This window comes from Diceros bicornis, chromosome X (genome assembly GCF_020826845.1).
Source record: "Diceros bicornis minor isolate mBicDic1 chromosome X, mDicBic1.mat.cur, whole genome shotgun sequence".
NCBI lineage: Eukaryota > Metazoa > Chordata > Mammalia > Perissodactyla > Rhinocerotidae > Diceros > Diceros bicornis.
The window spans coordinates 93,860,145-94,148,502 of NC_080781.1; the positions used below are offsets into that span (position 1 = coordinate 93,860,145).

Here is a 288,358-nt window from a genome sequence, read left to right on the forward strand (position 1 = left end):
ACCGTGATCAAGTGGGATTTATTCCAGGCATGCAGGGATGGTTTAACATTCACAAATCAATCAACGTAATACACCACATTAATAAAATGAAGAACAAAAATCACATGATCATCTCAATAGATGTAGAGAAAGCATTTGACAAGATACAGCATCCATTTATGATAAAAACTCTGAATAAAATGGGTATAGAAGGAAAGTACCTCAACATAATAAAGACCATATATGAGAAACCCACAGCTAATATCATCCTCAATGGTGAAAAACTGAAAGCTATCCCTCTAAGAACAGGAAACAGACAGGGATGCCAACTGTCACCACTCCTATTTAACATAGTATTGGAAGTCCTAGCCAGAGCAATCAGGCAAGAGAAAGAAATAAAAGGGATCCAAATTGGAAAGGAAGACGTGAAACTGTCACTATTTGCAGATGACATGATTTTATATATAGAAAACCCTAAAGAATCCACCAGAAAACTTTTAGAAGTAATAAACGAATATGGTAAAGTTGCAGGATACAAAATCAACATACAAAAATCAGTTGCATTTCTGTACACTAACAACGAAGTAGCAGAAAGAGAAATTAAGAATACCATTCCATTTACAATTGCAACAAAAAGAATAAAATACCTAGGAATAAACTTAACCAAAGAGGTGAAAGATCTGTACACCGAAAACTATAAAACATTTCTGAAAGAAATTGAAGAAGACACAAAGAAATGGAAAGATATTCTGTGCTCTTGGATTGGAAGAATTAACATAGTTAAGATGTCCATACTTCCTAAAGCCATCTATAGATTCAATGCAACCCCTATCAAAGTTCCAACAACATTTTTCACAGAAATAGAACAAAGAATCCTAAAATTTATATGGAACAACAAAAGACCCCGAATAGCTAAAGGAATCCTGAGAAAAAAGAACAAAGCTGGAGGTGTCACACTCCCTGATTTCAAAATATACTACAAAGCTATAGTAACCAAAACAGCATGGTACTGGCACAAAAATAGACACACAGATCAATGGAATAGAATCGAAAGCCCAGAAATAAACCCACACATCTACGGACAGCTAATCTTTGACAAAGGAGCCAAGAACATCCAGTGGGGAAAAGAAAGTCTCTTCAACAAATGGTGTTGGGAAAACTGGATAGCCACATGCAAAAAAATGAAAGTAGACCCTTACCTTACACCATACACAAAAATTAACTCCAAATGGATTAAAGACTTGAATGTAAGACCTGAAACTATGAAACTTCTAGAAGAAAACATAGGCATTACGCTCTTCCACATCGGTCTTAGCAACATCTTTTCAAACACCACATCTGACCGGGCAAGAGAAACAATAGAAAAAATAAACAAATGGGACTACATCAAACTAAAAAGCTTCTGCACAGCAAAGGAAACCATCAACAAAACGAAAAGACAACCTAACAATTGGGAGAAGATATTTGCAAACCATACATCTGATAAGGGCTTAATCTCCAAAATATATAAAGAACTCATGCATCTCAACAACAAAAAAACTACCAACCCAATTAAAAAATGGGCAAAAGACCTGAACAGACATTTCTCCAAAGAAGATATACAGATGGCCAACAGACACATGAAAAGATGTTCAAAATCACTAACTATCAGGGAAATGCAAATCAAAACTACAAGGAGATATCACGTCACGCCCGCCAGAATGGCTATAATTAACAAGACAGAAAACAATATGTGTTGGAGAGGATGTGGAGAGAAGGGAACTCTCATATAGTGCTGGTGGGAGTGCAAACTGGTGCAGCCACTATGGAAAACAGTATGGACATTCCTCAAAAAATCGAGGATAGAGCTACCATATGATCCAGCTATTCCACTGTTGGGTATTTATCCAAAGAACTTGAAAACACCAATTTGCAAAGGTACATGCACCCCTGTGTTCATTGCAGCATTATTCACAATAGCCAAGACTTGGAAGCAACCTAAGTGCCCATCAAGGGACGAATGGATAAAGAAGCTGTGGTATATATACACAATGAAATACTACTCAGCCATAAGAAACGATGAAATCCAGCCATTTGTGACAACATGGATGGACACTGAGGGTATAATGCAAAGTGAAAAAAGTCAGAGGGAGAAGGTCAAATACCGTATGATTTCCTTCATTAAGTAGTAGATAATAACAACAATAAACAAACACATAGGGACAGAGATTGGATTGGTGGTTACCAGAGGGGAAGGGGGGAGGGAGGAGGGTGAAAGGGATAATTCGGTACATGTGTGTGGTGATGGGTTGTAATTAGTATTTTGGTGGTGAACATGATGTAGTCCATGCAGAAATAGAAGTACAATGATGTACACCTGAAATTTCTACAATGTTATACACCAATGTTACTGCAATAAACAAAAAATTAAAAAGCAAAAATCTGTAAAAAAAGAAAAGCACTTGAGGGAGTGATGTCAGCATCATGGCGGAGTGAGATTTCCCGTAAACTCTTTCCCCAATAAGATACAACAAAAGGGACATTCACAGACCAGAAAGGGACACTCACATAGCACAAAGCGACATCGGAGAGACCCACACTGCTGTACATCTGAGAGTGGATGCGCTGGGGCCCCCAGAGGAAGTAGGGAGAGGTAAGGAGAAATCCTCCCCCTCCCCATCAGATCAGTGACTCGGGTCTGTGTGACTCCCAGAGAGGGGGGAGGGGCGGCCCTCTGCAGGGAAACCGTAGCTCTTCAAGCTCTCTCAGGCAGTCGGAAACTCCCACACAGAGGACTCAGAACTGCCGCAGGGGTGCCATCAACATTTGAGCACCCCAGGAGAGTGGATAATGAGGGGCGAGTGAGAAGTCCCCCCCCAGGTACCAGGCAGGCAAAAGAGACAGCCCCTTCCCCCCACATGCCCAACACTGCAGCTCAGCCATCCAGTCAGAGCAGCCACAGAGCACAGGCAGCTGTGGAGCACAGGGGGCTCAGATTACACAGCCCTTGACTCCCAACTGGTGGTGGCAGGTGGAAACTGCAACCAGATAGTTCCAGGATGAGGAAAAACAAAGCGAATACAGCAAGCATGATGCAAAAGTACATTAAATTGCCAGACCAGAAGGAAAATGACAAGCATCCAGAAATAAACCCTGAAGGCAAAGAAATTCATAACCTAAATGACAGAATTCAAAATAGCTACCATAAAAAAGCTCAACGAAATACAAGAAAACACAGATAAAACAATTCAACCAGATAAGGAGTTTATTCACAAAAGAGATTGAAATCATAAAAAACCAATCGGTATTGATGGAGACGAAGAACACAGTGGAGGAGATAAAGGAGAATCTGGACTTTTTAAAGAACAGAGCTGATAATATGGAGGAAAGAATTAGCATTATTGAGGATAGGAATACAGATATGCTCCAGATGGAGGAGAAGAGAGAACTAAGACTAAAAAGAAATGAAGAAAGTCTCCGAGAATTATCCGACTCAATTAGGAAATGTAACATAAGAATTATAGGTATTCCTGAGGGAGAAGAGTGGGAAAGAGGAATAGAGAACCTATTCAAGGAAATAATAGCTGAGAACTTCCCAAATCTGGGGAAGGAGCAGGAAACACCAGTAAGTGAAGCCAATAAGTCACCTAAATATGTCAACAGGCAAAGGCTCTCTCCAAGGCCTATAGTAGTAAAGCTGGCAAAAGTCAATGACCAAGAAACAATATTAAGGGCAGCTAGACAAAAACAAAAAATAACGTACAAAGGAATTCCCATCAGGCTCTCAGCAGATTTCTCAACAGAAACTTCACAGGCTAGGAGAGACTGGAATGATATATTCAAAATCCTGAAAGACAAAAACTTTCAGCCAAGAATACTCTATCCAGCAAAAATATCCTTCAAATACGATGGAGAAATAATAACTTTCCCAGATAAACAAAAGCAAAGGGAGTTCATGGCCACAAGACCCCCACTACAAGAAATGCTCAAGAAGGCCCTCATGCCTGAAAAAAAGAAGAGAAAAGGAATACAAAGCTTGGAGCAAGGAGGAAAATAGGTAGACAAAATGAGAAAAATAGTAGATCTTTATTAGAATAGGTTAGCAACCACTTAAATACCAAAATCAAAGATCAAAGGAAGGAAAACAAAAATAAATATAACCTCATCACTTTAAACACACACTCACAACACAAGATGGAATAAGTTGTGACAAGAATAATTTAGAAGGGGAAGAGGAAAGAGATCAAATTGACTTAGTCTAAGGAAATGAGAGGCCATCAGATAATGGACTATCTCATACACAAGATTTTCTATACAAACTTCAAGGTAAGCACTAAACAAATAAACATAACAAAATCATGTATGATAAATAATGAGAAAACTAAAAGAGTCATAAGACAGAACTACCAAATTGAACTGGCAGTCTGAAACACATGGGACAAGAAACAAAGGAAATGCAAAAGAACCAGAAAATAAGCGATAAAACGCAAAATTAGGCCCTCATATATCAATAATTACTCTAAATGTAAATGGACTGAACTCTCCAATCAAAAGACACAGAGTCGTGGGATGGATTAAAAAACAAGCCCAACAATATGCTGCCTGCAGGAAACATCTCAGCTCTAAAGACAAACACAGGCTCAGAGTGAAAGGATGGAACACAATACTCCAAGCTAATGGCAAACAAAAGAAAGCAGGTGTTGTCATACTCACATCAGACAAAATAGACTTCAAGATAAAACAGGTTAAGAGAGACAAAGAGGGGCAATATATAATAATAAAAGGGACAGTCCACCAAGAAGACATATCAATTATAAATATATATGCACCCAACATAGGAGCACCAAAATACATAAAGCAACTATTAACAAACCTAAAAGGAGATATTAATGACAACACAATAATAGTAGGGGATCTTAATACCCCACTTACATCAATGGACAGATCATCCAGACAAAAAGTCAATAAGGAAACAGTGGACTTAAATGAAAAACTGCACGAGATGGACTTAGTAGACATAGACAGAGCGCTCCATCCAAAAACAGCTGACTACACATTCTTCTCAAGCAAGCGTGGAACATTCTCAAGGACAGACCATATGCTGGGAAACAGGGCAAGCCTCAATAAATTTAAGAAGATTGAAATCATAACAAGCATCTTTTCAGACCATAATGCTATGAAACTGGAAATCAACTACAACAAAAAAACTAGGAAAGTAACAAAGATGTGGAGATTAAACAACATGCTACTGAACAACCAATGGATCATTGATGAAATTAAAGGAGAAATCAAAAACTATCTGGAAACAAATGAAAATGAAAATATGCCATACCAACTCATATGGGATGCAGCAAAAACGGTCCTGAGAGGGAAATTCATAGCAATACAGGCCCACCTTAACAAACAAGAAAAACCCCAAATAAGCAACCTTAAATTATGCCTAACAGAACTAGAAGAAGAATAACAAACAAAGCCCAAGTCAGCAGAAGGAGAGAAATAATAAAAATTAGAGCAGAAAGAAATGAAAATCAGACCAAAAAAATAGTAGAAAGGATTAATGAAACAAAGAGTTGGTTCTTTGAGAAGATAAACAAAATTGACAAACCATTAGCCAGACTCACTAAGAAAAAAAGAGAAAATGTTCAAATAAATAAAATTAGAAATAAAAGAGGAGAAATTACCACCGATACCATGAAAATACAAAGGATTATAAGAGAACATTATGAAAAACTATACGCCAACAAATTGGACAATCTAGAAGAAATGGATAAATTCTCAGACTCATACAACCTCCCAAAACTGAACCAAGAAGAAGTAGAGAATATGAATAGACCAATCACAAGTAAAGAGATTGAAACAGTAATCAAAAACCTCCCAAAAAATAAAAGTCGAGGACCAGATGGCTTCTCCAGTGAATTTTACCAAACATTCAAAGAACATTTAATACCTATCCTTCTCAAACTATTCCAAAAAATAGAGGAAGATGGAACACTTCCTAACACATTCTATGAGGCCAACATCACCCTGATACCAAAGCCAGACAAAGACAATACAAAGAAGGAAAATTACAGGCCAATATCGCTGATGAACATAGATGCAAAAATCCTCAACAAAATATTGGCAAACGGAATACAGCAATACATTAAAAAGATCATACACCATGATCAAGTGGGATTTATACCAGGGACACAGGGATGGTTCAACATCTGCAAATCAATCCACATGATACACCACATCAACAAAACAAGGAACAAAAACCACATGATCATCTCAATAGATGCAGAGAAGGCATTTGACGAGATCCAACATCCATTTATGATAAAAACTCTCAACAAAATGGGTATAGAAGGAAAGTACCTCAACATAATAAAGGCTATTTATGACAAACCCACAGCAAACATCATACTCAACGGGGAAAGTCTGAAAGCCATTCCTCTGAGAACAGGAACAAGACAAGGCTGCCCACTCTTGCCAATCTTATTCAACATAGTACTGGAGGTTTTGGCCAGAGCAATTAGGCAAGAAAAAGGAATAAAAGGAATCCAAATAGGCAACAAAGAAGTGAAACTCTCATTATTTGCAGATGATATGATTTTATATATAGAAAACCCTAGGGAACCCATTGGAAAACTATTGGAAATAATCAACAACTACAGCAAAGTCGCAGGGTACAAAATCAACCTATGAAAATCAGTTGCATTTCTGTATGCTAATAACAAACTAACAGAAAGAGAGCTCAAAAAGATAATACCATTTACAATTGCATCAAAAAGAATAAAATATCTATGAATAAATTTAACCAAGGAGGTGAAAGACCTATACAATGAAAACTACAAGAAATTATTGAAAGAAATAGATGATGACATAAAGAAATGCAAAGATATCCCATGTACACGGATTGGAAGAATAAACATAGTTAAAATGTCTATATTACCTAAAGCAATCTACAGATTTAATGCAATCTCAATCAGAATCCTAATGATATTCTTCACGGAAATAGAAAAAAGCATACTAAAATTCATATGGGGCAAAAAGAGACCCCAAATAGCTAAAGCAATCCTAAGAAAAAAGAACAAAGCTGGAGGCATCACAATCCCTGACTTCAAAACATACTACAAAGCAATAGTAATGAAATCAGCATGGTACTGGGACAAAAACAGACACACAGATCAACGGAACAGAATTAAAAGCCCAGAAGTAAAACCACACATATATGGACAGTTAATCTTTGAAAAAGGAGCTAAGAACATACAACGGAGAAAGGAAAGTCTCTTCAATAAGTGGTGTTGGGAAAACTGGACAGCCACATGCAAAAGAATAAAAGTGGACCATCTGCTATCACCATTCACAAAAATTAACTCAAAATGGATCAAATACCTGAAACTATAAAACTCCTAGAAGAAAATATAGGCAATACACTATTTGACATTGGTCATAAAGGAATTTTTTCAGATGCCATGTCTACTCAGACTAAGGAAACTAAAGAAATAAAGCAAGTGGGACTTCATCAGATTAAAGAGCTTCTACAAGGCAAATGAAACCAGGATCAAAATGAATAGACAACCTACCAGTGGGAGAAAATATTTGCAAAACATATACCCAACAAGGGGTTAATCTCCATAATATATAAAGAACTCACACAACTGAACAACAAAAAAACAAATAACCCGATCAAAAAATGGGCAGAGGAAATGAACAGACACTTCTCCAAAGAAGATATACAGATGGCCAATAGGCATATGAAAAGATGTTCAACATCACTAATCATCAGGGAAATGCAAATCAAAACAACACTAAGATATCACCTCATGCCTGTTAGAATGGCTATAATCACCAAGACAAAAAAACAACAAATGTTGGAGAGGATGTGGAGAAATGGGAACCCTCATATACAGCTGAGGGGAATGCAAACTGGTGCAGCCTTTATGGAAAACAGTATGGAGATTCCTCAAAGAATTAGAAATAGAAATACCCTATGATCCAGCTATCCCACTACTGGGAATCTAAACAATGAAGCTGAAATCAACAATCCAAAGAGGCTTATGCACCCCTATGTTCATTGCAGCATTATTCACTATAGCCAAGAAGTGGAAGCAACCCATGTGTCCCTCAACTGATGATTGGATCAAGAAGATGTGGCATATATATATACAATGAGATACTACTCAGCCATAAACAAAAGACAAAATCGTGCCATTTGCAACAACATGGATGGACCTGGAGGGTATTATGTTAATTGAAATAAGCGAGAGAGAGAAAGACAAACACTGCATGATCTCACTCATATGTGGAAGATAAACCGACACATGGACAGAGAGAACTGTATTGTGGGTATCAGGGGCAAGGGGGTGGGGGGTGGGCACAAGGGGTGAAGGCAGACACATATATGGTGATTGACAAACAATAATGTAGAATCAAAACTTCACAATGTTATAAACTATCAAGACATCAATAAAAAACAAACAAACAAAAGAAAACCAGAATCCTACGAATGAAGAAAAGCCTCAAAATAAAGGATTAACAGATGGGAAAGATGTGGGATGAAAAGTCTGGAAGTGAGTATTGAGTCCATTTAAACATGATATGAAGCATCAATAACCATGGCAAACACTGGTAATAAAACAGTTATGTAAAAATAAAACATAAAAAAAAAAGAAAAGCACTTGAAAGTTCCATTATTCCCCCTCCCACATGAAGGCAAATTGATCTTAGTTATCACAAACTTGTACTTGTCAGAGTCTTTTCCATAAATTTCCTTGAAGATAAAGCACTCTTGCAGGAAGATTTTTGAAAAAGCATCAGAGTAAAACAGTAACAGTGTGTAAATGATGAAAGACTTATAAATGGCCATGGTTAAAAATCTGATGAGAGCTAATTATAATTCAATAGACAAGGGAATTTGGTTATTTCTGTGATATCTTTTTTAAAATAATAACTAGAATTATGAATGATAACATTATACCAGGAATATCAGATTTTTCAGAATTTCATATAATTTCTGGAACACTTATATTAATAATATATGTCTATACAAATATAACCTAAGGAAAGTTAAGCACCATTTCCTATTTGGCAATGCTTCCCATGTAATTTAACATGTCAAATAAGCCTAATTAATTTAATCTCTCTCTTTTATCAGAAAAGAGAGTAAATCTTTTGAGATGTTCCAGGGACCCTCTGGAAAGTCACAAAGTTAGTTTGAGGTCAAAAAGACGTTATTTAGAATTCGATTTGGGGGAAGTTTGTCAAAAATATCAAAAGATTTTTAAATGCTTGATTAAATGGGATCATAGGTCACTGTGAAACAATACTTAGTTGTCTATTTAACCAAAGTGACAATTAAAGACTTTGAAGGCAAATACAGCAAGTTACATAGCTGTAAAAAACTTAACTCTTTTAATAGAGAGGATTCAGTTTTCTTAAGTAATCGAAGACCTGATAAAGACAACATGAAGCACAGGAAATTATTTTGATAAAACACAGAATTTTTGTTTTCTAGGCATATTACTTTAAAAGGTTGAAGAAAAACCTTTCATAATCTTATCAAGAACAGAGCAATAGTCCAAGAAAATTTTGTCCTTTAGTAGATGAAAGAAAATTAAGTTTTAGTTTTATGTAAGTGCACTATTGATATTAAAGCTTATTTTTCATTAAGCCCATTAAATAGTCCTCTTTTACAAATTAATTTTGACAATACCATCAAGAGATAGAAACACATTACATACATATAACATATATCCATAGACATACATAAACACACAGACACAAACAGATACCCCATGGCTTTCATTCCAAAACTTTAGCCATGAATCAAGTAGAATATAAAATTCACTAGTTTATAAATAACAGTTTAATCCAAATTGTGCCTCTGGCAGACGGAACAAGTTAAGGTTACCCACTCAAATGGCAAAAGCTTTTTTACAAATATTTGTGGAGAAGACTTTTAAGATTTGTATTTGCCCCTAATGAACAATCTTATGGAGTCTGTGGACTAGATTTTGGGCAAGGGAGCTTCTATAGCAGTCTGTATTTTAAAAAAGCCTCTTTCCTCCCTCTTTTGTTCTTCAGTCTCAGGTGGTCGTGGGCAGTGTTGTAGTTATTTCCTGGGGTGTTTACATTTCAAAAATATGATAAGATTTACAACTTCAAGGGACAGAGAAAGAATGCAAGTTTTTCTCCTAGCGGTTTTGCGGTATATTTCTCTATTATCAGCAGTCTATGGTAATTACTATTTAAAATTTTCCTTTGTATTAGGAGTAGGACAACATAGGGCACTTTATGCATTTCACTGTCAACCACTACAACATCCTCCCCTTTGTTCTCCTCACTTTCCCAGGAATTCCACCTCTTAGCCTCCTAATCAGGCTTTGTCACAAGCATTTTGACCTTAATCTGTGGCAGCTTGTGTCCTCCTAGCTTTGCAGAGTAGCACGCTAAGGTCTCCAACTTGTTATCCTGCTCTCCCACCTTGTCCGCCAGCCCCAAAGCTAGCAGAGTAGTGGACAACTGCACATCTTTCTCTAACCTCAGCTCTTCTTCCAACTTTCTAACTTGAGCTTTAGCCTCTAGCTGGGCATTAGCGGCCAGCCAAACTGCCCACAGTGGAGACCAGCCCACTGCAGCAGCCATTGGTTTTCCTTCTTTGCTGCAGTGCACTATGGACAGTTTCTCAAACAAGTGCATCAAACCAGCTGGCATTTTTGGCAGTCCATATACTCCTGTGGCAGTCCACAAGCATCTACCATTCAGGCCGTCCCTCCCCCCATAGAGGTCGATGGCCAACTCGGGATTTCCCCCACAGGTCTTTTTCCCAAGACCCATTTCTCCAGTATCCTAGATGGCTCACCATTTTTTTCATTCGAAACTGGCCCCCATACACAGAGGGCAGGGAGAGACTGAAGAAAGAGGTATACCACTCCAGATTGATAGGTGGCAGTTTAATATGTAAAGGAACTTACATATAAGGCTTGTCATGTGCCACCACAAGATGAGTAAATCTCTGCACCTGCCCACCAGAATCTTAAAAGTTCATATAGAGGCCTTAAGTAGTCATGTATTCAGTCCAGATGATCTCAGCAACACATTAGTCTCTCAAGGCTGTGTCCTTGAAAACAGCTCCCACTATGGGAATACTGGGCAGAATGTACATTCCAAGGACAAGGGAGAGGGTAAGGAGCCTCTGATTTCCCAGGTCCAGCTCAAAGTCAACTGGTGGTCATGTCCTCTCGATGACCTCCTCCAACAATTCTAGTTATTTTAAAAATGATGTCACAGAAATAACTAAATTCTCTTGTCAATTGCATTATAATGAACTCTCATCAAATCTTTCACCATGGTCATTTTTAAGTCTTTTGTCATTTACAGACAGTTACTGTTTTACTCCGATGCTCTTGCAAAAGTGTTTCTGCAAAAGTGCTTCATCTTCAAGGAGATTCATGGGAAAGACTCTGACAGGTACAGGTTTTTGATAACTAAGATCATATCACCGATCTAAATAAGAATTTACAGAATTCTAATGAAAATACTGATGAATTCATAAAACAGCTAACAAAAGATCAAGATCAATAAGAATTAATTACATGAGACTAAATGAACTGATGAGGATGATTACAATTTTTATGACTTTTTGTTTGAAACATTGTTGGTTCTTTTATATTTTGTTTTTCCAGGTTTAAGCAAACCTTTTTCTCTTTTCTCTTAAGCTGTCGGCAATTTGCTAACAGATACCTTTGTAAACAAAGATGAAATATTGATCCTTTTCTCCCTACCCGATCTCTCCAGAATTCATAAACTTTTAGTGAGTATTCTTATTTTCATGACAATATAGTTATTTGCATAAGTTCAATAAAAATCTGTTCTTGTGTTGTTAGTGCCATTGAGTCAATTCTGACTCCTAGCAACCCTGTGTAGAGCAGAGCAGAATCTTGCTCAGCCTTTTTGTATATATCAGACAATATATCAGACAACTATATCAGACAATGCTCTGCTGCTATTCATAGGGTTTTCATGGCCAATTTTTTCAGAAGTGGATGGCCAGGTCCCTCTTCCTAGACTGTCTGAGTTTGGAAGCTCTGCTGAAACCTGTCCACCATTGGTGACCCTGCTGGTATTTGAAATACGGGTGGAAGAGCTTTCAGCATCACACCAACATGCAGCCACCATAGTATGACAACTGGCACACAGCTGGTGTGATTCCCTGACCAGGAAGCAAAAACAGGGCTGTGGCAGTGAAAGCACTGAATCTTAACCACTAGACCACCAGGGCTGGCTGTTCTCCTTGTTAACAGTATCCAATTGAAAACATTGGTGATATTTACCAAAGCTTTGATTGAAATGTCATATTTTAAAATGTGCAAAAAATCAGATATGATCAGACAGCCTTAAGGAACAGCATATCATGGTAAGAACTTCTCGTCCTATCAAGAGGTGGATTGAGAATATGTTCCATCAACCCACTTCTGCCATGGCTCAAATTCCCATGTTGACTAACTGGCATGCCTATTTGCAGCAGAAGAGTACCCTGTCTGCCAGCCCACTGCCTCTAGAAATACAGGTACTACTAGGCCCTGTAGAATACATAGATCCTCCAAATGCCCCCACCCCTATTCCTGTGGTGACCCCTGTGGCCTGTAGAGAGGAAATAGGAGAAAGTCCTGCTGATGCCTGATATACAGATGAGTCTAGTCGGGGCAACCTGGCCACATGCATTGCAGTTGCTATTCAGCCCAACATTGACACCATCTGGATAGAAAGAGGGATGAATTTTAGCAGCCGGTGGGCTGAATTCAGAGTAGTTTGGCTGGTGATCATTCATGAGCTTAATGTTAACCCTTTGCATTGATAGTTGGGCTATTCTAAAGGGATTAACCCTATGGTTTGGACACTGGGAAGCCAAGGGATGGATAATCATAAATAAGCCCTCGTGGAGTCAGGATATGTAGAAAGACATTTGGGTTCACCTGTAAGAGCCTGAGGCAGTCCTCACTGTTTTCCACATCCCAGCTCATAAGGTTCTGACACCCCCTGGCAATCAAGAAGCTGATACCCTAGCTCAGGTATGAGCCCTAGCAACTGACCCTTCAGTAGATACAGCAGATTGGGTGCCTAGAAAGAGCAACCACCATAGCACCTGGGTGAGATGGTATATTGCCAAGGATGTCGGATTGCCCTTGAAAAACAATGGCTTGGTTAATGCAGTAAAAGCATGTCCTGTGTGTTCTTTTGCAACTGCCAAAGGAGTCTGGAGCTATCCACTGGAGTTTCCAACTGGTAAGACGTTGGCAAATTGATTATGTTGTCACCCTCCCTCCAAGTGAGGGTTCTAAATATGCCTTGGTTTGTGTACACACCATGTCTGGCCTAACCCGAGCTTTCCATGGTCACCACACAAACCAGGCTGCCACCATTAGGGGACTAAAGAAGCTGAGTACTATGTAAAAATACCCTCATTAAATAGACAGTGATCAGGGGTCACATTTCAAAGGTCATAATATGCAAGACTGGCAAAAGAACATGACATTGAACGGAGGTTCCATCTCCCTTATAACATGCAAGCAGCAGGGTTAGTAGAAAGGAAAAATGGAATATTAAAGCAGCAGATTAAATTATAGGTAAAACCACCTTGTCTGAGTAGACTAAAGTACCATCCCAAACTTTAATACATTTGAATGATCAACCAGTAGGGCCTATTGGCTCATATGCCAGACTGGGGACTCCTGCTGAGACAGGGGTCTGAAGGTATGTAAAGGTATGGAAGTCACAGGAGACAACCATTGCCCTGATGCTCACTGTGGATCAATGTGCTATGCTGCTGAGAACACCCAGCCCCATCATGCCTGCAACAGGTGTTATCTACTGGAATTTACAATGAGATATCCCAATGGGATGGGTGAGTTACTTTGCACCCCTAGGTAAGGGGGAACTACTCAATCTCCAGTGAGATTCCATTGTCCTGCTGCAAGCTGGACCCGTGGAAATTCACTATACCTGGACTGGAACATGCACCACTGAAAGTGGAGAGAAGGTGGGATCCTGGTCTGGGATATCCCACTCCTAGTCTATCTCCTCATGCCTAACAGTGTTGCCTCCCCTGGCCAACATGTATGGTATACACAGCCAGGTCAAATTCCCAAAGCTGCAGCCATATTAACATCTAAGGATCAGGCCACAAGTGTGATTCTTATAGAAGAAGACTTTCCCATACAAATTCCTACTAAATATCTGTCTTTTCAAACTTAGACTTCTGCTGCTCCTGTGATGTCTGGTCACCAAATGGACACATTCTGCTTTCCACTGGTATGATCATTTGGCCACTGTCCTTATTCCCTCCATTGGCCTGGAGGACATTATCACACACATAGAAGCCCTTACTAAATTCACCCAACAAGATTTAAATGATAGTCGCCAAAGCCTGTCTTTACTGAACACTGAAATGTTTCTAATGAGAAAACCGTGCTCCAAAATAGGATGGCCTTGGACATTATTACTGCCTCACAAGGAAGCACCTATGCCATTATCCAAATGGGATGTTATATGTTCACACTTGATGAGTGTGCTAATGTGTCATCTTTATTAAATCATTTGAAAATAGAAGTGAACACCCTGAGTGATCCAACTCCCAGCCTATGGGACTTAGTAAATCAATGACTTGGATCATGAGGCTTTTGATGGAAAAAATTACTTATATTGGAAATCATTATCTTCATCTGTATTTTCTCTTGCATGTGCTTATATTGTTGCTGCCAGATAGCTGCCAAATGAGCCACCTCCATGTTAATAAAACTCCTTGCTGACCGCTCAGGGCACATTGCAGAAGAGGGGGGTGTATAAGATTGTAAGAACCAGTCACAAGGGATGGAGTGCTGGAGGAGGTCATCAAGAGACTGTGACCACCAGTCGACCTGCAAGCTGGATCCAGGCAACTGGAGGCTCCTTACCACCCACCCCCACCATCCTTGGGATGTATGTTCTGCCCACCATTTGCATACTAGGAGCTGTTTCAAGGATGCAGCCTTGAGAGAGTAAAGTGTTGTTGAAACTATCTGGACTGTGTATGTGACTGAATCCTGTTAAGGCCTCTATATACACTTTTAAGATTCTGGCGGGTAGGTGCATGGATCTACTCATCTTGTGGCTGCCCAAAACAAGCCCTTTATGTAAGTTCCCTTGCTTCCTAAAACTTCCACCTACCAATATGGAGTAGTCTGCCTCTTTCTCCTTGCCCTCCATGTATAGGGGCTCATTTCAAATTTCACCCAGGGAACTCCTGAGGTGTCAAACCAACATGAGCCCATATCAATAAATTTGGCCTAATCCAACTTTACTCTCCTTCCACCATTATCCCACACTCTTTAATATACATTCCCACAGTTTCCCCAGATTTCTGCTTATATAAATTAGAAAACTCAAGGAGTTCATTTGGAGTGTGCTGCATCTCCTCATGGATCACACTTTGTACCTGAGTTTTAGAGGCCTCCTGGGACTTGATTTTAGTTACAGGTCTAGAAGCAGAGAGGGGTGATGAGATTGGATCCTGAGGAGTCTCAGCAGTGTCTTGGATAGCAACTGCCTAAGGGGAGGCCATTACCATTTCCTCTGGCAATGCAGTGTAAATCCCCATAGACAGGTGGAGAGGCCCACATCACTGTGGGTGGGGAGGTCACTACACCTCGGTGGGGTGGGAAATGCTGTTGCCACTGGGGGTAGGGAGGCCACTTCTGCTGTAGATAGGGAAGACACTATTGTTGAGGCTGGGGAGGTCAGTTTTGCTGGAAGTGAGGACGTTGCTTCCACTGAGGATGGTGAGGCTGCTTCCACTGGGTTTGGGGAGACCTCTTCCATTGGCAAAGAACATTCATCAGTACTTAGGGGCTCAATGTCCCCAGTTTCATGGGTCTTCCCACACATCTCCATCGCAACTTACAGAAGCCCATTCTTTCCCAATCAATGCCCTCACTTTAACACTAGACACCCTGCAAGGCTGAGAGTTAAACTTGTGTTGTAATTCAACCAAACACAAGATGAGGTTCTGTGCTTGATTTTCAACAATTTGAGCCCTGCAGCTACAGGAGATAAGACTCTCCTTCAGGGAACACATAGAAGCTCTTAGATCATTTATGTGGCACTTGCGCTGGGAATTTGAATCCCTGAGCTCATCCTTTTCTTTCACCACTTTGTCCAGTAACATTAGGAGGAACCAACAACATCATTATATTCCTTAGTTTTCAAAAAATGTTCAAAAGTATCATATACAGAGTCACTTAGCTGCTTGCTTGTTTTTCATTGAAGTATAGTTGACATACAATATTATGTTAGTTTCAAGTGTACAACATAGTGATTTGACATTTACATACATTACAAAATTATCACCATGATAAGTCTAGTAATCATTTGTCACCATACAAAGTTATTACAATATTATTGACTATATTCCCTATGCTAGATATTACATCCCCATGACTTATTTATTTTATAACTGGAAGTTTGTACCTCTTAATCCCCGTCACCTATTCTGCCCAGCCACTTGCCCCCTTCCCTTCTGGCAACCACCACTTTGTTCTTTGTATCTATGAGTCTGTTTCTGTTCTGTTTTGTTTGTTCATTTATTTTGGTTTTTAGATTCCACATTTGAGTGAAATCATACTGTATTTGTCTTTCTCTGTCTGACTTATTTCACTTAGCATAATACCCTCTAGGTCCATCCATGCTGTTGCAAATGACAAGATTTCATTATTTTTTATAGCTAAGTAATATTCCACTATATATATATACCACATCTTCTTTATCCATTCATCCATCCATAGACACTCGGGTTATTTCCATATCTTAGCTATCGTAAGTAATGCTGCAATGAACATAGGGGTGCATATATTTTTTCAAATTATTGTCTTTGTTTTCTTCAGGTAAATACCCAGAAATGAAATTGCTGGATTATATGGTAGTTCTATTTTTAATTTTTTTCAGGACCCTCCCTACTGTTTACCAGAGTGGCTGCACCAATTTACATTCCTACCAACAGTGCATAAGGGTTCTCTTTTCTCCACATCCTTGCTAACACTTGTAATTTGTTGCCTTTTTGATGATAGCCATTCTCACAGGTGTGAGGTGATATCTCATTTTGGTTTTGATTTGCATTTCCCTGATGATTAGTGATGTTGAGCATCTTTTCATGTGTCTGTTGGCCATTCGTATGGCTTCATTGGAAAAATGTTCAAGTATTCTGCCCATTTTCAATCAGATTGTTTTTTTTATATTGAGTTGTATGAATTCCTTTTATATTTTAAATATTAACCCCTTATCTGATATATCATTTGCAAATATCTTCTCCTATTCAGTAGGTTCCCTTTTTGTTTTGTTGATGGTTTCCTTGGTTGTGCAGAATTTTTTTAGTTTGATGTAGTCCCATTTGTTTATTTTTGCTTTTGTTGCTCTTGCCTGAGGAGACAGACCCAAAAAAATATTGCTAAGATCGATGTCAAAGAGTTTACCGCTTATGTTTTCTTCTAGTTTTATGATTTCAAGTCTTACTTTGATGGCTTTAATCCATTTTTAATTTATTTTTGTATATGGTGTAAGAAAGTGGTCCAGTTTCATTCTTTTGCATGTAGTTGTCCCGTTTTCCCAACAATATTTATTGAAAAGAATGTCTTATCCCCATTGTATATTGTTGCCTCCCTTGTCATAGATTAATTGACCATATAAGTGGGGGTTTATTTCTGCACTCTCTATTCTGTTCCATTGATCTATGTGTCTGTTTTTGCACGAGTACCATACTGTTTTGACTACTATAGCTTTGTAGTATAGTTTGAAATCAGGGAGCATGATATCTTCAGCTTTGTTGTTCTTTCTCAAGATTGCTTTGGCTATTTGGGGTCTTTTGTTGTTTCATATGAGTTTTAGGATTATTTGTTCTAGTTCTGTGAAAAATGTCATTGGTATTTTAATAGGGATTGCATTAAATGTGTAGATTGCTTTGGGTAGTACGGATATTTTAACAATATTAATTCTTCCAATCCATGAGCATGGTATATCTTTCCATTTATTTGTGTTGTCTTCAATTCCTTTCATCAATGTCTTATAGTTTTCAGAGTATAGGTCTTTCACCTCTTTGGTTACATTTATTCTTTCTGATGCAATTTAATGAATTAATTTATTAGTTCTAATAATTTTTTGGTGGAGTCTTTAGGGTTTTCTATATATAGTATCATGTCACCTGCAAATACTGACAGTTTTACTTCTTCCCTTCCAATTTGGATGCCTTTTATTTCTTTTTCTTGTCTGATTGCTGTGGCTAGGACTTCCAATACTATGTTAAATAAAAGCAGCAAGAGTGGGCATCCTTGTCTTGTTAGAGGAAATGCTTTCATTTCTCACCATTGAGTATGATGTTAGATGTGAGTTTCTCATATACGGCCTTTACTACGTTGAGATATGTTCCCTCTATGCCCACTTTTTTGAGAATTTTTATGATAAATGGATGTTTAATTTTGTCAAAAGCTTTTTCTGCATATATCGAGATAATCATATGATTTTTATTATTCATTTTGTTAATGTGGTGTATCACATTGATTGATTGGCAGATATTGAACCATGGTTGCATCTCCGGGATAAATCCCACTTGATCATGGTGTATGATCCTTTTAATGTATTGTTGAATTCAATTTGCTATATTTTGTTGAGAACCTTTGCATCTATGTTCATCAAGGATATTGGCTTGTAATTTTTTTTTGTAGTGTCTTTTTCTGGTTTGGTATCAGAGTAATGCTGGCTTCATAGAATGAGGTTAGAAGCATTCCTTCCTTTTCAGTTTTTTGAAATAGTTTGAGAAGAATAGGTATTAACTCTTCTTTAAATCTTTGGTAGAATTCACCTGTGAAGCTGTCTGGTCTTGGACTTTTGTTTATTTGGATTTTTTTTATCACTGATTCCATTTCATTACGAGTAATCAGTCTGTTCTGATCTTCTATTTCTTCCTGATTCAGTCTTGGAAGACTGTATGCTTCTATGAATTTACCCATTTCTTCTAGGTTGTCCAATTTGTTGGTATATAATTGTTCATAGTAGTCTCTTATGATCATTTGTGTTTCTGTAGTGTCAGCTGTAACTTCTCTTTTTTCATTTTTGATTTTATTTATTTGGGCCCTCTCTCTTTTTTTCTTGATGAGTCTGGCTAAAGGTTTATCAATTTCGTTTATCTTTTCAAAGAACCAGCTCTTAGTTTCTTTGATCTTTTCTATTGTTTTTTTGTTTTGTTTTAGTCTCTATTTCATTTATTTCCTCTGACGTTTATTTTCTCCTTCTTTCTACTAATTTTAGGTTTGTTTGTTCTTTTTATAGGTCCTTTAGGTGTAATGTTAGATTGTTTATTTGAGATTTTTCTTGTTTCCTAAGGTAGTCCTGTATCACTATGAACTTTCCTCTTAGAACTGATTTTGGTGCATCCCATAGATTTTGGAATGTTGTGTTTCCTTTTTCATTTGTCTCAGGATATTTTTGGATTTCTTCTGATTTCTTCAATGATCCATTGGTTGTCTAGCAGCATTTTGTTTAGATTCCATGTGTTTGTGTTTTGTCCAGTTTTCTCCTTGTAGTTGATTTCTAGTCTCATATCATTGTGGTCAGAAAAGATGCTTGATATGATTTCAATCTTAAATTTATTGAGACTTGTTTTGTGGCCTAACATGTAATCTATCCTGGAGAATGTTCCATGTGCAATTGAAAAGAATGTGTAGTCTGCTGTTTTGAGATGGAATGTTCTGTATACATCTATTAAGTCCATCTAGTCTAATGTGTTAAGGTCAATGTTTTCTTATTGATTTTCTGTTTGGATGATCTATCCATTGACGTAAGTGGGGTGTTAAAGTCCCCTACTACTATTATATTACTGTCAGTTTCTCCCTTTATGTCTGTTAACATTTGCTTTATGTATTCAGGTACTCCTATGTTGGGTGCATGTGTGCTTACAAGTGTTATATCCTCTCATTGGATTGATCCCTTTACATTATGTAATGCCCTTCTTTGTCTCTTGTTACAGTTTTTCTTTTAAAGTCCATTTTGTCTGATGTAAGTATTGCTACCCCAGCTTTCTTTTCATTTCCATTTGCATGGAATATCTTTTTCCATCTCCTCACTTTCAGTCTGTGTGTGTCTTTAGATATGAAGTGAGTCTCTTGTATACAGCATATATATGGGTCTCGTTTTTTAGCCATTCAGCCACCCTATGTCTTTTGATTGGAGCATTTAGCCCATTTATATTTTAAGTAATTATTGATATGTATGTACTTATTGCCATTTTGTTAAATTTTTCTGGTTGTTTTTGTATTTCTTCTCTGTTTCTGTCTTCTTCTCTTGCTTTCTTCCCTTGTGATTTCATGACTTTCTTTAGTGTTATGTTTGTATTCCTTTCTCTTTATTTTTTTGTATGTCTATTATTGGTTTTTGGTTTGTGGTTACCACAAGGTTCTTACATAACAACCTATGTATATAGCAGTCTATTTTAAGTTGATGGTCACTTAAGTTTGAATGTGTTCTAAAAGCACTACATTTTTACTCCCTCCGCCACATTTTATTTTTGACATCATATTTTACGTCTTTTATTTTGTGTATCTAACTACTTATTGTAGATATAGATGATTTTACTACTTTTGTCTTTTAACATTCATACTAGCTATATAGGTGGTTGATCCACTACATTTACTATATGTTTGCCCTTACTAGTGAGATTTTTTCTTTCATAATTTTATATTTCTAGTTATGTCCTTTTCTTTTCTGTTTATAGAAGTCCCTTAACATTTCTCGTAAGCTCAATTTAGTGGTGACGAACTCCTTTGCTTTTGCATGTCTGGTAAACTCTCTCTCTCTTTCAATTCTGAGTGATAACCTTGCCAGATAGAGTATTCTTGGTTGTAAGTTTTTTTGTTTCAGCACTTTGAATATGTCATGCCACTCCCTCCTGGCCTGTAAAGTTCCTGCTGAAAAGTTAGTTGATGGTCTTATGGAAGCTCCCTTATATGTAATTGGTTGTTTTTCTCTTTCTGCTTTTAAGATTCTGTCTTTATATTTAATTTTTGACATTTTAAATTATAATGTGTCATGATGTGGGTCTCTTTGAGTTCACCTTGTTTGGGACTCACTGTGCTTCCAAGTTAGGAAAGTTTTCAGCCATTATTTCTTTAAATCAGTTTTCTGTCCCTTTCTCTTTCTCTTCTCTTTCTGGAACCCCAATAATGTGAATGTTAGTATGCTTGATGTTGTCCCAGATGTCCCTTAAACTATCCTCATAATTTTTTTTCTTTTTTCTCTTCTGATTGGGTGATTTCCACTACCCTGTCTTCCAGATCACTGATCTGTTCTTCTGCATCAACTAATCTGCTGTTGATTCCCTCTAGAATATTTTTCATTTCATTTCTTGTATTCTTCAGCTCTGATTGGTTCTTTTTTATATTTTCTCTTTGTTGAAGTTTTCACTGTTCCTCCATTCCTCCTGAGTTCAGCAAGCATCTTTATGACCATTACTTTGAACTTTTTACCTGGTAGATTGGTATCTCTGTTTTGATTAGTTCTTTTTCTGAGGTTTTTGTCTTATTCTTTCATTTGGAATATATTCCTTCATCTCCTCATTTTGCCTAACTCTCTGTGTTTGTTTCTATGTATTAGGTAGATCAGCTATGTCTCCCAGTCTTGACGGAGTGGCCTTGTGTAGAAAGTGTCCCCTGGGGCCCAGTAGCTCAGTACCCCTGGTGGCCAGAACCAGGTGCTCTAGGGGTGTCCCCTGTGTGGGCTGTATGTGCCCTTCTGTTGTGGCTAGACTGTAATTGCTCCAGGCATGCTGGTGTGCGAGGCTGGCCCCCAGCATGCCTGGGTGACAAGCCCGGCAGAGACAGCTGTGGGCATGCTGGTGAGCGTGGATGGCCTCCAGCACAGCTGACTGCAAGTTCCAGCCACAACTGTTGTGAGTGCTCTGTTGCATGGGGCTGGCCCCCTGGGGTGGAAGCCACCTAGGGGGATGCTGGTCCCCACCTACCAGGTGGGGTGGGGTGGAAGTCACTCTGGATGGGCTCTGGTGCTGGCCAAGCCCACTTGTCAGTTTGGGCAGGGTGGGGGACTTCTCTGGAGGGGCTCTAGTGCTGGCCAAGGCTGCTCACTGGGTTGGGTTGGGCAGGGGACTGCTTTGGAGGAGTGTTGGTAGGGGCAGGTCCACAAGGGAATGCCAGGGCTGGGCAAGAAGTGCTAGTAAGGTAGATGAGGAGTCAGAAATGTCACCCACCAGTGCTGAGCCAGCTAGGTAGAAGGTGAGCAAAAAAACGGCGCCTGCCAGTGCCTCTGTCCCTGGAGAAAGTTCCAACAAATGCTTGACCCTCTGGTATGCAGCCTAAAATTAGTCAATGAATCTCCTTCACATAGGACCCAGTTCCTTTTCAAACTACTGCCTCTGCACTGGGACTCAGTGAGTGAGTCCTTGCAAGTGCCCTTTAAGAGCAGAGTCTTGGTTTTCTACAGCCCTCTGGCTCTCCTAGATACAAGCCTGGCTGGTTTTAAAAGCCAGATACTATGGGGGCTCATCTTTTTTCAGTGCAGGTTTCCTGGCTGGGGATCCCGATGTGGGGTTCGGACCCCATGCTCCTCAGGGAGGACCTCCATGGCTGTGATATCTCTCCCACCTGTGGGTCATGGTGCTGGGGGTGTGGGTCCTGACCAGACCGTGTATCTGCCCCTCCTACCCATCTTGATGTGGCTTTTTCTTTATATTTTTAGTTATGGAAAATCTTTTCTGCTAGCATTCAGGTCATTCTCAGAGATAGTTACTTTATATGTAGTTGTAGTTTTGGTGTGTCCATAGGAGGAGTCATGCCCAGGATCTTCCTACTCTGCCATCTTGATCCCAGGTCCACTCCTTGCTTTTTGTAAGTGGTTGATTAGGAGTATCCAATGCTGATATTTTGTGTATCTCTAAAAACAGTTCCCACCGTGGACTATCAGTGCTCTCTTTACTACTGGAAATAGAGTCATTAGTGTCTTAATTTTAATCAGATTAGAGAGCCAATTCCAGAAACAACAGAACCAATTCAGAAAACTCATCCTTAAAATTCTGTTCCTCTAGAACCACTCTTGGTACCAAAATCTGTATGAGTCAGTGTTCTTCCAGAAAAAGAATCAATAAGATATACGTACATACAAACACACAAACATTCATACATACAAGAGGATGCCTATTACAGGAGTTGGATCACACAATTATGGAGGCTGAGAAGTCCCACAATATGACAGCTGCAAGCTGGAGAACCAAGGAAGTCAGTGGTGTAATTCAGTCCGAGTTCAAAGGCCTGAGAACCAGAGGAGCCAATGGTGTAAGTCAGAGTCCAAAGGCCCAAGAACCAGGAGCACTGATGTTCAACAGCTAAAGAAGATGATGTCCCAGCTCAAGCAAAGAGAGAAAATTCACCCTTCCTGCACCTATTTGTTCTATTCACACCCTCAGTGGATTGGATGATGCCCACTTGCATTGGTGAGTGTGATCTTTTTTACTCAGTCCACCAATTCAAATGCTAATCTCATCTGGAAACATCCTCACAGACACACCAAGAAATAATGTTTTACCAACTATCTGAGCATCCTATAGCCCATTCATAATGACACATAAAATTAATCATCACACATATATAAGCAAGATCATGCATTATGTTTTTCTGTATCTGGCTTATTTCACTTAGCATAACATAACATCCTCCAGGTTCATCCATGTTGTTGCAAATGGAAAGATATCCTTATTTTTTAAAGCTATATATATATATATATGCTTTATATATATATAGCATATATATATATAGCATATATATAAAGCATATATATATATATGCTTTATATATATATAGCATATATATATATATAGCATATATACATATATAGCATATATATATATATATATATGCGCAATGGAATATATACATTCATTCTTCTGCATGTGGATATCCAGTTTTCCCAATACCATTTGTTGAAGACACTATCTTTTTCCCATCATGTATTCTTGGCACTCTTGTCAAAGATCAATTGACTGTACAGAATAGTATATTCCTGGGCTCTCTATTCTGTTCCATTGGTCTACATGTCTGTCTTTATGCTAGTACTATACTGTTTTAATTACTGTAGCTTTAAATATTTTTTGAAATCAGAAACTGTGATGCCTCCAGCTTCGTGCTTTTTTCTCAGGATTGCTTTGGCATTTGGGGTCTTTTGTGGTTCCATATGAATCTTAGGAATGTTTTTTTCCATTTCTGTAAAAAATGTCATTGGACTTGGATGAGGATAGCATTGAATTTGTAGATCACTTTGGGTAATATAGACATTTAAACAATATTAAGCATTCCAATCCATGAACACAGAATGTTTTTCCATTTATTTGTGTCTTCTTTAATTTCTTTCATCAATGTTTTGTAGTTTTCAGTGTAAATGTTTTTTACTTCCTTGGTTATGTTCATTCCTAAGTATTTTATTCTTCCTGGCGCTATTGTAAACAAGATTGTTTTGTTAATTTCCTTTTGGGATAGTTCATTGTTAGTGTATAGAAACACAACTAAAATTTGTATGTTGATTTTGTATCATGTAACTTTATTGAATTCATTTATTAGTTCTAACAGTTTTTTTGTGGTGTCTTTAAGGTTTTCAAAATATAAGATCATGTCATTTGCAAACAGAGATAACTTACTTCTTCCTTTCTGATTTGGATGCCTTTTATTTCTTTTTCTTGCCTAGTTGCTCTAGGACTTTCAGTACTATGTTGAATAAAAGCAGTAAGGGTGGGCATCCTTGTCTTGTTCCTGATCTTAGAAGAAAATCTTTCAGCTTTTCACCATTGAGTATAATGTTAGCTGTGGATTTGTCATATATAGCCATTAATATGTTGAGGTAAATTCCTTCTATACCTGGTTTGTTGAGAGTTTTTATCCTGAAAGGATGTTGAATTTTGCCAAATGCTATTTCTGCATCTATTGAGATAATCATATGATTTTTATCCTTCATTCTGTTAATGTGGTGTATTACATTAATTGATTTGTGTATGTTGAACTATCCTTGTACCCCAGGGATAACCCCACTTGATCATGGTGCATGATTCTTTTACTATGCTATTGATTTTCAATGGCTAGTATTTTGTTGAGGATTTTTGCAGCTATGTTCATTAGGGATACTGGCCTGTAGTTTTCTTTTCTTGTAGTGTCCTTGTCTGGCTTTGGTATCAGGGTAATGCTGGCCTCATAAAATGAATTTGGAAGTGTTTCCTCCTCTTCAATTTTTTGAAAGAGTTTGAGATTAGTGTTATTTCTGCTTTTAATGTTTTGTAAAAATCTCCAGTGAAGCTGTCTGGCCCCAGGCTTTTCTTTGTTGGGAGGTTTTTGATTATTGATTCAAGCTCCTTACTCATTATTTGTCCATTCAGATTGCCTATTTCTTCATGATTCAGTCTTGGTAGGTTGTATGTTTCTAGGAGTTTATTCATTTCTTCTAGGTTATCAATTTTGTTGGCATATACTTGTTCATAGTAGTCTCTTATGATCCTCTTTATTTCTGTGGCATTAGTTGTAATGTCTCCTTTCTCATTTCTAATTGTATTTATCTGAGTCGTCCTTATTTTTTCCTTAGTTAGTCTAGCTAAAAGGTTGCCAATTTTGTTTATCTTTTCCAAAAACCAACTCTTAGTTTTGTTGACTTTTTTTCTATTCTCTATTTCATTTATTTCAGCTCTAATTTTTATTTCATTTCTTTGGCTAACTTTGGGTTTAGTTCTTTTTTTTTTTCCAGTTCCTTGAAGTGTAAAGTTAGGTTGTTTATTTAAGATCTTTCTTCTTTTTTCATGTAGGCTTTTATCGCTATAATTCCCACTTAGTACTGCTTTTTCTGTATCTTATAAGTTTTAGTATGTTGTATTTTCATTTAATTTGTCTTGAGATATTTTCTGATATTCCTTTTGATTTCTTCTTTGACCCATTGGTAAAATAAAAGGATCAATTAGTGAGGAAACTGTAACATATTATAAACATATATGCACCCAACGTCAGAGAACCTAAATATATAAAGCAAACATGACAGAACTGAAGGGAGAAATAGGCACCAATACTATAATAGTAGGAGACTTCAATACTCCACTTTAAAGAATGGATAGAACATCCAGACATAAAATCAATAGGGAAACAGTGGACTTAAAGAACACTATAGACCAAATGGACCTAACAGACATATACAGAAGAATCCACCAAACAGCAGCAGAATAACATTCTCTTCAAGTGCACATGGAACATTCTCCAGGATAGATCATATATTAGGTCACAAAACAAGTCTTAACAAATTTAAGATGACTGAAATCACTTTTATTTTAATTGTGGTAAAATACACATAAGATAAAATTTACCATCTTAAACATTTTAGGTGTACAGTTCAGGAATATTAAGTACATTCATATTGTAGTGCAACCATCACCACCATCCATCTCCAGAGCTCTTTCATCTTAAAAAATTGAAATTCTGTACCTATTAAACAACTCCTCACTCTCCTCTCCCCTAGTCCCTGACAACAAACATTCTACTTTCTATCTCTATAAATTTGACTACTCTAGGTACCTTATATAAGTGGACTCATACAGTATTTGTCTCTTTTTGACTGGCTTATGTCACTTAGAATAATGTCCTGAAGGTTCATCTACATTGTAGCAGGTCTCAGAATGTGCTTCCTTTTTAAGGCTGAATAATATTCTATTGTATGTACATACCACATTTTGTTTATCCATTCATCCATCGAAGGACATCTGGGTTGCTTCTGCATTTTGGCAATTGTGAATAATGCTGCTAAAAATATGGGTGTACAAATATCTGGGTGAATACCTGCTTTCATTTCTTTTGGGTATATACCCAGGAGTGGGATTGCTGGATCATAGGGTATTTCTATTTTTAAGTTTTTGAGTAACCGCTGTACTGTTTTCCATAGCAGCTGCACCATTTTACACTCCCACTAACAGTGTACGAAAGTTCCAATTTCTCTGCATCCTTACCAACACTTGTTATTTCCTGTTTGTTTTTTATAGAAACCATTCTAATGAGTACAAGGTGATATCTCATTGTGGTTTTGATTTGAATTTCCCTCATGATTAGAAATGTTGAGTACCTTTTCATGTGCTTATTGGCCATTTGTATATCTTTGGAGAAATGTCTATCAAGTCCTTTTCCCATTTTTTAATCAAGTCATTTTGGTTTTTGTTAAGTTGTAGGAATTCTTTACATATTCTGCATATTAAACCCTTATCACATATATGATTTGCAAATATTTTCTCCCATTCTGTGGTCTGCCTTTTCACACTGTTGATTGTGTTCTTTGATCCAGAGAAGCTTTTAATTTTTATGTAGTCCAATTTATCTATTTTTACCATTGTTTCCTATGTTTTTGGTATCATAAACAATAAATCTTTGTGAAATCCAGTGTCATAAACCTTTTCCTATGTTTTCTTCTACGAGTTTTATAATTTTTAGTTCTTATGTTTAGACCTTTGATCCATTTTGACTTAATTTTTGCATATGGTATAAGGTAAGGATCTAACTTCATCCTTTGCATACGGATATCCAGTTTTCTCAACATCATTTGTTTAAAAAAAACTGTCATTTCCTCATTGAATGGTCTTGGCATTCTTGTTGAAAATCATTTGAATATATATGTGAGGGTTTATTTCTAGGCCCTCTATTCTATTCCATTGGTTTATATGTCTGTCTTTATGCCAGTAACACACTGTTTTGATTATTATAGCTTTGCAGTAAGTTTTGAAATCAGGAAGTTTGAAACCTCCAACTTTGTTCTTTTATCAAGATTGTTTTGGCTATTCAAGCCACTTGAAATTCCACATGAATTTGAGAATTGGATTTTCCATTTGTGTAAAGATGGTTGCTGGAATTTTGATAGGGATTACATAGAATCTGTACATAGTTTTCAGTAGTATTGACATCTTAACAATGTTAAATTTTCCAATCTATGTGCACAGAATATCTTCCCCTTTATTTAGGTCTTCTTTAACTTCTTACAGTAATGTTTCCTAGTTTTCAGCATACAAGTCTTTTGCCTCCTTGGTTAGATTTATTCCTAAGTATTTAATTCTTTTAGATGCCATTTTAAATCAGACTACTATTTTAATTTCCTTTTAAGACTCTTATTGCTGGTATATAGAAACAAAACTGATTTTTGTTTGTTGATCTTGTACCCTGTAACTATGCTAAATTTGTTTACTAGCTCTAGTAGTTTTCCTCTGGTATCTTTGAGGTTATATATATACACACACACACACACACACACACACACATAGGATCATGTCATCTGTGAATGGAGATAGTTTTACCTCTTCTCTCCCAATTTGGATGTTTTTCTTCCTTTTCCTTGTTTAATAGCTCTGTATAGAACTTCCAATATATTGTTGAAAAGCAGCAGTGAAAGCAGGTCTCCTTGTCTTGGGTTCCTGATCATAGGGAGAAAGCTTTCAGTCTTTCACCATTGAGTATGATGCTAGCTATGGGTTTTCCATAAATACTCTTTATCATGTTGAGGAATTTCCCCTCTATTCCTACTTTCTGATAGTTTTTACCATGAAAGGGTATTGGATTTCGTCAAATGCCTTATCTGAGACAATTGAGAGGATCACGTGGGTTTTTCCCTTCATTCTATTAACATGATATAGTAATATTGATTGATTTTCTTATGCTCAACCACCCTTACACTCTTAGGATAAATCCCACTTGGTCAGAGTGAATAATCCTTTTAATAATCTGTTGGATTCAATTTGCCATTTTGTTGAGGATTTTTACACGTACGCTCATAAGGGACATTAGTCTGTAATTTTCCTTTTTGTGAAGTCTTTATCAGGCTTTGTTATCAAAGTAATGCTGGCCTCATAGAATGAGTTAGGAATTATTCCTTTCTCTTCAATTTTTTGGAAGAGTTTGAGATGGATTGACGTTATTTCTTCTTTAAATATTTGGTAGAATTCAATGGTGAAGCCATCAGACCCAGGACATTTTATTGTTGGGAGGTTTTTCATTACTGACTCCATTTCTTTATTTGTTATAGGTCTTTTGAGATTTTAGATTCCTTCTTTAGTCAGTTTAGGTAATTTGTGTGTTTCCAAGAATTTGTTCATTCCTTCTAGGTTATGTAATTTGTTGGTGTACAGTTTGTTTTGTGCCCAGGTCTTGATATATAAAGGTGACTGAGTGACAACACAGAGAGCTCAATGCCATTGAAAGAAAAATTTAACGTTACTTACAATTCCCCTAGAAACAAGAAGCACAGCTCACCACCCAGGGCCACAGGAGGAACACCAGGTTTTGCTCAGGAAGCAGAAACAGGAGCAAATGATAGGCTTAGGCCAGAGCCTTTATTGGGGTTTCTATAAGAAAGGCAAGGCAGGGCAGGGAGAACAGTTTAGGATTGGCCAGTTTGAATAATTTCAATGGGATTTGGGCTATAAGGGTGGTCTTTAGTTGCCTGGCACCTGGCCCTAGGATGATTAAGGCAGAGGAATATTGCTTACTGGGGTCTATGGTCCAGATAGAGCAGGTATGGCTCTGGATTAGTTAGTTTGCTATCTCTAAGAATTGGCTAGACCTGGAAGGGACAGTCTCTTCCCAGGCCAGAAAGATTTTTTTATGATATCAAAAGATCATAATATACAGAAAATCAAAAATATGATTAATACAATTGGTCCTCTAGTGTTTTGACATCATGTTAAGGAAACTTTGGGGTAATGACAATGGAGACTTTTGGTAGTAGGGCATAAGTTGCCCCAAATAGTACAGAAAACATTTTTTATGAGATTAAGAAAGGAAGGACACAAGTAAAATTATAAGGACTTCTTTTAGGCTAACCCATAATTAGGTTTTTTATTTCTATGGCATTAGCCAAGTAGATCTGAAATTTTGGGGGTCTCTAACAATATCTTGGTGGAATTATAAAGTATTTTAGAAATACATTTAGGTTAAAGTGGCAGATCTGGCAGTTACATTGTTGGAGGGTATGAACTGTTAAGTTCCTGTAAAGATTAGAGGTATTCGTGTGTAATTAAAGGGAAGGAGTTGTGGTGGTCATGGTTGGAGATTCAAGACATGAGATTGTGGTGGAAAGCTGGAGGACAGTAGTAGGAGAGGGCACTGGGGAGTGAGTGGTCCTCTGCCCAGGGGGTTGAGGGGTTGACTGATATGCGGCAGGTATCTCTTGGAGAAAGCAATAATTTTCATTAATTTTTAGAATGGCACATATAGTAGTAACCTCTACAAGATTTCCTTTTAGGCATGGGAGTGTAGCGGTATACGTTTTAGCAGAAAGCAAGGAATATACAAGGATCATGGGCTAAGCAGATAACAAGCTCAGGAAATGTAATAGGATCACTAATATCAAAGTAAGGAAAGCAAAAATGTTCTGGGTGAAATTTGCTTTAGTAGAGGCAGTTTTATGGGTGAAGGTTTTAGTGCCTGGGGTGAAATTGTCTCTAGCACAAAGGGCAAAGTCATCCCCAACAGTGAGGTCTTGGATTGGAGTGTTGTTGTCTGAGGCAATGTCATATCCAGTGGTGAGTTCTTAGGTCAGGGTGATAGTCTGGGGTGTGGGACTTGGGGTATCCTTCTTAAGTGAGCACCCATTAGAGTTGATGTATGTCTTAGCATTTGCCACGTTTGGTTGAAACAATGGCTTACTTGAAGGGTTTGGGCCTCCAGATTGTAAATCAGTAAAAGGACCCAGACCAGTAGTAATAAGACCAACAGTCATCAGAATGGTATGTAGCTGCACCTGATAGGTTTTTGGTGGAAATTTATGTTCAAATTAGTCCTATTTGAGCAGCTGCCTGCCCGTGAGACAGTCTATGGCTAATGGGTCCCAGGAGAATAGGTACACTCAATCTGGCCTCCAGTCCTTATGGAATCGGGGCAAGATCCAAAATTTATAAAGATAGTTTAAGGCCTGGGACAAGATAGAGATTCATTCAGGGGTTATTCAGACTGGAATTTGAAAAGGAATTGTTTGAGGAGACCATTATGTCTCTCAGTTAAACTGGGTATTTGGGACCTATTAGGGACATGAAAGTTTTATTGAATGTCTCTTTCAAGAGTCCACCATTGTGTGTTTTGAAAAGTGAAATATGTGTCTTGGGTAGCTACTAGTAATGTCTATAACTTCAAAGGGCATAAGGAGTGTCCTGGCAAGACACTGTATTGTAGCTTTAGTATATGTGGAGACGTGTGGTTTTGATTTAAATTTTGGGCATCTGTTAGGCGAGAGATTCCCAGAGTTTTATTTTTGTTTTTGTTTTACCCTGAAGGGGAAATCTCTTAGGCAACAGCTCAATAGTTTATAACAAATGTGAAGAAGAGGGCACTTGTTGGCCTGGGCATCCAGTGTTAAGATGACTGCCTGATGTTTGGCCAAGTATATTATTTCTTGGGTCCTGTCCCTTATCAGGGATATTATGCCAAAGGGATGGAGAACAACAACATTCCATTAAGCTACATCACACATGATGGTTAACAGTGCCATTTTTATGGTCCATGAACTCCTATAGCTGTTTACTCAGTAATCCAAAGGGCTTCCCAGGTAGCCAAGGAGTCTAGGGGAAGGGTGACCTCTGGCATCTGGCAAGGAACTGAATACAAGGGAAGTCATCCCCTCCTACAGGTAGACTATGCCAGAGGGCTCAGGTTTGGTTCCAGCCTGTCTTAAGGAGGCCTCAGTAGCCATACTGAGTTTGTGGGATGCTGTTTCCATGACCCAAAGCATAACGGGCAGCTGGATATGGAGGGTCACAGGCTCAGGGGCTGTGAGAGCTTCTATATCCAGAAGAGACCAGTAGGTAGCCAGTCATTTGTTGCTCTAATGGTGTACAGCATGAGGTCAAGAGGGGCAGTTTCTTGTATCAGAAGCCCTTAGGTAACTTATGGCCATCATAAGCAGTTTAGGGACTCCAGGAGGTATGAGAAGAGGTTGCCAAAGATTCTACAGTGAAGGAGTTTTTGAGGGCACTAACAGGAGTGCCTATTAATTTTAATTTTGAAGCAAAATTTGTCAATGAAGACTATGATGCCACCAAGAACCCAAAAAGAACTAAAAGATGCTGGACTTAGGTATCATTAATAAATACGTCAAATGAATCTCCTTGGAGGAGGATGTTATTAATATATGTTATACCTGTTTCTGGAGAAAGGTGGATGTGGTCAAGATCTTGTCTGTAAAGACTGTGTGTGATGGTAAAGCTCTTGAGGTACCCCATGAGTAGTCTGGAAAAAGTGCATTGTGTACCTTTGGAGGTAGAAGCAAACTGCACTTGAGAGGCTGTTGAAATAGGCATTGAACAGAACATGTCAGCCAGCTTTATAGGAGCAAAATATTTACCAGTTGTTGATTGAATAGAATTAGTAATTTTAATAACATTGCATATTCGGTATGGGGGTCTTGATGGATGGGAACACAATATTAAGGTTGTAGTAATCCATCATGAGGCACCCTTTATTTTTTCCAGATTTATGAACAAGCAAAATTGAGCTGTCAAATGGAGACACAGTGGGGATAATCACTCCTTTGTTAATTATAGATTTTATAAATTAATTATAAATTTTAATCCTTGAAGGCCCTGTTTTAACTTATATTGGACCATAGTAACTATTTTAACTAGGTGTTAATGGGGTCCCATCTTATCAAGCCAATTTGTAATTGTTCAAAGACTTACTTTAATTTTAATTCTTTATTTATTGTGTCAGAGCTTCTATGCCCAACATAGAATATTTTAAAGTAATGGGGACTATGACTATGGGAAATTTAGGGACAGCTATGGTTAAAGTGAGGCACATGCTTTTTGCCTCCATTTTATATTTAGTTATCTTCTTAAGAGTATAGGCAGCACAATGTTTAAATTTAGTGGGATCCTCAGGTGTAGCTATAATTTGATCCCTAGTCCATTAAGCTTTTGTCAATTGGTGTATTTTAGTAAATGTTGAAGTAAATTTAGCACCTAGGTTGTAGAGGCACAAAAGCCAATCAGCACTCTTTTTATCTTTTTGTTATATAAATTCTTTAGTATATAAATTTTGGATTTCCAATTGGTTCTAATTATGGGACTTTATTTTAATTTAGTTATATTATACATGTATATATATACATAATTTATCTATTATATATTTATATTAAAAATTATATATGTATCATAATTTATTTAATCATCTTTTATTTTCTAGGGGTTTGTTTTCAAGTCAATAAGTAATCTAGGACTGGCATTATGTTTGTTAGACCTGGCATTTGCTCAGTACATAAGGTTTTTTTTTTTTTTTACCATTTCCTTTATTTTTAATTAATTAATTTTTATTGAGATATAATTGACATATAACATTATGTAACTTTAAGGTGCAAAACATGTTGATTTAATACATTTATATATTGCAATATGATTACCACTATAGTATTAGCTAAAGTTCCCCCCTTTTTTTTTCCTTGGGCTACATTGTATCCCCCTAAAATGGCAGTCTTTTTTCATTTTTTTCTGTTTTAGACTTTTGGCCACCTGAAGTCTTAGTCCTAGTTTCTGTCTTTGGCTGATTGGAGGAAAAAAGGGAAGGGGAAAGAGGCCTTGCCTCTAGACAGCCTGTCCTTGGGACTGCCCCTTTCCCCATTTTTCTTTTATGCAAAATCTTTTAGAGTGGCTTGTATCTCTAGGTGGCTAAACTTTTTCCTTTTTTTCCCTTTTCTTTCCTTCATTTCTGTCTCCTGTCTGCCTCCAACAGCTTTTTTTCTTTTGGGTGTTTACCTGATAAGCTCCTGGTGGTCCCAAGTGGACTCGGCTATGAGCGGCATCGTCCCTTTCTATAGCATCCCAATCAACCTGTGGAGGGCCTGGGATCTACTTACAAGAAAGCAAAAGTGGTGGTATTCTGATTTTATGACAATTTGGTTTTAAGGAGAAGACTCTTAGCATGTCAATAGGTAGCAGCATTTAAAAGTGCCCAAGCACTTTTTGACATGGAGGTTTGTAATCTCAAATGAGCTGAGAAACCTCCTCAGGTGTCAGGTGTTTTATGATGAACAGGATCAAAGTACTCCTTCCTTTTTTTTTTTTTTTTTGATTAAATGCTGAGCCACAGGTCTCTAAGGATGGGATCTCTTATATCCCACTTGGTTGGGGGATGAATTGCGAGAGCAGCAGAGCAAGCAACAACAAAGAGATTCACCTTTGAAACAACATATTACATTTGAGTACCATGGTTTTCCCCAAGAGTGCCCTGGGCCATACTACCAGCAGATCCCTATTGCTCACCAGGGACCAACATGAAGATTCTTCACCAGGGATGCTCTCTAGAAAGGTAGGCCAATGTGCTTAATCACTCATGGAGAGGAGAGACTCAGGTAGGGAGCCCGAGTGCCCACTGCTGACTTCAGTGCTGGTAGGTCGGTTGATCAGATTTGCACCCAACACAGTCTCATTGCAGGAAGCCTCTCCTCACTCCCTTTGAGGGGGAGGCTTTCCCTTGTAAGTTAGCCAATTGTCTTAATCACCCATGGGGTCACTGCCTGAACCTTGGTGTGTCAAACCAGGGAAACTCCATTTGGCCCGCTGGACCTAGCTGTCCAAGGTAAGGTGCCAACTAGGGAATTACGGCAACCACCAACCTAGACTTCAGCACCTAAGACTAAATGAGGTGTACCACAGAGGCACGTGCCTTTGAGGTCTTCTCACAATTTGGGTTGGAATATCATGGCAGTATATGGCAGACATAGCATGAAGCAGTGGCAGCCTGAGCACAATCATATCAACAGCCAGCAGTGCTTTCCCAGATAGCTGTTTGGTAAATCCATTCAGTAAGCCAAAAGCAGTCTCAACGTAAGCCCTGTCCATTGAACACTGAGTTACCCTGCTTGCTGCATCAATTGTTTTGTGCCCAAGTTTTAATTTATAAAGGTAACTGAGTGATAACATGGAGAGGTCAATGCTATTGAAAGAAAAGTTTAATGTTACTCACAGTTTCCCATAAGAGGCATGGCTCACCAAACAGGACCACAGGAGGAACACCAAGTTTTGTTCAGGAAGCATAAACAGGAGCAAGCAATAGGTTTAGGCAAGAGCCTTTATTGGGGTTTCTGTGGGAAAGGCAAGACAAGGCAGGGAGAACAGTTTAGGATTGGCTAGTTTGAACAATTTCAGTGGGCTTTGGGCTATAGGGGTGGTCCCTAGTTGCTTGACACCTGGCCCTGGGATGATTAGGGCCTCCTGGAGTGTATGGTCCAGATAAAACAGGCATGGCTCTGGGTTGGTTAGTTTTCATATCAAAGACATGTTCTAGGCTGGGCCCTTGAATTGACTAACCCTGAAAGGGGAAGTCTCTCCCTAGAAAGAAAGGTTTTTTTCAAAACGTCAAAACATCAAAAAGACAAGAGATAAAAAGTGTTGGCAAGAGTGTGGAGAAAACAGAACCTTTGTGCACTGTTGGTGGGAATGCAAATTGGTACAGCCACTATGGAAAACAGTATGGGGGTTCCTCCAAAAATTAAAAATAGAACTACCATATGATCCAGCAATCTCACTTCTAGGTATTTAACTGAAGGAAATGAAATCACTATGTCCAAGAGATATCTGCACTCCCATGTTCATTGCAGCATTATTCACAATAGCCAAGATATGGAAACAACCTAAGTGTCCATGAATGGATGAATGGATAAAGAGAATGTTAGATATATACATATAACAATGGAATATTATTCGGCCATGAGAAAGAAGGTAATCCTGCCATTTTTGACAACTTGGATTAAACTTGAAGGCATTATGCTAAGTGAAATAAGTCAGACAGAGAAAGACAAATACTGTATGATATCACTTATTTGTGGAATCTAAAAATGTCAAACTTAGAGAAACAGTAGACTGGTGATCACCAGGGGTTCGTGTGAGGGAAAAGGGGAAATGTTGGTCAAAGGGTATCAACTTCCAGTTGTAAGATTAACAATTTCTGGGGACCTAATGTACAGTATAGTGATTATGGCTAGTAATACTGTATCATATACTTGAATGTTGCTAAGAGGGTAGATATTAAATGTCCTCACAACAAAAAAGAAATGGTAACTATGTGATGGGATGCAGGTGTTACTAATGCTATGGTGGTAATCATTTCACAATATATAAATGTATCAAATCAACACATTATATGCCTTAAATTTATGCAATGTTATGTGTCAATTATATCTCACTAAAGCTGGGAAAAATATAAAAAATAAAAATAAAACAACATACTGGAAAAAAGATGTCAAGATATGATATACAGAAAATGAAAAATATTTATTAATACATAGTTGTTCATAGTATTCTCTTATAATTCTTTTTATCTCTGTAAGGTCAGTAGTAATGCCCCACTTTCATTTCTGATTTTAGTTATTTGTGTCTTCTCTCTTTTCTCTTTGTCAGTTTAGCTAAAGGTTTGTCAATTTTGTTAATCTTTTCATTGAACCAATTTTGGGTTTCATTGATTTTCTCTATTGTTGTTCTATTCTCTACTTTGCTTATCTCTGCCCTGTTCTTTATTTCCTTCCTTCTGCTACCTTTGGGTTTAGTTTGCTCTTCTTTTTCTAGTCCCTTAGGAATAAAGCTAGGTTATTATTTTGAGATCTTTATTTTTAAATGTAGGCATTTATAGCCATAAATTTCCCTCTGAGCACCACATTTGCTGCATCCCATAAGTTTTGGTATGTTGTGGTTTTGTTTCCATTTGTCTCTAAGCATTTTCTAATTTCCCTCGTGATTTCCTTTTTGACCCATTGGTTGTTTAATTTCCACAAACACGTGGATTTTCCCATTTTCCTTCAATTATTGGTTTCTAACTTTATCCCATTATTGTCAGAGAAAATGCTTCCTATGATATCTTTTAAAATCTATTGAGACTTGTTTTGTGATCTAATATATGATCTGTCCTGGAGATTGTCCCAAGTGCACTTAAGAAAAATGTGTATTCTGTTGTTTGGCGGAGTGTCCTAGATATGTCTGTTAGGTCTTGTTAGTTTACTGCATTGTTCAATTCCTCCATTTCCTTACTATCTTCTATCTTATTGTTCTATCCACTGTTGAAAGTGGGGTATTAAAGTCTCCAACTGTTATTGTAAAATTGTTAATTTCTCCCTTCAATTAAGTCAATTTTTGCTTCATATATTTTGAGGATCTGTTATTAGGTATGCAAATGTTTATAATTCTTATATTTTCTTGCTATATTGAAACTTTTATTAATATATACTTTCCTTTTTTGTCTCTTGTAACCATTTTTTACTTAAAATCTATTTTTCCTAATATTACTATAGCCACTCCAGCTCTCTTTTGGTTCTTATTGGCATGTAATAACTTTTCCCATCCTCTGAGTTTCAACCTATTTGTGTCTTTGAATCTAAAGTGAGCATCTTGTAAATAGTATGTAGTTGGACCATTTTATTTTAATCCATTCAGCCAATCTCTGTCTTTTGGTTGGGGAATTTAATCCATTTACAGTTAAAGTAATTACTGACAAGGACAGACTTTTGCCATTTTGCTATTTGCTTTCTATGTGTTGGTTATTTTGTGCCTTATTTCCTCCAGTATTGTTTTCTTTTATTTTTAGTTGATTTTTTATTAAGACTTAATTTTTTTTAGTTCACAGCAATATTGATGGAAAGGTACAGAGATTTCCCGTATATCCCTTGCTCCCACACATGCATAGCTTCCACCATTTTCAACATTCTCCAAAAGAGCAGTACCTTTTTTCTTTTTTGGTGAGGAAGAATGGTCCTGACTAACATCCATTGCCAATCTTTCTCTTTTTTCTGAGAAAGATTAGCCCTGAGTTAACATCTGTGCCCATCTTCCTCCATTTTGTATGTGAGATGCTGCCACAGCATGGCTTCATGAGCAGTGTAGGTCTGCACCTGGGATTTGAACCTGCGAACCCCAGGTCACCAAAGCAGAGTGCGAGAACTTAACCACTATGCCACTGGGCCAGCCCCAGAACAGTACCTTTGTTACAAATGATGAACCTACTTTGACACATCATAACGACCCAAAGTCCATAGTTTACATTATGGTTCACTCTTGGTGGTGTACTTTATATGGGTTTAGACAAATGTATAATGACAATAATGTATTAATTATTATGGTATCACACAGAGTACTTTCACTGCCCTAAAAATATTCTGTGCTCTGCCTATTCATCCCCTGAAACCCATGAAAACCACTAATCTTTTTACTCTCTCCACAAAAGACCCCAAATAAGCAAAGAAATCCTGAGAAAGAAGAACAAAGCTGGAGGCATCACTTTCTTATTTTAAACTATTTTACAAAGCTATAGTAATCAAAACAGTGGTACTGGCATAAAAATAGACACAAAGACCAATGGAACAGAATCAAGAGCACAGAAACAAACCTCACATATACAGTCGACTAATATTTCACAAGGGAAACAAGAATACTCAATGGGTAAAGGATAGTCTCTTCAATAAATGGTGCTGGGAAAATTGGATAATCACATGCAAAAGACTAAAATTGCACCCCTATCTTATACCACTCACATAAATTAAACTCAAAATGGATGAAAGAATTAAATATAAGACCTGAAACTGTAAAGCTCCTAGAAGAAAACATAAGGGAAAATCTCCTTGACATTAGTCTTGGCAAAAATTTTTTGGATATGACACCAAAAGCACAAGCAACAAACCAAAAATAAACAAATGGGACTATGTCAAACTAAAAAGCTTCTGCACAGCAAAAGAAACAATCAACAAAATGAAAAGGCAACCTACATAATAGAAGAAAATATATACAAACCATCTATCTGATAAAGGGTTAATATCCAAAATATATGAGGAACTCATACAACTCAATAGCAAAAAGATAAGCAATCTGATGAAAAAATGGACAGAGGATCTGAATAGACATTTTTCCAAAGAAGACATACAAATGGCTAACAGGCACATAAAAAGATGCTCAACATCACTAATCATCAGGGAAATGCAAATCAAAACCAGAATGAGATATCACCTCACACCTATTAGAATGGCTATCATAAAAAAGACTAATGATAACAAGTGTTGGCAAGGATGTGGAGAAAAGGGACCCTTGTGCATTGTTGGTGGGAATGTAAATTGGTGCAGCCACTATGGAAAACAGTATGGAGGTTCCTCAGAAAATTAAAAATAGAAGTACCATATGATCCAGTAATCCCACTTCTGGGTATATATCCAAAGGAAATGAAATCACTATCTCAAAGAGGTATCTTCACTCCCAGGGTCATTGCAGCATTAACCACAATAGCCATGATATGGAAACAAACTAAATGTCCATCAGTGAATGAATGGGTAAAGAAAATGTGGTGTATTATTTTTGGAATATTATTTAGCCTTTAAAAAGAAGGAAATTCTGCCATTTATGACATGGATGGAACTTGAGGGCATTATGCTAAGTGAAATAAGTCAGACAGAGAAAGACAAATACTGTATGATATTGCTTATATGTGGAATCTAAAAAAGCTGAACTTATAGAAACAGAGAGTAGAATGGTGGTTGCCAGTGGCTGGGGGATGGAGTGTGCAGGAAATGGGAGATGATGGTTAAAGGGTATAAATTTCCAGTTTACAATGAATAAATTCTGGGGATCAAATGGTGACTATAGTCAACAACACTGTATTATACACTTGAAAGTTGCTAGGAGAGTAGATCTTAAATGTTCTCATCACTCACACAAAAATGGTAATCATGTGAGGTGATGGGGGTATTAACTAACCCTGTTGTGGTAATAATTTCACAATATATACATGTATCAAATCACCACATTATACACCTTAAACTTACACAATGTTATGTCCATTATATCTCAATAAAGCTGGAAAAAAATAAAACTAAATTTTAAAAAAAACAATAGTAAAAAAACAAACAATCCCCTTAGAAAATGGGCAAGGGGCCAGTATGGTGGCATACTGGTTAAGTTTGCATGCTCCGCTTCGGCGGCCTGGGGTTCACAGGTTCACATCCCAGGCATGGACCTATGCACCGCTCATCAAGCCATACCGTGGCAGCATCCCATATACAAAATGGAGGAAGATGGGCACAGATGTTAGCTCAGGGATAATCTTCCTCAGCATAAAGAGGAAGATTGGCAGTGGATGTTAGCTCAGGGCCGATCTTCCTCACAAAAAATAAATAAGAAAGAAAATAGGCAAAAATGAGCAGATATTCATCCAAGAGGATACATGGATGACAAATAAGCATACGAAAAGATGTTCAACATTATTAGCCTTTAAGGGTATTCAAATCAAAGCTATAATGAGATATAACTACATACATTTTCGAGCAGCTAAAAAATTTCTTTAAGAGTCGGCCCTGATGGTCTAGTAGTTAAAGTTCAGCACTCTCCACTTCCGCAGCCCGAATTCATTTCCTGGTCACAGAACCACACCACCCATCTGTCAGTTGCCATAGGACACATAGAAGAACTAGAAGGAATTACAACTAGGATATACAGCCATGCACTGGGGCTTTGGGGAGAAGAAAAAAAAAAGAGGAAGATTGGCAACAGATGTTAGGTTAGGGCAAATCCTTCCCTGCCAAAAAACAAAAAAAATTCTTTAAATAGTGTTAATACCAATACTGGCAAGTATGTTGAGAAAATGGCAATAGAGAAACTCACTCTCTCATATAGGTTGAGAATGTAAAATGGTGCAGCCTCTATGTAAAATAATCTCATCATTTCTTAAAAACTAAACATGTACTTACCATATAAACCATCAATAGCACTCTTGTGCAGTCAAACCAGAGAAACAAAAATTTATGTTCATCAACAAACTTATCCATGAATTTTAGAAAATTTATTTGCAGTAGCAAAATACTGGAAACCATCTAAATGTCTTTTAATAGGTGAAAGGTTACCCAAAATCGGGTACATCCATACAATGAAGTACTACTCAGCAACAAAAATAACTATTGATATATAAAACAACTTGGCTGGATCTCAAGGGCACTACACTTTGTGGAAAAGGCCTATCTCAAAAGTTTATATACTTTATGATTCCATTTATATAACATACTTGAAATGACAAAATTAGATAGCTGGAAAACAGATTAGTGATTGTCTTAGTGATTGACAAAGAACAGGTGCTGGAGATGAGTGTGAATATAAAAAGGCAGCATGAGGGAGTCTGTGGTGATGGAAGAGTTCTACACCTTGATTTTGGTGGTGGTTACATTAATCTATTAAATGTGCATATAATTAAACACAGACAGAAACACATACACAAATGAAGGCACATAAAAACTGAATGAGGTCTGTCATCTACTTAACAGTATTGTACCAACATCAATTTCATGGTTTTGATATTGTTCTACAGTTACATGAGGTGTTACTATTGGGGGAAGTTGATTTAATGATACAGGGGACTCTATGCACTATTTTTAACAGCTTTAGTGAGCTACAATTCACATAGAAAAAGTATTAAAAAAATTAAAGGAGACAATTTAGTGGTTTCCAGTGTATGCATAGAATTAATCTATCATCACCACAGTCTAATTTTAGAATATTTTCTTCACCCCAATAGAAACCCTTACCTATTATCAGTAGTACTCCCAAATCCCTACTCCTGTACAGGCATACCTTGTTTTATTGTGCTTTGCTTTATTGCACTTTGCAGATATTGCATTTTTTACAAATTGAAGGTTTGGGGCAACACTGCATCGAGCAAGTCTATCAGCACCATTTTTCCAACAGTATTTACTCACTTCATGTCTGTGTGTCACATTTTGCTAATTCTTAAAATATTTCTTTTTCATTATTACTATATTTGTTATGGCAATCTGTGATAGTGATCTTTGATGTTACTATTGCAATTGTTGGGGAGCCATGAACCACGCCCATAATACACGGTGAACTTAATCAATGAATGTTTTGTGTATTCTGACTGCTCCACTGACCAGCCATTCCCTCATCTGTCTGCCGCTCCTCAGGTCTCCCTGTTCCCTGAGACACACCAATATTGAAATTAGGACAACTAATAACCCTACAATGGCCTCTAAGTGTTCAAGTGAGAGGAAGAGTCACACATCTCTCACTTTAAATCAAAAGCTAGAAATTGTTAAGCTTAGCGAGGAAGGCATGTCAAAATATAAGCAAGGCCAAAAGCTAGGCTTCTTACACCAAACAGTTAGCCAAGTTGTGAATGCAAAGGAAACATTCTTGAAAGAAATTAAAAATGTTATTCCAGTGAAGACACAAATGATAAGAAAGCAAAACAATCTTATTGCTGAGATGGAGAAAGTTTTAGTGGTCTGGATAGAAGATCAAACCAGCCACAACATTCCATTAAGGCAAAGCCTAATCCAGAGAAAGGCCCCTAACTCTCTTCAATTCTATGAAGGCTGAGAGAGGTGAGAAAGCACCAGAAGAAAAGTTTGAAGCTAGAAGATGTTGGTTCATGAGGTTTAAGCAAAGAAGCCATCTCCATAACATGAAGGTGCAAGGTGAAGCAGCAAGTGCTGATGTAGAAGCTGCAGCAAGATATTCAGAAGATCTAAGATAATTAGTGAAGGTGGCTACACTAAACAGCAGATTTTCAATGTAGATGAAACAGTCTTATATTGGAAGAAGATGCCATCTAGGACATTCATAGCTAGAGAGGAGAAGTCAATGCCTGGCTTCAAAGCTTCAAAGGACAGGCTGACTCTCTCATTAGGGGCTAACACACCTGGTGACTTGAAGTTGAAGCCAATGCTCATTTACCATTTTGAAAGTCCTAGGGCCCTTAAGAATTATGCTAAATTTACTCTGCCTGTGCTCTATAAATGGAACAACAAAGCCTAGATGACAGCACATCTGTTTACAACATGGTTTACTGAATATTTTAAGCCCACTGTTGGGACCTAGTGCCCAGTAAAAAACATTCCTTTCAAAATATTACTGCTCATTGACAATGCACCTGGTCACCCAAGAGCTCTGCTGGAGATGTACAATGAGATAAATGTTTCCATGCCTGCTAACACAACATCTGTTCTACAGCCCATGGATCAAGGAGTCATTTTGACTTTCAAGTCTTATTATTTATGAGATACATTTTGTAAGGCTATAGCTGCCATAGATAGTGATTTTTCTGATGAATCTGGGCAAAGTAAATTGAAAACATTCTGGAAAGGATTCACCATTCTAGATGCCATTAAGAAATTTTGTGATTTATGGAAAGAGGTCAAAATATCAACATTAACAGGAGTTTGGAAAAAGTTGATTCCAACCCTCATGGATGACTTTAAGCCCTTGTTCAAGACTTCAGTGGAGGAAGTAACTGCAGATGTGGTGGACACAGCAAGAGAACTAGAATTAGAAGTGGAGCCTGAAGATGTGACTGAATTGCTGCAATCTCATGATAAAACTTTAACAGATGAGGAGTTGCTTCTTATGGATGAGCAAAGAAAGTGGTTTCTTGAGATGGAATCTAGTTCTGGTGAAGATGCTGTGAAGAATGTTGAGATACCAAGGAATTTAGAATATTACATAAACTTGGTTGATAAAGCAGTGGCAGGGTTTGAGAGGATTGACTCCAATTTTGGAAGAAGTTCTACTGTGGGTAAAATGCTATCACACAGTATTACATGTTGCAGAGAAATTGCTCATGAAAGGAAGAGTCAATCAATGTGGCAAACTTCATTGTTGTCTTATTTTAGGAAATTGCCACAGCCACCCCAATCTTCAGCAACCACCACCCTGATCAATCAGCAGCCATCAACACTGAGGCAAGACCCTCCATCAGCAAAAAGATCACAACTTGCTGAAGGTTCAGATGATGGTTAGCATTTTTTAGCAATAAAGTATTTTTTAATTAAGGTAAGTACATTGTATTTTAGACATAATGCTATTGTATGCTTCACAGATCACACCTAGTGTAAACATAACTTTTATATGCACTGGGAAACCAAAAAATTCATGTGACTCACTTTATTGCAATATTTGCTTTATCGCAGTGGTCTGGAACCATACCTGCAATATCTCCGAGGTATGCCTGTACCAGTCATAGGCAACCGCTAATCTACTTTCTGTCTCTATAGATTTGCTTTATCTGTACTTTTCATATAAACAGAAATGTATAATGTGCGATTTTTTATGATTGGCTTCTTTCACTTAGCATGATGTTCTCAAGGTTCATTCATGTAGCATGTATAGTTACTTGATTTTTTTATTGCCAACTAAAATTCCATTCTATGGATATACCACATTTTGTTTACACCTTCATCAGTTGATGGACATTTGGGTTGTTTTCAATTTGGGGCTATTAAGAACAATGCTGCCATGAACACTCATATGCAAGTTTTTATGCGGACATATGCTTTCAGTTCTCTTGGGTATATTCCTAGAGGTGGAATCGATGTTTCATATGGTAACTATATGCTGCACATTTTGAGAAACTGCCAAACTGTTTTCCAAAGTGATGACACCATTTTACAACTCAACAGCAATGCATCTGGGTTCCCATTTTTCTACGTCATTCTCAAAAGATGTCATTGTCTGTCTTTTTTATTATAGCTGTCCTAGAGAGTGTGAAGTAGTATTTCAATGTGGTTTTGATTTGCATTTCTTTAATGACGATTTATGTTGAGAATCTTTCCATGTGCTTATTGGTCATTTGCAAATCTTTGGAGAAATGTCTATTCAATCTTTGCCTATTTTTAATGAGTTGCCTTTTTATTGTTGAGTTGCAAGAGTTTTTATATTCTGGATGCAAATCCCTTATCAGATATGTAATTTAAGTATATTTTCTCCTATATTGTGGATTGTCTTTTCACTTTCTTATTTTTTTTTTCCTATACTAATACTGATATTGTTAAAGCAGCTTTATTTTTTTTATTGATGTTTTAATGGTTTCTAACATTGTGAAATATTGGGTTGTACATTTTTGTTTGTCCATCACCATATATATGACTCCCTTCACCCCTTGTGCCCACCCATCACCCCCCACCCCCCACCCCCCACCCCAACTGCCCCTGGTAACCACAGTCCAGTTTTCTCTGTCCATGTGTTGGTTTATATTCCACATATGAGTGAGATCATACAGTGTTTGTCTTTCTCTTTCTGGCTTATTTCACTTAACATAATACGCTCCAGGCCCATCCATGTTGTTGCAAATGGGACGATTTTGTCTTTTTTTATGGCTGAGTAGTATTCCATTGTATATATATACCACATTTTCTTAATCCAATCGTCTGTCGAGGGACGCTTAGGTTGCTTCCACTTCTTGGCTATGGTGAATAATGCTGCAATGAACATAGGGGTGCATAAGCCTCTTTGGATTGTTGATTTCAGGTGCGTTGGATAGATTCCCAGTAGTGGGATGGCTGGATCATAGGGCATCTCTATTTTTAATTCTTTGAGGAATCTCCATACCGTTTTCCATAGAGGCTGCACCAATTTGCATTCCCACCAGCTGTGTATGAGGGTTCCTGTTTCTCCACATCCTCTCCAACATTTGTTGTTTTTTGTCTTGGTGATTATAGCCATTCTAACGGGCGTGAGGTGGTATCTTAGTGTTGTTTTGATTTGCATTTCCCTGATGATTAGTGATGTTGAGCATCTTTTCATGTGCCTATTGGCCATCTGTATATCTTCCTTGGAGAAGTGTCTCTTCATTTCCTCTGCCCATTTTTTGATCGGGTTGTTTGTTTTTTTGTTGTTCAGTTGTGTGAGTTCTTTATATATTATGGAGATCAACCCCTTGTCTGATGTATGTTTTGCAAATATTCTCTCCCAGCTGGTTGGTTGTCTGTTCATCTTGATTCTGGTTTCATTTGTCTTATAAAAGCTCTTTAATCTGATAAAGTCCCACTTGTTTATTTTTTCTTTAGTTTCCCTAGTCTGGGTAGGCATGTCATCCGAAAAGATTCCTTTAAAACCAATGTCAAATAGTGTGTTGCCTATATTTTCTTCTATGAGTTTTATAGTTTGAGGTCTCACCTTCAGGTCTTTGATCCATTTTGAGTTAATTTTTGTGAATGGCGATAGCACATGGTCCACTTTCATTCTTTTGCATGTGGCTGTCCAGTTTTCCCAGCACCATTTATTGAAGAGACTTTCCTTTCTCCATTGCATGTTCTTAGCACCTTTGTCGAAAATTAGCTGTCCGTATATGCGTGGTTTTATTTCTGGGCTTTCAATTCTGTTCCATTGATCTGTGTGTCTGTTTTTGTACCAGTACCATGCTGTTTTGATTACTATTGCTTTGTAGTATGTTTTGAAGTCAGGGATTGTGATACCTCCTGCTTTGTTCTTTTTCTTTAGGATTTCTTTAGCTATTTGTGGTCTTTTGTTGCCCCATATAAATTTTAGTATTCTTTATTCTATTTCTGTCAAGAATGTCATTGGGATTCTGATTGGGATTGCATTGAATCTGTAGATTACTTTAGGTAATATAGACATTTTAACTATGTTTATTCTTCCAATCCATGGGCATGGGATATCTTTCCATTTCTTTATGTCATCATGGATTTCTTTCAACAATGTCTTGTAGTTCTCATTGTATAGGTCCTTCACCTCCTTGGTAAGATTTATTCCTAGGTATTTTATTCTTTTTGATGCAATTGTAAATGGTATTATCTTTTTGAGCTCTCTTTCTGTTAGTTCATTATAAGTATATAGAAATGCAACTGATTTTTGTAGATTGATTTTGTACCCTGCAACTTTGCTGTAGTTGTTGATTGTTTCTAATAGTTTTCCAACAGATTCTTTAGGGTTTTCTATATATACAATCATGTCATCTGCAAATAGTGAGAGTTTCACTTCTTCGTTACCTATTTGGATTCCTTTTATTCCTTTTTCTTGCCTAATTGCTCTGGCCAAAACCTCCAGTACTATGTTGAACAGGAGTGGTGAGAGTGGGCAGCCCTGCCTCGTTCCTGTTCTCAGAGGAATGGCTTTCAGTCTTTCCCTGTTGAGTATGATGTTGGCTGTGGGTTTGTCATATATGGCCTTTATTATGTTGAGGTACTTTCCTTCTATTCCCATTTTATTGAGAGTTTTTATCATAAATGAATGTTGTATCTTGTCAAATGCCTTCTCTGAGTCTATTGAGATGATCATGTGGTTTTTACTCTTTGTTTTGTTGATGTGATGTATCACGTTGATTGATTTGCGGATGTTGAACCATCCCTACGTCTCTGGTATAAATCCCACTTGATCATGGTGTATGATCTTTTTAAAGTATTGTTGTATTCGGTTTGCCAATATTTTGTTGAGGATTTTTGCATCAATGTTCATCAGCGATATTGGCCTGTAATTTTCTTTCTTTGTATTGTCTTTACCTGGTTTTGGTATCAGGGTGATGTTGGCCTCATAGAATGATTTAGGAAGTGTTCCATCTTCCTCTGTTTTTTGGAATAGTTTGAGAAGGATGGGTATTAAATCTTCTTTGAATGTTTGGTAAAATTCACTGGAGAAGCCATCTGGTCCTGGACTTTTATTTTTTGGGAGGTTTTTGATTACTATTTCAATCTCTTTACTTGTGATTGGTCTATTCAGATTCTCCATTTCTTCTTGGTTCAATTTTGGGAGGTTGTATTAGTCTAAGAATTTAATCATTTCTTCTAGATTGTCCAATTTGTTGGCATATAATTTCTCATGGTATTCTCTTATAATCCTCTGTATTTCCATGGTATCCATTGTAATTTCTCCTCTTTCATTTCTAATTTTATTTACTTGAGCCTTTTCTCTTTTTTTCTTAGTAAGCCTGGCTAAGGCTTTGTCGATTTTGTTTATCTTCTCGAAGAACCAACTCTTTGTTTCATTAATCCTTTCTACTGTTTTCTTGGTCTCAATTTCATTTATTTCTGCTCTGATTTTTATTATTTCTCTCCTTCTGCTGGCTTTGGGCTTTGTTGGTTCTTCTTTTTCTAGTTCTGTTAGGTGTAATTTAAGGTTGCCTATTAGGGCTTTTTCTTGTTTGTTAAGGTGGGCTTGTATCGCTATGAGTTTCCCTCTCAGGACCGCTTTTGCTGCATCCCATATGGTTTGATATGGCATGTTATCATTTTCGTTTGTTTCCAGATAGTTTTTGATTTCTCCTTTAATTTCATCAATGATCCATTGGTTGTTCAGTAGCATGTTGTTTAATCTCCACATTTTTGTCACTTTCCCAGTTTTTTTTTCATGGTTCATTTCCAGTTTCATAGCCTTATGGTCTAAAAAGATGCTTGTTATGATTTCAATCTTCTTAAATTTATTGAGGCTTGCTTTGTTTCCCAACATATGGTCTATCCTAGAGAATGTTCCATGCGCGCTTGAGAAGAATGTGTAGTCAGCTGTTTTTGGATGGAGTGCTCTGTGTATGTCTACTAGGTCCATCTCATCCAGTTTTTCATTTAAGTCTACTATTTCTTTATTAACTTTTTGTCTGGATGATCTATCCATTGCTGTAAGTGGGGTGTTAAGATCCTCTACTATTATTGTGTTGTTGTTGATTTCTCTTTTTAGGTTTGTTAATAGTTGCTTTATGTACATTGGTGCTCCTATGTTGGGTGCATATATATTTATAAATGATATGTCTTCTTGATGTAGTGTCCCTTTTATCATTATATATTTCCCTCTTTGTCTTTCTTAACCTGTTTTATCTTGAAGTCTACTTTGTCTGATATGAGTATGGCAACACCTGCTTTCTTTTGTTTGCCATTAGCTTGGATTATTGTCTTCCATCCTTTCACTCTGAGCCTGTGCTTGTCTTTAGTGCTAAGATGTGTTTCCTGAAGGCAGCATATTGTTGGGTCTTGCTTTTTAATCCATCCTGCGACTCTGTATCTTTTGATTGGAGAGTTCAATCCATTTACATTTAGGGTAATTATTGATATATGAGGGCTTAATGTTGCTGTTTTGTCACTTATTTTCTGGTTCTTTTGCATTTCCTTTGATTCTTGTCCCATTTGTTTTGGACTGCCAATTCAGTTTGGTTGTTCTGTCTTATGACTCTTCTAGTTTTCTCTTTGTTTATCATATGTGGTTTTGCTTTGATTATTTGTTTAGTGGTTACCTTGAGGTTTGGGCAAAAAATCTTGTGTATGAGATAGTCCATTATCTGATGGCCTCCTATTTCCTTATACTAAGTCAATTCAGTCACTTTCCTCTTCCCCTTCCTAGTTGTTCTTGTTATACTTTATTCTCTCTTGTGTTGTGGCTGTGTGTTTACAGTGATGAGGTTAAATTTATTTTTGGTGAATTTCTTCCTTTGATCTTTGAATTTCGTATTTAAGTGGTTGCTAACCTATTCCGGTAAAGATCTACTATTTTTCTGAGTTTGTCTACCTACTTTTCTCCTTGCTCCAAGCTTTGTGTTCCCTTTCTCTTCTTTTTTTCAGGCCTGAGGACCTTCTTGAGTATTTCTTGTAGTGGGGGTCTCGTGGCCATGAACTCCCTTAGCTTTTGTTTATCTGGGAGAGTTACTATTTCTCCATCATATTTGAAGGATATTTTTGCTGGATAGAGTATTCTTGGCTGAAAGTTTTTGTCTTTCAGTATTTTGAATATATCATTCCAGTCTCTTCTGGCCTGTAAAGTTTCTGTTGAGAAATCCTCTGAGAGCCTGATGGGAGTTCCTTTGTACGTTATTTTTTGTTTTTGTCTAGCTGCCCTTAATATTGTTTCTTTGTCGTTGACCCTGGCTAGCCTTACCACTAGGTGTCGTGGTGAAGGCCTTTGTCTGTTAATATATATAGGTGTCCTGTTGGCTTCGCTTACTGGTATTTCCTGCTCCTTCCTCAGATTTGGGAAATTCTCAGCTATTATTTCCTTGAATAGGCTCTCTGTTCCTCTTTCCCTCTCCTCTCCCTCAGGAATACCTATAATTCTTATGTTACATTTTCTAATAGAGTCAGATATTTCTCGGAGTCTTTCTTCATTTCTTTTTAGTCTTAGTTCTCTCTCCTCTTCCATCTGGAGTATATCTGTATTCCTATCCTCTAAAGTACTAATTCTTTCCTCCATATTGTCAGCTCTGTTCTTTAAAGATTCCAGATTCTCCTTTATCTCCCTCCATTGTGTTCTTCATCTCCATCAGCACTGATTGGTTTTTCTTTATGATTTCAATCTCTTTTGTGAAGAAACTCCTAATCTCATTGAATTGTTTGTCTGTGTTGTCTCGTATTTCGTTGAGTGTTTTTATGATAGCTATTTTGAAATCTCTGTCATTTAGTTTATGGATTTCTGTGTCTTCGGGGTTGATTTCTGGGTGCTTGTCATTTTGTTTCTAGTCTGGTGATTTCATATATTTTTGCATTGTGGTTCCTGTGTTGGTTTTGTTTTTCCTCATCCTGGAAGTCTCTGGTTGCAATTTCCACCTGCCGCCACTGTCTGGTGGTAAAGGGCTGTGTAGTCTAAGCCCCCTGCGCTCTGCCCCGGTTTTTCTGCTGCGATCCGCAGTTTTTGTTTTTTTTGTTTTTTTCCCCGCTGTGATCCACGGGTCCAGTTGTTTGATCAGGTCTGCCTCGGATCGCTAGATCTGGTCGGTTGAGCTGCAGAGTCCGGGTTGCGGGGAGGGGGGAGCTCTCTCTTTTGCCCTCTGGGTCCCTGACGTGGGAGGCTTCTCGTTTGCCCCTCTTTATCCGCTCTCTGGGGTGCTCAGATGTTGATGGTAGCCCTGTGGCTCCTCTGAGTCCTCTGTGCGGGAGTTTCCCACTGGCTGAGTCGGAAGAGCCGCGGTTTCCCGTCGAGGGCCGCCCGTCCCCCCTCTCTGGGAGCCGCGCGGACCGGGATCACTGATCTGATGGGGAGGGAGCGGAGTTCTCCTTACCTCTCCCCACTTCCTCCGGGGGCCCAGCACGTTCCGCTCTCAGATGTGCGGCAGTGTGGATCCCTCCGCTCTAGGTTTTCACTGTCTGGGATTCCGTTGTTGGTCTGTGACTGTTGCTTTTGTTGTATCTTGTCGGGGGAAGAGTTCACGGGAAAGCTCACTCCGCCATGATGCTGACGTCACTGTCTTTTCACTTTCTTGATGGTATCCTTTGAGCCAAAAAGTTTCTAATTTTGAGAAGTCCTATTTATTTATTTATATTCTTTTGTTACTTGTGCTTTTGGTGTCATATGTAGGAAACCATTGCCTAATCCAAGACCATGAATATTAACTTATATTTTCTTTTAAGAGTTTTATACATTTTATCCCTTATATTAAGGTCAGTGATCCATTTTGAGTTAATAATTGTGCATTGTCTGAAGCAAGGGTCCCAATTAATTCTTTTGTATGTGGATATACAGTAGCCCCAGGACCATTTGTTGGAAAGACCGTTCTTTTCCCATTGAATTGTCTGGACACTCTTGATGAATTTCAATAGCTCATAAATGTAAGGGGTTATTTTCCTGGACTCTCAATTCAATTCCATTGATGTGTATGTCTATCCTTATGCCAACATCACAGTACCACACCATCTTGATTACTGTAGCTCTGTAGTAAGTTTTGAAATCAGGAAGTGTGAATTCTCCAACTTTGTTCTTTTTCAAGATTGTTGAATATTCTGAGCCCCTTGTATTTTCATAAGAATTTTAACGTTAGCTTTCCAATTAATGTCATAAAACAGATGGGATTTTTATAGGGATTGCATTGAATCTGTAGATGAATCTGGGGAGCATAGCCATCTTAAAAATCTTAAATATTCTAATCTATGAATGTTAGTTGTCATTCAATGATGTAGATATTCTTTAATTTCTCTCAAGTATGTCCTATATTTTTTAATAGACTTGATTTTTCAAAGCAGTTTTAGATCCAAGCAAAAGTGAGTGGAAGATACAGAGATTTCCTATACCCCTTGCCCCCACACATGAATAGCCTTCCCAATTATTAACATCCCCCATGAGAATGGTACATTTGTTACAATTGATGAACCTACATTGACATATCATAATCACCCAGAGTCCATAGTTTACATTAGAGTTCAATCTTGGGCTTCTACATTCCATGGGTTTGGACAAATGTATAAGGACATGTATCCACCATTATAGTATCATAAAAAGTTGTTTCAATGCCCTAAAAGTCCTCTCTACTCTGCCTATTCATCCCTTTCTCCCCCCAATCCCTGGCAACCACTGATCTTTTTACTGTTTTCATAGTTTGCCTTTTCTAGAATGTCATATAGTTGGAATAATACAGTATGTAACCTTTTCAGATTGAATTCTCTCATTTAGTAATATGCATTTAAGTTTTCTCCATGACTTTTCATGGCTTGATAGCTGATTTATTGTTAGCACTGAGTAATATTCCATTGTCTGGATGTACCACAGTTTATCCATTCACCTACAGAAGGACATCTGGGTTGCTTCCAAGTTTGGGCAATTATGAGTAAAGCTGATATAAACATCCATGTGCAAGTTTTCTGTGGACATAAGTTTTCAACTCCTTAGGGTAAATGCCAAGGACCAGGATAGCTGGATCATATGGTGAGAGTATGTTTACTTTTGTAAGAAACTGTCAAACTGTCTTAGTCCTCCAGATTCATCCATATTGTAGCAAATGGCAGGATTACCTTATTTTTTAAGACTGAATAATATTCCATTGTATATACATATGCCACATTTTCTTTGTCCATTCATAATTCAATGGACATTTATGTTGTTTCCATATCTTTGCTACTGTGAATGATGCTGCAATGAATATGGGAGTACAGGCAACTCTCTGAGATAGTGATTTTATTTCCTTTGGATACATACTCAGAAGTGGGACTGCTGAATCATATGGTACTTCCATTATTAATTTTATAAGGAAAATCCATACTGCAACCCATAGTGGTTGCAATATCCCATAGTGGTTGCAATATTTTACATTACCACCAATAGTGTACAAGGGTTCCCTTTCCTCCACATTCTCACCAAACTTATTATCTTTTGATTTTTTTACCAGTTTCATTGAGAAATAATTGACATACATCACTGTATAACTTTAAGATGTACAGCATAATGGTTTGATTTACATACATTGTGAAACGATTACCACAACAGGTTCAGTTAACATCCATCTTCTCATATAGATACAATATAAAGAAAAGAAAGAAGAAAAGAATAAAGGAAAAAAATTTCTCCTTGTGATGAGAACTCTTAAAATTTACTCTCTTAATAACTTTCCTGTATATCATACAGCAGTGTTAGCTATAGTCATCAAGTTGTACATTACATCCCCAGTACTTATTTACCTTATAACTTGAAGTTTGTACCTTTTGACCACCTTCCTCCAATTCTCTCTCCCCCGAGGCCCCCACCTCCAGTAACAAGTCTGACCTCTTTTTCTGTGTTTGGTTTTTCTTTCTTTCTTTTTTTGGATTCCACATATAATTGAGATCATACAGTATTTGTCTTTCTCTGACTTATTTCACTTAGCATAATGTCATCAAAGTCCATCCATCTTGCTGCAAACGGTAGGGTTTCCTCATTTTTTACAGCTGAATAATATTCCATTGTATATATATACAACATCTTTTTTTTTTTCATGAGGAAGATCAGCCCTGAGCTAACATCCATGCCAATCCTCCTCTTTTTGCTGAGGAAGACTGGCCCTGGGCTAACATCTGTGCCCATCTTCCTCCACTTTATATGGGATGCTGCCACAGCATAGCCTGACAAGCGGTGCATCGGTGCGTGCCCAGGATCCGAACCCGGGCCACCAGCAGCAGGGTGCGTGCACTTAACTGCTACGCCAAGGGGCCGGCCCCTATACCACAACTTCTTTATCCATTTATCCATCAATGGACCGTTTCTCCATGTCTTGGCTATTGTAAATAATGCTGTTATGAACACAGGGGTGCAGACATCTTTTTGACTTAGTGTTTTTGTTACCTTTAGATATATTCCCAGAAGTGGAATTGCTGGATCATATGGTAGATCTATTTTTAATTTTTTGAGGATCCTCCATACTGTTTTCCATAGTGGCTGTACCAATTTACAATCCCAATGACAGTGCACAAGGGTTCCCTTTTCTCCACATCCATACTAGCATTTCTCATCTCTTGTCTTTTTGATGATGACCATTCTAACAGGCATTATGTGATATCTCATTGTGGTTTTAATTTGCATTTCCCTAATGACTAGTGATGTTAAGCATCTTTTCATGTATCTTTTGGCCTTTCACATATATTCTTTGGAGCAATGTCTTTTCAGGGCCTTTGCCCATTTTTTAATTGGCTTATTTGGTTGTTTGCTATTGAGTTGTATAACTTCTTTATATGTTTGGAGTATTAACACTTTATCAGATATATGGTTTGCAAATATTTTTTCCCATTCCATAGCTTGTCTTTTCACTCTGTTGATGGTTTCTTTTGCTGTGCAGAAGCTTTTTAGTTTGATGTAGTTCCACTTATTTTCTTTTATTTTGTTGCTTGTGCTTTAGGTGTCATATCCAAAAAATTATTACCAAGACCCATGTCAAGTAGCTTTGTTCCTATGTTTTCTCTAGTATTTTCATGGTTTAAGGTCCTACATCTAAGTCTTTAACCAATTTTGAGTTAATTTTTGTGAGTTCTGTAAGATAGGGGTCCAGTTTCATTCTTTTACATGAGAATATCCAATTATCCCAGCACCATTTACTGAAGAGACTGTCTTTTCTCCATTAAGTATTCTTGGATCCTGTCAAATATTAGTTGACTATATATGCTTAGGTTTACTTCTGGGATATCTATTCTGTTCCATTGATCTATTTGCCTGTTTTTATGCCAGTACCATACTGTTTTGATGACTATAGCTTTACAGTAGAGCTTGAAATCAAGAAGTGCGATACCTCCTGCTTTGTTCTTCTTTCTCAGGATTTCTTTGACTATTTGGAGTCTTTTGTAGTTTCGTATAAATATTAGGAGTGGTTTTTCTACTTCTGTAAAAAAGGCCATTGGAATCTTGATAGCGATTGCATTGAATCTATAGCTGGCTTTCGGTAGTATTGACATTTTAACAATATTAATTCTCCCAAACATGAACATGAGATACTTTTGCATTTATTTCTGTTTTCTTCAATTTCTTTCATCAATGTCTTGTAGTTTTCAGTGTAGAGATCTTTCACCTCCTTAGTTAAAGCTATTCCTAAGTATTTCATTGTTTTTGCTGCTATTGTAAATTTGATCAATTTATTTCTTTTTCAGAAAAATCATTGTTACTGTATATAAATGCTACTAATTTTTGTATCTTAATTTTGTATCCTGCAACTTTACTAAATTCATTGATTAGATCTAACAGTTTTTTGGTTGAGTCTTTAGGATTTTCTATATATAAAATTATGTTGTCTGCAAATAGAGATAATTTTACTTCTTGCTTTCCAATTGTGATACATTTTATTTCTTTTCCTTGCCTGACTACTCTAGCTAGGACTTCCAGTATTATGTTGAATAGGAGTGGTGAGGGTGGGCACCCTTGCCTTGTTCCTGATCTAGCTGAAAAGCTTTCAACATTTCACCATTGTGAATGATGTTCCTTGTGGGCTTATCATATATAGCCTTTATTATGTTGAGATATTTTCCTTCTATGCCTATTTTGTTAAGAGTTTTTATCATGAATGAATGTTGAATTTTGTCAAATGCTTTTTCTGTGTCCATTAGATGATCATATACTTCTTTTCTTTCATTCTATTAATGTGATGTATCACAGATTGATTTGTGTATGTTGAACCATCCTTGCATACCAGAGAGAAATCCCACTTGATCTGGTGAGTGATCCTTTTAATGTGTTGCTGAATTTGGTTTGCTATTTTATTGAGAATTTTTGCATCTATATTCATCAGAGATATTGGCCTGTAGTTTTCTTTTCTAGTAGTGTCCTTTTCCTACTTTGGTATCAGGATAATGTTGGCTTTGTAAAATGAGTTTGGGAGTGTTTCCTCCTGTTCAATTTTTAGGAGTTCAAGAAGGATTGGTGTTAATTCTTCTTTAAATGTTTGGTAAAATTCACCAGTGAAGCCATCTAGTCCTAGGCTTTCCTTCTTTAGGAAATTTTTGATTAAGACTCAATCTCCTGGCTTATAATTGGTCTACTCAGATTTTCTATTTCTTCCTGATTCAGACTCCGTAAGTTGTATGTTTCTAAGAATTTTTTCCATTTCTCTATGTTGTCCACTTTGTTGGTGTATAGTTGTTCATAGTAGCCTCTTATGATCCTTTGAATTTCTGAATTGAACACTTTTCATTTATAATTTTGTTGATTTGGGTCCTTTCTATTTTTTCCCAAGTTAGTCTAGCGAAGATTTGTCACTTTTGTTTATCTTTGCAAAGAACCAATTCTTAGTTTGGTTAATCTTTTATAGTGTTTTTCTTTTCTCTATTTCATTTATTTGTGCTCTAATCTTTGCTATTTCCTTTCTTCTGCTAACTTTTGGCTCAATTTGTTCTTTCTTTTCTAGTTCCCTAAGGTGTAGAGTTAATTTGTTTATTTGGGATCTTTCTTGCTTCTTAATGTAGATGTCCATTGCTATGAACTTCCCTCTTAGAATTGCTTTTGCTGCATCCCTTAAGATTTGGTATGTTGTGTTTCTATTTTCGTTTGTCTCAAGAAACTTTGATTTCCCCTTTAATTTCTTTTTTGGTCCACTAATTGTTCAGGAGAGTGTTGTTTAATTTCTATGTGTTTGAATTTTCCAGTTTTCCTCTTATTGATTTCTAGTTTCATGCTCTTGTGGTCAGAGAAGATACTTGGTATAATTTCAACCTTCTTGAATTTTATGACTTATTTTGTGGCCTAACATATGGTCTATCCTAGAAAATGTTCCACTTGTGCTTGAAAAGAATGTGTATTCTGCTGTTGTTGGATAGAATGTTCTGTACATGTCTGTTAGGTCCATTTGGTCCATAGTGTTGTCCAAATCTGCTGTTTCCTTATTGGTTCTATGTCAGGATGATCCACCCAATGTTGAGAATGGGGTATCAAAGGCCCCAACTATTATTATATTACTGTTTATTTCTCCTTTTAGCTCTGTTAGTTTTTGCTTAATATATTTAGGTGCTCCAATGTTGGGTGCATAAGTATTTACAATTGTTACATCTTCTTGAGGTATTGACCCCTTTATAATTTTATAATGACCTTCTTTGTCTCTTTTTACCATTTTTAGTTTAAAGTCTATTTTGTCTGATGTAAGTATAGCTACCCCTGGTTTTTTTTTTTTTTTTTTTTTTTTTGGTTATCATTTTCTTGAAATGTCTCTTTCCATCCTCCCTACTTTCAGTCTATGTGTTTCTATAAGGCTAAAGTGAGTCCTTATAGTCAAAATATTATTGGATCTTCTTTTCCTTAATCCATTCAGCTATTCTATGTCTTTTGATTGGAGAATTTAATCTATTTTTATAGTAATTATTGATAGATAAGGACTTACTATCACCATTTTGTTCACTGTTTTCTGGTTGTTTTGTAGATTCATTGTTGTTTCTTATCCTGCTGTCTTTCTGTGTGTATTTTTACATCTTTTGGGATCAGTATGCCTTGACTTCTTTATGTAATTAATACAAGATTTTCCCCTGTGGTTACCATGAGGCTTACATAAAATATCTTAAACTTATCCTCTTTTAAACTGATAACAGCCTAACTTCAATAGAATTTGTATATTCTACACTTTTACTTCATCTTCCCCTCACATTTTAGGTTATTGCTGTTATAATTTACATGTTTTCTACATTGTGTAACTAATAACAGATTATTGTATTTATGATTATTTTTGCTATGTTTGGTTTTTTTTAACTTTCAAAGTACAGTTATGACTTACGCATCACCATTACCATGTTGCAGAATCTAACTATGGCTATATATTTATGATTATCAGTGAGATTTATGTCACCTTTTTGTGTTTTTATGATGTTAATTAGCATTCTTTTACTTCCACTCAAAGAACTCCCTTTAGCATTTCTTTTCTTTTTTTTTTGTGAGGAAGATTAGCCCTGAGCTAACATCCTATGCCAATCCTCCTCTTTTTCCTGAGGAAGACCAGCCCTGGGCTAACATCTGTGCCCATCTTCCTCTACTTTTATATGGGATGCTGCCACAGCATGGCCTTACAAGCAGTGCATCGGTGAGCGAACCCCATCCTGTGAACCCCAGACCACTGAAGTGGAGGGTGCGCACTTAACTGCTATGCCACTGCGCCAGCCCCTAGCATTTCTTGTAAGGCAGGTCTGGTGGTAATGAACTCCCTCAGCTTTTGTTTGCTTGGGAAAGTCTTTATCCGTCCTTCATTTCTGAAAGACAGCTTCACCAGGTATAGAATTCTTGGTTGAGTTATTTTCTTTCAATATTTTGAATATGTTATTCCATTCTCTCCTGGCCTGAAAAGTTTCTGTTGAGAAATCTGATAACCTTATGGGGATTCCATTGTATGTAACTTCTTTCTTTTCTCTTGCTCCTCCTAAAATTCTTTCTTTGTCTTTGACTTTTGGCAATTTAATTATGTGTTTTGGTGTAGCCCTACTTGGGTTCAACCTATTTGGGGTCCTTTGGGCCTCGTGGATCTGAATGTCCATTTCTCTCCACAGGATTGGGAGGTTTTCTGCCATTATTGCTTTAAATATACTTTCTGTCCCTTTCTTTTTCTCCTCTCCTTCTGGAATTCCCATAATGCAAATATTGTTTCTTTTCATCGTGTCCATAATTCCCATAGGCTTTCTTCACTCTTTTTCATTGTTTTTTCTTTTTGCGTCTCTGACTTGGTAATTTCCAATGCCCTTTTCTCCAGGTTGCTGATTCTTTCACATGATAGACTCTGCTTTTGAAATTCTCTACTGAATTCTTCAGTTCAGTTATTGTATTTTTCAACTCTAGGATTTCTGTTTGTTTTTTTTGATGGTTACTATTTCCTTGTCATACTTCTCATTTTGTTCATGCATTGTTTTCTTGTAGTTCACTAAACTTCCTTAAGAGGATTATTCTGAATTTTTGGTCTGAAAGTCCATAGATTTCCATTTCTTTAGGGTCAGTTATGGGAGCTTTATTAGTTTCCTCTGGTGGTGTCATAGTTACTGGATTTTTAATGACCCTTCATTCCTTACATTGGAATCTTCACATTTGAGTAATGGGGATCCTCTTCCAGACTTTACAGGTTTGCTTTGGCAGAGACAGTTCTTTACCAGTCAGCTCAGTTTGGGTTTCTGAGTGTATCTGCTGATAATGTCTTTGGGCAGGTGGGTCCTGTTATTATGGCCTATTTGGGGGCAAGGCAACTGTTCAAGCTCTGAAGATCGGGATGTGATGGTGTGCCACTGGCTGAGAACAGTTGGATAGAATGGTTGGATTTGTTCCCTACCCACGTGAGGCTGTAGGATGGGTTCTATGGTTGCCTGAATTCTCCAGTTAGGCTTACTAGATCATCAGGACAGGGTACTATATTCAGTAGTAGATGGAGCTATGAATTAGCTTCCCTGCCCTTGCAGGGCAGCAGGTGAGGGCTCAGGGCCTGTGGAGCTCATTGTTTGGGGGCCTGAGTGTGCACTGAATTCCTTGGTTAGGTGAGGCCACCAGTTTTCCTCTGCAGACAGGGGAAGCCACAGGCTGTGCTCTCTGTTCAAATGCCACTGTACGTAAGGCTGATGAATGGGCTACACAGCTTTCCATGTACTCTGGCTGGGTTCCTTGTCAGACAGGCTGAAGGCTGTATTCAGTGATGAGTCGGGCTATCAATCAGATTCTACACCCAGGAGCAGCAGAAGCAGCAGCTCTAAAACCAGTAAAGCTCTTTGTCATCTTAACTCAAGCTGACCCACACCCCAAGTTCCCCAGCTGAACAGGGCCACTGGCTTTGCTTTTGCAAACTAGCAGATCTGTCTGCCCTTCTCTCAGCTTAACCACCACTAGTCCACACCGACTTTAGGTGTTTTTGCCAGCCCTTTTGGTTAGATGGGGCCAGAAGACACTGTCCACAGTGGGTGGGGCTATGTCTCAGTCCCCTTGCCTGAGGCGGGAGGGGGAGGGGATGCTCCAGACTACCCTCAATTTCCCAAACAGGCTCTTTGGTTGGGAGGAGCCCGGAGCTACTCTCAGTCTTGGTTATGAATTAACATCTCTGCCTGCGCATAGCAGAGGAAGCTGCCATGTTGGGTACTAGCTTTGCTATGGCGGCAATCAGCTCTGCCCACCTGCCTCTCAGCTTGAGTGCTGCTGAGCTGCACAGCTTTCAGGAATTTTCAGCAGCCCTTCTGGTCAGATGGAGCTAGAAGACACTCTCCACAACAGGTGGGGCTGTGATTCAGCACTTTGCCTGGGTGTGGGCAAACTGGGCTCTAGGGCCAGCAAAACACCTTATTTGAGGATTGAAATCAGGCATATCTGAACCCCACTGAGTTCCCTGATCAACAGGCTCCTCTGACTTAGTTCTGCAGAAAACCACAGCTGCTGGTTGAGATTACTACTTGGACACTGCAGGTATGAACTTGGCCTGCCAAGATTTTTGTGGTGGTTGTTGCAAACCCCTCACCCCTTCTTTATCACCAATTCCCAGTGTCTGAGCCCCACAGATTCCCCTGAAATCCCTGTGGTGAGAGATCAGAGTATGGGCTTCCACAAAGCAACCCAAAATGCTAGGGGGGAGTGCTAATTGTCCCCCTGGGTTTTCTTTTCCCACTGGAGAAATTGGAGGCTCAGGAGAGACCTCTTCACATGGTGCTTCACTGTCCTTGGGGAGGGGCAATGTGGTCAACATGTAGCTGCTTCTCTTATGCTTCTAATGCAGTCTGTCTTGATCTCTGAAGCACAGGGGAGTGCTTCAGCCTCACCTTTGTGTTCTAGGATTCTCTAAGTGGTGTCTTGTTCTTGAATAGATATTAGCTCTTCTTGTGAGGGGAAGCAAAGTCAGGAATGACCTATGTCACCATCTTGGTCTCTTGACTTTTTGATAATAGCCATCCTAACAGGTGTGAGGTGATATCACATTGTGGTTTTAATTTGTACTTCTCTGATGATTAGGAATGTTGAACACATTTTCATATACCTGTTGGCCATTTGTATGTCTTCTTTAGGGGAAAAAAAAAGTCTATTCAAGTCCTTTGTCCATATTTTAATCAGGATATTTGTTTTTTGCAATTGAGTTACATGAGTTACTTATATATTTTGGATATTAACCCTTTGTCAGATATATGGTTTATAAATATTTTCTCCCATTCTGTAGATTCTCTTTTCATTTTGTGGTTATTTCCTTTGCTGTGGAGTAACTTTTTAGTTTCATGTAGATCCATATATTTTTGCTTTTACTGCCTGTGCTTTTGGTATTAAATCCAAAAAATCATTGCCAAGACCAATGTCAATGAGATTTTCCCTGTGTTTTCTTCTAAAGTTTTATGATTTCAGGTCTTACACTTAAGCCTTTAATCCATTTTGAATTGATTTTTATGTATTGTGTAAGATAAAATTCTAATTTCAGGGGCCGGCCCGGTGGCGCAAGCGGTTAAGTGCGCGCGCTCCGCTGCGGCGGCCCGGGGTTCGCTGGTTCGGATCCCGGGCGCGCACCGACGCACTGCTTGGTAAGCCATGCTGTGGCGGCGTCCCATATAAAGTGGAGGAAGATGGGCACAGATGTTAGCCCAGGGCCGTCTTCCTCAGCAAAAAAAGAGGAGGATTGGCGGGTGTTAGCTCAGGGCTGATCTCCTCACAAAAAAAAAAAAAAAATTCTAATTTCATTCTTCTGCATGTAGATATCCAGTTTTCCCAACATCATTTAATGAAGAGGTTACCTTTTCCCCATTGTGTATTCCTGGCATCTTTGTCAAAATTAGTTGGCTGTACATGTGCAGGTTTATTTCTGGGCTCTCTATTCTGTTCCTTTGGTCTACCTGCCTATTTTTATGCCAGTACCATACTGTCTAATCACTAGCTTTGTAATAAAGTTTGAAATAAGGAAGTGTGATAGCTCCACGTTTATTAGTCTTCCTCAAGATTGCTTTTGCTATTCACAGTCTTTCCTAGTTCCTTATGAATTTTAGAATTGTTTTCTCTGTAACTGTGAAAAATGCCATTGGAATTTTGAAAGAGATTGCATTGAATCTGTAGCACATTCATAGTATGAACATTTTAACAATACTAATTCTTCCAGTCCATGAGCATGGGATATCGTTCCATTTATCTATGTCTTCTTCAATTTCTTTCATCAACATTTCATAGTATTTTGTATACAGATCTTTCACTTCCTTGGTTAAAGTTATTCCTAAGTTTTTATTGTTTTTGATGTTATTGTACATGGGACAATTTTATTTTTATTTTTTGAACAGTTTGCTGTTAGTGTACAGAAATACAACTGATTTTTGTATATTGATTTTATATTATGCAACTTTATTGAATTCATTTATTCTAAGTTTTTGGGTGGAGTCTTTAGGGTTTCCTAAACATAAGATCATGTCATCTCCAAACATAAAATTTTACTTCTTTTTTTCTGATATTCATGCCTTTTTTTTTCTTGCCTAACTACTCTGGTTAAGACTTCTAGTACTATGTTGAATAGAAGTGGTAAGGTTGGCACACTTATCATGTTCCTGATCATAGAGAAAAAGCTTTCAACCTTTCACTGTTTAGTATGATGTTAGCTATGGGATTGTCATACATGGCCTTTATTATATTGAGGTATGTTCCTTCTATATCCAAACTGTTGAGAACTTTTATCATGAAAGGATGTAGAATTTTATCAAATGCTTTTTCTGCACCTATTGAAATGATCATATGACTTTTATCCTTCATTCTGTTAGTGTGGTATATCACATTTATTGACTTGAGTATGTTGAACCATTCTTGCATCCCAGGGATAAATCACACTTGGTCATGGTGTACCATCCTTTTATGTGCTGTTGAATTTGGTTTGCTAGTATTTTGTTGAGAATTTTTGCATCTATGTTCAGGGATATTGGCCTGCAATTTTCTTTTCACATAGTGTCCCTGTCTGGCTTTGGTGTCAGGGTAATGCTTGTCTTGTAAAATGAGTTTGGATGTGTTCCCACCTCTTCAAATTTTTTGGAAGAGTTTGAGAAGGATTGGAGTTAATTTTTCCCTAAATGTTTGGTAGAACTCACCAGTAAAGCTATTTAGACCTAGGCTTCTCTTTGTTGGGAGGTTTTTGATTAGTGATTCCATCTTCTTACTCATCTTTGATCCATTCAGATTTTCTATTTCTTCATGATTCAATCTTGGCAGGTTGTATGTTTCTAAGAATTTATCCATTTCTTCTTGGTTATCCAATTTTTTGGCATATAATTACTCATACTATTCCTTTAGGATCCTTTGTATTTCTGTAATATAAGTTTTAATGTCTCCTCCTTCATTTCTCATATTATTTGAGTCTTTTCTTTCTTTTCTTAGTCTAGGCGAAGGTTCGTCAGTTTTATATTTTCAAAAAACCAACACTTAGTTTTGTTGATCTTTTCTATTTTCTATTGTTTTTCTTGTCTCTATTTGATTTATTTGCTCTGAACTTTGTTATTTCCATTCTTCTGCTAATTGTGGGCTTAATTCAGTCTTCTTCTTCTAGTTCGTTGAGGTGTAAAGTTATGTTGTTTATTTGAGATCTTTCTTTTTTTCTTAATGTAGGCATTTATCACTATAAACTTCCCTCTTAGAACTGCTTTTGCTATAATTAATAAATTTTAGTGTGTTGTGTTTCCATTTTTGTTTGTCTCAAGATCTTTTTAAATTTCCCTTTTGATTTCTTCTTTGACTCATTGGTTGTTCTGGGGTTTTGTTTAATTTCAACATATCTGTACATTTTTCAGTTTTCCTCTTGTTATTGATTTCTGGTTTCACACCACTGTGGTCAGAAAAGATACATGGTATGATCAATCTTCTTAAGTTTGTTAAGACTTATTATATGACCTAACATATGACCTGTCTTGGAGAATGTTCAGCGCGTGCCTGAGAAGAATTTGTATTCTGCTGCTGTTGGATGGAATGTTCACTATATGTCTATTAGGTCCATTGGGTCTAAAGTATAATACAAATCCAGTGATTCCATATTGATTTTTCCCCTGGATGATATATCCATTGTTAAAACTAGGGTATTGAAATCCTACTATTACTGTATTGTTGTCTATTTGTCCCTTCGGATTTGTTAATATTTGCTTAATATATTTAGATGCTCCAATGTTGGGTGTACATATATTTAAAATTATTATATATTTTTGATGAATTGACCTCTTTATCACTATATAATGACCTTATTTGTCTCTTTTCACAGTTTTTGTCTTAAAATCTATTTTGTCTGATATAAATATAGCTACCCCAATCTCTTTTTTTCCATTTGCATGTAATAACTTTTTCTGTCCTTTCACTTTTAGTCTATATGTGTTCTTAAAGCTGATGTGAGTCTCTTGTAGGAAGCATACTGTTGGATATTGTTTTTTTATCCATTCACCCATTCTATAACTTTTGATTGCAGTATTTACTCCATTCACATTTAAAGTAATCATTGATATGTAAGGACTTATGATTGCTTTTTTGTTCATTGTTTTCTGGGTGTTTGGTAGATCCACTGTTCCTTTCCTCCTCTCTTGTTGTCTTCCATTGTGAATTGATGATGTTCTATAGTGAAGCTTTGATTCCTTTCTCTTTATATTTTGTGTATTATAGGTTTTTATTTTGTGGTTACCATGAGGCTTCCATACAACATCTTATCATTATAAGAGTCTATTTTAAGCTGATAAGAACTTAACTTTGATCATGTACAAAAGCTCTACACTCTACTCTCACTCTCTCACTTTATGTTTTTGCTGTCACAATTTACATCTTCTTATATTTTGTATTCATTAATGAATTGTATCTAGTTATTTGTAATGCTTTTGTTTTTTAATCTTTATAGTAGAGTTATAAGTGATTCACACACCACTATTAGAATATTAGAGTATTCTAAATTTGACGATATATTTACCTTTAGCAGTGAATTTCAATCCTCATATGTTTTTTCATATTAGTAATTAGTGTCCTTTCATTTCAGCTTCAAGAACTCCCTGTAGCGTATCATGTAAGGCAGGTCTAGTGGTAATGAACACCTTCAGCTTTTGTCTAGGAATGTCTTTGTTTTGAAGGATAGCTCTGCTAGGTAAAGTATTCTTGGTTGGCAATGTTTTTCTTTCAGCATTTTGAACATATCATCCCATATTCTCATGGCCTGCAAGGTTTCTGCTGAGAAATATGGTAGCTATATAAGGGTTCCCTTGTATGTGACAAGCCTCTTTTCTCTTACTGCTTTGAAAATTCTCTTTCAGCCATTATTTCTTTAAATAGGCTTTCTGCCCTTTGCTCTCTCTCTTCTCCTTCTGGGACTCCCACAATGCAAATGTAGCTCTCTTGATTGTGTCTGATAAATCCTGTAGGCTTTCTTCATTCCTTTTCTTTTTTTTTTCTTCTCTGTGTCTTGTAAGCTCAAGCAGTGGGGGGGTCCATAACATCAGCAACTGCTTGGACATTGGCAGTGAGAGCTTGGGGGATCCACAGTGGCTGTGAGAATGTTGGGGTGCTCAGTGGTGCCTTAGGGTCCATCAGCAAGGGACCAGGGCAGGTGGAGGTGGTGACCAGGGATGTTAGTGTGCACATGCTTAGCTGCAGGGCCAGCTGCAGGTGCATGCATGCATGCTGGCAGTGGCCAGCTATAGGCTTTCATGTGGTAAAAGCTGGGGCCAGTGGCCAGTGTGGGTCTAACTGTGGGCACACACACAATCATGGCGGCCAGATTTGGTGGCTCCCATATGCACAGCTTCAGAGGCCAGCTATAGGCATGTGCACAGTGGTGAACTCTAGTGACATGGTTAGGGCTGCCTCCAGGTGCTTGTAGCCGCAGGACCAGAGCTGTTTGGCATGCATGCATATGGCTGCAGGGGCCAACTGCAGGCATGGTGATGGGAAACAGTTGCATGTGTGTATGCAGCTGTTGAGATTCGTCTGGCTGCAGGCACAAATGTAGTGGTCATGATGCTGAGGTGCCTATGGCAGTGCTGGCTGGGGTGGCTCCAGCAGGAGCTGGGGGGTACTCAGGCAGCTGGAATCTACAAAGTGGAAAATCTGCAGGGCCCTCACCAGCAAAAGTTGTGGAGAGTCTGTGATGGCTGTGCTGGCTGTCAGTTTCCTCAGCAACAAAATCTTCTGGGGTCCTCTGTGGAGTGGGCCACTGGGGTCCAAAATGGTGAACACTGCAGTGTCCTTGGTGGTTAAACCTGAGAGGATCTCTGGTGTCCACGAGGGATTTTGATGTCCTTAGTTGCAAAGATTGCTGGGGTCCTCTGCAGTGCAGGCCACTGGATACGACAGTTTCTTCTCCTGAGTGGCTGATACTGATAGCCTCTGCCCTTTTCCTTTTTTTCCCAGCCATTTCCAGACATCTATGCTATGCTGGTCTCCCCAGTCATCTGGGTGAAGTGAAACAAAAGCAGGTCCTTTGGGCAGTACCCTGAAAGTCTGGGAAAGTTGGTCACTCACCCTTATCTCCTTATCCCTGTGAGAGGAACTCTTGGCCCTGAGCAGTGCCTGCATGGGAAATGGGATGATGCAGGAAAAACGAAAATGTTCTTCCTATCCTTTTTGTGCAACTATTCTTGGGTTTTTTGCTCCACTTTGTTGCTATACCTTTTTCAATGGATTTCTGAGCTCCCCCAAACCTTTTTTCACTTGTGGATAGCTGTCTAATTGTTCTTTTTTGTGGGAGGATGGAAGATGTGATCTCCTACTCTGCCGTCTTGCTGATAAGACTCCCCAGGAGTTTTTTTTGTTGTTGATTCTGTAGAATTTTCTACATAGACAATCCTATCATCTGTGAGCAAAGACAGTTTTATTTCTTCCTATCCAATCTCTATAACTTACTTTTTTGCTTGCCTTATTGTATTAGCTAGAACTTCCAGAATGATGTTGAAAAGGAGTGGTGAGAGGGGACATCCTTGCCTTGCACATGATCTTTGTGAAAGCTTCAAGTTTCTCACCATTAAGTACGTTAGCTGTAGGTTTTTTGTAGACATTCTATATCAAGTTAAGGAAGTTCACTTCTATTTCTAGTTTATTGAGAGTTTTTATCATGAATGGGTGTTGGATTTTGTCAAATGTTGATGCGATGGATTACATTCATTGATTTTGGAATGCTAACCAGCTTTGCATACCTGGGATAAATCCTACTTGGTCATCTATATAATTCTTTATATACATTGTTGCATTCAATTTCCTAATATTTTCTTGAGGATTTTTCCATGTATGTTCATGAGAGATATTGGTCTGTAGTTTTCCTTTTCTGTAATGTCTTTGTTTTTTGGTATTAGGGCAATGATGGTCTCATAGAATTAGTTAGGAAGTAGTCCATCTTCTATCTTCTGACTGAGGCTGTAGAGAATTGGTCTAATTTCTTCCTTAAATGTTTGGTAGGATTCACCAGTGAGCCCATCTGGGTCTGGTGCTTTCTGTTTTAGAAGGTTATGAATTACTGATTCAATTTCTTTAATAGATAGAGGCCTATTCATACTGTTAATTTCTTCTTGTGTGAGTTTTAAGATTCTCTTTCAAGGAATTGGTCCATTTCATCTAGGTTATCAAATGTGTGGGAAGACAGTTGCTCCGAGTTGCCCTTATTATTCTTTTAATGTCCATAGGACCTATAATGATCTCCCCTCTTTCATTTCTGATATTAGTAATTTGTGTCTTTTTTTTCTTTGTTACACTGGCTAGAGGCTTATCAATTTTATCGATCTTTTCAAAGAACCAGCTTTTGGTTTAATTTATCTTCTCTATTGATTTCCTTTTTAATTTAATTGTTTTTCACTCTATTATTACTTTTCTTCTACTTAGTTTGGACTTAATTTGCTCTTCTTACTCTAGTTTCCTAAGATGGAAACATAAATTATTGATTTTAGATCTTCTCTTCTAATACATATTCTTTTTTTTTTATAATTTTATTTATTTATTTTTCCCCCAAAGCCCCAGTGGATAGTTGTATGTCATAGCTGCACATCCTTCTAGTTGCTGTATGTGGGACACGGCGTCAGCATGGCCAGAGAAGCGGTGCGTCGGTGTGCGCCCGGGATCTGAACCCGAGCCGCCAGCAGCGGAGCGCGCGCACTTAACCGCTCAGCCACGGGGCCGGCCCTCTAATATATATTCTAATAATACATTTTCTAATATATAACACTCAATGCTATAAATTTCCCTGTAAGCACTGCTTTCACTGCATCACACAAATTTTGATGTAGTGTTTTCATTTTCATTTAGTTCAAAGTATTTTTAAATTTCTCTTGAGATTCTTTTTTCAGCCATGTGTTATTTAAAACTGTGTTGTTTAATTTCCACATATTTTGGAATTTTCCGGTTATCCTTCTGTTATTGCTTTACAGTTTAATTCCATTATGGTCTTAGAGAAGACATTATATGATGTCTATTCTTCTAAATTTGTGCGTTTTATGGCCCAGAATGTGGCCTATCTTGGTGAAGGTTCCAAGGAGCTTGAGAAGAATGGCAGAAACACTGCCAACTGGTACTAAAGGGGACAAGAAAAAAACAAGAGAAATAAAGGAAGGCTGTTGGACTTAGATCCTACAAGACTAGACAAGAGAGCTATTCTGCTGTGAACATGCACTATTCTTCAAAATGAAAGAATGACTCCAAAAGCAATTCAAAAATCATCAGGGTTGCCTCCTCCATTTCAAAGAGTGGAGCCATTGCCTTAGTTTCAACAGGCCAGAAAACCTCTCACTGAAGCCTTGGGGGCTGAGCCACCCTTCAGAGCCTTGGGAGTGAGACCCTAGTCCAGTAGAGCCTTGAGGGGAGTGATCCAGCCCTGGTAGAGCCTTGGGAGAGTGACCCCTGCCTGGCAGAGCTGCAGAGGTGGGACTGTCACCCCAATGGATCCTGAAGAGAGACTGCCAACCCAGTGGTCCAGAAGGCAGGGCATAAAACCAAAGAGGATTACTCACAAACCTTAAGATCTATTAGAATTTGCCTTGCCATGTTTTGGGCCCATCACCTATTCCTTCTTATTTCTACCTTCTGGAATGGGAATGTCTATCCTATGCCTGTCCCACCACTGAATTTTGGAAGCACCTACTTATCTGGTTTCACAGGTTCAGAGAAGAGGAATTTTTCCTCAGGATAAATCATACCTGGAGTCTCACTCATATCTGATTTAGATGATATTTAGATGAGGCTTTGGTCTTTAGAGTTTATGCTGGAACAAGTTAAAAAGTTTGAGGTCGTTGGGATGGAATGAATGTATTTACATGCAAGGAGATGAATTTTACAGGGCCGGGGCAGAATTTTATGGACTAAATGTGTTCTCCCTCCAAAATTCACGTTGAAGCCGTAACCCTCAATGTGGTTGTATTTGGAGATAGGGCCTGTTAGGTGATAACGGTTAAATGAGGTCATAAGGGTGGGGCCTTAATCCAATAGGGCTGGTGGCCTTATAAGAAGAGAAAGAGACAACAGAGCTTGCTCCCTCTCTGTCTATCCCACTCCCTTTCTCCTTCCTCCTCTCCTCTCTGTGTGAGTTCACAGCAAGAGGGCAGCCATCCACAAGTCAAGAAGAAAGCTCTCACCAGAAACCAAATCAGTTGGCATCTTGATCGTGGACATCTCAGTTTCCAGAACTGTGAGAAATAAATTTCTGTCATTTAACCCACCAGTCTGTGATATTTTGTTATAGCACCCTGAGCAAAGACAGAGCCCTTAGCATATTAATCAGTTATTATGAACACCTGGTCTCATAACTCCAAAATCTCTGTCATATATGAGTTTGATTCTGATGCTTGCCTTGTCTCATCAGACTGTTTTTTCTTTTTAGCCTGTCTTATAAATTTTGTTGAAAGCTGATAAAATGAACTGAGGTAAATAGGCCGTTAGCATGAGATTTTATGTTTATTTGGCTAGGAATTAAGCTGTTTACTGTTTGTTGTAGTAGTAGTGTCATTCGCTAAAATTTCTTCTACCATCCTTGTTTTTGTCTACCCCCTCTTATCTTTAGATTTCCCTAAAGCCTGCTTCTTAAATAGGGTCTGAGGCTTGCAGTTCTTTCAGCTGTAACACCCTGTTATTACACAGGAGTCCTGTTAATGTGATGGTAAGGTGTGGGGGCAGGGGAGGCATTCTATAATCCTTTGATTTGGTATCAGTCTTTTATTGAGCTTGTGTCCCTGGGCTGTGACCTTCACAAGTGTTTCTGATTATCATTCCCCCTTATGTGAAAGAAGAAGGTAGAGGGTGCTGGAATTAGGTACTTCCCCGCTCCCAGGTTGTTTAGGCTCTGATAAACAAAAGTTAGGCTCTGGAAAAACAGTTTCCCTTGAGAGCAGGCCTTTTTAAAGTGAACAGAGCATCTGGATATATTTCCAAATGGTTACTTTCACCTCCTCCCTGCTAGAAGCAGCAGAGGATTTTTCTCTGATTTTCACCCCGAGAACCTGGTGGGGCTCCTGGAGGTAAAACTCATGAAAATGTGTGGTCCCTATAAGGCTGAGCCCCCCCAAATTTTTATCTCTCAAGCTAATCCACAGTCTCCAGCAATTAGTCAATTATTCTTTTTTTTTATTATAGAAATCAAACTAAATAAAGGTTCTCAAAACTCAAAATGTAAGACAGTATTTACAAAGTCTTTTCTAAATTGTAAAGTGTTATAGAAATGTTAATTATTATTGTTACCGTCTTGTCATTGATCCTCCCAAAAAAGTGCTGCTAAAAGGTTATTGTCTATTTCCCTGTCAGTCTCCCAGAGATCAAATTGATCTTTTTAAAATTGTGTGTCATATAATAGAACGTCTTGCCCTGAGTAGTAAGCTTGAGGGTATCACAGGAAGTAATGCTCCTGTATAAAATATATCTCAGAACATATGACTGACTTGATTGCAGAGAATACAAATTATTGCAAAAGTACCTAAAATAAATACATTGCATGGACTCAGGATGGGGAGCAAATGCATGAACTTCAGGAAATCTTTGTGATCATTTTAATAAGTGAAGCAATTTCATTTGCATTCTCTATTTTACAATCCAGTTAACAGTTATTGATATCCTAGAACCTAGTCTTCTTTTCTAGCTTTATTTAGACATAGTTGACATATAACGTTGTGTAAGTTTAAGGTGTATAACATGTTGATTTGATACATTTGTATATTGCAATATGATTACCACCATAGCATTAGCTACCACCTCCATCCTGTCACATAATTATATTTCTTTTTTGTGGAGAGAACATTTAAGATCTAGTCTCTCAACAAGTTTCAAGTATATAATACAGTATTATTAGCTACAATCACCATGCTGTACATTAGATCCCCAGAACTTGTCAATCTTATAACTGGAAGTTTGTAGCCTTTGACCAATATCACCCCATTTCGCCCAGCCCCCACCCCTGGCAACCACCACTCTACTCTCTGTTTCTATGAGTTTGGCTTTTTTAGATTCCCCAATAAGTGATATCATAGAGTATTTGTCTTTCTCTATCTGACTTATTTCACTTAAGCATAATGCCCTCAACGTTCATCCAAGTTGTTGCAATGGCAGGAGTTCCTTCTTTTTCATGGCTGAATAATATTCCATTGTGTACATATACCCACATCTTCTTTATTCATTCATCTGTTGATCGACACTTAGGTTGTCTCCATATCTTGGCTATTGTGAATAATGTTGCAATGAATATGGGAGTTCAGATATCTCTTCAAGATCTTGATTTCAATTCCTTTGGATATATATCCAGAAGTGGGACTGCTGGGTGATATGGCAGTTCTATCTTAAATTTTTGGAGGAAGCTCCAATTGTTTTCCATAGTGGCTGCACCAATTTACATTCCCATCAACAGTGCACAAGAGTTCCCTTTTCTCCACATCCTTGCCAACACTTGTTATCCCAGAGCTTACCACATAAGGATGTATGTCCTTTTACCCACATAAGGATGCAAAGAATTTCCATCAGTCCACTTTACCTGTCAGAGCAGAAAATTGTGGGGTCAGAATTAGGGTTGTAGGCCCATGGTAACACTGAGCTTTCTGGAATAGGATTTGAGGACCACTAATGGGAAAATGAAGGCAAATGGGACTTGGAATTACTCTTTAAGTGCTCCTACCAGGCTCTATCAGTAGCTGCTAATCCCAGTAAGCTAGATATCTATAGCACACTCTCCCCAACAATAAAATACACCTTCTTCTCAAGTTCACATGGAACATTTTCCAGGACTATGTATTAACCACAAAACAAGTCCCAATAAATTTTTGAAAGTTGAAATCATACAAAGTATATCCTCTGATGACAAACGAAACCAGAAATCAGTAACAGAATTAAATCTGGAAAATTCCAAATATGTGGAAATTAAACATAACTCCTAGGAAACCAATGAGTCAAAACAGAAATCACAAAGGAAATTAGAAAATACTTTGAGGGCCAGCCCCGTGGCTTAGCGGTTAAGCGTGCGCGCTCCGCTACTGGCGGCCCGGGTTCGGATCCCGGGCGCGCACCGACGCACCGCTTCTCGGGCTGCGTCCCACATACAGCAACTAGGAGGATGTGCAGCTATGACATACAACTATCTACTGGGGCTCTGGGGGGAAAATAAATAAATAAATAAATAAATAAATAAATAAATAAATAAATAAAATTATAAGAAAATACTTTGAGATGAATGAAAACAAAAGCACAACATACCAAAACTTACAGGACACAGTGAAAGCAGTGCTAAGAGGGAAATTTATAGCTGTAAACACCTACATTAAAAAAGAAGAAAAATCTCAAATCAATAAGTACCTTTCCTCCATAAGAATCTACAAAAATAAAAGTGAATTAAATCTAAAGCAAGCACAAAGCAGAGAAAAAAGATTTAGGTGGAGATAAACAAAATAGAGAATAGAAAACCAACAGAGAGAATCTACAAAACCAAAAGTTTGTTGTTTGAAAAGATCAACAACATTGACAACACTTTACCAAGACTGAATGAGTAAAAAAGAGAGAAGACTCAAATAACTACATTCAAGAATGAAAAAGCACATTACATCTGACCTTACAAAAATATAAAAAATTATATAGGAATACTATAAACAATTATATGTCAGCAAATTAGATAACCTAGATGAAATGAACAAATACCTAGACATACACAAACTACCAAAACTGACTCAAGAAGTAAGAAAAAATCTGAATAGACCTGCCTTAGTCTGTTTGGGCGACTACAATAAAAATACCATAGACCAGGTGGCTTACACAACAAACATTTATTTTGCACAGTTCTGGAGCCTAAGAAGTCTAAGATCAAGGTGTTGGCAGATTTGGTGTCTGGTGAGCATCCACTCCCTAGTCCACAGACAGCTCTAACTGTGTCCTCACATGGTGGAAGGGACAAGAGAGCTCTCTGGGTCTATCTTGTAAAGTTACTAATCCCATTCATGGAGCTCTGCCTTTATGACTTAATCACCTCCAAAAGGCCCCACTTCCAAATACCATCACATTGGGGGATTAGGTTTCAACACATGAACTTTGGGGGGGGACACAAACCTTCAGTCTATGGGAAGTAACAAGTAAATAACAAGCTTACAACAAGTAAAGAAATTAGTCATCAAAAACCTCCCAAAAAAGGAAAAGCGCAGGACCATATGGATTCATTGGTGAATTCTACCAAACATTTAAAGAATACCAATCCTTCTCAAACTCTTTCAAAAAATAGAAGAGAAGGGAATACTTCCTAACTCCTTCTATGGGGCCAGTGGCAGAGCCAGACAAAGACATTTCAAGAAAAGATGATAGATCAAAATCCCTTAAGAATATACATGCAGGGCTGGCCCCGTGGCTTAGCGGTTAGATGCGGGCGCTCCGCTGCTGGCGGCCCGGGTTCGGATCCCGGGCGCGCACCGACGCACCACTTCTCCGGCCATGCTGGGGCCGCGTCCCACAGGCAGCGGCTAGAAGGATGTGCAACTATGACGTACAACTATCTACTGGGGCTTTGGGGGAAAAAATAAATTAAAAAAAAAAAAAAAGAATATACATGCAAAAATTCTCAACAAAATACTATAAACTGAATCCAGCAGCATATTAAAAATGTTATATGCCATGACCAAATGGGATTTATCTCATAAATGGAAGGGTGGTCAACTTACAAAAATCAATGTGACCAACATGGTGACATAGGTCATTCGTGACTATGCTCCCCTTCACAAGAAGAACAACAACTATCCATGGACAAAACACCACTGTGAAAATCCTAGAACACAGAGGTGAGGCTGAAGCACCCCCCTGGCACCACTGAGACCTAGAGGGACCACATTAGAAGGGTAAGGAGCGGATACATGATGACAGCATTGCCCGTCCCCTAGGCCAGCACAGCACTAAAACAAAGGGGCTCCCCTGAGCCTATAGCTCATCAAGTGGGAAAAGAGAGCCCAGGGTAGACATCCAGCTCCCCCAGCATTGTGGGTCATTTCTTGGGTGTCCCACTCTGATCTCATCTCATGGGGATTATGGGGAAGTCTTCAAAGCTTGACCACTGGGAATCAGGTTGTGACAGAGAAGGGGGAGGGGCTTGTATCAATCAGCACTCCGATCTTGGCAGATCAAGTTCCTACTCACAATGCCCAAGTAGTACTCCCAACTAGCAGCTTTGCTCATCTACAGAGCCAAGACAGTGGCACAGTCTGACCAGGGAACTTGGCAGGGTGCAGTTGTGCCTGATTTGAGACCTCAAACAAAGACCCTTGCTGGCCCTGGAGACTGGTCTGCCTCTCCACCCAAGCATGGGAGCTAAGTCATGATCTCACCACTGCTGAGTGTAGCTCTTGGCCCTGCCTGACCAGAAAGCCTGGCTGAAACACCTTGGTAGCTGCCTAGCACTGCAACACTCAAGTGGGGAGCCTGGCAAGCAGAGCTGATCATCCCCAGAGCAAAGCCAGTGGCCCCAACAGGTCAGTGAACTTGGGGCGAGGGTCAGCTTGAGTGAAGACCACAAAGAGCCTTGCTGGACTTGGATCCAGTTCTCCTACTCCACCCAGGCAGGGGAGCCAATTCATAGTCCCTCCCATTGCTGAGTGTAACTGCTGGCCCCACCCAACCAGGAAGCTTGGCCTGGCCATGTGGAAAACTGCTTGGCCCAGCAGCACTTGAGCAGAGAGCCTGGCCAGTGGCTCTACCTACCTGCAGAGACAAGCTGGCAACTCCGTCTGGCCAGAGAGTTTGCTGCACAGGTCTGCCTGATTAGCTCCCCAAACAAGAGTCCAGCCAGCCTTGCGGCATGCCCTGCAGTCCCCCTCCCACCCCAGGAAGGAAGCTAATTTGTAACGCTGCCCACTGCTGAATACAACCTACAAGTGAAATAAGTCAGAAATAAGTCAGACAGAGAAAGACAATTACCATATGATCTCTTACATGTGGAATCTAAAAAAAAAAACAAATAAACTCCAAACTTATAGAAAAACAGATCAGATTTGTGGTTACCAGAGGCAGAGGGTAGGCAATGGGGGAATTGGATGAAGATAATCAAAAGGTACAAACTTGCAGTTATAAGATAAATAAGTACTGGGATGTAATGAAAGTTGCTAAGAGAGTAAATCCTAAAAGTTCTCATCACAAGGAAAGAAAACATTTTTTTGTATCTATATGAGATAATGGATGTTAACTAAAGTTATTGTGGTAACCATTTCACAATATATGTAAATAAAGTCATTATCCTATACACCTTAAACTTACAGTGCTGTATGTCAATTATATCTCAATAAAACTGAAAGAAAAAGGATCAATGTAATACATCATATTAACCAAATGAAGGGAAAAACTCATGATCATCTTAATAGATGTAGAAAAAGCATTTAACAAATCCAGCACCATTTTATGATAAAAACACTCAACAAACTAGGAATAGAAGGGAACTTCCCCAACATGATAAAGGGCATGTATGAAAAACCCACAGCTAACATCATACTTAATGTGAAAGACTGAAAGCCTTCCCCTTAAGATAAGGAACAAACAAGGATGTTCACTTTTGCCCCCTCTATTCAACATTGTATTCGAAGTTCCAGCCAGAGGAATTAAGCAAGAAAAAGGAAGAAAGAAGGGCATCCACAGTGAAATAAAACTATCTCTATTTGCAGATGACATAATCTCACAGAGAAAACCCTGAAGAATCCACCAAAAAAAACTATAAGATCTAATAAAAAAGTTCAGTAAAGTTCAAGGTCAACATACAAAAATTCAGTGACATTTCTATACACTAACAATGAACAATGTGAAAAGAAAACTAAGACGACAATTCCTTGGGCCGGCCCCATGGCTTAGCGGTTAAGTGCGCACGCTCCGCTACTGGCGGCCTGGGTTCGGATCCCGGGCACACACCGATGCACTGCTTCTCCGGCCATGCTGAGGCCGCGTCCCACATACAGCAACTAGAAGGATGTGCAACTATGACATACAACTATCTACTGGGGCTTTGGGGGGGGAAAAAAAGGAGGAGGATTGGCAATAGATGTTAGCTCAGAACCGGTCTTCCTCAGCAAAAAAAAAAAAAAAAAGATGACAATTCCATTTACAATAGAATCAAAAAGAATAAAATACTTAAGAATAAATTTAACCAAGGAGGCAAAATTCTTGTATACTAAAAACTACAAAACATTGCTGAAAGAAATTAAAGAATACCTAAATAAATGTTAAGACAGTCTGTGTTCATAGATTTGAAACATTTAGTATTAAGATGGCCACCCTCCCCAAATTGATCTGCAGATTTAATGCAATTTCTTTCAAAATTCCAACTAACATTTTTGCAGAATTGGGCAAGCTGATCCTAAAATTCATATGAAATTGCAAGGAACTCTGAACAGCCAAAAACATCTTGAAAAAGAAAAACAAACTTGGAGGACTAAAATTTTCCAATTTAAAAACTTTCTACAAAGATACAATAATCAAAGCAGTGTGGTACTGGCATAAGGCTAGACATATAAATCAAAGGAATAGAATTGAAAGTTAAAAAATAAGACTATGTATTTATCGTCAAATAGTTTTTGAGAAGGGTACCAAGACCGTTCAGTAGGAAGAGAATAGTCTTTTCAACTAATGGTGTTGTGATATCTGGATATCAACACGGGAAATAATGAATTTTGACTTCTACATTATAACATATACAAAAACTATCTCAATTGCAGGATACAAAATCAATATACAAAAATCAGTTGAGCTTCTATACACTAACAATGAACTATCGGAAAGAGAAATTAAGACAATAATTCCATTTACAATTGCATCCACAACAATAAAATACTGGGGCCGGCCCGGGGGCACAAGCGGTTAGGCGTGTGCAGGCTCCACTGCAGCGGCCCGGGATTAACCGGTTTGGATCCCAGGCGCGCACCAACGCACCACTTGTCAAGCCATGCTGTGGCAGCATCCCATTAAAGTGGAGGAGGGTGGGCATGGATGTTAGCCCAGGGGCAGTCTACCTCAGCAAAAAAAAAAAAAAGAGGAGGATTGGCAGATGTTAGCTCAGGGCCAATCTTCCTCACAAAACAAAAAAAAAAAAGAAAAACAATAAAATACGTAGGAAGAAATTTAACCAACAAGATGAAAGATCTGTATACCAAAAATTATTAAACACTAATGAAAGAAACTGAAGGACACAAATAATTGGAATGATAGTCCATGTTCATGGATTGATAGAATTAATATTGTTAAAATGTCCATACTACCCAAAGCAATCTACAGTTTCAATACAATCTCTATCAAAATTCCAATGGCATTTTTCAAAAAAAATAGGAAAAACAATCCTAAAATTCATATGGAACCACTAAAGAACCCAAATAGCCAAAGCAATCTTGTGAAGGAAGAACAACAGTGAAGGCATCAAGCCTCCTGATTTTAAACTATATTACAATGTTGTATTAATCAAAACAATATGGTACTGACATAAGAGCAGACACATAGATTAATGAAACCAGAATAGAGAACCCAGAAATAAACCCATGCATATCTGGGCCATTAATTTTTGATAAATAAGCCAAGAATACACAAATGGAAAAGGATAGTCTCTTCAATAAAAGGTGTTGAGGAAACTAGATATCCACCTGCAGAAGAATGTAACTGGACCCTTATCTTACACAACACAGAAAAATCAATTCAAAATAGAGTAAAGACTTGAATGTAACACCTGAAACTGAAAAATTCCGGGAAGAAAACATAGGGGGTAAGCTCCTTGACATTGGTCTTAGCAATAATTTTTTGGATTTGATACCAAAAGCAAAGGCAACAAAAGCAAAAATAAAAAAAGTGGAACTACGTCAAACTAAAAACCTTCTGCACAGCAAAAGAAATAATCAACAAAATGAAAAGGCAACCTATGGAATAAGAGAAAATATTTGCAAACCACGTGTCAGATAACGGGATAATATCCAAAATATCAAGGAACTTATAGTACTCAATAGAAAAAAAACTCAATTAACAAAATGGGCAAAGGACCTGAATGGACATTTTTCCAAAGAAGACATAAAAATGGCCAATAGGTACACGAAAAGGTGCTCAACATCACTAACCATTAAGGAAATGCAAATCAAAACCACAATGAGATATCACCTCACACTTGTTGGGATATCTATTATCTAAAGACAAGAGATAACAAACGTCAGTAAGTATGTGGAAGAAAGAAAACTCTTATACAATGTTGGTAGGAATAGGTACAGCCATTATGGAAAACAGAATGGAGGTTTCTCAAGAAATTAAAAATAGTACTACCATATGATCCAGCAATCTCACTTCTGAGTATACATCCAAATGAAACAAATTCTCAAAGAGATATCTGTACTCCTATGTTCACTGCAGTATTATTCACAGTAGCCAAGGTATGGAAACAAACTAAATGTCCAGTGATGTATGAATTGAGAACAAAAATGTGGCGCGCATATATATATATATATATATATATATATATACACACACACACAATGGAATATTATTCAGCTTTGAAAAAAAGGAAATCCTGCCATTTGTGACAACATGGATGAACCTGGAGGACATTATGCTAAGTGAAATAAGCCAGAGAAAGAGACAAATACTACATGTTATCACTTACATGTGGAATCTAAAAAAAAAAAAAAAAATTCAAACACAGAAACAGAGAGTAGAATGGTGGTTGCCAGGGGCTGGGTGGGGGGGGATAAAATAGGGAGAGTCTGGTAAAAGGTACAAATTTTCAGTTATAAGATGAATAAAGTGTGAGGATCTAATGTAAAACATGGTGACTACAACTGATAATACTGTATTGTATAATCGAAATTTGCTAAAAGAATAGAACTTAAGTATTCTCACCAAAAAAAAAATGTAAATAGGTGATGGATGTGTTATTTAACTCAATGGCGGGAATTCTTTCACTGTGTATTCATTTATTAAATCACCACATTGTACACTTTCAACATATTACAATTTGTCAGTTATACCTTAATAAAAAGGTACCTGAAAAAAAGTGAAAAGACAACCCACATACACCTTTCCCAAAACTTAACTCAAAATGGATCATAAACCTACATGTAAAATGCAAAACTATAAAACTCCTAGAAGATGACACAGGAGAAAACCTAGAGGACCTTGGGTATGGCTATGAGTTTTCAAATACAGTGCCAAAGGCATGATCCATGAAAGAAATAATGGATAAGCTAAACTTCATTAAAATTAAAAACTTTTGCTCTGTGAAAAACAATGTCAAGAGAATGCAAAGATAAGCCACTGACTGGGAGGAAATCTTTGCAAAAGAGGTCCTGGTTCAAGATGGCAATGTAGGCGGATTCTGAACTCAACTCCTCCCATGGACACACCAAATCTACAGCTACATATGTAACAATTTCCTCTGAAAGAAACCCAAAAACTAGCTGAGTGACTCCTACACATAGGGTGAACAAGAAAAAACCCACATCAAAATGGGTACGAGAGGCTGAGATACAATCTTGCCATAAACCCCACCCCCAGTGTGACAAACCACCATCAGGAGGGAACTTACAACTTTGAACTTCTCCATGAAAAGCAATGAATTTGAATCCCACATCTGGCACCCCAACTTTTAAGACCTTCGCCTGAGAGATGAGCCCCCAAAACACTCAGCATTTGTCAACGAATAAAAGGCATAAACTTCAAGAGAAGCAAAAAATTTATTTGGGGTCTCAGAATTGCAGTTCAGGGAGCACAGATTCAGACAGATACCCAAATAGTGTCCTGCCAGGGAGTAAAAGTCAGGAGCTTCTAAAGGCAAAGAAGGGAGGTTGTATAACAAAGAATTTTAACTGGAGTTGAAGGCAGAGAGCTAGTCTTGGCTAAACAGTGATTTATCTAAACATTGATTCTATCTTCAGAAAGCCCATAATCCTCAGTCTTTGATCAGGATGTCCATTCTCCTGCTGACTTCTCAAACAACTGCTTGTAAAACAATTGCAATTTTGGCCCAGTCCAAAGTTCAAGACAGCAAAGCAGTTTCTCTGGAAAAGCAACTCCGACTCCATTTTAAAATGCCTCCACTATAGTCAATTTTGACATTGTCCCCTTTTGATAGAGATCTTTCTTTGAAAGCATCGCTGATGAACCATTTGAAAGCACTGCTGTTCGACTACTGGAAAGCATTGCTGATCAGCTATCAAAGCATCGTTGATCCCTCGTTGCCAGGGAGGCGCATTCTCAGTATGTCATGTCCCACATAAGAGAAAATGGTTTCCTGAGGAGCCTTAGGCCACATTTGAGCAACAAGACTGCCAGAGCAGAGAAAAGCCTTACTGTCAAGTTCCTTTACGAACAAACATTGTAGTTCCTCAAAGTTTCTCAGGTGAAGGCTCATAAGCCTTAGTAATCATTTCAAAGTGCTGAGTGACCATTATCTGAGTGGTGTTTTTATAACATCGAGCTATACAGAAGAGACAAAGTTTTACAACAGTGAGAATTCCTATAATAATAAACAAACGCTAAGTCCAAATTGGAGAATAGGTCTGAACCAGGAGGCAATTCATGAGGGTAGCCAGCTAAAGAGATCAAAGAACTATGAAATGTCAGTGGGCACTGCATTTAACCATTAGGCCTGTGCTCAGATTTGATCTAGTTCATGTTTTACTTTACCAGAGGTGTTTACCCAAGTACAACAAGAGGTGTTTATCACAAAACAAACCCCATTTTGTTCAGCTAGGAGGTAATCAAGAGCAATTCTATTGTCTAATATAAGTCGTGCAAGGGTATCCAAAGATTTATCTTCGGCAGTTATTGCTTTAGTGGCAGATTTAGCAATATTCTCCAGGGTTTTAAATAAATTTCTGATCATATATTCATTCATGGCAGTGTCTACCCAAGGAAAAAGTGTTTTTCCAAAAATGGGGTTGATACCACCAGGCATTAAACACTCTTGACTATGCATGCAACTAGTTTCACATTTTAGTCTGTGAAGTAGATTCAAAGGTGATGCCCTATGCCAAGCTTCTGATTGATCATATAACAAAACAGGTGTAACCAATAATCCAATTGCATAATGACCTTTAGTTTGATAGGGATTTAAATAGTGTGTTCCCCATAGGTCTTTCTGCCAAGTACAAGTGAAAATAAACCCTAAGGGAGCACAAATCATGGAGTCATTATAATGAGATTGACTAAATCAAAGATTTGATCGGTTAGGAAAGGAGTTCTAGACACTTAGCACAAGGAATTAGGAAAGTAATGGCAGAGAGATTGGTAATTAAATGTACTAAAGGATCTCTAGATTCACGTATAGAATGAGGCTTCTGATGACAAATCCAATAGTCAGAAAGATTTCTCCCATTTGTAATAGATTGGGAGATGCAGATAGCAGTATTGTCTTTCCAAGAAAGAGAGGGAGAAAAGAAAGGTAAGAAGCAAGAGCAAGTAAAAGGTATACAGGCCCGGTCTGACCATCTGGGGGAAAGCTGTCTGTCTCAGATGTCAGTTGCTTCTCTTCCTAGTCAATTTGATTAGGAGGTCTCCAACCTCCATACAGGACCAAACATCAGGTGGTCCTTCACCTAAAGAAGGTGAGCCTTCTTTAGCTGTGAGAGGTATCTCCAAGGTTAAACGCATTCTAGTTCTGCAGCAGCATCAGTGGTTAGGAGCACTTGGTAAGGTAATTTCCAATGAGGTTGGAGGGCTGTCTTCCCCTGATGATGCTTCCAGAATACCCAGTCACCAGGCTCTAGACTGTGATCAGCAGGATCTTTTAAATCGGAATCCAAGAAAGCTTCCCTAACCTGTTATGATAGGCTTGAGTATAAGACATTAGAGACTTACAGTAGCTGTCATACTAGCGTAAGACTAGAATCTAATATCTACAAAGGTGTGAATGTAATTTTTCTCTCTACCATTACCCTCAACAATTTTTTTTCCCAGAAAATAATTGCAGTAAAGGTAATTTGTTTATATTAAAAACTTGGCCTGGGCCAGCCCCGTGGCTTAGCGGTTAAGTGAGCGCGCTCCACTGCTGGCGACCCGGGTTCGGATCCCGGGCGCGCACCGACGCACCGCTTCTCCGGCCGTGCTGAGGCCGCGTCCCACATACGGCAACTAGAAGGATGTGCAGCTATGACATACAACTATCTACTGGGGCTTTGGGGGAAAAAATAAATAAATAAATAAAATCTTTAAAAAAAAAAAAAAAAAAAACTTGGCCTGATTAAATGAAAATAAGAGCACTCACTGAGACTTTCTGAGTTCTGGAGGAATCAAGGAGGGAGAAAAAGTAAATGTTTCATCTTTATTCACAAAGGTATAATTTACCAAATTATTGATAGCTTAAGAGGAAAGATTTCTTTAAATCTGGAAAAACAAAATATTAGAGCATCCTCCTCAGTTCATGCAGTCCCATGGAATTCATATTTGTTCTTGACCTTTTGTTAGCAGTTTTATGAAGCCATCAGCCTCTCCATTAGAATTCTGTAATTTCTTACCCAGTTCAGTATTATGATCTGAAATTTATCAGAATCCTATATTCTAGAGTGTCAGAGTCCTTTCCATGAATCTCTCTGAAAAAGAAACATATTTGCAAAAGCATCAGAGTAAAATAATAACTATCTTTAAATGACAAAAGACTTAAAGTGGCATGATTAAAGATCTCATTACAATGCAATTGACAAGAAAAATTGGTAATTTCTGTGACATATAACATTTTAAGGTAATAGCTAGAATTATGACTGATAACATTATACCAGGACATATAAGAATTTTAGGAATTTTATATAATTTTTATTAATAACATTCACCCACACAATATAACATAAGGTTTATCATTTATTTGACAACGCTTCTCATTCAATTTAACATACCAAATAAGCCTAATTATTTTAATATCTCCCTTTTTATAGGATGAGAGAACAAATTCTTTGAGAAGTCCCAGAGGCCCACTGGAAATTCTCAAAGTAACCTTCAGATCACAAAAAAAGAAGATTTTATTTAGGATTTGAATTTTGTGAAGTTTGTCAAAAATATCAAAAAATTTTAAAACACTTGGTCAAATAGGATCATAAGTCACTGTGAAACAATGTGTAGTTATCCATTTAACCAAAGTGACACCAGAAGATGTTAACAGCAAACATAGAGAGTTAAACAGTTTAAAAAGAAAAAACTTAGCTCTCTTAATAGAGACTTCAGCTTTCTGAACCTAGGAAATTATTTTGACAAAACACAGAATTTCTGCCTTTTAGGTAGGTTTACTCAAAGGTAAAGAAAAACATTTCATAATCTCTTTATCAAGAGCAGACTAAAAGTCCAAGAAAACTCCTTTTAAGAGAGAGAAAACAAAACTCTAATTTTGCACCAGCTTGCTTTTGGTATTAAAATTCATTTACTTAATTAAATTCATTTCAATCTTAGCCAACTCGACCATGCACAAAAGTCTTTTCTCAGGGTTCCTCTTCCACAAACCTTCTATAACTTACTTTTTTAGATTCAAGATTTGTCCCATGCCTTCTCTCCTTCCTAGCCTCTCCTTAGGACAAAAATTACTTTCCTCTTTTCCATAACCAGTTGTACTTTAGGAAAAATTTACTTTCTTAACAAAACAAACAAAAATATCTCCATTATTTATACCTTCTTTACTGAAAACATACATCTTACTTTCCTTGTAAGGTTTCTTTTTCTAGATTTAAGGAAATCTTTTCTCTTAAGTTATCAATAATTTGGTAAATTATACCCTTCTGAATAAAGATGAAACATTTACTTTTTCTCCCTCCCTGATTCCTCCAGAACTCAGAAACTCTCAGTGAGTATTCTTATTTTCATTTAATCAGGCCAAGTTTCTAATATAAAGATGTTTCCCTTATTAATTTTTACTAGCTTTGATCACATATATTAACTAGAATTCTTAGCCTTTAGAAACTTTAATTTTTAGTAAAAACTAAGAAGTAAGCAATTATAAACTGTCTTTGACATTACCATTCTGTGGACTGGCAGACTTATAAATATTTTCTAGAAATGTGCTTTCTCATAGAAAATTTCTCAGCATGATACAAAACATGTTCATTAATAAACCCAAATATTCTAAAATTTTTATGTAGTAAGAAGCCAAAAGTAGATAAACCTATACTTAGTAATTAATGTCTAATATTTTATCTTATTAGGAAATGATCAAGATACTCAACAAATTTCTAGCATTTAACTTAAGTTAGCAAACCTCTAAGGTTTCAAGTTACCAAAATGATTTTGGAAGCTATTTTTTAAATGCATATACCATAACACATAATTACTGTTAAAAAGTTCACCCCCAAACTTTTTATCTTACTTCCATCTGTTTAGTTTACTTGTTCCCAATAGCTATGTTTAGAGTATCTACAAAGACTTCTTGAGACATTATTAGACAAAGTCAGCCATCAATTTTTTGTTGTTGTCAAGTTTTGTAACAGAGATAACATGAATTTGTTTAACTTTTTGTAAACCTAGGTAGAACAAAAAATTTATATTCAATGCTGATAACTCTAAAGACATGCTTATTTTAATAAACTCAACAAATTTAAATTAGGTTTAACACCCAATAGTTCCCTAGATCACATGATCTTGAAATTCATTTGGGCTAGTTTCTGCTATTTTTTTTTGTTTGTTTTTGGGAGTATATCAATTTATATAGCACTTGTTTTAAGTCAATTAAATGGACCTCTCTTACAAACAAGTCTTGATAATACCATCTGGAGGTAGAAAAACATTACATATTTATAACATACATATATAGACACATACATAAATATACAGGTAGGTATAAAGATCTTATGGCGTCTGTTTTAAAATTTTCCTTAGATTTTTGGGCAAAGATGCTTCCATAGCAGTCTACATCTCCAAAACCTTCTTCTCCACTTTTTTCCCTTCAGTCTTAGGAATTAGAGATGGTCTAGATAACAGCTCCTGGAGAGGTTATAAGCTTTTTGAGATAAACTGGGGAGGTTAGTTGCTTATCAAAGGACAGGCATACCCATCCAACTACATTATCTTTAATTTGTTTCTTTCCCTCTGGGCACAAAGTTTTATTTTAGTTTAGTAGGGGGAAAAGCCTAAAAAAAAATCCTATCAGGCTCTATCACCTTCTAATTTGTCAAAATTTCTGATAATAAGTTACCAAATCCTTTCAAATATCTTGTCAGGTTTTAGACAGGACAAACAGTAAATGTTACTGGCAATAATAAACAACTCCATTAATTTTAATTCTAGTTTTCCTTTGGTTGTTTAAGGGAATAACATAGCAGTTTACCAGAAAATCTCTCAGAGTCTCATTAACTCTGGGAGGGGCCCTCCTCAAAAGTAGATACGGGGGTGTTTGTAAAGGCATTAATTTAATGGACTTTTGTATAATCTTTTCTTTTAGATATCTCTTGTATCTTAATTTTTTATTAGCTTTTTGCAATGAAACTTTCAATAAGGCTATTTTGGAATTTTGAAGACTTCGATTTTCAGTACACTTAAATGATCTTATCTAATTGGAATGTTCCTTCTAATTAACGTTCATCATAATTCCCCTGAGAGCTGGCAGCAGTTTGGTAGGACCCTAGCTGCAAACAGGGTGCGACCAGCATTTCTGACCATATTCTGGGCCCCCAACCTGAAAGTTACCAAGCCAAGCTCTCAGGACACAGAGCAAGCTTAGTAAGATTTTGGTGTTCTCTATAAATATTTACGGCTTCCAGGACCATAGTTTTTAAGCAGGTGTGCCAGAAGGTGGCACACTTGATTCTTTAGAAATTAAAGATTGCATTCAATTTGTCTGGTCTGCAGTTCTCAAATCTAGTGTGCAAAAAGACAAGTTTTGGAAGCTCAAAAGAGCCCCAAAGTGGCCACTGTAATTTCAAATCATCTTTTGTATTATTGGTCAACCAGGACAAAAACTTACAAGAGGAAGGACCGTCGTTCTTAAATATAAACCCAGCTGGAATTCCTAAGGGAAGAACTTCTCAGGATCTTTTAGAAGATAAAATTCTCATGTTAACTTACAGACAAAGAGACAGGAAACACCAGTTGCAAGCCCCAGGTTGTTACCTGCACTTCTGACCCACTGCCTACAGCCATTTGGACAAATGACACAAAAGAGAATTTGAGCACTCACCAGATACAGAATAAACACTTAGACAGCAGCAGCCATAGTTGGCTCAGAGAAACCCTTCCAGTTGGCAATAGCTGTGAGCTGCCAAAAGGTAGCCAAACAGGAAAACTCTTCCAGATGGCAAAAGCCGTGAATCAGCTTGGAAACAATTGTCTCCTAGGGTGTTGACATTCTAAAGACATGGTGAAATTTACAACTTCAAAGGATAGAGAGAAAAATGCAAGTTGAGAGAGGTCTGAATTGGCCTCAGTGAGTTTAGAATTAACTACTGAGCAGGTAGTCAGTGCTCTAATCTCAACACTAGTTTCATGCATATGTGAAGCTCAGGGATACAAAGGTTAAAGAAACCAATATTTACATATGAATGTAACTAAAGAAGCAAGGAAAGGTAATGGGTGTTTATGGTTTTTAACCCCATATATGCTGGGGTTACTGTAAGGGAACTGATATCAGCACTGGTTTCAATCCACCCTATTCTATGTTCATCCTCAATCTTGAAGAATTTGGGTATCATTCTCATCTAGCTACTTCCTGCTGAATGGGGGCGTCATAGGGACAAGAGGAGGAATGAAATTGTTGGGCTTGAAGCCGAGTAATGGGACTGGCCTGAAACCGTGTCTGGAGAAAGACTGTAGTATGGGGTTTTACAAGAGGTTGTAGTAACCTATCTTATAAATTTATGCATAAGTTGTGACAACAGTAGACACCACAACAGAGGCAAATATCAACAAAGATTACAGTAACTGGACAAAGATTACAGTAACTGGAATTATCACTAATTTTTTCCCCACCAGGTCATCCCTGAACCCCCAAACCAGGAAGCTCTGATGATGCCATCAGGTATTCAGGTATCTTTTGAGTGGCTTACAAAGCAATAGGCATACATAGCAAAAGATCATCATGGTGATCTTTCTTAAGTTTATATCAAGTTTTCTGGCTTTAGGAATAAGGGTGGTTTCAGTTCTCAATGATCCCAAATGAAAATAATGGAAAAAAACTGAAAATGTTGGTTTGGAGATTTGTAGCCAGATATTTCAGGAGACTAGAAGAATTCAGGATCTGGTCCAGTTTACAGGTAGAAAACAAAAACCTCAAAGACAATTAACAGAACTAGAATATAATATCGACAAATGTGTTCTATAGTTTCTACTAAAACATAATTTTTCTCTCTAAAATCACCCTTATTTTTATCAAAGATTGTCAAATTAAGACTCACTGGTCCGCAAAATAAGTCTAGTTTTAATAAACTTGGCATAATTATTTACATAAGTACAGCAAGAATAGCAATTGATCGTATAGGCTCTTTTAAATCTACTTTGCTGGAACTTTTTAGAAGGAATCTCAGATTGAAATTTATAGGCCTCTCAAGACCAGGCCAAGCCAAGGACTTGTCATCAGACTCTACCTGCAATACCTACAGATTTGAGTGAATTCTTCTCTTAAGGTCCCCAAAATATCTTGGGGTTCTTTGCACCTGTCAGGGAAGTGATCTTTACTCACCTGGTAAGGTTGCTGGGAACCCTATAAGCAAGGTACTAGCCAATATTTCAAAGAGGCTTTATTTCATAAAGTCCAATATTTGTTCCTCAAAAGCTGTCGTCATATCTGAGTCTATGTATGTTTTTTACAAATGACATTCCAGTCAAAGCCTTGGTAATATAACCAATGTTTCCAATTGTGTCCTGCTGTAAGGAGATCAGATTCTTATTGAACTTATGCAAATAACTACATTGCCATGAAAACAATATTCACTAGGAGTTTCCAAATTCTGGAGGCATCAGGTAAGGAGAAAAAGACGAATGTTTCAAATCTGCTTACAAAAGTATAATTTACTGAATTGTTATAAGTCATAGTTAGCTTAAGAGAAGAGAGAAAAAGGTTTCCTTAAATCTGAAAAAAACAAAACACTAAAAAGTTAGCAATATTTTAAATGAAAAGTCATAATTATAATCATCCTCATCAATTTATTCAGTCCCATGATATCAACTCTTGATTTTCTGTTAGGAGTTTCATGAGGCCATCAGTTTCTCCGTTACAGTTTTGTAACTTCTCACCCAGCTCAGTTTTATAATCTGAAAGTTTATCGGAAACCTGCATTCTAGAGCAAGAGTCAGAGTCCTTTTAGTGAAATCTCTCTGAAGATGAAATACATCTGCAAAAACATCAGAGTAAAACAACAACTTCTGTAAATAACACTCAAAAATGGTAACTGACAAAGAAACTTGGCTATTTCTCTGGACACACAACACTGAGATAATAACTAGAATTATGGCTGACAACCAGGACAAATTAGAATTTTAGGAATGTTATGTAATTTTTAAAACACTTATATCTTGTGGCCAGCCCGGTGGTGTAGTGGTTAAGTTCACACGCTCTGCTTCGGTGGCCTGGGGTTTGCAGGTTCAGATCCCAGGCATGCACCTACGCACCACTCATCGAGCCATGCTGTGGCAGGCGTCCCACATATAAAGTGGAGGAAGATGGGCACGGATGTTAGCTCAGGGCCAATCTTCCTCAGCAAAAAAGAGGAGGATTGGCAACAGATGTTAGCCCAGGGTTAATCTTCCTCACCAAAAAAAATAAATAAAATAAAAATAAACTATAAAAAAATTAAAAATTAATAAAACACTTATATCAATAACATTTACCCACATAATATCATAGGTCCCTATGAAACAATGCTTAGCTATCCATTTAACCATGGTCACAATTAAATATTTTCAGGCCAATGCAGAAAATTAAACAGCTGTAAGAAAAACCTTGGCACCTATGATTAAAAGACCTGATAAAAACAATACAGGAAATTTATTATGATAAAACATAAAATCACTACCCTTCTGGTAGGATACTCAAAGAAAAAAAGACTTTCATAATCTCTTTAGCAAGAGCAGACTAAAGTTCAAGAAAATTATTCTTTTAAGAAAGAAAACCAGGGGCCAGCCCCATGGCTTAGTGGATAAGTGCGTGCGCTCCGCTGCTGGCTCCGCTGCTGGCGGCCAGGGTTCGGATCCCGGGCGCGCACCAACACACTGCTTCTCGGGCCATGCTGAGGCCGCGTCCCACATACAGCAACTAGAAGGATGTGCAACTATGACGTACAACTATCTACTGGGGCTTTGGGGGAAAAAAAAAATAAATAAAAATTATAAAAAAAAAAAAAAGAAAGAAAACCAAATTCTAATTTTGTACCAGCTTACTTTGACATTAAAACTCAGTTACTTAATTAGATTTACTTTAATCTTAGCCAACATGACCATACATAAAATTCTTTTTTCAGGGTTCCTCCTCCACAAACCTTCTATAACTTTTTTTTTTTTTTACATTCAGAATTTGTCTCATGTCTTCTTTCTTTTCTCCTAGTACTTTAGGACAAATTTGTCTTTCTTATAACAAAAATATTTTCATTCTTTATACCTTCTTTACTGAAAACATACACTTTACTTTCCTTTTATACAGACTTTTTAGAAATATGCGTTTTTTCACAGAAAAGTCCCTGCATGGTACAAAACATGTTTATTAATAAACCCAAGCATCCTTTAGTTTTTTTGAGATAAGAAACCAAAGGCAGACACATCTGTTTAACAAGCAATTTCTAATATTTTATCTTATGTGGAAAAGACCCAGATACTCAATAAATTTCAATCATTTAACCTAATTTAGCAAAACTCCAAAGTTTCAAGTTACCAAAAAGATTTTGGGAGCTGTTTTTCAAGCATATATACCATAAAACATAATTATTGTACCCAAAGACTCTTACCTATTTTCACTTATCTAAATCATTTGTTCCCAACAATTGTGTTTCGATTACTCTCAAAAACTTCATGTGACATTAAAGCAGTTCTGATTTTTCCAATTGCATATGCAAATACACCAGTTTGGGTAAACTGAAATTACCCCATTTTGGCCATTTTAAAGTGAGATCTCCTGCAGCACGTTTAATTAACATTGCCTGAAGGGTAGATTTATATGTTCTTACAATATCATGCAGGGGAAACGTTTCCCAGTGAGACTCAATGTTTACCCCCATAACATCATCTACAATACAACGAAGCAAAAGAGATGCAATCATTTTATATAAAACCCATTTAAATGTACCAATTTTTACAAAATTTTATCTTAATTTTATCAATTTTTATACCTCTAATTAGAACTTCCACTAGGATTCCATCAACAAGTTTTGGTATTATAATACTGTGTAGGGGAAGCATTCCAAGCCAGACATATCATTCATTTCCAAAAAAAACATTCAGGCAAAGTTGACATGACCTCTTTATATAATATTACCTTAAACACTTTAATCTTTATAATCTTATTAATCTTAGCAGCCTGTTGCTGCAAACAATTGTTGGTCAGGTTTCTCATTGTGATTTCTGCCTTCTGGCTTTTTAAATTTTTTCAAACTGGGGTGAACAGAACAGGCCTGTCTGTGTTACTTTAATGTTGGGGGGCCAGTAGGTGCGTCCCTTTAGCCTGCCCAATCTTAGGCAGTGTTATATTAAAACCTTTGTTCTAACTTCATTCATATCTATTCTGTTTATCCCATGTTTCTTTTTAATAACTAGCTAAAGATTTCCATCCAGCTGGGATGAGTCTTGTGATTCTTCCCTTTCTGATTCCTCTTTGTTTTTCTCCCCTTTAATATTTGTTTTACCTTATTTAAAAAAAAAAAAAAAAAAAACTCTTTAAAAATTTCCACCTTGTTGAGAAGAGTCCCTTTCCTTTTCTCTCAGGTTCTTCTTATTTTTTGTTAATGTTTTCATTAGCATCTGTAAAACCATGAAAGGAAGCCAAGAGCCCAAGTTTGATTAATTTCTTAAGACTAGTCATTGTATTTTCTTTTTAATTTGGTCTTTTCATAGGTACCAATAAAACAGCTGTTTATGATGAGAGCTCTCTAAAAAATTTTCCAACTTAAGGATCCATTGTTTGGCCATTTTCTCTCCAGAGTCTAAAGAATATTGTGGCCATGTAGCGTTACAAAAGAAAATCATCTTTTTCTTAGACATTGGCTTATAACTATAATCAGACCATCTATTCAGACCATCTATTCAGAATAAGCCACAATGGGCTCCCCTTGGGGACAGATGGTGCATTCCCCATTCCGATACACAGAGATGGACAGACACACAGACACAAAGAAAAAGCAGACAACAGCTAACCGGTTCCCAGATTCCAGCAACAAGCCCTACAACTATTCCTACTCGGTTGGGCACCCTATCACCCAGACAGTCCTTCCTCTCAGAGAGGGAGGACCCCAGATAGAGGGGGAAGGGAGTTTTTGGTTGTATACACCAAGACAACTTACCTACTCCAGATTGAGCCTGTCAACTCACCAGAAGCAAAAACAAACAAATCTAGAGCCTGTTTCCTTGCCACAAGAAAAATGTGCCTAGGGCCAGTGGCACCAGATTAGACAGAAAATACCAGGGACAGTCCCTAGGGCAAATCACGCAGGCAGTTGCTGGACTGCTTCCCAGGAAATCCCAGTCAGCTTGGGGCCACAGAGCCACAGGCAAGAAGCCTCCTGGCTGGCTCGCCAAATTATTACCAAACACAAACACAGGTTCCTTCACCTACCACACAAGAGAGGGCCAAAAAAAAACTGGAATGCCAGGCTTGTGGTAAGGAAATGGGTTTTATTTCAGGTGATGTCAGCCGGAAGACGAGAGTAAGCACTCAGATTTGTCTCCTCGAAAGATGGTAGGCAAGGAGTTATAAAGGTTGTGAGGAATGTGACTATGTGCAGGGAGACGGTTGGCAAGATAAGGGAATCTGCAGGTGAGTGTCCTTGGTTGTCTGCTTGCGTGATGGATGGTGGATTCCAGGACGAGGAAGCCGAGGAGTTGGGGTCTGGGAAACTTTAGTTTCTTGATATTCTTTGGACATCAGTTTCCCTGCAATAAACTTCAAGGACCTGTAATTAGCCAAGACTTCAGTGTGAAGTCACCTGGGTTTTAACAATTTGTAATTTCAACGTGTGTTGTGTGAGGTGGAGGTCAGTGCTCTAATACTAACACTAGTTTCACGCATATGTGAGGCTCAGGGATACAAAGGTTAAAGAAACCAATATTTACATATGAATGTAACTAAAGAAGCAGGGAAAGGGGTTGGGGTGTTGTAAGAGGTTTGATGGATTCTATCGGAGAAGTAAAAGGGAACTTCCCAACCCAAACGAATGGACTGAGTGCACACTTTATTATATAGGGAAGGGTAAAGGTGAAAGTTAGCGAATAGATATGGAGAATACAGGAAGTAGCTATATCCAAAGAAACATCAAACTGGGTACTTATCCAAATAAGTCAATAAAAAGAGGAAACAACATCAGATCAATTGAAAAAGAGAAACATCAGATCGATTGAAAGAGAAACATCAGACCACGTACTTACAACATCAACGCCCTTACACTGGGGAGAGTCCCTTTAACTGACACGGTTAGGCGGGAGTGCCAGTGGAAAGAGGTCCTGGGCAAGGCGTCCCCCCGACAGGCGAGACTCTTACCAGGCCCCAGTTTCCAGCAGTTTATATAGTATGAGTAATCTCCAGAGTAAACATTTGGTGTTCTCATGTACAAATGGTTATCAGTCGTGTATGTGCATTGAGCTCCTTGGTTATCGCTCTAGCCCGGCACGGATGGCCAGTCCATCCCAGGCTATGACACCCTGTAATCTTACAAATTACAACTATCTCTGTGGGAGAAGGGCCAGTTCCCACCACACAGAAAGACGCTTTATATTTCTTTGTGTGCTGGTGGCTGTAGGTTCATGGATCAGCCAAACATGGCTGTACTCATGTCAAGACAGGTCTTTTTGGTTTTAACCCCATATATGCTGGGGTTAATGTACAGTAACGGATATCAGGGCTGGTATCAAATGTGGTTTGCATCCACAAGATCCACAAAGCTATAGTGAACTGAGAAACAGTCTTAAAGGGCTCATGCACTTGAACTCACTCACCCTAGGGCCTAACACAGCCAACTGAATAGCACCCAGTCTTTCTGTCAAAGGAGCTTATTTGCTTGTCTTAAAGTTTCAGCCCACAGGTATCTAATTTAACAAACATCTAGGGGCCTACTAAAATACTCTGAAAAGACAGAGGCCAGTGGTCACCATCTTTGCACCCTCTTGCCTTGCTCCAGCTCAACAGTATCTCCTGGAAAGGAGCTTGTGAACTCACCTGGTGCCTTGAGTTTTGTGGCTGCTGCCCAAAGGACACTTCTCGATCAACTGGTTCTGGTGACCAATGGGGCTTATGCTCATAGGTCCCACAGCCTGCAACAAATGGGAAAAGAGTTCTTAACCGGCTACCACTCCCAGGGCACAGCAGAGAGGCAACAGACTGAGGTGCTCAATATTCTGTGAAAGAGGCCTCCTAGCTTATCTTCATTGCTGTGGCCTAAGGGGCACACTTCTAATTAAACACACATCTAAGGTCTGACTGTAAACCTCTCCAGAGACCTCAGAGGGTGGGCACTATCTCTGCATTCTCTCTCTGTCATGCTCCACATCACCAGTATATCCCAGAAGGGAGCTTCTACGCACAGCCAGTGCCCCAGTTTTTGCATCTAGCACTCCAGTTTTGTTTTGTTTTGTTTTGTTTGTGAGGAAGATCAGCCCTGAGCTAACATCCATGCCAATCCTTTTTTTTTTCTTTTTTTGCTGAGGAAGACCGGCCCTGAGCTAACATCTATTGCCAATCCTCCTCCTTTTTTTTTGCCCCTTTTTCTCCCCAAAGCCCCAGTAGATAGTTGTATGTCATAGTTGCACATCCTTCTAGTTGTTGTATGTGGGATGCGGCCTCAGCATGGCCGGACAAGCGGTGCGTCGGTGCACACCCGGGATCCGAACCCAGGCCGCCAGTAGCGGAGCACGTGCACTTAAGTGCTAAGCCACAGGGCTGGCCCAGACACCCCAGTTTTTGTGGCTGCCACTCAGGGAATGTCATTGAGTCCCTGCTCTGGTGGTAAGCAGGGCATGCATGCATTGGTCCCATGGGACTGTAACAAACAGAGAGACAGTTCTTGGCTGACTACCACCCCCAGGGCACAGTGCTGAGACAACAGACTGAAACACACACCCCATCTTCCTGTGAACAAGGCCTATTTGCTTGTCTTGGAGCTTCTGCTTGAGGGACAGGCTACTGGTTTGGCACACATCCAGGGGCCTACTGAGATACTCCCTGGAGATGGAGGCTGGTGGGTGCCATCTTTGCACTCTCCCTCTGCCTCTCTCTGGGTTACTGGTATCTCCCAGGGGGGAGGTAGTGCACTCAGCTGGAGACTTAATTTTTGTGACTGTGGCCCAGGGGATGCCTCTTGATCATCCGGCTCTGGTGACCAGCAGGAATTGCACTAGCAGGTCAGGCAGGACTGTAATGCACAGAGAACGAGGCCTTACTGGCTGCACCCCAGGGCACAGGAGAGGAGCAACAGACTGAGGTGCCCAGAATTTCTGTGAAGGAGGCCTATTAGCTTATCTTCATAGCTGCAGCCTGAGGGGAAGGCTTCTAATTTAAAACACATTTAAGCTGAATGTAATCCTCTCTAGAAACCTTGGAGGGTGGGAGCTATCAGGCTCTCCCTCTGCCTTGCTCCAGGTCACCAGTATCTCCTTAAAAGGAGTTTGTGCACGTCTGGTGGCCCAGTTTTTGCAGCTGTTGCCCGGGGAGCACCCCTTGATCACCTGGCTCTGGTGGCCAGAGGTACTTATGTTTGTGGGTCCCACAGGACTGTAACAATCAGACAAAGAGTTCTTAACTGGCTATCCCACACTCCGGGACATAGGGAAGAGACAGCAGGCTGAAATACACTCCAGGTCTTTCTATGAAAGAAGCCTATTACCTTACCTTCACAGCTACGGCTTAAAAGGCAGGTTTCTAATTAAACACACATCTAAGGACTGACTATAATCCAGTCTAGAGACCTGAGAAACCACTGAGTGCCATCTTTGTACTTTCCTTCCACCCAACACCAGGTCATTGCTATCTCTGAGAAAAGAGCTTGTGTACACATCTGATACCTCAGTTTTTGTAGTTGCCACCCAGGGGACACATCCCTTGATAGCCTAGCTCTGGTGGCCAGTGGGGCTTGTGTTCACAGGTTTGACGGGATGGTAGCAAAGAAGGAGTTTTTAACTGGCTATCACCACCAGTGCTCAGTGCAGATGGAACAGACAGAAATGCCAATCTCCCAATCTTCCCCTGAAAAGGGTATTTTTGCATACATTAAAACATAGTACTGGAAGTCCTAGCCAGAGCAATCAGGCAAGAAAAAGAAATAAAAGGGATCCAAATTGGAAAGGAAGAAGTGAAACTGTCACTATTTGCAGATGACATGATTTTATATACAGAAAACCCTAAAGAATCCACCAGAAAACTTTTAGAAGTAATAAACGAATATGGTAAAGTTGCAGGATACAAAATCAACATACAAAAATCAGTTGCATTTCTGTACACTAACAACGAAGTAGGAGAAAGAGAAATTAAGAATACCATCCCATTTACAATTGCAACAAAAAGAATAAAATACCTAGGAATAAACTTAACCAAAGAGGTGAAAGATCTGTACACCGAAAACTATAAAACATTTCTGAAAGAAATTGAAGACGACACAAAAAAATGGAAAGATATTCTTTGCTCTTGGATTGGAAGAATTAACATAGTTAAGATGTCCATACTTCCTAAAGCCATCTATAGATTCAATGCAATCCCTATCAAAGTTCCAACAACATTTTTCACAGAAATAGAACAAAGAATCCTAAAATTTATATGGAACAACAAAAGACCCCGAATAGCTAAAGGAATCCTGAGAAAAAAGAACAAAGCTGGAGGTATCACACTCCCTGATTTCAAAATATACTACAAAGCTATAGTAACCAAAACAGCATGGTACTGGCACAAAAACAGACACACAGATCAATGGAATAGAATCGAAAGCCCAGAAATAAACCCACACGTCTATGGACAGCTAATCTTTGACAGAAGAGCCAAGAACATCCAGTGGGGAAAAGAAAGTCTCTTCAACAAATGGTGCTGGGAAAACTGGATAGCCACATGCAAAAAAATGAAAGTAGACCCTTACCTTACACCATACACAAAAATTAACTCCAAATGGATTAGAGACTTGAATGTAAGACCTGAAACTATGAAACTTCTAGAAGAAAACATAGGCAGTACGCTCTTCGACATCGGTCTTAGCAACATCTTTTCAAACACCACATCTGACCGGGCAAGAGAAACAATAGAAAAAATAAACAAATGGGACTACATCAAACTAAAAAGCTTCTGCACAGCAAAGGAAACCATCAACAAAACGAAAAGACAACCTAACAATTGGGAGAAGATATTTGCAAACCATACATCTGATAAGGGCTTAATCTCCAAAATATATAAAGAACTCATGCATCTCAACAACAAGAAAACTAACCACCCAATTAAAAAATGGGCAAAAGATCTGAACAGACATTTCTCCAAAAAAGATATACAGATGGCCAACAGACACATGAAAAGATGTTCAAAATCACTAACTATCAGGGAAATGCAAATCAAAACTACAATGAGATATCACCTGACGCCCGTCAGAATGGCTATAATTAACAAGACAGGAAACAACATGTGTTGGAGAGGATGTGGAGAGAAGGGAACTCTCATACACTGCTGGTGGGAGTGCAAACTGGTCCAGCCTCTATGGAAAACAGTATGGAGATTCCTCAAAAAATCAAGGATAGAACTACCATATGATCCAGCTATTCCACTGCTGGGTATTTATCCAAAGAACTTGAAAACACCAATTTGCAAAGGTACATGCACCCCTGTGTTCACTGCAGTGTTTTTCACAATAGCCAAGACTTGGAAGCAACCTAAGTGCCCATCAAGGGACGAATGGATAAAGAAGCTGTGGTATATATACACAATGGAATACTACTCAGCCATAAGAAAGGATAAAATCCAGCCATTTGTGACAACATGGATGGACATTGAGGGCATAATGCAAAGTGAAATAAGTCAGAGGGAGAAGGTCAAATACCGTATGATTTCCTTCATTAAGTAGTAGATAATAACAACAATAATCAAACACATAGGGACAGAGATTGGATTGGTGGTTACCAGAGGGGAAGGGGGGAGGGAGGAGGGTGAAAGGGATAATTTGGTACATGTGTGTGGTGATGGGTTGTAATTAGTATTTTGGTGGTGAACATGATGTAATCTATGCAGAAATAGAAGTACAATGATGTACACCTGAAATTTTTACAATGTTATAAACCAATGTTACTGCAATAAACAAAAAATTAACAAAAAAAAAAAAAAGCAGCTGCTTGAGGGTCTGGCTTCCAATCAGCCTGAATCTAGGTGCTGACTGAGCTCCTCCCCTTTGGGATACTGACTGGTTTGGGCACACCCTCAACTATTGGGAGCCACTAAGAATAAAGCAGGCTGCTTGAACAACTGCAAAGATTTGAGAGACAACAAAGAGCTAGGGCAGGGCTGAGCGATAAGATTCATCCCCTACATGAGACCACTCCTACAAGACTAAGAAAAGTGGCTGTTTTATCTAATGCATAGAAACCAACACAGAGACTGTCAAGGAAAATGAAGAAACAGAGGAATATGTTCCAAACAAAAGAATAAAATTAAACTTCAGAAAAAGACTTTAATGAAATGGACATAAATGATTTACCTTATAAACAATTCAAAACAGTCATAAAGATGCTCACCAAACTCAGGAGAAGAATGGATGAACATTCCAATGGATGAACTGAGAATTTCAACAGAGATAGAAAATATACAAAGGTACCAAATAAAAGTCACAGAGCTGAAGAATACAATAACTGAAATGAAAAATAAAATAGAGCAGTTCAACAGCAGCCTAGATGAAGTGGAAGAAAGAATCAGTGAACTAAATGACAGGGCAGTGGAACACATCCAATCAGAGCAGCAAAAAAAAAGAAAGAATGAATGAAAAAGAGTGAAGATAGCTTAAAGGACTTCTGGGACACCATCAAGTGGACAAACATTTGCATTATAAGGGCCCCAGAAGAAAACAGAAAGGAACAGAAAACCTATACGAAGAAATAAGGGCTGAAAACTTCCCTAAACTAGGATAGGAAAAAGACATTTAGATCCAGGAAGTCCAGAGAGTTCCAAATAGGATAAATTGAAAGACAGCCACAGCAACACACATTAAAATTAAAGTGTCAAAACTTAAGGACAAGAAGACAATCTTAAAAGCAACAGTAGAAAAACAAGTTATGTACAAGGCAACTCCCATAAGACTATCAGCAGATTTTTCAGCAAAAACTTTACAGTCAGAAGTGGGTGGCACAGTATATTTATTACAAGTGCTGAAAGAAACTGCCAACCAAGAATACTCCACTCAGCAAAGTTATCCTTCAGAATTAAAGGAGAGAGAAAGAGTTTTCCAGATCAGCAAAAGCTACACCAGATGAGCCCTATAAGAAATGTTAAAAGGACTTCTTTAAGGTGAAACAAAAGGGTGTTAATTAGTAAGAGGAAAATATATGAAAGTATAAATCTCACTGGCAAAGGTAAATATATAGCAAAATAATGCTGTAAAGGTGGTGGGTTAATCACTTATAAAGCTAGTATGAAGGTCAAAAGTAGTAAAAATAACTATACAAAATTCGTTAAGGGATACATAAGATACCAAAGATGTAAATTGTGAAATCAACAACATAAAACAGGACAGGTCGTAAAAATGCAGAGCTTTGGAAAGCATTTCAACTTAAGTTGTTAGCAACTTAAAATAGACTATTATAAATACGAGTTATTTTATGTAAGCCTCATGGTAACCACAAAGTAAAAACCTATAGGAGACACGCAAAAATAAAGAGAAAGTAATCTAAGCTTACTACTACAGAAAATCACCAAATCAAAAATGAAGAGAGCAAGAGAAGAAGGGAACAAAGGAATTGCAAAATAGCCAGAAAACAACAAAATGGCACTATGTACATATCTATCAATAATTACTTTAAATGTAAACAGACTAAATTCTCCAACCAAAAGACAGACAGGCTCAATGGATAGAAAAACAAGACCTATCTATATGCCATCTATAAGAAATGTGTTTTTTTTTAATTGGTTATAACATTATATAAATTTCAAGTGGACATGATTTCTGTGTAGACTACATCATGTTCACCACCCAAAGACTAATTACCATCCATCACTGTATGTATGTACCCTGTCATCCCTTTCGCCCTCCTCCCTCCCCTATTCCTCTCTGGTAACCACCAATATAATCTCTGTATCTATGTGTGTGTTTGTTGTTGTTGCTGTTTTTATCTTCTACTTATAAGTGAGATCATAGGGTATTTGACTTTCTCTGATTTTGCTCAGCATAATACCCTCAAGGTCCATCCGTGTTGTCACAAATGGAAAGATTTCAGCTTTTTTTATAGCTGAGGAGTATTCCATTGCATACATTTCAGCTTTTTTTATAGCTGAGGAGTATTCCATTGCATACATATACCACATCTTCTTTATCCATTCATCCCCTGATGGACACTTAGGTTGTTTCCAAGTCTTGGCTATAGTGAATAATGCTGCAATGAACATAGGAGTGCATATACCTTTATGCATTTGTGTTTTCATGTTCTTTGGATAAATACCCAGGAGTGGAATAGTGGATCATATGGTAGTTCTATTCTTAATTTTTTGAAGAATCTCCATACTGCTTTCCATAGTGGCTTCACCAATTTACATTTCCACCAGCAATGTATGAGAATACCCTTTTCTCCACATCCTCTCCAACATTTATTATTTCTTGCCTTGTTAATTATAGCAATTCTGATGGGTGTGAGGTGATATCTCATTCTAGTTCTGATTTGCATTTCCCTAGTAATTAGTGATGCTGAACATCTTTTCATGTGCCTGTTGGCCATCTGTATATCTTCTTTGGAAATATGTCTGTTCAGATCTTTTGCCCATTTTTCAATTGGGTTGTTTGTCTCTTTGTTGTTAAGATGTATGAGTTCTTTATATATTTTGGATATTAACCCCTTATCAGATATATGGTTTGCCAATATCCTCTCCCAATTTTTAGGTTGTCTTTTCATTTTGTTGATGGTTTCCATTGCTGTACAGAAGCTTTTTAGTTTGATATAGTCTCACTTATTTTTTCTTTTGTTTCCCTTGCCTAGTGATACATGGTATTCGAAAAGATGCTGCTAAGACCAAAGTCAAAGAGTGTACTGCCTATGTTTCATTCTAGAAGTTTTCAGGTTTCAGGTCTTACATTCACATCTTTAATCCATTTTGAGTTAATTTTTGTGTATGGTGTAAGATAATGGTCTCCTTTCATTCTTTTGCCTGTGGCTGTCCAGTTTTCCCAAAACCATTTACTAAAGAGATTTTCCTTTCTCCATTGTATGTTCTTGGCTCCCTTGTCAAAAATTAGCTGCCTGTAGACGTGTGGGTCTATTTCTGGGCTCTGGATTCTGATCCACTGATCTGTGTGTCTGTTTTTGTGCCAGTACCATGCTGTTTTGGTTACTATAGCTTTGTAATATATGTAGAAATCAGGGAGTGTGATACCTCCAGCTTTGTTCTTTTTTCTCAGGATTGCTTTGGGTATTTGGGTCTTTTGTTGTTCCACATAAATTTTAGGATTCTTTGTTCTATTTCTGTGAAAAATGTCATTGGAACTTTGATAGGGATTGCACTGAATCTGTAGATTGCTTCAGGCCCTATGGACATCTTTATGTTAATTTTTCCAATCCAAGAGCATAGAATATCTTTTCATTTCTTTATGTCTTCTTCTATTTCTTCCTACAATGTTTTATAGTTTTCGGTGTACAGGACTTTCACCTCTTTGGTAAATTTATTCCTAGGTACTTTATTCCTTTCGTTGCAATTGTAAATGGGATTGTTTTCCTAATTTCTCTTCCTGCTACTTCATTGCTAGTGTATAGAAATGCAACTGACTTTTATGTTGATTTTGTATCCTGAAACTTTGTATTCATTTATTATTTCTAAGAGTTCTTTGGTGGATTCTTTAGGGTTTTCTATATATAAAATCATGTCATCTGCAAATAGTGACAGTTTTACTTCTTCCTTTCCAACTTGGATCCCTTTTGTTTCTTTTTCTTGCTTGATTGCTCTCGCTAGGACTTTGAATACTATGTTAAATAAGAATGGCAAAAGGGGGGATCCTTGTCTGGTTCCTGTTCTTAAAGGGATCGCTTTCAGTTATTTACCATTGAGTATGATATTAGCTGTGGGTTTGTCATATATGGCCTTTATTATGTTGAAGTACTTTTCTTCTATACCCATTTTATTCAGAGTTTGTATCATAAATGGATGCTCTATCTTGTCAAATGCTTTCTCTGCCTCTATTGAGATGATCATGTCATTTTATTATTCATTTTAATGTCATGTATCACATTCATTGATTTGTGGATGTTGAACGATCCCTGCATCCCTGGAATAAATCAGACATGATCATAGTGTATGATCTTGTTAATGTACTGTTGTATTTGATTTGCTAGCATTTTGTTGAGGATTTTTGCATCTATGTTAATCAGTGATATTGGTCTGTAATTTTCTTTTTTGTGTTGTCCTTGTCTGGTTTTGGTATCACAGTAACGTTGGCCTCATAGAATGAGTTAGGAAGTTTCCCTCCTCTTCAATTTTTTGGAGGAGTTTGAGAAGGATAGGTATTAAGTCTTCTTTGAATGTTCGGTAGAATTCACCAGGGAAACCATCTGGCCCTGGGCTTTTGTTTTTTGGGAGGTTTTTGATTACTGTTTCAATCTCGTTATTGGTGATTGTTCTATTCAAATTCTCTATTTATTCTCGATTCAGTTTTGGAAGGATGTATGATTCTAAAAATGTATCTATTTCTTCTAGATTATCCAATTTGTTGGTACAGAGCTTTTTGTAGCATTGTCTTATAAGCCTTTGTATTTTTGAGATGTCCATTGTAATTTCTTCCTTTCATTTCTGATTTTATTTGAGCCTCCTCGCTTTCTTTCACAGTGAGTCTCGCTAAAGGTTTATCAACTTTACCTTTTCAAAGAACCAGTTCTTAGTTTTATTGATTTTTTCTATTATTTTTTAGTCTCTATTTCATTTATTCCCACTCTGATTTTTATTATTTCCTCCCTTCTACTGATTTTGGGCTTTGTTTGTTCTTCTTTTCTAGTTCCTTTAGGTGTAGTGTTAGATTGTTTAATTTGAGATTTTTCTTATTTCTTAAGGTAGGCCTGTATTGCTATAAACTCCACTCTTAGTACTGCTTTTGCTGTATCCCATAAATTTTGGCATGTAATATTTTCTTTTTCCTCCAGGTGTTTTTTGATTTATCCTTTGATTTCTTCATTAACCCAATAGCTGTTCAGTAGCATTTTGTTTAATCTCCACATATTTGTGAATTTTCCAGTTTTCTTCTTGTAGTTGATTTCTAGTTTCATATCATTGTGGTCAGAAAAAATGATTGGTATTATTTCTTTTTTTTTTTTTTTAAGATTTTATTTATTTATTTTTTCCCCCTAAAGCCACAGTAGATAGTTGCATGTCATAGTTGCACATCCTTCTAGTTGCTGTATGTGGGACGCGGCCTCAGCATGGCCAGAGAAGCAGTGCGTCGGTGTGCGCCCAGGATCCGAACCTGGGCCGCCAGCAGCGGCGCGCTCGCACTTAACCGCTAAGCCACGGGGCCGGCCCGGTATTATTTCAATTTTCTTAAATTTAATCAGGCTTGTTCTGTAGCCTAATATGTGATTTATCCTGGAGAATATTCCATGTGCGTGCAAAAAGAATGTGTATTCTGAGGTTTTCAGACGGAATATTCTGTATATATCTACTAAGTCCATCTCATCTTAAGTGTCATTTAAGGCCAATTATTTCCTTAGTGATCTGTTTGGATGATCTATCCATTGGTATAAGTGGAGTGTTAAAGTCCCCTGCTATTACTGTGTTACTGTCTATTTCTCGCTTTGTCTGTTAACAATTGCCTTACATATTTAGGTGCTCCCATGTTAGGTGCATAGATATTTACAAGTGTTATATCCTCTTCTTGGTTTGTTCCTTTTATCATTATGTAGTGTCCTTCTTTGTCTCTTCTTACAGTTTTTGCTTTAAAGGCTATTTTGCCCCAGTATTCTATTGTTTTAAAGTCTATTTGCCCCAGTATTCAGTAAGTATTCTACCCCGGCTTTCCTTTCATTGCCATTTGCATGGAGTATCTTTTTCCAGCCCTTCACTTTCAGCTTGTGAGTGCCTTTAGGTCTGAAGTATGTGTCTTGTATGCAGAATATCTATGGGTCTTTTTTTTTTTTTTTTTTTGTGAGGAGATCAGCCCTGAGCTAACATCCGCCAATCCTCCTGTTTTTTTGCTGAGGAAGACGGCCGTGGGCTAACATCGGTGCCTATCTTCCTCCACTTTATATGGGACGCCGCCACAGCATGGCTTACCAAGCAGTGCGTCAGTGCGCGCCCGGGATCCGAACCAGCGAACCCCGGGCCGCCGCAGCGGAGCGCGCGCACTTAACCGCTTGCGCCACCGGGCCAGCCCCTATGGGTCTTGTTTTTTAATCCACTCAGCCACCCTATGAAGAGACCCACTTTAGATGCAAGGACACATGTAGAGTAAAAGTGAAAGGATGGAAAAAGATAATCCATGCAAATGGAAACCAAAAGAAAGCTGGAGTACTATACTTAAACAAAACAGACTTTCAGACAAAGACTGCAACAAAAGACAAAGAAATGCATTATATAATGATAAAGGAGTCAATCTAACAAGAGAATATAACATTTGTAAATATTTATGCACCCAACCTAAGAGCACCTATGCATAAAGCAAATATTAACACACACAAAGGGAGAAATGGACAGCAATACAATAATAGTAGGGGACTTGAATACCCCACTTACATGAATGGATAGATCACCCAGAGAAAATCAATAAGGCAACATTGGTCTTAAATGACATGTTAGACCAGATGGACTTAGACATGCCAGAATTTATGGGATACAGCAAAAGCAGTTCTAAGAGGGAAGTTTACAGCAATACAGGCCTATCTCAACAAACAAGAAAAACCTCAAATAAACAATCTAACAATGCACCTAAAGAAACTGCAAAAACAAGAAAAAACAACGCCCAAAATCAGTAGAAGAACGGAAATAATAAAATAAAAATCAGAGCAGAAATAAATGAAATAGAGACTAAAAAAAAACAATAGAAAAAATTAATAAAACCAAGAGCTGGTTCTTTGAAAAGATAAACAAAATGGACAAAACTTTAGCTACACTCACCAAGAAAAAAAGAGAGAAGGCTCAAATAAGTAAAATCAGAAATGAAAGAGGAGAAATTACAACAGACACCCAGAAATACAAAAGATTATAAGAGAATATTATGAAAAGCTATACGCCAACCAATTTGACGATCTGGATGAAATGGATAAATTCTTGGAACCATACAACCTTCCAAAACTGGATCAGGAAGTAGAGAATTTGAATAGACCAATCACCAGTAAGGAGATCGAAACAGTAATGAAAAACCTCCCCAAAAATAAAAGTCCAGGACCAGAAAGCTTCCCTACTGAATTCTACCAAACATTCAAAGAACAGTTAATACCTATCCTTCTTCCAAAAAATTGAGGAGCGGGGGAAGCTCCCTAACTCATTCTACGAAGCTGACATTACCCTGATACCAAAACCAGACAAGGACAACACAAAAAAAAGAAAATTACAGGCCAATATCACTGATGAACATCAATGCAAAAATTCTCAACAAAATACTAGCAAATCGCATACAACAATACGTTAAAAAGATTATACACCATGGGAGAGGAGTCAAGATGGCGGCGTAAGCAGACTCGGAACTCACCTCCTCCCATGGACACAGCCAATTTACAACTACTCGTGGAAAAATTACCCCTGAGACAGAACTGAAAACTGGATGAGAGGAACTCCTGCAACAACGGACAATCCTAACTGAGATGGAAGAGGCAGAGACTCCCTTCTGGAGAGGAGAAACGCCGCCTTCACAAGCCGCCAGCTTCACGGCCGCCGGGAGCAGCTCACAGGTACACAGCCCTCCCTGGAGACGCGGGGCCCTGAGCCGGGGAGCGCCCCCGCTGTGGGCATATTGTGGACCCAGCACAATCGAGACTAGCGGCATAATATCTGACTGTGCCTGCTACTAAAACACTGGGGAGCACCCCCAGAAAACCCGGTTCACAAAGAAACTAAAACTGGCTCTTAAAGGGCCCACGCACAAACTTACCCGTTTCAGGAAGCACCCTAAAATCACCAGAAACAAAGGTGTACAGTGCATTGGTGACAAGAGACTCACCTAATAGGCCCTGAGTGCATCTCGGTGAGGGGTGAGACCTCTCCAGGGACTGGGACATTGGCGGCGGCCACTGTTGTGGCCTGGTGTGGGCGTGCTGACACAGACACCATTGGAGTTCTCCCTGAGGCCTGCTAGCCCAGGGTCTGCCCCACCCGCTAGAGCACCGATTCAATCCAGCTAAGCCAGGGCAGGCAGCCCACCCTAGAGACTGGCCCCACCCAACAACAAGCCCTGAGGCAACTTGTGGGCCTGCATAGATTGGTGACTGGATTCTCTGCAGCCTGGCAACTGAGCCGACTTGAGCAGGGCAGGGTGTGCACAAGGAGCGGGTGGAGAGTGTGGGGCGGTGGCAGAGTGTGTGGGGCTCCCGCTGTGGAGACACTGGGTCCGCTTGGGGAGGTCGGGGCGCTCACACGGGGCAGGACTGTGTTGACTGTGTATGTGGACCTGTGGGCGGCAGGGCTTCTCAGCTGCAGAAGACTTGTACTTCTCAAAGACCCACATAGGAGGTTTGCTCCACCTTCCAAAACCTGAAACAATTGGGTGCTCCTGTGCCTGAGGCCAGCCCCACACAGCTGCAATCCTCAGAGAGCTGACGAGAGACCTAATAGGCTAGAGGCTTACAGCAATTGTAAGGCCCTGAGCCTAACAACCTGCCACGGTGGGGGCCTACTCACTTAAAAGAAATACTGCAACACAAATGTGCTATTAGAACTTGCAGCCAACTGTGCTGGGGATCCCCACACCTGGTAAAGAGACTGAAGGGCCCACAACAACTACAAGCAGCTGAGCATTACAACAGCTGGCCAGGAGCATAACTCAGCCTCCCTGGGCGCCTACAGGGAGAGCAAACACGCCACAGCAGAAGGATACACGTAGCCCACATAGGGGTCACCCCTGGAACATTGAGAACTGAGGGAAGCACACTGGAAGCCTCCTAAGCCATCACTTACATAAGGTCACCTATCCAAGAGCAGGAGACGTAGCTGACCTACCTAATACGTAGACACAAGCACAGGGAAAGAGGCAAAATGAAGAGGCAAAAGAATACATTCCAAGTAAGGGAACAGGACAAAACCCCAGAAAAGGAACTAAGTGAAACAGAAATGAGCAACCTACCCAACAGAGAGTTCAAACTAAGAGTGTTAAGGATGCTCACTGATCTGGGGAGAAGAATAGATGGACTCAGTGAGAATGTCAACAAAGAAATGGAAGATATAAAAAAGAACCAATCAGAAATGAAGAATACAATACTGGAAACGAAAAATTCATTAGAGGGACTCAAAAGCAGAGTACAGGATACAGAAGAACGGATCTGTGAGCTGGATGAAAGACTAGAAGAAATTACCCGAGGTGAACAGGTAAAAGAGAAAAGAATTAAAAAGACTGAGGACAGTCTAAGGGACCTCTGGGACAACATCAAGTGCACTAATATCCGTGTTATAGGTGTCCTGGAAGGAGAAGAGCGAGACAAGGGGTCAGAGAATCTATTTCAAGAAATAATAGATGAAAACTTCCCTAACCTAAGGAAGGAAACAGACATCCAGGTACAGGAAGCACAGAGAGCCCCAAACAAGATAAACCCAAAGAGGCCCACACCAAGACACATCATAATCAAAATGTCCAGAATTAAAGATAAAGAGAGAATCCAAAAAGCCGCAAGAGAATGTCAAGTTACGTACAAAGGAAACCCCATAAGGCTATCAGCTGACTTCTCTGCAGAAACCTTACAGGCTAGAAGAGAATGGCACGATATATTTAAAGTGCTAAAAGGAAAAAACTTACAGCCAAGAATACTCTACCCAGCAAGGTTATCATTCAAAATGGAAGGAGAGATCAAAATTTTCCCAGATAAGCAAAAATTAAAGGAGTTTGTCACCAAAAAACCAGTGCTACAAGAAATGTTAAAGGGACTGATTTAAGGGGAAAAGAAAAGACCACAAATAGGAAAAATTATCTATTTCCATGATTAGAACGTAATGGATACAAATGCACAACAAAGAGGTTAGACATGATATCAAAAACATGACGGAGGAGGGGAGTTAAAGAGTACAGCTTTCAGACAGAGGTCAAACTAAAGTGACCATCAATTCTGTATAGAAGAAGAAAGGAACAGAGAAGGACTACTAAAACACTGAGGAAAAAAAAAAAAGTTAAAAAATGGCAGTAAGTACATACTTATCAATAGCTACTTTAAACGTCAATGGACTAAATGCTCCAATTAAAAGGCATAGGGTGGCTGACTGGATAAAAAAACAAGACCCATATATATGCTGCATACAAGAGACACACTTCAGACCTAAAGACACTCACAAACTGAAAGTGAAGGGATGGAAAAAGATACTCCATGCAAATGGCAATGAAAAGAAAGCTGGGACAGCAGTACTCATATCAGACAAAATAGACTTCAAAACAAAAACTGTAAAAAGAGACAAAGAAGGGCATTACATAATGATCAAGGGAACAATCAAACAAGAGGATATAACACTTGTAAATATCTACGCACCCAATGTAGGTGCACCTAAATATATAAAGCAATTATTAACAGACATAGAAATAGACAGTAACACAATAATAGTAGGGAACTTTAACACTCCACTTACACCAACGGATAGATCATCCAAACAGAAGATCAATAAGGAAACATTGGCCTTAAACGACACACTACAACAGATGGACCTAGTAGATATATACAGAGCATTCCATCCAAAAACCGAAGAATACACGTTCTTTTCAAAGAAACATGGAACATTCTCCAGGATTGATCACATATTAGGCCACAAAACAAGTCTCCATAAATTTAAGAAGACTGAAATAATACCAAGCATCTTTTCTGATCACAACGGTATGAAACTAGAAATCAACTATAGGAAGAAAATCAGAAAAGCCACAAATACGTGGAGATTAAACAAAATGCTACTGAACAATGACTCGGTTAACGAAGAAATCAAAGAAGAAATCAAAAAATACCTGGAGACAAATGAAAATGAAAATACGAGATATCAGAATTTATGGGATACAGCAAAAGTAGTTCTAAGAGGGAAGTTTATAGCGATACAGGCCTATCTCAACAAACAAGAAAAATCTCAAATAATCAATCTAACAATGCACCTGAAGGAACTGGAAAAAGAAGAACAAACAAAGCCCAAAATCAGTAGAAGAAGGGAAATAATAAAAATCAGAGCAGAAATAAATGAAATAGAGACCAAAAAAACAATAGAAAAAATTAATAAAACCGAGAGCTGGTTCTTTGAAAAGATCAACAAAATTGACAAACCTTTAGCTAGACTCACCAAGAAAAAAAGAGAGAAGGCACAAATAAGTAAAATCAGAAATGAAAGAGGAGAGGTTACAACAGACACCTCAGAAATACAAAAGATTATAAGAGAATACTATGAAAAGCTATATGCCAACCAATTCGACAATCTGGAAGAAATGGATAAATTCTTAGAATCATACAACCTTCCAAAACTGGATCAAGAAGAAGTAGAGAATTTGAATAGACCAATCACCAGTAAGGAGATCGAAACAGTAATCAAAAACCTCCCCAAAAATAAAAGTCCAGGACCAGATGGCTTCCCTGGTGAATTCTACCAAACATTCAAAGAAGACTTAATACCTATCCTTCTCAAACTCTTCCAAAAAATTGAGGAGTGGGGGAAGCTCCCTAACTCATTCTACGAAGCTGACATTACCCTGATACCAAAACCAGACAAGGACAACACAAAAAAAAAGAAAATTACAGGCCAATATGACTGATGAACATCGATGCAAAAATCCTCAATAAAATACTAGCAAACCGCATACAACAATACGTTAAAAAGATTATACACCATGATCAAGTGGGATTTATTCCAGGGATGCAGGAGTGGTTTAACATTCGCAAATCAATCAACGTAATACACCACATTAATAAAATGAAGAATAAAAATCACATGATCATCTCAATAGATGCAGAGAAAGCATGTGACAAGATACAGCATCCATTTATGATAAAACTCTGAATAAAATGGGTATAGAAGGAAAGTACCTCAACATAATAAAGACCATATATGTGAAACCCACAGCTAATATCATCCTCAATGGTGAAAAACTGAAAGCTATCCCTCTAAGAACAGGAACCAGACAAGGATGCACACTGTCACCACTCCTATTTAACATAGTACTGGAAGTCCTAGCCAGAGCAATCAGGCAAGAAAAAGAAATCAAAGGGACCCAAATAGGAAAGGAAGAATTGAAACTGTCACTATTTGCAGATGACATGATTTTATATATAGAAAACCCTAAAGAATCCACCAGAAAACTTTTAGAAGTAATAAACGAACGTGGTAAAGTTGCAGGATACAAAATCAACATACAAAAATCAGTTGCATTTCTATACACTAACAACGAAGTAGCAGAAAGAGAAATTAAGAATACAATCTCATTTACAACTGCAACAAAAAGAATAAAATACCTAGGAATAAACTTAACCAAAGACGTGAAAGATCTGTACACCGAAAACTATAAAACATTTCTGAAAGAAATTGAAGAAGACACAAAGAAATGGAAAGATATTCTGTGCTCTTGGATTGGAAGAATTAACATAGTTAAGATGTCCATACTTCCTAAAGCCATCTATAGATTCAATGCAATCCCTATCAAAGTTCCAACAACATTGTTCACAGAAATAGAACAAAGAATCCTAAAATTTATATGGAACAAAAGACCCCGAATAGCTAAAGGAATCCTGAGAAAAAAGAACAAAGCTGGAGGTATCACACTCCCTGATTTCAAAATATACTACAAAGCTGTAGTAACCAAAAGAGCATGGTACTGGCACAAAAACAGACACACAGATCAATGGAATAGAATCGAAAGCCCAGAAATAAACCCACACGTCTATGGACAGCTAATCTTTGACAAAGGAGCCAAGAACATACAGTGGGGAAAAGAAAGTCTCTTCAACAAATGGTGTTGGGAAAACTGGATAGCCATATGCAAAAAAATGAAAGTAGACCCTTACCTTACACCATACACAAAAATTAACTCCAAATGGATTAAAGACTTGAATGTAAGACCTGAAACTATGAAACTTCTAGAAGAAAACATAGGCAGTACGCTCTTCGACATCGGTCTTAGCAACATCTTCTCAAACACCACGTCTGACCGGGCAAGAGAAACAATAGAAGAAATAAACAAATGGGACTACGTCAAACTAAAAAGCTTCTGCACAGCAAAGGAAACCATCAACAAAACGAAAAGACAACCTAACAATTGGGAGAAGATATTTGCAAACCATACTTCTGATAAGGGCTTAATCTCCGAAATATATAAAGAACTCGTGCATCTTACCAACAAAAAAACTACCAACCCAATTAAAAAATGGGCAAAGGACCTGAACAGACATTTCTCCAAAGAAGATATACAGATGGCCAATAGACACATGAAAAGATGTTCAAAATCATTAACTATCAGGGAAATGCAAATCAAAACTACAATGAGATATCACCTGACGCCCGTCAGAATGGCTATAATTAACAAGACAGGAAACCACATGTGTTGGAGAGGATGTGGAGAGAAGGGAACTCTCATACACTGCTGGTGGGAGTGCAAACTGGTGCAGCCACTATGGAAAACAGTATGGACATTCCTCAAAAAATCAAGGATAGAACTACCATATGATCCAGCTATCCCACTGCTGGGTATTTATCCAAAGAACTTGAAAACACCAATTTGTAAAGGTACATGCACCCATGTGTTCATTGCAGCGTTTTTCACAACAGCCAAGACTTGAAAGCAACCTAAGTGCCCATCAAGGGACGAATGGATAAAGAAGCTGTGGTATATATACACAATGGAATACTACTCAGCCATAAGAAACGATGAAATCCAGCCATTTGGGACATCATGGATGGACATTGAGGGTATAATGCAAAGTGAAATAAGTCAGAGGGAGAAGGTCAAATACCGCATGATTTCCTTCATTAAGTAGTAGATAATAACAACAATAAACAAACACATAGGGACAGAGATTGGATTGGTGGTTACCAGAGGGGAAGGGGGGAGGGAGGAGGGTGAAAGGGATAATTCGGTACATGTGTGTGGTGATGGGTTGTAATTAGTATTTTGGTGGTGAACATGATGTAATCTATGCAGAAATAGAAGTACAATGATGTACACCTGAAATTTTTACAATGTTATAAACCAATGTTACTGCAATAGACAAAAAATTAAAAAAAAAAAAAAAGATTATACACCATGATCAAGTGGGATTTATTCCAGGTATGCAGGGATGGTTGAACATTCGCAAATCAATCAACATAATACACCACATTAATAAAATGAAGAATAAAAATCACATGATCATCTCAATAGATGCAGAGAAAGCATGTGACAAGATACAGCATCCATTTATGATAAAAACTCTGAATAAAATGGAGCTAGAAGGAAAGTACCTCAACAAAATAAAGGTCATATATCACAAACCCACAGCTAATATCATCCTCCATGGTGAAAAACTGAAAGCTATCCCTCTAAGAGCAGGAACCAGACAAGGATGCCCACTGTCACCACTCCTATTTAACATAGTACTGGAAGTCCTAGCCAGAGCAATCAGGCAAGAAAAAGAAATCAAAGGGACCCAAATAGGAAAGGAAGAATTGAAACTGTCACTATTTGCAGATGACATGATTTTATATATAGAAAACCCTAAAGAATCCACCAGAAAACTTTTAGAAGTAATAAACGAATGTGGTAAAGTTGCAGGATACAAAATCAACATACAAAAATCAGTTGCATTTCTATACACTAACAACGAAGTAGCAGAAAGAGAAATTAAGAATACAATCTCATTTACAATTGCAACAAAAAGAATAAAATACCTAGGAATAAACTTAACCAAAGAGGTGAAAGATCTGTACACCGAAAACTATAAAACATTGCTGAAAGAAATTGAAGAAGACACAAAGAAATGGAAAGATATTCCGTGCTCTTGGATTGGAAGAATTACTAAAGCAATCTATAGATTCAATGCAATCCCTATCAAAATTCCAACAACATTGTTCACAGAAATAGAACAAAGAATCCTAAAATTTATATGGAACAACAAAAGACCCCGAATAGCTAAAGGAATCCTGAGAAAAAAGAACAAAGCTGGAGAGCTCACACTCCCTGATTTCAAAATATACTACAAAGCTATAGTAACCAAAACAGCATGGTACTGGCACAAAAACAGACATACAGATCAATGGAATAGAATTGAAAGCCCAGATATAAACCCACACATCTATAGACAGCTAATCTTTGACAAAGGAGCCAAGAACATACAATGGGGAAAAGAAAGTCTCTTCAACAAATGGTGTTGGGAAAATTGGATAGCCACATGCAAAACAATGAAAGTAGACTCTTACCTTACACCATACACAAAAATTAACTCCAAATGGATTAAAGACTTGAATGTAAGACCTGAAACTATGAAACTTCTAGAAGAAAACATAGGCAGTACGCTCTTCGACATCGGTCTTAGCAACATCTTCTCAAACACCACGTCTGACCGGGCAAGAGAAACAATAGAAGAAATAAACAAATGGGACTACGTCAAACTAAAAAGCTTCTGCACAGCAAAGGAAACCATCAACAAAACGAAAAGACAACCTAACAATTGGGAGAAGATATTTGCAAACCATACATCTGATAAGGGCTTAATCTCCAAAATATATAAAGAACTCATGCATCTCAACAACAAAAAAACTACCAACCCAATTAAAAAATGGGCAAAAGACCTGAACAGACATTTCTCCAAAGAAGATATACAGATGGCCAATAGACACATGAAAAGATGTTCAAAATCATTAACTATCAGGGAAATGCAAATCAAAACTACAATGAGATATCACCTGACGCCCGTCAGAATGGCTATAATTAACAAGACAGGAAACCACATGTGTTGGAGAGGATGTGGAGAGAAGGGAACTCTCATACACTGCTGGTGGGAGTGCAAACTGGTGCAGCCACTATGGAAAACAGTATGGACATTCCTCAAAAAATCAAGGATAGAACTACCATATGATCCAGCTATCCCACTGCTGGGTATTTATCCAAAGAACTTGAAAACACCAATTTGTAAAGGTACATGCACCCATGTGTTCATTGCAGCGTTTTTCACAATAGCCAAGACTTGAAAGCAACCTAAGTGCCCATCAAGGGACGAATGGATAAAGAAGCTGTGGTATATATACACAATGGAATACTACTCAGCCATAAGAAACGATGAAATCCAGCCATTTGTGACAACATGGATGGACATTGAGGGTATTATGCAAGGTGAAATAAGTCAGAGGGAGGAGGTCAACTACCGCATGATTTCCTTCATTAAGTAGTAGATAGTAACAACAATAAACAAACACATACAGACAGAGATTGGATTGGTGGTTACCAGAGGGGAAGGGGGGAGGGAGGAGGGCAAAAGGGATAATTCGGCACATGTGTGTGGTGATGGGTTGTAATTAGTATTTGGGTGGTGACCGTGATGCAATCTATGCAGAAATAGAAGTATAATGATGTACACCTGAAATTTATACTTTGTTATAAACCAATGTTACTGCAATAAACAAAATATTTTTAAAAATAAATAAATACATAAAAAATTTAAAAAAAAAGAAATAAGAAAGATCTCAAATAAACAACTTAACTTTACATCTCAAGGAACTAGAAAAACAGGAACAATCAAGGCCCAGAGCTACTAGAAAGACATAACAAAGATCAGAGCAGATATACATGAAATAGAGACTAAAATTCAACAGAAAAGATCAATGAAAACTAAGAGCTGGTTTTTTAAAAAGATAAACCTTTAGCTAGACTTACCAAGACAAAAGAGAGGACTCACATAAATAAAATCAGAAGTGAAAGGGAAGACATCACAAGTGATATAGAAATACAGAAAATAGTAAGTGACTATGATGAACAATTATACCCCAACAAATTGGACAACCTAGAAGAAATGGATAGATTCCTAGAAACATACAACCTTCCAAGACTGAATCATGAAGAAAAGGGAATCACAACAGACTAATTACTAGTAAGGAAACTGAATCAGTAATCAAAAACCTCCCAACACCACATGGCTTCACAGGTGAATTCTACTAAACATTTAAAGTAAAATTAATACCAATCCTTATCAAACTCTTCCAAAAACAGAACAGGAGGAACACTTCAAAACTCATTTTACAAGGACAGCATTACCCTGATACTAAAACCAGATCAGGACACCACAAGAAAACAAAATTACAGGCCAATTTCCTTGATAAGCATAGCTGCAAAAATCATCAACAAAATGAAGCAAACTGAATTCAACAATACATTAAAAGGATCATACACCATGATAAATTGGGATTTATTCCAGGGATGCAAGAATAGTTCAACATCTGCAAATCAATGTGATACACCAAAACACATAACAAAATGAAGGATAAAAATCATATGGTCATCTCAATATATACAGAAAAGCATTTGACAAAATTCAACATCCATTTATGATAATACTGTCAACAAAGTGGGTACAGAAGGAATGTATCTCAAAATAATAAAGACAATATATGACAAGCCCACAGCTAACATCATACTCAACAGTGAAAAGCTGAAAGCTTTTCCTCTAGATCAGGAACAAGACAAGGATGCCCACTCTCATCACTTTTATTTAACACAGTATTGGAAGTTCTAGCCAGAGCAAGTAGGCAAGAAAAAGAAATAAAAGGCATCCAAATCAGAAAGGAAGAAGTAAAACTGTCTCTATTTGTAGATGACATAATATTATATATAGAAAACTGTAAAGACTCCACCAAAAAACTTTTACAACTAATAAATTCTGCAAAGTTGGAGGACAGAAAATCAACATGCAAAAATCTGTTGCGTTTCTATACACTAATAACAAACTATCAGAAAGAGAAATTAAGGAAACAATTTCATTTACAATTGCAGGAAAAACAGTAAAATACATAGGAATAAATTTAACCCAGGAAGTGAAAGACCTGTACACTGGAAACTATAAGACATTGATGAAAGAAATTGAAGAAGACCACAAGTAAATGGAAAAATATTCTTTGCTCATGGATTGAAAGAGTTAATATTGTTAAAATGTCCATACTACCCAAGGTAATCTACAGATACATGGCAATCCTTATCAAAATTTCAGTGGCCTTTTTCATAGAACTAGAACAAATAATCATAAAACTTGTATGGAGCCACAAAAGATCCAGAGTGGCCAAAGCAATCTTGAGAAAGAAGTACAAAGCTGAAGGCTTCATGCTTCCTGATTTCAAACTATATTACAAAGCTATAGTAATCAAAACAGTATGGTATTGGCATAAAAACGGACACACAGATCAGTGGAACAGAATAAAAAGCCCAAAAGCAAACCCATGCATATATAATCACTTAATTTACGACAAAGGAGCTAAGAATATACAATGGGGAGAGGGCAGTCTCTTCAATAAGTGCTGCTGGGAAAACTGGATGCAAAAGAATGAAACTGGATCGCCATCCTACACCATACACAAAAGTTAACTCAAAATGGATTAAAGACTTGAAGGTACTTGAAATCATAAAAAACTCCTAGAAGAAAACATAGATGGTAAGGTCCTTGACATCGATCTTGGCAATGACTTTTTGGATTTGACACCAAAAGCAAAGGCAACAAAAGCAAAAATAACAAGTGAGACTATGACAAACTAAAAAGCTTCTGCATGGCAAAGGACATCACTAACAAAATGAAAAGGCAACCTATAAAATGAGAGAAAATATTTGCAAATCATACATCTGATAAAGGGTTAATACCCAAAACTTATATATAAAGAACTCATACCATTCAACAGCAAAAAAACAAACAATCAATTAAAAAATGGGCAGAGAACCTGAATAGACATTCTTCCAAAGACATACAGATGGCCAACAGGTACATGAAAAGGTGTTCAACATCACTAATCATCAGGGAAATTCAAATCAAAATCACAATAAGATGTCACCTCACAGCTCTTAGATGGCTAGTATCAAAAAGATAAGGGAAGTCTTGTGCACTGTTGCTACAATCATAAATTGCTACAGCCACTGTGGAAAAAAGTATTGGGTTCCTCAAAAAATTAAAAATAGAACTACCATATGATCCAGCAATTCCACTTCTGGATATTTATCTGAAGGAAACAAGAACACTAACTTGAAAAGATATATGCACCCCCATGTTCTTTGCAGCATTACTTATAATAGTCAAGACATGGAAGCAGCCTATCAATTCATCAATGAATACATTAATACAGAAAATGTAGTACATATGTACAATGGCATATTATTCAGCCATAAAAAAGAAGAAAATCTCTCCATTTGTGACAACCTGAATAGATCTTGAGGGCATTATGCTAAGTGAAATAAGTCAGACAGAGAAAGACAAATACCATATGACCTCACTTATATGTGGAATCTGAAAAAAAAACAAACTCATAGGTAAGGAGAACAGATTGATGTTTGCCAGAGGCAGGGGATGGGGGATGGGTGAAATGGATGAAGGTGGTCAAAACGTACAAACTTCCAGTTATAAAATGAGTCATGGGATGTAATGTACAGAATGGTAACTATAACTAATAATACTGTATTGTATATTTGAAAGTTGCTAAGATAGTGGATCTTAAAATTATCATAAGAAAAAAATTTGTAACTGTGTGGTGATGACTAGACTTATTGCAGTGATCATTTCACAATATATACAAATATAGAATCATTACGTTGTATACCTGAAACTAATATAATGTTATATGTTAATTATATCTCAATACAAAAAATAAAGGAGTACAAAATTTAAAAAAAAATAATAAATTTTGCTATTTGTGACAGCATGGATGATGTTGAAAGCATTATGCTAAGTAAAATAAGTTAGAGAAAGACAAGTACTGTATGACCTCACTTATATGTGGAATCTAAAACAAACAAACTAAAAAAAAAAAATGAACTTATATAGAGAACAGATTGGTGGTTTCCAGAGGCAGAGGTGGGGGGAGGGTGAAATGGGTGAAGGGAGTCAAAAGGTACAAACTTCCAGTTATAAGATAAATAAGTCATGGGATGTAATATACAGCATAGTAACTATAGTTAATAACACTGTATTGTATATTTGAAAATTGCTAAGAGAGTGGATCTTAAAATTCCTCATCATAAGAAAAAAAATTTCTAACTATATGTGGTGATGAATGTCAACCAGACTTACTGTGCTGATCATTTTGCAATATATGCAAATATTGAACCATGTTGCACATCTGAAACTAATATAACCTTGTATGTCAATTATATCTCAGTAAAAAAAAATTTGCAAAAGATACATTTGATAAGAGACTATTCTCCAAAATATACAAAGAACTCCTAAAAATTACCATTAAGAAAACAAACATCCCCATTAAAAATAGGCCACGGGGCCGGACCAGTGGCATAGTGGTTAAGTTCGAGTACTCTGCTTCGGTGGCCCAGGATTCACAGGTTCAGATCCCGGGCGCAGACCTACGCACCACTCATCAAGCCATGCTGTGGCAGGCATCCCACATATAAAGTAGAGGAAGATGGGCACAGATGTTAGCCCACGGACAACTTTCCTCAGCAAAATGAGGAGTATTAGCAACAGATGTTAGCTCAGTGCTAATGTTTCTCACAAAAAAAATAAAATAAGGGGCCGCCCCATGGCTTAGCGGTTAAGTGCACATGCTCTGCTGCTGGCGGCCTGGGTTCAGATCCCAGGCGCACACCGACACACCGCTTCACCGGCCACGCCGAGGCCACGTCCCACATACAGCAACTAGAAGGATGTGCAACTATGACCTACAACTATCTACTGGGGCTTTGGGGAAAAAAAAAAAGGAGGAGGATTGGCAATAGATGTTAGCTCAGAGCCGGTCTTCCTCAGCAAAAAGAGGAGGATTAGCATGGATGTTAGCTCAGGGCTGATCTTCCTCACAAAAAATAAAATAAAATAAAATAAAATAAAATAAAATAAAATAAAATAAGACCAAAGACCTTAACAGACACCTCACCAAAGAAGATAAACTGATGGCAAATAAGCATATGAAAAGGAGCTCCACATCATATGTCATCAGAGAATTGCAAATTAAAACAAGGAGATACTATAACACACCTATTAGATTGGCCAAAATCTGGAAAATTGACAACACCAAATGATAGTGAGGATGTGGAGCAGCAGGAACTCTCTCATTCATTGCTACTGGGAATACAAAACAGTACAGCCACTTTGAAAGACAGTTTTGTGGTTTCTTACAAAACTAAACATATTCTTACCAAATAATCTAGCAATCATGCTCCCTGGTATTTACCTAAAGGAGATGAAAACTTATGTCCACATAAAAACCTACACACAAATATTTACAGCAGCTTTATTCACAATTGCCAAAACGTTGGAAACAACCAAGATATCCTTCAGTAGGTGAATGGACAAACTGTAGTAATCTAGACAGTGGAATATTATTCAGCACTAAAAAATAAATGAGCTATCAAGCCATGAAAAGACATAGAGAAACCTTAAATACTTGTTACTAAGTGAAAGAAGCAAATCTGAAAAGGCTATGTACTTTATGATTTCAACTATATGACATTCTGGAAAAGGCAAAACTACGGAGACAGTAAAAAGATCAGTGGTAGCCAGGAGTTGCAGGGCAGGGGAAGACTGAGCACAAAGTATTTTTAGGGCAGTGGAAATATTCTGCATAATACTACAATGACGGATACATGTTATTATACATTTGTCCAAACCCACAGAATGTACATCGAGTGAACACTAAGGTAAACTATGAACTTTCAGTGATTATGATGTGTCAATATAGGTTCATCAATTGTAACAAAAGTACCACTCTGGTGGGGGATGTTGAAAATGGGGGAGGCTATGTATGTGTGGAGGCGGGGGTATATGGAAATCTCTATAGCTTTTTCTTAAATTTACTGTGAACTTACAACTGCTCAAAAAAATGATAACTCATAGAATGGAAGAAAATATTTGCAAAACATATATCTGATAAGGGTCTAGTATCCAAAACACATAAAGAGCTCTTACAATTCAATAACAAAATGACAGCCCAATTAAAAAATGGACAAAGGACTTGAATAGACATTTTTCAAAGAAGTTATATACGCACATGGAAAGATATTCAACAGCATTATTAGAGAAAAGCAAAACAAAACCACAAAGAGATACCACTTCACATTCACTAGGCCGGCCATAATCAAAAAAACAGAAACTAACAAGTGTTGGTGAGGAGAGGAGAAATTGGAACCTTTGTACATTGTTGGTGGGGTAGTAAAATGGTGCAGCCACTGTGGAAAGTTTGGCACTTTCTCAAAAAGTTAAACATAGAATTACCCTATGACCCAGCAATTCCACTCCTAGTTATATGCTCAAAAGAATTGAAAACAGATGTTCTAAAATGATCTAAAATGACTGATAATTGCACACCTCTGAGATTATACTAAATACCATTGAACTGTTCACTTTGAATGTGTGAATTGTACATTATATGAATAATGTCTCAATATAGCTGTTTTACACACATACACACACACATACATATGGAATAAAGTACTAATATATGCTACAACATAAATGAACCTTGAAAACATTATGCTAAGTAAAAGAAGCCAGTCACAAGAGACCATGTATTATATGATTCCATTTATATGAAATGTTCAGAATAGGCAAATATAGAAAGATAAAATTTACATTAATGGTTGCCCAGGGCTTGAGGGAATGGGGGGTTGGGGTGGTTATAGCTAAAGGTTACAGGATTCCTTTTTGAGATGACAAAAATATTCTAAAATTGACTGTGGTGATGGTTCCACAACTCTGAATATACTAAAAACCATTGAATTGTATACTTCAAATGTGAATTATATCTCAATAAAGCTGTTTTTCCTAAAAAAAAAAATTAAAACAGATCACTAGGAGAAAAGGGGATTAGAACTGGGTTGAGCTAAGTTAAGGGCATCGACTATGGAAGCTCACTCACACATGGAACACTTGTGCCCCAGGATTCACCTCCTTTAGTCAACTAGAGGACAGGAGTGACAGTTCAGATCCAGGACTATGTGAATCACATGGGCAGCACAGGATTTTACTGCCTAAATATGTAGGATCTGTGTCTTCCATGATTTGCTGTGCACTTGCTGATGAAGAATGGCAATGCGAGTTTCTACAGATTAAGCCCACCTTTGCCACTCTGGTTTGGTGGCTACTGCCAGCATTTCCCTCACAGAAACCCTGGTAGCTTTATATTTCAACTGGTCATTAATAATTTGTTGAGGATAATCACAGTGCTTTTTCTCCTCTATTTCCTTGCTTCCAGGAAGATGGAGATTCTTCCCCAGGAAAGATTCCACATTTTGGTGGACATGCAAAATGCCCCCAGTGTCCTGATATAACATCTGGCAGGCCATGAACCAGCCTTCTTCAGAGCTAAGGCCCAGCCCCAGAATTACCCTGTCAGTGATGTGCAACAGTTTCAGCTACAAGAGGTGTAAAGAAAATGAAATGAGGAACAACAGCAGTACAATCAAATGGGACATACCATAGCAGATCAAGAGGGAAAATGACTACGTAGATTTTCTCAATTCTCTTTTCCAGCTGTGTATTTTGAAAAGAAAAAAGAAAAAAACCAAACAGATTCTTCTCCACTTTACTCTGTAGGAAATGAGGATGACTCACCTTTCATGAGTTTTCACTCCAACTTAACATTTCTCCCATCGTTTTCCTTTCCAATTTCTTTCAGAGCAGACAATCCACATCTTTAAACAGCATTAAAAATCTAAAGTCCCATAGTTTTATTTCAACCACTTTATTATTGTACTGGTTCCAGACCTTGGCTGCTTACCTAATCCCCTCCTCCACCCAATTACACGCAATTAACTTTCTATATTGTATCACTCAACTTCTCTGAGTAAAATCATTCAATGGCAGTACTTCGTATAGTGAGATGATGAAAGCAAGCAATACAGTTGGTCTAGTTTTGTTTTTGAAGAAAAGGATAGGGGCTGGCCCAGTGGCGCAAGCAGTTAAGTGCGTGCGCTCCGCTGCGGCGGCCCGGGGTTCGCCGGTTCAGATCCCCGGCTCGCAGCGCACTGACGCATTGCTTGGCAAGCCACGCTGTGGTGGCCTCCCATATAAAGTGGAGGAAGATGGGCACGGATGTTGGCCCTCGGCCAGTCTTCCTCAGCAAAAAGAGAAGGATTGGCAGATGTTAGCTCAAGGCTGATCTTCCTCACACAAAAAAAAAAGAAAAGAAAAGGATATTTTCTGAAAGTTACTGCCTGGTAGTATATGTGGAAAGTCACTCTGAGTTGTCAAAAGATATAGTTCTCCTGCATTCACCTTCCTGTTATCCTTAAAGTATATCTGGCACCAATCTGCCACTTCATTTATCTCCAGATTTTTTTCTCAGACCAGCTACAGCATGAAGATTCCAATCACAGGCATGGACAAAGGTAGCACCAGCATGAATTAGGAATGGCAATGTAAAATAATCCCCACAGAAAGACTACACATTGCTTAAGTTTATGGGCTCCGAGCGACCAACCATAAATAAAGGTTCCAAGCTCTGAGACTCAGAAATAGCAGTCTCCTTGAGGGAACACCCAGCTTTGGACTGAGTTGGGAGTTAATTTCTTATAATCACAGCCAAGGGACTAAAGAAGGCACAGTGAAACTGACTACCTCAGATGTAAGAAGAAGTTCCCTTATTCAAATTTGTAGATGACTATACTCTAGACCTAATAGAGAAAGTCTTTATCTTCTTCCTCATTAACAATAAGCAGATACTTTGTACTATTTTGGCAAGGGTACTACATTTATATAATATTAGAGAGAAGAGAATATTAACACAAATACTTAGAAGATACATAGAAACATAAGCAAATGTTGAATACTTTGAGTATTTACACCATGCACATATCAAGGGCCAGTGCATTCTAGGGGATAATTGAACAGTACTGCTCAAAAGAGAGTAGACAGGGAGGTATCAGCACTCCTTAAATTACTCCAGATGGAGTTAGAAAAGTTACTTGCATGATAGTCTAATGAAGGAAATTATGTGAAAAGAACATATCAGGTGTGGCAGTCATGGGAGAAGGCTCACAGATATAAAAAATGTGGCAATCTAATAGTGGCTGCTGATACTAAGGAGGATTTTAGATTTCATCCATAGTGAAATAGGAAGGGCCTTTAAGAGAATCACACGATCAAAAGGAAGACAATTTCTTCTTAAAGGAATCACTTTAAAGAGGGGGACCTGACAGGGGGACACTAAATTTGCTAGGAGAGTAATAAAGAATTTTTATTGTATTAACAAAAATAGATTTGGTGTTCAGTGTACTTTAATATGAATATATCATATTTGAACGACATGATTTTCTTATGGCCTAGAAGAAAAAGACTGATAAAGACTTAAGTGTAGACTGAACCTGAATAGGGGTCTGGAGAAGAGGCAGCTACTTCAAGCCAATAGTCCCTAGAACTGTCACCTGCACAGAGACCCCCCCAGTACTTCTCCAGTACAGGGCAGTGATGCCACTCACAGATTCTTGGTGATGATCTCAAAGGAGAACATGCACTGGGTCATATCAAAATTATTCCTAGCAAAAGAAATCTAACAAGAGGGAAGTGGAATAACATAGGCATCAAACAAAAAAAGTAAGGGCTCACAGTTGTTCATGACATTACAGTAGCTAGTTCAGACAAGTAAAGAATTGAAACTAGTAACAATAGCTAACATATGAATGCTTACTATGTGCCAGGCACTGTGCAAAGCATGTATTCTGTATCATTTAATCATCACCCCAACAACCTCATGAGATTACTATACCCATATTACAGACGAGGAAATTGAGGTTCACAGAAACACAGCTAGAAAGTGACAGAATTGGCATTTAAACCTAAGGTATCTGACTCGTAACTGGTGCTCTTAAATTGCCTCCAAATCTATAGTAAACTACCATTTAGGAGAGAATTAGATTACGACTTCCAGTTTTCTTGTTTTCTTTCGCCCCTGTTAACCACCCCATACACACACATACCCCTTCACATGGGTTTCCATTGGCACCACCACAGTTTACCAGATCTTCCATATTCTGGAAGACATCTTGATTTACTAAAAGGAACCAAGGCTCCTTGGAGAAATGGCTGATTCTCCAATGGCTGTGGCAGGGAATATACAAAATGAGCATCCTGTAGTACCAGAAAGTAATGAAGTACTCAAAAGACAAAACGATGGGGTCATGCCAAAGAACATAGGAACCAATGTGAAAGAGCTTCCAATGGACAAAGTTGGAACAATCTGAGAAACAAAATAAGTAATTCTTCCCTACAGAAGAAAGCTAAATGTTTTATGTAGATTCTCACCCTCCAAGAAGTAGAGTTTAATCTTCCCTAACACTTCATGAGTGTGGGCTGGACTTAGTGATCTCCCTTTAAAGAGTATAGAAAGCGGGGAAACTAACTTTACAGAGGAGAAACCTGGCAAACACTACCTTGGCCAGCTGATCAAGGCCCTGATATGATATGATAAGAATGGCATTTTACCTGTGTAGTCTTCCTCCCAAATACCCATAACCACATTCAAACCACAGGAAAGCATCAAATCCCAACTGAGGCACAGTCTACAAAATACCTAAATGGTACTCCTCAATACTGTCAAGGTCATCAAACCAAAGAAATTCTGAGAAACTATCAGAGTCAACAGGAGCCTAAGGAGACATGACAGCATGGTATCCTGAATTGGGTCCTAGAACAGAAAAAAACACTAGGTAAAATCTAAGGAAATCTAAATAAAGTATGGACTTTAGTTAACAATAATGTATCAGGAGTGGGGCCAAGAGGGCAGCATAGGAAGACCCTGAACTCACCTCCTCCCATGGACACACCGAATCTACACCTACATATAGAGCAATTACTCCTGAAGAAGAACAGAGAGCTGAACGAACAGCTTCTGCACAACAAACAACAGAGGGACCACATAGAGACCAGCAGGAGAGACGGAGACATGGTATCCACGGGAACCCCACCCCCCAGACAGCAACCTGCAGTAGGGAGGTATATCACTGAGGGGCCTCTGGGCAGCCTTGCCCGCACTCAGGCACAGTGAAAAAACAGTGGTTTAAAGGGCACCTAGACTACAGGCAAAGAAAATCTATTTACTAACCCTACAATATTCGCTAAATGTTGGCAGGGAACTGCTGGAACTCTCTCTAGGATCAGAAGCACAGCAAGTGCTATTTTCTGCATTCCCCCTCCACCACGATAGTGTGGGTGAGAGCACAGTCCAGGTACTCTAGCCAGCCTGCCAAGGCCGCCCCAGCATGTCCCAGGCCCCCAGCCCATGCCTGCTCCAGCTGTCCCACCAGGGCATCTCTGACATAAACAGTTCTGGGACCCCCTCAGCCCATGCCTGCTCAAGCTCCAGCTCTCCTGCCAGGGCAGGCCTGGCACAGCATACCACGGGATCCCTGGCCTGTGCCCACTCCAGCTCGTCATCCTACCAAGGTGGCCTCAGTGTGGCACATCCTGAGAGCCCACCCCCAGCCAGGGCCCACTCCAGCTTCAGTCGTCCCATCAGGCGGCCACAGCACATTGTGCCCTGGGACCTCCCTGGCTAGCACCCACCCTGGCTCAAGCTATCCCACCAGGGCAGCCCCAGGACCGCGGCCAACACCTGCACAAGCTCCAGCTGTACTGCCTGGGCAGCCCTGGACCTCTGGCCTTCTCCCACTCTAGTTCCACCTGTCCCACCAAGGCAGCCCAGATGCAGCACACCCCTGGACCCCTCCAGGCCCATGCCCACTGCCACTCCAGCCAGCCTGCTAAAGCCACCTGACACATGCAGGGGACACTCCTACACAAGACCACTCCCTCAAGACAGGAAGAGGTAGCCGTTTCATCTAATTCATAGACACAAACACAGAAAGTCAAACAAAATTAAGAGACAAAGGAATACGTTCCAAACAAAAGAACAAGATGAAACCCCAGGAAAAAGCCCTAATGAAATGGACATAAGTAATTTACCTGATAAAGAGTTCAAAGTAGGGCCAGCCCCGTGGCTTAGCAGTTAAGCGCGCGCGTTCCGCTGCTGGCGGCCCGGGTTCGGATCCCGGGCGCGCACCAATGCACTGCTTCTCCGGCCATGCTGAGGGTGCGTCCCACATACAGCAACTAGAAGGATGTGCAACTATGATATACAACTATCTACTGGGGTTTTGGGGGACAAAATAAATAAATAAAATTATAAAAAAAAAAGTTCAAAGTAATGGTAATAAAGAAGCTCATCAAACTTGGGAGAAGAGTGAAGGAACATAGTGAGAACTTTAACAAAGAGATAGAAAATGTAAGAAAAAAACAATCAGAGCTGAAGAATACAATAACTGATATGTGATATCTAAAAAACAAAACAAATGAATGAACAAAACAGAAACAGACTCATAAATACAGGAAATAAACTGGTGGTTCTCAGAGGGAGGAGGAGTTGGGGGGGCGGGCAAAATAGGTGAAGGGGATTAAGAGGTACAAACTTCCAGTTAAAAGTCATGGGGATTTAATGCACGGCATAGGGAACACAGTAAATAATATTGTAATAACTTTGTATGGTGACAGATGGTAACTAGACTTATTGTGGTGATCATTTTGTGATGTATAAAAATATCAAATCACTATGATGTACACCTGAAACTAATAGGATATTGTATGTCAATTATATTTCAATAACAAAAAAATAATAATGTATCAGCATTCGTTCATTAATTCTAACAAATGTACCATACTAATCTAACATGTTGATAAAAGGGATAACTGTGTGCAGGGCAGAGGGTGGGTAGATATTAGAACTCTATACTATCTTTGCAACTTCTTGGTAAATCTAAAATTATTCTAAAATACAGAGTGCATTTTTAAAAATAACAAAACCTGGAAAAAGAAGAACAAGAGTCAAATCCCGGCTTTTATCCTTACTAACTGTGTAACCTTGTACAAGTCACTATCTGAGCTTTGGTATCCCTGTTTTTAAAATAGAATACTATTTTTTTTAGTGACATCTGCAAGTTGGCAGACTAGGAAGCCCCAAGCCCTCCTTCCCCTACCCACATTAATATTTAAAAAAACAAGTAGGGATTGGCCAAAATAACTTTATAGGAGGTCTGGAAAACAGTGTACAGTAACCAAGTGATTGCTTCATCAAGAAAAAGCCACACAGAAAATGGTAGGAAATTCTGTGGCATTTTTACTTACCTGTACCCCACTCCTCCTTCTCCGGCAGTGCATCGCAGCCCAGTCTGGGGGAAGCAGTGGCCAAGCTGCCAATTCCCTCCCCCTAACTGGAGAGAGGAAGGTGGACCTTTTTTGCAATGTTCGAATCTGTCTAGAGGCTGCCTGAGGCACTGGCCTCTGTTTCACCTAACTTGGAGTTCAGACAGAGAAAACTGGCATAGCTTGGATCTCAGGCTAGGAAACGTCACAGGAAATCACAGACACTGCTTGTGAAAGCTGCAGGGGGACTACAGCCTCACAATACCTGGGGCAAGAGATAAGAGGTAGAGAAACACAATAGAACATCAAAGGCCCCCAGAAGGAGAGTTGAGACTCTTCAGGAAATTAAGACACTTAAAAATAGATGTGTATATAGCTGAATTAAAAAAAGCACGATATATGCCTAGATAAGATAAGCATATATCTATATGCCTAGATAAGATATATGCCTAGAAAAGGTCTAAGAAAACTTTAAGTCTTCACGAGGCTGATCCCAAGGCTCAGAGCAAGCCCTGCTAATTCCTCAGCACAGAGCCTATCTGCGAGGCTGTTTTTTCAAATGCACAATTTTCAATAAAAAAATCACAAACACAAAGTAAACAAAGAAACAGGAAAATACACCACATTCAAAGGAAGAAAATAAAGTGCCAGAAACTGTCCCTGAAAAAACATAGGCATCCAAAGTACTAGACAAACACTAAAACAACTATCTTAAATAGCTAAAAGAAAACACAAAGAACTAAAGGAATGAGGAAAAGAATATATTTAAAAGATGAGAATATCAACAAAGAGATAAAAATATAAAAAGGAACCAAACAGAAATTCTAGAGTTGAAAATATAGTAACCAAAATGAAATATTCACCAGAGGACTTCAACAGTAGACTCAAACAGGAAGAAAGATAGTGAAGCTGAAGACAAATCATTTGAAGTTATCAAAGTCTGAGGTGCAAAAAAGAATGAAGAAAAATGGACAGAGATTAAGAGACTTATGGGACACCATCATGCAATATATGCATTATGGGAGTCTCAGAAGGTTAAGAGAGAAAGAAAGGGGCAGAGAGGTTATTTGAACAAATAATGGCTGAAAACTTCCCAAGTTTGAGGAAAAACACAAATTCACAAGTCCAAGAATCTCAACGAACTCTAAGTAAGATAAATCCAAAGAGGCCTACAACGAGATACATTATACTCAAACTGTAAACAGCCAAAGTGAGAATTTGAAAAGAGCAAGATAAAAGTGACACTTCATGTACAAGGGATCCTCAATAACATTAGCAGTGAATTTCTCAGTGGAAATCTCAGAGATCAGAAGGAATGAGATAATACATTTATAGGGCTGAAAAAAAAATGTCAACCAAGAATTCTCTATCTGGCAAAACTGTCCTTCAGAAATGAAGGAGAAATTAAGATACTCTCAGATAAACAATATTCAATATCACAAAGGAAATTTTACCCACATAATTAGGGAAAATAAATAAATAAAAGCCATCCAAATTGAAAAAGAAGAAGTAAAATTACCTCTGTTTGCAGATGATCTCAATACACTAAATATTCCCTCTCCAAAAACCCATTATAACTAATAAATGAATTCAACAAATTTTGGGGATATAAAATTAACACACAAAAATCAGTTGCACTTCCATACACTAACAATGAACAATTGGTAAAGGAAATTAAGAAAACAATTCCATTTATAACAGCACCAAAAAGAATAAGCAAAGGTAACAAAAGCAAAAATAAACAAGTGGGACTACATCGAACTAAAAAGCTTCTGCACAGCAAAGGAAACCATCAACCAAATGAAAAGGCAACCTACTGAAATGGAGAAAATGTTTTCAAATTATGTATCTGATAAGGGGTTAATAGCCAAAAGAATTCTTTATATAAAAGAACCTGTAAAACTCAATAGCAAAACAACAAATAATCTGATTAAAAAATGGGGGGAGGATCTGAATAAACATTTTTCCAAAGAAGACATAGAGACTGCCAACAAACAGGTACATGAAAAGGTGCTCAACATCACTAATCATCAGGGAAATTCAAATAAAAACCACAATGAGATATCCTATCACCTCACACCTGTTAGAATGTCTATTATCAAAAAGATAAGAAACAACAAGTGTTGGCAAGGATATGGAGAATAGGGAACCCTTGTGCACTGTTGGTGAGAATGTAAATGAATTATTGTAGCCACTATGGAAAATAGTATGGAGGTTCCTCAAAAAATTAAAAATAGGGGGCCGGCCCGGTGGCGCAAGCGGTTGGGTGCGCGCGCTCCGCTGCGGCGGCCCGGGGTTCGTTGGTTCGGATCCCGGGCGCGCACCGACGCACTGCTTGGCGGGCCATGCTGTGGCGGTGTCCCATGTAAAGTGGAGGAAGATGGGCACAGATGTTAGCCCAGGGCCGTCTTCCTCAGCAAAAAAAAGAGGAGGATTGGCGGATGTTAGCACAGGGCTGATCTCCTCACAAAAAAAAAAAAAAAATTAAAAATAGAACTATCATACAATCCAGCAATTCCACTTCGTGGTATTTTTCCAAAGGAAACAAAAACACTAACTCATAAGATATATGCACCCTCATGTTCACTGCAGCATTATTTACAATAGCCAAGACATGGAAGCAACCTAAGTGTCCATGGATGGATGAATGGATAAAGAAAATGTGGCATATATATACAATGGAATATTATTCAGCCATTAAAAAGAAAATCTTGTCATTTTCAACAACACGGATGGACCCTGAGGGCATTTTGCTAAGTGAAATAAGTCAGATAGAAAAAGACAAATACCATATGATCTCAATTATATGTGGAATCTGAAAAAAAAACAAAAAAAAGAACTCATAGGTACAGAAAACAGACGGGTGGTTGCCAGAGGCAGGGGGTGAGGGGGTGGGCAAAATGGGTGAATGTGCTCAAAATGTACAAATTTCCAGTTATAAGATAAATAAGTCCTGAGGACATAATGTACAGCATGGTGACTATAGTTAATAATACTGTATCGTATACTTGCAAGTTGCTAAGTAAATCTTAAAAGTTCTCATCACAAGAATAAAAAGTTATAACCATGTGTGGTGATGGATGTTAACTAGACTTATTGTGGATCATTTCACAATACATACAAATATCAAATCATTATGTTGTACACCTAAAACTAATATAGTGCTATATGTCAATTATATCTGAATAAAATATATATATATATATAAAAACGAAGAATAAAATACTCAGAAATAAACTTAACCAAGGAGGTGAAAGACTTTTACACTGAAAACTACAAAAGGTTGCTGACAGAAATCAAGGAATTCACAAATAAACGGAAAGACATCCCATGTTCATTAGTTATAAGATTCAATATTGTTATGATGTCAATACCACCAAATGTGATCTACAAATTCAAAGCAATCCCTATTAAAATTCTAACGACATTTTTGCAAAAACAGAAAAATCCATTCTAAAATTCATATGGAATCTCAAGGGATTCTGAACACTCACAAAAAAGAACAAAGTTAGAGGTCTCATACTTCCTAATTTCAAAACTTACTACAAAGCTACAATAATCAAAACAGTGTGGTACTGGCATAAAGACACACATACAGATCAATGGAATAGAATAGACAGCCTAGAAATAACACCTCACATATATGGCCAAACGATTTTCAACAAGGGTGCCAAGACCATTCAATAGGGAAAGGACAGTCTTTTCAACAAACGGTGCTGGGAAAACTGGATATCCACAAGCAAAAGGAAGAAGTTGGACCCTTACCCTAAACCATATACAAAAATTAACTCAAACTGGATCAAAGACCTAAATCTCAGAGCTAAACCTATAAAACTCTTAGAAGAAAACCTAGGAGGAAAGTTTCATGACACTCGATTTGGCAAAGATTTCTTGGATATGACACCAAACACACAGGTAACAAATAAAAAAATAGGTAAATTGGACTCCATCAGAATTAAAAACTTGTGCATCAAAGGACACTATCAACAGAGCAAAAAGGCAACGCAGAGAATAGGAAAAATATCCACAAATCATATATCTGATAAGGGGTTAGTATCCAGAATATATAAAAAACTCCTACAACTCAACAACAAAAAACAAACAGCCCAATTAAAAAATAGGAAAAGGACTTAAATAGGCGTTTCTCCAAAGGAGATATATGTATGGCCAGTAAGCACATGAAAAGATGTTCGACCTCACTAATCATTAGGTGTGAGATAATAGAAAACATATATATTGTTCTTTGCCCCTGGTTCCTGGCACAGAGGTCCTAAAATTCATGTAATTCCCTAAGTGATAAGAGCACTGGGAGCATCTCATGTTCTAATATTTGGTCTTTAACCCTGCCCCTGACACAGGGCTCCTAAAACCCTTGTAAATTCCTAAGTGATTAAGAGCATTAGGAGCATCTTTTGTTCTAACGAGGTAACTCTGGGTGGGCTCCCGGATGGGGGTTGGTCACCAGAATGACCAAACCATGATTAGAAGCTTGGAATGTTCAGCCCCACCCCACCATCCTCCAGAGAGGGGAGAGGGGCTGGAAATCGAGTTAATTATTGATCATGCCTATGTGATGACGACTCCACAAAAAACTCCAAATGTAGGGCATTCAGAGAGCTTCCAGGTGGGTGAACACATCCATGTACCGGGAGGGTGATACACCCCAAATCCACGGGGACAGAAGCTCCTGCACTTGAGACCCTCCCAGACCTCACCCTATGTATCTCTTCATCTGGCCGTTCATCTGTATCATTTCTCGCATCCTTTAACAAACTGGGAAATGTAAGTAACTGTCTTCCTGAGTTCTGTGGGCCACTCTAAGAAATTAATTGAACCCGAGGAGGGGGTCATTGGAACCTCTGATTCATAGCCAATCAGTGAGAAGCACAGAAGACAACCTGGACTTGCAACTGGCATCTGAAGTAGGATGCAGGCAGTCTTGTGGCAGAGCCTGTAACCTGTGGGATCTGATGCTATCTCCAAGTAGATAGTGGCAGAATTGAGTTCAAGTGTAGGATACCCAGCAGGTGTCACAGAGAATTGCTTATTGTGGGGAAAAACCCCCACACGTTTGGTGACCAGAATTGTCAGTAGTGAAGTGCTCTGTGTGAAAGTAAAGGAGACACACAGGAGAGGAGAATGGTAGGTTTTTCCAACACAGTAGGGAAATGCAAATCAAAACCACAATGGAACACCACTTCACCCCATTAGGGTGGCTATCATAAAGAAAAAAACAACAGAAAATAACAACTGTTGGTGAGGATGAAATGGGAACCCTTGTGCATCGCTGGTGGGAATATAAAATGGTGCAGCCACTGTGGAAAATGGTAAGGCGGTTCCTCAAAAACTTAAACATAGAATTACGACACGATCTAGCAATTCCATTTCTGGGTATATACCCAAAATAATTGAAAGCAGGGACTCAAACAGGTATTTGTACACCCATGTTCATAGCAGCATTATTCACAATAGCCAAAGGTGGAAGGAACCCAAGTGTCCATCAACGGATGAATGGATAAACAAAATGTGTTTGTTTGTATACATACAACAGAATACTAATCAGCCTTAAAAAGGAAGGACATTCTTTTTTTTTTTTTATAATTTTATTTATTTGTTTATTCCCCCAAAGCCCCAGTAGATAGCTGTATGTCACAGCTGCACATCTTTCTAGTTGCTGTATGTGGGACACGGCCTCAGCATGGCTGGAGAAGCAGTGCATCGGTGCACGCCCGGGACCCGAACCCAGGCCACCAGCAGCGGAGCACGCGCACTTAAGCGCTAAGCCACGGGGCCGGCCCAGGAAGGAAATTCTGACACATGCTACAACATGGATGAAACTTGAAGACATTAGGCTAAGTGAAACAAGCCAGTCACAAAAGGAAAAAGACTGTTATGACTCCACTTACATGAGGTACCTAGAGTGGTCAACTTCATAGAGACAGAAAGTAGAATGATGGTTGCCAGGGTCTGGAGGGAGAAAAGAATGGGGAATTAGTGTTTAATGGGCATGGAGTTTCAGTTTGGGAAAATAAAAAAGTTCTAGAGATGGATAGATGATGGTTGCACAATGTGAATATACTTAATGCCACTGAATTGTACACTTAACAATGGTTAAAATGGTAAATTTTATGTTATGTGTATTTCACTAGAACAAAAAAAAATAGCAGGGCCGGCCCCGTGGCTCAGCGGTTAAGTGTGTGCGCTCCGCTGCTGGCAGCCCGGGTTCAGATCCCGCGCGCGCACTGACGCACCGCTTCTCTGGCCACGCTGAGGCCGCGTCCCACATACAGCAACTAGATGGACGTGCAGCTATAACATACAACTATCTACTGGGGCTTTGGGGGGAAAAAATAAATAAATAAAATCTTTAAAAAAAAAATAGCAAACTAAAACTATCTCTGAGGTTTTATAAGAATCAAGTAAGATCTATGTAGAAAAGCTTTGTAATCTATATGGCTCTTCACAAACATTAGCTCTTTTTAGTCATTATCACCCTGTTTACCCCAACCTGATCCCATTACCCACATGCTCTACCCAGCTATGCTCACCCAGCAGTATACTGTTGGAGTTCAAGTGCTGTCCAATGATATCCACCTCCATTTTGCTAAATCCTGGATTTCATGTGCCAAGGCAACAGTGTCCCATAGTTCTGGTTCTGAAACAGAGCAAGCCTCCAAATAGATATAAGTTTTAGACAAGCCTGGTGGATTCTAGGGAAAAAAACTCAGGGACTTTCTCCTCTTTACTCAGTTTTCCCCAAAGCTTGGCTTGGAAGCAGTCCCCACTCAGCAACAGGAGGTCACCATGGCATTGCCAAGAACAAAGTAAATATTCCTCCACTTCAGTTGACCACCTAACTCCCTGGCTTGCTACCCAGCAACATATCTCATAAGGCATATCTCTTTGAGCAGGTGAACAATCCTGAAATTTCTTTGAAGGAAGAGGATTCTGGGGAAGGAAATGTATTCATTAAGCATGAATTGAGAACAAAAATAGTTAGATAAGAAAAAAAAATGAAAATGAAAATCACAAGACTAGAATGACCAGCTGTGATGGATTGGACAACTCTCTGTAACCTCAGAGTTGAACCCTCACATATTCCCAGAAAGCATAGATATTGCTGCAGAACCAGTGTGATAATGCAGTAGTGCAAAAGTTAGGAATGGTGTTTCTTTCTGCAAAGCAAGCCACTTGGTACCTACACCCAGATACTGACCAGGATCTGTGTCAGCATTCAGGTGCTCTCTGAGAGACCCAAGTTTCCTTAGCTCTTTTAGGCGCTGCTCATTGAGGACTTCTCCTAACATAGGTAATGCTACAGTGCCATCTGGAATCTTTCTCATGCAATATGTCTATCCAGGAGTTGCTGCCTTTCCAGATATTCCCTGGAGGACCAATGAGGGATTTCATTCCATGACTCTTTGAGGAGCTTTAAATGTGGGTCAAACATGAAGTAGTACTTACCTGGCCTTGGAAGTTTGACTTTCTACGGCCAGCAGAAAGAACCCGAGTCTCTATGCTCTCACAATCTTGAACATCTTTGCTTGCTTCACTTGTACCTTATCCAAGATTCTTAACATCATCAACAAGATAGGATAAGAACTCAGGACTTTTCCACAAAACTTTCTGCCAATGCCCCACAAATCTTAACTGTGGTTTCCCAAATTCTTTGATTCTCCATTATGTACCCTTTCTCTTTTGCTCAAACCCCCCAAAATAACACTTATTCTATATATTTAGCCCCATTTGTGTAGAAATGCATCTTTCCTAGTTCTCCCCCTACCTCTTCATACTGCACCTATATCGTTGTGTTAACTGAGCCTCAGTCAGAATACCTACAACAGCATCCAATGTCCCACCTTCTGTCTTCATTTTTCTATAACCCAGAGGCAAAAGAAATGTGTCACTCTGGGAGCATTGCAGTGACAGGAAGACTCTCGTGGACAACAGGCACTGAGGCAGGGGTCACTAGCACATGGCCTATAAACGAAACACAAATGTTGAAAAGCAAAAGCTTAGGAAATATCCCTCCCACACATCTCCTCTTTTATAACTAGTAGAATAGGGCTGGTTGATGAAGTGATAGAACCAACAACCCATTCTCCACAGACGGCTGATGGCAGCAGAACAGGCCAGGTTAAGTGCCTCAACCCATTCTTGAGTGGTTCATTACTATTAGTCATTGACCCACCATCACCAGGTCACACGCTCTCAGTTCTTTTCCAAAAATGGTAATAAAGTATATTGAGCTATCCATATTCTCTCAGTTATACTGGAAGGCAGAAAATACAGCAGTTAAGCATTCAGCCTCTGGAGCCAAAGCAACCTGAGTTCAAACCATGCTTTAGCTGCTTGCTGTGTCCCACCGGTCAATGATGTTTTCGGATACCCTGCCTGCCAATGTCCTCCGCCGCCCCACCGCCTCACCACCGCCAAACACACGGAGCCCAGGGGCTATGCGAAAGCAGCCAGGCACGTCTCCCTTTACCTCCCCATCTCCTCCGCTATGCCGGCGCCTTCACGTCGAGAGCCCCTCACTCTCTCAAGCTGCCGCGACCCTCTTTCCGCATCTCACTCCGTACACTCACAGCTTCTACAAAATGATAATCCCCACGCTGGTGGGCGGGGCCAAGTATTCCCCTCCCCTAACAGGGCGGGATTAAAATGAAAGTACCGGTTGTTAGCAAACGACTTCCCTTACCATGGTAAAACCGCTACCGCCATCTTTATTGAGGCCGACGATTACTTGTTAGCCTAAAAAAATGAATAAGGAATTCTACAAACTAAAATCCTTCAAATGAGCCTGGGGCCGCCGGAATCCGGCTCCGAAAGGAGCTACAGCCCAGCCAGAGTGGGTTAGCGCTCTCGTGGACATAACGCGCGCCTGCTGCTGACGGAATAACGCCAGGGGAGGGGCCCGCTGTCCGCCCGGCCCAGGCGCTTCCGGCTTACGCGCCGTACGGAAGCGTATTCGGCGCTGGACTCGCGCGCCGTACGGAAGTGTGTTCTGGCGCACCGGAAGCCGCCGGAAGAGAGCGATGGCGGGTTTGACTGCGAGAGATCCTGCGGTGGATCGTTCTCTACGTTCGGTGTTCGGTGAGAGGAATTCGGTGGAGCCAAGCATCGGTGGGGGACAGAAAGAGAGGGAATGGCGAGGAGTGTCCCTTGCACCTCGTGAATCGCCGCGGGAGCCGGTTGTGGGTCGGGCGTGCAGCTCTACCTGCCTATCCTGTGGGGCGGCCAACCTGGTGGACTCGTGGGCAAAGTGACGCTCCCCTAACCCCGAGGTTTCGCAGCCTTTCCACGATGTGCCTGAGGAAGTTAAATAGCGTTCAGCTTCTATGTGTTTCTCCTTCCATGAGCTTCAATTATTATCTAGAAGCGAGGGCGCATGGCAACTGTCCCGTACTACTTCTCACTCCCTGTCCCAGAATACAGATTATGTGCTGAAGGTATAGATCCTTGTGCCCACTTTCCGCCTTCTCATGAGGACTTTCATTCTCTGCTTTTTGCCCCTAACATTTTAGTTCGTCGATAACGGTAGCGACCATCTGGCATCTTAAGGTGGATTGTAAATAAATGAATGAATGAACGACTAAGACCTCGTCAAAGAAATTTTAAAGAGGATCGAATCTATTCTGAGTAATGTTTTCAGCCGAAATAAGTTGTTTTTTTATCAAAGTACATGTGATGATTTAAAGCACCTTTTGGAAGGACATGACAAAACAGTTCAGAATAATTTTTAAACATCCTCCACTACATTCATGGTCATTCTCCTTTGAGTGTGTGTATGTGTGGAAATACGGACATAGAAGCCGGTTTTAAAAATTATAATATTGATATTTTTAGTTGTTGTTGTTAAGACTTGGAGACTTTCAGGTAAATACCAATGCCTAAGTATTTATTTTCACCAAAGTTAAAGAAAATCTAACACTTGTCAGATCAGTCTGAGAAGTGATATTTAGGAGTGCCTACACCTTTTGTAGTTAGTCTCAGTGGTTTATTTCTCTTGTAATTAAAGTTAGCAGGCAAGATTGAAATCTTGTCTAAGGGAGTACCACAGAACTGGGATTGGAGAAACACCATATTTTGAGCCAGTTGTTACATTTTCAATGATATAAGTAGACACTGTGTACTTTCTCACTATAAAGATCTAGGTTACAAACTCAGAACTTAATATGCTATTTTCTTCCTTAGTGGGGAACATTCCATATGAGGCTACTGAAGAGCAATTAAAGGACATCTTTTCTGAGGTTGGACCTGTTGTTAGTTTCAGGTGAGATCCCCTTTTACTCCTTGGTGAGAGTTTCTTAAAAAGCCCCACAAATTTGGCCCTTAGTAATAGTGGCAAGGTTTTTACTGGTGACTTTATACATGCATTCTTTTTTTTTGTTTGTAACAGCTTTATTGAGGTATAATTCATGTACCATTCAATTCACATTTAATTTTACTAAAAGGTACATTTTTTTTCTTTTTTTTTGTTTTCCTTTTTTTTTTTTTTTGGTGAGGAAGATTGGCCATGAGCTAACATCCATTGGCAATCTTCCTCTTTTTGCTGAGGAAGATTGGCCCTGAGCTAACATCTGTGCCCATCTTCCTCTATTTTGTATATGCGACGCCGCCACTGCATGGCTTGGTGAGCGGTGTGTAGGTCCATGCCCGGGATGCACACCTGCAAACCCTGGGCCACCGAAGCAGAGCACGTGAACCTAACCACTTTGCCACCAGGCCGGCCCCCATTTTTTTCATTTAAAAAAATGTTTAAAAAATATTTCAGTGAGGCAGAGTGATGAGGTTATTTGTCTTACAGTGGACCAGATCAGGACATAGCAACGTTAGCAGGAACCCTGTGTGTATGTAACATTTGTGCCTGATACTTGGTTCTGCTCTCCAGATTGGTATATGATAGGGAGACAGGAAAACCAAAGGGTTATGGCTTCTGTGAATACCAAGACCAAGAGACGGCACTTAGTGCCATGCGAAACCTGAATGGGCGTGAATTCAGTGGGAGAGCACTTCGAGTAGACAATGCTGCCAGTGAAAAGAACAAAGAAGAGCTAAAGAGTGAGTATAAACCCAAGTTGTATGTAACATGAGTTAGTAAAGATGTAACAATGAAGATTTTCCATTTATGATATGTTTTAGCATCTGCTGAAGTGATTAGCCACACACTTTCTTTACTTGACCCATCTGAAATGCCTGCATTAGGGAAGTGTATATCTTTGAGAGACAAGGTAAAATTGACTTTAGAGAGTTGACTTTAGAAGTCCTTCAGTTGCCAGGGAGTTGATTTCCAGTTAAAGATGAGTTCAGGCTTACCAAGCCATTAGTAGTGTTAACTATGTCATTAGTGTTTGCCATTCCTGTAACTATGCCAGATCTGTAAATGGTGGGACTACTAAGGCGTTCTTATGACTTTTTTCATGAGGTAATAGATCCAGGAATTCCATTTTGAGGTTAACATCCTTTTCTGTTTAAATCTTTTGCTTAATGACTTGTCAAAAGAAATCGATATGCCTCATTCCTAATTTAACATTGTCCACCCATGTGTCCCAGCTTTCCTCTGAGAGCAGAAAATACACTCCTTCACTTCCTCCACAGAAATAAGAGACTCGTAAATCACTTATTTCTCAGCTCCAGAGAATTTAAAGTTATCAACAGGTCCTTACAGCAGCCCTGGAAAGTAGATACTTGAAGTGGTTTAGCTCTTTATTTTGTCTTCTTAACCATTTTGTACTTTCTTCCTGATCAGGCCTTGGCACTGGTGCCCCTGTCATTGAATCACCTTATGGAGAGACCATCAGTCCTGAGGATGCCCCTGAGTCCATTAGCAAAGCAGTTGCCAGTCTTCCACCAGAGCAGATGTTTGAGCTGATGAAACAGATGAAGGTGGGAGGAGGCATTAGGTTATGAATAAATCAAATCACATCAGATTTACAAGGAGTTAATTAATAAAGTTAATGGAAATGATTCTCTGAGCTCAAATAGAAAGTGTGCCTATTGACCACCATTTCTTGCACCTTCAATATTCTATATGTGCACAGTGTATTTCACATTTCATGCAAAGAGCTTTCCATTTTTGTTACACCAACACACCTACACAATCTGGCTGGGTTTTTGTGGCCCATAGATATCAGATGTAGATATTAAAATGTGACTTTTTTCCTAAATGATAGTATTATGGTATTTGAAATGCTTCTTCCTTCTCTTGCCTGCCATGACCAAGATTTTGTTTGCTATGCAAAAACTGATGATAGCTTAAAAAGCCTCTTGCATACTACATTTCTCAGATGGGAATGGCACTAAATCACTATTAATTTCTAAGTAAAAAGTATTGAACCTGATGATGAATCTGTTTATCTTCTCAGCTCTGTGTCCAGAATAGTCCCCAGGAAGCACGGAACATGTTGCTTCAGAACCCTCAACTGGCTTATGCTCTGCTACAAGCACAGGTAGTGATGAGAATTGTGGATCCAGAGATTGCCTTGGTGAGTGCTTCTGGTTCTCTTATGGAAATGCTAAGGTAAACCTTGAGTGGGGTAGGAACTGCCTGATTGCTTCATTAAACAGATAGCTCATGGATTTGTCTTTTCACCTTTTAGAAAATTCTCCATCGCCAGACAAATATCCCAACGCTGATTGCAGGCAACCCTCAGCCAGTCCACAGTGCTGGGCCTGGCTCAGGATCCAATGTGTCAATGAACCAGCAGAATCCTCAGGCCCCTCAGGCCCAGTCTTTGGTAGGGCCTTATCCCTTAACATTTGTTTTACCTGTCTTAGAATGTCATTTTCATTTTAGGAGGATATATTGAAAGAAGAGCCAAAGGTGATAATTTCAATTTCCAGGCATAAAAGCAATTTCCAGGTTGCAGAGTACATGGCATCTGAAGAAATATAGAGTCAGTGCCAAGTTTGTAAAACAAAAGGATCCTTCCTTTATGCCCTTTTTTTAAGCTAAATTTGTGTGTATGTGCATGCATGGCACTGTGGTTGACACTTTGTTATTCAATATACGTTATCTCATTTAATACTTAGAGCAGTCGTATGAGGTTGGCACTCTTATTATCTCCATTCTTACCAATGAAAAAAGTAAAGCTCGGGGGCTGGCCTGGTGGTGTAGTGGTTAAGTTCACGCACTGCACTTGAGCGGCCCAGGATTCGCAGGTTTGGATCCCGGGCGTGGACCTACACACCGCTTATCAAGCCATGCTGTGGCAGGCGTCCCACATATAACGTGTAGGAAGATGGGCATGGATGTTAGCCTAGGGCCAGTCTTCCTCAGCAAAAAGAGGAAGATTGGCAGCAGATGTTAGCTCAGGGCTAATCTTCCTCACCAAAAAAAAAAAGTAAAGCTCACTTTCTAAGCATGACACAAAACTGTGAAGCTGTAAAAAATTGATATATTTGAAAACTGAAAAATTTCTGTGTGGAAGAAAGGAAAGAAACACCAAAGGCAAATGACAAATTGGGAAAAAGTATTTGCCACACAAATGATGGACAACAGACTGATTACTTAAGAGCCCTTAAGTTGTGTTCAAGAGTGTTTATTGTCACATTATAATAGTGAAAAATTGGAAACATCCTAAATGTACATCAGTGGAAGAATGGAGAAAATGTGGTATATTTATCCAGTGAAATACTCTACAACAGTTAAATAAACTACATGTGTCACCATGAATGGCTTTCAAAAACATAATTCCATATAGCAGTTAAGATGAACTAGGATACATAGTATGGACACAGATAAATCAAAAACATAGTACCATACAGAAGTGAAAATAAGTGAATGTGGAAGCATTCCCAAAGTATGGGATATGTATTTGCATATATGGCAAAAATGTGTTCAGTGAGTTGCAAAGAATATGTTCAGTGTGTAATGATTTACGTAAAATTTCAAAACATCTATAAGAATTCTGAAATGGTTGGCTAAGAAGGGGATACAGGATGCAATTGGGGAAGACCATGCAGGAGATTTCAATTGTATATATGGTTTATTTCCTTTTGTGTGTGTGTGTGTTTTGTTTTTTTTTTTTTTTGCTGAGGAAGATTGGCCCTGGGCTAACATCATGCCCATCTTCCTCTACTTTATATGTGGCACGCCTGCCACAGCATGGCTTGATAAGCAGTGTGTAGGTTCACGCCTGGGATCTGAACCCGCGAACCCCAGGCCCCAAAGCAGAGCACGTAAACTTAACCAGTATGCCACCAGGCTGGCCCTGATTTATTTCCTAAGCTGTGTGGTTATTTTATGCTCTATACAATCTGGAATTTTTCATAATAAAGACCTCCCATAAATTAATAAGAAAATTACAAATAACGTAGTAGAAAAGTGTGCAGTGGACATAAACAGTTCAAAACAGTGGAAATGCAAATATATATTAAATGTATGAAAAAGTGTTCAACCTCAAAATAAGCTAAATGTAAACAGAAAGTACAATAAGCTACCGTTTTTCACCTATCAGATGGGCAGAGGTAAATAACTTGGATGGGTTGTACAAAGGTTTAGGGCAGGGGTCAGCAAACATCTTCTGTAAATGGCCAGATAGTAAATATTTTTGGCTTTGCAGGCCTTGGGATCTGTTTTAACTACTCAACTCTGCCGTTGGAATGTGAAAGCAGCCACAGATAATACAAAAATAAATGTGTGTGGTTGTGTTACAATAAAACTTTAATAATTTTTATTTATTTATTTATTTTTTCCCCCAGAGCCCCAGTAGATAGTTGTATGTCATAGCTGCACATCCTTCTAGTTGCTGTATGTGGGACGTGGCCTCAGCATGGCCCGAGAAGCCACATGTCGATGCGCGCCCGGGATCCGGACCCAGGCCGCCAGTAGCGGAGCGCGAGCTCTTAACCGCTAAGCCACGGGGCCGGCCCTAAAACTTTAGTTATGAAACCAGGCAGTGAGCCAGATTTGGCTCAGGGGCCATAGTTTGCCAACCCCTACTTTAATTCAATAAATACTTTTTCAGAAATAGAAAGGAAATAAATTAAGTCCTCAAGAGGTTAACTGGTCCCAAAATAACATAATTGTAAGTGGCAAATCTGGGATCTGAACCTGGTTCTATCTGACTTCAGCCTGTTTTCTTTTAACCACCTCACTATAGAGTTTCCTCTTTTCCGTTTTAGAGTTTTGTGTGTTCATTGAGAGTATATGTGATTTTTTTTTTTTTTATCACTTAGCTTTTATTCTTTCTCTCTTGAGCTCTTTCTATTCCAAGGGACTGCTCAGTTCTCTGGGAAATACACAGATGAAAACATAACATTCTGTTTCCCTCCAGGAGCTCTAATGTAGCGTTAAAAAAAAAATTCACATTCCCCCAAAACCAGAGTTATATCTGAGGACAGGAGTAAGAATAGATTGGTCAAATAAAAAATTTTTTCACCTTGGGGCCGGCCCCATGGCGTAACAGTTAAGTGCACACGCTCTGCTGCTGGCAGCCAGGGTTCAGATCCCGGGCGCGCACCGATGCACCGCTTGTCAGGCCATGCTGTGACGGCATCCCATATAAAGTGGAGGAAGATGGGCACAGATGTTAGCCCAGGGCCAGTCTTCCTCAGCAAAAAGAGGAGGATTGGCATGGATGTTAGCCCAGGGCTGATCTTCCTCACCAAAAAAAAATAAATAAATAAAATAAATTTCATCTTAAAAATGCAGACTGCCAGCATTTCCTTTGGAAAAAAGTCTCAGTCTCCTCTTTTTCTCCTTGGGTTCAAAGCACTTTTTCTTTTTACACTTAGTGCCAGGCCCCAGTCATGAAGTCAACAATAGGTGCTACATGTGGCCACGCCACACAGAAAAGACTTGTCAATGTCTACTTTTAGAATATGGTCCATCTTAACTGTGTTTCGTATAACCAGGCTCATTGCACATATTCCAGCTTCTGTCCAAAGTGTGTTGTAAATCTAATGCAGCATAAGAATGCTATACACATAGGATATTTGGTAGAATATTTGGGGATGTCAATTTGCAGAGTTCTTTAAGGTCATAGACTGTGTGTTGAATCTCCACTAAGGCACGTACATACTCTGGTTTTTCTCTGGGTCAGGGTGGAATGCACGTCAATGGCACACCTCCTCTGATGCAGGCTTCTATGCAAGCTGGAGTTCCAACACCAGGACAAATACCAGCTGCTGTAACAGGACCTGGCCCTGGTTCCTTAGCTCCTGGAGGTATGTTTTATTTACAGTCTTCACCATTTTGGTATTTTGCTAAAGTTTTGTTATAGCAAATGGCATAGTGTAGCCAAGTTATTATGTGATAATGAGATCTTGATATAAAATTAATATACAGCTAGAAAGTATATCTCCTAGGTGGAGGAAATCGTTGATTTCTTGTATACAAATCCTATACAGTAATTGCCTCTATCCACAGTCTCACTTTCCGTGGTTTCAAATTACCCACAGTCAACCATGGTCTGAAAATATTAAATGGAAAATTCCAGAAATAAACAATTCATAAGTTTTAAATTGTGAGCCATTCTGAGTAGCATGATGAAATCTTGTGCTGTCCCACTCTGTCCCACCCAGGACATGAATTATCCCTTTGTCCAGTGTATCCACACTGTATATGCTACCTACCCTTTAGTCACTTAGTAGCCCTCTTGGTTATCAGATCGACTATTGCAGTATCACAGTGCTTGTGTTTAAGTAACCCTTATTTTACTAAATGATGACCCCAAAGCACAAGAGTAGTGATGCTGGCAATTCAGATAGGCCAAAGAGAAACCGTAAAGTGCTTTTTTTAAGTGAAAAGGTGAAAGTTCTCAACTTAGTAAGGAAAAAAAAAAATGCTGAGGTTGCTAAGATCTACAGTAACTTTTATTACAGTACGTTGTTACAATTGTATTTTATCATTAGTTGTTATTGTTAATCTCTTACTATGCCTAATTTGTAAATTAAATTTAATCATAGGTATGTATGTGTAGGAAAAAACATAGTATATATAGGATTCGGTACTCCCTCTGGTTTCAGGCATCCACTGCGGGTCTTGGAACATATCCCCCATGGATAAGGGGGGACTACTCTATGTCTGATTATGAGAGCAGGGAAAAGGACACCTAAGTAGAAAACTACAGTAAAACTTCCAAATTAATGAGGGGAAAAACGGAATGAATGGTAACTGGACCAAGCAAGCAAATACAGAGAAAAGGAAATGACATTGTGAAGTATAAATAAACATAAAGTAAGGTGGAAGCAGTAAAATCTTGCATAGTCGTTATTCTGCTAAATTTGAATGGACTGAATTGTCCCATTAAAAGCCAGAGACTGTTAGATTAGGTTAAAAAGCACATTTAAAAAACACACAAAACAGGGGCCGGCCCGGTGGCGCAAGCGGTTGGGTGCACACGTTCCGCTGCGGCGGCCCGGGGGTTCGCCGGTTCAGATCCCGGGTGTGCACCGACGCACCGCTTGTTAAGCCATGCTGTGGCGGCATCCCACGTAAAGTGGAGGAAGATGGGCATGGATGTTAGCCCAGGGCCAGTCTTCCTCAGCAAAAAAAGAGGAGGATTGGCATTGGATGTTAGCTCAGGGCTGGTCCTCCTCACAAAAAAAAAAAAAAAAAAAAAACCACACACAAAACACATGGTCACGTTTGTTGTTATTATTTAACAGGCATAAAATTGCATTTCGTTCAATAAAATAAGACCAAACAAGAAAAGGAGAAAAGAATTTTAAAGCCTATATATTTTCATTGATAGTGTATGTATATGCAATTAATAGAGTATTGCTATTACAGTTGTAGCTTTTCGTCATTCAACAATCATAACTAAAAAAGTTATAAATGAAATAGTGATTCCTCATATGAAACACTTGTATGAATACACAATGTATATCAATATATAAAGTTTTTTATGCAACAAACTTGCTTCTTATTAATTTAGGTTAGATTGACTACAGTGCTACTCATGGGAGATAATTGGAGTCTCAATTCTTCTGTTTTGTAGAGAAACCAGTCTACAGAGCTGAGTTACCAGGGAATAGAAGAAGAGATTTTTAAAGAAATTTCAGCAAACTCATGATTTTCATTTATCCTATAGAGTTATAGTTAAATTATCTTTCAGTGAAAGAAATGGATTCTGTACTCCATTTTATAGATGTTATAGATGCCAAAGTTACCTTAAAATATCACAAGTTGTAATGCGGTCCTGCTACACATGGCAAGTATGCATACATGACATAGGCAGCTCGTTACATGAGTTGAAAAACGCTCAGACTGGTCTGTACCTCTTCAGTGAGACAACTTCAGCGATCATGCACTTGGATATCACAGCAATGTCAAATTGCTATAAAAGTTTTTAAGTGTCTGCTCTCCATTTCTGTGCTTACATTGTCATGAACTGTTAACATACAGTGTGTGGATCAGCATCGTCTGTGGACCACACTTTGAGTAGCATTGTGCTGGTGGACAAAAAATACAGTAGTCCCTTCTTATCTTGGGGGATACGTTCCAAGACCCCCAGTGGATGCCTGAAACCAAGGATAGGACCAAACCTTATGTATATATGTTTTTTCCTATACATACATACCTATGATAAAATTTAATTTATAAATTAGGGACAGTAAGAGATTAACAATAGCTAATAAAACAGAACAATTATATAACACTATACTGTAATAAAAGTTATGTGAATGCAGTCTCTCTCAGAATATCTTATTGTACTGTACTCATCTTGTGATGATATGAGAAGATACAATGCCTTCCGGATGAGATGAAGTGAGATAAATGACGTAGGCATTGTGATGTAGAGTTAGGCTACTATTGACCTTCTGATGATACATCAGAAGGAGGATCATCTACTTATCTGCTTCCTGACCGCATTTGACTGTGAGTAAGGATAAGGGAAGACTACTGCAAGTAAGGACATTGAGGAATAAAATAATGGGAAAAAAAAATTGACCATGTACTTAGCCATAAAATAAAAATAATTTTAAAAATGTAGATATTCTACAGGCCGCATTCTCTATGTCAATAAAATTAAAAATAAATAATTAAAAGGTGACTTAAAAAAACCTTTACCTGGAAAATTAAGGAATATACTCTAGGTAATCTTTGAATTAAAGAGGAAATGAAAAGAAATTTATAGATTAAAAGACAACAAAAAGTAGTACACTCATACAAAAAAGTACAGGAAATAGTGAAAGCAGTACTTAAAGGAAAATGAATATTCTTAAATGTCTATATTATTAAAAAATAAAGGAACTCTTAAGTACTAGTTTTAAAGAATTAGAAAAATTTTTTAAAAAAACAAGATACCAAGAAGAGAGAATTAATAAATATAAAAGTTGAAAGTAATGTAAAAGGAACTTAAATAATTGAATTTTCAAGTGATATTTTTTGTGAGTTTGTAGCATTTATCCTTCTGAAGTTATTAAAACTTTACTAAGATTTTTGAGATACCCTGTACAAAGCTCTTTGACAGTTGATGGGTAGAGTGAACAGTCTACTTCTGGTAGGCAAAGAAAATGAGTGGGGCCCTCACAGAAGAGCAAATCCAAATGGCAACAAACGAAAGCAAATTTGTTTATTGTCAGGGGATTGCAAATTAAATAACGAGATTTCACTTTACTTAAACCCATCAGACTAGCAAAAGTTTCAGAGAGAGATGACAGTTACTATCATCTGGAGTGGGAAAAGTGGTATCATACGTTGCTGGTGGAAATGTGAAGTTTTTCAGCCTTTTAAGAAAGTAGTCTCACATTAAAAATTTATATACACTTTGACCCACCAATTCCACTTCTGGGAAGCTAGCCTATACAAATAAAAGCACCGTTATGTGACAGTGTATAATATGAGAAGTTATGCCCATAAATCCTTCTGCAACCACTTTCCTCAGATCCTAAATATTTATATTATTTTGGTGAGTGGTCTGAATTAGTCATAGAATGTTATGGCTAGAAGAGAGCTTTGAAATCATTTAGACCTGTGGTTCTCAAACTTGAGTGTATGTTAGAATCACCTGAAGGGCTTATTAAAACACAGATTGCTGGGCCCCACCCCCAGACTTTCTAATTCGGCAGGTCTGAGGTAGGACCCTTTGAATTTGCAGTTCTGACAAGTTCATGATGATGCTGATGCTGCTAGTCTGGAGACCGCATTCTGAGAACCACTGGTTTAGACCAACTCATTCACTTTACAGATGAGGAAGCCTGGGAATATGTTAATTTTATCAAATCACTTGTTCAAAATCACAATTACTTAGTAGCAGGGGTAGAGCTAGCACAGGTTCAGGTTCTTAATCCATGGCTCTTTGGTGCCTGACATGTTAAATGGAATAAGAGAGTGTGACGTGTACTTGATATTTTAGGTAAGTATTAATGAACTGCAAACAGTTCAGCTTGTCTTTTCTCCCTACTCATAGCGTATATTGTTCCTTTGAGGAAAGAGAATTATTTCTGTGTGAGAAGGACCAGACAAGTACTTGTGGTACATGATTATTCTTTGTATAGCAGTCATTGTACCCTGACTAGTTAGAGTAGACCAGTGATTTTCAACCCTGTTAGACCCAGTGGCTTCTTTTCATAACAGATATTTTGCAGTGACTCTTTACTATCCTGAAATGAAATGCACAGATGATATAACCTATTTAACATGATTTCCAAAAAAAAAATTAGTATAATGCCCTAACTATAATTTAAAGGAGAAATAAAAGGAAATTAATTTATAATAAAAAATATTTTTAATATACAAGTGTTCAGGCACAACTACACTAGAAAACAAAAGGTGGCAGTCAGATGTGTGCACCTGTACCATGAAGATAAAAGCTACAGATGTAGACAGATACAGGTATATTGTTTTAGCAACTCAAATACCACAAGAACTGTTGACGTTGGTGATGTGATTTTCTGAAATGGTGAAAACTCTTGGTAAGGTTCTTAACAAAACAAAATACAGTACCCATAGTTTACTCAGTAATTACGTTTCTGGAAAATTTAGTGTGTGTGTGTGTATATATATACATATATACGCGTGTGTGTGTGTGTGTGTGTGTGTGTGTATAAACAAGGCAAAGAACCTTTTTGTTGATAAATAAAACAGACTTAGGTTCTAAGTTCAGATGCCTATAAATAGGTTTTCAATTGTGTAAATGTTCAGCGAGACATTTGAAAGTTTTGCAAGACAGGGTATTTCTTGATTTTGTGGGACTGTGACATAACATAGCAGGACATCCAGTATCCCTGTCATCTTCTCATTAAATGCCAGCCATGCTCCCACAAATCTTTGTCACAAGCGAAACAGTATACCCACATATTTACAAAATGCCCCGGGAACAGTACTGCCTCCTATGAGAGGAGTTAAGTGCCGTTGTTATCCTGTATCACAGAAGAACTTCCTGCCAAGGTTTTGGTAACCAATGAGATTAAGTGTTCTTTTTTAACTCACTTTTCTACCACTGAAGCCAAAGGATACTAACAAACTCCATCTTCTGTGTAACTTCATTGTTTAGTGATAGTTATGATCTTTCTTTGTAGGTTTCTGCTTGTGGGGCAGAAAAAGGAAATTTGTTAACTCAGCCACTGTCCTACTGTTTTCCCCACTGTCCTAATTTGTGTTTTTCTTTCCTGCCCTTTATCTTCTAGGAGGAATGCAGGCCCAAGTTGGAATGCCAGGAAGTGGACCAGTGTCCATGGAGCGGGGACAAGGTAAATAAATATTAATGTCAGATTAACGTGGACTAGACTTGGAAATGTTCTATATCTGCACTGTCTAATGTGGCAGCCACTAGCACATGTGGCTATTTGAATATTAAATTAATTAAAGTTAAATTGGAATTGGGTAAAATCTAAAATTCAGGTCCTCCTTCATGGTAGCCACATCCCAAGTCCCCAATAGCCACATGTGGCTAATGGATGCCGTACAGGATATTGCAGATATAGAACATTTCCGTCACTGCAGAAAATTCTATTGGACAGCCCTGGTCTAGACTTTCCATCTAGTGATTCAGAGCCTAGCTCTACAAGAATTAATGACAAAGCAAATGGATCCTTTGTTTCTATGTAATTCATATCACCTTTTCCTGGTTGTCTAATGATTCTACTGACAAGTTCTCTCTCCCTCCTGTGGACATCTGTCGACTGAGTAAGGAATTTTAATAATAAGCATGTAATGTGTGGCTGGGTATGTAGAAGACTAAATTTAAACCCCAGAGAAAACTGGGAGGGGATCAAAGATCTATGAAGCCTAATTGATAAGTGTATGTTGTACTGTGGCAGTAACACTGAATACCACGGTGGCAGCTGCTCCAAAATCTCCACATTATTTTTCTATGTTTTTGGAGTTTGAAGAAAAAGAAAATGCAGTGGGTCAGTCGAAAACAATGTTAGGAGGAGAGGAAGTAAGAAAACAGAAGGAACTAACAATAAAATAGAGTACATGCTGTAGGCCAGGCACTTTAATTTTCATAAACAACCTTGTGAGTTAGGTGGCAGCACCTCAGTTTTCAGGTAAAGAGTTGGAAGCTCAGAGTTTTAAGTTACTCCAGGGGACATGGTAAGTAAATACTAATATCTGAGTAATGTGGACTGGACGTGGTGCTCTCATCTTCTCTTCCAGCTAGTAAGTGGCAGAGCTAAGATTCTGAAGTCTCTGACTCCAAAATCTATCCTCTTTCTGTCAATCCATACCACCTCTATTAATTAAAAATGCTCTTCACTGTGTTCTGTTCTTATTCATTGTGTCCTTGCGATAAGAAAGAACTACTTTGGACAAGCATAGAGAAGCTTAAGTTACACCTTCTTAGCATATGGCCTTTAAGTGAAACCCTTTTTTGTTTTTTTTTTTTCCTTTGTTTTTTTGTGAGGAAGATCAGCCCTGTGCTAACATCTGCCAATCCTCCTCTTTTTTTGCTGAGGAAGACTGGCTCTGGGCTAACATCCGTGCCCATCTTCCTCTACTTTATATGGGACGCCGCCACAGCATGACTTGCCAAGCAGTGCGTCGGTGTGCACCCGGGATCTGAACCGGCGAACTCCGGGCCGCCGCAGCAGAGTGCGCACACTTAACCGCTTGCGCCACTGGCCCAGCCCCCATTTTTTTTTTTTAAAGCAAAATATTAAGATATAGGCCTAAGATATAGTACTGTACTCCTTGTCTATGATTTGTACACTGGGGTTGATTGCTGAAGTAATGGAACTAATAATCTTGTCAGACGGTTGACAGTGGGACAAGCTCTTGGCCAAATACCTCATCTGAGCAGCCTATGCTTTTGTGCTGTTGTGCCGCACCCCCTCAGCCACTATCAGTAGATCGTGTATGTACCCCAAAGTATTTTTGCAGTAGTGAGAAGGAATTGGGGTTTCAGTCATTCTTTTACAAAACTCTCCCCAAGCCATCAATCAATCAAGCATTAGCTATTGAGTACTTTCTTCCACGAGACATCTGCCTTCCTGCTAGAGTTGTCTTCATCTTTCTAGTCAAAAGTTAACAAAGGGAAATGACTCGAGTTTTGAAAGTATGTCAAAGATGTCTTCGTGAAGAGACAAAGTGAGATGAGGTTTTTTTTAGAGTTTTCCTTCAGTGCCCAGCAGAGGAAACAAGAATCTATCCATATGTACCCAGTTTCTCTTTCTTTCCCTGGAATCCGTGCTTTTGCATGTGTAATGGTGAAAGGAGACAGTGAGATGTTTAAGAAGATACTTCCTCTTGCCTTCTGCCGCCTTTGTTTAATGTTGGTGCCCTTGTCATCCCATTAGTTTTTGTTTGCTGTTGTTACAATGTTTATTTATTATCAAAGACTTGCAATGGCAGAGTATTTCTTGAGGAGTGATACTCTTTCGTTGTCTAAAGTTCATTCACTGCATTTCCCCATTTGATACTTTTTGATAGCAAAAATTTTTGTGCTTTAAAATATGGCAAAAGTAGTACTGCTCCACTTGTGTTATGGACCTCTTCAGAATAAATCTTTGCCTTCCAGATTCAGTACAACTTCTTTCACTTTTTGCTTATGAAAATATGTTTATGTTCTATGCCTAACTAGAGATTCAGAACCATCCTTTTTATATTTTGTTTCTTTTTTTTTTAATGGTATCATAAGGAGATTTGGGGGGATCGTAGTAGCAGAGACGAAAATTAGAAATGGCTGGTTATTCCTGCCCAAATAAAATCAGTGACCCATGGGTTTCACTGTAGGAAGCAATCTCATCAAAGTGGAACAGTTTCAGATCCCAAAGAAGCTAATATAGTTTAGGAAGATTTTGTAGCCTGGGGCAAGCTAATGAACTCTTGGCTTTTTAACTTATATGTGTGAATCTCCAGTGTCTGTTTGTGTATGTTTCTGCGTGTGTGTGCAAGCTATTTTAAGTGTCTGCTCTTTCTCCTTTTGAACTTACTGCTCACCTAGGAACCCTACAGCACTCGCCCGTGGGACCCACGGGGCCTGCATCAATTGAGCGAGTTCAAGGTACCCATTGTATCTACGGGTTTCCTTTTGCTTGTGGTGTTCAGGGTGGGATGTTCAGAGGACAAGGGCTGCTTGGCAGTCATCCTCACGTTCGGAACCCAAAAGGGTAGTGTTTTGGGTTTTTGTTATTTAATTTTTCTTCTTGGGGCCACAAGCCTAAGATTGACCTCTTCACACAGGGCAGAGAACATGGATGATATGGGCATCTGTCCGAGGCTGTACTCCCTCCCTACTGGTGTCAGGAGGCTTGGATGGAATAGCAGTCTGTAAGGAGACAGCGGGTTCTTGCAGAGCCGTGGCAGTGTTCATATATGCCAAGACCCTACCTCTCTTTTTGTGACTCTGGTCCTTGAACTAAGGTTGATTATAAGGAAAACCAGGAACATAAGTTTCTTCAGGTTGCAGTGCTAGTCCTTGGCAGATTGCTCCCCAGTTTGTTCTTTATTATAATTCCATCCATACCTCTGACATGGCACACATTCTGCCTACACCCTGCTTCTGTTCTTGAGCTGCAAGAGGAGTCTGCTGTGGTGAGGTTTCACCCACTCTAAGGTGTCTGAATTACATTGTCAGTGGTATATAGAGTCATTTCTTGTTTCCTTATGTGTCCTTCACAGCAGTAACTCCCTGTTTGTTTCCCTGTCAGTGCCGATGCAAGACCCCAGAGCAGCTATGCAGCGTGGGCCCTTGCCTGCCAACGTCCCAACTCCTCGAGGTCTGTTAGGAGACGCTCCAAATGACCCACGTGGAGGCACTTTACTTTCTGTAACTGGAGAGGTGGAGCCTAGGTAAGCATTAACATAGAAGGAAAAGACTGGAGGAATCAGAGTTTTCCCTTGCTTTGAGAACAAAGTCTTTTCGTACCAGTTATACCTGTTTGCCTACTTCAAAAGATAAATAAATATTCATGGCCGCTGTCCAACACAAATAAATATTCATGACCGCTGTCCAACACTAAGCACTTCTCCTTGGGCAGAACTGTGTAGTTGAGTATGTCATTTTGAACTAACCATGGCTATTCCACCTTCGGAAATTGGAAATTCCAGCACACACACCTGAACAGCAAAAAACTTATATTGCTTACTGGTAGTAGTAATATTTTTTTTTATTTTTTTGTTTTTTTTGTGAGGAAGATCAGCCCTGAGTTAACATCCATGCTAATCCTCCTCTTTTTGCTGAGGAAGACTGGCTCTGAGCTAACTATTGTCAATCCTCCTCCTTTTTTTTCCCCAAAGCCCCAGTAGATAGTTGTATGTCATAGTTGCACATCCTTCTAGTTGCTGTATGTGGGACGTGGCCTCAGCATAGCCGGAGAAGCGGTGCGTCGATGTGCGCCCAGGATCCGAACCCAGGCCGCCAGTAGCGGAGCGCACACACTTAACCGCTAAGCCACAGGGCCGCCCCACTGGTAGTAGTAATATTAATAATAGCAATAATAATAATAAAATAATAATTGATATTAATGGGGATTATGCCTCTGACTCTGCTCTGAGTACTTTACTTAGATCATCTCACTAAATCCACACAACCCTATGAAATTGATACTAATATCAGTCCCATTTTACAGATGAAGAAACCGAGGCATAAAGAAATTAAGTAAATGTGCTCAAGATCACAGCTAATAAGTGATAGAGCCTAGATTTGAGCCCATACAGTAACTCATGTTCTTAAGCACTATACTGCATACTCATTATATATAATGGATATCCATTAATTTCTCCTTAATTATGAGTACCCCAACCAAATATGAAATTCTAGAATACGTGGATTTACATTTCCATAGGGTGTTTGATGTTATTCTCGCAGAATTCGTAGACTGATGTTTGCATTAGTTGTCTGATTTTTGCTTTTTGATCTTCTGGTTGACACTTTTTCTTGTTGTTTTGTTCTATTTTAAAATATAACATTTTTCTCCATCTCTAGAGGTTACCTGGGACCACCTCATCAGGGTCCACCCATGCACCATGTCCCTGGCCATGACAGCCGTGGCCCACCGCCACATGAGATGCGGGGAGGGCCATTAGCTGAGCCCAGACCTCTAATGGCAGAGCCAAGAGGACCCATGCTAGATCAGAGGGGTCCACCCTTGGATGGCAGAGGTAAGGAGAGACCATGTCACAAGGCTGACTGACAGTTGTGGGCTGATGATAAACCCAGCTGTCTTAGGCTCTAATCTGGGATAAAGAATGCTGGGGCAATAGGCGTGGCAAGCATTTTTAAGATATATCTGCAAATCTGAGAAATTGGGGAAGAGAAAGCAGTCTCGTGTAGTTTTAGGGAGATGTGACTAGAAGAATAGATTTTTTTTTTGTGAGGAAGATCAGCCCTGGGCTAACATCTGCCAATCCTCCTCTTTTTTTTTTTTTTTTTCCTGAGGAAGACTGGCGCTGGGCTAACATCCATGCCCACCTTCCTCTGCTTTTTTATGTGGGACGCCATGACAGCATGGCTTGCGAAGCGGTGCATTGGTGCGCGCCCGGGATCCGAACTGGCGAACCCCGGGCCACCGCAGCGGGGCACGTGCACTTAACCGCTTGTGCCACTGGGCCGGCCCCTAGAGGAATAGATTTCTGTCTTGCTTTGTTGGTTCTTCTTGCAGTAAAGGTGAGTAGCTACACAGTGGTTTTCTTGCAACTTTCTTTATAGGTGGAAGAGATCCCCGAGGCATGGATGCACGAGGGATGGAGGCACGAGCCATGGAGGCAAGAGGATTAGATGCCAGAGGATTAGAGGCCCGTGCAATGGAAGCCCGCGCGATGGAGGCCCGTGCAATGGAGGCCCGCGCAATGGAGGCCCGCGCAATGGAAGTCAGAGGGATGGAGGCCAGAAGCATGGATACAAGGGGCCCAGTCCCTGGCCCTAGAGGCCCTATACCTAGTGGAATTCAGGGTCCCAGTCCAATTAACATGGGGGCAGTTGGCCCCCAGGGATCCAGACAGGTATGTGTAACACTCACTTCTAGCTTCCATGTGAAATCTTGATCTATTCAGGAATTGATTATTGAGCCTGATTATTACTGCTTTCTGATTTGGGCTATTTCTCAGCTTGTTAGAAAGATTAGAATCTCCCTTCTTTTGGTTTCTCTCTCCCTTCGGGTGGTGATTTTCTGGCCACCAGGATTATAGTCCAAAAGGGCAACCTTATCCCACAATTTCAGGAGCTCTTCCATTCAGAGCAGAGCCCCTGAAAATTTAGGAGATAGTGTATCAGTAGAATCTAGGCATGGATCATTTAAAAAACTTCCCCCAAATGATTCTAATGCACAACCCTAAGAACCCCTGCTTTAGAGCATATGAAGAGCTATTAGTGGTCATTTAGATAATCTTAGCTTTGCAGACACCTATTTTAATTTACTTTCATCACATAACCTAAGTGACCAGTGGAGTATGAAAGGCAATTTACAAATGCTCACCTTAAAACCTGAATTCTTATCTCTTCTTTCTTTTATTTGGCTCTCTCCACCTGTGTTTATATGGTAGTCTGTGATTATCGACGCGTTGTCATCTCCTCCCCCTTCACTCCCAATTGGTTGTGGGAAGGTGGTATGTGTGTGTGTCCCCTGAGTTTTTATATGCTAGCACCTTCATCTCCCTCTAGCCCCTCCACCTTCCTTTTTCCTATATGTGTCTTCCTCCTTCCTCTCTGTACTTCTGTTTCTCTTACCTCTTCCATATGTTTATGTGTCTTTCTCCCCGTGTGTGTGTGTGTGTGTATGAGAGAGAGAGAGAGAGAGAGAATGTCAGCTGGAATGGAACATGGCAGTCATCCAATTCGCTCATTTTATAGGTTTGGAAACTGAGACCCAAGAATTCAGGTGACTTGCCCAAATTCACACAACTAAAAAGTGGCAGTACAAGGAATAGAATCCACTATTTTTTCTACTGTACTACTCTGTCCTGTTATCTGCATGTTGTGTATGTGTTTGTGTGTGTCTGCCTCCCCCTCTTTAATATGAATTATGAATATGTTGTTTTCTGGTATGTGTAGAAGAAAGCTGTTTTCTATTGTCTTTCAAGTTATGCTTTTAAAAAAACGTGTTTATGGGCCTTGTGTTTATTGTGCCCTCTGTGGTCAGTAGTCTCACAATAAAAATGGTTTTTATGCATTCATTCAGTCATTTGGCAAGTATTCATTGAGCACCTACTACGTACCAGACAGAGCCGTAGGTACTGGGGATATAGCAGCGTGAACAAAACAAAGTCCCTGCCCCCAGGGGGCTTGCATTCTAGTTGGGGAGACTGACAACAAATAACTACATGATGTGCTTGTGTAATTCTGTCAATGATTCTGTGGAGAAAGATGTTGAAAATAATGGTTAGAAGACCATTTCTGGATAATGTCTTGTTCCTTTATCTCTGCTAGTGCTTGAACTCATTACTCGGTAATATTAGGTTTATATAGTTTTCATTAGTAGATTCTATAAAGCTAATTAGATCTGAGGTGGAGAAGATAAAAATTTTATCTTCAAACATTTTTTAAGTTGTTTAATTAATATATTCACTTGTAAATAAAAGTATAAAATACATTCACTGGCATATAAAAGATATATAGTAAGAACCTCGCTTCCTCCCCTGAACTCATCTCCTCTGTGACCCCCATCTCCTATAGATAATCGCTTTTATTAGATTTTTTAATGTATTTTTCTAGCAAATAAGAATATATCTTATTTTTTCAAATATAAATACATATATATTCTTATTTTCTCCCCTTTCACTGTTTTGCACCTTGTTTTTTTACGTAACAGTATATCCTTAATTCATAATTTTAAGTAAGATTTTAAAATTAACTCAATTCTACCTAGTTGGAAACTTACTATTACTAGGGTGATTGTATAACTTATCATCCAAACAGGGACACGTTTGAGTGTCAGAGTGCTGTTAGTAATTACTAACAAAAGCATAAACAGGGACTATCTTAGGCAAACCTGGATGTGTGGTCGCCTATATTATTACCTGTCTGCCTAAAACAGGCATTCCTAGAAACTTTAAATGGCCGTTATTGAACGGTTAGATCCCATTATGGTACCTCAACTTAGTATTGACTGAAGCTTCAAAAAGGTTATTCTCATAGATGTTTCAGATCCGTAACAGATCATTATGGTTCAGACTGGTGTCTGGATTCAGTATTGATAAAGAACAGAAAGTGATAATATTCTAGCAATCTGTACAAGGCTGTACTAATCTTTCATCTCTCTAGTGTCTTTGGGAAATGTTAATGCATGTAAGTGAATGTTCCAGATAATAGAACTCTTCTACCAAGTTTTTAAAAATAATTTAATGAAATAATGAAAAATAATTTATCAAGTATATTATGCTTCCTTCACTTCTTAAACAGGATATAAAAAATGATTTTAATCGTTTTTGATTACTCAAGGTCATCATTAAATGTACCCATTATTGTATATGCTATAATAGAAAGCATAGTTATCTCCTGTTTTGGTTTCTGGTCTTCTCCACCGTCAGGCTGTCACCTGGCCCTTCACATTGCAGTCATATCTGTTCCTAACAGTTTATCCACATTTTTTTGTGCTTTGCTGCTTCTAATCTGCTGGGGAAGCGAGTAACAAGTTTGTTAACAATTTGTGTTTAATAAGAGTACCTAAGCTCTCAGTGGATGCCTGAGTGTGAACATAACTCCAGCAGAGGGACCTTTTAACAGTTATTCTAGGTGCTCTGAGGCCTTTTCCTTGGGTTCTGGTAGTCTTTCAAAAGATTGAACTCACTGAAGATCTTAAATACCAATGTGTGATAGAACTGTGCTTTATTCTTTTAACTCGGGTCATGTTTCTTGGTCTGTATTTAGCAGAAAGGATCTACTGCCTGTTCTCTATGGGAAGTTATAAAAAGCAAATGTCGGGCTAATAGCAGTCTTTTCCCCAGAGGCCTTCCCATCTCCTTTCTACCTCTGCCATTATGATCGTCTCTGCCTTACTTGCGGGATAGGGCCCTTTGGGATGAACTGCCTGTGTCTGATTGAACTAGAGGTAGGCGGTATCCCTGTGAATGTAGCTTCCCCAGTGGACCAGCATACATTATCTCTAGAATCCATCAGCTTTTATTTCTGTTTCTACTGAGCACTGGTTTCCTGGATACTCTCAGTTTTCTCTGTGCTTATGTGGCTGAATTTTGCTTGATTTAATGGTATCCAGTTGTGCTGTGTGGTATTTGTGGATGATGCTGGAACTTTGGAAGCAAATGTGTCTAACTTGCTAGTTGATCTCTGGCTAAACCCTGCCTTCTGCCATTGCTAACAGTAGGAAATGATCTTCAGAATCATTAACTTGGGCCGGTGCCTCCACTGCGGTGGCCCGGGGTTCGCCGGTTCGGATCCCGGGCGCGCACCGATGCACCGCTTGTCAAGCCATGCTGTGGCGGCGTCCCATAGAAAGTGGAGGAAGATGGGCACGGATGTTAGCCCAGGGCCAGTCTTCCTCAGCAAAAAGAGGAGGATTGGCAGATATTAGCTCAGGCCTGATCTTCCTCACCAAAAAAAAAAAAAAAAAAAAAAAAACCAGAATCATTAACTTGCTTTTTTATTCATATCCATAATCAGATCATATTTTTTCACATTGCTATTACTGGATTCTGGTTACCTATATGAACAGTTCCGAAAATCTCTCCTTATCTCTCTTTGTGCACATAGGTCCCAGTCATGCAGGGAGCAGCCATGCAAGGAGCAAGCATTCAGGGTGGAGGCCAGCCTGGCGGCTTTAGTCCTGGCCAGAACCAAGTCACTCCACAGGACCATGAGAAGGTAAGCAGTGCCGTCTGTCTCCATATGCACAAATCTTTTGGATTCCTCTCTTCACAATTACCACGTGGAGATTCTGGGTCTTCAGAGTCCGTTTGAAAGTGATGTTTACTCTTAGAACTCTTTATGATCTTGTTACCTGAAAATTTGTGGGCCTCGTCCTAAAATTCTTAAATGGATGTATGAAAATGGCAGCTTATCTTTCACTTCAGGCTTATCTGCCAATAGCAGTTTTTTTGTGCAGGCTGGATTGACCTGAAAATCCAAATCCCTTTCTTCCTCCCCTTTCTACCTTATCCCTAAAAACAATAGCAGATTCCCCACAAGTATATCTTTCTGTTTCTATATTTGACCATTGTGGGGAGCTCATGTCTGATGGAAAAGCTCAAACTTGTGAAAAGGAGAGACTTTCAAAACAGGATTAAAAACTGAAGACTTCCCGGGGCTCCTAGGTACCATCTTAGTCTGCAAGAGCCTTGGGTTCATTAAAGTGTCTATCTTGAGTCTTCTCATCTTAGGTTATCTTTGTACTTGTTCTTTTATTGTACCTTTTCTCACCAGCTGGTTTTGGGTTTTGGTTTGGTTTGATTTTTTTCTTTTTTGGCCTGCTATTTTCTGTGTGTAAAATATCCTTCCTTTTTGGACAGAAGGTGGTGGTGTTTTTTTAGCTGCCATCGTTAAAACTCACTACCTTTTTTTTCTCTGCACAGGCTGCTTTGATCATGCAGGTTCTTCAACTGACTGCAGACCAAATCGCCATGCTGCCTCCTGAGCAAAGGCAGAGTATCCTGATCTTAAAGGAACAAATACAGAAATCCACTGGAGCGCCTTGAAAGGTGAGCAGACGTACCGTGCCTGAGTCGGACAAGCTCCTCGTGCGTTTGGGGTATATACTTTCAACCTGAACTGACAAGACTCTCCTGATCTCAAGACTCTCTGAGGCCTGCACTCCTCTTGGCTAGACTCTTCACCCTTCCATAGGTCAGCCCGTCAGGATAGAGGAAGGCTACGGGGCATTTGTTTGGGTATTGAATTGATTATAATCTTTTTTAACCTTTCTTTCCTAATAGCAAAAGTAACATACGATCATTTTAACAAAATTAATCAAATATAGAAATGTAGAAAGTTGAGGGTAAAAAGCTCTGTTTCCTCAATCTCATTGCCCAGACATAACCTTTAAATACAGTTTGGTATGCATCCTTCTAGAATCAGTTATGTTACTTTATTCCAAACTGTCCCATCAAAATGGAGAAAATGCAAAGCATTTCAATAAACAGTATAAATATTTTAGTTTCCTTTATTTTATATTGGATATTTTGAGGTTAAACTATTATAGGACACAGTTTAAGGTAGTGAATGTCTCCTGTCACCATCAGTCCCAGTACAGTTCAGAGATTGCTGGACACTGCTGCCCTTATTTTTCTTGCTTATCAGTCAGGTAAAAAGGATCATAATCATGTGACTTAACTTGATTATATGTATTGGTGTTTCTTTTTAAAATTTTTTCCCCAATATCTTGTATTTCATAAACAAGTCTGTTTTCTAAAAACAGTTTAAAATTCACATTGTTCTAGTATCAGCTAGACTATCACATTTTGAATTTCTGCTTTTTATCCCATCTGTATTATAATTCCCATCCATATATTATCATATAATAGTGAACTCATTTACGCTAATTAGCAATCTTTACTAAATATAGTATTTTAATCCATATTTGTAATATCATTAAAACATCCAAACTGGAAATATGCATCATATCTGTATTTAGACTTCAAGTGACTGCACTCTAATGGGAAGCTATCATAGATGGGTGGCTAGGTAACTTTCCGTATGATCAGTACTTTAACTTTTTAGTCCAGGCACCCTAGACATTCTGTTTTCTTCAGTAAAAGCATAGGCTACCTGTTATATTCAGAGGAACAGATAAAAATTATTCCTCTCTTTTACTTTTTCTAATTTATTTATGCTAGGGAAGGAAGGTATTCCCTACAACGTGAGGAAATTATTGTATTTAGATAGTGGAAGTAGAAATCTTTCTGAAAGTTCTTTCTTTATGTATTCTTGCTTACGAGTTATCTTATTTCAGAGTCTTACACATAAACCACAGGGCAAGGTTTTTCAGTTTTTTTACCTTTTATTTTGAAGTAATTATAAACTCACAGGAAGTTGGAAAAATAGTACAAAAAGCATCCTGTACCCTTCATCCAGCCTCCCCCAATGATAACATCTTGAGAAGCTGTTGTACAATACCTTTTTGGTTTGTAGTACAAAACCAAGAGATTGACATTGGTACATTTCTGTTAACTAGACTACAGACCTTATTCAGTTTTCACCATTTGTTTTAAACCTACATTAATGTGTTTGTGTGTTGTCTGTGTGTAGTTCTAGGCAATGTTATACAGGCAAAGTCTTAATGTGTATTTGCTGGTATTTGTGTATACTGTAGCGAAAATGTTGGTTCTCCTTCCATCCTGTACCTCGCTAGTTGTGATCCATCTGTGCTACCACTGACAGGCTTATGTAGTGTTACCATTAGATCAGTAGTTCTCAACCAGACTCAGTTTTGCCCCCTACTGGACATTTGGAAATGTCTGGAGACATTTTTGGTTGTCATAACTTTAGGGAGTATGGTGTGCTACTGGCATTCAGTGGGTAGAGACCAGAGATGCTGCCAAACATCCTATAATGCACAGGACATCCTCCGTAACAAAGAATTTTCTAGCCCCCAAATGTCAGTAGTGCTGAGGTTGAGAAACTCTGCTGTAAGGGATGATTATTTTTGGGAGGCAAGAAGCAAATACCTTCGGAATCTGTCCCTGCTGATTTGCTTTTATGCATAGCCTCCTGCCTCCAGCCTTTTAATTAATTTTTTTCCTGGCGTTTGAGGAAGAGAACTTTGTCTCCACTTCTAATGGCTTTCTCCCAACTTTTCCTTACAGGTTTTCAAAAATACCTGGCAACAAATCTGGAAATTAATTCCATAACTTGGTTGAAATGTTGCAAAAAGATGACTTCTGCATCCTAACCCTTGAATGACTCAAATTGGTGCCAGGTGGAGGACTCCCATCACCTTCTCTCAGAACAAAATCAGTTCATTCTGTTGTCTTAGTTTGTATATTTTCTGTGACTTGAAATAAACTTTGAACACAATTTTAGTATACTGCAAATTGATATACATGACCTTTTTGCTTTTAAAAAGCTGAACACCAAGGGTGAAACCTTAGATGTGTTTTCTACCCTTATCGCAGTATTGTACTTTAATATATTGTCATAGCTCTGTTTTTCCTTTTAAGTTAACCATTTATTCTTCTCGGTAATATTTGAGGATTTCTCAGAAACAGTGTTTTCTGGAACCTAGTTTTTGCTTAGTTTGCTTCCAGCAGGCATAAGATTTGCCTTTTGAGAACTTGCTAGAACTTCTGAGTCTACTAGGGGAAAATAGCACGTGCTTAGAGCTGTAAAATGGTTAGAAGGCCAACAAAGCAAAGAGCCTAACAGAGCAGTGTATTTAGTTTAGAAAAAAATCCAAATATCAACGTGCATTTTTATGTCAATAGCAAGTCTATTCACATGCATAGTTCAGAATTAAGACAAAGATGTATTAGCACTGGGTCAAGTGTGTCAACAAAACAAGAGACTGTTGACATTTACTTGTCTATTCTAAAACTCTTCAGTCTGGATAGTCAACTTTAAAAGTTAAAAAAGCCACTAATTTTTCGTATGTTCAAGATGAAATAAATACAAACTGAACAGAAATCAAATGAGCAAAATACATTTCATCCTATCTTCTAGATTTCACTAACCTACAACCCTACCCTGTAACCAAATTTATTCTGTGAAATTAAAACAGAAAACCCTAAGACTTTTACATTCTTCTCATTTATTTTAAGAGGACCAAATGCAGAGCACAAGCAGTCAGATTGCCCATTAGGCCTTCCCCTTGCCCGCTTCCTTGCAGATAGGTATGAACATAATTAGTGCCACTAGCTCTAACCTATGGCTCTTCCAGCCTACTATTCTCTCTCATGGTGGCATTAAGGAGGAACGTGTTTTCTCTCCATCAGGCCAACCTCAAGAGGTTAAGAGGTGCCTTAGTAATTAGTAAAGTTCCACTGGAACTACTCTTGAGCCTATTTATATTCTCAGAATCCTATCCCCTGGGTTAGGATTATGGTCAAGTGAATTAAAAGCCTTCCATAGGCTTAGAGAATGTAATAGCATATTGCTTACGTGTCAAGCAAAAGAATGCCAAGGTAAGATAACTTTATGCGAGACATTGAAATTGAGGGATTTTCTACTCTGATATATCAAAATTTACAACAAAAATTGGCTGAATAAGATACTTCATATTACAACCTAGGAAGAAAAACATGCTCAAAACAGCTGAGGAGTTTTCTGGGTATCCTGCTCATCCCCAATTCGGGCGTGGATGTTGATCATGCTTGGGATTTATTATCATTACCTTTTCTGCTTGCTGCCATGACTATTGTAGGCCTTGATATGTTGATTTTAGCAGCAGTCATATCTTGAAGTGTCAATATATTTACACATTGAGACCAAGAGTGAAGCCTTTCTCATTAGGAACTCATTATAAGTTTCAAGGAACACTAAGATTCCAAATCAAAGTCATTGAAGATCAAATTATCATTTGGTCAGCAGTTGTCTACTAGGAAGCATACCGTCAAGGTTCCTTTGTGCATTTTCCTAAAACCTTATTAAATTAATTTAGATCGCTGAAATCTGGGAAATTGGCAACAGCAGGGGTACCCCAATCTATTCCTATAGAAACACTCAGTATTTTTTACTGATGTCCAATTAGTAAATGAAACACAATTAGCTACCATGAGTTCATGACCTATCTTTACTTTGTTCAGACTAGTGACTGAAAAAATTCAATCTTACTAATCCTTCAAGTCATATAGGTTTCTGGATAATTAGAAACAACCATTTATTCAATCTTGGTCACTTAATGGTAGAGAAATAGGTGCTATAATGCTAATCCAGTAGAAACATTCTTATAAATTTATAATGAGTTGAATTGTCTTTGGGCACAATGAAGTGTGTTTTTTCCTTCTTTTAAGGGCCTCAGTCTTCTTTCCTCCTACTGATTCACTGTGACTACTAATATCCCAGAGCCGAGTGTATGGGAGAAATAAAAAGCATTTTGATAGGAAAAAGAAAAGGCATTTTGCTTATGTCATTAGGTAATGATTCCTTAGTGACTAGGTAGGTAGGAGCCCAAAAAATGTTATCAAAATTCTAAATTATCTTTTTTTAAAACTGGATGTTAATAAACCCCCTTAATAAAAATGGCAATAAAGAACCCCTGTTGACTGAATAAGTCATCCTAAGATGGAGTTCGAGTTTTCACAATTATTTTTAACAGAACAATGCAAACTAATGACAATATAGCTTTCAATTCTAATACAATTTCAATTACGATTAACACATTTGCAAGATTTTCTTTCCCAAATGGAGAACCCAGATAAAATAACAAATCATTTGTTAAGCAAAGAAGAAAATCCTTCATTTTTTGACAAGCAAAAATAAGTAAAGCATAAATTGCTGTTCACACTGGATAAGACCATGTTTAAAATAACAGTACGAATGTACATAGTGTTATATAGGGATGGGGTTCTTGGTAACTTTATGTTCGTTGTTTTATTATTTATGCTTATTATGTTTTGTCATTAATTCTTCAATAAATTTTTATTTAAAAAACCATCCTACTTAGAAATCTTCTTTGTGGGTAGGAGGGGAGATTATGACCCAAAGTCCAGGAGATGGTAACACTTGGAATCAACAAAATCACCTGGGCTTAAGTTGTATAACTGTCAGCCACGTCTGCTATCAGGCCTTGCTGCAGTCATGGCATTCCAAAAGGATTTACAGTTATTTTCCCAAGAAAGGATCCATGGGCTTTGAGAGTATCATGACTCCTGAAGTGCGTGGGTTCGTGAAAGCTCAGTGACAACGAAGTTGAATCCAATTTAAAAAGAATGCCAGGGAGTCAAGGCTTGAGAGGCACATTATTATCCTTCAGTGGCAGCTGCCCAAACCTGACCAGACCAAGTAAGTTGTTGAAGATACAAAGGAGAGACTAAATACAGATTACCGTCCTTATTCCTCTAATTCAGAAATTTTCTTTGTTGAAGTAGAATTGAACCTTCCTAGGATCCACACTGGAGTATTGGTGACAGCGTTTGCACAGGCTCTTTGCCAAAGTCTGAGGACCACATAAGAAAACTCCCACCACAGACCTGCAGGAATAGAACAATAGTGAGGACTAGGATGCAGCAAGGCTGCTGATGTGGTTAGAGAGAAGGGAGAAAGGGCCTCTGCTAGGCCTCTACTCCTAACAACCTTGCATAAAAATTCCCTTGTTGACGCCCTCTCACATTCCTCATGGTAGTTTTCTCATCTTTTCTGCTTGCTAGCCTCAAATGTGCTCCCAGCCCTTATCACTCTCAGCATTCAGCCTTTCCTAGTCTACTGAGAACAGACACTCAGGAGATGTAGTATGGTGTAGTAGTTAAGCGCTCAACTCTGGCGCCACGCTGTCTGGGTTCAAATCCCAACTCTGACACTTGTCCCAACTGTGTGACTTTAGGCAAGTTTCTTAACCTCTGTTTCAGTTTTCCTATCTGTAAAATGAGGATAAAAATAGTACCCACCTCATAGGGTTGGTTTGAAGTTTAAACAAAAAACAGATAAAGCAATTAGAAAAATGCCTGCCACATAGCAAGTGCATACATGTTAGTTGCCATTAAAGCCATCCATTATGCGCTTATCCTTACTTCAAAATTTCTCACACCGAAGAGGTGGTGGTCCTTCTTGCCAAGGATAATCTTTCTAACTATGCTCTGGGTCTCACCCTTTCCTTTCTTCTTTCATACTTTCCTCTCCCCTCTTTTTTACTTAATTGAGATAGACTTCACAGATCATAACATACACCCTTTTAAAGTGTGCAGTTAGTGCTTTTTAGTATAGTCACAAAGTTGTTCAACCATCGCCACTATCTAATCTGAGAACATTCTCACCATCCCAAAAAGAAACCCCATACACGTTAGCAGTCACTTCCTATTTCCTCCCAACTGCACCCCCAGGCCTAGACAATCAAATCTACTTTCTGTCTCTAGATTTGCCTAATCTGAACATTTAATATAAATGGAATCATACAATATGTGACATTTTGTGTCTGGTTTCTTACACTTAACACTGTTTTTAAGGTTCATCCATGCTGTAGCATGTATTAGTACTTCATTCCTTTTTACAGCTGAATAATATTCCATTGTGTGGATAGACCACATTTTGTTTATCCATTCATCTGTTGATGGACACTTGGGTTGTTTCCATTTTTTGTTTACTTTATGTACATTCGTGTACAAGTTTTTGTGTGGACATATGTTTTCATTTCTCTTGGGAATATACTTAGGAGTGAACTTGCTGGGTCATGTGGTAACTCTACATTTAACATTTTGAGGAAACGCCAGTTATCCCAAAGTGTTGCACTGTTTCACATTCCGACAAGCAATGTAAGAGGAACCTTCCTACAATTTCTCCACTTTCTTTCCAACTCTTATTGCCTATTTTGTATTATGGCCATCCTAGCCCTCTCTTCCCTTTTGTATATTTATTTTACTCCTATCTATCTACTGGCTCTTGTTCTGTCTATAAAAATGCTTAGATTGTCCTTATGCTAAATAGGCATTTCCTGGACCCTGCCACTCCTCCAACACTGTTGATCACACTTCTCTAATATTTCCTCCTTTGGCTTCTGTGACACCACTTCTCCACATTCTCCTGCTTCTCCCCTGGTTCATCTTTCTCCTTTTCCACATAATGTAAGCATTCCTTAATACTCTGTCCTCTGCCACTCTCTCTCTCCTAGCAACCTCATCCATTCTCACATCTTCTACTATGGTTAACTTGACACAATAATTAACATCATATTTTTTGCTTCTATGCTGCTTTACAGTTCACAGAGCATTTTTATATATTGTCTCGCTTAAAATTCATGACAATCTGCAAGTGAGTTGACAATCTGCAAGTGAGTAGAGCAGGCAACTACTAACATAACCCCCATTTTACAGATAAGAAATCTGAAGATCAGGGGACTTTCTAGCTCAAGGTCTCAGAACTAGAAAGTGTCAGAACTAGCATTAGAACCCAGGATCATCTGAATCTGAGTCACTACATGTTCTCACCACTGCCTTCATGAAGCCTTTCCTGATCACTCCACGTCGGCATAGACTTTCCTTCCCTCAGTGTCCATGTACCTGTTTCATGGAGTGCATCATTCTGCCTTGAATTGATTGTATGCATCTCATTAAAATGTTTGTTCCTTGAGGGCAAGAACCACATCCTATTTCTCTTTCAACCTCCAATGCTTCTAGAATAGTGAGTGCTAAGCTTATAGAAGGTAAACAATAATGTTTGTGGAATTGAATTGATCTTCACCTGCCAACTTGTTCCAGAAATTTATCTAACACTATCAGCTTAATCTCCTTCCCATTGGGATGGCTGATTTCATGGCACCAGTTTTTCCTGTACGCTCCAGCATGTCTCAAAACCCCTCTAGAAAGACCAAGGTGAGGTCATCAATTAACTAGGTAATACACTCCAAACCCTTGTTACTTTAAGTAGAGGTCATTAAGGCCAAAAACAACACATTTGAATTGTTCCAGTTCTCTATTGTGTTTGGCAATACAGATTGAAACTGAGTCTCCTTGCCTCACTGTATGAATGAGGCTTCCTGGGACAGCAAATACCTCTCATCAATTATAAGATCATGACCCTTATTTGGCTAAAACCCTAGATGGAATTTCCTCAGTTTTAAGCAAGAATCTCCGAATGGTGCAAATAGTTTCTGCCCCAGAGATCTTTTCCCAAGAGTGTTCAACAGGCTGTATTACCTTTCCAAAACCCTAACACTGCAAACTCAACTAACTAGAAGAGCATACACTTACTTGGGATGGGTGGTAGCTATTCTAGAAAACTCATTGTCCCACATAGGTCTCCCAAAGAAGGTTTTCTGTTTCAGACCAGTCAGGATGTCAGTGGCCTTGTCAAAGTTCAATGCTGCATGACCAGCCTGGAGTCAGAGAAATAAGAAATTAGAAAAAGCCGTCCTGATAGCTGTCTCTTCCTTCAGCCACTTTTAAACTTGGGTGTGAGGGCGAGGGCAGGTAGGAAATCATAAGAAATAATTATTTCCAATCAGCATGCACTATCTTTTGTCTAACATTCATCTTGTATCTAACATAGGAATTAGTGTGTTGTTCGAACTCACAATGTTGCTGTTCCATCCGGTGAGGAAGAGACGGTAGTTTAGAAAACCCACTTTGCCTAATTCCTCCATCTCCTGTTCCAGGGAAGCCAATAGGTCATTGAACCAGGCAAAGGCACCTGTCTCCCTGCAGATCCAGTAGAAATAGATCTGGAATCAGCAAGAAAAAACATAACCTTACTAAGTGCCCTTTACGATGTGCACTGTGGTGATGTGATTATGTATATATACTCTATATTTGTTGATCAAGTCTAAGGGTGACCTGAAAAATCACCTCTACAAAGCCACAGACCGTAAGCAGCATGAATGTCCAGAGTCCTGACAACTTCCCTTATAGAAAGAGATCTCCAACATCATCTTTGGTTCAAGGCGATTTTAAACTCCAAATTGAAAATGAAGACCCTGTTCTTATGGTAAATCTGTAGAAGCAGATGCCTTGGCAGAGAGAAGTGATCACTCACTCTCATAACTCCAGGGAGGGTTATCAATTGTAAAGAGCTTAGCCCATGAAAGCAACGGACCTGGAAGGCCCAGAGCAGATGAAAAGTGGTATGCAGGAGTGTACCGTTTGTGTTTTGAGGTTGTGATCAGCCCGCCGGAATTTGTACCAGATGGACTTCAAAATGGAAGCAAAAGGGGTGACCCCAATTCCTGCTCCGACCAACATAGCCACTTCATACTGGAAAACATCCTCACTGACAGTGCCAAAGGGACCATCCACCTTAATCCTGGCAGAAGACAGAAGACAATGGGCAAATGAAGTCTCGCTTCCACCCCCAATCTCAAATATCCTTCCAGAGACATAGCTGTTCCCACGGTTGACTTCTGCCAATTTATTTTAATCATATTCTATTGTACCAGACTTAAGGTTCAATGAGGAATTGCTTTCTCTTTTCTGCCTGTCTGCATCCTGATCTGACTTTCTGCTGCTCTCAAGGACCTACCTGGGAAATGGTGAATGCTGTTGTTCAAAAGCCCTTATGAGATTTTCTGTCCAGTCCCCCACTGCTCGAATATGAATGGAGAAGAAGTCTTCCTCTGGAGCAGAAGTCAGGGTAAAGGGATGCCACTCCAGGTAAGAAATTGAGGGGCAATTAACAAAAATATACTGTCCCACTTCCATGCTGAAGCCACTCTTGTTCATCTGCAATTCCAAAACTTTGGATGGGTGCATGACAACCTATGAATGAAGCACAGAGACCAAAGGAGGCAAATTCAAATGGCGACAGGGGCAGGCAGATAAAGTAGATGAGTAAAGCTGGAGGGCTGGTGACGGTGGTGAACTGCAAGCACAAGTCCTTTCTAAAGGGGGCAGCAGTTACTTAGTCCAGACAACGGTTGCACTACGGAACCACGACTCAGCGTTGTCAGGTTGCCTGATTCCAAGAGAAGCCAGAAATGCCATTTTTTAATGTGAAAGCCGCCATCCAGATTTTTAAATGTTAGCAACCAATTCGACTTTTTGTTTTTATAATTTTATTTATTTATTTTTTCCCCCAAAGCCCCAGTAGATAGTTGTATGTCATAGCTGCACATCCTTCTAGTTGCTGTATGTGGAACGCGGCCTCAGCGTGGCCGGAGAAGCAGTGCGTCGGTGCGCGCCCAGGATCCGAACCCAGGCCGCCAGCAGCAGAGCGCGCGCACCTAACCGCTAAGCCACGGGGCCGGCCCTAATTCGACTTTCTAAACAATCAGTGTGTCAGCCAAACAAAATATGTCTGTGGGGCTAGATCTGGTGCAGGCCACCTGTTTGCAGCCTCTGACATAGACCCATGCTGATGATTTCTGCCAAACCGCTCTTTCCCATAGTTCTGTCCAGCATTGGAGGAACTGAAGTATGTTGCCTCCAAGTTCTTTTATATTCCCTTCAGGGTGACAACATGGTGATTTATTTCTATAATCAGGAAGAACAGAACTCTTATCACAGCAAGGGGAAAGTATGTATTCTTTACCTTGATAATCTCAACCTTCTGCTGGGAGCGATAAATTCGGAGGATCCTTTCAAAGATATAAAAAACAACTGGTGCAAGGATCCACTTCCAAGACTGTACAGAGAGTAAAGAATGAGATTACACATTAATCTCTCGTTTAGGATTTATTTGTGTAGCAGTTCATTCCTTCAATCAATAAATATTTATTGAGCTCTCTGGTGCTTATCATTATTAAGCCACCAGTTTCACCAAATCTTGAGGACGGAAATGGAAAGGAATAAACTACAATGGTTTTGTTTCCTAATCTGTTACTTATAAAGCAGATCATTTCCTGAAATTTTACAGGTCTCACCAGGAAGCAAAAGAAAAGCACAGAAATAAAATACATGGTAATTATATACTAATATACATAATATATATATTCTTAAATTACATATAAAATTTAATTTTAGGAATCCAAGACTGTTTTCCAGGACAACTGTCCAATCTGAAAAACCAACAGAGAAGGTAGATGTGAAATAGAAGCAGATGATTAAAAACAAAACAAAGTAACAAAAAAGGGAAAGTACTGACACTATTGGTACCAACAATATATAAACCTTGGTACTTATCCATCACCTCTTTTCTCAGGCACTCAAAACACCTAACATAGTAATATACTTTTTATCTTGTCCACATTTTTTTAAAAAGCAGACTTCCTATCCCTGAGTTCTCAACGGTAGCAGGTTGCTTCCACATGCACAGGAGCTACTAAAAATGTATTTCCTAGCAATGCTAAGTCATGTCTTTTCTTGCACAATTGCTCGAGCGTGACACATCCGAATATGTGGAATGAGGTTTCTTATGCTCTTTCTGGAAGATAACCTCCTTGGGTATCTCTGGGGAAGAAAGGTGCAGAAATGGGGCTAGTAAACTTGAGAGTGGGCATTATACAATTTGATGTTACTTCTTATTTGGAAAAAATTCCCAGCTGAGTTCAGAAGACCTGAAAAAAAATATATTTAAGAAATGGCTATAACAATGTGGAAAAAAAACTGGCCTCAGAAGTAATCAGAGAAATGAATATTAAAACAAAATAGCAATCTTTGACAAAGCATCTAAGAACATACAACGGAGAAAGTAAAACAAAATAGCATTTTAGCATCTCAAATTGGAAAATAGCTTTAAACAACAATGCCCACCATTAACTCGGATGCAAAGAAATGGACACATTTACATGTGCTGGTGGAAGTGCAAATTAGTAGCATCTTCCCAGAGAGCAATTTGGCAATATATCTCAACAGCCTTGAAAGTATTCGTTCTCTTTGACCCAGGAATTTTACTTCTAGGAAATGGAGCATAAAGAAATAATTAAGGTATGCACAAAGTATGTGAGTATAGTAATGGCCACATTATTTACTAAAAAAAAAATGACAAAAATGGTATACCATACAGATTTTTTTTTTGCCAATACCAAAGTGTCTTTTTTTAATTTTTATTTTTGTTTATTGTTTTATATTGAGATATAATTGACATATACCATTAATATTTGTATATATTGTGAAATGATCACCACAATAAGTCTAGTTAACATTCGTCACCATACATAGTCACAAAAATTTTTTTTCTTGTGATGAGAACTTTTAAGATCTACTCTCTTGGCAACTTTCAAATATACAGTACAGTATTATTAACTCTAGTCACCATGCTGTAAATTACATCCCCATGACTCATTTACTTTATAACCAGAAGTTTATACCTTTTGCCCTCCTTCGCACATTTCACCCACTTTCCCCACTCCCTGCCTCTGGCAACCACCAATCTGTTCTCTGTATCTATGAACTCGGCTTTGTTTTTTTTTATTAGATGCCACATATAACTGAGATCACATGGTATTTGTGTTTCTCTGTCTGACTTATTTCACTTAGCATAATGCTCTTAAGGTCATTAAAAATGACCATGTAGATGGTTTCCTTTGCTGTGCAGAAGCTTTTTAATCTGATATAGTCCCATTTGTTTATTTTTTCTTTTGTTTCTTTTGCTTGACTAGACATGGTATTCAAAAAGATACTGCTAAGACCAATGTCAACGAGTGTATTGCCTATATTCTCTTCTAAGAGTTTTATGGTTTCAGATCTTAATTGAAGTCTTTAATCCATTTTGAATTAATGTTTGTGTATGGTGTAAGATAATGGTCTACTTTCATTCTTTTGCACATGGCATTCCAGATTTCCCAACACCATTTATTGAACAGATCAACAAAATGAGAAAAGACAACCCACAAACTGGGAGAAAATATTTGCAAATCTTATATCCGACAAGGGGTTAATTTCCAACATATATAAAGAACTCATACAACTCAACAACAAAAAAATGAACAACCCGATCAAAAAAACTGACAGAGGATATGAACAGACATTTTTCCAAAGAAGATATACAGATGGCCAACAGGCACATGAAAAGATGTTCAGCAACACTAATTATTTGGGAAATGAAAATCAAAATTACATGAGAGGGGCTGGGCCAGTGGCGTAGTGGTTAAGTTCGTGTGCTCCACTTCGGCAGCCCAGGTTCGTGGGTTCGGATCCCAGGTGCAGACCTACACCACTCATCAAAACCATGCTGTGGCAGTGACCCACATACAAAATAAAGGGAGAAGGGCACAGATGTTAGCTCAGGCTAATCTTCTTCAAGCAAAAAGAGGAAGATTGGCAACAGGTGTTAGCTCAGGGCCACTCTTCCTCACCAAAAAACAAACAAAATAACTACAATGAGATATTGCCTCACACCTGTCAGAATGGCTATAATTACCAAGACAAGAAATAAGTGTTGGAGAGGATATGGAGAAAAGGAAACTTTCATATACTGTTGGTGGGAATGCAAACTGGTGCAGCCATCATGGAAAACAGTATGGAGATTTCTCAAAAAATTAAAAATAGAAATACCATATGACCCAGCTATACCACTACTGGGTATTTATCCAAAGAACATGAAATCAACAATTCAAGGAGATGTATGCAGCCCTATATTCATCACAGCATTGTTCACAATAGCTAAGATGTGGAAGCAACCCAAGTGCCTGCTAATGGATGAATGGATAAAGAAGTGGTATAGACATACAATGGAATACTACTCAGCCATAGAAAAGACAAAATCATGCCATTTGCAATAACATGGATGGACCTTGAGGGTATTATGCTAAGCAAAATAAGTCAGACAGAGAAAGAAAAACACCATATGATTCCACTCATAAGTGGAAGATAAACAAACACAGGGATAAGGAGAACAGATTAGTAGTTATCAGAGAGGAAGGAGGTGGGGGGAGGGCAAAAGGGGTAAAGGGGCACATATATATGGTGATGGATAAAAACTAGGCTATTGGTAGTGAATATAATGTAGTCTATAGAGACACTGAAATATAATGATGTACACCTGAAATTTACACAATGTTATAAGCCAATATGACCTCAATAAAATAAAAAAAATGACCATGTAGAAAAAAATGACAAAAAGTATATACAATACAGCTTTTTTAGAACAAATGTTTCAGAAGAATATTTGATAACAGAGGAAAGCACCCATGATATAGATTAAGGGGAAAAAATTATTACCTCTAGGTGGTAGAACTGTGAAATTTTTATTTTCTTCTAAATATTTTTCTGTGTTTTCCAAACTTTCTACGATAAACATGTATTATTTTTATAATTTTTAAATGGAGAGAATATGGAGAGAGTATTTTTTTAATGTTTATGGAAGAAACAAATCAATACATTCAAACAGATGGCAAAACTGGTGTTCTCTCCCTTGGGGTATTATGTGACCAGTCAAAGCAACCCCCGAGTTGTAAGTACACCTTCAAATAGGCCAAATTTACCTAATCTCAGGTAATAGATGGGAAAAAGACAAAAGTTGAAGTGCAAGGTAAAACGGGATTAATCGCCTTAGCTAGTAAGGGGCTGATCAAGCTTTATAGCTTCCTGTCTTTAAGGGCCTCTTGTCTACTGGTCAAATAATATAGAAGATCTCTGGTTATAGCTTACATGTTCCTCTGACTTTAGAAATGAAATGTGCTGTTAACAAATGCCAGGTATGTCTCTTTAAAATTATTTTTTAAATATGTAATACATGTACATGGCACAAAATTTAAAAGAACAAAAGGGTACACAATGAAAAGTAAATCTCCCTTCCATCCCTGTCCCCCAGCTCCCCAGGGGCAATCAATGTTATTGCTTTGTGAATCCTTCTGGAGAATATGTATTTAAGTGATAATATTGCATTAAGTGCAAATGGTAGCAGATTATACACACTGCCCTGCCTTTTTTTCATTTAACATCTTAGAGGCTGGTCCATATTAGTACCTTAAGAGATGCCTCTTTCTTTTTAATGACTGCAGAGTATTCCATTGTAGGCAAGTCCTATAATTTAACTAGTCCCCTACTGATGGGCACTTATTTCCAATCTTTTGTTCTATCAAGCAACGAATACAATGAATAACCTAATACATGTAATTTAACACATATGCAAATATATTTTTAGAATATATTCCTGGAAGTAGAATTTTAAAGTTTGATAAATACTGCCAAATCACCCTTACAAGCAATGTGTCAGGTGACACTCTCACCAGCAATGCATGACAGCATTGTCAATATAGCACATGAGTAAATTTTTTTATCTTTGCTAATCTGTTAGTTTAAAAAAAAAAAAGTATCTTGGGCCGGCCCCGTGGCTTAGTAGTTAAGTGTGCGCGCTCCGCTACTGGTGGCCCGGGTTCAGATCCTGGGCGCGCACCGATGCACTGCTTCTCCGGCCATGCTGAGGCCGCATCCCACATACGGCAACTAGAAGGATGTGCAACTATGACATACAACTATCTACCGGGGCTTTGGGGGAAAACAAGGAGGAGGATTGGCAATAGATGTTAGCTCAGAGCCGGTCTTCCTCAGCAAAAAGAGGAGGATTAGCATGGATGTTAGCTCAGGGCTGGTCTTCCTCAAAAAAAAAAAAAAAATCAATTAAAAAAAAAGTATCTTAATGTAGTTTTATTTTGCATTTCTTCTATTATGAATAACGTTAAGCATCACTTCATATATTTAAGATTAACATATATCTTCATTTCTGTGATCATTCTGTTCATATCTTCTATACCTTTTTTATCAGATTATTAGGCATTTTCTTATTGATTTATAGGAGTTATTTACATATTAGGAAATTCGTTCATGGTCTGTGAGTTGTAAATACTTTTCCTACTTAGTAACTTGTCACCTGTCTTTATTTATGGTGGGTTTTTTTGTCATAAAAATTATAGATAGATAGATAATAAATTTTAATATTTATTCAAATTTATTATCTTTCGTTTTCTTATTTAGAAAGTATTTTTACTAATATTCCAGTATTAGAAAAAAAATTTCCCATGTGGTCTTAGGGTGCTTTTATGATTTCTTTCTTTCTTTTTTTTAATTTTATTGAGGTCACATTGGTTTATAACATTGTATAATTTTCAGGTGTACGTCATTATATTTCAGTTTCTATATAGACTGCATTGTGTTCACCACCAAAAGTCTAGTTTCCATCCGTCACCATACAAATGTACCCCTTTACCCCTTTTGCCCTCCCCCCACCTCCTTCCTCTCTGGTAACCACCAATCTGTTCTCTGCCTTGATCCATGCATCCTTGATCCATATTTTAGTGTAAAGTGTGGAATAAAGGTACAGCTTTTTTTCTTAGATGGCTATTTTATTATCCTAAAAGAATTATTGAATAATCTTATTTCCCACTGATTTGAAATGCCAACTTTAGGGGATTTTTTTTTTTTTATTTTATTGATATTTTAATGGTTTCTAACATTGTGAAATTTTGGGTTGTACATTTTTGTTTGTCCATCACCCCATATATGACTCCCTTCACCCCTTGTGCCCACCCCCCACCCCCACTGCCCGGGTAACCACAGTCCAGTTTTCTCTGTCCATGTGTTGGTTTATATTCCACATATGAGTGAGATCATACAGTGTTTGTCTTTCTCTTTCTGGCTTATTTCACTTAACATAATACGCTCCAGGCCCATCCATGTTGTTGCAAATGGGACGATTTTGTCTTTTTTTATGGCTGAGTAGTATTCCATTGTATATATGTACCACATTTTCTTAATCCAATCGTCAGTCGAGGGACACTTAGGTTGCTTCCACTTCTTGGCTATGGTGAATAATGCTGCAATGAACATAGGGGTGCATAAGCCTCTTTGGATTGTTGATTTCAGGTGCGTTGGATAGATTCCCAGTAGTGGGATGGCTGGATCATAGGGCATCTCTATTTTTAATTCTTTGAGGAATCTCCATACCGTTTTCCATAGAGGCTGCACCAATTTGCATTCCCACCAGCTGTGTATGAGGGTTCCTGTTTCTCCACATCCTCTCCAACATTTGTTGTTTTTTGTCTTGGTGATTATAGCCATTCTAACCGGCGTGAGGTGGTATCTTAGTGTTGTTTTGATTTGCATTTCCCTGATGATTAGTGATGTTGAGCATCTTTTCATGTGCCTATTGGCCATCTGTATATCTTCCTTGGAGAAGTGTCTGTTCATTTCCTCTGCCCATTTTTTGATCGGGTTGTTTGTTTTTTTGTTGTTCAATTGTGTGAGTTCTTTATATATTATGGAGATCAACCCCTTGTCAGATGTATGTATTGCAAATATTCTCTCCCAGCTGGTTGGTTGTTTGTTCATCTTGATTCTGGTTTCGTTTGTCTTATAAAAGCTCTTTAGTCTGATAAAGTCCCACTTGTTTATTTTTTCTTTAGTTTCCCTAGTCTGGGTAGGCATGTCATCCGAAAAGATTCCTTTAAACCCAATGTCAAATAGTGTGTTGCCTATATTTTCTTCTATGAGTTTTATAGTTTCAGGTCTCACCTTCAGGTCTTTGATCCATTTTGAGTTAATTTTTGTGAATGGCGATAGCACATGGTCCACTTTCATTCTTTTGCATGTGGCTGTCCAGTTTTCCCAACACCATTTATTGAAGAGACTTTCCTTTCTCCATTGCATGTCCTTAGCACCTTTGTCGAAAATTAGCTGTCCGTATATGTGTGGTTTTATTTCTGGGCTTTCAATTCTGTTCCATTGATCTGTGTGTCTGTTTTTGTACCAGTACCCTGCTGTTTTGATTACTATTGCTTTGTAGTATGTTTTGAAGTCAGGAATTGTGATGCCTCCTGCTTTGTTCTTTTTCTTTAGGATTTCTTTAGCTATTCGGGGTCTTTTGTTGCCCCATATAAATTTTAGTATTCTTTTTTCTATTTCTGTGAAGAATGTCATTGGGATTCTGATTGGGATTGCATTGAATCTGTAGATTGCTTTAGGTAATATAGACATTTTAACTATGTTTATTCTTCCAATCCACGTGCATGGGATATCTTTCCATTTCTTTATGTCATCGTAGATTTCCCTCAATAATGTCTTGTAGTTCTCATTGTATAGGTCCTTCACCTCCTTGGTAAGATTTATTCCTAGGTATTTTATTCTTTTTGATGCAATTGTAAATGGTATTATCTTTTTGAGCTCTCTTTCTGTTAGTTCATTATTAGCATATAGAAATGCAACTGATTTTTGTAGATTGATTTTGTACCCTGCAACTTTGCTGTAGTTGTTGATTGTTTCTAACAGTTTTCCAACAGATTCTTTAGGGTTTTCTATATATACAATCATGTCATCTGCAAATAGTGAGAGTTTCACTTCTTCGTTACCTATTTGGATTCCTTTTATTCCTTTTTCTTGCCTAATTGCTCTGGCCAAAACCTCCAGTACTATGTTGAACAGGAGTGGTGAGCCCTGGTGAACGAGGGCAGCCCTGCCTCGTTCCTGTTCTCAGAGGAATGGCTTTCAGTCTTTCCCCGTTGAGTATGATGTTAGCTGTGGGTTTGTCATATATGGCCTTTATTATGTTGAGGTACTTTCCTTCTATTCCCATTTTATTGAGAGTTTTTATCATAAATGGATGTTGTATCTTGTCAAATGCCTTCTCTGCATCTATTGAGACGATCATGTGGTTTTTATTCTTTGTTTTGTTGATGTGATGTATCACGTTGATTGATTTGCGGATGTTGAACCATCCCTGCGTCTCTGGTATAAATCCCACTTGATCATGGTGTATGATCTTTTTAATATATTGTTGTATTCGGTTTGCCAATATTTTGTTGAGGATTTTTGCATCAATGTTCATCAGCGATATTGGCCTGTAATTTTCTTTCTTTGTATTGTCTTTGTCTGGTTTTGGTATCAGGGTGATGTTGGCCTCATAGAATGATTCAGGAAGTGTTCCATCTTCCTCTATTTTTTGGAATAGTTTGAGGAGGATGGGTATTAAATCTTCTTTGAATGTTTGGTAAAATTCACTGGAGAAGCCATCTGGTCCTGGACTTTTATTTTTTGGGAGGTTTTTGATTACTATTTCAATCTCTTTACTTGTGATTGGTCTATTCAGATTCTCCATTTCTTCTTGCTTCAATTTTGGGAGGTTGTATAAGTCTAAGAATTTATCCATTTCTTCTAGATTGTCCAATTTGTTGGCATATAATTTCTCATAGTATTCTCTTATAATCCTCTGTATTTCCATGGTATCCGTTGTAATTTCTCCTCTTTCATTTCTAATTTTATTTACTTGAGCCTTTTCTCTTTTTTTCTTAGTTAGCCTGGCTAAGGGTTTGTCTATTTTGTTTATCTTCTCGAAGAACCAACTCTTTGTTTCATTAATCCTTTCTACTGTTTTTTTGGTCTCAATATCATTTATTTCTGCTCTGATTTTTATTATTTCTCTCCTTCTGCTGGCTTTGGGCTTTGTTTGTTCTTCTTTTTCTAGTTCTGTTAGGTGTAATTTAAGGTTGCCTATTAGGGCTTTTTCTTGTTTGTTAAGGTGGGCTTGTATCGCTATGAGTTTCCCTCTCAGGACCGCTTTTGCTGCGTCCCATATGGTTTGATATGGCATGTTATCACTTTCGTTTGTTTCCAGATAGTTTTTGATTTCTCCTTTAATTTCATCAATGATCCATTGGTTGTTCAGTAGCATGTTGTTTAATCTCCACATTTTTGTCACTTTCCCAGTTTTTTTTTCCTGGTTCATTTCCAGTTTCATAGCCTTATGGTCTGAAAAGATGCTTGTTATGATTTCAATCTTCTTAAATTTATTGAGGCTTGCTTTGTTTCCCAACGTATGGTCTATCCTAGAGAATGTTCCATGCGCGCTTGAGAAGAATGTGTAGTCAGCTGTTTTTGGGTGGAGTGCTCTGTATATGTCTACTAGGTCCATCTCGTCCAGTTTTTCATTTAAGTCTAATATTTCTTTATTAACTTTTTGTCTGGATGATCTATCCATTGCTGTAAGTGGGGTGTTAAGATACCCTACTATTATTGTGTTGTTGTTGATTTCTCCTTTTAGGTTTGTTAATAGTTGTTTTATGTACATTGGTGCTCCTATGTTGGGTGCATATATATTTATAAGTGATATGTCTTCTTGATGGAGTGTCCCTTTTATCATTATATATTTCCCTTCTTTGTCTTTCTTAACCTGTTTTATCTTAAGTCTACTTTGTCTGATATGAGTATGGCAACACCTGCTTTCTTTTGTTTGCCATTAGCTTGGAGTATTGTCTTCCATCCTTTCACTCTGAGCCTGTGCTTGTCTTTAGTGCTAAGATGTGTTTCCTGAAGGCAGCATATTGTTGGGTCTTGCTTTTTAATCCATCCTGCCACTCTGTATCTTTTGATTGGAGAGTTCAATCCATTTACATTTAGGGTAATTATTGAAATATGAGGGCTGAATGTTGCTGTTTTGTCACTTATTTTCTGGTTCTTTTGCATTTCCTTTGTTTCTTGTCCCATTTGTTTTGGACTGCCAATTCAGTTTGGTTGTTCTGTCTTATGATTCTTCTAGTTTTCTCTTTGTTTATCATATGTGGTTTTAATTTGATTATTTGTTTAGTGGTTACCTTGAGGTTTGGGCGAAAAATCTTCTGTATGAGATAGTCCATTATCTGATAGCCTCCTATTTCCTTATACTAAGTCAATTCAGTCACTTTCCTCTTCCCCTTCTAAGTTGCTCTTGTTATACCTTATTCTATCTTGTGTTGTGGCTGTGTGTTTACAGTGATGAGGTTAAATTTATTTTTGGTGAATTTCTTCCTTTGATCTTTGAGTTTAGTATTTAAGTGGTTGCTAACCTATTCCGGTAAAGATCTACTATTTCTCTGATTTTGTCTACCTACTTTTCTCCTTACTCCAAGCTTTGTGTTCCCTTTCTCTTCTTGTTTTCAGGTCTGAGGGCCTTCTTGAGTATTTCTTGTAGTGGCGGTCTCATGGCCATGAACTCCCTTAGCTTTTGTTTATCTGGGAGAGTTACTATTTCTCCATCATATTTGAAGGATATTTTTGCTGGATAGAGTATTCTTGGCTGAAAGTTTTTGTCTTTTAGTATTTTGAATATATCATTCCAGTCTCTTCTAGCCTGAAAAGTTTCTGTTGAGAAATCCGCTGAGAGCCTGATGGGAGTTCCTTTGTACGTTATTTTTTGTTTTTGTCTAGCTGCCCTTAATATGGTTTCTTTGTCGTTGACCCTGGCTAGCCTTACCACTAGGTGTCGTGGTGAAGGCCTTTGTCTGTTAATATATATAGGCGTCCTGTTGGCTTCGCTTACTGGTATTTCCTGCTCCTTCCCCAGATTTGGGAAATTTTCAGCTATTATTTCCTTGAATAGGCTCTCTGTTCCTCTTTCCCTCTCCTCTCCCTCAGGAATACCTATAATTCTTATGTTACATTTTCTAATAGAGTCAGATATTTCTCGGAGTCTTTCTTCATTTCTTTTTAGTCTTAGTTCTCTCTCTTCTTCCATCTGGAGTATATCTGTATTCCTATCCTCTAAAGTACTAATTCTTTCCTCCATATTGTCAGCTCTGTTCTTTAAAGATTCCAGATTCTCCTTTATCTCCTCCATTGTGTTCTTCATCTCCATCAGCACTGATTGGTTTTTCTTTATGATTTCAATCTCTTTTGTGAAGAAACTCCTAATCTCATTTAATTGTTTGTCTGTGTTGTCTCGTATTTCGTTGAGTGTTTTTATGATAGCTATTTTGAAATCTCTGTCATTTAGTTTATGGATTTCTGTGTCTTCGGGGTTGATTTCTGGGTGCTTGTCATTTTGTTTCTGGTCTGGTGATTTCATATATTTTTGCATTGTGGTTCCTGTGTTGGTTTTGATTTTCCTCATCCTGGAAGTCTCTGGTTGCAATTTCCACCTGCCGCCACTGTCTGGTGGTAAAGGGCTGTGTAGTCTAAGCCCCCTGCGCTCTGCCCCAGTTTTTCTGCTGCGATCCGCAGTTTTGTTTTGTTTTGTTTTGTTTTGTTTCCCCACTGTGATCCAAGGGTCCAGTCCAGTTTATTCAGGTCTGCCTCGGACCGCTAGATCTGGTCGAGCTGCAGACTCCGGGTTGCGGGGAGGGGGGAGCTCTCTCTTTTGCCCTCTGGGTCCCTGACGTGGGAGGCTTCTCGTTTGCCCCTCTTTATCCGCTCTCTGGGTTGCTCAGATGTTGATGGTAGCCCTGTGGCTCCTCTGAGCCCTCTGTGCGGGAGTTTCCCACTGGCTGAGAGAGCCCGAAGAGCTACAGTTTCCCGCCGAGGGCCGCCCCTCCCCCCTCTCTGGGAGCCGCGCGGATCGCTGATCTGATGGGGAGGGAGTGGAGTTCTCCTTACCTCTCCCCACTTCCTCCGGGGGCCCAGCACGTTCCGCTCTCAGATGTGTGGCAGTGTGGATCCCTCCGCTCTAGCTTTTCACTGTCTGGGATTCCGTTGTTGGTCTGTGGCTGTTACTTTTGTTGTATCTTGTGGGGGAAGAATTCACGGGAAAGCTCACTCCGCCATGATGCTGACGTCACTCCTCCTTTAGGGGATTTTTTGAAGATATTTTTCTCTTTCTAGATGAGGACTGAGCTGTTGCTCTTAATTCTGCATCTGATTTAAAGACTTGAATCATCCTCAGAGCACCGTGACACACAAGTCAACCTTTCCCTTCAATTTTTTCCTCAATCTAACGTATTTTATGAGCAAGCAAAGGTAAAGCATAATATCCACGATAATTACCCTGAGGCACACCTCAAGTGTCCTGGAACCCAGTTTCTTGATCATCCACTACTAAAAGTAATTTCCAAGCGTGTTCTTATAACACCAAAGAAAGCTGACTTCAAGAATGCTCCAAAAAAAAAGTTGAACTCATAGAAACAGAGAATAGGAAAGTGGTTAACCAGGGGCTTGAGTGGGTGAGGGAAATGGGGAGATGCTGGTCAAAAGGTACAAGCCTTCAGTGACAAGACGAATAAGTTCTGGGGATCTAATGTACAGTAGGGTGACTGTAGTTAATAATACTGTATAGTGTACTTGAAAGTTGCTAAGAGAGTAGATCTTAAGCATTCTCACCACAAAAAAAAGGTAACTCTGTGAGGTGATACATATGTTAATTAACCTCAGTGTGCTAATCATTTCACAAAGTATACATATATCATTCATCACATTGTATACTTTAAATATATACAATTTTTTTTGTCAATTACCCCTTAATAAAGCCAGAAAAAATAATGCTTTTCTTTCCCCCCAGAATTGACTGGGATTTCACAGCTAAGCTTTGGGACAGTACAGTGGTCAAGAGCACAATCTTTGGAATCTGAAAGGCCTGGGCTTGAATTCTGCTTCCACTAGTTACTTACTGTGAGAGCTTGACAGTTTTCTTCATATCTCTGAATCCTAGTCCTTTTGTCTCAAAATGGAGACAAAAAAGTACCTACCTCATAGGTTTTTGCTATGTATAAATGAAAAAATCCGTATTATACAGCAAACCTGGCACATGGTAAACACCATTAATAATGTGGGCTATCATTATTAGCTTTGGAGAGGGTCTCCCAACATGCAATAACCATGACTCCTTCCTTTTCAGGACCCCCTGCTAATAATAATTAATAGGTCCTTAATAGGAGCTCCAAGGTAGGAACATTGTAGATATATCCTCCATAGGACCCAGACCAGGGCTGAGCTAATAATGGTAATAATAATAACAACAATAACAATAACAGATCCTAACAAGAGTCTATCCTTGTCCATAGGGTTCTTACCTCAGCAGGGTGCCCTTCAAATTGGGGACTCTTGCAGTGGGAGTCATGATCATCCCACTTCTCGAAAGACTCTGCACACCTGTGAGGATGACTCTCCTCCATGCTCTCTTCTGTTTGACCCCGAACAATTCCACTGAGACAGACAAAGAAGGACAGTTTGCAGCAAAGAATTACGCAAGGTCAGGAGCTAGGGCATGAGAATGGGGGTTTGAGGACCTTACCCAATGCCATGAATACCTAAGCCGATGAGGTAGATGACAAATAAATGGTGTGTATACCAGAAAACCTCAAAATAACTCCTCCGGATAAACTCCATAGCTGAAGTCACCATGAGAACCAGAGCTATTGTGATGATCACTCCAGTGAGACCAGCAATGCTGGTGAATGTCACATACTCCACTGTCTATGAAAGGAGAAATTTCAGCCTGATACAATGTCCACCAAGGATACCATGTCCTTCCTGCTCATACCCAGATCCCAGATGCTTTGCCATTGAGTAAACTCACCATGTTTGGGGACTGGATGGGATTTAACCAAGAATTCCCCTCTTTCTCTTGATGAGATAGGCTGGAGAGAACGGAAGCAAGAGATCCATCTGTGGCCTGTCGGCTTCTGCTGTATCGTTCCAAGTTAAACAGGTGTGCAATGATGTGAATAGCTAAATGGAAAGACGCAAAGAAATGTGAAAGGTGTCTCAGGAACATAATGGCAAGCAAGCCCCACTAGAAAAGGAGAATCCTATGTACAGTGTCTAGCAGAATGCTGAGTCCACAGAAGGTGCCCAATGGACATTGAGGGCAGAGAGCTCCAAGATCTTTTTTATACTCACTCTGTTCCCAAAGGAATAGAATGTAAGTTCCATGAAAATAGGCCTAGAACAGTGCCTAGCAAATAGTGGCAAGTGTTCAATAAATATTTTTTGTATGTCTACATGCATGGATGAATGAAACTAGACTCGGAATGCCCGGGAGCCTGCAGTTTCATGGTTTGCCTCAGTTACCTGTGTGTAGGCAGATCATATACCCCACCAGCTTGTGGAAGGTGAGGTTGTGATCCAGTTGCTTTCTCGGGGTGCGCCTGCAAAACTACAAATGTAAAGTGATCAAGGTTAAGTGTCTCCAGGCAGCTTTATGAAATTCACTAACCCATAACCAACATGTCTTGCACAGAGCATGCCAATACCACCCACACTTGCCCATCCCCTTGGCTCCCAAAGGAGACCTCTGGCTTCCATTCCCAGGGGTTTGGTGTTGGGTTGTCCTACTGAGGAGTTCAGGGTCTCTTGTCTTTAATGTGATAGTTGACCTATGAGTGGTTGGGACTCACTGAGCAGGTGCCCCTCAGGAAGGACAGCAGATTTCGACACACGGGAATCAGGATCAGCATGCTGTTAAAATTCAGGCAGCGAGCAGAGGCTCGGGCCCAGGCCAACGCTGACTAGAGCAGAGAAGAGAAGAGATCATCAGCTGCTTCATCTCACCATTTAGCAGATAAGCAGGGGCCCAGTCCACTTGTCTGAGACCTGGAAATGGGCAGGGCTGCAGCTTCCTCCCCTCTTTCTCATTAGCTAGCACAATCAGTCCAGGCTCTCCGTTTGCAAACGACATAAAATTCACTGAACTTAATTTTCTTTTTTTTTTTATTTTATTTATTTTTTTCCCCCAAAGCCCCAGTAGATAGTTGTATGTCACAGTTGCACATCCTTCTAGTTGCTGTATGTGGGATGCGGCCTCAGCATGGCCAGAGAAGCAGTGTGTCGGTGCGCGCCCAGGATCCAAACCCGGGCGGCCAGCATCAGAGCGCGCGCACTTAACCGCTAAGCCATGGGGCTGGCCCATGAACTTAATTTTCAATTAAGAAATTCCTGGGGCTAGCCTGGTGGCGTAGTGGTTAAGTTCGCATGCTCCACTTTTGTGGGCCGAGGTTCACGGGTTCAGATCCTGGGCACGGACCTACACACCGATCGTCAAGCCATGCTGTGGCGGCGTCCCATATATAAAAAAAAGTAGAGGAAGATTGGCACAGATGTTAGCTCAGCAACAATCTTCCTCAAGCAAGAAGAGGATTGGCAACGGATGTTAGCTCAGGGCCAGTCATCCTCACAAAAAAATAAAAGAAATTCCTATAAGAGTGGTTTGGAAATGTTTGACTATACATGTATCAATATGAATGAGAACAAGATTTAATGATCCCATGTTAACAAATACATTCTATGGGTGTAATACTTTGCAAGAATTATTTTTGCGTAATGCACTCAATTATGATTTTTTTGTGTGTGTGAGGAACACCAGCCTTAAGCTAACATTGATGCCAATCCTCCTCTTTTTTGCTAAGGAAGACTGGCCTTAGACTAACATCCATGCCCATCTTCCTCTACTTTATATGGGACGCCGCCACAGCATGGCTTAACAAGTGGGTGAGTTGGTGCTCACCCGGGATCCGAACCAGCGAATCCGGTGAACCCCGGGCCGCGCAGCAGAGCGCACGCACTTAACCACCTGCGCCACGGGGCCGGCCCCTCAATTATGATTTTATTTTTTGTCATTTGTAAAACAATCTTGAGGATCATATATATTTTTATTTGCATTTTAAATAAAGCCTATATATTTAGAGGTATAATTACAGATGGTGACTATTTTTTCTCTTTTCTGTATTTTCTAATGTTGCAAGTATAAGCATGTACCAATCATGTAATAAAAAAGATTTAACTGCTTATATTTAAGATGTCTTTAATAATTGTATAAAGCTTAGATAAAATTAGTGAATTCCGCAGAGCAAAAATTTTAAACTTAGGTAGAGATTTGAGAAGGGAGAACTGAGAACAGAATTTCAAACTGATTTCCTTGAGTGGCCAGGCAGCATACATCAAGATCAATCTGATCCAGCAGTAGAAGCTGCTAGAAAAGGAGACAAGGAATCAGTGCTTCAGAGAAATATTTAGCCCAGAAACAGGCTTGATTAGGTATAGGCTGGATGGAATGTGCTCAACTCCATGGGAGCTAAGTTTGACTTCTCTCCTCAACTCTGTACAACTGGTCTCTGACTCGGTTCTATGTACTTGGGACTGCAGGCTACAGAGGGTGATAATCTTGCAGCAGCAGCTGAGGTGGTGGCAGCAGCCAGGCAATTTTTTTGCACTTCAGCTGACTGGCCAGCCTTTCATATGTGCCTGTCAATGACTTGCTAAAAGGAAGAATATGAATTAGAGTTAACAATTTCTCAGCTGTTTTCTAACTATCTTTTCGGCACAAGAACTATTTTTCCATACAACCTAAACCCGGGACAATGTGATGTCAGTTTAATAAGCTAGGTCGAGATCTGCCTAGCGTCGATAATGGCTTACAAATGTCAGGCAGTGCAGTGAACAAGGGCTGCCCTACTGTTTTCCATTTCTGGCTCTTCCACATGACCTGTGTTTTCTCCCTCTGCTGAGTCACAGTCCGACTGTTTTTGGTACAGACAGTCTGTTCCATTTCTGAGTAAATTTTCTCTGCTCATCTCAAAGATCTTGCATTTCCACATTGGTTCCCACAGCTTGCTTATTTGAGTCACAGAGGTTTCTTCAAGCTAAAATTGGCAAGTTAATTGAAAATGTAGGACTATAATTTCACAGCTCCATATTCTGTGGGGGCTTTCTATATGGGATGAATTCTTTTTAGAGCAACTCTTTTTTCCCCATTGCAGTACACTGAAATATCCTAATTCATATTGATTTTTCAACATGGACCTTAACTGATGTTCTAATTCAACTGCTGCTGTCATTAATGCCTCATTGACTATGGATTTAAACTCCTTCCTCTGCTACTTATTTGCTCTGCTTCATAATGAATCAAGTAACTCTTTGTATTCTCCTAGAGGAAGCACGAATTTAATAAATACTCTACAGAATGATTAAATAAATTATGGCACCTCAATGCCATGGACTATTATGCTCTTAAAAGGATGAGTGCTATATGCAGTGGTGTAGGGGTGGTAAATATGTGACAATCAGCTTAAGGGGAAGGCGGAGGTCTTTTCCAGCACTTTCCTATTTACATGATGTAACTTCTCCCACCATGGCAGATTTCAAGATACCAACTTGATGTCACTGAACACCACTGAATGCAGAGTAGTGAAAAGATACACACAACTGGCTATTGCAAGCTGGTGTGAGCCGGTTTCAGCACATCACGGTTCCATACTCACATGGAAAGATATCTGAGATACATTAAGTATAAGAAGCAATTTCCAGCCAATATCTACAATGTGATCTCTTTTTGGTTAAAACAAAAAACTCTGTGTCCTGCTCTATGTGTTATCAAAACTCATAGAACAGTACACCAAAAAAGAGCAAATTTTACTGCATACAGAAAATAAATAAGTAAATAAGAATAGTACCTACCTCAAAAACAACAACAAAACCTACATGTCTGATACATTTGTGAGCATGTCAGTGTGTTTATATAGACACACACACCAAACTATTAACAGTGGTTATCTCTGGGGAGAGGGATGGGAGGGCTTTTCACATTTTACTTATACACTTCTAGATCATTTGATCTCATTGAAAGCAGTATTATTTATTTTCTTTTATTGTTTTTGAAAGCAGTATTATTTATAATTAATTTTTTTAGTAAAGAGGATTTTTAAAAATATAATGTCCACAGGATATCAGCATGATTCATTTTTCTGCTGCTTTTTGGTCATAAAACAGTTCAGCTCTTAATAACTAGTCACATTTATTGCATCATTCTCTTAATAAAAAGCTATTTTTAAAACAAATTAACACTTCCTTTGGAGTTATATTTTCCAAAGAAGGATCAAGGACCAACATTTAAAATGGAAAACAGCAGGGTAAAATAAGCCATGAACAGAACATTCAAATTAGTTGCAATCTCAACATGGATCCTTTGATTATGGAGAGAAAAGAAGGATTTTTAAAAAGGACAAGCTGTCTTTAAACATGTACATTGGGTGGGTCTTTGTGGAAAGCTAACAAAAAAAGGTACCGTCAAGATGAAAGTGATTTAGCCAAATCCCTTACCTGTTACTGAATAACTGACTAGAGTTAGCAGTCAAATTTGCTTTTCTAATCAGGTAGTGGCCAGATTAATGAGCCTGTAAAAAACCATTCTCACCTCTATGCTTCTTCCTGGTCACCTCCACACCAAAGTGCCCTACCCACTCCCAACCCTTCCTCTTCTGTTCTTAATCCACCACTTCCCGGCCTTCTCTAACCTGTTACTTTGACCTAACTCCACCTGTCTGCAGGCCTTGAGTTCTGCAGCACCACCCACTCCATAGACACCTCCTCCCTGCCCCCACCCCACCCCCAGTATTCCTCTCTTTGGTAGAGAGGTATTTGTCTGTGAAATCAGTCCACAGCGGTGGTTTTCAAATGGTTCGTTTATTTGTTTTTGTTTTTGTTTTTGTTTTTCACTTTAGGTCACTTTATTTTTTATTTTTTTTTAATTTTTTGTTTATTGCAGTAACATTGGTTTGACAACATGGATGGACATTGAGGGTATAATGCAAAGTGAAATAAGTCAGAGGGAGAAGGTCAAATACCGTATGATTTCCTTCATTAAGTAGTAGATAATAACAACAATAAACAAACACATAGGGACAGAGATTGGATTGGTCGTTTATTTGTTTTTAACCAAACTCTTTCTTAAAATCATAAGCAGGAGTCCATTAGATAGATAAAGGCTGCTTTGGTTGACATAGGGGCAGGGGCAGAAGCACTGCCCAGTTAGCCTTCCCCTCACACCCTGTAGGAGCACCTGAGCTTCTGTGGAAACCAGTTTGAAAACCACTGCTTAATAGTTTTCTTTATTGTGTGCTTTCATTATTGGGTCCGGGGAGTATACCCTAGATAGTGCTGTCAGATTTAGTGAACAAAAATACAGGATGCTCAGCTAAATTTGAACTTCAGATTAAAAAAATGAATAATTTTGGGGGCCGGGCTGGTGGCGTGGTGGTTAAGTTCACGCACTCCACTTCAGCAGCCCGGGTTCATGGGTTCAGATCCCAGGCACCAACCTACACATTGCTCATCAAGCCGTGCTGTGGCAGCGTCCCACATACAAAATAGAGGAAGACTGGCACAGATGCTAGCTCAGGGCCAATCTTCCTCACCAAAAAAAAAAAAAAGAAGAAGAATTTTTTAGTATACCTATGTCTGATGCAATATTTGGAACACACTTATACCAAAAAAAATGATTTGTTATCTTTCTGGAATTCAAATTTAACTGGGCATCCTGTATTTTTTCTGGAAACCCTAGTCCAAGAGGAAATCAAGGCACTGGGTCTCAAAGGAGCCAGGGTCAGAGAGAAGAAAAAAATATATTCCCCACATCACAACTGTGGTACTCACCCCCAGGATTTCTCTTGTGTAGAAGTACTTGATACCCTTCTCATACGACAGGAAAGCCTGCACAAACAGGAAAACATTCAGCCCCAACCAAATAGCCTAGAGGAGGAAAAAACAAGCAAAGAGTAAAGTGAAATTTGGGTATGAGAAGGAGTAGATGAGGGATAGGAAATAGTGTCACCATTTTGGCTATTTTGTGTTTATCTGTTCTCATTTTAAATGAATACAAGCCTGTTAGTATCTAACTTACTTTCAGAGTGAGTTAGCACTTCAAGAAGTGCATTAGCCACTATGAAGCAGGGCCCAGGCCCAGGGCCAAATCTAGTTTACCACTTGTTTAGTGGCTTGTAAAGCCTACAAGCTACGAACGGTTTTCATTTGTTTTTTGTTTTCACATTTTTAAATGGTTGGAAAAAATCAAAAGAAGAATAATATTCCATGACAGCTGAAAATTATATGAAATTCGAATTTCAGTGTCCATAAATAAAGTGGTATTGGAACTTAGCCATGCCTACTTATCTCCGTATTGTTTATGGCTGTTTTCATGACCCAACGGAAACGTTGAGTAGTTGTGACAGAGACCATGTGGCCTGCAAAGCCTAAAATATGTACTACCTAGCCCTTTAGAGAAAACATTTGCCAACTTCTAGACTACAGCATTCAAACTATTGCACCTAAAGGATGGCAATAAGTGAATAAATGGATTTCTAAAGAATCGAAAAATAAATTTAACATCTATAACAATACCCATCTGCAAAGGACTAAACCATTCCAGATGGGCCTGCCTCTTTAATTATACCCTGACACACATTTTTCCGTTTTTAGATTGTGCGTGTTTTTTTAAATTAACCTATCATTGCTTTGGACTCACTTGAGCTCTCTTTTTTTTTTTTTTTTGTGAGGAAGACTGGCCGAGGGCTAACATCCATGCCCATCTTCCTCCACTTTATATGGGACGCCGCCACAGCATGGCCTGACAAGCGGTGCATCGGTGCGCGCCTGGGATAGGAACCCGTGAACCCCCGGCCGCTGCAGCGGAGCGCACGCACTTAACCGCTTGCGCCACTGGGCCGGCCCCTCACTTGAGCTCTTAAGACTGCTTTTATCCATCCCAAGCTCTGTCTCTGCACCGGCAGGGGCGGGGGAGATTTGGAACCCACTGCCCATTGCCTTAGAGACCAACCAAATGGGCTCTAGCTCAAGCTTGGACTTGCTGGTCTGTAACTGAGCAGGACTCTAGGGCCCTGGGATGCCTCTAATATATATCCTTGGCCCCAGGATGGATCAGAACCATCTCAGCCCCACGGCTAGAGGGCCTTTATCCTAGAACATGGCCCTTTCAGATTCCCTAGATCTGGACGCCTCGCACACCTTTAGCAGCATGGCATAGTGATTTAAAGTGTGATATTGGAGTCAAACTCCTTGGGCTCAAAGTCTAGCTCTACCACTTTCTAGCTCTGTAATTTTAGACAGACGTGTGATTTAACATCTCTGAACCTCAATTTCTTCACCTGTAAAATGAGGATAATAACAATATCTACCTCACAGCAATGCTGTGAGTCTTACGTGAAATAATGCATGTGAAGTGATGAATACAATGCTTGGTGCATAGTAAGAGCTTAACAAATGCTGGCTACAGAGTTGCATCGTTACCAGACTGGCTTTACCAATCACTTTCTTCCTGAATCCTTTGCTCAGACACACTTTCCAGAGTTGAATGTCTCACAGAGATTCTTTGATCCTAATGGAAAAAGAGAGATGAAAGCCACAGATACCTCAAGATTCAGAAGACAGAGGAGAGAAGTTTATTTAGAGGGAGCAGAAATATTTCAGGATCCTAGAGGGACACAGAAACAAAGAACTCTGTGTCAGCCCATCATGAATTGTAGGCAAGGTGAAAGATGAAAAATAGTGACATCTGGGAGTAAGGAATTCCATTTCCCACCTTGACTATCATTTCCTCCACTATGAATGGAAAAGAAAGTGGAGTAGAAGACCTGGCAGAAAAGAGGAGTAAAAGTATTTTTTGAGTAATTTATTTTTCATTTAAAAAATTAGTGCATAGGAGTATATGTCAGAGATAGCAAGAAGTCGGAGCCTGCCAGCAGGATTGGTGGGGGATGGAAATTCAAAGCTAGATAGTTAAATGTGAGTCACCACCATGGGCGATGAACTCTTCAAGCAAAAAATAAGAGAGGGATAAAAAGCACAGAGGATTTTAAAGCGAGAAATACCCTTATATTTGTATCTAATCTAGTCACTTCATTAATCTCCGCCACACACATACACACACAGGTGATCTGAAGTCTAGAGAGGATAAAGAATTTGATCAAAGTCACCCAATTAATAGCATAACTGAAACTAATTCCAAGGTTCCCTGTCTCCTAATTTAGTGCAACAGGAATTAAATATAGGGCATTGAGTGTTGAAAATATGTCATAGGATAATGTGCCAAAATAAGCACTTGGCCTTTCACTAAATGCAAAACAAACAACCCTCCAGGGGAACATGACTGCTCTGCACACCTTTTTCCCTGGAGCACCTGGGTAGTCCTATGGGACCCAAAGGAAAACAAGGAAGAAAGAGAGAAGCCCAGGAGGAGCAATGACATGAAGATCTAGGAAAGTGAGAAAGGACACAGGGAGTCCCAGGCTCAGGGGTGGCTCAGAAATGGAAGAATAAGAGTGGAGAAAGGTGTGTGCATTAGGAGGAAGGGATTGTGCACATGTACTGTGTAAAGGAGTTTTGGCCTGAACACAAGGAAGCTGGGTTTGAGTGACGGCTCTGCAATCAATTCACTTTTTCTCTTGTAAAATCAAGGAGTTGGTTTATATCTGCACTATGCAATGCCATAGCCACTACCCACATATGGCTACTGAGCATTTGAAATGTGGCGCGTCCTGATTGAGGTGTGCTGTAAGTGTAAATTACACTTCAGATTTCAAACTTTTGGTAAAAATAAAAGAATATAAATTCTCACTAATATTTTCAATATTGATTACATGTTGAAAGAATAACTTTTTTTTTTTTTTTTGCTGAGGAAGATTCGCCCTGAACTAACATCTGTGCCAATCTTCCTCTATGTTGTATGTGGGTCGCTGCCACAGCATGGCTGCTGGTGAGTGGTATAGGTCCATGCCCAGGAACTGAACTCGGGCTGCCAAAGTGGAGGGCACCAAACTTAACCAGAGGGTCAGCCCTAATATTTTTGATATATTGGATTAAATGAAATATATTACTAGAAATTAATTTCACCTATTTCTTTTTACCTTTTTCAATGTAAGTATTAGAAAATTTAAACATTTCATATGTGGCTTACATTATATTTCTAGTGGACAGCGCTAGGCCAGATGATCTCTAAGATCAGTTCTATCTCAAACATTCAATGATTTTATGAAATCTTGATGTGAGGCAGTATAGGAAGGATGAAGAGAAATTAATTCCCCATGCCAGTAGTTAGAAATGATGGAAGAGAAAAAGAGAAGACAGAAAATGAAAACTGAGGGCCGGCCCCGTGGCTTAGCAGTTAAGTGCGCACGCTCTGCTGCTGGCGCCCCGGGTTCGGATCCTGGGCGCACACCGACGCACCGCGTCTCCCGCCATGCTGAGGCCATGTCCCACATACAGCAACTAGAAGGATGTGCAGCTATGACATACAACTATCTACTGGGGCTTTGGGGGAAAAAATAAATAAATAAAATTATAAAAAAAAAAAGAAAATGAAAACTGATTGAAATTCTAAGTACTTGTGGCTTGACAACATGAACAATTGCATATCTTTTGTCTCTTTAGCAATCAATTTCTCGAGTTGGTTTTTTTCCTTTTCTAAAATGGTGAAATATATCACACACAGAAGAGTACATAAAACATACATATGTAATTCTAGAGTTGGACTTTTTAATTAACTGGCCTTGATAAGCCCAATATTGGCATGGAATCTTTCCCTTTCAAATAACTTTACAAATATTAACAAACATGATGTCTCCTTACTCTGTTAAGAGTAATTAATGGGAAATGAAACACCACTTACCAGAATCAAAACTGAGAGCCACTGGTTAATCACCCAGTTTCCCATTGTCAAGAGGTGATATGGAATCTCTCTAGGCAGCAGGGAAGATTCAGCAACCTGGATTCTGGAGAAGTTCTTCAGGGTTGGGATCTTTGTCCAGCTCAGTGTCTGCGAGTCTTTAAGATGTGAAAGATGCACATCTACCCACAAAGCTTCCAAGAATGAATAAGTGCATTTTGCCTTCCTCCTCTGAATGGAACTATATTACCAGCCCTACCTATGAGAACCACAGGGGTTTTCCCTGGTGGGGTTTTATCCCTTCAGGAAATAGCAATCTTCTTGAGTGAGAATATACTCTCTCATCATCTTATCAACATGACCTAATGTGAGGCATTGCCTTCCTTGATGAGACATTTGCTAAGTTTTCTCATAACAAAAACAGTAGGCTGGGGCTATAAACAGATGACCTCAGGAGAAGCAGGGCAGAGAGCAATCACGTTAAGGAAATTGCTTTAAGGTGGGCTTTCAGAAGAGCCGCTGCATCTGCCAGCTGCAATTAGGACTTCAGCCTGGCTAGCCAGAAACTTCAGCATCTGGAGGATGATCTGGCTCTGGGGACACCTTGATTGGCTGGCAGGACAAGTGAAAAGAATGGCCAAGTAGACTAAGAGAAAATTTAGCAGATATAAATGTACACCTCGGTTCAAAAAACAGAGTCAGAGGATGCAAAATGAGGGAGGGGATTGTCTCCTAGTATAATGGATTAGCTCGAGTTCTGGGGGGCACTATTTTTTTCCTTCTCTAAAATGGTGAAGTATATCATACACAGAAGGTGTATAAAACATACATTTGTAATTTAAAGAATAATATTAAGGAATGAATATCTATGTACTCACTACCTAGGTTAAAAAAATAGAACTTTTATTTCCAGGATCTTAAAGCCCTCTGTGTGTCCCTCCCTGATCGCATCTCCCTTCTTTCCCTCTCCCTCCCCCAGCCAATGTAACCACTATCCTGAAATGAGCAGGGTGGCAATGGGGATCATTGCCTTGTTTTTCTTTATAGTTTACTAACTAAATGCATCCCTAAACAATCTATTGTTTAGTTTTTCCTATTTTTGAACTTCTTAATAAATGGAACCTAGCTGTTTATATGTATGTATGCTTCTGTGATTTGCTTCTTTTACTCAACATTGTGTTTTTGAGATTTATACATGTTGGTACATGTAGTTTCAGTCCATTTACACTACTATATAATATTCCATTGCATGAATATACCATAGTTTATTTATTCATTCTACTATTGTTGGATATGATGATGGGACAATGTTGATGGAATGTTGATGTACATATGCTACAGTTTCTCTAGGGTATATACCCTGGAGTGGAATTTCTGTCTCCTGGGAATGTTCAACTTTACTACATAACACCAAACCCTTTTCCAAAGTGCTCACATAAATGTATATTCCAATGAGCCGTAAATGAAAATTCCAGTTCCTTCAAATGCTTACCAACACTTGGTATTTTCTAGACTTTTTTATTTTTATGATTCTAGTGAGAGTGAAATACTATTTTATTGTTATTTGAATTTTCATTTCCCTGATTACTAGTGAGGCTGAGCATGTTGTTTATGTTTTTTTTTTTTCTGTGAGGAAGACTAGCCCTGAGCTAACATCCGATGCTAATCCTTCTCTTGTTTTTTTGCTGAGGAAGACTGGCCCTGGGCTAACATCCATGCCCATCTTCCTCTACTTTATATGGGACGCCGCCACAGCATGGCTTGAATAGAAATGAAACACCACTTACCAGAATCAAAACTGAGAGCCACTGGTTAATCACCCAGTTTCCCATTGTCAAGAGGTGATATGGAATCTGTCTAGGCAGCAGGAAGATTCAGCAACCTGGATTCTGGAGAAGTTCTTCAGGGTTGGGATCTTTGTGCTCTGCTCCGGCAGCCCAGGTTCACAGGTTCAGATCTTGGGTGCAGACCTACACCACTCATCAAGCCATGCTGTGGAGGATAAAATAGAGGAAAATTGGCACAGATGTTAGCTCAGGGCCAAACTTCCTCGTGAAAAAAAAAGAGAACTTCTAATACAATGTTGAACAGAGGAAGTAATAGTGAGTCCCTTGTCTAATTCTTAGTCTCCAAAGGGGACTTTTTTCAAAATTTCACCCTTAAGTATGATGTTTGGTGTAGCTTTTTGTAGATACCTGGCTATATATTCTTATTTTACTTTACTTTAGGCTCAAAAGCTAATATTTATTTAAAATAAGAAAAGAAATCACAGCACATTTTTTGTGTGTGTGTGTGAGGAAGATCAGCGCTGCGCTAACATCTGCCAATCCTCCTCTTTTTTTGCTGAGGAAGACCGGCCCTGGGCTAACATCTATGCCCATCTTCCTCCACTTTATATGGGACGCTGTCACAGCATGGCTTGACAAGCAGTGATTTGGTGCGTGCCCAGGATCCGAACCGGCGAACCCCGAGCTGCTGTAGCGGATCGCGCGCACTTAACCACTTGTGCCACTGGGCCGGCCCCCACAGCACATTTTTAACAGCTTTATTGAGGTATAATTTATGTACCATAAAATTTCCCCATTGTAAGGGGAAACTCATAGCACATTTTATATTTTAAAAAGCGGAAAAATCTCTTTAATATTACAAAACTCATAACACTTTAATTAGCTGCCTAACACACCTGCCACTTAGTGTCGCAATGCTGAGTGAAATTAGCATAGTGAGTGCTAGGAGTATTCTTGGAAGCTATTCCTACACCAAGACAGCTAGCAATCAGTTAACTATACACGGAAGTGTCAGTGAAGCACATGATATACATTCTCCTAAACCCAAACTAAATACACCATCAACACAGCATCAGTACAACACAACACAGTAAAGCTAAGGAGCTTTATTCCAGAAATGCTCATGGCCACTCCAGCACTGCCTGACTTGAAAAGAAGTGTGACAGAGGGGAAGAAGGAACAGAAAAAGACAGTCATCTTAACCATTTGCGATGAAAATATCTCAATTTTTCAATTTTACAAAAACACTTGATCATGCCCAAGACTACACCCTAAGACAGAAATTAAAGCCTGTCCATGGGAGGGTGATCAGGATGATGTAATGGTTTGAAACCATTCTATATTAGGAAGTGTTAAAGAATTTAGGGAATTTGGCCTGGAAAAGAGGTTTGTCAGGGACAGGAGCTTATCTATATTTTTTTGGAGAAGGTTTAGTTCGTTTTGTATTTGGACCCAAGGAGTCAACCTAGTATTGGAGGCTCTACGGTAACACATTTTTGTTCAATATAAAGCAGAATTTTCTAACACAGGTGTTCAAAGAAGTGAAGAGGTAATGAATTTCTTGTTTCTTGAGATGCTCAAGGAAAAATGAACAACGCCTGGCCAGCTGTTTTGTAGGGGGAATGTCAGCACCAGATGGATGGGTAAATGTCTTTGAAGTATCCTCCAACCTTGAGATCCTGTAATTTGTAAGAGAATGATTTATAATCTAGATGACAATTTATGTATTACCTAATGGATTATATATGCCATGCTGAATGGAGCCTTGTGTCTCTGAGTAGGGGCCCCCATTCTCAATATCAGATTCCTAGGATGTCAATTGATAAGTTGATGAGCATAGAATCTAAGCAAAGATAGTCAGATGATCTTAATGGAATATTATTACTAAACTGCAGCAGCAGGATCAGTTGGACTTTTTCAAAACAAGATGATAGAGGCCGGCCTGGTGGCACAGTGGTTAAGTTTGTGCGTTCCACTTTGGTGGCCCGGGGTTTGCAGGTTCGAATTCTGGGCGTGGACCAACGCACTGCTCATCAAGCCATGCTGTGGCAGTGTCCCACATACAAAATAGAGGAAGATGGGCACAAACGTTAGCTCAGAGACAATCTCCCTCAGCAAAAAGAGGAAGATTGGCAACAGGTGCTAGCTCAGGGCCAATCTTCCTCACCAAAAAAAAAAAAAAAAGATGATACCAGCTAATCCAACTAAAAAATTCATGCTGCAGGGCCGGCCCCATAGCTTAGCGGTTAAGTGTGCGTGCTCCGCTACTGGCGGCCGGGGTTTGGATCCCAGGTCGCACCGATGCACCGCTTGTCAGGCCATGTTGAGGCCACGTCCCACATACAGCAACTAGAAGGATGTGCAACTATGACATACAACTATCTACTGGGGCTTCGGGGAGAAAAAGGGAAAAAAAGGAGGAGGATTGGCAATAGATGTTAGCACAGGGCTGGTCTTCCTCAGCAAAATGAAGAGGATTGGCATGGATGCTAGCTCAGGGCTGATCTTCCTCACAAAAAAAAAAATTTATGCTGCAAATCTGAGGCCCCTCTTCCTCAGGCAACGCTGGACACACTAAAAAATTCTTACCATCAAGTTGCTCTTTTTGTAAATTGTCCAAGAATTCCTTTCCTTCTTTTGCCTCAAGACATCATAATACTTCCCCTCCCTCTTTGTTTCTCCAGACTGTCTTAATGTTTGCATTTCCCAGGTTTATAGATTGATGTTATTTAATTTTGAGGTTGACTTCTTCCTGGAGATCTGTAGGGAGTTCTTAAATGACATCAGTAACAGTTATACTACAGGCTGTATTCTTTTGGAAAGATTTCCTGTAGATGGTTGATCCCACCCATGGTAGGTGGATTTTGTAAATTGTAAACACAGAGCCACTCCCTGACTTGCTTGCTCTGTTTCCTTCCTGATCACTTGTTTCCATCACCATTCGTCCCGAACTTACCTTTACAATTATAACCCTTGTACATCTTTTCCAGGAATTAATATGTAACAGTCAGTGCTGAATTGCTAACCATTTAAACATGCACTTAGGACACCCAGAAAAATTATTTTAAGAATTCTTTTTTAAGAATTGTTGATATTTCAAAAAGAAAAATTTAAAAAGTCATTATGGGAAAAATTGGTACTTTGTTGTATTTATTTTATGGTCTATAATTGTTTGCAAGCTGAATCTGTAGAGGATGGTGTTGGGAGGACATCCTTCTCTTTTTAAAGCTTAGAGCCTCTTAAGGTATTAATCTGGCCTTGATCACAGCGTCTAAAAAGGAAACTTCCTATAGTGATAAGAGAGATTGATGTATGTGGAGTTAACATCAATTCTTTTCACTACGTTGGATCAGAACTAGACCTCACAAAGTAGCCTTTCTTAAAGACAACATGGTGCGACAGAGCTGGATTTAACTCCCAGCTCCCCACTCACTACCAAGGCTGCTTTGGAAAAGTCTAACTTATCTAGGCCTCAGTTTCTTCATCTGTAACTTAGTGCACTCATTCCTCATGGAGAAAATGTCCAAGTAGTAGCCTATATTGACAGGCAGAAGGTGGAGTGATGGTAGGGAAGAGGCAGAGGCAGTATGGTATAGTGGTTAGAAACACAGATTCCAGAGCCAGTCTACCTGGATTTGAAGTCTGCCTCATTTTACTTATCCATAAAATGGGTTGTTGTGAGAATTAATGAGTTAAAATATGTAAAGCAATTAGAACAATGCATTCCATAGTTGCTTGCTGCTTTGATGATGATGATCCCTAAGAAAATATAAGCAGAGGGCATGAACTCAATGGTATTTTCTTTCTTTTTTTTTTTTGTGAGGAAGATCAGCCCTGAGCTAACATCCATGCCAATTCTCCTCTTTTTTTTTTGCTGAGGAAGACTGGCCCTGGGCTAACATCTGTGCCCATCTTCCTCCACTTTATATGGGATGCCGCCACAGCATGGCCTGACAAGTGGTGCGTCTGTGCACACCAGGGATCCAAACCCGGACCAGCAGCAGTAGAACACACGCACTTAACTGCTACGCCACAGGGCTGGCCCCCGCAATGGTACTTTCTTTTGCCCTTGAAAAGGGGAGCAGAAATTATAGATTAGAGGCCATGATTATAAAAACTTTGTAAGATTATGGAATCTTTGCCACTCCCTTATGTCTGTTAGCTTTATTCCCTGTTTCTCCAGAGTAGTTAGCAGATAAACCTTAAAATTGAATGAGCCTATACGCTTGGCTTCAATGGCAGCAAGGAAGTGGGAGAGGTGGAGAGACTGTGTCTCATTCCGCAGCTAGGCTTAGGAAGGTAGCTACCAAAAGGAGAGAAAACAGGCTGTGTCCCTGTTGCTTCAAGCATGGAGGAATATGGGGAGCAGACCTAGGCCTGGAAAGGGGCCTGGGGACTTAATGGTGGCAAGGTTCATGTGGCTCCCTGCCCTCTCTACTTCCCTCACAGGGCTGTGATGAGCATCGAATGAGCTTAAAGCAGTGTTTTTTAAGCTGATAACTGTTATGGAGACATCACTTGAACAGCAGTGAGTACTTTCATTTTACAACTGTTACATTGGAAACTTACACTTAAAAGTGTGCATTGTTAAAAGATGAACTGAGGCATATTAAAAATATTGAAAGTTTATTTGAGCAAAAATCAATTCAAATCTGGCAGCACCAAACCGGAAGTAGTTAGGAGCACTCTACCAAGAGGAGCTGAGGGAATGACTTATATAGAGAAGGTACAGAAGCAAAAAAAAGGAAATTATCTTATTTGCTACAGCTTAAAGCCTAGTTTGTTGGTTGTGATTGGTTATCCTTAGGTTTCTATTTCTCTTGAGGCATTTACAAGTATAGGTTTTAGTCTCCTTGTGTAGGCCACCAAAGCATTAGCCACCTCAGTCTAGTGTCTTCCTTATTTAATTAATTTAACAGTATGTAAGACTTGTTCAGCTCATTGAACTCAGTTCAACGTTTCAATATCGTTGAAACGATATTCAAGTCTTGCCCTTTAATATTGGTTGAGCAAGTTCTGTCTCTTCCAGGAAGCCTTCTCTGAACACCTCAACAATCACACCACACCCTTTACTAATTTTCATAGCAATAGTTCCTCTTATCTTCTTACCTCTAGCACAGTCTGTGAAACCTTCTATTGTTATTTACCCTTTTCTGAGTAAGTCCTGTCTCACCCAGATGGCTCCCTAAGGCAGAGCACGAAGCTCTCTATGCACAGTACGTGCTCAATAAACATTTGTCAAGTGATGGTGTGGTAGGCAGTATAATGGAACCCCAAAGAGGTCCACATCCTAATCCATGGAACCTGTGAATATGTCACCTTACACGGCAAAGGGGAATTAAGGTTGCAGATGGAGTTAGGTTGCTAATCAGCCGACCTCAAAATAGGGACATTATTCTGGATTATGCAGATGGGCCTGATGTAATCACAAGGATCCTTAAAAGTGGAAGGGGGAGGCAGAAGAAGAGTTCAGAGCGATGTGATATGAGAAGAACATGACCTTCTGTTGCTGGCTTTGAAGATGGTGGAAGGGGCCAGGAGCCAAGGAATGTAGGCAGCCTCTAGAAGCTGGAGAAGGAAAGGAAATGAGTTCTCCCCCAGAACCTACGGAAAAGAATGCAGCCCTGCCAACACCTTTATTTTAGCGTAGTGAGTCCCACTGCAGATTTATAACATCCAAAATTGTAAAATAATAAATTTGTGTTGTTTTTAGCCATCAAATTTATAGTAATTTGTTACAGCACCAATAGGAAACTAATACAGATAGCAAGAAGTGATTTTCCTGCAACTGTATTCTGGCTCTCAGTTTCCTACTCTGCTGAAAAAGAAGATAAAACCTCAAGTTTTCAGAGCTAGACGTTGACAGTCTCTAGTCCCTACCATTAGCATAACATGTTATGTGAGGTAAATAAGTTAGAACTTTGGCTGCAAGTAAACCAGGATATAAATGATTGGTCTTTTTAATAAGGAAATGCAACTGCTTTTTAAAAAACCTTTCCCTTTGTTGTATTAGAAACATTTAGCTCTTTCTAGGTGTAAGGGAACTCTCCCAGAACAGGATGCAAATATTTGCCCTACCTTCCAGAGAGTATAAGATGAGATTATCTAAATTTTGAAGACTGAGCTTTTCTTGCTGTCAAGAAAAAGGTTTTTGATTGTTAAGGATTTGGACTCTGATTTGAGGTTCTTTACCATGGGTCACACGGTCTCTTGGTAAAGAAAACAGAACTGGGCTTTGGATAGAGAGGAGGTATAGGGAAACCGAGGGAGGTTTTGGAGTGGGGGAGATAAGGAAGAGAACTGCTTGATGGGTTAGGGAAGGTGGCCCAGGTGCTCTGGGGCTCAATCCTAGAATTCTGTCCCCACACCTATAGATAGTCAAGTGCATCGAGAGAAGAGCTATGCTAAAAGGCAATACCTGCACCCAGGGCCTGTATCCATTGGTTCTCCAGTCTGCATACTGGTAAGAAGGTGCCTCTATTCTGCCCCAAGCTTTACCAGCTGACCATCCTGTGGGAAGGAGAAATGCCTGGACTTCAATGAGACTTTTTTATTGTGGTAAAATAACAGATAACATAAAAGTCACCATTTTATGCACAACTGAGTGGCATTTAGTACATTCCCAATGTTATGCAATCATCACTAGTATCTAGTTCTAGAAAATTTTTGTCACCATGAAAGAAAACCTTGTACCCATTAAGCAGTCACTCCCCATTCCTGCCTTCCCCCAGCCCTTAGCAACTGCGTTCTGCTCTCTGGTATCTTCTTTCTGTCTCTGTGAAGTTACCTATTCTGGACATTTCACATAAATGGAATCATACAATATGTGACTTTTGTGACTGGCTTCTTTCATTTAATATGAGGTTTTCAAAGTTCATCCATGTTGTAGTATATATCAGGACTTCATTTCTTTTCCTTGGCGAATAATATTCCATTGTATGGATATATCACATTTGGTTTATCCATTCATCCATTGATGGACATTTGGGTTACTTCCACCTTTTAGCTATTATGAATAGTTTTGCTACGCACATTCATGCACAAATTTTTGTTTGAACACCTGTTTTCAGTTCTTTGGGGTATATACCTAGGAGTGAAATTGCTGGGTCGTTTGGTAAGTCTATGTTTAACTTATTCAGGAACTGTCTAACAGTTTTCTGCAGTGGCTGCACCATTTTACTTACAATAAGATTTTGCTAGGGGAATGTACAGCATGGTGATTATAGTTAATAATGCTGTACTGCATATTCGAAAGTTGCTAAGAGAGTAGATCTTAAAACTCTTCACCACAAGAAAAAAAATTTTGTAACTACGTATGGTGACAAATGTTAACTAGACTTATTTTGGTGATCATTTTGTGAGGTATACAAAATATGTTAACTATATGTCAATAAAAAAAAGATTTTGCTCTTTCAGCAACTACTTATCCCATGCAGATATCTCCCCATAATACCCACAAACACCCCTTATTGGGGGAGCTACTCTCTCATGAGTCTCTCACGCTCCTACAAATCTTGCTGGGTATGCCAAGAATGCAAGATCTTGATCTGCTCAGGCCATTTCTCAGAGTTGTATTTGCAGCAAGCAGCCTTGAGAGATGAGGTAATATCTCCCGACAGACAAAGAGTGGGCTTGCTTCTGCTTGCTATAAATCAGTGAATCCCCCAAGCTGAGTGTTTCTTGGCCACAAAGCAAACTCATTCCACGCATAGCATCTGCCTGGCCCTCCCCTACCTGCTTACCTCCCCCCCGTGAGACTTGAGAGGCATGGGGAACCCACGCAAACCAACATGAAGCTCATGCTGCTTGCTGTGCCATGGGTAACAAAGTTTTTTGTCTCTGACCCAGGAGTCTCATGTCTTCACCAGCATCTATGACACAGGCAGTCTCACTTATTAGCTTGTAAGTAAGGTAAAATTCCAGACCCTCCAGTTCTTAACACCTGTAAGCCCTGGACATCTATTGGGGTAGTGGGGATGAGCTTCCACATCTGTTCTGGGAGGGAATATGAGCTGAGAAAATTTAAACCCCAGGGCTAGGACACAGCATTTTGGTATTTTAAAGTGTCTTTCCATGAAGTATTATTATTTAATCATAGAAGTCTTGCATATTTTTCTGAATATTTCTTCCTCATAGTTCATATTTTTTATTGCCTGGCATTTTGAATGGTATTTTAAATTTTATCTATTTGTCATCTATATAGGATTCAATTGATACATTTATTTTGTATCCAAGAACCTAGCTCAATTCTTTTTCTTTTTTTCTTTTCTTTTTTTTTTGTGAGGAAGATCAGCCTTGAGCTGATATCCATGCCAATTCTCCTATTTTTCCTGAGGGAGACTGGCCCTGGGCTAGCATCTGTGCCCATCTTCCTCCACTTTATATGGGACGCCGCCACAGCATGGCCTGACAAGCGGTGCATCTGTGCACACCCAGGATCCGAACCTGGGCCGCCAGCAGTGGAGCACGCGCACTTAACCGCTATGCCACGGGGACAGCCCCAATTCTTTTTAATTCTAATCACTAATATGGATATCCTTTAGGACTTTATAATTTGAAAATTAATGAAGTTCATGGCCACTTTGTAAAAAAATCATTATTACTTAATACAGGTTAGACAATATTTTTCAAAATATAAGGTCTATGGAGAGAAATATAAGGAAAGAAGTCCTAGATGATGAAAAGGTTGGGATCAACCAAACTATGCTGTCTGATCTTGAAGACTTGCGTTCATCATAGAAAATTGAATTTTGTATTCGATATTTATTGGTGTGAGGAAGTCAAAGATGAATAAAACATAGTCCCTTCCTTCAAGGAGCTCACAGTGCAGCACAGGGATGGAAGGAGTGTCTTTAATATTCTATTTATGCAGAAGCCACTGACTTCATAGTCTACCATTCATTTACCCCTCCAGGCTCCGATGCTTTTTCCTTCATTATTGTTTATTTTCTCACCCCTGTGATTCAAAGAACAGAAACCAACTCAACATTCTGCAAACAGAAAAAAAAAAAAAAAAAAAAAAGAGGGCCTATTTTCAAGTGTATATTTTCTGTTCTTTCTGTGGATTACCTTTGCTCTCATCTGTATATCTTTTCTGTTCCCTCATCAATATTCTTAAGAATATAATTTGATTGACCCAGCCTTTCTTATGCTCCAGGCCAGATGTGTTTGCTGGCCATTCTATTGGATGGGTTTGCCTATCCCTGGGTTATGTGATCATCCAATCAATTAATGTGATTATTAGTGCAGAACATGGCCACTGAGGCAGGAGGAGGACATGAAAAGACTTTAGGTATAGATATGGCATAGGTAGAGCAGACAATCATTTACATCTCTAGTATAGCAAAATTTACCTCTTGAGGAGCCCATTTTTGTTTCTATAAATGGGCATGAGAACAAGCCATTTAAAATATTTTATGCTGTGGGTTGAAGGCCTAAAAAAATAGTTTTAGATAACTAGTTTCAATTCTACCAAAAAAATGAAAAAATTATAGGAAAATTATTGGGTGAAATATTGGTTAAATAGTATCAGGATCCTTTAAGGTTCAGTAAATACCAAGTAATGTACTATCATCTGTAGAAAAGCCTACATTCAGATCTCTGTTGCTTCTCTTGCTTTGGAATTGTAACTCCTTTGTACATAAACATAAAATAGCTGGTCATTTGACAGTTTCATGGTTCCACTTCTAAAATAAGACAATGTTGCTTTTAATGAGACCAGAGCAGATGAGAGGTAGAGCAGAAAGTATAAGTAGGTCATATAGGCAGTCTCCTGTGTTGTATAATTTTTTGAGAAATTCAAAAAGATATTCCTCCTCCCCACCCCACTAAAAAATAGCCTTTTCATTCGTCTTTTATAGGGCAGGAAATTCTTACCACTGGAATTATTCCTTTGGGAAAAAGCTTTGTCCCCAGAGGCTATGGTTAGATTTCATTGTTACCTCGTGATGGGTGAGGTTGGTCTTCTGCTCAAGGAAGAGGAAAGTAACGTCATAATCAACACACTGTCACCTATTACTCATTATATTTTCATAGAGAGCAGAGTCCAGAGAGAAAGGGACCTAAGACAGGTAAATTTGAAGGCAAAGTAAAAACAGAAAGATCTGTAATTGGGACATTGGGCAAGAAGGGGTAGTTAGAATGGGGAATTGCAGCAGAGGGCTTTGTAAAACAGGGGTGTATTGGGCATTTGGAGGTGGGCTGAAGCCAAAGTGAGTGCCTAAAAGGGACAGCTTGAAGACCTACTTGATCGACCCTATAATGCCCTCTCCAGACCTACTGAATGAGAACTTTTTTTTTTTTTTGTGAGTAAGATCAGCCCTGAGCTAACATGCAATGCCAATCCTCCTCTTTTTTGCTGAGGAAGACTACCTCTGGGCTAACATCCGTGTCCACCTTCCTCCACTTTATATGGGATGGCGCCACAGCATGGCTTGACAAGCGGTGTGTCGGTGCGGGCCAGGGATCCAAATCTGTGAACCTCGGGCCGCAGAAGCGGAGCGCACGCACTTAACTGCTGCGCCACCGGGCTGGCCCGAGAACTTTCATTTTAACAGAATCACCAGGTGATTTATGTGCACATTAAATTTAAGAAGCATTGCTCTATGGGCCAGCCCGTGGCTTAGTGGTTAAGTGCACGTGCTCTGCTACTGGTGGCCTGGGTTCGGATCCGGGGCACGCACCCACGCACCGCTTCTCCAGCCATGCTGAGGCGGCGTCCCATATACAGCAACTAGAAGGATGTGCAACTATAACATATAACTATCTACTGGGGCTTTGGGGAAAATAATGAGGGGGATTGGCAATAGATGTTAGCTCAGAGCCGGTCTTCCTCAGCAAAAAAGAGGAGGATTAGCATGGATATTAGCTCAGGGCTGATCTTCCTCACAGCAAAAAAAAAAAAAAAAAAAAAAAGAAGCTTTGCTCTAAGGGGTCTGCAACCCACAAGGGCTCAAAAACTACTGACTTAAGCAGGTTTGAAAAAAGATTAAATGGAAAAAAGTTAGGAATTGATCTCACAAATCAGTTTAAATTCCTTCCTCCCTTTATTTAATAAAGATTTGCCTTTTAAGAAATAGTTTATAAACTAAACCTCCCTCCCCTCTTGCCTGAATCTTCTCAGATCACAAACCACAAACAATCCCTTTTTTATTATTATTACAGGAAAAGCCTGAGTTTAGGTGAATAAACATCAAAGATTCTGGTTAGAGTCCTCTTTTGATTATTAAGGGAATATGAAAACAAAAAATTATCAAAAACCCCCAAGAGACACTAATCAAAAGCCCCAAGAGACTTTTGCACTTCAGATATCACTTGATCTTGGCAGCTGTCATAGGTCATACAGCCAAGAGCTGGGAAGCAGGTGGGAGGTCACTAGGTTCACCCCTCTACTTTCAGGCAGGTCAGAACTCAAAGTGGACAATTCCTTCTTAAAAATCTTGGAGGGGGCCGGCCCCATGGCTTAGCGGTTAAGTGCGTGCACTCCGCTACTGGTGGCCCAGGTTCGGATCCCGGGCGCGCACCGACACACTGCTTCTCCGGCCATGCTGAGGCCGCGTCCCACATACAGCAACTAGAAGGAGGTGCAACTATGACATACAACTATCTACTGGGGCTTTGGGGAGAAAAACGAGGAGGATTGTCAATAGAGGTTAGCTCAGAGCTGGTCTTCCTCAGCAAAAAGAGGAGGATTAGCATGGATGTTAGCTCAGGGCTGATCTTCCTCACAAAAAAAAAAAAAAAAAAAACCTTGGAGGAACAAAATATAGCCACTGCTCTGACTTAAGGCTCTTAAATTTAGAAATCTCAATTGGAAGTCAGCTTATTTTCTTGGCCTTTTCTGAGTCAGTTAATCCAATGAAAGGGATCCCCTTTTTGTCCTAATAGGCAGTCCAGCCAGGCACATGAATGCATGCTTATTAGATGTGAAAAGAACCAGCCAGACTGGAGAAAGAGCAGGTGGTGGACAATCTTTGGGGAAAGATTGAAAATGTACCTCTGCCTTGGAACTGACCTCTCTTCACTCTGCTTTTTTGCTGCCCTCAGGTGGTTTCCTGGTAGTACAGGCAGAGGGAAAACAGGTAACTTTGCAGGAGAGGAGTAATATTATTTTATTCTTTCATAATTGGTCTCTCAGAAAGGATTAGTTTATTTCAAAGGGAGGAAATTAATATCTTGAGGAGTTTGGGATAAGTTCCATTTTCTCAGGGTAAACTTGATTCTACAGGGCTTTCCAGAGACTAAATCAGAGAATCAACAAAGTGAGCATTCGTTCATTCAATGTTCATTCAACATTTATTAACTATTTACTCTCTAACAGGCACTGTTAGAAGCTGATGATACAGCAGTAAATAAAATGGACAAGCTCCCTGTCCTCATGGAATTTATATTGTGATGGGACAGATAAAAACAAGTAAATCTATTTCAGGTAGTGATAAGTGCTATGAAGAAAACTGAAACAGGTAAGGGAATAGAGAATGATGTATGTGTGGTGGAGGGGCTATTTTAGATAGAGTGATCAGGGAAGGCCTCTGAGGAGGTGACATACGAGATGACACTTGCATGCTGAGAAGGGAACGGTCATGCCTCTTTGGGGTTCTAGACAGGACTAGTATGTACAAAGGAACTGAAGTAGAAATGAGCTTGGTGTGCTAGAGGAACCGCAAGAAGGCCAGTGTTATGGGTTGAATTGTGTCTCAAAAATTCATATGTTGAAGGCGTAAATAACCCCCAGTACCCCAGAATGTGACCTTATTTGATATAGTTAGTTACAAAGAAGTCATACAGGAGTAGAGGGGGCTTCTAATCCAATATGACTGGTGTCCTTATAAAAAGGGGAAATTTGAACACAGACATGCACACACGGAGAACACCATGTGAAGATGAAGGCAGTGATCAGGGCAATGTTTCTATAAGTCAAGGAATACCCAAGATTGCCCCCAAACCACCAGAAGCTAGGGGACAGGCATGGAACAGATTCTTCTTCAGAGCTCTCAGAAGGAACAAACCATGCCAACATTTTGATCTCAGACTTCTAGGCTCCAGAAATACGAGACAACAAATTTCAGTTGTTTAAGCCACTCATTGTACTTTGTTGCAGCAGCCTTAGCAAACTAACATAGCCAGTGCTGCCGAAGAGACCTGAGAGTAGGTGGTGAGAGTTGAGTTCAGAGAGGTAGATACAAGTCATATTATCTAGGGCCTTGCAGGCCTTTGCAAATTGTTGCAAATGGACCTACACCTACTGTTTTTGGTCTATTTATGTAGCCTCTGAAGAGTAGAGATAGGTGAGGGCCATAGACAACCTCTCCCACAACCTCATTGCTATGTAGAATATTACAGTGAAGGTAATTGTCAGACTGAATTGTATGACAAGTACAGTTATTAGCAATTAGGGACCAAAATGGTCAGATAGCCTTTTCTTGTAAACTGGGTCAAGTACCTGCTCTCTGACCTTTAGGAACTCCAGCAAGTTGCTTGCATGAAAGATTTACCTAAAACAGATGGTCTAATAATATGGTAACAGGATCAGCCTATCTTCTGGGTGGAGGAGGAAAATCTTCTATTAAGTGGTGTATATTAGTAATCTATTGCTGTGCTACAAATTACCCACAAAATTTAGTGCCTTAAAACAACAAACATTTATTATCTCACATAGTTTCTGTGTATCAGGAATCTGGGAGCAGCTTAGTTGGGTGGTTCTGGCTGAGAGTCGCTCATGAGGTTGCAGTCAAGATGTTGGCTAGGGGTGAAGTCATCTGAAGGTTTGAATGAACCGCGGGATCTGCTTCCAAGGTGGTTCACTCATATGCCTAGCAAGTCAGTGTTAGTTGTTGGTAGGAAATCTCAGTTCCTCACCACATGGACCTCTCCATAGGGCTGTTTGCATGCTCTCATAAAATGCAAGCTCAGAGCAATGATCCAAGACAGAGCAAGACAGAAGCTGCAATATCTTTTCTCACCTCGCCTTGGGAGTCACACTTTGTCATTTCTATAATATCCTACTGGTTACACAGGTCATCCCTATTCAGTGTGGGAAGTGACTACACAAGGAAGGAATCACTGGGGACCATCTGGCAGGCTGGCTACCATAGAGTATATGGTACTCTATGGACCACACAGTGTCTGAGGCCTAGAATGCCATGCCAAAGAGTGCTGAACTGTTGGGCTGGCTTGCCAGATTCTTATGTTCTGTTTGTGCAAGGGTGGAAGCACCTGGACAATATTTCTAGCCACTTCACATTTTTGAACACAACTTATTTCACCAATGAAATATTATTTCTTACATATCCTCTGCTAATTAATGGAGTCTGGGTACAAGGTTTCCTAACCTTGGGTCCTGTGGATAGAATTCAAAGATTCAAAGTTTGTGGATTTTGAAGGGAAAAAAATTACACCTTTATTTTTATCAGCTTCTAAATAAACGTAGTCAACCGACCACAGTCTTATTAGCTGTCAGGGAAGAGGGAGAATCCCCCTCTGCCCTTTCCCTTAAGGTTCTTAGGGCTGGCCAAATAATTAAAAAGACAGGTTGGCAGGAGAAAATAATACCAAGTTTAATAACATGTATACATGGGAGAAACCAGGGAAACTGAGTTTCTCACCACAATGGTGGTGATTTTCATCTTAAATACTATCTTCAGCTAAAGACAAAGGAGGATATTGGGGGTGGGGAGGGAGACAGAAATTACAGTAATCAAGGGTATGGAGATTTAAGGCCTCATCCTCCACACTGATAAGTTTCTTTTTTTTTTTTAATTAATTAATTAATTTTTTTTGTGAGGAAGATCAGCCCTGAGCTAACATCCATGCTAATCCTCCTCTTTTTGCTAAGGAAGACTGGCTCTGAGCTAACATCTATTGCCAATCTTCCTCCTTTTTTTTTTCCCCAAAGCCCCAGTTGATAGTTGTATGTCATAGTTGCACATCCTTCTAGTTGCTGTATGTGGGACGCGGCCTCAGCATGGCTGGAGAAGTGGTGGGTCGGTGCGCGCCTGGGATCCGAACCCGGGCTGCCAGTAGCGGAGCGCGCGCACTTAACCGCTAAGCCACCGGGCCGGCCCGTCACTGATAAGTTTCTAGAGAGGCCATCTGCCTTTCCCCCCAGCACAGAGAGGGAGATACCTTTACAAATGGAGATTTCCCTTATAAATGTAAATGTTTGTCTGGCAACTCTTTGCAGGGCCACCTAGAGAATGTGGCCTGGGAGAGACAGAATTTTTGATAAGATGCGCTTGTTGGTGCCCTTTCCTATTGTAACATCTATTTTACATTATGTTACAGCAATCATATGATAGTAACTCCTTCCTGGAACAGGTCTTCTATGTTAAATTCTTTAGGCAGTTTGGGGGAGGTCAAATGTCCATCAGAGAAAATAATCAAGGTAAAGAGACATAATTCAGGGTGGCCAATTTTGATCTCCCACAGTCTTGCCTTTGAAACTAAAAGTTTCACAGTCCTTTGAAACTTAAAGAAGTTTCATAGTCCAGAAGCTGAGTTGGTAGATTGTTCCATCTCACTGAACACATTTCTTAGTTCTGATCATAGATCAGTTAAGTTCATTTTAGAAGGTGGTGATGCAGGTGGGCTCTCAAGGTTACACCTATATATTGTGGAAGCAAGCAATCAAGTATTTAATAAGAAGCATTTCTATGGAAACAAAAGAAAAACAAGGTTAATGCTTGGAGCAAACTGTAAACCAGTTTCTGAGTTCAGAGGACAGCCAGTTAAGAAGATTCCTAGATGTCAGTGTCAAAGCATCTTTTGCAGTTTAAAATGTCTCTGATGGTGTCATCAGGTAATCTCTCAAGTTTATATTAAGTCCATTAGCTTTAGTTTGCAAAGTTTCAGGAAAAAGAGCAGGTTCAGTTCTCAGTGATTTCAAATGAAAATGATGGAAAAAATCAAAAACGTTAGTTTGGAGATCTGTAGCCAGATATTTTAGGAGACTAGAAGAAATCAGGATCCAGTCCCGTCAACAGATATAAAACAAAACCTTCAAAAGACAAGTAACAAAACTAGGATCTAATATCCACAAATGTATATTATAGTTTCTATTGAAATAATTTCTCTCTCTAAAATCAACTTCATTTTTATTAAAGATAGCCAAATTAAGACTAACTAGTTTGTAATATAAGTCTAGTTTCAATAAATTTGGCCCAGTTATTTACATGAATACAGCAAGAATAGCAATTGATCATATAGGCTCTTTTAAATCTGCTTTGCTGGAACTTTTTATAAGGAATCTCAGATTGACCTTCAAAGGCCTCTCAAGGCCAGGAAAGTCAAGCCAAGGACTTGTCATTGGACTTCACCTGCAATACCTACAGATTTGGGTGAATTCCTCTCTTCTTGAGGTTTCTCCAAAATATTTTGAGGTTTCTTGTACCTGCCAGATAAGTGACATTCTTTACTTATCCTGGTAAGTGCTGCTTGGAACATAAGGTACCAGGCCAATATTTCCACGTGGCTTTATTCCATAAAGTCCAATCTTCATTCCTCAAAAGCTGTATGGTTATATTGCAAATATGATGTGCCAGTCACAGCCTTGGTAATATAACCAATGTTTCCAATTGTCTCCTGTTATAAGGAGAACAGATTCTCATTGAACTTATGCAAATAACTATATTGCCATGAAAACAACAATACTCACTCACTAAGAGTTTCCAAATTCTGGAGGGATCAGGTAGAGAGAAAAAGATAAATATTTCAATTTCACTTACAAAAGTATCATTTACCAAATTGCTATAAGTCATAGCTAGCTCAGGAGAAAAGAGAAAGTTTTCCTTAAATCTGAAAAAACAAAACATTAAAAAAATCAGCAATATTTCAAATGAAAAATCATAAAAGTTATAATCATCCTCATCAGTTCATTCAGTCCCGTGTAATCAATTCTTGATCCGATCTTTTTGCTAGTGGCTTTATGAAGTCATCAGCCTCTCCATCAGAGTTTTGTAATTTCTTACCCAGTTCAGTTTTATGATCTGATAGTTTGTCAGAAACCTGTATTGCAGAGTAAATGTTAGAGTCCTTTCCATGAACTTTTCTGAAGTTGAAACAATTTTCAAAAGCATCAGAGCAAGGCAATAACTGTCTGTAACCAATAAGACCCCCAAGTGGCAACTGACAAAGAAATTTGGTTAATTTTGTGACATACAATACTTTAAACAATAACCAGAACTATGATTGATAACCAGGACAGATCAGAATTTCAGTAATGTTATACAATTTTAAAATGTCTATATCAATAACATTCACCTACTTAATACCACCTAAGAAGGTTTACCATAAACACTTGATCAAGTATGAAACAATGCTCATTATGAAATAGTCAAGGGCAGACAGAGAGTTAAAATAAAAAAGCTTAATAGAGACAGTTTTTTTTGAACATAGGAAATTATTTTAACAAAACATAGATTTTCTGTCTTTTAGGTAGACTTACTCAAAGGTAAAGAAACCTTTTATAACCTCTCAGATGAAAAGTTTAAGAAAAATTATTCTTTTAAGAGAAGACCAAATTTTAATTTTGTACCAGCTTACTTTTGACATTAAAACTCACTTACTTAATTGGTTTTAGTTTAATCTTAGCCAACTTGACCATGCATAAAACTCTGTTTTTAGGGTTCCTCTTCCACAAACCTTCTATAACTTTCTTTTTTACCTTCAGAATTTGTCTCATGCCTTTCTTTACCCTCCTACTACTTTGGGACAAATTTATCTTTCTTAACCAACCAAACAAAATATTTCCATTATTTGTACCTTCTTTACTATATACATCTTACTTTCCTTGTATACAGAATTGTTTTCCTTATTAATTTTTAGTAACTTTAATCACATATTAGAATTTTTAACCCTTAGAAACCTTAATTTCTAAGTAAAAACTAAGTAAGCAATTATAAACCTTCTTTTACATTAGCATTTCATGGCTTGACAAATTTATAAACACTTTATAATTTCTGGAAACATGTTACTTTACAGTACAATATTTTAATAAAACACAAGTCATGTTTACTAATAGACCCAAAACACCTTTCAGTTTTCCTGCAATAAGCCAAAAGTTGATAAACCTATATTTAGCAATATCTAATATCTTATCTTATTTGGAAATGATCTAGATACTCAATAAATTTTTATCATAATATTTAGCAAAACTCTAAAGTTTTAAGTCACCAAAAAGAATGTGGAAGCTGTAACCACCATAACACATAATTATTGTTAAAAGTTCACCCAACATTCATCTTTTTCACATCTATTTAGTTACTTGTTCCCAATAATTATTTAGATTGCCTACAAGACTTTATAAGACATTAGATAAAATTAGCCATCATTTAAGTTATTATTTTTGTTAACCAGTTCTGTAATGGAAATAACATCAGTTTTTCTACAAAATTTCATGTGAATTTCATCACCTCTTATACCTCTAAACATAGTTTTTATTAGGACTTTTATCAATAGGTCTTGATGTTATAATTTTCTACAAGGGAAGTATTCCCAGTCAGACATTTTAAAATATACTCAGGCTAAGTTGATATAACCTCTTTATATAAAATTAGCTCAAACTTTTCAATCTTTATAATCTTACACTTTTACATTTTCTCAATTCAGTTGTAACCTGAGTCAGGGTCTTAAGGCTAGTCAAATCTCCCCCCCCCCCCCCCGTTTTCTTTTCCTCCTGGCCTTTTCATAGGTACCAATTAAACAATTATGTGAGAGCTCTCAAAAAAAATTTTTTTCCCCCAATTTAGAAATTTTTCCAATTTAAATGATCCATCATCTGGCCACATTGACAAGTAGGATCTTAACCTTAACAGCGACTCATCCCAAGCTTTAACTATGGACGCAAGAGGCGTCCCCAAAAGAGATCCAGAGAATTCACTCCCCAAAATAAGAAAGCACAAGAGATGACATAGGCCCCTTATAACGCAAATGGGACCCCTTATGACAAACTTCCCTGAGAGCAGGCACAGCTGGACAAAGAGAGTGTCCCCCGGAATCCCAGTCTGCTCGACTGGCCGCCAAGGATGCACGCCAGTACATACATCTTCCAGATGGCGGAGACCAGAAAGATCACAAAGCCAAGCTCTCAAGACATAGAACAAACCAAAAGCCCAGATGACAGGCTTATAGAGATGCCTGTGTCTTATGACAAACGACAAAAAGAGAGACAGAGACAAGGACTATTTCTGGGAGGAAACGGATCAATTATCCAATGGGTATCCAACCAGATCCTAGAGTCGCTGAGTCCAAGAAGCTAGCTTCACCAATATTTTCTCCTGTTAATCTAAATTTAGAAAAAGAAAACTCACCACTCTCACTTCCATTGGACCCCGCAGGCAGAGATCCGGGAGACTGACATGGTAAGAACTCTCACCTCCTGCCGTCTCTTGTCAGGGTCCGAGATCTCTCTGCTGCAGTAGTCCAGGAGCCAGTAGTGTTCAGCCAGTGAAATTTTTGCCCTGGGCCAAAACTGCCAGGGAATAGGGAGAATCCCCCTCTGCCCTTTCCCTTAAGGTTCTTATGGCTGGCCAAATAATTAAAAAGACAGGTTAGCAGGAGAAAATAGTACCAAGTTTAATAACATATATACATGGGAGAAACCAGGGAAACTGAGTTTCTCACCACAATGGTGACAATTTTCATCTTAAATACTAGCTTTAGCTAAAGACAAAGGAGGATGTTGGGGGTGGGGAGGGAGACAGAAATTACAGTAATCAATGGTATGCAGATGTAAGGCCTCATCTTTCCCACCAATAAGTTTCTAAAGAGGCCATCCCCCCTTCCCCCCAGCACAGAGAGGGAGATACCTTTACAAATGGAGATTTCCCTTATAAATGTAAATGTTTGTCTGGCAACTCTTTGCAGGGCCACCTAGAGAATGTGGCCTGGGAGAGACAGAATTTTTGATAAGATGGGCTTGTTGGTGCCTTTCCTATTGTAACATCTATTTTACATTAGATTACAGCCATCATATGATAGTAACTCCTTCCTGGAACAGGTCTTCTATGTTAAATTCTTTAGGCAATTTGGGGGAGGTCAAATGTCCATCAGAGAAAATAATCAAGGTAAAGGACATAATTCAGGGTGGCCAGTTTTGATCTCCCACATAGCAATACCTGCGACTTTGTCACCAACACATATCAAAGATATTTTCACATCACATTATAGCTGTTGCCAATATCTCAAAAGATCATTTATGCTCATCACTATTTCAAAATTATGGTGATTACTAGACCTGTTGTTAGATCTTATTTGCTGAGTTCATAAAGAAGAACACATCAATATGTCAAAATTGTATCTTTAATATTTTGATAATTGCATTTCAGTGCAATTGGTTTTAATTATAATCCTAAGTGTTTTATTTTGTGCATTAAAAACATGACTCTGAAAAGGATTCACCAGTTGGCCAAAGGGGCCCATTGCACAAAGAAAGTTTAAGAACTCCTGCTTTAGCACAGGTTCAAATAGAAAAATGTGAACATCTTGGGGTTGGGGTGCTGACACCTGAGCAGGATCTTTCAAAACCTAACTAACCACTCCTGAGTGTATATTCCTGATTAGAATAATTAAAATGTTAATTAACCACCCTCAAAGTGTGGATTAAAACTAATGTACAGGTTGTATAAATTGCTTATCAATATGAATAATCATTGTCAATTCCTCCTCCACTTCAAAATATATAGTAAATCCACCCCTTCTTCCTACCTCCACTGCCCTCACCCTAGACCAGTATTTCAAAAGATGGCTTTGTAGACAGATACACCATTTCATTAAATCATTGATTCTATGAGTCCAAGATGTCCTAGGTTATAGGACTTATTATTCTTTATGCACCAACAAAGAAAAACTGCTCTCAATTAAACTATGACATATCATTAATGATAAAATTCACCTCAATTTCAGAGGTGATAAAAAGTGAAAAAATATGCATCTTAGAATAGATTAAATAAGGTATATTACACAGCTGATATTGAAGTGGTTCAAAGTAAATTATAGACAATATAAAACATTGCACATATACAATACAACATGGCAAGGAGTTTGGATTTTATTTTAAATGTGATAGAAAGCAGTTCTGAGCAGGGAAGAGATGGATCTGGTTTCCATTTTTTATAAGTATACTCTGTAGTGGTGCAAAGAACAGATCATGGGAGAGAAGGATGTGACCAGAGTGGCTTGGTTTAGGGTTGGGACAGTGGAGGTAGGAAGAAAGAGTGGATTCAGGACATATTTTGAACAGGAGGAGGAACCAGCAATGTTTAGCCACATTGATAATTTATACCACTCATTGAGCAAAAAGAAAACATTGCCACAATATCTAAATAATTTCCAGAATTATTGTGTTGTTTTGGCATTTATTGACTAAGTGCTGCTGAGTCTCCATGATTTCCAGAAGGTCTGCCAATCCCTCATAAACTGCAGTGAGTTCCACCTCCAGGTGCCAGTATTTCACTTGATTGTAAACAGAAAGCAGCATATTAAAGTAAGTCACACTGGGGCACAAATGACTGACAATAGCCCTTGTGTGAGTCATCCCCAGGGACATTTACATTTTTATATGAATGCTTTAAAATACAAAGTAAGTACCTGTATTAGTCTGCCTGCGCTGCCTTAACAAAATACCACAGACTGGATGGCTTAAGCAACAGAAATTTATTTTCTCACAGTTCTGGAGGTTAGAAGTCCAAAATCAAGGCATTGCTAGGGTTGGTTTTTGGTGAGAGCTCTCTTCCTGGTTGCCTTCTCACTGTGTCCTCACATGGCCTTTCCTCCATATGCACGGTGAGATGGAGAGAGGGAGAGGAGAAGAGAGGAAGAGAGGGAGAGAGACAGGGAGACAGGGAGGGAGACATCTCTGGTGTCTCTTCCTCCTCTTATAAGGACACCAGCCTGATCAGATTAAGGCCTCACCCTTATGACCTCACTTTATCTTTATTATCTACTTATATGCCCTATCTCCAATACAGTTGAATCAAGGGTTAGGGCTTCAATGTATGAATTTGGGGGGCACACAATTCAGTCCATAACAGTACCACTCTTAGCATATATACTAGGAAAATAATTTGAAGTACAGAAAAAAAATATGAAAAAAGATGTTCATTGCAGCATTAGCTATAGTGGCCAAAAAAAGGGAAATAGTCTAAATGCTCAGTAGTAGAGAATAGTCCAATCGATTATAGCATATCTACGCAGTGGAAAACTGCACAGCTATTTAAAAGAATGTAACAGGAAAATGCATATGCTTTGAAGCTGACAGAGAAAAAAACCCAAGATATCAGTATAATCACAGCTATGTAAAATTTGGCATATAAAAAGCCTGAAAGGAAATATAGCAAAATATTAAATGTGGCTATTGATAAGTATTGAGTTTCGTTGTGATATTTTTTAATTTTTGCTTTTCTGAATTTTTTAAGTTTTTATAACGGGCATACATTGCTTATATACTTTAATTTTTTTTTATTTTTTCAAAGTTATACATTATCATAGTTTATAGAGTTAAATAGTTCTACAAGTTTTGTTATTAAAAACAGTTCTCTTTCCCCTTCCCCATAATTTCTCACTCCCCACAGGCAAGAGCTTTCAACTCTTTTGGCTGACTCTTTTGGTACCTATCTTGGTTCTCCAAACAACATAATTTTATTGCTACTTCTTGACTTTTAAGTTTTTGATATTGTCTATTGACATACCTACACACACCCTGCTCTCCACTTCACCCAAGGACTCTTCCTCTCCCTACATTCTTCCAATATAGGCATATCATAATTTTGGTTAGACCACTACCCAGTGTTCACAGTGTGGTAGCCAAATAAACATTATTCGCAGCTAATCCACGAAGAATGACGAATACTTTTCTTTACTGGCACAACTTTTTGTTTTTCCTGGAACTAATAATTTTCTTTAAATAGATTTCTATGTACTCAGCAGGAATTCAACTTTAAACTGTTCATCAGTTATCTACATCACCTCTCCATATGTTCAGGTACATCAAGTATCTTGACGATAGCTCTCCTGAAGCTTCTGACCTGTATGAGCTGGTTCCCCTCTATTCCTTCCCGGCATGCAGCTGTCATCCTGGAACCTCCCTTCACCATCACCCTGGAGATTTCCTTTTGCCTTTTTCTTACGCTAGACCTTTCCCCACTAACCCAAGTCTTTCCTTTTTCTTGGTTAAAAACTCTTGTTTTAACCACAAGATGCACGAGAGGTAAATTTTTGAGACCTTGCTTGTCTGATAATGTCCTTATTCTATCCTCACACTTGATTTACAGTTTGGCTGGGTACAGAACTCTAGGTCGAAAATAATTATCCTTCAGAATTTTGAAGGCATTTCTGCATCATCTCCTAGTTTCCAATGCTGACATTGAAAAATCCAAAGCCATTCTGATTCCTGATCCATTATATATGATCTGTTTTTATCTCTGGAAAATTGTAGGATCTTCTTTTTAACACAACATTGAGAAGTTTTATAAAGATGTGTCTTGGTGTGGGTCCACTTTCATTGGTCACGGTATCTTTCAACCTGAAAACTCATGACCTTCAGTTTTGGGAAAATTTCTTGAATTAACATATTAATAATTTCATTCCCTTCATTTTTTCTTCTTCCAGCTACAACTCCTATTAATCAGATATCGAACCTGCTGGACAGCTCTTCTAATTTTCTAATATTCTTTCTCCTATTTTAATCTTTGTCTTTTTGCTCTCCTTTCTGGGATATTCCTTTGACTTTACTTTCAACATTCCTATTTTTTCTGCTGTCATATTTTTATTTCCAAAGAGCATCTTTTTGTTCTCCGATTTTTGCTTTAAAAAAATAGCAACCCATTCTTGTTTGTGTCTTATCTCTAAAAATACTAACCTTTTTTTTTTTTATCTTTTCTTCTCCCTATGTAGCAGACACCTGGTGTACATTGCTTCACATCCTCTCAGCCCACCATTTAGCCCAGCCATTGCTGTGGCAACCAGCTTTTTGCAGGAATAATCTGACAGTGCCTCACTTTAGCTGCACCAAGTATTGCTTTATGCCCTAGGGCTCTTCTGACCCATGGAGGTGTGCTTGGGGAAATCAGCTCTGCACTTCACCATACACAACCTGGAAGTGCAGAGTAGTTGACATCCTTGACCAATGAGGGATGGGAGCCAGTGGAGAAATACTCTCCCTTTTCATACCTCAGGAGGGTAATTCTTAGGTAGGTTCAACACAGCTCCTCAGAAGGTACTGTCAAGATAGAACCCCACTTGCCTACAGCAGTGACAAACTTAATAATGCATCCTTTCCTTCCTTCCCTGTTTTACTATCCCGGGTCCCTTGCTCTTGTTTCCTGGGATTACTTTCCAAAAGAAACCACCTGCAGGCAAGCCTTTGCCTCAAGCTCTGCTTTTGGGTGGAGGAAACAGGCTGAGAAACCCTGTATTATCCACTATTGCTATGTTTATTTTGGTATCTATCTTTCATATTAGAGACTTTCTTCAGATGTGTACTGATCCTTAGCCACCTAACCATATTTAACAGTGGGAACTAAAAAGCTGACTTTTTACAGACTTCAAAGCCTGTAGTTGGTGCTTGTCAGTTATGACTTTCATTGTAGGATAATCTAGTTGGGCCATTTCATTGGGGAACATTTAATATCAATATATTTAGGTCTTTCTTCTTGAGCTCTTCTGATTCTCCAGAGAAGAGTCTTCCAATCTCCTATCTAGAGGATACAAGCCTGGCCACCAGCTCTCTGGAAACTGAGTGGGGAAGAGGGCTAAAGGTATCAACATTCAATACGCAAGCATTCACTTAATCTTCCTGTTTCTGGTTGGATACCCTTGTCCTCAATTGTATCTGGTAGTCCTCCTGTCCAGAGAGTCTATGTTTTACCTTTTCTAGAAAATAAATCTCCAACCTTTTGCCAGGGAAAAGGACAGTTGCCATATGCATGGAATGAGGGAAGGATTCTGGGGATCTGCTTCTTAGACTTTCAACCAATCTCCCTGTTTTTAGCACCACTTTTATTCTCACTTCCAAAGGTGCTGTCAATTCTTGGGCCCTTTTAGGGGGCAGTGCAGTGTAAATTGTTTTTTCTCACTATTGTTATAAGGTTCACCTTAATCGGATCTGCTGAGTAAGTTACCCACTTCACCATTTGCTTTCCAGCTTTCAAAATACTATCAATGCTATCTTCTTTCCTATTCTCTTGGTTCTTATGGGTTATGCCTTTATAAAAATCCCTTCACTGTCATTTTTTACATGTTATACACACATATTATGTATATTAATCCTTTTAGTTTTGTTATTATTTTGCAAATCTTGGAGGTTTTCTTTCACTGTCATTTAAATGGGACTTGGTGAGGGAGCAAAAACAAATTCATGTGTTCAATCTGCCATCTTTAAGTAGAACCATGCTTTTATAATTTAAATTTTATATGAGTAAAATTTGAGTAAATTTTATAATTTACTCATATTTTCACATATGAGTAAAAATTTCCAGAAAAGTACAAGTCTAGTGAAAAACATATTTTGGGCTCTGGAGTCTTCCCAGAACCCTTTGGATCACACCTTGTAGACCACCACTGAAACATCAAGTCAGCTCTGGGGAAAATCTTTAATGAGCTGCAGGTACCCAGCATGTACCATAGATAGAAATAACTGATATGATACTGTGAAAATTTGCTATTATATCAGAAAGTGCTTTCAGTTCCTCTCTAAGCTTGCTAAGTCAGAGTCCCTGCAGAAGCTGAATAGATGATACTTGCATGGCATGATTTCAGGGAAAAGTCTCACACTCAAGTTTATACCCTCTCTTCATCCTGCCATTGCCACCCTCCTAGGTGCCTGAAATCCCTTCAGCCAAAGACAGTCTTTCTTTTCATGGCCAGAGGACAAACTCTCTGGGAGAGGAACGTGGTGACATATGGTCAAAAGAAGCTGTTGATGGGTACAGAGACCAACAGTGCTCCGAGTACCTGAGGTCAGAAAGAGGGCACCTTGAAGAAGGGCTGGGAGCACAAGAATGAGTTGGGGGTCTAGAAAAGAAAATTTGGGAACACTGGTAATGAACATTTCCTACTTCATAGTGTTGCCAAAGGTGGCAGGTGGGGTGGGGGGCAGAGCCTGAGCCTGTGATATTTTAGAAAACATTTTCTTCACGCTTGTGAAAAGTCAAGATTTCAGTTCTCAAGCCTGAATCTTGTGCTGACCTGCTACAAGATGGCAAGAACTCCAAGGAGACACTTGGAGAGGCAGTGAATGGAAGTGAAGGCAAGTACCACAGATGAAAGAAGTATCAACAACAATAACAATGATGTGTTTATCTTTTGGGTGCGTCCAATGGGTTTATTTCAAAGTTGATAATAGTGAACAGAAAACAAGTACTTCGGGGAAGTATAAAGATGCATATCTAATGTCTCATTCTGCCTTGTGTGTACTGGGCTATGCCCTCCAGTCACAGGGGCATAGACAAGATCACATGATTGGTATAGGCAGCAGACAATGCAGACTCATTTGCACTCAGGCTGCCAGGGCTGTATAACATGTTTCAGAACCTTCCTCAGCCTCAGGCAGCTTGAGAAGTGGCTCATAATAAGCCAAGGCTTGCCACATTACTTCATTCCTCATTACTGCCAGGCAACCCATTTGTTTTAGCACAGGGTATGTAAATATGGAAAATAATATGATGCAAGCTCTAGTATACATCTGTGGGATGAGTGGTGAGGGAGGTGAAGTCTCTCCCATGCCATGAAGGCCAGAGTTACCAACTTGATCCACACTGGTTCTGTGGAGAGATGTAAAGAGGCCTGAAGTCTCACACATTGCTGACAGGAATGCAAAATAGTATAGCCCCTATGGAAGGGAATTTGCCACTATCTAGTAAAATTACACATGCACACATAAATCAATCTCACTTCCCAGAATATTTTCCAAAGACATACTGGAAAAAATGCAAAATGACATATGTCCAATGTATTCATTGTGACATTATTTGTAATATCAAAAGACTGCAAGAAACCGAGTATATCCATGTAATCGAGTAATATACAGTTATAAAAAGGGATGAAGATAATCTTCATATACTGACATAGAATGATCGCCATGATATACTAATGTTGACGCAAATAATCCATAATCAATCTATAAATCAAAATGGGGGTGAGTTTATTATGAGCCAACTTTTGAGGACCTTATAGCCTGGGGCCTTCCTTCCCTAAGGAAGGAAGGGCACCAAAGAAGTAGCGTGTACAGAGTGGTTATATACCGCCAAAGAGCAAGTATCACATATGATTGCAATGTCCCTTTTACAATAGCCACAAGATTGCCCTGCCAGATTGCCCTGTCAGCATAGCAATTGATGGACACAGCAGGGAGCAGGTCTGCTGTCTCGAGGGGCGTGGCTGGTGGCAAGTCTATTGTCTCAAGTTGGGTGGTCACAGGATAAGTGCAGCAATCAAATCCTAGCCTAGGGAGAAATGCTTATCCTTAAGGAAATGCCAAGGTGGGGGAAGTTGCATCCTTATCTTAAGGGCATTTATTCTTCTCTTTGGGACATGTTAATTGCTTAAAGCAGATACACAATGCATGTTCAAAGGCGACAGGCCCTTTTGGAAAAACAAACTCAGGCTGAATTAGTTTTACACCAAATGGCTTCCTCATATGCTCCAATATATCCTATTGCTTGCCATTTATGTATCACTAGGTGATAACAAAGCATGGTAGATAAAAGTTTTTATAGTATGCCACCTTTTGTGTACAAAAAAGGGAGAAATATATACACATACACACACACATACATACATATTTGCTTATATTTTTCAACAAGAAACATCAATAGTATGAACCAAACTCTAAAAAAGATGGGGGAAGGAGAGAACAGAGTGCAGTGATAAAGATGGAAGCTAAACTTCTATGAATGTACCTTGTTATCTAGTTTTGACTTTGGAAGCATAATTAAAGATAAAATTAAATCAAAAGGAAAATAAAAAGCAATCCTTAAAGACAGAAAACAAACTGAAAAAAATGAACCACACTGGATATCAACTTGGTGGCATAATCACACAAAGACGAGAATAACAAGTGACTTTAAAACACAGTATTTTGGCTGTACATCCCTAGTTATATATGGTCTAAGGACAAAATGAACCACAAAGAAATATTAAACTGCTTTCAGTAGTCTTATTGTGAATAGTAATATTGGCATTGTGATTTTGAAATTATTATTTAGAATAAAACAAATAAGTATGAGGTTAATGTAGTCAGAAACCAAGATTTTTAGGGTAAGAGAAAAAAGATATAAGTACAAAATAAATAAATTGGGTTAAACTCTGTACTATTACATTTACATTGGAAATATCATTATGAAATCATGATATTTTTCATTTTTAAAAATGTTTTTCCTAGCTCTATTCACTGAAAAGTCTAGAAGCAATGACAACTCAACAGCAACAAATATCCTTAGCACCCAGGCATTGGTCTTTTAAATACCATTTCCCATCTAAAGGAACCAGAGTCCTTTGTAGAAATGGCTATCCAGGTCTGAGTCAGTTAATGTACAAGATGAGCCTGAGATATCTTGTAGCAGACAGCAAGGAAGATATCAAATATTACTGGGATTCTGTCAAAAGGACAACAAACCATTTTGAAGAGGATTCCACTGGCCAATGATGAGACAATTTGTGCATAAAAAAGTAATGAATGAACATCTGGATTTAGCTCAGGCATATTAAGAGCTTGGAAGTAGCATTGCCATTCTTACAAAAAATAAGAAACCGAGGTCAATAAAAATGGTGGAGTAGGTAATTCCAGGGTTCTGTCCCTTCAGAAAAGCAACTAATAAGCTAGAAAACTGTCTAAATAAACTTTTCAGGACCTCTGGAATCTAGTCAAAAACATATACCAACCATGGGAAAGCTTAATGAAGAAAGAAGATGCTGCATTGCAGTAAGAGAGGACTGTGGAATTTTAAATTGCCTGCTTGCCATCCCTCACTCACCAAATTGGTGGCGACTGTGAAGATGGCAGCCAACACTCCTGGTGCAAGTTGCTTGTGCCAGAGGAAACAATATAGACCTTATTCTCAAAAAACTGTGAATGTGTATTTTGAACTGTCTGGTGGTTCCCTGAAGGAAGATCACAAGGGCTTGCTTGTTTTACCTGACTTCAAGTGTTCCAAGGATTGAGGCAGCTTACTGGGTGGTGCTTACTAAAAGCATTTTGAGGCAAAAGTATTGGTCATGGCAGCCTGTGGCAAGAAATACCAGTTATGACAAGCAATAAATAGACTAAAAAACATGGAAAGAATGAGGTTGGGAAAGGAGATACATAGGGGAATAAGGGCTTTTAAAAGTTCCCATGTAGAAATGCAAATCAAAACAACACTAAGATATCACCTCACACACGTTAGAATGGCTATAATCATCAAGACAAAAAACAACAAATGTTGGAGAGGATGTGGAGAAACAGGAACATTCATACACAGCTAGTGGGAATGCAAACTGGTGCAGCCTCTATGGAAAACGGTATGGAGATTCCTCAAAGAATTAAAAATAGAGATGCCCTATGATCCACCCATCCCACTACTGGGAATCTATCCAAAGCACCTGAAATCAACAATCCAAAGAGGCTTATGCACCCCTATGTTCATTGCAGCATTATTCACCATAGCCAAGAAGTGGAAGCAACCTAAGCGTCCCTCGACTGACGACTGGATCAAGAAAATGTGGTATATATATACAATGGAATACTACTCAGCCATAAAAAAAGACAAAATCGTCCCATTTGCAACAACATGGATGGGCCTGGAGGGTATTATGTTAAATTAAGTAAGCCAGAAGGAGAAAGACAAACACTGTTTGATCTCATTCATATGTGGAATATAAACCAGCACATGGACAGAGAAAACTGTATTGTGGCTACCAGGGGCAATGGGGGTGGGGGGTGGGCACAAGGGGTGAAGGGAGTCATATATATGGTGATGGATAAACAAAAATGCACGACCCAAAATTTCACAATGTTAAAAACTATTAAAACATCAATAAAAAAAAAAAGAAAATGTAGTGTCTATATATACAATGGAATACTACTCAGCCATAAAAAAAGACAAAATTGTCCCGTTTGCAACAACATGGATGGACCTGGAGGGTATTATCTTAAGTGAAATAAGCCAGAAGGAGAAAGACAAACACCGCATGATCTCACTCATATGTGGAATATAAACCAACACATGGTCAGAAAGAACTGTATTGTGGTTACCAGGGGCAAAGGGGGTAGGGGGTGGGCACAAGGGGTGAAAGGAGTCATGTATATGGTGACCGACAAACAAAAATGTACAACCAAAATTTCACAATGTTATAAACTATTGACATCAATAAAAATAAATAAATAATTTTTTAAAAAATGAAGCATTTATCCTACATTTCCTTGTATAAATTGTGTCCTAGAGTAAGCAAATAGCTGATGATGGAAAGTTCTTATTTATAGAAGAATTCCAGCTAATAAATGCAGAAGAAATGTTAGCATTAGAAAAATCACCATTTTGCAATTCCATAATGAAATACTGCATCTAGGCAAGAACTATGAGGTAAAAGATTAATGGAGATCTTTACAATGGGGGGATAAGCTGGCAGCACCTGAACCCACTGATCAATCTTAGCATCACTCAAAACGAGATATGCAGACATAATGTACCTCATAATGTGATGCAGTAGGAAGTACATCAGGTACCCTTGCCGAAAAATTGACACTGAATCTAATCAAACCCCTAGATCTAACTATCAATTCATAGGAAATACAGGTGACAAAGGAGCAAGTTAAACAATATTATAAGGAAGCAATTGGGCAAATCCAAAGAGCGTAGGACAGGCTACAGAAAAAATGACCCAGTTTCCTCAACAAACCAGTGACATCAAAAAGAGAGGATGGACTATTATAAAATAAGGGAGACTTAAGAGACCTATTAACCAAGTGCAGTGGGTGGATCTTGTTTGGAACCTGATCTGAACAAACCAACTGTAAAAAGATATCCCGAAAACTATTGAGAAACTTTGAATATGGACTGAGAATTGAGGAATTATTGTTAATTTTGTTGAATGTGAGGATGGCATAGTGGTATGTATATTTCTTAATGTCCTTATCAGTTACAGATTGCATACCAAGGTAATTATTGTGAAATTTTCTTTAAAATCCTCCAGCCAGATGAAAAGAAAAAGTGCTTGAAGACTACATGAAATAAGAATGGCAAAATGATAATTGTCGAAGCTGGGTGATAATACATGGGAATACGTTATACTATTTTTCTCTTATGTATGTTTGAACATTTTTATAATAAAAAGTTTTTTAAAAAAGAAATCTGGACTAGGGGTATGAGCCCTGGATTCCATTCTGATTTGCCCTTAATTAACTGTGTGATCCTGGCCAAGTCACTTCATTATAGTACCTCAACTCTCTCCTCATAACATAGAAATAATAACTGATTAAAATTTACCATGTCTACTATATGCCTAGAATTATAACAAGTAGTACAAAGAAACAAAAGAACTGTACATACCCTACCCATTCTCATGGCATCGGGGTGGGGGATGGGGAGCAGGAGAAGAGGAAACAGGGCTTTTGGAAATGTAGAATATTATAAAGAAGAAAATTATTACCTCTAATCCCACCACAAAGAAATAATAAATTAAGATCTTAGTGTATGTTTGTACACCTTCCAGACATTTTTCTATGAATATATATATGTGTCTTTTTAAAAAAAATAAAATTTGGACTATACTGTATACATTCTTTTGTAGCCTGGCTTTTTGTTTTTTGTTTTGCCTGAGTGTGTACTATTATATCCTTTGGGTAATTATACTAAAGTATATCAAAACATTATAGAGATGTAAACATGACCTAGTTTAGTTTCGTTTTCTTCCCACAGCTGTTTCATTAACTACAATCAGCCTTTTAATAAATATGTACCACATGTGCCAAAGGAATGGTCTTCTCTGGTTTGAACTCTTGTGGCTGGTCTCCTGGCTTCCAGTTTTACCCTCGTCTAATCCATCCTTCACACAAACACCAAAGTGATCTATCTTCCTGAAATAGCCATATGCCACGTCTCTGCTCAAAAACCTTCAGTGCAAGAGGTTACGTACTGTATGATTCCATTTATATGACATTCTTAAAAAGACAAAATGATAGGGGCAGAGAACAGATCAGTGGTTGCCAGTGGTTAGGGGTGTGGGGAAGGTGTGACTATAAGGGTGTAGTATGAGGGAATTCTTTGGCGGTATTGGAATTGTTCTGTATCCTGATTGTAGTGGTGGTTACACAAATCTCTACCTGTGTTAAAATTCATAGAACTGTACATTACCCCCGAATGTCAATTTTTCTGTATGATAATTTCTTAAAGCCTTCAATGATTCTCCATTGCTTACAGATTCAAATTCAGGATTCTTAGCCAATATATGTAAGGCCCTCCATGGTTTCCCCATCTCCCAGTCTATCTTTCTAACCTCATCTCTCACTGAGCTTCACCCCTAAGGCACAGTATATTCTAGCCCCACTGGAACTACTTGCTGTTCAGTGAACATATATGTCATGGACCTTGATACTTCTGTGTCTTTGCTTATAATATTCTCTCCACTAAAATACTTCCCCACTCACCACCAACGGCAACCCTACGTATCCTTCAAGGCTTAGTTCAAATCTCACATCCTCTGTGGACCTGTCCTCAGCTCCTCAGTCAGAATTGAATCTCTCTTTCCTCAGTCCTCCTACAGCAATTTGCTTGTATCTCATTGCCTGACACCGCCAGGTATTATAGGGAAAGCCCAAGCATAAGCCAGCTCTAATGATTAGGTAATACAACCCCAAACCTCACTCAGAAGTATTCACTTAGTGCCAAGTATTCACACTCCTTTCTTCCGTTCCTGTCTCAGTACCCAACACCCTACTAGTTTCCAGGCCAGGTTACACCTGTAGACTTTAGATTTGCCCTGTTATTTACCTCCCTACCCTTCAAATCCCAGCTTCGATTTCATTCTCAATTAAATAAGTTCCTGCTTTTCTGCTCTGGCGCTGAATTCCTGGCTTGGCTCCCTAAGCACATGATTTTTCTATGCCACTCCCAGAGACGCTGGAGTCCCCTGGACTGGCTGGAAGACAACAGAGCTTGCCTAGCAGGTGTGGGTACCTGGAGCTGAGGCTGGCAGGAGGAATGTCTCATTGGCAAGTGAGCCAATCCAATGGGAAAGAGCAAATGGGAGAGTCAAGTGAGGCGGGCAGAGGTTGGTAAGTCAGAGAAGCCGAGCCAAATGGGTCAGGAAAGCAAGGAGGGACTGGAGCCCAAAGGCAAGAATATGAGCACATGGAGGGCAAGGAACCATATAGAGCAGGCTATGCCACAGGCTAGTTTGATAAATATTAGAGATAGGGGCCCTTTGAGTGTTCCCCCTGTGTTATGTGTGAATGCACCCGCCCCATTTAAAGAGCCAAAGATGAGTATAAGATACCCACTGACTTCAGTCCTGCCCAGTCCAGATCATGGGACCCAACATCTATGAGTGGCAGTGTGACAGAACTGAAAGAATATGAGTTTTGGAATCAGAAAGACCAGGATTTAAATTGTGGCCCTTTCCCTTTGTAGTTGTGTGACCTTCGATAAGTCGCTCTCGGCTTCAGCTTTTCATCTGAAAAATGGAGATAGCATCTACCTCAGAGGATCGTTGTGATGATGAAATGAAATTACGGAAATGATCCAACATGGACCTTGGTATCTAATAAGCACTCAACAGATGATAGCCCACTTCCTTCATGGGCACCTATCATAATTTGCCTTATATTTCTAGTTAGTTGTATGCAGTACGTGTCTCTTTCTCCAACGAGATCTTAAACTTGTTGAGGGCAGACACTATGTGTGAATCATTTTTTATATATATTTACTTTTTTTAAAAAATAATTTTAATTATTTATTTTTCCTCCAAAGCTCCGGCAGATAGTTGTATGTCATAGCTGCACATTCTTCTAGTTGCTGTACGTGGGACGCGGCCTCAGCATGGCCGGAGAAGCGGTGCGTCGGTGCGCGCCCGGGATCCAAACTCCGGCAGCCAGCAGCGGAGTGCTCGCACCTAACTGCTAAGCCACGGGGCCGGCCCGATATATATTTACTTTTTAAAGTAATATATTTTTCTAATTACAAATATCATGTAGTTATACAAAATTCAAATATTGCAAACTACTTAACACAGAAGAAATCCACCTCAACCAGAGAACTGCTGTAAAGAGTTTAGAGCATTATCCTCCAGCTCCCTCCACTACCATATTGTTTTTGTTTTTACAAAAATGGGATCATTGTTAAAGTACGATTCTCAAAATGTTAAAAAAAAAAAAGTTTTAAACAAATAGAGAGTGCACATGTATCAAAGTTTAATTTTAAATCATGAAGGAGGAAACCAGGAGGATGGCAAAGTTAACTCAAAAGAGGATATGAGAACTGGTATTTTATATATAGTCAGTTCAAAAACAAAGGAATGCTAAAATAAGGTTGCTAAGTTAGAATCAAAGCTGATTAATGTCCTACAGGGCAATAACCAAAATCGTGGTGTTTCCTTTAGGTGGACAAAAAATAATACCATTGCATCTTATCAGTTTTACAGAATTGTAAAATGACTGGACCCCAATCAATTGCGCTAAATTACAATTCTTTAGACCTAGAGAGTCAGATGACACTCAGGCCTGTTAGAAAATGCTCTTAACGTGATATTAAAGCATCAAGTAATTATCTTCTCCCTTTGTATTAGTTTCCTAGTGCTGCTGTAATTACCACAAACTAGGTGGTTTAAAAAAAAACACACATTTTCTTACAGTTCTGGAGGTCAGAGTCTAAAACCAGTTTCACCGGGCAGAAATTAAGGTGTCAGCAGGGCCTTGCTCCTTCTGGAGGCTCTATGGGAGAATCTACTTCCTTGCTTTTTACAGCTTCTAGAGCTGCATTTCTGGGTTTGTGGCCACTTCCTCCCTCTTTAAAGCCAACAGTGTAATATTTTCAAATATCTCTGCCTCCATCTTCACAACACCTTCTCTCTTATAAGAACTTTTATGATTACATCTAGAACACCCCGATAATCAAGGGTAACTCTCCATTTCAAGGTCAACTGAGTAGCAACCTCAATTCTCCCCTTAATTCCCCCTTGCCATGTAACAACATATTCACGGGTTCCGAGGATTAGGACGTGGAGATCTTTGGGGGAGGGGGGCATTACTCTTCCGATCACACCCTTGCTTTCAAATTTTGAGTAATTCTTCATAACCTTATCCTATATATTTTGTTCCCCAACTCGCTTTTTCCATTCAGCACATACTGTATACATCTAGCCCATTCTTCTTTTTTTTTAAAAGATTTTTATTTATTTATTTTTTCCCCCCAAAGCCCCAGTAGATAGTTGTATGTCATAGCTGCACATCCTTCTAGTTGCTGTATGTGGGACGCGGCCGAGGCCGGAGAAGCGGTGCATCTGTGCGCGGCCGGGATCCGAACCCGGGCCGCCAGCAGCGGAGTGCGCGCACTTAACCGCTAAGCCACGGCCGGCCCTACCCCATTCTTCCCAATGGCTTGACAATATACCAGTTACGGAATTGCCAGAATTTAATCATTTCCTTCTAGATGGAAATTTAAGTTGTTACCAATTTTTCATTGTTACAAACAGTGCTGCAACGAACATTCCCGTACATATCTCTTTGCATGGTTGTGTCTATGTTTCCATTGGAAAAATTCCTAGAGGTTAAAATTCTGAGACAAAAAGTATGCTCATTTAATTTTGACAAATACTGACAAATTGCCTTCCAAAAACTTGTGCCAATACTTTACTTTCATAGCAGTAATGTATGAGAGTGCTGTTTATCTCCAACATCACTTATACTCGATATTTGGGATTCGTTTTTGAGTCCTTCAGCATCTATACAGCACTTTGAGATATCCACATAGGACTTTCTTGTACCAAATAAGAGTTTAATAATTGTTTGATGAATTGAAGTTTAGAACAATGCAAATCCATGTGTACAACTCAGAGGGCTTGTCCTAACAATGATACCTCGGTAACAGAGCTAATGTGTGCAAATGTGCCTTAAATTTTATAAAGTGCTATTCAGATGTTATTATTTCCATACATGGAAATGTGTTCTTTTCACACTCAGTTCTCATATCTCCTACAGGTTGGCCTTGCTACTTCTCAGTTTCACACGGTATATGCATTGTTGCTAAGGCTCCTAACACATACTTTCACTGTGCACCCCATAGGCTCTAAGGTCTAAAGTGTGTGACAAATGGTGCCAGTCCTTCAGGAGGAAAGGCATAAGATTATGGGCATGTATGTCCCCTGAAGATAGTGGTAAAGTCCAATAGCAAAAGCTTCAGCATATGTGGATCCCCACTCTTGGGTAGATAAATATTTTGGAGGGTCCAGAGTCAACTGATCTTGTACAACTGATCTGAGGACTCCTCAGATACAGAGCCCCATGGGTTTAGATAGAATATCCTGGTATCCTACACTACAGCCTCCCACCCCTCCCCCACCCTTGGAAGTAGTAACCAACTGTGCAATGCTAAGGACCATGATCCTGTGAGGTACAGGCATGAGGGGGCTAGCCGAAAGAGAGCGTATGTCAACCTAGGCTCTCAGGACTGTGCCAGCTGGGAGGGCCGTTATTCTCAACCATTCACATCCCCTGGCCTGTTCTAGAACTAGGATTCAGCTTCTTAGAGGGCGTAAGAGCAGTTTTGGCAAGAGGAAGTATAAGAGAATGGGCTTCGGCACTGCCCTGCTCTGATTGGCTGTTTCTGAGGGAAGCATTCATACAAACCTGAGTGGGAATTGCTCCCTTCAGTTTTTTTTTTTTTTTTAAAGATTTGGTTTATTTATTTTCCCCCCAAAGCCCCAGTAGGTAGTTGTATGTCACAGCTGCACATCCTTCTAGCTGCTGCATGTGGGACGCAGCCCCAGCATGGCCGGAGAAGCAGTGTATCGGTGCGCCTGGGATCCGAACCTGGGCCGCCAGCAGCGGAGCGCGCGCACTTAACCGCTAAGCCACGGGGCTGGCCTGCTCCCTTCAGTTTTATTCCAACAACCAGGGTCTGGAAGGTGTGTGTTTAAGAACATACAGAAGACAAAATCCTGAAACTAGAAAGGAAATGGGTTCCTCTACCATCCTCCCCACACACACACTTCCCAACCCTCCCACACTCCCAATACCAACCTACAAGTACATGTGAGCACACACTCAGTTTTCATCTCAGGCTTTTTAGGACTTCACCCTTCTCTCTCTAGAGTGAATTGAGTGGTGCCCCCTGATAAGGAGTGTTTGTGGGAAAGAATGCTTGATATGAACCCAGCCATAGCCCAGACAATATTCCAGAAACTACTAACATATTAAAATAATTTCACAAAGGACCTAAAAAAACTTAGAGGTTTGTGTCATGATGAAGACTGTAAACTCTGGGGGCTGGCCCCATGGCCTAGTGGTTAAGTTCAGTGCACTCTGTTTCGACAGCCCAGGTTCGGTTCCTGGGTGCAGACCTACACCATTTGTCAGCGGCCATCTTGTGGCAGCAACCCACATACAAAATAGAGGAAGATTGGCACAGATGTTAGCTCAGGGCGAATCTTCCTCAGCAAAAAAAGAAAAAGAAAAAGTGTGTAAGCTCTGGAGGCAGAGTGCCTAAGACTGAATCCTGGCTCTGACATTAGCTGTGACCTTCGGCAGCTCACTTTACTTTTCTATGCCTTAGAATCTTCATCTGTAAGATGGGGAATAAAAGTACCTACCCTTGTAAGAGTTGTTTTGAGGATTGAATGAAATAATGCATATAAAGCACCATGCCAGACATATAGTAAGTGTTCATAAATATTAGCTATTATTTAATTCTCCTACAGTGCCTTATGGTTCTATGCCCATAGTCTTTAAAGCATTTGTGGAGCAAATAAAATTGACCGCTATTAGTTTATTTAACACATTTCCTCAACATGGTCATTTTCCCACACTTAGCCTACCAAATCTCCAATAATATGAGAATATCTGTTGTTACAATGGCCTCTTTCCTCCTAACTTCGTGGTTCTGCCTTCCTTTTCCAAAATCCATTTGCTGGCCCCCTCTCTACCTCCTCTCAGTAAGACCTGCCCGTACACAAATACCCTATGTTGCTTTAAGATTTCAAAGGGTAAAAAGAGAGTAGTCAATTAAAGAAGTGTTTGCAGATGGAAGGGGGCACTTCTCCTGCTCTACCACCGTATTCCACCATTCCTTCTCCTTTGTATCTAGAAGATTGCTGTGGAACAGAAAGGCCACCACCTATAGGAGGTTCTGAGGGTTCATTTGCATAATGTATCACTAGCGTCTCTTCTCCTCGGGTAAGGGCAGCAGGTTTTTCAGGTCAGAAGCTGCTCCACACCCCTCGCCCTAAACTTCCTGCATTCCGGGGGCAGTAAGTCACTGAGGCTGGGGAGGATATGTGGGGAAAAATATGCCTGGTCTAGTACCAAGGCACACTTTTCTGCCCTATATATCTCCACTCCAGCTCTAATTGGCTTGCCTCTCTCAGTGTGTGTCTCTATGTTCCCAAAGCACCCGCCCCTTAAGTAGCTGATTCACATGGCTTTTATGGACCAAATTATAGTTCCACTCTGCTCTTGCTCTTAATGGAGGGCATATTACCACTGGAGAGAAACTCTTGCTTGAATTCTAAAGAAGCAGTGTGTTCTTCTGGAGGTCTGATAGATTATTTCTTTCAAATTCACCTTGCAATACACAGTCAGAAAACAGCAGTGTGAGCTTCTTATGATAACAACCTAAATCTCTTCTTCAACATGAAAGATAGAATGAAGGAATTGGGTTGAAAAAGGAAATCTCCACTGTTCCAAAGCAAGTCAATTTACTCTCCCCCAAATTAAATAGCCAATCTCTGTACCTCCAAACAGTGGTTGAGGATAGGAAAACCACACTTGACATGCTAGGAAATAGGACAATTCTGGCTAACATCCCTGCTACTTAGAAGAGGGAGCTCCTCCAACATAATGTCCTGACATGGGATAAGAGGAAGGGAAATGACTAAGGATAAATTCTTAGCACCATCCCAAGAGTACAACTAGATGAGGATGAGAAGCCTTAGGTCAGATTTTTCACAATTCCTTGTAGCATTGTGGTGGTCACAACTGGCACATGCTTCTAGGAGTTCTCACTTTCCTGGTTTGTGAGGAGAAAGCATTAGGTAAATGCTGGGATACTCAGTCCCAATAGGCAGCGGCCATAGTAACCTCAATTCCTTGGTTACCTTAGAAGTACCCAGCTGACACCCCCATCAAAATACCCAACTTATATGAGATGTAAATATTGAGATATATGAGAAAGGGAGATCTGCATTCATCCACTGGGCGTGTGGGAATGAGCAGAAGGTTGATAAACATATGCTCCTTATTAGAAAATCAAATCCTGTGGGCAGAAACCAGTACAGACAATGATTTAATGTAATCTGGTTTCCTTTCTCTGCCTTCACTCTACCTTAGAGTGTCAGCCATCCCAACCCCCAACAACATAAAGTTGATGTCCCAGCTTCTCTCTTCCCTAATAAAACAAAACAACAAAATACTCAGGACAGTAGCAGACACAAAGCAGTCTTCATTTCTTCCACACATTAGAAACATTTTTGATTACAGTTCAGCTTCTCTGAGGTCCACATCAAGTAGTAAAATGCCAAGAGCATAGAAAAGCTGGGTTGGAGGGAGTCCCTGATAACGAGGCACGATGTGAGAGATTTTACTCAACCACTCCACTCGACAAGCTGGAGGCCCATGCAGGTCTCTGAGAAAAAGAGTCATTCTGACTTACACCCCAAAGGAATCCTACTCTGCACTCCCTCCTCAGAGTGTGTCTATGAAGGGCCGCTGAAAAGAGAGGTCCTTGATGAATGATCACTAGTAATATCCTAATGGAGAGCTAACTCATCTGGGGAGCAGCTCTTTTAATAGTCGGGGTTTTCTTCTTAACCAGAGTTTCTCATTGGAATTAAAAGACCTCAGCCATGCTTACAGTTACAGGTTCCACATTAATCAGATTGTCTCCTGGGAAGGTCCCATAGCTAGTAAGCGGTTACATCCTCTGATTAGTCAGGATAGATTCTGGTGGGATTCTGGGCCTTCAGCTCAGCCCGGGGAAAGCTCAGTAACGCCTCAAGCAAATGAGCAGAGCTAGAAGGTCACAGAGAGTCTTACATGCATGGAGGTAAGTTATCCCATAGGGCAGCCAGAGAGCTGACCTGGGTGGGAGGAGTATGAATGAGATCTCTGATCCTTCCAGGTATATAGTGGCTACCCCTGGTGTCCAAACGCAGCAGTCAATCTTCAGGAAATAAACCCTATTTGGGGGCTGCTCTTTCTTCTGATGGGCTTTACCAGAAAACTCAAGAAAATGTTCTGATGGGTATTCACCCATGAGCCTCATTCTCTCCTTCAGTTTTGCAGTAGCCCTTGGCAACCCCCAACCTATCCCCAAATAGCCAGAAGATAGAATCAGACAATGCTTTGCCTTGTTTCAGCATCAAAGGATGGCTCCAAGTTCTCAACCCTGCCACGAGAGTGCCGGTGGCAGCAGACACAGTGGAGGTAGTCCACTATGTTGTGGGTGAAGAGTGAGCGCAATGGATGCAAGTACTGGAAGAAAAGGAGCATGAAGACAATGGAAATTAGATAAGCAATAATGAGCTGCAAGGCAATCAAGGAATGACAGTAATTCAGTAACACTTTCACTCCAAAGAACTTAAAAACCAAGACCATGATCACATTCTCCACCAATCTCACACTATAGTGCAGGCCCATATGTCCCCAGTTCTGACCTTTGTCAACAAGGTCCCTGTCTGCCAACTTCAACTGTAAGGCTGACCAGCAAGAGAAGTTGATGCCAGCATAGAGGACAGTAACGGAAATCAGCACCACCAGAGTGCCGACCCTGCTGAAATTTTTCTCAATGTTATTGGGCATCTGGGCACCACTCCTCCAGAACTTAACCCAAGGCTCAAAGAGGATGATCAGGAAGTTGAGCAATAAGAAGGGCACAGCCTTTAACTTCAAGGTGGCTGAGAAGAGCACCAGAATCACGAGGCGGGAAGTGATCTCCAATGTCCGCCAGATGGTGATGCAGAGGACTTCTAGTAGCCCAAGGCGAATCTTGTATTCATCGTACTTGATCTGGATAGCCAACATATTGCAGAGGGTAGCCCCATAGGTGACAGATATCAGGGAAAAGACCATTAGCACAGCTGTAAGAAAAAAAACACAAGAAACAGACAAAATAGGCAATCAGTCAACGTTGGTGGTGAAGCTTGGACTCTGACCCAGAGGTTCAGGAGATGATAGGTGAGATTTGAGGGCCCCAGCCAAGAGCAAACTCACGTATGATCACAGCTGTATAAAGAAATAGCATGCACAGAAAGAAAATAGAAATAAACTAAAATATATTTTTTGTGATAGGGATTATACCAGTTTTTTCAATCTTTTTTCTACGTTTCTCTATTTCCCAAATTTCCCATGATGAACATACACTGTAATACTTTAATAATCAGATAAACATACAAAATAAACTTTTTAAAAACAGTAGGTCTCAGAACTAGCATTGAGAGGTCACTAACATGAGAAGAGCACATATAAAGGGAAAGGGCAGCATCTATCTGATGAAACAGGCTTCTAAGCAAACAACGGAGGCAGAAAGAACTCTATCTGAAAAAATGCCGTCTTAGGAGACTCACAGAGAACACCTCTGGTGATAAAAGTCCCTTCTTTGATGGATATCTTCTTCAAGGAACTAATCTTGTTTGTGTGTGCTTCTAGAATGTGTCAAAACGTGTACTGGAAATTCCATGGTCGCAGAAGGGATCATGTCTATTTTGTTCACTGCTGTATCCCCGGAGCCTAACACTGCCTGGACTACAGTAGGTGCTCCACAAATGTTTGTGGCATTACTGAAGAATTCTGAGTTTAGAAAGGCACCATAAACTACCTACGATTAGAAGTCCTTGGTTCAGCTGTGTGGGAGCTTGTGAAAGTCACTGAATATCTGTGTGCCTCAGTTTCCTAATTCACTGAGATACTCTAGAGTTGCTTGTGTTAATCATCAGAAATGTCAGTTCATTACCCAATGCTTTGGTATACTTTAGGAATCTCCAAAATTTCAGCAGAGTGGTTTAAAAACTATGTTTCCTAGCCCATGACATCCATATCACTATATGTTAGAGCAGGGGCCCTGAAGGCTCCCTAATCTGCTATACTAAGTCTCAACTATAGATCACACAGTGGCCTTGTCCTTTTCTTCCTTTATATCAAAGGATACCGATTACTAAGAAAAATCTAGTGCTCTCAAGGAGAGTGGGAGGCCTGAGGGGTACTCATCCAAAAGCAAAGATGGAGCTTTCTGTTCTCATAAAAGAGCCATGGACAACTAGAGCCATGAGGATGTCAATTTAATGTGCAAGAAAAGTGAAGACCTCGCCATGGAAACCCAAAAGGAAGACAGCTTTGTTTTTGAGATCTTTTTCAGCTCTAAGTAGAGGGTGGGAATCTTAGAGACTGGAATGGGAGACTTTTTTTTTTTTAGATTTTTTTTTTAATTAAGGCCATAATTTGGCTTCAATAGGTACATATGTATTATATGTCACATTGTATAAATTTCAAGTGTACATTATATCAGTTTCTGTATAGACTGCATACTGCTCACCACCAATAGTCTAGTTTTTATCTGTCACCATACATATGTGCCCCTTTACCCCTTTCGCCCTCCCCCCACCCACTTCCCTTCTGGTAACCACTAATCTGTTCTCCTTATCCACGTGTTTGTTACGGAGACTTTCTTAAAGTGGCTACTCTTAGCTTTATTTTTATTGTTTTTTCTAGTTTTACTGAGATATAATTGACACAAAACGTCGTATTAGTTTAAGGTGTACAATGTAATGATTTGATCTACTCTTAGGTTTATAAACCACTCTCAGTCCCAACCCTCATGAGCTGATGCTGCTTGTAGAGTTGGGAACGTCAGAACGTACGTACATCTAGCCAAGTGTCGTGATGCTTTCCCTTAAATTAGAACTCATTTATTGATGGTAGTGTAATAAAAGGAAGAAAGCCTGATGCTTCCCATAAACGTAAAAACACCTTCCATCTGTCTCCCTACAAATAGACTCATGCCATAAAATATCCTAATGCTGCTAGTGAATTTGCTCATCTATGCTGATCCAGATAGCCTCCAAGAGAAAAAGGGATAGAAAAGGGGTAGCAAGGAGAAGATAGGAGGATGGGTGAAAATGAGGAAAACTGAACCAAAAAGTTGTTTACCAAACCTTAAAAGAGATGGTATTGTCAGAAAGTTTTTAATAGGAGAAATCACTGAAAAATTGAAAACAAGGTCTTGGCGAAACTTCCCTTACATCCTTCGTATAGTGATATAGTCAGAAACATGGTCTCTGAAGGCAGACATCCTGGATTCCAATCCAATCTTTGCCACCTATTACTTACGGAACCTTGGGGAACTTGCTTGACTGCTCAGTGCCTCTGTTTCCTCATTTGTAAAATGGGGATAATAACAATAATTATCTCATAGGTTGTTGTGAAGAGTCAATGAAATAATTACATGTAAAGGGCTTAGAGAAATGCCTGGAACATGGTAAATGCTATCTGATAGCTCCATCATTATCACCCTCATCATTCCCTATTTCCAGAAGCGTAGTAGGTGCATTTACTTAGGCACTACCCTGACACTGAGGAAATCAGGTGATTTTAAAACTGATAGAACACCTAGAAATAAGCCTTACAAAAATGCGCAAGACCTATAACAAGAAAACTACACAAGCCTACTGAAGTATATTAAAAAATATTTAATGAAATGTACTCCAGTAAAGTTGTATAGTTTTCCTATCATAGGTCTTGCACATCTATGGCATAGACTGTGGTGCTCTTTTATGGATATACGCTTATCTCCAAACTTGTCAAGTTGCATACATTAACTAGGTACAGCTTTTTGTATGTCAATCATACTTCAATAAAGTGTTAATGAAATGGAAAGATTTATTATCTTCTCATATGAAATTGATCGATCCTGTAAAAATGTAAATTTCCTCCAAAATAACCTAAATAATTTAATGCAATCCCAAGCATAGTCTCCATGAAATGTTCTTTCTTTTGTTGTTGCTATTGTTTTGCTTTGTTTTATTTTTTGGTGGGGGAATTGACAAATTGATTGTGGAAATTCACCTATTTGGAAGGCTAAACTGCTCTATCAGATATGAGTTGTGAAAGGCCTTTGTAAGAAAAGCACAAGATCTAAAAGCAATAAAGAATTTGAATACATAAAAATGTAATACTTTAGAATGCCAGAAGATACTACAAGAATATTGTGTATATTACATACACTGTGTTGCACGTGTGTCGCACCTGTTACATGTATGACATGTATATACACATTTAAAATACATGTGTATGTACACACACACCATTATACAACTATATACATACACACATCCACAGCAGAGAAAAGATTAATAAGCAGAATAAGTAAATAGCTCCTGCAAATTAATGAGAAAAAGACAACCTACTAGAAAAAGTAATATATAAATAAGCAATATAAAGAACACACACAATGACCAAACATGAAAAAATGCTCAGCTTCATTCATAATTAAAGAAAGCAAATTATTAAAACAATCAGCCATTTTATAATTATACAACTAAATAATATTTAGTTTAAGATATGAAGAAACAGGCATATTCATACACTGTTGGTGGGAATATAAATTCTTACAACCTTTTGGGAGGGTTATTTGGAGTATTGATAAAATTCTAAACATGCATATCCTTTTACCCAGCAATTCTGTTGCTAAGAATTTATCCTACAAAGCCTCATTCCAGTACACAGATACTTATAAAGATGCTCACTAGAGCATACTTTGTAATTAGAAAAAACTTCTTTTGCATGGAAAAATTAGAAATAAACTTTAATCCTACCAATAGAAGATTAGGGAAATAAGAAAGAAGGTCCAATTCATAGAAGGGAAATATATATTATAGATTTATCGTGATGATGATTATTATTATATATGTATATATAAATAACTGTTGAAGAAAGATATATTGTCATACTTTTGAAAAAGGCATGTTGCTGAATAGGATGTTTAATACAGTCCTTTTTTGACAAAAGTATATATACACATATATGTTGTATGTATGTTTATATTTATATAGTAAAAAGAAGTCTGGAAGGATATATACTGAATGGTTAACAGAGGTTACCTTTGGGGAGTGAGATTACATCTCCTATTTTATATATATTCTGTATGGTTTTGAATCTTTACCATAGTCATATCTGATTTTTATAACTGAAAAAATAAGGACCAATAATACTAATACATGATCATGGTAAAAACTTCAAACCATATAGAAGGGTATAAAGTAAAAGTCAGCTGACTCTTCATTTCCACTCCTCAGAGGTAAATTATTTTCTTGCATATCTTTCCAGAAATTTTCTGTGCAGGTCAATCGGTCTGTGCATGCATTACTTTTGTAATGTATACATATATAATTAGATGATTTGATGATCCTCATATTTCTCAGGAGGAAAAACATCATCACTGCCAGAGATTTTTCTCCTCACACTACTGTCAACTGTAGGTATGTGAAAAGTTTCAAGACCAACAGAACTTCAGGAACAATTCTTAGTGGAGACAAAGAGAAAAGAGGGCAAATCTCCTCCTTACATTTATTAGAGAGATGGGGCTTTGCCAAGCAGAGTTAGCATCTAATAATAAGGAAATGTCCAAAGCTGTACCCACAGTTGTACCAGCTCCAGCCCAAGCAGATGAAGCTAATCTCAGGCTGTTAAAATTCATTAACAGTACTTTATCTTGACTTTGAAACACTCACATTTCATCCTCTGCTAGAGGTCTTACTCATCTCAGGATCTCTCTTTTATAAGATCCCTCCTAATTTTTTGGGAAATTAAGACAGTGATCTCTTTGGTAACTTCCTCCAGAGATCACAGAGAAGGTCAGAATGGGGACCAGGCCTGACGCTCATCAGTATTCATTCCACACCCCTTTCCGTTCTCCCCACTGGAGTTGAGAGAAGTGATTAAATCAGTGGCCCCCAAATGTGGCTACTCAGAATCAACTGGGGTACTTTCAAAAAAATACAGATTCCTGGCCTCCCCACAATCAGATTGATTCAGGTCTAAGGAGGGAATATAATTTTATTTTTTTTTATTTATTTATTTTTTTATTAATTTTTTATTTATTTATTTTTCCCCCAAAGCCCCAGTAGATAGTTGTATGTCATAGCTGCACATCCTTCTAGTTGCTGTACGTGGGACGCGGCCTCAGCACGGCGGGAGAAGCGGTGCATCGGTGCGCGCCCAGGATCTGAACCCGGGCCGCCAGTAGTGGAGCGTGCGCACTTAACCACTAAGCCACGGGGCAGCCCCGAGAATATAATTTTAAAAAAAGCTTTCACCCAGGGCCGGCCCTGTGGCTTGGTGGTTAAGTGCGTGCGCTGCGATGCTGGTGGCCCGGGTTCGGATCCCGGGTGCGCATCGAGGCACCACTTCTCCGTTCATCCTGAGGCCGAGTCCCACATACAGCAACTAGAGGGATGTGCAGCTGCGACATACAACTATCCACTGGGGCTTTGGGGGGAAAAATAAATAAAATCTTTAAAAAAAAAAAAGCTTTCACCCAGTGCTATATTTTCTCATGATCAGTAATATTTGTGAACCTCTTATTTAAAGATAGCCATCCCTAAACCAAAACAAAACAAAAAAACAACCTTGGTACAATTTAAACACTCTGGACTAGGGAAAATGTCCTACTGGTTGCTGGTTTTACTAGTTTCTTCTGGACCCAGAGGGGGTTTATCTGTGGCATTTTTAGTCTATATAGCTTACCCCAGTTTAAGAAATCTGACAGGCCTGAGATGTCTGGCTCTCCAAGTTCTTTGACTATCTACCAGTGCTGTCCAATAGAACTTTTTGAAATGACAGAAATGTTCTGTAATACCTCTGCTGTCCAATACAGTAACCACTAGCCACGTGTGGCTACTGAGCACTTGAAACGTGGCTAGTATGCCAGAGGAAGTAAAGTTTTTATTTTATTTCATTTCAATGTAATAGCCACCTGAAACTAGTGGCCAGTGTATTAGACAGCTCAGGTCTAGATTTCTAAGACCCTTGATTTAAGTGGAGCCCTCCCTTCTCCTAACCCAACTCACCTCTACCCAGGGGGATCTCTGCAGAGACCAGGGTCACATAGAGCTGATAGGTCAGCTGGGGCACTGAGCCCAGGAAGGCTTGGATCTGTGACATACGTTTGTAGGCATTGCGGTGCATAGCCAGGGTCCGGACGGAGTGGCCCACCTCCCATTCTATCAGCACCTCCTCGCCATTTATTAGCATCTTCTTTCGGGTGAGGCTCACATAGGGCTCCTCCTGCCCCTCTTTCTTCCACAGTGTGAGGTACTTAATCACGGCCTCCAAACATCTGCAGAGGTAAAGCATCATGGGAACTTAACTAAAACTGTCTTGGGGAAGGGAGGTTGTATTGAGGGGGAAAAATAACTCGGGAAGGTTGTGCTATTTTTTGCCATTCTTTCTCTCCCATTCTACTCGTTTCTCATAAGTCAAAGAGTTGGTTGTGCCTTCTACAAGTTACTTGAGGCTAAATCCTTTTTTGTTTGGTGGGTTATGGACCTAAGAACAGCATTTCAGAATTATTTCTTTGAGTACTTAAGGAATTGCTTTGTCTCCTTAAGAACAAGCCTGTGGTAGACAAGTGCCTTGAACACAAAGATATTAAGCAAATAATGTGTTGCGAAAGAACCATGAAGGTTCCAAAACAACCTGGTTTTCATAAAACCTCCAGTTTCTGAGGTAAAGCATTCCTTATTCAAGGTACTCTGCTCCACAATCGGAGCTTTTGAGTTCTGCTTTTTCAAGACAGAGAGACAACTATAACTGTCTCAGCCCAAAAGTCTTGGAGGGGTTCTGGAAAAAACCTCTCATATACACGGGAAAGCCATTTAGCAACAAAGGTACTTAAAAGACTTGACAACTCAGAACCGAGTTGTCTAGGGTATAGTTGTCTATATACCTAGGGAACCTCAAAAGATCTCTCTAAGGTTGCCTTTGGGGCCTCTTGACCTGTGTGGGGACAACAGCCTTTTATTTTTTTATTTTTTTATTTTTTTCGACCTGTGTGGGGACAACAGCCTTTTAAACTTGATTCTTTCTTTACAAAGAGGAAAACATCCTTATGAGAACCTACCACCTTTGAAATAGTGTTAAGGCCACATTTCCTGCTATACCCCTCCCATCTCCTCCATCTAAATAAGAAGTCTTTAGTAGTTCTGATATGGTGAACAGAAGAGAAGCAACTAGAACATCTTGTTTTAGAACACCTGAGTTACCACGTCCCCCATTCATCCTGAAATGAATGGAAACTGTGGACTATTTCTTATGACAAGTAACAACATATGTGGTGAAAATTAAGACATCTTCCCTGACAGAATGAGGGCAGGGGTTGTATTTATCTTGCCCAAAGCCCTTATCACATAGTCAGAATTTGATAAATATTTGCTGAGTAAATGAAAGAGTGGGAAGGAAGAAAAGAACACACTGTGAGAAATGATGGGAGGAGAGGATAATAATAATGGCAATGTAATTTAACAGAAAAATAGACCAAAGACAAGCTCAGAGATTAATATGCTCTCTAGGCCTTTGGCTCCCAGTAGGAAGGTTTAGAACATGTGCTGGCTGCCATTCTCCACAGGATCCCTCTGAGATTGTTGCTTGCATGCCAGCCTGAAGCGTGTAGTTTGAAACATTCACTTTCTAGGGACAAACTCTAAAACCCAAGAGAGAAAAAGACGGAAAGAGAGAACAGAAAAGAACAAACTGATGTTCTCTTCCTGTTCAGGGAAAATGAATAAATGCATTTCCAAGAAAAGATTTTAGATTTCAACCCAAGCCCATCAATGATACTGTTGAATAAAATATTGGGGGAGGCAGTGGCAAGAAACATTCTGTTTACGCTTCTATTCTTAAGGCTATTTACTGGTTTAAGTAAGGGTGTTTGCCTTGCTTATAAGCTTCAATAAATTAGAGGACATTTTCATTTCCAGGAGTATTCTTGCATTTCATAAAAGGGAGCCAGGCCCTCCAAACACCTTCATGTGCCTAATAGCACTAATCAAGTTCCTACCTACCTAAAATATAATTTGCCTTGAAAATAAGCATATCAAGGACATAATTGATGAGCGTTTAATTATTTTTTCCCTGCTATGGGGTTAGCTGACTGAGATTATAAATGCTTTCCAATCATTTCTAGTGGAAGCTAATGACAAAAATGAAATACAGTACTCAACACTCCATATGTAGGGTCCAAATCAAAGATGGCTTGGGAGGCCACAAAGCAAATAAGGGAAGTCAAAACTAGGGGCTGGGGTGGTATTTGCTGAAATTTGCATCTTGAGAGTGCTTGATCTGTTAACTCAATATATCGCATTTGAAAAGGGAAAGAAGAATGGTTTCCTTGCTCCTCTAGTGACATCTCTAAATTTCTTGGTTCCAAGTTCAAGATGAGGTCTTCCTTTTACAGCTTAACCTCAAAGATTTAGGACTGGAAAGTAGCTTTAGATTACTAAGGTTGCATATAGACCAGCTGAGTCACATCTGACGAACAGCTGTGGTTTATTTGGCCCATACTGTGTTTGTAATTAGTTAGTTGCCAAAATTTAAAATCATGATACTTCATATAAAATCCTGTCTTGGGAGTTTCTCCTGAAAAGTTGGGGGATCTGGCAAGACTGGGTCTGAATTCCAACAGGAAACAATGGGCCGGAGCTGCAGAGCGGCTGCCTCCTTCAGGCAGATCACGCAGACTCCAGGTTGCCACAGTACTCACTACTCTCCATCATTTCTCTAACATGGAGACTTCATTTTCATTTATCATCACACATAAAGCTACTGTTTCATACTTGGCCGGCTTCACTCATTTATGATACTCACCCGGCCCCTGTAAGCGTCTGAGTTTGAGACCCATGATCTAGCCCAACCCATTTATTTTACAGATGAAGGAACTGAGGCCCAAGGCACCTTCAGAGATTTCATGAAGGCCACACAACTAGTCAATGATAGAGGGAGGACTAGATTCCAGGTCTCCTGAATTCCAGGCCACTGTTTCTGTTGATATCCCATATTTTCTCTGATGGAGCCTAATCGATTGCTCCCCATTTAAACATATATCGATTAAAAAAATGTTTAAGGGAGGAGTTCCATCCTTAGTCAGTTTCAGACTGTGTTTAGTTCTCTAAGAATGAAATATCTTACCATTGGAATTACAACATCAACACTCTGACCCATATTCCTCAGCTGACTACAGGTTTCTGCCTCTCTTGTAATAAACACAAACTTGGTCCATTCCTTTCTCCTGACCTCATAAATTTTGCAACGTCTCCCTATCTTGAAAATCCCATAGCGTCCAGATGAGATGCTGACACAGATGCCTGTCTCCCTAGGATAAGGCACATTCTTGTCCCTTAAAGGCAATCTGAATGGAAAGACTTGGTGCTATTACATTGTGCTACAGCATCCAGGTGGAGAGATGGACTATCTTTCTTTGCCCCTTTCTGTGTACTTTTACTGCAGAAAGATACAAAGAGATAAACAGGAGACCAATGAACTGACAGAGAAAAATGAACTACAATGGGTTGGGGTACCAGATGACCACAGATGGCTTAAAATATTTTCCAAATGTCAAATAACTCTGGAAAATTTGAAAATGGCAGCAGCACCAGTCCAAGCAGCTCAGGATAAAGAAACTGAATATGAGATAGCATGGAGCGGGGAAGGAACTTTCGTCCAATTTATAGAGCATCTAAAAGGCAGAGTCAAAATAACACACGCTGAAGCTATGGCCTGTGTGCACAAAGTGACCACACCAGTTGGTCCCATACCAATGTTCACAACCCAAATCCAGATAGCAAACGTTGTTTAACGAAATCTTATCGATGACACCATACATAGTTTTGGAACGTAGGTACATGCCACATGTTCATTGTGGTGGCATTTAAGATTTCAGATAAGAGTTTTTGGATAGTAGGCAGGGAAGCCAAGAGTGTGAGGGAATGGGAGAATTGATTAGATTAGAGGCATAGTATCAGTCTTGTAAATATTAGCTTCATCTTTCTCTGCACAAATCTGGGGTAGGGGGGAAAGGAAGAGATTAAAAAGTTGCTCACCTGATAACAGGTCCCAAGAGGATTAGGTGCATAAACAATGATAGCGGCTTGTCTTTGGCCAGATCTCTGTGGACAAAAATGAGGGTCAACTGGACCATAATGGATGAAAACATAAAAAAGGAAAAAGTGTATGTCATCCAGTAGGCTTCACTATTCTTTCGATAGATTCTAACCATATACAAGGCAGATGCAGCCTCCCCACAGTACAAAAAGGTGGAGAATAGGATGCCAAATGGAAAGGTAAATCGGGGGTTGGCCCCACGGATGACATCTTCCTCCAGAGATGAAATCGGATCCACACTTGGCTCCTCAGGAATTTCATAAACTTGGTCCATTGTCGAGGTTCTGAGTGTTGTGGTCTCGTCTTCAGAGCACCCCCCAATCCTCAGCCCCCAAGAGAACCCTGTAGCCACTGCTGTCCAAGTATTGGTGAAGAGAGCTGTCAAGTCCAATTCCAGAATGGAGATCTACTAGTTAGAGCAGGAGACCCCTCTCTTCTAGTCTCAAATTAGACTTGTTGGAGTCTGGGATGGAGAGCCCAGGAGTACCACTTTGAACTTGACTCTTGATTGGCCCAGAATTCCATCGTCAACATACGTGCTGTGAAAGCTGGACAAGGCAAAAGCAATCATCTTAGCGCCCAGTCCAGAGTCCAATTCCAGGCTCTTGAAAGGCCATGGGAACAGCTGTTCCCGTGGTGGCTTCTTTTGCAGACCCCCAGGCAGAGGGGTAGCCACTTTGTCCCAGCACCGACACTCAGCAGCTCCTCGTGAGGCGTGTTGACCAGTGTGCCCTCTCAAATCAGCCGAGAACTGAGCCAGGGCAGAAGAGGGGGCGCAGCCTGAGCGTCCCTTCGGGGATTCAGTTCAGTGCCTAGTTACCCTAGCTATTGCTAGGCTGTGCCTTTTAGCTCGCCCGCTCGCCGGCGCCGTCTCAGGACTCGCGCTGAGTCGAGGGTTCTCTGGATGGCTCTTCGGATTCCCCAAGCTCCGCCCCAAGGCAGCCGGGCTAGGGGCAGAGGAAATGCCACAACCCTGTCCCTGAGCGCAGTCTCCGGGGAGAGAAGCAGAGCGCGCGCGCGCACGCTACAGAATCAAGAGAAAGCTGGAGGGGCTTCTTTTCTACGGAGAAACTTTGCTAGCGAGAGGCAAGACGCGCGGGGCGCCAACCCAGGCGGGCAGATGTCGCCAAACTCGTGGGCGCCGTCTGCCGCCCGGGTCTTGCCTGGCCCGCAGTTCCAGCTGTGAGAGGTCTGCTGTTTCAGGAACTAAGGCACTGATGGCGGGAGCGGGCGAAACGGGAGGGACAGCTGGGGCCAAACAAAACCAGCCTGCGAGTTCCAGGGCGGGCAGCGAAGGATGCTTGGTGTGGAGAGGCGCGACAAAAAGGGGCTTGGGCCAATCTTCAGAAGCACTTCTCACCACAATCCCTGGACCCCGGGGGGAACCACAGCTTTCCTCTTCCCCAAGAGCAGCTTAGACGCTCACTTCTACCCCGCCCTCCCTAACTAGCTGGCTCCCACACTCGCTCAACCCACGCGGTTAGGCAGGTGTCTCTCTCTGGGCGTCAGGGTTGAACCTCCCTAGGTCCTATTGCCCTCCAGATAATATCACGGGGGGGGGGGGGCGGGGGGGGCACCTGGGAGGCAATTGGGCCATAGAGTTTCCTATCCAGGCAAAACTGTCTGCAGCAGAGGGAAGATAGAAAAGGAGAGGGGGGTGTCAAGACTCAAGGTCAGCCCACAGACACTGAAAGCTCATATATGCCTTGATTTCTCCACTTGCAGAATGAGGCCAGGATAGGAACTTGAGAATGAACTTTCAGGTCTCTGCTGGAAGGTTCTGAAGAGGTGCCAAATCCTAAACAGACTGGAGAGGAGCCAAGAGAGCTGTTAGTAAAAACTGAGAGGGGTGTCTTAAAGAGCTCTGAAAATTGCCTGGATTCTGAATAGCAATCCTCCCCCACCTCAGTCAGCTTTGTTTTCATGGCTTCATTTGCATAATTCTAAACCCCAGAGAAAAAGCGAAAACATCTGCCTCTTGGTAATAATATAAATATAGCAGAGCCCGTGCCAATCTCCTTTTGCTGCAAGAAGTCAGTAAAAAGAACCTATGTGAGGAGTGGCCACCAAAATGATGGCCTCAAGAAAGACTTAGTCTTGTCATTGTGTTGGTTTTTAAGATTCCTGCAATTGCTGCCTCTTTTCCCCAGGGCTAACTCAGGGACAGATCAACTTCTAAAGGTTGTTGCCTCTGAAGCAGACACCCCATCTTGGTCTGCACCTGTGCTGGCAGCTGGGTTAGCAGGCCGATCCCTCCCCATTTCCATTTCACAAGGCAGGTCAACGCTATCTGAGAACACATCACACAGAGTGTTGATTGGTTGGGACTTTCCAACTGGCACAAGGTTGTCCACCAAGAATATGTGGTGCAGAACTTCTTGGGGGCTTCTTAGGAACCTGTTCTCAAGATGGATCTCAAGTAGGGTGAAAAACTGATCTCAGTTTGCTGAGATGAGTTGGTCACCCTAGCATGGGAGACTGAAGCTAGGAAGAATGTAGAATCTCAATGTTTTTCTTTTAGCCTGTCCTCCTCCTTCCCTGGGCCCTCGTCACTCCCCAAATACACAAATCTACAAGGCCTTCCTATTTTGTTCCAAAACAGTTCCTTCTGTCTGCCACTCAAGGTTGTCTATAATCACCGCACTACTTCCTTCTCCAACTTCATTGCCCACGTTATCCTACCACACACCCTTTGCTCCAGTCCATCAGGTTTTCTCATTTAATCATGCCTTGCTCACTCCCTCCTCTGTGCCTTGTTGAGGCCTCCAGGAAGCCTTCTCTCACCTCCCCAACCCTCACTATTCCCAGTCTTTGTGCCTTGGCACATGTTCTCTTGCACTAGTCCTTCAGCTCTTTCTGTTTGCCCCACCTCCTCAACAGAAGTGTAGACTCTGGGAGGGATGCTCAATTAATGTTTATTGTGGTTCTTGCTGATGACGATAGTGATTGACAAATGGTGATGATGACGAAGCTTCCTCCCCCATACTTCCTCCAGGAAACCATGCAAGACTGAGGCACACTCATCTGTAAAAGCCGTAGCAACTGTAGCCGGGGGCATAAAGTCCTTTGGGACACCCAGTGCCTCAGTCAGCCATTCAGCTCACAGAGGACGTCAGCCCACATGATCTATCCCTTCTCAGAGTTCCTACAGCACTTTTTTTTTGTTGTTAATACCACAGCTTAGTACCAAATTACAAATTATTTCAAGTGTATTGATTTTTATTCCACAACTAAATTACCATGAGCTCCTTGAAGGCAGAACCCTTACTGTTAACAATTTTTTTGGATTCCCCCATGGCTGGTATAGACTTGTAAATTTCCTGCCATCTGATCCCCCTCACCCACCAGCTTCTCCATTTTCAGCCCTAGGACTCTCTGGCGCTTTAGGTCACTAAATCCTCTGGTCTCTTATTTCCCTGTTCCTTTTGCCCTGCTGGGAGAAACTGAGAATTTACCGTTTCCATCCAACTCTCTTTCCTCTTTCAGGCAATCAGCACTTGACTCTTCTTAGGACTAGGCATGCTGGAAATGTTGATAGTTATAAGACTGCTGAGGCCCTGGGAACCCCTTTCCCATTAACAGCGCTGATCTCCCAAGGTCTGGTCATCTGAGGTGATACCCCTAGGCTGGCCCTTGAATGCTAGGTAGCGTTCAGGGTCAATTTCCTCTTCTTGCAAAACCAAAGTTCTGCAGGAAAGGGAGACACAAGATTTGACTCCTCACTCCTCCCACCCCTAACCCCCAACTCAGTAGGAACAGAGAATGGGTCTAAAAGCTCTTGGCATCCTTATCAGCATTCAGAACCCCTCTGAACCATATAAGGCTGGGAGATAGGTTTGAGCTTTCAAAGCCACTGCAGCCAGAGCTGACTCGTAAGAGGGAGCTGGCATCCACAAAGGAAGAGGAGAGGAAGGAGAGAGATGTGCAGCAAGTGATGATAGTCCAGTCACAGAACACTAGTTGCTGGAAGGTGATAGGCAAGGCCCGGACAATTAGTAGCTAGAATAGAAGAATGGCTTCCTTCTATAGAATGCTCAGTTTAGACCACTTGAATCCTTAAAAGATATCTAATGCAAAATCAGTCATGTATCCTCTGGGCTTTCCCTTTTCGCTTTCAACTCCCTGAAGACAAGGACTTTTGCCTATCCTGTTCCGAGCCACCCCCTCATCAATATCACCCATAGGTGGGATCTGGGCCCAGAATCAAAACACAAAAAGTGAGTTCCCTGCAGCCCTCAGCCCTAGCATTTTTCTTTTAAAAAATCTGGTTTAAATGACCATCTAAATTAGCATTGAAGGGAAAGAAGTGCTGTTGCAAAATGCAGCATGAAATTTGGGGATGGTGGGTGTTGCCAGGCAATTGGCAAGCTCAACTTACATTGCCTGGTAGAGGGGTGGGCTGGGTGTGTGTGTAATGGATATTATTTATTTTTAAAATAATGGCTGCCTTGAAATATAATTCACATACCATACAATTCACCCATTTAAAGTGTACAATTCAGGGACCAGCGGCCAGTGGCGCAAGTGGTTAAGTGCGCGCACTCCGCTGCGGTGGCCCGGGGTTCACCGGTTCGGATCCCGGGTGTGCACCGACGCACCACTTGTCAAGCCATGCTGCGGTGGCGTCCCATATAAAGTGGAGGAAGATGGGCATGGATGTTAGCCCAGGGCCAGTCTTCCTCAGCAAAAAAAAAGAGGAGGATTGGCAGATGTTAGCTCAGGGCTGATCTTCCTCACAAAAAAAAATAAATAAAGTGTACAATTCAGTGGTTTTAGTACAAAGTTGTGTAGCCATCACCACTACCTAGTTCCAGAACATTTTCATCACCCCAAAAAGAAACCCCATACCCATTAAGCCCTTACTCCCCATTCCTTCCCACCCCCAGCCCCCAGCCCCAGTTAACCACTAATCTACTTTCCATCTCTATGGATTTGTCTATTCTGGACATTTCATATAAATGGAATCATACAATATATGGCCTTTTGTGTGTCTGGCTTCTTTTACTAAGCATAATGTGATCAAAGTTCAGCCATGTTGTAGCATGTATCAGTACATTTCTTTTTTTTGTTTTTTTTAAGATACAATTCACCATTTTATTTTTTTTAATTTTTGTTTATTGCGGTAACATTGGTTTATAACATTGTATAAATTTCAGGTGTACATCATTATACTTCTATTTCTGCATGGATTAAACTTCATTTCTTTTTATGGTGAATAATATTCCATTGTATGGATATCCACATTTTGTTTATCCAGTCATCAGTTGATGGACATAAGGGTTTGTATTAGTCAGGGTTCTCCAGAGAAACAGAACAGGGAGTGGTGGGGAGGGGAGGGAGATATTTTAAGGGATTGGCTCACACAATTATGGGGGCTGGTTTGAAGGGCAGGCCAGCAGGCTGCAAATTCAGGAAAGAGTTGATGTTGCAGTCTTGAGTACAAATGCTAGAAACTCAGGCAGAATCTCTATGTTGCAGTCTGGAGGCAGAACTTCTTTATCAGGAGACCTCAGTCTTTGCTCCTAAGGCCTTCAACTGATTGGATGAGGCCCACCCACATTATGGAGGGTAATCTGTTTTACTCAACATCTACTGATATAAATGTTAATCACATCTAAAAAACACCTTCACAACACACCTAGACTGGTGCTTGACCAAACAACTGGGCACCATAGCCTAGCCAAGTTGACACAAAATTAACCATTACACAGTTGTTTCCACTTTTGGCTATTATGAATAATGCAGCTAGCAATATTTGTGTACATATTTTTGCATAAACATGTTTTCAATTCACTTGGGTATATACCTACAAGTAAAATGCTGAATCACATGGTAACTACATGTAAACTTTTGAGAGACCGCCATACTTTTCCAAAGTGACTGCTCCATTTTACATTTCCATCAGCTGTGTTTCTCCACATCCTCAACCACACTTATCTTTTTCATTATAGCCATCCTAGTGGTTTTTGATTTGCATTTCCATGATGACTGAATTGATTTTGTGTGTGTGTGTGTTTGTGTGTGTGTGTGTGTGTGTGTGTGTGTGTGTGTAAGGTCATTTAAACAGCTGGCCACAATTCATTCAATTATTTCAATAAACATTTGTAAGTATTTGTAATAGCAATGCGTAAGACAAAGATCTCTGCTCTCAAGGAGTTCACACAGTATAGTAGACATTTGTCTTTTTGGGGGGTGTTGCTGTCCAACATTTGAAACCCTTTATTTGGGAGAGAGGGCATAGGAATCTCGGTGGGAAACAGGTCCCCCTTGCAGTTGGGGCACAGGCATATGACCGGCTCACTCAATCCAAAAATCCACCCCTTGAACTGGGAGCCAGTGACCCAAAGAAGTGGACAATCTTCTCCAATTGAGATAGTCATTTAAGACCTGCCTTCAGTTCTTCCAATGTGGGGAATGTAACTGACCTTTGCCCCAGCTGTTGTGCTCTGAATTCACCCCAATATTTGCTGCTTTGCTCTGCTCCCAGCCAATGACTGGGATACTAAGTGAAGCCCATTTCTGGAAGACACAGGACTATGTGACCTGTGACTTTGGCAACAGAGTTCCCCATCAGCCTGGCCAAACTTTATGAGCACTGCACTTCAGTCTATGACTCTTCCTATCCCACCTTCTTCTTTCCTTCTCTCATCGTTAAAGGTCAGATTTACACTGCAATCTGACAGCTCTCCCAGCTTCCTCTGGCTCTCTCCCTATTTTCTCTCACAGGCATTTTCCCCAATAAATCTCTTGTATGTCTAATCCCAGTTTGGTATCTGCTCCTCAGAGGACCTTAGCTAACACACTAATGGTGCTGGCAGTGGCGGTGGTGGTAGCTGTGGCAGCTGTGATGTTGGCTGTGTAGCCCTGGATCTGGTTCTCCAGTCCACCCTGTGATTCTGTGAGCTATTCAATATGCTTTCAAGACAAACATTTTCTGCTTAAATTAGCCGGTCAATTTCTATTGCTTGCAACTAAGAACCCTCTGGATTATACGGGGAAGGGACAAAAACATTCAGTTACCAGACTGCATGATAAGGGTTATGATACAAGCAGAGTCTGTGGGAGCGCATGGGGGGCGCCTAACCCAGTCTTTATGTCTTATCAAGTGAAAGAACTGTACGCTACCTGGAATTGCTAGTCAGTTCTTGTCACGAATTTTATAGGCCACTCCAAATGCAAACGCTCATGACCATCTTCCCAATTTACCATTCCTTCGACAGTAGTTCTCATAGTTACATTCACATGAGAATCTCTTGGAGAGAAGGACTACTTGCAGACTCCAACGCCCCTTCCTTCGAGCAATGCAAGTTCTCAGAGGATCATACTTTGAGAAAAACTGTCCTAGGCATAGCTCTACAATCTGCTCCTAGAATGATTTTATCCATCATCATCATCACATGCATTTCATAAACATTGGCAACAGCTGACCCCTCTGTGTCCTGAGCCAGAGTTAAGACAGACTTAGTCATTCCACACACAAAGGTCTGTCCCTGACACCAAAGCCCTTGATTTCCTCAGGCTACTCACAAAGAATATCACCTGTAGTTTGCTCCCTAGTACAATTCAGTAAGAATTAAACTATCTGCACACACTTTCATATTCTTTCTTATTGGGCACATTATGCATTTGTTGGATCTTGAGATGCTCTACCTTATGGCCAAGGGAAGGAGATATTCCAGCAGTGCCAAGAGAAGAAAGGGGCTCCTCCTAGACTACATGATGACTCAATGGACGAACTAAGAGGAGAAAGCAACAGGTAAGATCATGAATCTTGTGCCATTACCAGATCACCTCCCCAGCACTTGTGCCTCTCCTACTTGGCTTCACTACTCAAGGGTCCCCAAACTGTAAAGGACAAAAAGATGGAGTTATTATTAGTGGGAGAAGTCAGAGAAGCAGGGAAGGTAGGGTACATTAGGTTGGCAAAGTCAGAGCCTGGAAAGAGAAATCTGATAAAGACAGGGTAGTGAGATCACAGTGGGCCAGATAATGCACAGTCTTGCCCGTCAGGACAGAAATCAGGTCGTGTCAAATCCCTCTGACAGACAGCAGTGTGGTGTAGCAAAAAGAGCTACATTATGGACTGGAGTAAAAACCTATGGGTTTTAATCCTGGATCTGCTTCTAAATCTCTATGTGATCTTGGCCCTCTCTGGGATCTCTAAGATCCCTTCTAGTTTAACATCCTGTGACATCCATGTAGTTAGGCAAGGCTAGGCCTCCTAGAATCTTTGATTCCACACATAGTACTGTGGTTTTATAGCCATCAAGCAACTGAACAAGCCAATGACCAAAGTGCCATAACCAATTTCTCCTAGAGATATCTCCCACATGTGAAATATAATATGTATAAGCATGTTTACAATAGCAAAAGATTGGATGCAACCTAAACATCCAGCAACAAAAGACTGCTTAAAGAAATTCTCGTACATCTACAATAATTATGGAATACTGTGCATCCATGCATCCATGCAGCTCTTTATGTTCTAATATAAAACAATATTCTATATATTAAGTGAAAAAAAGCAAGGTGCAGAATAGCATTTTTAGTATACTACAATTTGTATAAAACTTAAGGGTGTACATATACAAATATGTATAGAAGATCTCTGGGAGATACACAAGAAACTGGTAACAGTGACTGACTTCAGGGAAGGGAAATGGACATCTAGGGAGATGACAGGGAAAATATGTATTCATCTGCTCAAAACATTAAAAAAAAGAATCTTAACCAACCATGTCACAGACCCATCTTTTTCAACCATCTAACAGAACCTAAGCGAACAAAGTTAGGAGTGAGTTTGTTTCTGAAAGCAGAAAGAAGAGTCTAAGGCAATTTCCTGGTTCAGCCCATCTCAGAAGTGGGTAGGTGGCTATCACGGGTCTTGAGCTGTTTCCTTCCCTCTCTGCCATCAAGACTTGAAGGTGCATCTTGAGAGGTACTTCAGGCAGTACCTCTGTCTGACTGTCAAAGGAAACTGAAAAGCCTAGGAGAAGCTTATGTATGGGTGATGCCTGGAAGAAGAATGAAGCAGCAGCAAAAGTTCACAAACTACCAAGTCAGGCACCGAAAGAGACTTTCATTCCTTGAAAAAGCTGTCGCTGTACCCTACCCCATTGTGGGGTCACTGACACCAGGCCACGTGCCCAGACAAGAAATTGAATTTTATTTTCATTATCAGTCCCCTAGAAGAACAAAAAAAGTTCATTCCTTTTTTCTAAAATAAATATCATAAACAGCATTCATTGAAAGCTAGTAGCAATATAAAAAGTAGAAAGTTTAAAAAGAAATATAATTCATAGCCAAGAACTAACCATAGGTTAATACATTCAGTGGGTAGAACAATTCATCCTCTATTTAGACTTATTTTATGAAGGATAATTATATGTTAAATTAAGTGAAGAATTATGCTTTGAAATATAACTCATTAAGCAAAAAGTCTAGGGCTTGGTTTTAATATTCAGAATGGGCACATTTAACACTTTTTTGTGAAATATAACGGATTAGCTTTAACTATTATACAAATTGGAATAAACTAAATGAGCTCTTTAGTTTAAATAATATTAACACCAACATTAATTGAGTGCTTATTATGTGCCAGGTACTGTTGTAAGCCATTTATGATCTCATTTAATACTCACAATGCCCTTATGCAACAGGAGCTATGATCATCTCCACCTTATAAATAAGGACATTGAAGCACAGAAAAATTAAGTGGTTTGTCTAAGCTAAAACAGCTTAGATAGTAGGGCTGTGATTTGAACCCAGGAAGTCAGGTTCTGGTGCCTGGGCCCTAGTCATCTAAAACAGCAAACAAACTGTGTGGAAAATTAAAATATACCCTGCAGGGAAATATTAGGAATTGATTTGACAATGCCAAGGATACCAGCCAGAAAGCAGATCTGGATTTGTGAAGTTCATATCTGAACTACTTTAACAGTCACCTAACTGGTTTCCTTACCTAGTTTCTATATCCTCCACCTTTGCACCTTATCAAGCTTCCTATGATACCTCTATCATCATGTCACTCCTTTGACCAAAAGCTTCCAAGGGCTCCCTTCTGCCTATCTAATAGATCTCAAACGTGAATGTGCATCATGCACACCTGGGGAGCTTGCTTAAAATACTGATTTCCTAAGCTGCAACCCAGAAAATGTAATAGGTCACGGGGGGCCTGGTAATCTGTATTTTAAGCAAGCTTTGCAAAACACTGGCCTATGTGGACAAAGCCCAAACGCTTTGTTCTGGCATTCAAGGCTGTCCATGACCTGGCCCAACCCACCTAACTCCTAATATGAATGCTCTATTCTAGAATGGCCATTGTCCTCAAACTTCTCATAAAAGAGGCATTTCTAACTCTAAAACTTTGCCCACCTCTTCCAACTCATCTGGAATGACCTCCTGTCTTCTTTCCTCCCATCCAAACACTATACATCCTTCAAGGTCAAGCCCAAGTTTCACCTGCTCTACAAGACTCTCCTTAAATTCTCCAGCCCAGAAGGACATCATTCTTTTTCTGAACAATTAAATCTCTACTGTCTGACCCCAATCCTTTTGGTATTTAACTGGTTTCAAGAGTATAGCCCTGCTTCCCCAATTAGACTGATAGCTGCCACTAGCCACATGTGGCTATTTAAACTAATTAAGGTTAAATAAAATTAAAATTTCAGTTCCTCAGTCACACTAGCCACATTTCAAGTGCTCAACAGCCACACATGTATTGGTCAGCACAGATAGAGAACATTTCCACCTTACAGAAAGTTCTAATGGACAGCCTGGCAAGAGTCTGCTATGGCTATCACAGCTGCAGCTACCTTCTTACATACTCTCCCTATAAACATTGCTTGCTCTGAAGTGAAAGTAAATACGTATGCTGACCACAAAAAGTGATGGATTTTCTTTTTAAACTCTGATTCCCATTTCCAGAAAAATAAGGAGCTCAGAAGGTAAGTCTCAAATGTAAATATCACTCAGCATTTCTAATCAAGTCTCTAAACTCTGTCTTTCTCAATTCTCATCCTCCTTGACCTCTCTGCTGCATTTGGCATTATGTAGAGCAGATTTCCCTCTCCTACTCGAAATGCTCTCCTCCTTTGCTTCCATGATGCTGTAACAACAAGATCATCGTTATCTTACTGAGCTCTTACCATGTGCAGGCACTGTGCTAAGCGCTTTACATACCTCAACAACCATACTAGGTAAATACTATTACTCTCGTCATTTTATAGATGAGGTATCTGAAGTTCAAAGAGGTTAACTGATTTTCTTAAGGTCATAGAGCTAGTAAGAAGAGGTGGTTCTGGGACTAGAACCCCAACCTCTTTTAAGGCTTTTCTCAGGAGTCATTTGACTAGATCAAATGCCCAACATAGGCTGGGCAGACCATCAATTATCACATCAAAGAAGGGAAACATCCCATTCAAAAGAGTCTCCTCTTTTCTTCCTTTTTCCCCTGCCCTTCTAAAACTCTCTCTTGGTCTATCTCACATACCCCTCTGGTAGATTTTCAAGGTCTTAACAGCCTGGGGAATTTAAAGCCAATTACTAAGTAATTGAGAAAAAAGTAACCACAGTAGGTCAGGGAGAGCTGGCACCATGTACTGCCTTTTGTTTTCAAGAATTCTGTTTTCTCCTAAACACCCTGTAGGCCCTTAACATTAAAACCCGTGTCATTCAGGACTTAGAATTTCGATTCAACCACTCTGCCAATAGTGCATTTTAGTCATACCAGAGACCATTTATAGCTTTTCTGTTCTCTGGGCTGGACTTTGTGTCCAGCAGCTGCTGCCAGAGCTAGTCAAACATGACAGAGAAGTGCTGAGGAGTTCGGCTGTAGGTTGGAACAGTCACCTGCTTACTAGTGTTTGACGTTACCCTGTTTACTGATATCCTCAAGCAGGCCAAACTCAGCATTCCTGGCCAGTAGACAGAGGGTGAGGATGTAGGGAAAAAAACGTGGGCAACCTTGCCCCCTGCCTTCACGTAAAAGAGACAGTTAACCCTGTTGATCCCCCATACTCACCAGGCTCCCATATGTGTTCTGAGCTACACAGGCCTAGCTACTGGAGACAGGGCGCTAAGTTATGATCATGCAGATCCTTCGGAGTTTGAAGCCTCCATTACTTAGGTTAAAGAAGAATAAGGAATATGAGAAATCTCTGTACCTCCCCCTCAATTTTGCCGTGAACTTTAAACTGCTCTAAAAAATATAGTCTTAATTAAAAAAAAAAGGAAAAAGAAGGAATACTGGCTTCTCATCCTAGCTATGCAACTAACTGGCCTTGTGTGTGTGTGTGTGGTGGGGGTGTACAAATATTTAGTGAGAACTTTTTTCCTTTTATCTATGCATGTACCATAAACATTATAGGATATTGTTTTGTGTTCTTGTATTTTACATAAATGTAATTATATAGACTTTTATGCAACTTTTTTCCTCAACAGTATGATACATTTTGATACATGTGATACATTTTGCTCTAGTTCTATGTTGCTACACGTAGTTATAATTCATTTTAGGTGCTTTATGGAATTCCATCAGATGAATACACTATAATTTATGTATTCATTGTGTTGATGTTCATTTAGGTTGTTTTCCATTTTTAACTATCACAAACAAAATTCTTCAACGGATATCTGTATATGCATGTGTAGCATTGTGCACATGTAGGAGAGTTTCTCTTGGTTAAAAATCCACCAGTGAAATTACTTGGTCATAAGTTCAGCTTTAGCTGATACTGCCACATAGTTTTCCAAAGTAGTTGTACCAGTTTACACCACCACCAATAGTGGACGAAAGTTCAAACTGACCCACATCTTCATCAATATGTGGTATTGTCGGTCCTTTTTCATTTTAGCCAGTCTGATGGGTGTGTAGTGGTATCTTGTGGTTTTAGTTTGAATTTCCCTGATGACTAGTGAGATGCAGCACATTTCATAGGTTTATCATCTGATATGCTTTCTTAAAGCAGATATCGACAGGGACAAGAAAAGGGTGAGAGGAAGGACATGGGGGGTAGTGACTAAGGGATGGGAGTGGGAAACAAACACTACAGAAAGGAGAGCCTAAGGGCATTAAATCAGACTTTCTGAGCAGACTAGTTTTACTGAGGACTAGCCAAGTATACACAGATTCCGGATTCTCTTAAGTGCAGCAGCTATAGGTGCTGTAAAGGTGCACATAAAAGTGTATGCAAAATATGTTTGAAGTCCAGCCATAAAGAACTCCTGGCAGCAACCTATGTCCCAGCTCTCCTTCCCCAACAGCGGCAGCTCCGGCTGCTTCCTGGCATTTCTCACCACGTTAGATTCCCTACTGGCTCTCAATGGCCTTGTCTCAAAAATGACAGCACTGGCTTTGCAGATTCCAGCTAGAAGGCATATGATGCCGATGTTAAAGAGCCAGAAAGGTAAATATTCTTTTTTCCCCAAGTTTTACTGAAGTATGGTTGACAAAATAAAATTGTATATATTTAAGGTGTATACAATGTGATATTTTGATATACAAATACATTGTTAAATGATCACTATCACCGCACATAGTCACTTTTTTTTTGGTAAATCTTCCTTTTACCCAACACCAATCAAACAGAACCTTCTACATTAGTCAGGCTGCAGGGCAACATGGTTTAGAGTACTGCTTCTCAAACATTCATGTGGATACCCTGGAGATGTTGTTAAAATGCAAATTTTGATTTAGGAGGTGTGAGGTGAAGCCTGAGAGTCTGCATTTCTAACAAGGGTGCTGCTGATCTGAGGACCACACTTAGACTTTAGAACAGGAGCTACGGAGTCAAACAGACCTGAGTTTATAGCCCGCCTCTGCTTTCTTAGCTGTGAAATCTCCGACAAGCTACTAAATCTCTCTAAGCCTTAGTTTCCTCACCCATAAAAAGATTAAAAATAATTACTTCATAGGGTTATTGTGGAAGTTAAGTGAAATAATGCACGTAAAACACGTCTAGCACAGCGCATGGAAAGAATAACTAATTAATAAATGCTACCTATTGTTAATATTCCATGAACTGGCACTCATATACATCTAAGATACTCTGAAGACTGCAGTTCAGAATGATTATCTTGGAGCACTGCAAGAGCCTAGATTAATCAGAGAGAGACAGACTGAATCATTTTTAGTCATATTTTATGTTAGGTTTATTTTATTGTATTCTAAGTCTTTCCAAATTGAGACTTCATCTGTATTAGTCAGGGTCCCAGCAAGAAACAGATGGCAGACTCAAATTAGCATAATTAGTGGAAAGTTTAACAAAAGGACTATCTACAAAGGTATGGGCAGGGTGTAGGAAAACCAAGAGGAATACATAGCGCAGTAACTTGAGGCTATTACCACCCCTATGCCCAAAAGAATGAGGGAAGGGAACAGATACCAGAAAAAGAGAATGTGATATAGAATGGGTCCCCTTGAGAGGAGCTGTGACCTTAGTTAAGGGACAGCAGCCAGCCTGAGGTGATCCTGCAAGGAGGAAGTCAGGAATAAACACCATGACCTCAGTTTCTTCCCTCCCTTTGATGTCTAGCCAGGGATCTCCACTGCCCAAACTCTACCAGAAGCCAAGAAGGGAAGAGAACCCACTGATGTAATCCATATAGGTTAGCCTCCTGGGGCACGGAGCAGGCTATAAAAGGGTGGAGAGTGGATCCAGAGGGGTAAGCAGAAGATATCTGGTATACCATCTATGACACATATACTCAACCAAAATACTACCCAAACCAGAATACTGTATTCCTCTGACCAAGCCAAGAGAGAACAGATGACTGTTTTGGACAAAGCTAAACTCAACTAGCATATCACTAAATGAGGATCAATAACCTCCAGGGTATCTCCCTCTTGGATGTCCTATAATCATCTGAAACTCAACATAGCTAAAGCTGAATTTATCCTCCTCTACCACCACAACTCAACTTTCCCATTTCCATTAATGGTAGCCTTTGATATGCCAATCTCTCAGCCTGAAACATTCTTCCATTTCCTCTCTGCATATTTAAATCTTACCTATCCTTTAAGGTCTAACTCAAATACTTCTCCCTCCTCCAAGAGATCTTCCTCCAACTACTTTAGTCTACACTGATTTCCCTTTTCTCTCAACCCCCCCATTGCCAGCAATTAGTCACTACCGTCAGGTATTGCTACTTAATTGGTTTGGGGATACATACCATCACTCCAACTAGATACTATACTTCTTAAAGGCAGGAATTATGCCTTAACTTTCTTTTTTTCTCCTTGTCAAGACCAAGCATCTTGAGACTTATTAAGTACACAGTAAACACCTGAAGAATGAAGAACAGGAAAAGAATAGCAGAGGACCAAATTTCTAGTCTCACTTTTCCATGAGAGCTTCTCAGAAAAAGCATAACTGAGGACCTACCTGGCCTTAATGTAGAAATATGCAGGCATGAAGGACAGCTCTGCCTCCCGTCGGGAGAGAGGGAGAATCTCCCTCTGCCCTTTTCCTTAAGGTTCTTATGGCTGGCCAAATAATTAACAAGACAGGTTAGCAGGAGAAAATAATACCAAGTTTAATAACATGTATACATGGGAGAAAGCAGGGACACTGCGTTTCTCAACACAATAGCAGAAATTCTCGTCTTAAATACCATGTTCAGCCAATGACCAAGGAGGATGTTGGGGGTGGGGGGAGTCAGTTACAGGAGATTACCACTAAAGCACAGTAAACAAGAGTAAGGTTATTATGCAGATTTAAGGCCTCACCTTCCACATTGATAAGTTTCTAGAAATGAGGTTGTCCCCCCTCTTCCCAATACAGAGAGGGAGATACCTTTACAAATGGAGATTTCCCTTATAAATGTAAATGTCTGTCTGGCAACTCCTTGCAGGGCCATCCAGAGAATGTGGCCAGAGAGACAGAACTTCTGATAAGATGGGCTTGTTGGTGCCTTTCCTATTGTAACATCTATTTTACATTATATTACAGCCATCAGATAGATGATCTGTTCCAGGAAGGAGTTACTATGTCAAATTCTTTAGGCAGTTAGTGGGGGAGGTCAAATGTCGGTCAGAGAAAACAATCAAGGTAAAGAGATATATTTCAGGGGGGCCAAATCTTGATCTCCCACACTCCCATCTATCCACTTGGCATTTTAAATATCACTCTTCTAAATAACCCTTGGGTTAAACAGAGAATCAACACAGAAATTACAAATTGTTTAGAAATGATCAGCAAGGAAATCAACACCCATCAAAAACCATGATATGTAACTAAAGTGGTACTCATAAGAAAGTTGTAGCATTAAACTTATTTATTTATTCCAATATATTCAAATATACTTCAACTGATAATACATGAACTATTTTGACTGACAGTAAATGAACTAAACAGTCAACTCAAGAATACAGATAAATAACAACAAAATATATCCAAAGAAAGCAGAAGGAAAGCATTAATAAATATTTTTTCAAATCGATGGCCCATTTCTCACTAGTCCTCTCTCTTATAACAAAAAAAACCCTGGACAAAATAACAGTTAAGCACAGGAAGTCTCTGAAAAGTGGAGAGGAGAAAGCAGACTGCGTAGGGACTTTAGGATGTGAGGAACACTACAGTGGTGAGTTGCCTGGGGTTTCTTTTGGCCTCCCATATACGTAGATGGGGTGCTGGAGAAGCCAGCAACCTGAAACTGCCAATAGGCCCAGATCAAACAAAGCCCCAAGAAAAATCTGTTCCTTTTAGTTAAATAATTGACGAAAATGTGGTCTAGCAGAACACAACCCTTTTTGATAATATCCACCCTACTCTAGCCATACATCAAAGCAAAAACTACCACTTCCCTGTGGTGTCAGTGGTGCCAAATAGAGATGCCCACGTCTGGCCTACATGGCAGCAGTTAGGCAGGGTGAGTTGGCCTTCTGTCTCCCCCACAGGGGTGGTGTCAGCAGGATCAAACAGGGACCTGAACTTTCACCCCACCTCCCTGGTAACAAAAAGGTGGAATAAGGGAATGCACGGTGGTGCTAGTTGGCACTCCACTTTCCCCACTGGGGTAATGTCAGGGAGGCCATCCTCACCTGGCAGCAATGAGGTGGTGAGAGTCAACCCTCCATTCCCCATTTTTCCACCTCGTGTTGGGGGTACCTAAAAGGGAGTTGAACTTCCACCCCCTCCCAGCAGTAACTGGAAAGAAATGAATAGAGCCTCAGAGACCTGTGGGAAAATGAAAAAAAGGATAGACCATTTATATCACTGGAGTCTCAGAAAAAGAGAAGAAAGACTATAAGGTTGAAAAAGTATTTGAAGAAATAATGGCTGAAAACTTCCCAAAGGTTAAAATGTTGACATTAGTAGACTGTAATAAGTTACTTATGTATAATGTAATAATTAGAGCAACCATTAAAAAATCTATACAAAAAAAAATACTCAAAACCTGTATAAATGAACCAAAATGGAATTCTTAAAAAAGATTCAAGTAACACATGGCAAGGCAGGAAAAATGAAGAAAAAGAAAAAAAAAAAAAGAGGGAACAAACAGAAAAAACAAAATAAAACAGCAAACTTAAGCCTTAACACATCAACAACTACGTTAAATGTACATGGCCTAAATAAACCAATTAAAAAATGAGATTGGCAGAGTGGTTAAAAAAAAAAACATGACCCAAACATGCTGTCTAGAAGAAATCCACTTTAAACAGAATGACATAGGTAACTTGCAAATAAAAGGATGTAAAAAGATATACCCTGCAAACAGAGTCAAAACATAAGTTAGATTTTGGAACAAAGAAAATTACCAGAGACAGAGGAGGATATTACATAACGATAGAAGGTTCAATTCCCCAAGAAGACATAGCAAATATAAATGTGTATACACCAAACAACAGAGCTGCAAAATATATGAAGCAAAAATTAACAGAAATGAAAAGACAAATAAACAGATCCACAATTATACTTAGAAACGTCAGTACTCCTCTGTCAACAATTGATAGAACTAATAGAAAATCAGTAAGGATACAGAAGAACTGAACAATACCATCAACCAACATTTGCAAAACATTTCATCCACCAATAGCAGAACAGACATTCTTTTCAAAAGCCCATGGAACATTCACCAAGACAGACCATCTCCTAGGCCATAAAATAAACCTGAACAAATTCAAAAGAACCAAAACCACAAAAAGCATGTTCTCTGACCACAGTGAAATCAATAACAGGAAAATCTCCAAACATTTGGAAATTAAGCAACTCATATAAATATACCATGGGTCAAAGAAGAAGTCTCAAGGAAAATAAAAAAAAATACATTGAACTGAATGAAAATAAAAATACAACACAGGCATACATCTCGGAGATATTGTGGGTTCAGTTCCAGACCACCACAATAAAGCAAACATCTCAATAAAGCGAGTCACATGAATTTTTTGGTTTCCCAATGCCAATAAAAGTTATGTTTATACTATACTGTGGTTTCTTGAGTGTGCAATAGCATTATATCTAAAAAAACAATGTACGTGCCTTAATTAAAAAATACTTAATTGCAAAAAAAAGGCTAAGCATCATCTGAGCCTTCAGTGAGTTGTAATCTTTTTGCTGGTGGAGGGTCTTGTAAAAAATGCAATATCTGTGAAACACAATAAAGTGAAGTGCAATAAAATGAGGTATGCCTGTATATCAAAATTTGTAGGATGCAACTAAAAGCAGTGCTGTGAAGAAAATTTATAGCACTAAATACAGCAGAAGAGAAGAAAACTCTCAAACAAATAATCTAAGCTCCCATCCTACCTTAAAAAATTAGAAAAACAACAGCAAAATATACTCAAAGCAAACAGAAGGAAGGAAATCATAATGATAAGAGCAGAAATCAATGAAATTGAAAACAAGAAAATCATACAGAAAATAAATGAAACAAAAAGCTGGTTCTTTGAAAAAAAAATCAATAAAACTGATAAGCCTCTAGAAAGACTGACAAAGAAAAAAGAGAAAAGACACAATTTACCAATATCAGGAATGAAAGAGGAGATATCGCCACAGAACTTGCATACATCAAAAGGATAAGGAAATACTATGAACAACTCTGCACAGATAGATTTGTCAACTTAGATGAACTAATTCCTTGAAAAGCACAAATTACCACAACTCATCCAATATGAAATAAATAATTTGAATAGTTCTATAACTATTAAGGAAATTAAACGCATAGTTCAAAAACTGCTGATGGTTTCACTAGAGAATTCTACCAAACTATTTAAAGAATTAACACCAATTCTACACAATCTCTTTCAAAAAAGAGGAGGGAATTCCAACCCCTTTTATGATGCCAGTATTATCTTGAGACCAAAATCAGACAAAGCCAGTAGAAAAAAAGACAAGTACAGTTCAATATCCCTCACGAACATAGATACAAAAATCTTCAACAAAATATTAACAAATAGTATCCAGCAATGTATAAAAATAATTATATACCGCAACTATACAAAAATCCTCAACAAGATATTAACAAATAGAATCCAGCAATGTATAAAAATAATTATACACCACAACTAAGTGGGGTTTATTCCAGGGATGCAAGGCTGGTTCAATGTCTGAAAATCAATGTAATCCAACTATCAACAGGCTAAAAAAGAAAAACCACATGATCATATCAAACAATGTAAAAAAGCATTTGACTAAATTCAATATCCATTCATGATAAAAGTTCTAAGCAATCTAGGAATACAAGATAACCTCATTAACCTTGTAAAGAACATCCACAAAAAACTAGAGCTAACATCATACTTAAGGTTGAAAGATTCTTTTCAGAAACAAGGCAAAGATGTCTTCTCCTACTACTGCTATTCAACATAGTACTGGACATTCTAACCAGCTCAATATGGCAAGAAAAATAAAACAAAAGAAATAAGGATTCGGGCCAGCCCTGTGGCTTAGCGGTTAAGTGCGCGCACTCCACTGCTGGTGGCCCCGGTTCGGATCCCGGGCGCGCACCTGACGCAACGCTTGTCCGGCCATGCTGAGGCTGCGTCCCACATACCGCAACTAGAAGGATGTGCAACTATGACATACAACTATCTACTGGGGCTTTGGGGGAAAAAAATAAATAAATAAAATTATAAAAAAAAAAAACAAATAAGGATTGGAAAGGAATAAATAAGACTGTCCCTATTTACAGATGACATGACTGTCTATGTAGAAACTCTCAAGGAATCCACACACACAAAAAGCTATTAAAACTACACAAAACCAACTGGATGGAGCTAAAGAGAATTATGTTGAGCGAAAAAGCCAATCTCAAAAGGTTACATACTGTATGATTCCATTTATATAACATTCTCAATGAAAAAATTATTGAGATGGAGAACAGATAAGTGGTTGCCAAGATTTAGAGACATAGGAGGAAAGATGATTGTGACTATAAAGGGGTAGCAGGAAGGATCTTTGTGGTTACAGAACAGTTCTATATCTTTATTATGATAATGGTTAATTGCACAGAATTTTGAGACAATTGGGTATCCATCTGCAAAAGAATAAAGTTGGACCCCAACCTTATACCATACATAAAAATTAATTAAAAATGGATGAAAGACCTAAGTGTAAGGGATAAAATTATAAAACTCTTAGAAGAAAACAGGCATAAATCTTCATGGATTTGGATTAGGCAGTGATTTCTTAGATATGATACCCAAAGCACAAGCAACAAAAGGAAAAACAGATAAATTGGACTTCATCAGATTTAAAAATTTGTGCTGTGAAGGACACCATTAAGAAAGCGAAAACAACCCACATACTGAGAGAAAATTTTTGCAAATCTTATAGCTGATAAAGGACTTGAATTCAGAATATATAAATAACTCTTACAATTCAATAATAAAAAGACAACCAAATTTTTTAAATGGACAAAAGATTTGAATAGATATTTCTCCAAAGAAGATATAAAAATGGCCAATAAGCCTATGAAAAGATGCCCAAAGTCATTACACATCAAGGAAATGCAAATTAAAACCACAATGAGAAACCCCTTCACACCCACTAGGAGGCCTATAATCAGAAGGAAGTATAATAAAAAGTGTTGGCAAGGATGTAGCAAAATTGGAACCCTCATACACTAATGGTGGGATTATTGTAAAGTGCAGCTGCTTTGAAAAACAGTCTGGCAGTTCCTCAAATGGAGTTACCATTTGACCCAGTAATTCCATTCCTAGGTATATGACCAAGAGAAATGAAAAGACATACTTACACAAAAATTTGTACACAAATGTCCATCACAGCATTATTCCTAATAGCTAAAAAATAAAAACAACCCAAATGTCCATCAGCTGATGAATGGATAAACAAAATGCGCTATATCCAATATAATGAAATGTTATTTAGCAACAAAAAGAAATAGGGGGCCGGCCCCGTGGCATAATGGTTAAGTGAGTGTGCTCCGCTGCTGGCGGCCCAGGTTCGGATCCCAGGCGCACACCAATGCACCACTTGTCAGGCCATGCTGTGGCGGCGTCCCATATAAAGTAGAGGAAGATGGGCACGGATGTTAGCCCAGGGCCAATCTTCCTCAGCAAAAAGAGGAGGATTGGCATGGATGTTAGCTCAGAGCTGATCTTCCTCAAAAAAAAAAAAAAAAAAAGAGAAATAAAACACTGATATATGCTACAACATGGATGAATCTTCAAAATAATATGCTAAGTGAAAGACGCTTGTCACAAAAGGTTACATATTGTATGATTTCACTTATATGAAATGTCCAGAATAGGCAACCAATAGAGACAGAAAGTAAATTAGTGGTTGCCTAAGGCTGGGGGTGGGAAGAAAAGGTTAATGGCTTCCAACTAAGAATACCCTACCCAGCAAAGTTATCATTCAGAATTGAAGGGGAGGGGCCAGCCCGGTGGCACAAGCGGTTAAGTGCGCGCACTCCACTGCAGTGGCCCGGAGTTCACAGGTTGATCCCGGGCGCGCACCGACGCACGGCTTGTTAAGCCATGCTGTGGCGGCGTCCCATATAAAGTAAAGGAAGATAGCCACGGATGTTAGCTCAGGGCCAATCTTCCTCAAGAAAAAAGGGAAGGATTGGCGTCAGATGTTAGCTCAGGGCTAGTCCTCCTCACAAAAAAAAAAAAAAATTGAAAGGGAGAGAGAGTTTTTCAGACAAAAGTTGATTTTTATTTATTACCACTAGATCAGCCTTACAAGAAACGTCAAAGGGACTTCTATACGCTGAAACAAGTGGTGCTAGTTAGTAAAAGGAAAACATGCAAAAGTATAAATCTCACTGGCAAAGGTAAATACATAGTAAATACATAGTAAAATTCAGAATAATCTAACGTTGTAAAGGTGGTAGGTTAATCACTTATAAAGCTAGTACAAAGGTTAAAAGACAAAAGTAGTAAAAATAACTATTATAATTTGTTAACAGATACACAAGATAAAAAGATGTAAATTGTGACATCAAAAACATAAAGCATGGGGGGTAAAAATGTAGAGCTTTAGAATGCATTCAAACTTAAGTCATTATCAACTTAAAATAGATTGTTATAAACATAAATTGTTCTATCTAAGCGTTGGAGCCGAGAGTAGGCCACCCCAAAATATCCGACAATTGATTATTTTGAATTAAAGTTACTTGAGAAGCAAAAAGGGCATTCTGACCCTCCTGTCTCTGTTCCCCCTGAAAGCAGGAAATAAATCTCCCCTGTGAAAGGTGCTCTCCCCGAATCTTTATCACCAGAGCTTGGGAAGTCAGGGCCAAGAAGCCTGCATAAACAAACTGTGCTAATTTACTACCTCAAGCCTAAACTCTGCTTAAATGCCTCACTAACTGTGTACCTCAAATCTAAGTTTCTTTGTGCTGTCGTTCCTCACAAATTTATGTTTTTTTGTCTAAAAGATACATATACTGCCTGCTTTTTCACTCTCTACGCATCATTTCTTTATGGTCTCCAATATGTACATATTAAACTGGGTTTTTCTCCTGTTAATCTGGTCTTGTGTCAATTTTACTGTTAGTCCAGCGACAGGAACACAAGAAGGGAAGAAAGGGGACTTTCCCTGCCCCGACAGTTTTGGCCAGCCAGCCAGGAGACCCACCGGCTGGAAAACTGATTTCTCCCTGAGGCTGCTGCAGCTCAGAGATCCTGGGACATCTGACACAGAAGCCGGCAAGAAGGTAAGCCTTCTTACCACGTCAGGCTCCCAGATCTCTGTCTGCAGAGTCCAATGGGATCGAAAGTGGTGCGAGTTTCTTTTTCTCTCCCTAAATTTAGAGTAGCAGGAGAAAATATTTGTGAAACTGGTTTCTTGGACTTTAGTGACTTTGGCATTTGGTAAAAGAGTACTCTTGGTTTGTTGATCCTTTCCTCTCAGAGGTCATTGTTTTCCTTTGCCTCTGTCTGTTGTGTCGTTTGTCATCAGGAGGAAGAACCATAGGGTAGGACAGCAGGTACAGGCCCTCGTTAAGCCTGCTGTTCAAGCTGGCCTTATAGACCGGGGAGTTTTGCAGTTCTCACCAGACCGGCGTCTATTGAGACAAACTGCTGTGGGTCCCCTCTGCAAAAACCGGATGAGGTCTTTCCTTCTATCTTGTTCTATGTCCTGAGAGCTTGGCTTTGTGACCAGTGAAAATATTTTCTTAGCCTCCGCCATCCGGAAGGTGCACTTACCACGATGCACCTGGTGGCCAGTTGAAAGACTGGGGTTCTGAGACACGTAGTCACAAGGAGCACTCTCTTTGTCCGGCCATGCCAGTTCCAGGGGATTTTGTCATAAAGGGTTCAGTCCATAAGGGCTCATGTCATCTCAATCTTCGTTGCTTGTTAATGCTGGAAAAATCCCATTCCAGTAGCGCCTGCCCGGTGTCACAGATTAGCGGGTCTGCGACTGGAGGCATCCCACACTTTTGTGGGAGACCAGAGACACCGTTTTCACTACACCATCCTTACCACCTGTGCAACAAGAGACTTTCCTTTCTAGACTATTTTTGGGAGTGAACTTTTGGACCTTGTGAGGGCTGCTTCTTTTCACTCTCTTTTGGGGATTCCTCTCGCATCCATGGTTAAGACATAAAAAGGCTTATTGGTTAGAGTGGCTATTAAGATTCTACTCTTCAATGGCCAGACGATGAAGCCTTTAAATTGGAAAAACTTCTATTAAAACAATGTTTACAGGGGCTGGCCCGGTGGCGTAGCAGTTAAGTTCGCGCGCTCTGCTTTGGTGGCCTGGGGTTTCGCAGGTTTGGATCCCAGGCACGCACTGACGCACCACTCGCATGGTGGCATCCCATATAAAGTACAGGAAGATGAGCACGATGTTAGCCCAGGGCCGATCTTCCTCAGCAAAATGAGGAGGATTGGCAACAGATGTTAGCTCAGGGCTAATCTTCCTCACACACACACAAAAATGTTTAGAGAGCTCTCATATTGATATAATGGCTAGCCATTAAGATTTCCTTAATAAGATAGAAAGACAGAAATTATAACAAAAATTAAGTCCACTCAGACCCCTTCTTATTTGCCTTCAGACATTTTCAGACATTGTAAAAACAAAAAAGAAAAGGTCACAACATTGGAAGTACAATTGTCTGGCACTTAAAAAAGACAAGGAAAAAAATATATAACAGCTAGACCTAGGGACTTCCTAACAAAATGAGAGAACAAAAATTTAGACTTAATATACAAATCCAATGTAAAACCCCCTTTCAAAAATCTGGCTCCATCTGCCTGTTTTAGCTTCCTTTTCCTACAAGATTTACATAGAGCACTCCAGCCTAATCTCTGAGTATACAGGTTACTCATGTAAATACTGAAAGCCAATGAATTCAGCAGTAACATGTAGGACAGGCAATAAAGCTTGCTTTGCTGGGCTCTATAATCAGGCTCTGCCAACTTCAGGCCTATGAAATATCCTTTGCAGATTTATCCTAGAACCCCTCCCAGGGAATTTATGTCCCCTGGACAATAGCTCTTTTACCTCCACTCAATGGCCATTCTGTAATGCCCGGTCAAGAAAAAAAAAGATTTCATGTTGTCCCTTCCTTTCCAAATCCAGACCCATTAGTTATTGACCCTTTCTCTCTCAGGGATGGCTATTACCTTCCTGCTTGCCTCGCTTTGTGTCCTAAGGGTTTGGCTTAACCTTCTGCCTGCCTGGGACACGAATGTAGGCTCTCAGTTCTTTCTTTTGACTATCTTTGGGAACAACTCTGGATCTTGGGAAGGTAATGCCCTTTGAGGACACCTCTTGGGTCCACGGAATTGTTTAATACTGCCAGAAATATTTACTGTTTGTCTCAGTTGAAAACTGACACGATATTTAAAAGGATATTTTTTTAGTAGCTCTATAGTCAAAAATTGGCCACACTGAAAACTGATATTCAGAGCCTGATAGGAATTTTTTTTAGGCCTCCTTCCCTAAGTTAAAATAAAACTATGTACCCAGAGGAAAGAAGAAAATTAGGAATAATGTAATTGGATTGGTAGATCTACCTATGATGTCATTTAAGTTACAATCCAATTCCTGAGGAATTGAGAGCAACTGTCCTTATCTTACAAATCTCTACAAAACTAAAACCACAGCTCTAAAGGCAGTTCAGATTCCACCCATTCCCTTTCACCAATCCCAAAACCTCCCCTATTTATCTTAAAAAGCTTGTAACCACTCCCAGAACTCATATTTAGACCATCCCCAATTCCTAAGACTGAAGGAAAATTTTAAATCACAATTATCCTGAAACTCCTATAAAAAAATTACATTTTTTTCTCTCTGTTCCTTACAGTTATAAATTTTACCATGTCTTTAAAATGTAAATACTCCAAAAGATAACAGTCCACCACTGCCTGAGACTAAACCTGGCTAGCTCAATCAGTATAGCCTAAGATTAGAGGGAAAAAAAAGGAAAAAATGTTTTATTTTAAATGCAGGCTGCTGGAGAGGCTCTTTTGCCCCAAATCTCATTCACAGCCTCCTTGTCTAAGGCAAATACAAATCTTAAAAAAGTCTTCCCCACAAATAGTAAAACAAAAACAAAAACTTTTAAGCAGGTAATCTTAACTTGTTCCATCTGTTAGAGACACAATTATTTATAAATTAGTGAGTTTTATATTGTACCTGATTCATGGCTGAAATTTTTTAAATAAAAGCTATAAGATCTCTGTTTCTGTCTGTCTATATACATGTATGTATGTTATAGATATGGTATTTTTCTACCTCTGATGGTATTAACAAAATTCATTTCTAAAGAGCTCTAATAACTTAAATGCTTATATAAATTATTTTTAAATATAATAAAAACTAACTCAGGGCCGACCCTGTGGTTTAGCGGTTAAGTGCCCGCACTCTGCTACTGGCAGCCCGGGTTTGGATCCCGGCACACACCGACACACCACTTCTCCGGCCACGCTGAGGCCGCGTCCCACATACAGCAACTAGAAGGATGTGCAACTATGACATACAACTATCTACTGGGGCTTTGGGGAAAAAAAAGGAGGAGGATTGGCAATAGATGTTAGCTCAGAGCCAGTCTTCCTCAGCAAAAAGAGGAGGATTAGCACGGATGTTAGCTCAGGGCTGATCTTCCTCACAAAAAAAAAAAAAAAAAAAACTAACTCAAATGTTTATCAAGTTAACATAATATAAAATAATCTTTGGTAAATAAAAGCTTGCTTAAGTTTGTTGATTTAATTAAAATAGACATGTCTTCAGAGTTATCAGCATTGGAAATAATGCAAACATGCAACTTTTATTCTACCTGGGTTATTAATGAAATAAGCTCATGTTATATCTGTTATAAAATTTGTCAACAAAAATAATAATAATAACAAGATGATGGCTAACTACTTTAATATCTTATAAAATTTTCATGAATAAAATAAGTATGATTGTTAAGAGCAAATGAAATATATAGATGTTAATAAAATAAAGATTTTTAGGTACAATAATTATGTTTTATGGTATATGTACTTAAAAATAACTTCCCTAAGTCTTTTTTTGTGTGTGTGTGAGGAAGATCAGCCCTGAGCTAACATCCATGCTAATCCTCCTCTTTTTGCTGAGGAAGACCGGCTCTGAGCTAACATCTATTGCCAATCTTCCTCCTTTTTTTTTATTTTTTCCCCCAAAGCCCCAGTAGGTAGTTGTATGTCATAGTTGCACATCCTTCTAGTTGCTGTATGTGGGACGCAGCCTCAGCATGGCCAGAGAAGCAGTGCGTCGGTGCGCACCCAGGATCTGAACCCGGGCTGCCAGTAGCGGAGTGCACGCACTTAACCGCTAAGCCACGGGGTCGGCCCTCCCTAAGTCTTTTTGATGGCTTAAAACTTTAAAGTTTTACTAGGTAAGTTTAAATGATAAAAAGTTCATTAAATATCTATATCATCTCCAGATAAGATAAAATAATAAAATATTAATTATTGTACAGGGATTTATATACTTTTGGCTTCTTATTACAGAAAAACTAAAAGATAAATTTGAGTCTGTTAATAAACATGTTTTGTGATTTATTAAAAGATTATACTATTAAAAATGTCTCTAAAAATTATAAAACATATTCATAAATTTGCCAATCTGAACAATATGGATATAACATACAGTTCACAATTGCTTACTTTTTAGTTTTCACTAAAAATTAAGGTTTCTAAAGGTTGAAAATTCTAATTAATATATGTAATTAAAACTACTAAAAATAGGGCCGGCCCCGTGGCTTAGCGGTTAAGTGCGCACACTCCACTACTGGCGGCCAGTGTTCGGATCCCGGGCGCGCACCGACGCACTGCTTCTCCGGCCATGATGAGGCTACGTCCCACATACAGCAACTAGAAGGATGTGCAACTCTGACATACAACTATCTACTGGGGCTTTGGGGAAAAAAAGGAGGAGGATTGGCAATAGATGTTAGCTCAGGGCAAGTCTTCCTCAGCAAAAAGAGGAGGATTAGCACGGATGTTAGCTCAGGGCTGATCTTCCTCATAAAAAAAAAAAATACTAAAAATAAGGTGGGAAAATTCTCGTATACAAGACATATAAGATGTCTGTTTAAAAATAAAAGGGGTATGGGGCCGGCCCAGTGGCGCAAGCGGTTAAGTGCGGGCGCTCCACTGCGATGGCCTGGGGTTCACCAGTTCGGATCCTGGGCGGGCACCGACACACTGCTTGTTGAGCCATGCTGTGGTGGCGTCCCATATAAAGTAGAGGAAGATGGGCATGGATGTTAGCCCAGGGCCTGTCTTCCTCAGCAAAAAAATAAATAAATAAAAGAGGATGATTGGCAGATGTTAGCTCAGGGCCGATCTTCCTCACACACAAAAAAATGGAGATACATTTTGTTGAAAATAGTAATAATTATTTTGTCCCCAAATAAATCTCGTTATTTCTAAATGTAAAAGAAAAAAAATCTTTGGTAAGGAATTTTAGGTGTGGTCAGAGCTGGCTAAGATTAAAATAAGTTTAAGTAAATAAGTCTTAATATCAAAAGATCAAAAGTAAGCTGGTACAAAATAAAAATTTAATTTTCTCTCTCTGTAAAAACAAAAGAGAAGAGAGAATCTTACCTTGGGTGATCAAGTTAGCTAAAATTAAATTGTTCTTTTAAGAATTTTAAAAATAAGCTTTAATGTCAATAGTGTATTTAACTAAACTGGAACTTAATTTTCTTTTCATCTTTTTTTTTTTGTGTGTGAGGAAGATCAGCCCTGAGCTAACATCCTTGCCAATCCTCCTCTTTTTGCTTATGAAGACTGGCCCTGAGCTAACATCTGTGCCAATCTTCCTCCACTTTATGTGGGACGCCGCCATAGCATGGCCTGACAAGCGGTGCGTTGGTGCGCACCCAGGATCCAAACACAGGCTGCCAGCAGCGGAGCGCGCACACTTAACCACTACGCCACGGGGCCAGCCCCTCTTTTCATCTCTTAAAAGAACAAAATTTTCTTGGAATATTGTCTGCTCCTGATAAGAGATTAAGAAAGAGTTTTCCTTACTTTTTTGTGTTTATAAGAACTATATCCTGTGCCTTATGTTAAAAGCTGAGTCTTTTCTATTAAAAAGAGCTAAGGTTTTGCAGCTATGAAACCTTATTTGTCTTTAAAATCTTTTCATCACTTTGGTTAAATAGATAATTAAATATTGTTTCATAATGATCTGTGATCCTATCTGGACATGTGTTTTAAAACCTCTTTGATATTTTTTATAAACTTCCCTGAATCAAATTCTAAATGACTCTAAATTCTTTTTGACCTCTAGCTAACTTTGGGATTTTTCAGAGGATCCCTGAAACATCTCAAAGGATTTGTTTTCTCTCCTTATAAAAAAGAGGGATATTAAACTATTTAGGCTTATTTGATATGTTAAATTACATGGGAAGCATTATCAAATGAGAAATAATATTAAGTCTTCTTTATGTTGTATGTATATATGTTAAAAGAGTTCCAGAAATTATGTGAAATTCCTGGAAGTCTAATATGTCCTGTTATAAAATGTTGTCTGTCATCAAAGTTGAGGCTCACACTAAATATCAGAAAAACACCTTAGCTGACTTTCATACAAGGCAGCAACAACAGAATCTATAAGGGTTATGATACATGTGGATAAATTCCTTTCTGCTTCTGCAAAAAAAAAAAAAATTGACTCCCTCATTGCCAGACTTTTGCCATCCTGATGTCCTTGTAACATGGCAACAGTCTGCTCCTGAATCAGAGGAATTAAGATGGGTAAACAATGGCCGTAAATTAAACAAATAGGGCTATGGGAAACCCAAGATGGCTGCTTGGTTCTTCCTGGCTCCCTGGCAAACCCCATTTTTCGGTTTTTACATTCCTTCACCCACTATAGGAAAAAAAAACTATTTCTGTCCCCAGAGGCCTCAAAACTCCTCCCTCTGTGTCCTTTGAGCACCTGCAGCTGGACTTCATTCAACTGCCCCTTAGTATGAGTTATCAGTATGTTCTTGTTATTGTATGTATGTTTTCTGCATGGGTTGAGGTCTTCCCTTGCCACAAAGCTGATGCTCTCACAGTGGCAAAGAAAACTGTTAGAAAATGTGTTTCCCACTTGAGGTATACCTTTCACAATCTCCAGTGATCAAGGCATCCACTTTACTGGGAAAATCATACAAGCCTTAACAGAAACCTTACAAACTTCTTGAAATTATTATTGTCTACATTACCCTCAATCATCAGGCCAAGTTGAGAGAACTAAGGAAAAACTGGATTGAAGCAGAATAAAATTTAACTATGTGGGACTGAATAAACTGATGAGGATGATTATAATTTTTCTGACTTTTGTCTAAAATGTTACTTTTTTAAAAATCTTTTGTTTTTCCAGATTTAAGGAAACCTTTTTTCTTTTCTCATAAGCTATCTATGACTTACAGCAATTTAGTGATTTATACCTAAGCAGAATTGAAACAATTACTTTTTCTCCCTACCTGATCCTTCCAGAATTCAAAAACTCTCAGTGAATATTCTTATTTTCATGACAATATATTTATTTCCATAAGTTCAATAAGAATCTGTTCTCCCTGCAACAGGACGCAATTGAAAACATTGGTTATACTACCAAGGCTTTGACTGGAATGTCATGTTTGAGAGAGACATGTGTAGGGGATAGGAATTGGCCACCCCAAGATGTGTCTCTTTGGCTTGATTATTTTTAAGAACAAAAGACTCTGAAAGAAACTTTGACCTTCCCCCTAACTCCCTAAAAGAATTTAAGATAGAAGGCCTGTTCCAGGAAGGAGCTAATACCATAAAATAACTACAGCATAATGTAAAATAGGTGTGACAGACAGAAAGGCACCAGCAGGACCATTTTTATCAAAGTTCTGTCTCTTGGGTCACATTGTCTATAGATGGCCCAGCAAATACTTGTTCATCAAACATTTGCATTTCCGTCTCCATGTAAATTGCCTTCCTCCCCTTTGAAGTCCCAAACCACTACCCCTAACATCCTCCTTTGTCTTTAGCTGAAGATGGTATTTAAGGTGGCAGCTTCAGCCATTCTGGTGAGTTACTCAGTTTTCCTGGGTTTCTCCCATGTATACATGTTATTAAACTTTGTTTGATTTACTCCTGAAGTTATTCTATCTCATGTCAATTTAATTCTTAGACTAGCCTGAAGGACCTAGAGGGTAGAGGAATTGTCTTCCTCCCTTACACGTGTATAAACTCAAATATGACTAAACAACTTTAAGGAATAAAGGTTGACTCTATGAAGCCAATAAAGCTCCTTGGAAAAACAGCCTGGTACCTTACTTACAGGGTTCCTGACAACCTAACCAGGTGAGTAAAGAAGGTCACTTCCTTGCAGTTGCAAGAAATTCAAGATATGTTGGGAGTCTCAAGAAGAGAGAAATTCACCCAAATCTATAGGTATTAAAGGTAGAATATTTGGCTTGGTTCCTTAGCCTTGAGAGGTTATTAAAAGTTCAATCTGGAGATTCCCTATGAAAAGTTCCAGCAAAGCAAATTTTAAAAAACCTATGTGATCAATCGCTATTCTTGCTGTACTTATGTAAATAACTAAGCCAAGTTTATTGAAACTAAATTTATTTTGCAAACAAATTGGTCTTAATTGACTATCTTTGATAAAATAAGGATGATTTTACAAAAAAAAATTATGTTTCAATAGAAACTATAATACACACTTGTAAATTTTAGATTCTAGTGCTGTTAATTTTCCTTGAAGTTTATTTACGTAAAAACTTGACTACATCCTAAATTCTTCTAATTTCCTCAAATATTTGGCTATAACTCTCTAAACTAATGTTTCCAATTTTTCTCCCACTTTTGACTTGGAATCACTAAGAACCTAAAGCTGCCCTTTTCCCCCGAAGCCCTGCAAACTAAGCTGAACAACTTTATATAAACTTAAGAGAGATCACCACAACATCCCGTGTTTAGACAATCTTTGTGCCTATTGCTAAATAAGCCACTCAAAAAGTTTACCTGAACATCTGATGACATCATCAGAGACATTTCAAACTATAAAAGATGCTTCAACCTTGACATCTAGAAATCTTCTTGACTGGCTGCCCCCAGGCTCAAAAACTGATTTATAATTTGCTGCAACCATTAACCATTGTCTTTCTTTGTTTCCATAAAATGCCTCTTATACCTGATTGCTTGTACCATAGACCTAACTTTGCAAGCCCACCTGCATCACTGCCTTCTGAAATGAGACACAACTGTTTAACTGAACTGACCTATTTTCAAGACTAAAAGATTAATTCAATGAAATAATGGAACAATCTACAAGCTCAAGTTTTAATATGTGAAACTTCCAGGAAAGTTTCAGAGGAGGGAACTGTTGGGGCCCAGGGCAGGCCACCCCACAATATCCCAAAATAGCATGTTGAATATTTTGAATTAAAGTTACTTGAGAAGCAAAAAGAACATTCTGACCCTCCTGTCTCTATTCCCCCTGAAAGCAAGAAATAAATCTTCCATGTGAAAGGTGCTCTCCCCGCATCCTTATCACCAGAGCTAGGGAATTCCAGGCAGAGAAGCCTGCATAAACAAATTTTTCAAATTTACTACCTCAAGCCTAAACTCTGCTTTAAATTCCTCACTAACTACGTACCTCAAATCTAAGTTTCTTTGTCCTGTCATTCCTCACAAATTTACATTTTTTTTCTTTTAATATTTATTTATTTAGCGTGTGTGTGTGTGTGTGCACGCGTGCGCGCGAGGAAGATCAGCCCTGAGCTAACATTCATGCCAATCTTCCTCTTTTTGCTGAGGGAAGACTGGCCGTGAGCTAACATCCGTGCTGATCTTCCTCCACTTTATATGGGATGCCGCCACAGCATGGCCTGACAGGCGGTATGTTGGTGCACGCCCGGGATCCGAACCCGGGCCGCCAGCAGCGGAGCACGCGCACTTAACCACTATGCCACAGGGCCAGCCCCAACAAATTTACATTTCTTTTTGTGCAAGATATATATACTGCCTGCTTTGTTTCCTCTCCAAGCATCATTTCTTTATGGTCTCCAATCCGTACATATTAAACTGGGTTTTTCTCCTGTTAATCTAGTCTTTTTTCAATTATATTATTAGTCCAGCCATAAGAACACAAGAAGGGAAGAAAGGGGATTTTCCCCCACTCCTACATAAGTCTCATGGTAACCAAAAAGCAAAAACCCATAGTAGATATACAAAAGAGAAAGAGAAAGGAATTTAAGCATACCACTACAGAAAATCATCAAATCACAAAGGAAGAAAGTAAGAGAAGAAGAAAGCAGAGGAACAACGAATCAGCCAGAAATCAATTAACAAAATGGCAATAAGTACATACCTATCAATAATTACTTTAAATGTAAATGGACTAAGTTCTCCAATCAAAAGACATAGAGTTGCTGAATGGATTTAAAAAAAAGACCCATCTATATGCTGCCTACAAGAGACTCACTTCAGATGTAAGGACACACACAGACTGAAAGTGAAGGGATGGAAAAAGATATTCCATGCAAATAGAAACCAAAAGAAGGCTGGGGTAGCTATACTTATATCAGACAATATAGACTTTAAGACAAAGACTGTAATAAGAAACGAAGAAGGTCATTACATAACAATAAAGTGGTCTATCCAACAAGAACATAAACATTTGTAAATATTTGCATCCAACATAAGAGTATCTAAATATATAAAGCAAATATTAACAGACCTAAAGTGAGAAACAGATAGCAATACAATAATAGCAGAAGACTTTAACACCCCAGTTTCACCAATGAGTAGATCATCCAGACAGAAAATCAATAAAGAAACATTGGCCTTAAATGACAAATTAAACTAGATGGACTTTTTTTTGTGTGTGTGTGAGGAAGATCAGCCCTGAACTAACATCCATGCTGAATACTCCTCTTTTTTGCTGAGGAAGACCGGCTCTGGGCTAACATCTATTGCCAATCCTCCTCTTTGTTTTTTTCCCCCAAAGCCCCAGTAGATAGTTGTACGTCACAGTTGCACATCCTTCTAGTTGCTGTATGTGGGACGCAGCCTCAGCATGGCTGGAGAAGTGGTGCGTCGGTGCACGCCCGGGGTCCAAACCCGGGCCACCAGTAGCAAAGCGGGCGCACTTAACCGCAAAGCCACCGGGCTGGCCCTAAACTAGATGGACTTAACAGACATATACAGAACATTCCATCCAAAAGCAACAGAATACATATTCTTCTCCAGCGCACATGAAACATTCTTCAGGATAGATCATGTGTTAGGCCACAAAACAAGTCTTAATAAATTTAAGAAGACTGAAATCGTACCAGGCATCTTTTCTGCCCAAAATGGTGTGAAACTAGAAATCAATTACAAGAAAAAAACTGGAAAATTCACAAATAGATGCAGATTAAAAAACATGCTACTGAACAACTAATGGGTCAAAGAAGAAATCAAAACATACCTTGAGACAAATGCAAATAGAAATACAACATACCAAAACTTACGAGATACAGCAAAAATGTTCCAAAATTGACTGCAATGATGGATGCACATCTCTTTGAACATACTAAAAACCACTGATTTGCACATTTTAAATGGGAGAACTGTGTGGTCTGTGAATTATGTCTCAATAAAGCTGTTATTTTTTTTTAATGCATAGAACACACATACAAATGATTGCATGTAAAACTGGCGAAATCTGAGTAATGTTTGTGCAATTTATCGACATCAGTTTCATGGTTCTAATATTGTACTACAGTTATAAAAGCTATTACCTTTAATAATAGAGAAAACCAGGTGAAAAGTACACAGGACCTCTATGTACTATTTTTATAACTTTCTATGAATCTATAATTATTTCAAAATAAAAAGTAAAAAAGGCAAGAACAAAAATTCCTGAATATGAATGTTTATTCTAGCTCTATTCATAATTGCCAAAAATTGGAAATAATCCATATGTCCTTCAAAAGATAGAATAAATACACTATGATGCATCCACACAATGGAATACTACTCTGCAATAAAAAGAAAACAACTATTTATACACACAACAACTTGGATGAATTTCAAAGGCATTAGGTTGAGGTAAAAAAGCCAGTTTCAAAAGGTTATACACTGTATAATTCCATTTATACAATATTCTAGAAATGACAAAACTGTAATGACAGAGAACAGATTATTGGTTACCATAGGTTACTGGTATGTGGGGAGGGGTGTTGAGGGAGAGGCGTAACTATAAAGGGATAGCAGGAGGGAGTTTTTTGGGGTGACAGAACTATTCTGTATATAGACTATGGTGATGGATACATGAATCTATGTGCATTAAAATTGTATATATGTGTTTTTTAAAAATCTATTTTAATGTATGATAATTTTAAAAAGAAAGGAAAAGACAAAAGAAAGGAATGGAGGGTAAACCTGTAGATTAAACGAGATGTTAAAATATCAAGTTTTTGTCAATGGGCAATACTACAGTGTATAAGGGGATGACATCAGCAAAACGGCAGAGTAGGCAGCTCCAAACTCCCGTCTCTCCACAGAAACACTGAAAAACAAGCAGAAACTCTCAATTTCGTCAGAACTCTGGAAAACACTCAAAGGTTTACAGCAACCAAGTGAACACTGAATAAAAATAAAGAAAACTTAAAAATGGCATGAAAGCTTTGTGGTGTTTTTACTTGCCCTTACCCCACCCTCTCCCTCCCAAGCTCAGTGGTGGTCTTGAAGATGGCAGCCTGCATTCCCAGTGTGAGACCTTGGTTCCAGAAAGAGTAGAGCAGACCTTATTTACAAATTATTGTGTAGGTCTGTTCTAACCTGTCTGGGGGGTACCTGAAGGACTGATGCAAGGTTCTAATCTCTCTTTCACCTAGCTTAGAACTCATTCAGGGCAGAAAAGTGATGAGTATTGCTTGAAAATATTGTAAGTCAAACAAAAACCTACAGCTTGCTGGAGCAAAGATTATGATTGAGTCATACAATATACTACGTAAAGCCTGGGAGGAAGAGCAGGGGAGAAAGTTCTTATGGGAAATTAGAGCATTCAAAAGTGCCTGTGTATACTGGGAAATTTATAAAGCCACATATCTAGGGTAAGATGCATGCTCAGAAAAGACCTGAGAAGACCCTAAGGTTTTACCTCTGGCTGATCTCTACATTCAGTGCAAGCAGGAAGTAAAGGCTAAGGCAGAGTTATAAACAGCCTGGATAAGGATTAAAGAAGTCCCCCAACACAAAGCCAATCTGTAAAGACAGGAAGAGGTGAGTTTTTTTTTGTTTCTTTGCTTTAGTTCTTGGAGTTTAAAGAAATTTCTTCAAAAACATAAGCTGAATACAAGCTAAAAAACAGACTTCAGTGACAACACATAACACAGAATATAGTTTTCAAAAAAATAGTTTGGAAACATCACTAAACAGATGACCACAGCCCTCCACAATCAAAAACAGAAAACCCTGGGGAAAGAGGACAATCTGATTTCAAGAGTTATCACATTATATTTAAATGTCTACTTTTCAATAAAAAATGACAAAGCATACAAAGAAACAAGAAAGTATGGTTCATGCACAGGAAAAAAAATAAAATGATAGAAACCATCCCTGAGGAAGCCTACATATGAGAATCATTAGACAATGGCTTTAACTATCTTAAATATGCTCAAAAAGCTAAAGGAAACTATAGATAAAGAACTAAAGGAAACCAGGAAAACAATTTATGAACAGAATGAGAGTATCAATAGAAATTATAAAAAGAAACCAAGTAGAAATTGCAGAGCTGAAAAGTACAATAACTAAAATAAAAAATTCACTAGAGGGGTTCAACAGCAGATTTGAACTGGGAGAAGAAAGAATCAATGAACTTGAGGATAGGACCACTGAAATTATCAAGTCTGAGGAGCAGAAAGAAAAAAGAATAAAGAATAGTGAACAAAGCTAAGGGATCTGTGGGACACCATCAAGTGAGCCAACATACACATTATGGAAGTCCCAGAAGGAGAAGAGAGAGAGAAAGGGGCAGAAAAAATATTTGAAGAAATAATGGCTGAAAATTTCCCAAATTTGATTCAAAGACATGAATCTACACATTCAAGAAGCTCAACGAGCTCCAAATATGATAAAATCAAAGAGGTTCGCACTGAGACATAGTGTGTCTCATAAGGTGTCAAACTGTTGAAAGCCAAAGGCAAAGAGAGAATCTTTAAAGCAGCAAGAGAGAAGTGACACAAAACAAACAAGGGATCCTCAATAAGATTATCAGCTAATTTCTCATCAGAAACCTTGCAGGCCAGAAGGCAGTTAGATGATATATTTAAAGTGCTGAAAGAAAAAAACTGTTAACCAAGAATTCTATATCTGGCGAAACTGTCCTTCAAAAATGGAATAAATAAGACATTCCCAGATAAGCAACAGTTGAGGGAGTTCATTACTAGTAGACCTGCCCTATAAGAAATGCTAAAGAGCATCCTTCAAGTTGAAATGAAAGGACACTAAATAGTAACTCAAAGCCACACAAAGAAATACAGATCTCTGGTAAAGATAACTACATAAATAAACATAAAAGCCAGTATTACTGTATTTTTGGTTTATAAACTTCATTTTTATTTTCTACATGATTTAAAGGATAAATGCATAAAAATAATTTTAAATTTATATTATTGAGCACATGATATACAAAGATGTAAGTTGTGACAACAACAAAGTGGAGGTGGAGCTGCAAAGAAGCAGAATTTTTATATGCTATTAAAGCTAAATTGGTATCAATTTAAACTATACTGTTATAAATTTAGGATATTAATTATAGTCCCCATGGCAACCACTAAGAAAACATCTAAAAAAAACAAACTTTAGGGTCTAGGGATACATACTTAGGTGATAGAGACCATAAAAAAACACAAGGAAGTGATTACTGAAAAAGTCAAGATGTGGTTACTTTTGCAGGGAGGGAGGTGGCTGTGATTTAGATGGGGCACATGGAGGGGCTTCTGATGTTGCTGACAAAGTTCTATTCCTTGACCTGAGTGGTGGTTACTAGGGTGTTCACTTTATAATAACTCTTTAAGCTAAGTTTTGTTTTGTGTAGTTTTCTATATCTGTGCTTTATTTTAACTAAAAAGTTGTTAAAAATAAAAACAGGGATGGAAATAGGAAAGGGAAACAACCTTTGTTAGGGAAGGCTTCTTTGAGGAGGTAACAGGAAGATGTGACAATTGAAAGATGAGAAGGAACCATTAAAGTGAAGGTAGAGTAGAGTATAAGAGGCAAGATACAAAGGGTAGGATCGAAGGAGGCCCTGAGGCAAAAATGTGTAGTTGTTCATATCCCAGCAATAGGATGTGTATGTGTGTCTGCGTGTGAATGTGTATAGATTTATCATAAGGTATTGGCTCATGCGATTATGCAGTGTGACAAGTCCCAGGATCTGCAGGGTGAATAGGCAGGCTAGAGACACAGGAGGGCTGATGGTTTAGCTCCAGTATGAGTCCAAAGGCCTGAGAATCAGAAAAGCCAATGGTATAGTTTCAGTTCAAAGGCAGCAGGCTTGAGACACAGGAAGAGCTATTGTTTCAGTTTGAATCTGAGGGTAGGAAAAAAGCTAGTGTCCTAGTTTGAATGCAGTCAGGCAGAAAGAATCCTCTCTTACTCAGGGGAAGGTCAGCCTTTTTGTTCTGTTCAGGTCTTGGACTGATTGGATGAGGCCCATGTATTAGGGAGCACAATTTGCTTTACTCAGTCTATTTAAATGTTAATCTCATCCAAAAACACCCTCACAGAAACACTCAGAATAATGTTTGACCAAATACCTCGGCACCAAGTTGATATATAAAATTAACTTATTACAGTACGTGTATTACAAATGTATGAAATAAATTCACTAAATGAGGTAGGGTAAGTGTGCTCACCCAAGTAACTTTGGAAATAAGTGGAGTCTGTAACACTAAAGACAAAAAGAACTGCACGCAACTCTATACTCTAGGTGATCAAGTTGTTTCCCATGGGGGTACAGGAGTTAACAATTCTGATATTGTTATACATGTATACTGGAATTGAACAATCAAGTAAATAGACTGCAGATGGTGGAAGCCAGATTTCTCATTGTTCGAGTGGGCAGTTACAGCCAAGCAAAGGGAGAAGGCTAGAATGATCCACATGGTAATGGGTTAGAGTTGAAGACATCAGTATGATCTCATGTTTAGCTCAACACAGACAAACATGGTCACATAAATATTTATAGATACATGTACATATTACAAGTTAGTATTGTTAAAATAAAGGAAACCTCAACTAAAACTGGAGTCAGGAAGGCCTGTAGAGGGAGCTTTCACTCCCTACCACTCATTGTCAATTACTCCAACTAGGAAGACATCAGTTACAGACCCCAACAGGAAGAGTCAGTTACTGACCCCAATAGCAACAAGTGTCAGTTAGTGACCCCAATAGGAAGAGACATACCTTGCACTCCCAGAGAGGAAGTCCAACTACTTTGCTCCTTTAGCAAGAGCAAGGAAGACCTCCTTCTTGCCCAGCAACAAGCCCAGCCAATGAAAAATGCCACAGCTCAGCCAATGAGAAGCCATAATCACCTGAAGTTTTACTTTCCTCCAATGAACTTTCATTTTTTCCTTGCTGATGACTTCCTTTCCTTATCCCGCCCTCCTTACTATAAAAGCCTTCCATGTTGTGTAACCCCTTGAAGTATCTGTCTGAAGGATGTAAATTATGTTAAAAATTTAATATGTTAACACCTTAAGGGGCAGTTGGGGCGAGTCTTCTATGAATAGAGTCTATCGATCCCAACTGACTCTGTTCGCGGAAGACTCACCCTAAACTGTTCAGAGAAAATTGAGAACAAGGGAGTGCTACAGAGGGATAAGTTTGGGAGGGTCGGGGTGGAGGGGGGCCAGATGGGGACATGTGTGTGCACCTTGATAGCTGTTTCGCGCCGTAGCAATTCGCGCCATAAAATGTAACTGTCTGAATGTTTTGAATTAACCAATCATGTAAAACCGCGCCAACCTTTTCCCGCTTTATGCTCCCAAATCCTATAAAAGAACTTGCCCCCTAAGGCTCGGGGTCGACCCCTCTGTCTCCTGCGAGAGACACGAGTCGACCCGGAGCTCCGCTCAATAAACCTCTTGCGTTTGCATCAAGTTCGGTCTTCTGTGTCTGTGGGCCCGCGTCATCCCGAGACCTGGTGAGTTGGGATTTCCCTCCCCTTCCCCTTGGGAATCCAACAGTCTACCTGCTAGATGAGATGCTGCTCAATTCATGAATCATTTAATAAAGCCAATTAGATCTTCACATTTACTCAGCTGAATTTTGTTTTTTTTAACCAATTAGTGGCAGTGGTGAGATCCGAAGCAAACTTCTGACAACATTCAGGGAGGACAAGAAACACAGGCTTGGCACCTGCAAGCTCTTTGAGTTCACTGTCTTTCTTGCCATTTCTGGGGGTCATTGGTAAGCTCCTGCCGGTTCAAGCTCCATTCTCTCTTTGCGTTCAAGCTCCCGATCTAATTGGCTTTCCTTTACAGGGTCTTCCTTTCAGACCACAATTCCCGGGATGTAATAACATCTCTTGGTTACAGCCAATTTTTAAAATGGAAAACCTCAGCCCTTAATTCTGTCCCCAGATTCTGTTTGGAATCAGCCCCCAATTCCACCCTGGAAACTTCTGGTAGCAGCTATAGTTCTCCATTTTGTTTGGAATCAGTCTGCAGTCCCCATTCCTTGGGATTTGCTGTTTAATCCCTATCCCCAGTCCAAGTTTCCATAAGAACTGGTGGTGCTGCACACAGGGCCTTCTTTTGGCCAGGACATAGTAACATCTCTTGGTTACTGCCGATACATTAAGGTGCCAGGACATAGTAACATCTCTTGGATACAGCTGATATATTAAGGTGCACAGGTTTGTTTGTCTTGTTTTGTGTGGATAAAGGCTAGCTAAAGAAATAAAATCCTTTATATCCAAAGAATTGAATGTGCCACCTTCCAGCACACCTGTTCATTTTATGTTTAAAAGCTATAGTCCCAGAAGCTGTAGATATCTAGAAAGATGGCAAAATTTTACTAACATTGCCCTAGAATTACAATGGCTATTATGGGGAATGTTCCAATTAGATAAAATCACTAATTTAAGAAATACACTAGAGAGCAAGGGATCCCAAACTGGACAGACAGAATGGGATGCCTACTTTAATTGGTATACAGAATCTTACAAAAGGCTTCAAGATTCCAAAATAGCTTCATTAAAAGACTCATTATAAAAGGCTAATGAAAAATTAAAGAGACAAAAGATACCTGAAACAAAAGACAATAGGATGAATGTGACTATGAATGAAGCTGATTCCTATTAGCCCTTGTCCTTTTTCACCTGAGTACTCAAGTGTTACTAATTCTCTGTCTGAACTGCCTTTATACTCTGAAGAGACTGTTAAACAATTACCATTTAAAATAAGACTACCCAAAACTTCAGATGAGCCCCTTCAGGTGTCCTTCACCCCTTGGTCAAAGACTGAACTAAGAGCTATAGTCAAAGAATTTCCTAAACCTAGGGAAGCAACAGGCCTGACTGAACTCGTGACTACAGCTGAGCATTTTGAAAGGACCCTGGAGCAAACAGAAATCCACCAAGCTAATAGCTATACAGCTATTAGAGCTCCAAGGCCAGAGACCAAAAATAACACCAAAGCCTCCCACACTGCACCCCCTTGGAGTCCATCTTTGACAAAATGCTGGTCCAAAGATCAATGTCTCAATTCCGATCAACTGGGCCACTGGAAAAAGGACTGCCCTCAAAATTCCCATGCAAATACTTCTCAATGCCCTCATAACTACCTCCAGGGGAGGGCCCCCACATGGGCCTCTCCTAAAGTTGACTGGCTTCTGAGAGATTCCCTGGTAAACTGCTACGTTACTCCCTTAAACAGCCAAGTGAAAGCAAAATTAAAATTAATGGGGTTATTTGATCTGCCAGAAATATTCACTGTAAGTCCCGGCTGACACCTGACAAGATACTTAAAAGGATTTAAAAACTCTATGACCAGAAATTTGAGCAAATTGGAAACTGATATTCAGAGGCTGATAGAAATTTTTTTTTTGCCTTCTCCCCTATGCTAAAATAAAACTGTACCCAGAGGGAAAGAAGCAAATTGGAAGCAAAGCAATTGGAAGGGCAGATTAGCCTCTTTATCATTCATGCTGCAATCCCGTTCCTTAGGGAACTGGAAACAACTGTCTTTGCCTTGCAAATCTCTGCGGGGCCAAAAGTGCCCGCTCTGGAAGCTCAAAATTTACCCAGCCTTTTCCCAATCACCCAAACCTCACCTAATCCTCTCAAAACTCTTGGAAAGATCAGGACAAGGGAAACAGAATTGTCTTGCATTTAATCTGTGCCTTTGTGATGTAAATTTTCTATCCCCATCTTCTCTAGGAACTAAGAGCCATTCTTTGAAATGCAAATGTTTCTCATCAGAAAGGGGGGAGGTATTTGGAAATTGGTCTAAT

General features: G+C 39.1%; 3 protein-coding genes and 1 long non-coding RNA gene across 14 annotated transcripts; 1 reads left to right on the forward strand and 3 right to left on the reverse strand.

Annotated features, from left to right (window-relative positions):
* Positions 1 to 70,449: 70,449 nt before the first annotated feature.
* Positions 70,450 to 135,885, reverse strand: LOC131401227 (uncharacterized). 6 transcript variants are annotated; one of them, XR_009217607.1, is made up of 7 exons: positions 135,705 to 135,885; positions 135,492 to 135,596; positions 133,552 to 134,983; positions 132,910 to 132,970; positions 93,570 to 93,664; positions 82,765 to 82,839; positions 79,755 to 80,726 (listed from the first exon to the last, which is right to left on the reverse strand). It is a non-coding gene; the product is annotated as an uncharacterized LOC131401227 (long non-coding RNA). The 6 variants fall into 6 exon arrangements; XR_009217605.1 differs by lacking the exon at positions 79,755 to 80,726 and having other exon boundaries at positions 82,490 to 82,839; XR_009217606.1 differs by lacking the exons at positions 79,755 to 80,726; positions 82,765 to 82,839 and adding an exon at positions 89,592 to 92,300.
* A 98-nt stretch (positions 135,886 to 135,983) lies between these two features.
* CSTF2 (cleavage stimulation factor subunit 2) lies at positions 135,984 to 161,304 on the forward strand. Of its 5 annotated transcripts, none has more exons than XM_058536318.1 (15): positions 135,984 to 136,099; positions 137,201 to 137,279; positions 137,898 to 138,067; positions 138,756 to 138,892; positions 139,372 to 139,491; positions 139,606 to 139,743; positions 143,053 to 143,176; positions 148,586 to 148,648; positions 151,345 to 151,404; positions 152,051 to 152,192; positions 153,328 to 153,503; positions 154,051 to 154,343; positions 158,047 to 158,157; positions 158,865 to 158,990; positions 161,094 to 161,304. In XM_058536318.1, exons 1-14 carry the CDS (start codon positions 136,042 to 136,044, stop codon positions 158,985 to 158,987), a joined length of 1,794 nt encoding a protein of 597 aa, XP_058392301.1. In that variant the 5' UTR covers positions 135,984 to 136,041; the 3' UTR covers positions 158,988 to 158,990; positions 161,094 to 161,304. The 5 variants fall into 5 exon arrangements, with proteins under 5 accessions (XP_058392301.1, XP_058392304.1, XP_058392300.1 ...); XM_058536317.1 differs by lacking the exon at positions 135,984 to 136,099 and adding an exon at positions 136,132 to 136,455; XM_058536320.1 differs by lacking the exon at positions 135,984 to 136,099 and adding an exon at positions 136,483 to 136,645.
* Positions 161,305 to 161,616: 312 nt separating this feature from the next.
* Positions 161,617 to 193,026, reverse strand: NOX1 (NADPH oxidase 1). The gene is made up of 13 exons (XM_058536323.1): positions 192,874 to 193,026; positions 188,847 to 188,942; positions 183,818 to 183,928; positions 183,492 to 183,576; positions 182,998 to 183,149; positions 182,713 to 182,894; positions 182,492 to 182,624; positions 169,396 to 169,488; positions 168,388 to 168,623; positions 168,009 to 168,171; positions 167,447 to 167,593; positions 167,124 to 167,248; positions 161,617 to 164,414 (listed from the first exon to the last, which is right to left on the reverse strand). The coding sequence occupies exons 1-13, from the start codon at positions 192,916 to 192,918 to the stop codon at positions 164,288 to 164,290; spliced, it is 1,695 nt and encodes a 564-aa protein (XP_058392306.1). The 5' UTR covers positions 192,919 to 193,026; the 3' UTR covers positions 161,617 to 164,287.
* A 41,233-nt stretch (positions 193,027 to 234,259) lies between these two features.
* XKRX (XK related X-linked) lies at positions 234,260 to 261,718 on the reverse strand. Of its 2 annotated transcripts, XM_058536327.1 has the most exons (4): positions 261,363 to 261,718; positions 245,919 to 245,984; positions 241,893 to 242,161; positions 234,260 to 235,910 (listed from the first exon to the last, which is right to left on the reverse strand). In XM_058536327.1, exons 1-4 carry the CDS (start codon positions 261,389 to 261,391, stop codon positions 235,165 to 235,167), a joined length of 1,110 nt encoding a protein of 369 aa, XP_058392310.1. In that variant the 5' UTR covers positions 261,392 to 261,718; the 3' UTR covers positions 234,260 to 235,164. The 2 variants fall into 2 exon arrangements, with proteins under 2 accessions (XP_058392310.1, XP_058392309.1); XM_058536326.1 differs by lacking the exon at positions 261,363 to 261,718 and having other exon boundaries at positions 245,919 to 247,428.
* Between the last annotated feature and the right edge of the window lie 26,640 nt (positions 261,719 to 288,358).

Excerpts from the sequence above, each read along its gene's own strand:
- CSTF2 (XM_058536317.1), top strand. The coding sequence starts at position 136,395 with ATGGCAACTGTCCCGTACTACTTCTCACTCCCTGTCCCAGAATACAGA. Across the intron at positions 138,893-139,371 it reads AGCTGATGAAACAGATGAAG|CTCTGTGTCCAGAATAGTCC; the intron begins GTGGGAGGAGGC and ends TTATCTTCTCAG. Across the intron at positions 139,492-139,605 it reads TGGATCCAGAGATTGCCTTG|AAAATTCTCCATCGCCAGAC; the intron begins GTGAGTGCTTCT and ends TTCACCTTTTAG.
- NOX1 (XM_058536323.1), bottom strand. The coding sequence starts at position 192,918 with ATGGGAAACTGGGTGATTAACCAGTGGCTCTCAGTTTTGATTCTG. Across the intron at positions 182,895-182,997 it reads CCATCCAGTCCCCAAACATG|ACAGTGGAGTATGTGACATT; the intron begins GTGAGTTTACTC and ends CTCCTTTCATAG. Across the intron at positions 169,489-182,491 it reads TTGAAGGGCACCCTGCTGAG|TCTTGGAAGTGGATCCTTGC; the intron begins GTAAGAACCCTA and ends CTCTCTGTACAG.
- XKRX (XM_058536326.1), bottom strand. The coding sequence starts at position 246,253 with ATGGACCAAGTTTATGAAATTCCTGAGGAGCCAAGTGTGGATCCGATT. Across the intron at positions 242,162-245,918 it reads CTCTTGGGACCTGTTATCAG|ATGTTTGGAGGCCGTGATTA; the intron begins GTGAGCAACTTT and ends TTACCTCTGCAG. Across the intron at positions 235,911-241,892 it reads AGAGATCCCCCTGGGTAGAG|CTGTGCTAATGGTCTTTTCC; the intron begins GTGAGTTGGGTT and ends TTTTTCTTACAG.